Below are 286,608 nucleotides of genomic sequence, written 5' to 3'. Positions count from 1 at the left end.
GTTCACACAAAAGGCCTGTGTTTCATGTGAACCTTTGTTTAAGGTTTAAGAGCACCATAAGTGCCAGGTAGCAACATTGCATTACACGGATGATGAGGTCAGGGTAAAATCCCTGTTAAGGAAGAGAAGTCTGTGCTTTGCACCTCTCCTTGCCAGAGTCACAGAAAGGAGAAAAGGACAGGGCACAAAAGCATGTGACAAAGTGCAAAATATGGTACTTTGGGGATTTTTTTTTTAATCTGCTTCACTCCCATAAGCAGAGGAATGCAAAAAAAAAAAAAAAAAACAAAAAAACAACACAGTGCACCAACCTGTTTCACTTAAAAAAAAAAAATAGTCACTAAAATATCTTTTGAGTTTCTTTTCATTTCAAAATACAGTTCAAGTCAGAGATGGGGGTGGGAGGGACATCCAATCTCTTGAAAGCTCCCCAGAGAGTTAGGCACTCATAACACTCCCTCACCTTTTATTGCCCCTATTCCTCAAATCCTGCCCATCCCCTGTGTGATTTTATGCTGCCCTTCTGCTCTCCTTCCCATCTATCATATGGTATCTCCCTTTTCCGCTCATTTCCTCCTCTTCTCTGATCCACTCATGCATTCCAGCTTCCCTCACTCATCCCAAAGGTTTTTGGAACATCAACAGTCCTCCGATGCCTTCAGCCCCTCATCCCACATGGCTGGCTGCCCACTGCCAAGGGGCTACCCTCCTGACAGCAGGGCTGCAGGGGGCTAAATCCTCTGCTTCTCACGGCCAAGTCAGTTCCTCCACAAAGGAGAGCAGAAACTGTGGGGAGAAATTTCAGCCTAGCTGGGGGAGGCGAAGAAGGCACAGTGTGAAAGTCCACAGCTACATACCAGGAGATGGAAATCAGTACAGCTGGTACTGTGTGTTCAGCTCGCAGCCAAAGTCCTTTCTCTCAAGGTTGTGCTGACAGACTACCAAAACAACGGCTGAAAGCACAGCATGAAAGCGAGCAATGGGGAACTTGCCCCAGCAGAAAGAATCCGTGAAGAGGAAGGTTTAACATGTTTGTTTAGATGTCATCCCTTGGCAGGGGCTTGTCAGGAGGGGCAATGAAAGGTGTTAATCCAATGCACACCTAGTGCTTCTTGATGCACATGTGTATTTCTCCCAGCCTTTCCACCTAAGTGCTCTCCTTAAGACTCAGCCCTTTCAGAGTGACATTTAAGGACACCCCAGACCACCCCCCATCTGCTCCAAGACATGAGATATGCTGCAAATGAAGACATGTGGCAAGCAAATTTTTTCCAGGAACAAATATTTGCCATCGTTCTGGATGGCTGCTACGTCACACTACATTCTTCCTGGCACACTAGGGTGGACAAATATTCTTGGAAAAGTAAGTAGATTTCTGCCATCAGAAAGGGCTGACAAACACTTCAGGCCACTGCACGCCAGGTCTTCATTTCTTGTCAAGCTGGGGGCCCTACCACAGGTAGGACTATGCACACAGCTGGGTTCTCTTGTGTGCTGGTGAGATGAAAGAGCCAGAGGGTCAGGTAAATACTAGTTAGAATGATATGGACACCCAGCACAGTGAAACCTGCACTAAGGGTTGCAGATACATGCCCTGTGCTAACCAGCCACCTCTTAAGATCTTTCAAGATTTCCACTGCCATTTCATTTATTCTCTTGCTCAAGTGCCACGTCTACCTGGCAAACGAATTCCCTCTTTTCCCTTATGCCAAGTTTCACTCCAGCATGTCAAAACCACTGCCCTACACTGCAGCATTCCTTTCCAAGTGAACTATTCCCCCCCTCCCTCCCACAGGTCCTGCTGATGGCAGCTCAAGGTTGTATAACTGTGCGCTCCCTCCTTGATAATAGCGAGAACCAGGATTTCCTGGTATGCCAGAAATGGTTTTGCCACTCCTGCCTGTGTGAAAGGGGTGGGACAGGAGGCGAAGCAGCCATCATGTGCTACAGCTCTGGGTCGTGTCTGTGCACCTTGACATCCCGCCAGGCTACAATAAGAGAGACCTGCAGGGAGCAACATATGTCAAAGTTGGTAATTTTCCTTCCTGCCTTCACTCCTCAAAACCGCCTCAACTGGATCAACGCCCGCCCAGTTCCTTCTTTGGACAGCCAATGAAGCATGCACACTGCAGGAGCAGCTGCCAGCTCTGCTGGAAAATGTACAGACCAAAAGATCACCTGTGAGCACGCAGCCTTGGCATGAGCTGTTCTGCACGTCTGCAGCTCGACAATGCTGCTGTGGCTTTGGGAGGCAACAGCAGCCGACCGCAGCGCCGGCCGGCCACTCGCAATCCACAGCCAGAGGCACCTCTGAAAACATGCTCCCTTCAGCAGGGAGACTTTGCAGAAACCTCACAAACCTCCCCTCATTTTTATGCAGAACCAGGTCAATAATCCTCTCTGTGTCCCTCCCCCAGCAATTTTTAGCTTCCCTGGACAGCCATGGTGTCAGTCCACATCTGGAAAGGGCATTGCTGGGCCATTTGCAGCTGGATTGGAACCAGATGCAGGAAAGATTTGAAAAGTCCTTTGCACTGTCTTCCTTCAGACTTTCTTAGTGCTGCACTAACACCAAGACTGTAGGTGACTTCAAGTGCTGCCTACTTGTGCTCCCTGCCATGCCAGGCATTCAGCTGAGATGCAGCCCTGGCACTGGGCAGCTGGGCTTGGAGAACTAAGTGGTCTGTGGGGCCCACAAAGTTGGCCTCCCTCCCAAGAAGAATCATCAAAAATTGCACAAAAACCCCCCAGTTTCTTTAGGTTTGCAGAGGTTTTGATAACTCCTATAGCAGCCAGGTTTTTAACTGCTTCTATGGACATAATTCAGATGCTGCATTGTCTGAGGCTGTCCCATCCCTCATCAGGGCTAATCTGGCTTAAGATTCTTTCTGAAGAAAAACTATAAACTCACCTGGCCAGCGATCTTTGAGCTCCCAGAATTGCCAAAGCAGTTCTGCTTTGTCTTTCCTCCTTCCTCTTGCTTCCCTTCCCTCCAGCTACTTCACAGATGCATGTGGCCCACTTCACAGTTTCTAAGCCCCTACCTGAATATGGGATTTGCAGGCTGTTTATTTTTGTGACGTTCGTTTCAGGGAAAATGGGAGCATCAGTGTCATCACATTACCGAGCTCACCACATTTTCTGCATTGAGCACAGGCAGCCTGGCAGCGCTGCTTGACACTGGGGCACTCCTTTGACAGGAGCAGGAAAGACCATGTACTCACACCAACTAATTAAGCTGATTTATTTTTAAATGCTGTAATAAGGCAGGCACGGAGTGAATGGAGAAGTGCAAACCCACTGAGATCTAGAAGGCTCTCAGAGCTGTCTGTTGCTTTATGCCTCTGCCTTCCTCTCAGTTGTCCCTGCAAGTGATTCAGAAAACCCTGTTTAATCAGATTCAGCTCCTGCCATCTGTTAAGTGAGACACTATAGGGACTGAGTATTGTAACAAAATGCATATCAGAATTGCCCTTGATTTAGCATACTTTGTGCAACACATCGTGTTGCCCTCATTCACAGCAATCAGAGCAAGGCTTTAAGGCTCCTTTTCTCTTTGGGGTGTAATGACTCACTGCAGTGGATGAGCAGGCCCCACCGACCCTCTGCATCCCCCCAGCTCTGAGTCACAGGCTGGGATTATAGGGACTTCTTAGGATTACAGACAAGCACTCTTCCAGAAATCTCCTTCTCTTGCACCTTTGCCGGTGCCTTGTTTAACAGAGGCTGTGTATGCTCTCTGATGTGGCAGAAAGGATGGAAATTGGACTGTATGGCCGCGTGTCTGATCAAAGGTACATATCGATCAGCTTGGTCAGTGATACCCAGCACACGTAAAGATGGGATCACATAAGTCCATCCATCCTTGTGCCAGGGAGTCTCTTCACAGTGAAACAAAAGTGTGTATTGGCAGTTGGCAGAGGTGGGTGCTTTGCAGGATGCCTGGCACTGCTGAATGGCCCCTCCAGGTGGCATTGGAGTAGGGGCTTCATTTTACACACCTTTTAGATGATGTGCTTTGTGCTTTTTCAAGCAGTCACAGGTCTGTTGTGGTGGGACAGCAACCTTATTTCTTGAAGACAACTCAGCAAGATGTATCACAGTGCCATGGGAGCAGTGCTGATTATCTCCTCCTGGTAGGGTGGTTTAGCTTGTCTCTCACAAAATCCCTGGCTAGGCAGTACCTGTCATTTTGGAAGAATATCTGCAGTGGCTGGAGGGGATGCATACCCCACTGTGCTTGGGAAACACCTCCCCACGTGCTTCAGTGTGTCGCCCAGGCTACTGCTGCCTAAATACCTGACCTGGTTTTACAGGGATGGATACAAACACGAACATTAACGTTTGGAGAGTGACTCAGAGAGTCAGGGACTTTAATGAAATGCGTTAAAAAAAAAAAAAAGAGAAAAGAAAAAAAGAAGAAAATGAAAGAGGGAGAGCTGACATCAAAGTGAGCAACAGAGGACACAGAAATTGACGGATTTCACACTCGGTCGATTGTTGCAATTAATTACATAGAAGGAGCTGTGACAGTGTGTACCAAACTGCTCCCCCCACGCAGCTGGAAACTCCACAGTTAGTGAGGCCAAGGTAATCAGATGTTGCAGAGGATCCAGTTGCACCATGTATTTCCACATCTTGCTCAAGCTCCCCAGGTAAGTGTCTGAATTTGGTTTCTGTGGTACCACACCATGTGCCCAAATTCGTCAGGACAGGCGTGTTTGTGCCTGCTACCAGCCTGCTGTGTTTGCCTCCCCGCGGGGGAAGCAGGGAGGAAGCAGAGAAATTGTCGGGTTTGCATTTCACAACCGCCTGCCTAATCCAGGTTGCTGTGCACATCCCGTGGCTCAGCCTTTCAGGCCCAGTGTGATGGGAAGCGGGAGGGAGTGTTTACACAGCCCGCTGGCTGCTCTGCAGTCGCTATAGCAACCCCAAGGGTCAGTTTATAGTAGGAGAGGAAGTTCACTTTTGGGGAGTTCAGCTTTCCAACACCAGCATCAAGCATGGCTGAAAAACAAAAGGCCAGGCAGTGGGAGGAAACACATTTAAAGGAGCTTCCTATGTGCAAAACCACCCGAGCTTTGTCAGTCACGGGGAGATGCTGCATTCCTTTCCTCTTGGTCAAAGGCACGCTGCCATCCGGCTGATGCCTGAGCTCTCTCCCACAAATGCCTGTGTGTGTTTGAGAGCAGGGCAGCTGTGGGGGAGTGCAGCGTGGTGCCCCACTTTCAGAAACACTCCTGTGCTGGCAGCCCCAAGCCAAGAGCCACAGGACCAATGTCCCGAGTGTACTCGTTGCACACTCTGGCTCTGCAGAGGCTGCTTGCAGACCTTCACAATGTCTCCCATTCTTCCCATGGCAGGAAGAAATAACAGGCACCGTCCTTTCTGGCCTGGATGTAAACCAGCAAATGTCTGTGCATCCAGACTTTGAACTTATCGTGCTGAGACTTAGTCTGCATGAGTGCTGCCAGTGGTACTGTGATTAAATCTGAAAAAACTGACAGACATCTCTGAGGTGATGGCTAGGGAAACACCCTCTTTCCAAACACTACCATCTACCCCAGAAAGCTTTTCTTGACCTGTACAGCTCCTTGCTCTGTTGTACCTCATTACCAAAATGGCCTGAATACTGACCAAGAGCTAAAAGAGCATCTGTCAGCCACTGTTAAAACAGTGGGACAGTGTCAGAGTGCAGTCACCCTGGGGAACTGTGTTTTCTCAGGGAAAGAGGTAATAAACACAGCATCCTCTGAGACACAAGGGAAAAGAGCCTGCAGCCTGAGTCCTTTTCTCTCCCAGCAGTTCCCATCACTGGAGCTCATTGCGGCATGGGGGGCAGAGGGCTGCTTTAAAGAAAGGTCCACCCCTAGCTGAACAAGATCAACACTAGATGGGAGAACAGGCCACAAACTTCCTGAGCTCCCAGCTGAGCTCCCCACTGTGCATCACACTCCAGGGTTTCAAAGCAGGGTTTCCAGTTTACCCACCCTGTGTACTACCCCTCTGTGGTGGATGTAAGGTTATAAAAGGACCCCTGCACTCAGCAGCTGCTGGAGAAAGGGCCCTGAGTAGACTTGTGCTTGGTCAACAACTGGGGACATGCAGTGGGTACTCCTGTGCCTGATCTGGGCTGCAGTGTGGAACATAGAGAGAAGGAAGCCTCGAGAATCCCAGGGAGGTGAACTGACTGCAGTGTCAGAGCAAGCATTCCAAGGCCTGTTTTCCCTTCTAACATGACAATTTACATCAGTGAAGTATCATTCCAATTAAAGCTCCTTCTTTCTCCTCGTCCATGAAGATCTGTCCACCAGTACTTGGCTGCTGGCTGGCTGGGAGATAAACAAGGTAATGCCAATGTTAATGGCTATGCTGGAGCCTGCTGTGCAGGCAGAGCTTGGGGGAGCTAACACAGGTGTTTCCCAAAGGAGGAAGTTCAACAAAGAGGCAGCCCAGGGGAAGAGAGGGGGATAAAGAGAGGATATGGGAAGGAGAGACTGCACAGGTCTGTGTGTAGGAAGATTGGGGATTGTGATACTTTATGCCAGAGAAAATATGCAGAAAGACACAGTGTCATGGAGAAACACAGGTTCAAAGGAGATGAGAGAGTTACACCATGAGGCACTATACAGGAGAAAGAAGGACCACATGGATGGGAAGGAATGATCCATAGATGAGGCCTTCAGAACCAAAGTGATAAAAAGAGAGGAAAGATGAAAACAAGTGTGGGTGCTGCAGGGGCAGAATGGCAATGAAGGCTACATAGATGAGAAAGGTGGCTGAGTGAGGGGAACAAATTCATCTGGCTATACAAAGATGTCAGATGTGCTTGAGAAACAGTTGTAATGAAGATGCAACTCATACCAAAGCAGATGTCAAATACATCGTACATCTATTTCTCTCTGAAAAGGGGGAGCTACAGTAATGACGCCAGAAGAAGGCATCCACCCCAAGCAAGTCAGATTTCAGTGAAAGAACCCTTTATGCCTAATAATCCTCTGCTCTTGGGTGGCAAGCGGAAGGGCAGAGCTTTGGGATGAAGGCTGTATGTGTGTGTCTGTTTGAGGGTGATCTCCTGGGAGATTTTCCCCAGGGCTGGGTGTTACCCAAGGAAACATGAGTAGGTTTCAGCGCTGCTTCACTGCTGAACTCCTTAGCAGAGAGGACTTTCCCAAGGAAACTCCACAGGTGAGTTTCACTTTTGCTGGCAACACCCATCTCACACGTTTAACCCCACAGGCTTTGAGCGGGGGATGCTCATAGGGCCAGCAAGCAACAATATGTCCAGGAGAAATGAGCCAGCCTGCAGGACAAACTGCAAGAGCCGGTGGAACAGCTTGTGCACTGGGATGGCCCCTTACCCTGTGCCTATGGCACGGCAAGGATGCCCACAGGATTAGGCCTCTGTGTGCCCACAGCAAGCAGGCTTTGGCATCCTTCAAACAGGCTGCGGTTCAGGCCCTAGCTTGGGAAGCCCTTTCTCCATTGCCCTCCCCTTCCAGCCCTGCATGTGGATGAGTCAAAGCAACTCCTGGTGTTTCAGGGTCACCCAAGTCCCACACAGCCTGCTGCTAGCCCTGGTTACAGGACAGACCTGCCTGATCTCCTTACAGTAATTAACAACAGCCCTTCAGATGGTTTAATGTCACCAGGAGTCTTTCTACAGGCTCAGCTCATGTCCTAGAACAGTGCTTCCCACTCCTTTTTCCATGTCAGTGAGCAAAGAGGGCTCAGACTTCTGCCCTGGGTTCCATCCTGCAGCACCTCCAGCTCCCTGCATCTGCCTCACTGTACAGCCCAAGCACAGTGCCTGGGGATGCTGCAATATCAGCTGAACTGGGCCACAGAGCATGGAAAAAGCAGGAGGGTACCCAGGTGACTGAGACACCAGCAGTACACACAATAATGGCTCAAAACTTTGGCAGGGCTCTTTGGAAATATTACTTGTGGGCAGGGGGGACAGGGAGGTGGAGGAAGTGTTGTCAGCATTCTTTTATTCATACTGTATGAAGAAAAATACCCTGAAACAATGCAGCTGGGATTGGCAGCAGTTGTGAGTCACTTGCCATAGAGGCAGAGGTCTGTGGGAAGCCCCAAGCAGGGCAGGAATTTAATCCATCTCCCCAGATGCTGCATAAAGGTGTAAAAATGTGAGCTTTGGTACTGGCTCACCATCTGCTTCGAGGTACATGTAACAACACAGTAAATACCGTTTGCATGTATTTGCAGATTTACTGGTCAGATAAGTGGTAAGGATGGTATGAAAAAGGCCTGCTTAGAAAGTAAGGTTAAAAAGAGGCGTCTTCACCTTTGTTGCTACCACTACTTTGTATGGAAATAATGCTTACATTCATTAGACTGTAAGTGGTCATCACAGAGGGTAAAAATAATTAGGGAGGAAATAATAGGAAGGATGTTATTTAACATTGTAAATGTTTCTATATCCTCACCTGTGCCTGGATATTGCCACTGCACCCACCTCAAAGGGAGTTTATTCAAAGAGAAAGAAAAAATTAGAGAGAGAAAAGACAAAAATTGTATTGAAGGAGATTGAAAAGCCAAGTGGAAAAACCTTGTACCCCATAAAATCTTCTGGCTTATTAGAAAAGGTTTATCCCCCTCAAGTTGAAAGGAAACGAAAACCTCCAGTTCCACAAAAAAGACTTGAGAAATTTTTCTGTTTGCCCACTCTCATCACTTCTGCCCCAGGGACAACCTCACCATTTTAAACTGATTTTCTAACTCTGCAGAGTTAACCTGACCCAAGGTACACCTCTTGCCATCAGCTTCAAATCACAGCGGGACAAAAAAGCCACTTCACTCCTGCCACATTGCTGTCCCCCTTCACTCTCCACTGAAGACAAAAGCCTGGGGGGTCATTTCTGTTTTCTCTGAGATGCTGATCCTGGGGGGACAATGAAGCCAACTTTCCACAAACATCTCAAGGCTAAGACAGCTTTCAGAAAGGGGATCAGGCATCAACAACACACCTGAATGAGGAGCCTGACCTTCTGAAAGGCTGGGAGGCAGGTCACCAGCATCCCAGTGGGAAGTGACATAGGTGAATCCTTATGAAAGTGTGGCATCCTCAGCTCGTTCAGCTTACTCTAAAAGGCAGAGCCTCAAAATGAGTCATGTTTGAGACTCAAGTGGGAGATGGGGAGAGTCACATTTTAATGTCTTTGTTGCAGGAGCCCAGACAGCACTTCCTTGTGCTGATGAGGACTGGTACTTTGCTTTTTGCTTAACACACTGTCAAGAGAAATGGAGTCATATATCAGGAGAGAAAATTATCTACAATAATAACTGCAATAATTCCTGCTCAGTTTTGTCTTGTCTTCTTTTGCAAAAATGCCCTCCAAACAGAAAGGTTTCCTTATGCAGTATGTCTGATAGTTCCTACACTTTCAAAATGCACTTCTCTGCATCTTCAGAGAGGGCATTTTTTTGTTCATCTTTTTTATCACACTGGGGGCTCTAACTGGTGTCTAGGTCCTCCTGCCCCTTGAAGCAGTCACATTTCCACTTAAGAGAATAGCAGTCAGGCCCATTCCAGGCACATCTCTTATGGCTGAAGTGCTCTAGAGCAGCTGTGTTTTAACTTTTGCTTCTTTTTGCAGCTTTCTTTCGACTGTTCTCGTTATGCTTGGCTTAGCCTGTTTCCCAAACACGCAGGACCACTTCCCTTTCTGTCTGGGGACAGTTCCACTTTCTCACTCTCATCTGCTGGCATGCTGTAGGTATACTGAGGTGTCCAGCTCTCTACAGGAAAGAGGTTTAATGATCATAAGATGTCCCGGTGGAAAATGCACCACTTTTCAATCATGGGAGCATGTCAATATTCATACAAGGCAGGGAAACCCTTACTAAAAGAGAAAAATCCACTGCATTTTTGTTCATTCTTCTTGAGGGTGTCCCTTCAACAGCACTCAACAGCTGTTAAATGGGATAATCACCTGCTATCCTCATGTCACTAATTCAAATGCTAATGGCTCTTATCCATGAGAGGTTATTCAGCCATCCTGTATCCCAGGTACACTTTGCATGAGGAGAGTGCTGAAGGGATTAAGCTCCCTTCTGGGATTCTAGAAACATTGGAAAGAAATGCTTTCAGACTAATTTGGAGAGGAAATAATATCCAAGTGTATTTGGGTTGTATGGCAAGGTTTTTGTAGTGGGGTGGCTCCAAGGGTGGCTTCTGTGAGAAGCTGCCAGAAGCTTCCCCCATGTCCAAAGGAGCCATTGCCAGCCAGGCCTAAGATGGACCTGAAGCTGGCCGAAGCTGAGCCCATCACTGAGGGTGGTAGTGCTTCTGAGATAGTGTGTTTAAGCAGAAGAGCAATTGCAGCTGGAGAGAGGAGTGAGAATATGTGAGAGAAACAGCCCTGCAGACACCAAGGTCAGTGAAGGAGGGGGAGGAGGGGCTCCAGGTGCCAGAGCAGAGATTCCCCTGCAGCCCAGAGTGCAGCCCGTGGTGAGGGCAGGCTGTGCCTCAGCAGCCCATGGAGGTCCACAGTGGAGCAGATATTCACTGTGGAGGGCCCCACGCCAGAGCAGGTGGATGCCCAAAGGAGGCCGTGAGCCCATGGGAAGCACACACTGGATCAGGCTCCTGGCAGGACCTGTAGCCCCACGTAGAGAGGAGCCCACCCTGGAGCAGGTTTGCTGGCAGGACCTGTGACCCTGCGGGAGACCCACGCTGGAGCAGGCTGCTCCTGAAGGACTGCGCCCCACGGAAGGGACCCTCGGTGGGGCAGTTCATAAAGAACTGCAGCCTGTGGGAAGGACTCACCTTGCAGAAATCCATGGAGGACTGTCTTCCATGGGAGGGACCCTTGGCTAGAGCAGGAAAAGAGTGTGAATAGTACCCTCCCCGAGGAGCAGGGAGCAGCAGAGACAACATGTGATGAACTGACAGCAGCCCCAGCTCCCTGTCACCCCTGCACTGTAGCCCCAGTTCCCCATCCCCCTGCCCTGTGGGGAGGAGGTAGAGAATTTGGGAATGAAGTTAAGTCCAGGAAGAATGGAGGAGTGGGGGAAAGGAGTTTTCAAGATTTGGTTTTATTTCTCATAATCATACTCTGATTTGATTGATAATAAATTAAACTAATTCTCTCGAGTCTCTTTTGCCCATGACTGTAATTGGTGAGTGATCTCTACCTGATCTTATCTCAATCAAGGAGCCTTTTCTCTGTCCCATCCAGCTGAGGTGAGTGATAGAGCAGGTTTGGTGGGGACCTGGCATCCAGCCAGGGTCAAAGACAGGAAAACCAGGCAGGGAGGAGGCCAGCAGGAAGGATTTGCATGTTTTGATGCCTCAGAGGGGCTCCATCCCAATGCTGAAAGACCCTAGTGCTGGTGCACCCAGCTCACTCAGGCTCAATGCCAGCCAACTCAGCCGGGGCTCAGTTTGATCTCAGAAAAGTACTGCTTGTGCAGTGGTAGTGCTCAGCAAGCACAGGTCATCATTCTGCTCTCGTGGCTAAACCACTATCCCAGCAGTGCAGTATTGGCTACCTGCCCAGAAACAGAAGCACCTCTTCCTAAGGGCCAGACACTGCCACAACTCTGCTCCTGGCCAGGTAACACCAGGCTCATTGACCCTCCAACCATACAGTGCAAAGTGACAAGCTGTTGGTACCCCGTGGGGCAAACCCTCTGGTGCTCCTTGCCTCTGTGACAGGAAAAAGGCAGCAGCAAAACCTTCAAAATCAACACCACTTTTATGGAGCAGACCTTGCAACTTGATCCATGCTTTTGTGTGTGTGCACATCTGTGTGTGTACAAAAGGCAGTTCAGTGCATTAATTTATATTTCACACACGCAATTCCCAAAAAATCTCCTGCTCTCTACAAAAGTATGTATTGTCTTTTACATGGAAATAACCACAGATTGTATACTCACACGGTTAAACAGGTCACACCATTACCTGTCAGTGGTATCTACACAAAAGCAGAGCTGGCATTAAGCCTAAAACTAGTCTGTTATGAAACTGCTGACAGTACATGACCCATGGGAGATGGGCCATCAGTGTCTGTCCTTCTCCTGCACAGCATTATGGTGATGACAAAGGAAAGGAACAATCGTCACTTTGGCTTCCACTGCAGGAACTGGTGGATGTTCCTTACCCATCCCTTCTGTTCTTCAAGGAGGGTACCCAGATCCCTGGTGTCTTCTGTCTAGAAAGTGGCAAGTAGGAAGAAAAAAAGGAGAATTAGCAGATCAATATCGTATGCCCGAGGGGGATATATAGAAAGTGAGGAGGGTAAATGGCTGGAAAAAAAGGATAGATCTTCCACAGCTCTCAGCAATGCTCCCCTGAAACACTTGTGACCACATTCTCCAAAGATATCAATAATCAATGAACATGCACTTTTATATTTTGAAAAAACTATTTTGATGTGAAACCAATGATGTGTTTCATAACTGGTCTTAAGTCCATGGAGGACACTATTATTTAAGGCATTCCACTGGCCAAAGCACTTTCTCAGCCTCACCATTCATCCTTGACTTTCTTTTTAATTTTGAAATGATCCTGTACTCAATTCTGCTGGCTTGATATCTCCAGTCTCCTCAGTATGTCATTCCCACTTCTAGTTCCTCAGCATCTTCTCCTCTGAAGAGTTACTTATGCACAAGAAAAGTTGTTCTCATTTCATGTTCCAAAAAAAATGTGCATGTATCTGTTGCCATGGCAGTGGTGTGGGTTCCAACCAACCATTTTAGCCACACTAACTTTAAAATGGTAACCAAGTTTGAAACTCTTTGGTTTCCTCCCAGGAAACACAAAACCAGAGCAGTCAGCCCAATAATGAGTACTGGAACACATTTGCCCTTGTGGGCTTGAGGGTGACCACCAGGCAGCCATGACTGGTCCCCTCCACGGGCTGCAGGGATGACCCAGTTTCTCCTCAGAGCTGTCATGGCAACCTCCACGGTTGTGTTTGCCATTTTGCATGGAGAAATCTTCATTTTCTGGCTACGGCAAAGCAAGAACTCAACACCAGTGGCAGTGCAAGTTGCAAGTGGGAGAGCAGCTCAGCCCTTCACCCCAGGTCCTGGTCCTGATCAAAGCCCATATCATGTGGTAGCAAAGTAAGTTGGACACAGAAGGAAAAGCAACCTGTCTCTTACACTTTTCCATTCTGGTGCTGCTCTATTCCTCACCAGGAAGCACATTCAGGCTGGCTTGATAAAGAAATGAGGTACATGGAGCCATTTCATGTGTGCACACCATGAGGCAGAGCCTGCCCCTCTTCATTTCCAGTGCTCCCTGAACTGAAGGTCATTGCCCACACAGACTGGACTCAGCAGAGGTGTGGTACTCTCAGATCCACAAAATCCATGGGAAGAGTCCAAACAGGGGAGAGCAATCATGGATTCACACAGAGGAAGGCAACAGTGGGAACTCAGTCTGTACTGAGGAGTCTGCACGAGCATGGCACGGGTTGAGGGGCACCTGCCTGGGCTGCTCCCAGGACCTCTGGTTGTGCATTTACCCATTCCCAGCCATTCGATACTCTGAGAGGGAGCTGCCCACAGCAACAAAGAAATGCCAGCAGTTTACACTAAAAACCTTGCCAGTGAAAGGGGAGAGAAAAATGTTCTGAACCATGAGGCAGACACCCAAAAATCCCTCCTATGTGGTGGGGAGAAGGTAAAAGAAGAAAAAGTAAAGAAAAAAAGAAAGAAAAAAAAGGAAGAGGGAAATGCCTGGGAGGTTTGATTCATAATGGGAAATGAGCTGTAAGATAATGTGCTTGGACTGGCCAAGCTGAGGCGGGTGCAAGAAAAGTGGGTGACAGCCAGCAAGCACCAGAAAGAGCCCAGGCAGTGGAGAGGGAAAAGCACAGCCTGCTCAGAGGGAGTGAGATGCACAGAAAGTGCATGCTAAGTAGGAGTGCCAGGATAACATTTGAAAAGGGGAAAATTTAGGCTGAGTGTCAGGAAAAGCTTCCTGACAGTGAGATGCATGCGCTGGAGCCATCCCGCGGGAGAAGCCCTGGAAGCCTCATCACTTGGCTTGCAAGGGCTGAGCTGGAGGAAAGCTGCAAGTCCTGGAAAGGCCTTGCAGAAATCCAGAGCTTGCAGAAAGTCAAGAGCAAGGCTTGCATTAATTACAGGAGGCCTGGCTCAGAGATGAACTCCACAGCCAGGAAGATTGTCCAGGAAGAGGGAAACTCCCAGTAGGTGACTGGGAGGCAGCGGGTCCCAGGCACAAGCATTGCTCTCCCCACGGGAGCCTAGAAACAAATGGATGAGCACGACAGGGAAACAGATAGGGAAATAAAAAAATCCCTTCTCCTTTAAGGCAACATTATCTCTCAGCAAAGAGTTGCTCTGCTCTGGCCAAGGCACAGTCAGTCAGGGCTCAGGCTTCTGTTAGTCTGGGCCCCTGGGAAGCCCAGCTGCCAAAAAAAGAGGGAAATTTTGCTTTAGTCAGGGGGTAGGGCATGGGTGTATTGGGAGGGAAAGGAGAGAGAGAGTGAGGGAGCTTGCACAGCAGAGCGAGGGAGAGAAGGGGGACATATGTATGCACTGTCTCTGGATGTGTAGCAAGGCAAGAAGCCCAGCAGGATGGCTTGGAAGTGGGGGAAGGAGGTAATGGCTGCAGGCAGAAGCCAAGGCAGGAAACTCCAGGAATGATGCTGTTTCTCTCCTATCAAGAAGAAGCCTTGTCTGAAGAAACTTGTGTTTAAAACAGTCAGGGCATGGACTCCATCCCCAGAGCTCCCTGAGCCACCAGCCTTCCCCATCACAGGAGGAGGAGGAGGCAATTTCCCCTGTGGGGAGGCAAACAGAGTAACTTCTCCTGCAGGGGACCATCCCTGGGCACACTGCTCGGCCAGCTGTGCCCAGCCTGGCTGGGTGGAGCCTCTCCATTGTGGCCCACGAAGAGCTACAGCATGCAGCTCCAGAGCTGTGAGCCAAGCTCACAGGCAGCCTGGTGTGAGCTGAGCATCATCCCACCAATTCCAGTGGCCTTACTGGGAGCTGACATCACAATGTCACTTCCACAGCCTGAAACTGAATTTGAAACTTTGATCCCTTGTGAGCTCCTTCTACCCCCAAGGAAAGCATCTCTGTGCCAAATGTAGCCCCACATTCGTGCAGGAGATAGTCAGGCACGGGCAGTTAAAGCAATAACTGGGCTGTGGCACAGCTGCCCTGGGAGTGCCATCCCTCTCCCATCCCAGCTTTTACTGCTGTGTTCCTTTATTCGGATACATCGCCCTCTCCATTTAAACAGCAAACCCAGCAGGGCAGGAAATGACAGCCCATGCTCTTGCCGAGCCAACAGAAACGGAGCTAAAGTGGAAAGCCTATTTTAAGAGTGAAGTACAATATAAAGAGGTTGCATTTATTTCCAGACCAGACGTTACAAACCCAGGGAATTCAGAGTTAAAGTTATGCTTAAAATAAATTCAAACTTGTTGAAGTGTGGCAGTGTGCTACCAAGGCATACAAATAGCCTTAATTTTGCCCTGCGGTGACACACAGCCGTATGACTGTGATTAAAATGCTTTAGTACTTGTGCTCCTGAACTAGATTACCCTGATAAATACAATTTTTTTCCATATTCGCTTGCTTTTCTCCTCCCCCAACAACCCTGTGCCCCAGATATTGCCACTAGCACAGATTTCACTGCCTACTAGGAAAAAAAAAAAGATATATATCACAGGTCCTTCACATCTGTAATGGGAGCCCCGGGCTAAGTGTTGTCTTGGAAATACCCTCCCTCCTACCATCAGATCCGCAGCCACTCCTGCCCAAGGCTCTGGAGAGCACAACTGAAGTGTGCACCAAGTGATCATTTAGCCCTGCTGAGGAGAAGGGAAGAGCTTTCCTCACACCTTTGATACCACTGTAATCTACACTCATGTATTTATTTTACAAGCCCATTAAAACCTTGGGTTTAAAGTGTAGAGAAAATAAAAGAGAGAGAGAGAGAGAGAAAGAAACATCATCTGAATAAACAATTATAGTTTTTTGTCAAGGATTCAGGAGCTAATCGAGTCCAGATCTGTTCCACATTCACATTTACATGTGAAATTGTACTTACTGAGCTAGAAAAAGTCAGATTAACATCAGGAGCCAGCTCTGCCCTTCAGCTACGTAGTGCAAACTCTGGAGTGAATGAGGGCTCCCAGGGTGTAACAGAAGGCAAAGTTTGGCCCCAAATACTTGAGGGCCAGTTGGCTGAGATGCACATGAAAGTGGCTGCTCTGCACTTCAGCCCAGTTCGAAATTATTCTCCAGAAGTTGTATTTACTTAAGAGAGTGGGTGGCCCGAATTGTCACGATGTGTTCAAATATTTGGCACTAAATCACAGCTGTCCACTTATTTGCACTTTTGCTGCTGGGCAGCAGGAACACCCCTGGAATCAGTCAGCATCAGATGCATTAATGAACTAACAGATATATTATGGTTTACAGTTTGGACTTCTTTTGTTCACATAAATACACACCTCTCTGCTTGTTTCCCAGAACAGCGTATCTTCTCGAATATGTTGACTTTCAAAGCTTTATTTTATTTGGCCTTTATTAATGAGCTTGCAGAGTTTTCTGTTACACGTGGAAAAGCACCTTGCCCCTAGCAGCCTTTCTGAGCATTACACACAATCCTGGAGACGCTCAGGAGTGTGAGGGGAAATGGTCCAGCCTCCGAGAAGTTCCTCTTCACAAGCCAAAAGCCATCCTCTGCATGCAAAGATCCCAAGTAAATATGGAACCAATAACAACCACGAGCAAAGACCTTTACACAAGGAAAATATTTACAAAGTCCATGTTACAAGTCACATTGTCTGGAGGGAAATGCTTGCACCTTTGCTCTGCAGAAAGCAAGTAATTTGTTGCACCAAAGGAAAGAAAATGTTGTTATCTGGGTTAGCACTCCCAAAATTGATTCATCCCACTTCTCCACTGCCAGAAACCTTTTATAAATCACAGCTATAGCATAGGTCATGATTTAATAACTTGCCAAGAAAATTTATCCTGTGCGAGAGGGCTTCATGACCGGTGTCAATTCTTTGCAACTTGTATGCCTAATGGATGCTAACTGCAAACCATAATCATTTTTATTAAACAAATCAACAGAGTTTTTACCGGGGTAATGCTCTAGCATGGAATCAGTGGGAGCCAGGTTCTTGTGTGTGTGAATAAAACAGTTTTTCAGAAAAAAATGCTTATTTGCTGACACTGGAGTTTCTTGTGGGAATACATCACATTTATAATTAAATTTTCATCTGGAAGATTTTTCAGGTCAAAAATGGAATTTCTGGTCAGAATCATAGCAGGGAGGAACACACAGGAAGCCAGGCTCTCAACTGAGCACAGCCAAACCTCTTGCATCCCGAGGACTTGGCTTAATTATGGAGCAAGCAGCTCGTCTGCCATATGGCTGCTCCTTACCTGGTCTTGACCATTTTTGGCCATACTCTTCCAGCACCATTTCCTGGTTCTCCTTCCAGCCCCGCCAGGAGCAGAAGGTGCAAAGCCATGGACTGAAAGGATCTGCTCACTGTACAATTGTATTTTCCGGGAAGCATCCCCAAATGGGTGCCTGCCTCCAGCCGGAGAAGCACGAAGGAGCAACCCCACTGCCAGCAGCCACTCTCACCCACGCAACAGGATCTGGAAGAGGATGTCTGGCCATATCTGCCTTCCCCTCCATGTGCAGGAACACACCATATCAACAGAAAACACCTTTGGTAAGGGCATAAATGCACCTCCCTCCCTGGGAGGCTGCACGGCGTTATCTGCAGCAGTGGAAGGAAGCAGGAGAGCCGAGATGCTGGCAAGCCTTCCTATGCGCACAGCCTGATTCACCGGAACAGCCCAGCTGCTTTTTGCCACCATAATGACCATACACCAGAGCTGCAAGCCTGGTTTAGCCAGCCAGTTTGTGACACTCTTGTGCCCACAGAGTAGTACTGAATAGCTGGAAGGGGCTGGTGAGCCCCTCCACAAGCTCCTCTGCATTGCATACCTCAGCCAGGCTGCTGCAGCAGAGATTGAAACCGAGTTGTCACCAGCCCCACTGCACAGCCTTGTCCTCCGTTCACCTTCAGGAGGGCAAGTCAGAAGTGGTTCAGTTCAGCCACCGCAGTCAAATGAGTCTGAAACACTGTTAGGAGGGATTAAAATCACATGTGAGTGTGTGTGTGTGTGTGGTTTCACAACACCTCCCTCTCCCCACTGCCAGCCACACCAGTTTCCTCAAAGAAAAGCAGAACAGTAGAGCACAGACCCAAAATTATGCCGTGATGCATTAAAGCCTTGTTTTCCCACTGCTTAAAGAACTGACCCAGCCCACTCAAATGTTCCCAGCATATTTGAATTGTGAGTCAGAGACCACAATGGAGATACTTGCCTATCTTGACAAAGTTTTAGTATCTCCTGCCAAACAGCAATCACAGATTTTTTGCTCTGTCACTCATGAGTCTTGTTCCTGCTTCTCTAACCACACAAAACACACTGTCTCATTGTGGAAGCCAGGATTACTGTTTGGATGCTTACCTGTAGCATCTCCAACTTTTCATAATCCCCTTCCTGAGGAGTGCTGCTAACAAACCAGATGGAAATTTGCAGGTATTGAAAGTTCAAGTCTCTGTACCGAGTGTGGAAGCAATAGAGGATGGAAAGAATAGCAATGCTGGAAAGTGAGGCCAGGAAACACTTCATCTTTGCAGGCAGGATCTAACATTTAAAATGAATAATAAATCAAGAACAAGATTTCCACAGACTGGTCTGGCACCTCACTTAGCAAAACACCCTGAGGCTTAGGAGTTAATCTGTGATGGACCCTTCCTTGCGCTTCATTCGACATAGCTAAAGCAATTGCCTGTCATGAGTTAGCATCCAGAGTGGCAAAATAACTCTTTTCAGTTGCAGTGGCAGGCCTGCAGCACTGAGCAGGGCTCCATGTTCTTCCATACCCCCCCCCCCACCACCACCATGTCATCCAAAGAGCCATACAGCCCTGCTCGGGGCAGAAAGATTATTATTTTACTCATTGTAGGTCACACTCATTTCCTATTTGTTCATTTTCCTACACAATCACGAGTGCTAGAAACATTTTTTCCTAATTAGCTTCCCCCCACCGGCCCTTTTTCTTCCATCAAAAGGCACGATTCTCACACAATCTGAGCACTCTGGCAAAAAGGCACGAGGGCTTCAAGGAAATCCCCCAGTAACAGAGTGCAAGGTTTGATCTGCAGTGAGCAGAGCTGGCAGCCCTGCAGTGCACCTCAGCATGCCAGCTGTTGCTCCAGTGGTGGAGCCACATTGGGAGGAATTCAAGGACCAGCAGCTGAGAAAAAAAGTCAGACACGACCAAACCCTCCAACGTTACATGAGGTCGAGGTTGTGTGTGTGCACCTGTGTGAATTTGCTTTATTTTCCTTTTTTTTCCACCACAACTAGGCTCAGTATTTCTTCAGAGGATTCATGCTTGTACTTGTACCAAGAAATCATTCCCATTATCTCCTCCATCGCCTGGGCTGCAGTGCAGGGAGCAGCCTGCTGTTATCCATCCCTGCTGTCTGGGGTTTGGGACAGCTGGGCTGCAAGGCTGCAGAGATGGAGGAGTTTCCGGGCTCTGGGGTGCACAAGGAGGAGAGAGATCATTTTGTGTGCTGCTAATCTGTCTCTGCAGGAGCACTGTTTTCGCCTCTGTAGCACCTGCCATGGGGCGCCTGGGGGTGGGACACAGAAGCAGGAAGAAAAATAACTTCAAGCAAGATTTACTCCCTTCCTTATTAGTTAATGCTTGCCAAAAAAAAAATTACACAGAGGCAGGGGGTTGAATAGGTCTGAGTGGACTTCACACAACTGATGTAAACATTACACTTTGACATCTCTCTTCTTTCAGGAAGGGGGAATCTTTGACTGAAGCTGTGTCCAAAGCCCTAGACAGAAACCCAGGAGCTCTAGGATGTTCTTCCCAGCTCCGCCTCAGGTTTGAAATTTCAGGACCATGGTGTTTTGCTGACAAACCTGAGCCGTGCCAAACTGAAGATAAAATACCAGTGATGGTTTCAAACCTCCCATCCCCCCGCCCTCGAGCACAGCACGCATTGCTCCGAGCTGTGCACATGTACTGACCTCTCCCAGCTTGGTCCTGGTGACAGGGTGATACACGGCCCAGACCTGCACTCCCTAAATGCCCCACAGGCTCTCATCTAGCACAGAGACAGGCACTGGATGTGCATAACATGGAACAAGGAAGAAAAAGAAGCTGTTGCACTGTGTAACAAATATAGATCTTAATACAAATCTCATATGAGCTGAAAGAAAAATCCTGTTATATGGCCACAGTAGGTCGGACCAGCTAATGCAGGGGGATGCAGTGCATTTTTAGAGCACGTTTTTCTGGACTACAAGCTTTGGAAAGTGTTTCTGGAGGGTGAGCCAACCTCTCACAGTGTTTGGCCCAAAAATATTTAAGGCGTGCTCTTCTCAGAAAAGGCGTTTTAAAGGAATCTGGATTGCAATCTGAATGCAAGCAGCTTCTTTCAGCTCTCCATCGTCAGAGGCAGTGCAAGCAGATCAGGCAATTCAAGAGGCATAAGCTGGCCCTGGTAAAGTCTCAGCCCTCAGCTTGCTCCTTAAGCCAAAAATAAAGAATATGTCTGCAAAACCATTGCATATTCACCCGGTAAGTTTGTAATGCTGTTTGTTGGAGCAGTGGCTGCCACCAGTGCACACCACAGTGCTCTCCTGGTTTCATGCAACCACCAAGCCATCAGCTGGGCCGTGAGAGTGTCAGCTGCTGCTTGCATTACAAAATCTGGAAGGGATGGAACCTGAAACCAGAGAAGCAGCAAACAAGGGCCGCAGCAGAGCAGGATGGGCTGCTCACCAGAAGTACCTCCAGCACTTAGGAGATGACAGATTTTCTGGGCACTCAGAAAACCTACATGAGCACATGCATTTGCACGATGTGCAATGAACCACTGGCTCTGCTCTTTTGACAAGGGCATGTAGTGATGGGACAAGAGGTAATGCTTTTAAACGGAAAGTAGATTTAGATTAAATACTCGGAAGAAATTCTTTACTGTGAGTGTGGTGAGACACTGGAACAGGTTATTCAGACAAGTTGTGGATGCCCCATTCCTGGAAGTGTTCAAGGCCAGGTTGGACAGGGCTTTGAGTAACCTGGTCTAGTAGAAGGTGTCCCTGCCCATGGCAGAGGGCTTGGAACTCAATGATCTGTAAGGTCCCTTCCAATCCAAACCGTTCTGTAATTCTGTGATGGCACATGAGACTATGAGAGCACCATCTCCTCACGTCTGACATTCAGACCCGAGGACTTCAGAGGCCTAGAACAGGGGGTGCCCCTCTCACTTGCCCCTGCTAACTCACAGCAGTTGCAAGGGAGGCAGCAGTACATGTCCCTGCTCCCACCCACTGCTGGAATCACCAGCAATCCACCAGGCTGTCACGCCCTTACGAGAGGGCTTGGCAGAGCAGCTTCCCCAGCCAAGGCAAGGTTTGTATCAGGGGCTAAAGATCAAACTGTATCTATCTCTGAACACACCTTTGTTAGTTTTGGCTGCACCCTTTCAGGTATCACCTGCCTCCCCAGGCAAACACGTTCCTATCCCGGGTGCCAGAGGCCTGCTGCGCTCCTCCAAGGGCTGCATCCGCTTGCCAGGAACCTGTGCACCTACTGCATCCACACCAGTGGCCAGCAGCCAGGGAGGGAGAGCCCCAGCACTAATGTGGCTGCAGCAAGGATGTTGCAGGGAGCAGAGGAAGGAGCTGAAAGCAGATTCATGGTCAGGCTGCTGCTTGGCTTTGCTGGAAACTGGAGTGGAAAACTGGCACCGGCATCCAGCCACCCCAACAAACATTGCATTCATATGCAGAGCTACAGAGCAAACGATCTGTCAGTTGTTCATCTGGAGAACAGGTTTCACCAGCCTGGATTAAATGATTATGTTGCCGCAGCATGTGCTTCTGGCTGCTCCTGGAGATAAAGGAAGTAAGGCACAAGGAGCCTTACAGGAGAGAGGCCTGACCCTGCAACCCAGCTCCCAACACCTTTATGCTTGGAGAAGGTTCGGACCAGCACAGAGCATGGGGGATGGGTAGCAAGTGTGTCTAAAAGGATGAATTTTGGTGCTGATGCGCTGAAATCGCTAACGCAAGAAAACACTTCATTCAATCGAGAACAGAAGGTGCACACTTTACCTCCAATTACTGCCTCCAGATGTGCACCAGACTGGCTGTATTTCTGAGCCTGCTGCTCCTCATTCCCACAAAGCTGAAGGCAGGGGGAGTGCAGTTGGAGGTCTAACAGCACACGTGCAACTCCACCAGAGCCTGCGTCCTGCCTCCACAAAACCCCTGTTGAGCGACTCCCTTAGGATGAAATTGCAGCCGACTTCATTCCAGGCCATGAGCATATGTCTGGCTACGGACATTACTGCAAGCACACAAGGAAAAAAAAAAAGAAACATAAAGGAGAAAGTGCGAAAAAACACTGGTAATCCAAGTGCAGTTAGGATAATGGGTGTTTTCCTGCACAGAAAAAGGCTACTTTGCTACCTTTGGCAGTCTGGCCAGCTTCCCCGCATTAGTCTTTTGCAAGACAGAAAAGAAAGGCTGGCACCAGCTTTGCAGACTCAAAACCAAGCTATTGCACCAAACCCATGGACCCCAGCAGCACCCCCTGAATCCCTCTGGAGCCCACAAGGGCAAAAAGCAGAGGCCCAAAGAGCTAACACAGCAATTTTAGGACACTCACAGACTTCAAGGGGCCTTGAACCCTTGTACCAGGGAGCCCAAGGCATCTTTTTCCGCTCTGTGGCCTTTGATGGGTCACCAGAGTTCACTCCATGTCCCCATCTTTCAGGGGATGATTTGTCTGTAGTGAGTGCAGTGAAAGGCACAGCGATGCAGTCACACCACAGTGTGGGCAGCAGGAGCCGGAGCCACCACCCTCTGCTCCCAACATGTTTCACAAGATGAGCAGTAGCAGCAGCACTGCTGCTTTCTTATTTGCCTTTTTTTCCCCTCAGAAAGTGCAAACCCGTGCTCTGAGCATTGGGAGCTGTTACAAACGCTGCTCTGGGGAGACGTCCCCACAAACAGCCTGCAGCGAGCATCCAGCACCCAACACTCCCAGCTCAAGCACATGCAGGCTGGCAAATCCCTGAGGCATCCAAAGTAAGGTCTTATCAATGGGAAGTGCAAGACAGGCCTAAACAACACTGAGCTGCCCTCCCCACCTCGAGTGGCCATGAAAACATATAGGATTTGTCCAGCTGGGATGGCTCCCAATCAGGCATTTATGTTTATGGCTCATGGACAGCTTTTCAAAAATATATCCCAGTGCATGCACAGATGTACTCCAAGATACACTTATATGCACAAGCACATGACCTACGAGGTGGGTTAGAGCTGAAGTGACTCAGCCTCCCCGTTACAGGAACAAAATTAGCAACCACTCACAGACGTCTTATGTCTTAGATGGGGCTAGATGGCACTGTAAGTTAGTTAATGTCCCTTTGCCTCAGGAGGTTTCACTTTGGCATTAAGATCAGTGGAAAACCAGGAAAGCTGGTACTCCCTAGGGTATATTTTCCAGAGCTGGGCGAGTAATTCACACCAACAGCCTGATTCAACATATTTTCAAGGTACCTAGTTAGGAGCTGTGTCCAGTAATTTAGTCATTCTCTGGAATTTACTTATTTTTTTGAGAAAATAGTTCTTGGCTTGACCGCATTTAGACATATGTTTTCTTCAAATACTTGGCCTACATGTTCCCTTCTTTAATTTATCCCATTTCTAGTCATTAACCCCTGCCCCCCCACCCCCGTTGTTCCCATGCTGGATCCCTCTACCTCTCCCGGGAGAACTGTGATGAAATGACATTCACCTCCCAGACCTCCTGGCACATCACCCCTTCTCTTCAGGATCAGCCCAGCGGGGCAAAGAGCCCTTTGGCCCGGAGACCCTGAATCACTTAAGGATGCACAGCTGAAACGGAGCAAAGCAAAGTGGTGGAGGGAGGCGAGGACCGGGCTTGAAGGGACAGTGCCTGGCTGTATTCAGGTCAGAGCATTCCGGTCCCACGGCCTCGGGTGTCTGCCTGAGCTGGTTGGGAGACGAACTTGTAGGGATCTGCCCTAATCTCACACCCAGACCTTCCAGAGCCTCTGCACTCCGGCGAGCACGCTGTGGTTGATGGCACCGTGCCACCGCGAGGGAACGGCATCCACGTGGCTGGGGAGGAAGGGGGACGTGCAGTCCTGGTGCAGCGCATCTGCCCCTGGGGCTGGGAAGAGCGTGGCCACCTCTTTAACAGAGACCCTATCCATCTAGTACTCCGATAGGTATCTCTCTCCCATCAGTTACCAAAGGGAGCAACCCTCTAGGGAAGAAAAAAAAAAAAAAAAAAAAAAGCACACCAAACCCCCCAAAACCCCAAAACACTCTTCCTAGCACAGGATCCCATCAGCTCTGTGACCGCCTGGGTCATTCATGCCTGTGAATCGTTTCCCCAAGTAACAGATTAGTCACGTACATTTGCAATGGCAGAGATTCTGCCAAATAGCTGAGGAGCGGGGCAGGAGAACAGCAGCATGACAAAAACAGGCAGAGAAGGGGAGATGAGAAACAAAATGTTTCTTCCTTTTCTCCCATGCCCCTTTGGTTTTCAACAGCTTTTGCATGCACAAGCTGCTAAACAGCTGCATCACGTGGCGCTGAAATCCAGGCGCTATCTGGCCAGAGACTTGGACAACCCTGCCTTTCCTTTTTCACCCCCGGGCTGGCAGAAGCATTGCCCAGCAGCCAGAACACTGACAGCTTCTCTAAAGTTGGGACCAAAAGCCTCCCATAGTAGGAACAATGTTTGGCAACTGGGAAAACCTCTCACTTGAGCTCCCATCTTCTGAGTGACTGACAAATGCCAGACCCCGGCAGGGCTGACATAGGCTCGGGCTGCAAAGTGTCCCGCTCAGAGGCAAGTCACTCGGAGAGGAAAACAAACGGGTAAAGGTCCCCAGAAATCCAGCTCCTGGTTAGTACGTGGCTTACTGCAAACAGTTACTTCCTTCTTCCAGTAACAGGCGTGAAAAATCACCACTGTCATCCGAGCAGCAGTGTGCGGAGCTGCGAGCAGGTCAGACTGCTCCTCTGTGCTGTGCATGCTTGTGTCAAACTGCCCCTGTCCCGACAACCTTCCAGCCACAAATGCCCCGGTAGGTAACAAAGAGGGAGATTCAAAGCAAGAACCTGAGTGATCCAGTAACAGGGGGGAAAAATGCAGGCTGTTTCGGGTCATCTAATTTGTGCATACATTCCCAGACACTCAGTCTGTCCCTTGTAGTTCAGGGAAATGCTAAACGGGCAGCATGGCCTGAAGAAACTGTAAGGAGGGGAAAAGCAGACGAGTGCCTGGGGGAAAGCTGATGAGCTGGTTTTCAAGACAAGCGTTACTACTGCAATAAGAGATAGGGACACATGTAGGCGTTCCCTGTCCTGGTAATAAATAACAGCTACAAAACTCTTATTAACCTCTGTAAAATATGTTGGTTCTGCCAGTCCATCCATCACGAATGTATCTGTTACTGCAGTACTCACTTCAGCTGTCCCAGAGAAAGACAGAAAACACAGCAGGCCGGCCACAGCATCCCACATCCCAGCCAAAGGGAGTCACAATTGCAAGGGATGCATCCTTGTTGTCATAAAAATGATGCACCCCTCTTGTATCCTCTGCTTTAGGGGGCAGCACTGAAAAAGGAGACTAAAACACAAGCATCACTTCTGAAACAGGAACTTCACCATATCACAAAATAATGGGTTTTTTTTAATGACCTCAGGAATCTTCTACCTTTCCTTCCTAGGAACAAGCAATCCTGGGGCTTGGCCTGAGCATCTGGCCCGGTGAATTCACTTGCAGTCCAAAGAAAGCCTGGCCCCATTAATCAGCAGGGATGGGAAGCGCCAAGTCTCTTCTCCTCCCACCATCCCACTTCCCGGAGGGGAATTCAAGGAACAAGTGGCCTGATACTGCCGAGAGAAGTTCTGTCCCATGCACTGCCAGGCTTCCCACGCTGTCCCATTTCAGAAGCAGCATGGGGAGGAGGAAGAAATGCATAAATCAGAGCTCTGATAGTTGGCACTACACCAGGACATAGATTAGACTACTCAATCATTTTAATTGCTATCCAACAGTAATAATCTATGTAGTTGATTTACTCTAAAACACGCATAGCACTTTGGTATGTTTACAATGCTAATTGGGAAGGTCCTCAACCAAACAGCCACCCTGGGTAGAAAAGCTGTGTATTGGGGAGATTTATTTGGTTGGCTGTTTTCAGAACTGCACTAGAATACTGTTTCTCTTAGCTTTTTTTCGCTTCAGCATATATATTTTTGTCTATTTACTTGTCAATCTCATGTATTTGGCAGACATAAAAAAATGCAGAGCAGTAACCAAAATTACACACACTTCCCATGCAACACAGGGTTATTCTTCCATGTCTTGTTTTTGTCCTGCATATTTAATTTTGTACTCCTGTGAGGACTTGGGTGCTCAGGAAGAACGCCATTTTTAGAATTACCAGACCTAAGTAGCTGCAGCTACATAAATGAGGAGTATGTCAAGACCTGAGAGGAGCCAATGGTTTTACTAGGTCATCAGTTAACCCACATGGCCAGGAGAGCAGGGTGTCAGTGAAGGAGATAATCCACCTCCAAGATGGATCCCAGCATGCCTCCATGGGAGTTTTGTACTTTACAGAGGCACTTTCCTCTCCCTAAAGAAAGGTCATAAAAAACTCATAAAGAGTTCCTTCCCCTCTACTTGCACTGTTACCACCTGTGTTATTGCAGGTAGGCACTGGGAAGGATGTTTTGGGTATGTAGAAACTGTTACCTACCATATACTAAGCAAAACCACAGGGAAAAAGACGGTGCAGCCTCTGTTCTGGCTGTGTTTATCCCACATGTCAATGAACAATAAAAACAGGGCACTGAAAAATAAACCTCACTGCTTCAAAAAGCCCCCAGGAGAGTATCTTCAATGGTATCATATTTTTTCTGCTTCTTTCTGATCCTTTTTTACTGTTGAAGTTGACATCTTTTTCCTCTTGCTGAACCAGCATTTCCTGACAGCAAACCATAGTTAGAAATTTTCCATCCAGCCCTGAAGTGGATTCCAACATTTGGTGCTTGTGTATGCTTAGGAAAAGAGGTTATTGTCAATCTCAGAAAATTATCTACATGATGTTCAAAAGCGTACTACCAGTGTGGAGCAGCACCTGCATTTGGGAAAGTCCAGACACTCTCTGGTTTCTTTGCCTCAGAGCTGGGGTCAGCTCTTCTCTGGTCACATACATTTGTAATGGTGATTTTCCTTTGCATGTTTACTGCCCAACTGACCTGTCACTTGGAAAAAAAATCCTTCCACGGGGAACACTGTCTTTTGTGACACAGTACATCCCCTTTCTAATGCCCTGGGGACATTCTGATGGTTTTAAAACCAAACATCTTGGAAAAGAGCAGTGCTCTCGCAACAAACAGCAGTACAGTCAGGCCTCAGAAGGCAAACAAGCAAGGCAGGAGCTTGTGGGAGGAGATGGTCATAAATACAATAGTCAGCTTCTTAATCATCATCCCCAGTGCCTGATAACCATTACCTTGTTTCAGCTGCCCTGTGCATAACAGTGACAGGACAGCCCTCCACATTTGGAGGACTTTACCCAGCAAAATCTCCTCAGGGATGAACAAGCCCTTAAGTGTAAACACACCCAAGGACTTTTAAAGAAGATGGAAAAGAAAAATTTCTTGTGCTGTGAGAGTCATCAGGCATGAGGCAGCCTGGGTACAGCAGCCTCGAGTCTGCAGCAGTTGCACTCAGCAACCCCAACAGTCAAGGCTTTTTTTGGGAGCAGGGATGGGCACAGTGAAAACCAGCCTGTCCTCACTCAGAATTCCTGCCTGCAGGGCACTCAAGCCAAAGCTGTCTTAATATGCTTTTAAAAGCAGGCAAATGACAAGCAAGGCAACATTTCCTTCAAAGCCCAGCACTCCTTCTCTACTGCATCGACAACTGCTATCGTCAGCTTAAGGGGCAATAATTTCACCAGGGCACAAAGCTGGTTTATGAGGGGGAGGAGGAAGAGTTAAACCAAACTCATCAACCCACCCAGTGTCATCAGCCAGCAGCTCTGAGCACACTCTCACGGGGAAGCAGCAGAAAGACACGACATCCCAGCAGCATGTCCAAGAGAGGATGTGTCCTAAAGGACACAGCTGATTCATCATCCCACTTAAGAATCTCGGGCAGTTTCAGCTGCAGAGGCCTGACCTGCTTGGCATCCAGCCGGCCGGCATCAGCTGCCTCCTGGAAAAGGGAAAGAAAAAACAAAAAGCTTTGAAAAGACAGAGTAGGCAGAGGAATGGGGAGGAGGGGAAAGGAGGGAGTGTGGGGGGGAAGCGGTGGCCTTGCAGGCTCTGGTTGAATAAGAGGCTAATTCCCCCCCACTCCCCGACCGCGACTCCATCTAATTACCCTGTTTCCTCTGAGCTGATTGGAAAGTGGCCTTGCGTCTGGAAAAGGCAGTAAGCATCTTACATGCATCTGTTCCACCTAATCCCTAATAACTAGTGCCTGTGTGTTCCGGGAGAGGAGGAGGAGGTGGGGGAGGACAGGCTGGGAAGGGCCGGGAACGGTTTCCCATGTAGGCTACCATGTGGCAGAGGGCAAGGCAGCCTTGTGGCCTGGGCTGGGGGCTTTCAGGGAACTAACACTGTTCCTCTTCCGCTTGTTTCACAATCTGGAGGCCCCTTTCCTCCTTCCCCTTGCAATAATAACAAATTTTATTTAAAAAAAAAAAAAAGAGAGAGAGGGCTATGGCTGGGAATAAGGACACATTTTGCTGAGCCTCACTGCAGTTGGGATCTGTTTAAGCCACTCGTTTTCCCCTTGCCCTAATCCTGCATTATCCTTTAGGCGTGACGTTCAATTCCTGAAGGGGGGCGGGAAGTGCTCTCCAGAGCCCTGCCTGGTTTGCCCAGGAATTTGGATTGCACTTTTTATGTGCAGCTCCGGGAAGGGGCAGAGGGACAATTAGGCAGCCATTTAGTAGCCAGACAGGCACATTTTCAGCGAGCTCTTCCTAGTGGGAGCTAATTCGAGGAGAGCACAGGGATAAACATCTCCATTTGCCAGTAAAAGGATTGTCACATCTGGAATTTACACAAGTTACGAGGAGCCAGGAGCCACTATTTCGTTTCACTTGCACGGCGTCATAAAATATGTTAGCACTTTAAAAATGTTGCAGGGCAGATGGATGCAGGATGACAACAACTCCCACAACCCTGCCATGCCCTCGCCCTCCCCTGCCACCATTGGGGGATGCCAGACTCAGCCCTGCATCTTGCTCAACACCCTCAACTTTGCTCCAGCCCCTGGGAAGAGAGGCTTTTGGCCTCCAACACAGCCAGCTGGCTTCACGTCTCCACATTACAGCCCCAGGAGGCTCCTGGCTGGGAGAGGGACCTGCTGTGCCCCCTGCACACCTCGCAGGGAATGCCAGCCTTCCCCTCAGGCTCAACCCACATGGAGTGGGACTCAGTAACTGATCGCTTTAAACCAGTTTCAAAAAGATTGGCTGTGCCTCTGTGGGCTGTTTATTTCCATGAGCTTTCCACATTTATCCAGCCAGCTTTCCACTGTCTTGCTTTCGGATTTTTGCAGTTGCAAGCTTTGAGCACTCCTCCTTGCAAGAGCCTCCTCACTCATCCCTCAGCACAGTAATGGTTCCAGAGGGGGTAATGAGCCTCATGGGCTGACTTCCCATAGGAAGCCCCTGTCCTCACCCCAACAAAAACACTGGGAAGCATCCTGAAAAGAGCAGTGGGATACAGGCATCCACAGGCTGAACCCATCCTATCCAGTAAAAGTGGATATAAAAATTAAGGGGAAGAAGCTGAAGTCAATGGCCTTTGACCTTCGGCGCTACACATCTGCACACAGGCCTTAAGGATGAGCAAGGCAAAATCCAACAGCCCATAATTCTCAATTTGTTTTTTCTCTCATTTTGTCTCATGGAGAAGTGGTTACCCAAGAAACCTACTGCCCACTGATTTTTATTAGGGACCGAGCCACACTGGGTGGGAAAACCAGAAAAGAACAAAAGTCATCTCTTGGCCCACCGTGCTGGTTGTGAAACACATTGCAGAGGTAAAGGCCTTCAGGTTACCGTGTGGAAACCTGGCTGCAATTTACACCTCCTCCTCATCCTCCCTCCAAGGGACAAAGGCCTGCCTTGGGGAGGCTCACTTCACCCTGCAGAGGACTGGCAGCATCATTGCTCACTTTGCTGCTTGCTGGCAGGGCACAATCCCAGCTTTTGTGAGTCATTCACCTAGCCCAACCAGTATGGGATCCACAGCCTGGAGTCCCAGCAGTGCTCACATGAGCCTGTCGGGGAGCAAACCACGTGCCAGGGAGGGCTGCCCTGCAGTGGAATACACAGTACACACCCTGCAAGGGTGATGGGAGATGGGGAGAGTTGGCTGCCTTCTGCTTGAGCTCTCGTGACTGACCAGAAAAGTGAAGTGAAAGAGCACAATGGGAAGCTGCAAGGTCACACTTTGCTTCTAGCATTGTCCAGATCCTTCTGCAGAGCCTTCCTACCCTCCACATGTATAGCATGTCCCATGTCACTCTAACTAAAACTTAAAGCCCCTTGAAGTAAATTGGTGCAACTTTCTCATGAGTGCAGGCTCCTGACACTGTAAGATTAGCAGCTGAAAGGAAAAAAAAACACTTTAAAGTGTCTTCAAAACCTCCATCTTTAGGTAACAGATAAGTGGCATAAACACTCAAAGTAATGTGCCCACAACCACAGGCAGTTTTCTGTTAATTCAGGCTGAAGTACTCTGAAAGGGGAGGTCACCTTCCTCCCAAGCTGCAAAGATGACTTCAGGGAGGAGCTGTGACCACAGGTGTCCCTGTAGCACAGACTTGCCTGAATGTGTGAGGGTTGGCATGGAATATAAACAGTAGCGAGCAGATGGTGTTTTAGGAGGAGAAAATATCAAATTTATGGCCAGAGGTTGTGCTTACAGTTACAACTGCAGCCTCACTACCTCCTCCTCAATATTCCTACCAGCCATGCCACTCCTCTGAACACCTTTTCCACGGGCTGGTCATTGCACCCTTAGGGAAAAAAAATCCAAACAGGCCAACCTGTTCCTCAGAAGACACACTGGCATGAACTCTGCTCCCCAGCTACACCTCCAAATGACAGAAGCTGCAGAGGGGAAAGAAGGAAGAAAATTTGGCTCAAACAGATCTCCTCTATTAAAGAGTCAGCACAGGAGGAGATTTGCTTGCACCAAAGTGCCAAAGACTGCCAAAACTTACCTAGAATTTATTTGCAGAGCTGGAGGAGAGCAGGGAGGTAGACACCTAGGCTTCCCTGGGTTAGTGCTTGCAGCAAGAGCAAGTGCCCACAGTTCAGGAGCTGTGTCTCATGGTCCTGTGGTCTACATAGAATGTCAATCAGTCCCTCAATATCTTGTATTCTTTGAGATCCCTTTCAGAGCCTTTATAAGGGTATCTAAAACAACAGAGGTCTTTGCATGACAAGTTCCACAAGCTGCATACACAGACATGGTGGTTTTCAAAAGTGCTAAAGGAATAAATTCACTGTATCCTGATTCATGCTCTGCATATGGCACCATGCTCCCAGCCTAGAAGGAAATAAAATGGTTACTATATTGTATAATATTAGCTATTTTCTACTCTGCTTTCACTAAGGTCCTGTCTTTCCAGGATGAAATCTTGATATTTGGGAATACTGAGCAGATTTATTCTGACACCCATTCTCTGAGGAAAGTCTGCAGCTTCCCAAAGATGAGCTGTGGATGCAGCATCTTCATGGTCACAGCCCACTGGAGGGCATTTGTTATCACTCATCCCGGCTGAGCTAATTAATCCTCAATAGCAGTGGCTTCTTTTCATTTTCTGAAATCTGTTAAGGCAGGACTGAGTGCCCTTAACTCCTCTAATTCTAGGAGCTGGATTTTCAGCTCACTTCATGGTTTGCTTTTTTTTCTTTCACTCTTGCACTGTCTTTGCACTAAATCACATACCACAGACCATACCTTGGGAAAACTCGTATCTGCAGGCCCCTGTCCTGGCCCAGGAAAAAGCTGATTTTACATGGAAGATGACCCTACTTTGAAGGTATCCCTTCCACCCAAAATGCCTCTGAGATAAAGGCATTATACTACTGGAGTGGTGAAGCAGAGCCAAAGCTGCATGAAGCTGGGCTGACCCAGAGCATGGCCAGGACACTCGGCTCCCCTGGGAGGAGCCTGGAGATGCCTGGCTGGGGGCCAGTGCCCGTCCAGAGATGGTCTCCTTTGCGGCTGTTGATACTCAGCAATGAGTACAAAATAATGTTACATTAATGGGCTTGGGGACAGAGTGACCACTCCTGAAAATCTCAACCAAAAGTGCTCACCCAGGGCTACGTGGCAAGTGAACTGGCAGAAGCACAATCCTTCATTCTCCTTCTTGCCAGATCTCTTCTTTAGCCACAGTCTCTATGGCAAAAACTTACCTGCTGCAAATTTATGTAACAATTATGTCACCATTAGATTTCAGAAAGCACCTGCAAAATCCAGTTAACTTACCACACCAAAAAACAAGAAAAAACAAGGTACTTCAGATGAGAAGATAAAATGATGGTGTTGTTTTCAAGGGTGAAGCCTTTATAATTAAATATAACCCTCTATTTGAGCTATTAACCTAACTTTAATGGAAATCCTTGAGAACTTTACTTAATACTCTTTAATGGGAAAATGTAAATAAGGCATTTTTAAAACAGATAACGAACCTCTTTTACAAACAACAGAAGGTATTTTGCCCACACCACAAATGTTAGAGGTGATCCAACTGAGGGGCCGAACGGACACAAACCGTACACTTTTCCCTTTCTGTGTGAACTGGTGTAAATCAGGAACAATTCGACTAGTCATTAAGCATAACAGAAACACAGGCATTTGCTGTGGCTGTAGCTTATTCAGCTACGGCTTTATATTTAAATATTTTTATAGTATCTTTCACACTGGTGCTTGGGGACTCCCAGGCAGTCAGAGATGCAATTAGATAAAAGAGGCTATTTGGCTTTTCATCCTTAGTCCTTACTGCCTTGCTTTTGTGGGTGTAAAGCACAATCTTTCGACTAATTAAACACATTTGAATATTCTGTTGCATGTGCAATGAATGTATAATTAGACTCAAGAGAAAGATTATGTGCTTTCGGGCTGACACTAACACTTCAGCATAAAGGTACCCCAGGCACCACTAAATGTAACCTATGAGCTCCTGCTAATAACATGCTGCCTCTGATCTACAGAGGATTATCTTACTCTGGAGCTCTTATAGGAGCCGTATACTGAAAGGGGCCTGAAACAGATACCCTGTAATTTACGTCCCTGCTTAGTGCCTCGGTGAGGAAAGGCGGCCTTTGCTCCAAATTGTAAGTGTTTCTTTCCTTCTCTACTTTTCAGGTCTGAAGTTAAGGCACATGATCTTCAGGATGCAGAATGCTGTAAGGAACCTCTGGATGTTTTCCGGGAAGAAAGTGTATTATTTTGCCCATCTTTTTTATTTTTCTTTTTTTTTTTCATATCCAGGACCACTTTTTTCCCCTATAAATACAGAGAAACCTGTTGAATAAACTATAGAAGACCCCGTCTCTCTGCTCCAAAATTAAAGATGTCTGCTGTTTTATCCTCACCAGGCAATACCTCCTAGTGCTATTATCTACTCTAGCTCATAAATATTGGTCCTTTTCCTTTCCTCTACTTGGCACTTTTCTCATCACTTTTACGCTGCTGCATTTTGTTTTTGTTGTTGTTTTTAAACAGAGGTTATCCTCCCAGCCACCACATGATAATAATTTTTTTTCTTCCCCATTTTGTGGTTACACCAGCTCAGACAACTAGATAAATATTGTGGGGAGCTCACCCTTAAATACTGGGTTTGCCTGTATTTTTTCACAGAGGTCTTTATTTCCTTTAGTTGTAGGTGGTCTCCTTAAGACAGCAGGGAGACGAACCCGGTGTAGTGGAAGGAGGGGGGAAAGAAGAAGCAGAAAAATCCCCTTAGGACGTTTCCTGTGGTAAAACAGAGTAAGGAATATTTTCAGAAACACTAAGAAATATTTCAGGACAGCTCCAGACAAATTCAAATCCAAATTTTCTGTGAGGTTCAGTGAACTCTGCAAATTGTGTGTTTCCTCCAAAACCCCAAGCCAGGCAACATGAACCTGATTTTGGAGTGAGTAATGGGGACCCTGGCATTTCTGTACCCCTTCGCAGTTGTGAAGGAGGTTGTGTGGGTATTTTTAAGATGTCTGTTTTTTCAGAGTCAAGTTTGCTTAAAAAAACAGTGGGCTAGCTACTGAAAATCAGCCCCCATCAACTATTGTCAGACATAGATTTAGATGAGGGGGGAAAGCTCCTTTACCAGCAGTGTGGCTTTAGTGTAAGCAATCTGTAAATTTCCTCTCATCTTAAAAAGAAAGCAATACCTGGACAGGCCAGGAGATAACAACAGGCATGCGGCCTCAACGTCAGCAATACCTGTGACAGCACGGCAAATCACACTGTGCCATTGCAGTTCAGTCACTTTTCTGTAGGGTCAACCCCCTTAAAAAACTTCCTTCAGCAGGAGGCTGGGTTACCTTTTTTGTTGTTGCTGTTTACACTGTCAACAGGACATGTCCTCTGCTGGCACTGAGGAGAATTGTACCGGAGAAGGTGTAGGACCTGTGTCAGTGTACTTGATCCCCAGATTTCACCATACATAACATGCTTCACTGCAACTGCTTTGCTTTACCCCTTGCTCAACAACAAAGAGGTACCCAGACTTCAGAGCTTTGCATCTGTGCCCAAACTTCAAGGCTGACATACCTCAACATCAAGAATGAAGTGCAAAATCTCCTCTCCTGTTCCAAAAGCATGCAGTTTGGAAAGTTTAGGCATGAAGCAGGTGCTCCGCTAGGAAGCACTCTGTACTGGTCCCAGCTTATGTTGGCCAACTCCAAATAAAGATGTTCCTGCCCCTGGGCCACAGGTAGTCAGGCTAGCCCCACTGACACCCCTCTGCAGCCCAGCTGCTCTGTGCCACTCACTGCACGCTGCTTGTGAGGCTTTCAGGGTTGCAGGTACCTGACACAGGGCATCTGCTGGGAGCATTCATTCACTTTTCTCAAAGCCCTTTTTTATTGGGAAGGAAAACCCAAAGTGTCTGCCTACTCACATGGAAACATACCACGTATCTCAGTCAGAGCTGCTGGGGCAGATTGCTAAACTTAATTACCAGTTCCAAGGGCAGAGACAGTGAATGACAGGTCAATTCATGCAGTGAGCTAGCAAAGGTTGCTGATAAATGCTTTCTAATTGAAAGGATGATAAAACACCTATTAGTCACTGAGGAGCTTGAAGAATGAGTTAGTCCTGGGGTTTTCTACACTATGAAGAGCAAGAAGTGCTAATCTCATCAGCACTCGTTGTCATTTCCTACCAGCCTAGTCACTCAAAAGGTCCAGGAGGGATCATGAGTGACATTGCAGAGGGGTGACCAGTCACTACTTCCTCAGTCCTATTAAGGAGACAAATAGAAATAATCATTAGTAACGTGGATAAAGTCTATTGTACTCTGGAGAACATTTCTGTGAATTAGGGAAAAATCAAAGAACAAAAACAACCTCTTGCACACAGCTCCCTTGGGAAATCAGCTGTGTTAACAAGACGATGTATCCATTGCACAGCACCTTTCAGCCCAAAGTGTAAGGTGGAGGCTGTGGCATCCAGGGGTCCAGGCGCTTGAGGCCCAGCTCCAGCAGTAGCAATGACCTGCTGCATACAAGCAGTTTGAAACTCGAAGGCCGAACTTTGCCCTAGAAAAACCTCTACATGGGCATATGTACCTGTTTGTCACTCGGGCATTAGGACAGTCACTCTGGCAGCAGGACACAGGAGTCGTACAGGATGAGAAATGCTCTTAGGTTGTCACAGCATGAAAAGCCAGAGCTGCCCTGCAAAAGCCCTGTGCCTAGACATGACCCAAAAGTTACCTTCTGCAGCATTAAGTGAGACAACACTGGTGGCTGGGAAGGCAAGAAAACAGCCACCACCCATTAGCAGGAACCTCTGCTGCCTTGTTTGCACGCTGTGCAACCCTGGATGATTTTTTTCTGCTGCTTCTCTTTCCTTTCCTCCTCTTTTGCTGGTCTTTCTAGTCCAGGAGATGTTCAGAGCGAGACTGCCAGTGTATTTGCTCTGTGCCTAACGCGATGGGCTACAGCTCTGGCTTAAGCCTCTGGGTACTGCTGTCATGTAGATAATAACCCATGACACTTGCACACACCACACTGCTGAAATGTAGCCACACTAGAGGTGAGCTTGGGATGTGGCCAAGTGACACAAGCCACAGAACATGTATAAATTGGGGTTTTGCCAAAGGCAAAAGGTCAAGGCATTTTTGCACTCGTAAGAAGCAGACCTCACTTTCTGTGTTAGAAGGGGCCTTACTTTCCCCTTTCTGCCCCGCCAAAATCCACATGGAGTTCTCACTACATGGTATTTAATATCTACATTGTGAAGCCCAACATTTTCCAGGAGGTTGCAGCACTCCCAAAACTGTGCTTTCCATGTTCAACTAGTGACAGATTTGCTGCCTCTCTATCAAAAATTGTGTAAATTCTATCCCCAAAGAAGACCATTTTCCACAGGAAAGAGTGTGCCTCACTGGCGCATCTGACTAGATATTGTCATGAGGGGAGAGGGACAATACTTACACTAACCAGTGTGTGAAAGTAGTCCAGTGAGGGAATCATAACTGTGCTTGTATTTATGTATTCAAATAGTTTGTAAAACTCTAAGACCCTGCTCTTTTAATTTCAGATCCCCAAACTCTTGAAAGTCCAGATCAGTTTTGATCACCTCATTCTTGTTGTGCTCGACATGTTTTGCCTCTAGTCAAAAGCCCCAGACTTCTTCACAGTCAGATGTACATGTAGATATTTTGACAGAACTGCATGAGACAAGTCAGATCAGCAGCTCTGCCAGTAAAATCTTAGAGATGTAACTTGCAAAGGAAGGACAGTGATACGCAACTATGGGCAAAAAATTCCTCCAGCAACTGTGTCCAAAAGGTGTATCAACCAGGAGCGTAGTGACTACAATATTACATTAGCATTTAAACCAGGAGCCTCATTTAGTGCCTGGCCGTGAATGAAGGTCACCTTGGGCCATTCACTTTACACCACATCTCAGACCTGATCTTCATACACTCTCCACGTTATAATTATGTATCAAATATAGTTATGCATACATAAGTATGCATCAAATATATATTGGTTTAGTTTATGTAGTCTCTAAGAGTACTATCCCTGCTGTGCAGGCACCTATGTTGGTATAAAACTTCTCTTTATTGACTAAGTAAAATATATTTCTATAATATATTTTATTATGGAAATTTATCTATTTATTTATTTATATTTACATAAATATTTCTAACTTAGGGATAAGCTGTGCCACTCTACATCCCTAGAAACTACTACCTACCCATTCTCACTGCAAGACTTTCTGCTAGGTGTTTGGACAAGTGCACCTGCTGAAGCAGCCTAGTCCGTGGTTGTGGTGGTTATAAAGCTTCAATATACATCCCAACAAAGGCTCCCTAGCTATTTTCATACATAGTGTGGAATAAAAGACACATATCTCAATGCCACAGAAGCTTTTCTCCCTCTCTCCATGTTCTCATCATTAGTGAACATCCTTTGGATCGAAGATTGTTGTTTGATCCCAGGAAAAGGTTAACAGTGACAGCAGTGCTTAGGCAGTTGCTCCAAATGGCTTAACTAGGGATCCACTACAAATCAGGTTAGGCAACTGATCCTTTTCTTTAATAAAAACATATTTAATTTTTCAGGGCATCTTTTTTTTCTTGAAAAACTTTTTCAAGCCAGCTGCAGCTGCATCCTCCATCTCCTCAAGCCACAGCCTGAATTAGCATCCTTTCAAATTAATAAGACAGCTATCCCAAGTTTTACGTTTCATGCTTACAGACAAGCTGAGCAGATGTGATGCATGTTTATAAATGCAGAGACATTTTGGGAGTTGCCCTGTTTGATGTCTGGACATGTTTTGTACACACTCCTCATATTGCTGCAAGTTCTTGGAGGAGGAACCTTCCACGGTGACTTTACTAAATGAAATAAAATTTAGCCTCTTTCTGATTAAGTCAAAGGGAACTTGGCTTAAAGTTTTTATTTTCCTTTTTTTTTCCAGTTGCAAGATATCTCTTTAGCTTGTATCTAACTGTGTCATCAGTAATTAGGCATGTACAGGAAATCAATCTCAACAGGGATGTAAGATTCAAAACCTGCCAGTAAGCAGCAGATAACAAATCTTTTTAAACAAAGGCTCTTCAAAATTATACTTATTAGTGAAATAGAGTCTCTGAGTCCAACTCCCAGATAACCTAACAATAATTAATTTTGTTCAAAAGAGTAAGCCTGAACTGTTGTGGTGACCATAGGAATACAAATCACTAAGATAAAGCCTGGACAGAGCTCCTCTGGGCTGGGAAGTATGAACAGCAGCATGACAGGAGGGATGGCAAGGTAAAAAACAAAAATACCAACAAAACCCAAAGAAATCCTGACAGAAATTTAGGCCTGGGAAATGCGTGTCAGCCAGTAAGGAACTCTGCTCCTGTTGGCCTGCAGATTCAGGATGTCCTGACCAGGTACAAATCACAAGGTCCACTTTGGGGGCATTTGTTTCTTCCAGTGGTTGGTTGCATCAAAAAGTTTTCTCTGATAGTTCCTGGAGCTAAGATTTCCCATCTAAGCAGAGAGGAAAGCATGGCAAAGCATAGATATTTTGTGATCATACATGTGCTTCCATATCTCTGTAGACACAATCACAGGCCAACACAGAGAAGGTCAAATGTGGAGCTGAGAAGAGGCAGTGTCCCTTCTCTGGTTACATGTCTGCACATGTAACATCAGGTTCAGACACTGAGGTGATGTAAATTGGAAATGCTGTGTTTAAGTCAGCAGAGCTAGGCCATTTGATGCTGATCCAAAATATCTTCTCTAAGTATGTAGGCAGGTCCACTGAGTTCAGAGGTAGTTTACAAATAATCAAATTTGCTCTTTTTTTCCTTCCACCTGGAGCCTATTAATCCGTAAAATTTGGGAAACAATGAAAACCCACTGCAGTGTATTACTAGATTTTGAAAAGTCCTGCATTCAACAGTTGGAGTTGGAGTTACTTGCAGTCCTTAGATTAACAAAGTTGCTCTAGCAACACAGTTCTTGAGATGTAGTCAGCAAACCAAGACTACAAAAACAAAGGACCCACAAATCAAGTCCACAAGGACATGCAGCTAGTTTCATTGCTTCTGACAGCAAGGTAGTTTAAGCTCTGCTTTCATTTCACCATGTGTGTCCTCATTGATTTTGAAACTGGGAAGGACCTATTAGATATGTTGCATTGGGGTATTGCCAGTAGCTATTGCTTTCAAGACCTTTACACACTGAGATGGGAAGAATGTGTCCATGAAATAGATACTAGAGCCTGTGTGTTTGTGCATGTGTGTGTCAACTTCAGAAGGAAAACGCCTGAATTAGTTAGATCTGTAAACTTAGCTCCCTTTGGGAAAACTCCTCCTCCAGAAACCTTCTACTTTTTCAGAAAACACACATTCTTGTTATTCCAGCTCTCTCATATATTTTGTAATTCCAACATGCAGTGAGATCAGTGTCTACATTGGCATAAAGGACTCCTGCAATTATGGCACAAATGAGGAATAAAATATCAAGCCTGCTGCGCAGATACACAAACTGATCTATAGGAAGGCAGAACATGCTGCTTAACATTCACAAATAACAATGCAGGTGTACCCAGATACATCTTTATCTTTGCTCTTACAGTTTTCACTTAATGGCTTTATTTCGTCAAAGTTCTTCTATATCATAGAAAGAGGCACTTGGAAGACACTTGGAAACTGAAAGGACATCACAACACTTTGCCTCTCTGCTTCCATCCTGCATCCATACCCTGTGATTTCAACTCCACCTCCAAGCTGGACTGAAGTGGGAGATAAACCAGGCACCAGTCCAGAGCATCACTCTGATAGGGAGACAAAGACGTGTGGATGGAGAGCAACTCAGAGGACACATCGCTGACCACCTCTCTTTGCATTGCCTGCTGCACCCCTTGACTCTGTGCCACTTCCAGACTTTCATTGTAGCAAGGTCCATGAGCCCTTTCATCAGCCCTAACTCCCAGCAATTGCCTGTCTTTGTGATTTTAGAGCTCCCTGCTCGCTCCACAGCTAGTAAAGGAAGCAGCCAGGCACCTGGAACTATTAGCAAGTCCCTATTGCTCTCCCGTGGGGTGGGACATGCCCTCCCATCCATTTGCAGAGTTCTCTGGACCAGGAGTGGGGGAAGGGACAGGGGACCCACCCCACATCCAGCCATGGCAGCCAAGCTCAGATGGGAGGCACCTGGGGCTCCCAGGTTCGACCCCTCCATGTCCAGCAACTGGGATTTCTCAGATGAATGCTCCTGCCCTGGAACTCACTCCCCTTGGCAGCTGCTCAGACCTTGAGTCTAATAACCCACAGGGCACCATACAAACTTCATTCATTTTGTTTAACCTTCAATTAACTGAGTTTCTTCTACAATTTTCCCCGAGATTGAGGCCTCCATGGCAAACAGGAATGAGAAACAAACTTCTTAAGTTTTTCTGCTAAAGACAGCAGGGCAGCAAAGTAAATACAGTTACTCCATGCTGTCTAAACCAAAAAACAGTACCGAAATGTGTACAAGAAAACAACCTTAACATTGATAAACCTGAAAGAACTGTCTGTAAAGAGCTGACTGCCTCTGCTTGTCTCTTTGGCAAAGAAAACATTTCAGACGCAGAGCAGGGATATAGCAAAGGGCCAAAATAAAATGCAGAATTAATGTCTTTTTTCTTTAATTTGTAAAAACACCTGCTATGCTAAGGATGCAAGAGAAGTTTTTCTATTTCTTTTCTCTCTGAACAATTGCTAGAGCTGCTGTAGAGACATTTTGCAACTGTGAATACAAAAGGAGGTGGTTTATCTGGCAGTCAAGCTGAGGTTCCCATGATGAAGGTCTGATGACTCTGGCACTGGCATGCACATGCCAGGTACTCCCTCCTGTGATCCTCTGTGCTGCAGCTCACCCAGTCTCTCTTTTTTTTTCCCATGTCATGATTTTGTCATAAAGTTTCTGAACCCCTTGCCTGTGGCTTCAGATTGTCTCCTGCCTCAAGTGAAGGGACTGCCTCTGGGAAAGACAGCCTAGCTAAAGGGTCATTGTCCCAGTTACCAGGATGAAGTAGGGGAGGGGAGAGATTTAAGGGATTTTAAAGTGTTCCCTGTAATTTGACAGTTATTAGTCATGTACCAGCCCTCCTAGTGCCTCCAGCTCCTTCATAACTAGGTACATACCTGCAGAACTCCAAGGGTTTCTATGGAGCTACATAAGGTGAAAAGAAAAAAACCCGAATGGTTCCCAAAGTACTTCAAAATTAATTGGCTAGATTGTGGTCTTGAGGTTTGTTGAGCTTTTTCAAAAATCCTGACAATTTCTGTGGCCCAAAGCAGGGTAGAGCTGACTTTCAGAGTCAGCATGGTTGGAGCTCGTTGCATTTCCTCCAAGATAAAAGAGAGAATCATTTCACACTTTGCCCGGATTTGCAGTAACACTGGAGGTATGTGAATCACGACGATAAATGTTGCAATGCACAGCAGACTCCTGATTCAAAGTCTTCTCTTTATGAATCTTTCCTATCTCTAAGAGAGTATGATGTAGCTCCTGGGTAGATCCCAGATGTGGAATCCCACTTCAGCACAAACCCCACTGAGACCTTTGTGGCAGAGACGAGTCCTCTCTTCCTGGCCAGACAGTGCAAACACAGCTCAAACACGCTCATCTCCTTTGGGTTGGACCTGGTGAGGCCTGAAAAAAGGAAGAAATGAGCACTACACTTTTGGTGCCTCAGCCACAGAAAAGGACAATCTGTGCGTGGTTAACACCTATTAACTCAACCGTTAATGGTCCATACACTAGGCTTTCAGCTCTGCATATTTTCAGTTTGGTCCCTGGTAAGGCAAGGTAGCATCCACCACAGATAAGGCCTCAGTGCTTTGGGGGAACCAGGCAAAACCCTGTGACTTCAGAATCTAGATCTGCATCCATATTTTGTAGCTACCTCCCAGCCCTGCTTTGCAGTAACAGTTTTGGAAAACACCATTACAAGAAGAAGGGAAAATCAAAAGTTTCCTGCTCTGCATGATGAAGATCCCACTTGGGAAATCACCTACCTCACTACTCCTGCAAATGAGATGCCAGGCATAAATATTTCACCCAACTGAAAGTAAATACAGATCCTTCTGCTAAACCTGCAGTTCCAGAAAGACAAACATAAAAAGACTTAAATGAAGATGTGAGGCCAAAAATGAACTTCAGCAGCATAAGCAGGCACGGTGCTAGGGAGCACAGAGGAGTAGAGGTGAAATCATTTAGCAAGAGTACATGGTGGGAATTTGAGTGACTCACAGATGCAGCAGCTTTCATTATTTCAAACCATTGAAAAACACCCTTGGTCCCCACACCAGGGTGTGGCTGCACATATTGAAGGTGTCTCAGGTTTCAAGTGGCAGAGGCATCCTTGGGGCACCTGGGTACCCCTGGGACTCCTCCCTGCCCCCTTGATTCCCGATAGAGTGGCAGGATCTGCACATGCTCTGGAGAGCTGCCCACATCCCTGCTGTTTCAGGCAATCCATGCGGCAGGGGAGGCAGCCCCCTGCCCGGGGTGCACTCCTGTGGGGGTACACTGGCAAAGGGGATCAGCCTGTGTGTTGCTGTGAAGACAAAACTTTGATCTTCCATCTTCTGAAAAAAGTAAAGTGGGAAGGATAGAGAGGGGAGAGGAGATCACAGAGCACATAACCACACAGAAATATTGCCCACCACCTGGGAATCCCCTGAACATGGGAGAGGGCTTCCTTTGCCAGAAAGCTCAGCCAGCTGTTTTCCCAAAGGGCTCTTTGGGGTTACAAGTATCTACACATAACAAGGAGCATCTTTTAGCCTGCTCTGCTTTTTATTAAGGACTTAGTAAGCACTTTCTTAATTCATTTAGTGACATCTTTCCTTCATTTCCCAAAGCCAGTCACCCACTGAAATTACTGACCTTAGTAAACACCAAAAAAAAGAGTACCGCTCTTTTAATGAAAAAGCTTGGCATTAGTTCGCAGTAACAACTGCAGAATCCTTATGGAAGAAGCCAATTAAGCAATAAAGCACAATAAAGTACAGCCTATTACGCTAACATAATAATTCACACCTACAGTATTGCTACTAGAATCACACCTGCAGTGTTGCATAAAGCCAAAAGCCAGGAACTGTTAAAACAAGCCAGCCAGTTTATTATTACGATATAATTTCTGCCTGGGGATACAGTGCAGAAAAGATAAAATATTGGTATGTATTCTTATTTGAGTGTGAACAAAAATCTGGATTTTCAAAGGGAAATGAACAAGTGGTTTAAGAGTAAAGTCAGATGGAGCTTGATTCATTTAAAACTATACAAGGCCAAATGCTGACAATTAGCTAGTGGGGTGGGGGTCTGCAGTAGAAGAGGAAAGGAGTGGATGAGGTGACACCATGGCATCTCGCATCTGGTCTGTGGCCTGCTCTCATGGGGCAGGTATTTAGCTGACCTTAGCTGAAGGACCTCATTGAAGCCAACAGAGCTATTATGTACATAGAGCTAGCTGCTGGGCTGGAAGTAATTTGATAGAAAAAAAATTAAGTGCTTAGTCAAAATATCTAGCATGCTTTCCCTTTGAAATATCCCCCAGTGATAACTATCATAATTATACTTCCTTGCTCAGGTTGGTTACAGAGGAATTAGGCAGTCGTCACCCATCCTTGCTCTGTGAAGAGTTTCAGCTGAGTTAAAGGCATGGGACATGGCACTGCTCAACTGTGTCAGCAGCAGGTCATCCCATCCTAAAGCACTCCCAAACAAGGAATAATTAAAAACTAAAAAGATCCAGAGACAGTAGAGACCCCCTCTCTTACAGCACTCCCCAGATAGCTCAGAAAACAAAAGAAAGGTGTTGTTTTATTACAGCATGCATGGGGCTGGATGTTCCCATTTCACTTGGTTATGACCCTAATTGAACCAGTTCCAGGACATAAATGAGGGAGTGGTGCTCTGGTACTTGGGAAATACCTTTTCCATTTAGAATTTTGGCCAGCCAGAGAGCAGATGTAGCCTGCTCCTGCTCTAACACCTGGCAGCTTCTGGGGGCCATGGGGAAGCTGAATGCTGGCATTCAGTCTTAGTGCACCTGTAACAGTGCCTGGAGCTGCCCCTGGCATTACAGGCAAAACAAAGGCACTGCCCATTCCCACACACTGGCTAAGAAACCTGCTCCTTACTGTGGGCTCCTTGGCAAGTGGGGCCCTGACTAACAAGCCCCACAGCTTTTGTGTCTCCTCATTGCCCTGATGGCCCGAGGCTGGTCACCTCAGCCCTGCTGTCACATCCTCCTCCTGCCTGGCCTCCCCTGCCTCTGCTTTCCTGTCTGTCTGGCAAGCTGCCACAGAAACAACTTCCCCTTCCCACTGCTCCAACCTTGTCCCCAGGTGCCCCTGGAGCCAATGGTCATACCAGATCTGCAGTATGGAGGCTGCAGCCACCTTTCCTGGTAACACTTTAACTCTAAGCAGCCAGGCAGGCAGGTGAAAGGTCAGGGTGGTCCCTGCATCGCCCCTGCTGACAGAGTCCATTTCCCTGGTGTGGCACACCGAGGTCCCACATACAGTCAGCCTCCTCAGACTGGATGGACAAGGGTGTCCATCCTGCCCATCTCCTAGTCTGCATTGTGGATCCCCAAGAGTACCTTTGGGACAACAGCCAGGGATGATCCTTGCCCACCACCAGATACAGAGGACTGGAGGGCACTTGACCTAAAGCCATGTCCCTGTGCCCTAGATGGCCGCCTCAGATCTCCAGGCCATGGCAGTCTCCAGGACTCCATGTGTGACAAAACCCAGGGATCCAGGCGCTCCGTGAGGAGCTGAACATAGAACCTGGTGGAAACCCCATAAATTAAAGCCCACTGAGTTATTCAGGATTACCACTAATTAGTTAAACAAACCTTACCCTCTGACTTCCATGGAGACTCAGTGGCCCCAGCCTCCACTGCTTCTCTCTGGAGCTGAGAAGTTATCAGGGGCACTTCCCTCAAAACTGGGTTGTCTTACAGCATTTTTCTGTGGCACTGTTTGCTTTGGTCTGAGGATTTCTGTGTGCAAAACAAACGAAAAAAATAAATAAACCCAAAACACAACAAATAAGTAGATAATTTCTAGGAACAAATTAATGGTTTTAGGGACCATTTAGAAGGGGGTGAAAATAAAAAACAGTGAGGGACTTTAGAAATGCCTGGAACATGCCCAGAGCTTGTGCTAAAGTGAAATGGGGTGAAAACGGGTCAGATATTTTCTTTTAAATTTGTATTCTACCTGTTTAAGTGGCTCATTGAAAACTTGTAACAGCCAAAAGTGCGTTTCACAGCTCTGAACTCCAAAGGGAAGTAAAAGTTATCTGGTCGTCCTCTGCTTTTTTTTTGTGAAACAACTTCCCTTTACAGAGGTGTATGCTGTGCTCCACTCAGCTCCCAAGCTGCACTGCTGGACTACCACACATACATACAATTAATTCTAAAACCTAGGGAAACAGGGGAAGGGGAGTGACACTCTTTTTTTTTTCTTTTTAAGAAGCCATTTCTAAAGATGCAGCAAGGGGCGGGGAGGGGGGGGGGAAGTGCAGAAAGACACATTTGATATTAAAACCAGATGTGGAAAGGGGGAAAAAATTAGGTTTGTGCCAGCCAGCATCAAGGAGAATTTTTTATGTTTCAGCTTCGGAGTTGAATCTGCAGCACGCCGCACCACATGCTGATATCCGTCAGTCTAATGACTACGGCATCTCAGCAGCAGAACACTCCTGCCAGCAGAGAGAAGGGAGTTGGTAAACTAACATCAACCTCTTCTCGCTGTCTATTACGGTAGAACCTTTGGGACAGTTAGTGAAAACTGGTTCAAACTGTGCTGCCGTCCAAACTTCAGACTCATTGAAAAGCCTGCCTTGGCCCCAGGCCAAAGTCCAGCATTTTATTACCAGTCTCATGTCTTTTTGTCCCCTGCCTTCCATTACCCATTTATTTTCTTTAGCTTCTTATATTAAAAAAAAAAAAAGAAAAAAAAAAGAGAAAAAGTATCCTTATACTACAACTATCTTAACAAATCCGGGTACATGTCACAGACCTCGTTAATTGATTCCACATCCAAAACAGAAGACTTGGGCTATTTTTGTTGTTCAAAGCTGTACATTGGCCAACATCCTCTGCATATAATTAACCCCCTATTTCCATGGAATCTCTGCATTAACTTATTACAGTCTCAGCTGGTAATGAACTCCCAGGAGAAGTCCACACACAAACACTGGCCATTGGCTTCGCTGCCCACGTGGATTAAACAAAAATTAATCTCATCTATTTGGTTATTCATTTGGTGTCTTTAAATTGGAGGCGTTTTTCTGCTTCGTTTGATGCACACAAAGAAAGAGGGATCTGGCTACTGAACTTTATCCAGAAACATCCATGTGTGGAGCAGATTAATGGGAACTTTTCATACCCATAATAGCTTTACAGCAGTGAAGTAGAACACGCAGTTCTCCCCGGGTGACTATAATGCTCTAGGAGACAGGGAAAACAAATGTGGCTAGAAGATAGCAATGTTTTGCTCATCAAGTGCTGTGTAGTTTAGACATCATTAAAGTGACATGTTTAGAACTGAACCTGGGGGAAACTCACATTTTGTTAATGTGGAGGTCTTTTTGTTTTGTTTCATTTTGTTTTGCTTTGTTTTTTGTGGTCCAGTCAAACTTTTGGACACTGAAATAAAAAGAAGGATGTGACAGATAAGAGATGTCCCAAAACAGCTGCTGGTATCAAGTGACCACATGTAAAATGGTAAAAGGGAATCGACAGGCAGACTAGTAAGGAAAAGCAGTGGAAGCAGCAGGACTTACTGATTCTGTCTCTACCTGCTTCCCACCGGAAACAGTGATTTCTAAATAAAGAGTGCAGAACAGATATTTTTATATCACTTATAGCTTAACTGGTAGCAACCACCTAGCTGAAATCCCAGAGAGGGAGGTCCTTCTCCAGGCTTTGCGCTGACCACAGCTCAACCACCTTACTGCTGTATGCCTCATTTTCCCCATGGGATAAGCCAGGGTAAGAATAGCAGCGTCCTCTGGAAAATGCTCTGAGAGCAACTAGGGAAGAAGACCTCAAGTGGATAACTCTAAATAAACTCACTTCTCCTCTGCCTCCTCTCCCCCTCTCAAACTCTTTCTCAAAAAGAGAAAAGGCTCTTGGGTTTTGGGGTTGCAGTCTTCAACAGCACTCATCTTTATACCATGTGGGGATCTCTCTGGTCCATGGGGATCACATGGAGGCGTCCTGAAGAGGTGTCATGGGGACTAATGGTGTCTTCTCCCTGCCATGGGCACAAAAGCTGCTTCTTGACATCAACTGGCTTCGTCAGGTCAAAAGCATCATGGTCATTCCATCTGTGCTAAGGAACTTCCTCAACCAGACCCTTACAAATTCATGCTCTAACTTCCGTGGACAGTAATAATCCCATTTCTTGCATGAGATCCAAATGTAGCAAACCTGCCTTTCCCGTAAATGCCCCTCCCTGCCTCTCATGTGATTTTGGTTCTATTTAGAAAATACTCGTTACTTGGAAAGGTATTTATGCAAATTTTCAGTTGAGGGTGTGCTGTGTGCTGTGAAAACCCACAGTACTGCCTAAGTCACCCCTCGCACAATATTCCTGCTGTTGTAGGACCTTCTGGAAGAGGAGCAGACCTGGCCACATGCTTCAGGGCCCTCAGGATTTCCCTGGCCCAAACAAGTGCTCCTCTTCCTGCAAGCCAGGGATGGAGCCCCTCCAAGACCAGCACCTTGAGGCCACCTCAGAAGTGGCCTGAGCAGACTGAAGGACAACCTGCAGCACAGCATATTCCTCACAAGGGAGCTGCCAGCCAGGATGAATGCTGGACAAAACCTCTGCCTTTCTCTGAAATGCCATCATTTTCAGCCTGAGCTTTTCAGGCTCACCTGGTACTTGCTCAGGTGATTAAAGGTTGCAGTGGCAATTCCCTGCCTATCAGCACCCAAGCCAGCTGGATTAAACTTCCCTGGCATCTGTCCATGCGCGTCAAAGCCTTGGGCAGCCATGCAGACAATCGCCTTTGACAAGCAGGGGCAGATGGGCTTGGAGGAAGGTGAGTGTGGTGGCCTAGCTCCTTCTTGGAGGCACCTCTCCCCTCCCGCCCCCCACTTCTCCAGCTAGCATCCCCCCCAGGCAGCAGGGCTGAGGCAGCAGCCAGCTGTTTCCCCCCACATCCCCAGCAGCTGCTGTCCCCCTGCCACCTCGACATCCCGCTGGCATGGTGAGCTACATCAGTGGGAAAGCAGCCAGGGGTCACTGGTGTATGGCAAAAAGCAAAAATGATCAATGTGCCATCTCTGCAAACAGCCTGGAGCTCCACAATGCAGGAAGCACACATGGGTGAAGCCCCTCATGGAGGAGGGGACTACCTGCCCTGCACCTCAGCTTTACAGGAGGGAGCAGCAGGAGCCGTGTACCTTGGAATACTTGTTTCAGATGTACCTGAACAGAAAGCATTAAAAATCACTGAAGGGCCTGGGAAAAGGGGGTTTAGAGAGAGCATTCACATCCATGGCCTTAAGTGCTCTTCACCTGAAAACCACTTGCTGAGATGTTGCCATGACTCTCATGGCAATGCCTCTAGGGCGGTGTGTCCTGGGGTGTCCTTGCCGCTCATCTCCTGCAGTTTGAAAGATGAGCAACAGGGCTGTGACTGGGCACCCCATGCCTTCCATGGTGTTTTCAGGCTGGACAGAGAATGGATAGGCTTTGTTCATCCAACAAAGATCTCCATTCACTTCTGATAGGCTGCCACAACCTACTGCCAAAAAAGAAGGAGAGCAGAAAGCAAACGGTGTACAGAAAATGGAAATCAGGCTTGAGGACAAATACCAAAGCCAGTGAGGATGTGGCTGAGACCCACCCACTTCTGCAAAGCAGCTTTGCAAGTTCTTTTGCCACCAATATTTAACCAGTCAACCAGTTCATCTAGTCAGCTACGTCAGCAAGCACCTCTGCTCCAACCACACTGCTCTGGTCCTCCAAGCAGTTCTGTTCAGCGCTGCTCAGGCACACCTCTGCCAGCTGGAAATGCACTGGCTCAGGTACTGAAGCCATGCAAAAGAGCAGCAAGGCACAGGGATCAGCTAGCTGCTGGAGGCTGACACAAGTTCTCCAACACAGCTGCCCAGCTCGCCTTTTTCCAGGCACAGGGTGCCTTTTTCCAGGCACAGGGTGTCTCTGGCTAGATTACAGAGAGCAGAGCACAGCTATGACCAGTCCAGGGCACAGCAAGAAGAGGAAGCAAAGCAGAAGTGTCACGTATGCTTACTGCATCAAACCCAACATCTGAAGGACACTGCTGTCATTGACTGCACATGGATAATTTCTGCAGGCAAACACACCAGTTGGACGTGTCCAGGCCCGTGTTCATTACCAGCGTGGAGATGAAGTTGGTGGGATTCCTGCAGTGCTGAATTACTTGGCTCATTACAAGCACACATTCTCACATACAAGTTTTTGCACCAGAGTGCAAAAAACATTGTGTAAGAATTGTGACTTTAAGATCAGGATTGCACCTAATCTAGCAGTCTTACTTTCACAGTTCCCACGAAAACAACAGTGTGATTGCCCTTTATTCAACATTTACTAATGCTTCTAAAATACTGGGAAGAATTTCACTAATCATCCATTTCCTTACGCTTCACAAAGGAGCTGAAATAAACCCTTAAAAATTACAAGACGTGCAACAACCAGCGGAGGTCTGTAAGCTGCACCAGTTAAGTAACCAGCCAGCAGATTACAGCACAAAAACCCTTTCAAAGGGAACTCGATAGCGGAGCATCGCTGAGAACTCCATGAATGAAGATTGCCAAGTTGCCTCTGAGGGAGGATTTTGCTGAAAGTCAATGAGACCCTAGGGGAGAGATTTAGGGAATTCACTTCTCATTCAGCCTGAAGTCTTCTCAAAGCAACTTGGATATCCACACCGATATCCAAAGCCTCCTGCTCAAGCACCCAAAATTCAGACCACCCACAGCTTTCACACACATTCAGGCCCCCCAGGAGAGTCGAGGTTTGCCTAGTGGATCCAGAGTTTCCCACTTCTCCACTTCTCATATTTCCTGACCCCATGGAAATTACCCTCAGCACAGGAGGGAGCTGCCTGTATTAGCAGGGAATGTAGCCTGGAGAGGAAGACGAGGAGAAAGCAACTGCTACTGCTCTTCAGCCGACCTGACCACCCTGCGAGCTCTGCAAGGCTCTGCAGGGAAGAGCATGAACCTCGGGGAACCCGTGGCACACGTGATTGCCAGGTGACATCTTCCCAGGAATCTGGTGAAGGGTCAACTGATGGAAACAGTGACCAGGCAGCAGACTGGAAATCCTGGGATTTCAAATGCTTCCTTGAAGTTTAAAACTTGATGGCATCCATCACACGCTTCCCAATTAGACTCCCGCGATCACCATGCATTTTTTCTTTACTGTCTATGGTGCCCTGGATGAAAGATACCAATCCATCCGAAATCACAGAAGAATGCTATAAAAAGTCCCAATAAGCTGTTGGGACCCAGTAATTTCTATGAATTCCATTTACTGATTTTAAGTTCAGGGAAGAAAAAACAGGAAATTGATCTACAGTAAAAGCAGACAATGCTGTGTCAGGAAATAGTAGAACTTCCCTATTTATCAAGCTGGGAAATGTCAGCTGGGGTTTTATAACCCAACATTTATGTGTCAAAAAGTAAAATTCACAGCAGAGCCAGGTTTCCAAAAGTTTATCTACACAGTTGCAAGCCTTGTGTAGACATGAGGAAGTTCTCCCAGCTCAACAAAAAACATGATTTTTGAAGTGAGTTATTCAGGCCAGCTCTGTGAATGTGTATTTAATTTTCAGTTTATTTTGGTTTAGCTTAAAATTCACTTCAAAATCAATTATTCTGGTTTCAAACCAAGCTGTCCACTTTGTAACAGTTTTAAACTTTGCTCTCAGTTGTGGAAAGCAACTTTCCCACAGAGCAGAGGACAGGACAAGTTTTAATTCACACCTTTGTTTATTTGTGAACTCCTGTGTGGAACTAGTCTTATTTTAGAATAAAAGCACTCATGCAGGGACTCAAGTAACAAGAGAGTTAGAGCCCATTTAACTATTTCTGAACATTTTGTGTGTATGCCAGCTTTGTATCACAACACCTACTCTGTATGCCAGTTCTGATGTCACGACACAGCTCGTTGTAATAGATTATTTGGGGATTAAAACCAAAACAAACAGGTATTATGAGGAAAAAATATTGCCACATGAGGGCATGCTTCATCTTTTTCAAAAGCTTGCCTTTTCGACTCCAATCTTAGGCAAGTTGCATTTTAAGACCTAGTTTTAGAAAAAGGAAAACTCAGGTTTTATTTATGATTTGCTAGCTTTGTAACATACCAATTAAGTGCAAAATTAGCACAAACTTTGAAAAGGAACATTCTTTGCTTCCATCTGTGGTCATACTATTTTCCTGTGGTGACAGCAATATGCACTTTGGGCTCAGGGCAGAGGAGATGAGCTATCTCAATGCATAATACTCATGTTCTGTACCACGTTGTGCAAATAAGCACAGGACACAAAATCCAAACACAAAGTTATGAAAGACATAAATTTCACCTTTTGTCCAATGCGAACAGCTTCCCAGCCAACCAGGCACGTCAAGGCAAAAGGAGGCATCTCTTTGCTGTTCTCTTGCAAAAGAAGGGCAGGGTTGTGGGATTCCCCAGGGTTTCCCAGCTCTAACACATCACTGGATCTGTCTCCTCCCAGATAAGACTGAGTCTGCACCCCCTTGACTGTGAGACTGCTGCCAAACCTGCAGTATACCTTTCTGGGGATTCCTCAAGTCACATGATCCCCCCAACAAAGTGTGCCCTGCTAAGTCCCTCTTTCAGGCAAAACTACCATCATCGGGCTTTCAGAGCCTGCCAGGTCATTTGTGGTAACAGCCCAGAAATTAATTAGGTCTGCAGACCATACTGATGGGCAGCAAGAAGTTAATCTGTCCACCTAGACAGCTGCACCAGAGCAGGAATCCCAAGGGCCACAAACCTTCTCCGGTCCTGAAAGGAGGATTTTGGACCCATGGTGAGCACAGTGATTAATTAGGAAACAACAGCATCCAAGTGTTTGAGTCACTAGAAGTAATACTTCTTCTAGTGAGTCAGAGTAGCTGCACATTCTTGCTTCCTGGAAACTTGAGTACTTAAACATGCAACATCCCACTCCAGTATCATGTCTGTGTCATGGAAATGATTCCACAAAACCTTAGGTTTCTCCCAGCTAATTCTATTCTCTAGCCAGTATCCACTGATACTCAACATGCTATGGGATCTGGCTTGAGGTGATTTGTTAAAATTAAATGGGAGTGTGTTTTCCCACATTCCAGAGGAGCAGGGTCACACACCAAGTTTCAGAGCCTGCCACTCACCTGACCTGGGCTCAGCAATTCCTGCCAGAGGAGCACCAGATCCTGTAGCCTTCATCCTTGGCTGATCCAGGGAAGCAGGAAGCTGCAGAAGCTGTATCCCTCCCTCACAGCACACGGCTGCGCAATTTTAGAAGTCTGAGCTTGTGCTGACTAAGATGTTCGCACTGGCGATAAAAGCCAGCTCACAGGGGAAATCTTTCTTCAGCTTCTCCCTTTATCCAAGAGATGTAAATTCACTGTGTGTGTCTTTCACCACCGCACCCATGCTCCAAGATGACTTCATCCGGCCACGACAAGACAGACGAAACACGAATGCTCCGATGCTTGTGAAGACAGGTGCAGCAAAAGCCAGAGGTGGAGCAGTAAATAAGTTGAGAGGCAGGCTTTTTATCCAATGATATGGACAATATTAAATTCCCACATATTTTTTGTTGTTGTTAACATATTTCAATTATAAAATTGAAAGATGCCAGGCTTTATGTTCTCACTGTAAAATATCACAGGAAAATGTGCTGTGGTATTGGATGGGAGCATCACAGGTATTCTGTACTAATGGTGACTATGATTTTTCTCTTTCTTCTATGATTGTACCAAAAGTAGTTTTGAATTTATGCCAGAGCACATAAATACCTGGACATTACATTTCCACTATGCCCCTGGACAAACAGACCTGAAGGAGCAAAAACCCTGAATGTTTAGGCAGGGCTCAAGTTTCTCAACTCCTTTGCCAGGCCATGAACTACTTTTTTTGTGCACCTCCTGGCTTCTCCACCAGCTTTTGCACCACAGCCTGAACCCACACATCCTCCCAGGCCATCACTCCTCCAGAGCCCTGCAGCTCCTGGTGGAGCTGCAGCTGGGCACCGCTGCCCAGTGGTTTCTGCTGCTGCCCCTTCCTCAAGGACTTTGCACAGCCACCCGGTCACCAGGACCTGGAAAAGCTGCACTGCAATTTGCTACCGGGTTGGAAAGAGAAGCTGGATCCCCCAGAAATAAAAGCAAGGGCAGGGAGATGACCAGGCTGTCCTGCTGAGTGTTAAGGGAGAAGAGAGGTTCCCCACTCGCTTGCCTGGCCCCTGATATGCCCAGCAGCAATGTTATCTGCACCTCTGAGCATCCCAGGCTTGCCTGGCATTGGGAGATAAAGGATTCTATCATATCTTTAAAGAGAGACAGGCTGCGTGAGAGGCGGCCTGTGGCCCCATCTCAGAACTGGCAGGAAAAAGTCAGTGTGTGGGAGCAGGAGTGAGGGACACCTGAGTCACACATGGTAAGACCAGCCCGGCACAGGCACTCATCCAGCTGGGGCAGCAGGATGGCCCTCCCACAGCTTCCTCTGCTGCACAGTTTTCTACATGCAGGAATGAACTCCAGCACCCAAGGAACAACCTTCCCACCAAGCAGGCAGGGAGCTGTAGAGAGCAGGGTGAAAGGGACTGTCAGTCTGAAGAGCACTCAGGGGAGAGAAATAAAAATGATGGAGCTGAGATAATAAATAAAAGAATAAAGTGAAAATAAACAGAGTGAAATAAAAAAATTAATGCCTAAAAAATAAAGGGGAAGGAGATGTAGCCACATTGTCACTGGCTCCTGCCTCAGCAGCACAGTCCTCTCCTAGCTCATGGAAGGACAAGAGTGGGTCTCACAGGGCTTTGTTCCTGTGAGAACATCACAGAGTGGAGAGATCCCACAGCAGGAGCCTTCTCTGGACAGCAAAGGAGCTGACCTCTACCCACAATGGACAAGGAGGCTGCCCCACGACCAGGTGGATGACAAAGGGGCCTCCACTCTCCCTGATCTCCTGGGACCCAGCCTGACCCATGCCACCATTTCAGAGGTGGCTCTGGCTGAGAGTCAACAGGAAATCAACACCCCGGTCAAAGGCTGGAGCAGCTCAGGGGTGACAGTGAGCCTCCTGGCAGAGCTAGTGCCACTGCTGCTCCCAGGAAAACACAGGAGGGGAAAACACTTCCTTCTTCAGTTCATGCCATCCTGGATTATGCAGGACAAGGACATTTGACATCACCTGCCCATCCAGGTGGCCTGTGTCACCCAGTACAAAATCTTCAGGGAACATAAGAAAGCACATAAGAAGAGATGCTCTCTTTCCTATGTCCACAATGTCCAAGGCATTGGCTGGCTCACCAGCTTCCCCAAAACACACTGGTAGGATGCCCCTGCAGCAGGGGCAGGATGGGAAATCTACAGGTCTTTGATTTCATCTGAGCTTTGGGGTTATTTCTGACCAGCCACCACTTCAGCGGGTGGCACTCTAGCCTGTGCGCCAGCATGTGCACTCTGCCAAAACCTGCCCCTTTTTCACATCACTGCAAGCACGGCCTGCCTGGGAGGGCTCACTGAGGGCTGAGGAGGAAGGGAAACAGCAACATTAAGCTTAAAAGGCAAAATCACAGCAGGATTCAGGCACTGAAGTTCCTTTGGTGCCACTGAAAATCCCATTCAAAGTTCCAGCAAAGGCAGGTTATACAAGTTAAACCTGCCCACACACAGGCACCGCTGTCTCTGGGACTTTTGCCCCACTCACAACAATGTCTGTTTATAAAGCAGCAGCTTCCTGTTCCAGCTTCACCACTTGTAGCAGCGTCAACAAGCCCCCGCAGCTGCAAGGCTGCCCCTTGCCACTCATCCCATCTCCTGACAGGAGCCAGCAGGACAAAATCCTGCCCAGCCCAAAGCATCTCCCGCTGCTCCACTGACCATCCTCCCGCAGCATCGGAGGCATCAGTCCTCTTGGGAAGCTGCCGGGCTCCACGCGGCCACAGCCGAGGTGCGAGCACGTTTTGCTTGCCTGACGGCTGGGAACCTGCGGCAGAGAGGCGGCCAACAGCTGGGCTGGGAAAGCTGCTGCTGCTGCTGCTTGCCAAGACTGCGTGGTCGCCATAAAAAAAATATTGCCAGGCTTTTCATGGAGTAAGAGCTAAGCACGAGCTCCCACTTCAGCCCAGAGACAACTGCGCCTGCTTCTCTCTCTGCGGAGAATTCCTCTTTGACTGGAGAACAGGCATAAGGGAAACAGCACATGGCAGCAATCATGGGAGAGTGGCAAACAGCCATCAGAACTGGTGGTCACAAAGCTGTCCAGCAGCTGCAGAGAGAGAGGAGGGGGGAAAATGAGCCAGAGGGAGATCGAGTGGAGGAGGCGGGGAGGAAGCCTTAAAGACAGGCAGATTAAGGGCAGCCTCTCAAATGAGTCAAAACTCACTGAGACGTGGTTATAACTCCCTATTTAGCAGGAGGCATTCACAAATGAATAAAAAGGAATAAAACCTGGACAACTAGGAAGTCGAAGTCAATCAGATTCATACATATTTAACAGGGACATTCATCTGAATAGAGGCCTGACTGTAGCATGCTAGAAACAAGTCATACTGCCTGGGAGGCTCACACAGAAAGCTTTGCTCCAGGCCACCATGGAACAGAAAGGCAGGAGATTGTTTCCTGTGCTCAGGGATAAAGCAGCCTCGATGTGAACAGAGAAGATGAAGAAGCCAGTGGTGAGGTGCGGGGGAAAGGTTATATCCTGTGCTGGTGAGATGCAGGGAAAGGGCATGATCTCTGGACCCCGACCCAGAAAGGACAGGATAGACCATGCTCTGTTTCACAGCTGAAACCTGCCTCCTGGCGCACACTGCTGGGGACAAGCAGGGCTGCTGCCTGTGAAGCCAGAGCAGCTGAGCTGCAGCCCAGGAGACAGCACAGCTGCTCAGGGGCAGCCCCAGGAAAAAGCTTTAGCTCTTGTTTTCTGGTCCAGAGCTCTTGCTCTCAGAGCAGGAGCATGGCTTTGACAAGAAGCCCCAGAAAGCTTCTTGAAACATATGCCGGGATCATGACTGACATTAGGAGGATGAGGGATGGAGGGATCACATCTCCTTTAGTCTCTCTAGCAATGGCCTGGATCCAGGCATGGACTTGGGCTATAAACTTGTTGCCACACATCCTGGTGGGCCCTTTCAGAACGGCATTAGTGGGAATTCAAGCCTAAGAGAACCATGCTGCATCAAACCACATGACTTCTGCTGCACCTCTGCCTGGGCACCGGCTGAACCAACGCCCTTGCACAGGGCTCTGCAATGGCATGTCCTTTACTAGAGTTGCTCCATGGGCAACCCTCAGCAACCTCGGCATTTGATGTGAACCCATTAGTATAAAAATGGGAACCCAAACTGGGTACTACTGGCTTGAGAAGTGTCACCAAACAGGATTCCCCTGCCTACTGTCCTCCACTGGCAACTGTATGAAACACAAAAACAGTTGTTACTAATGGAGTTCCCTCTCTGTCCAGCACAGCCTGCTGCAGGAGTTCTGCAACCCAGGCTTCATCCTCACTGACACCTGCTCAACCTCAGAAACCCTCCAGAGGTTTGCACAAGCACAACTGGCTGAACTTTCCAGCGAGACATAGGAACACAGGCACTCTCATCCCAAAGGAATTGCTATGGCCCTATTGACATGGAGGCTTGTAGGCGGTGTTTCCAGAGCAGATTTCCCTCTCTCCTCAATGCAGAGGCTCTCCCCTGGGGCAGCAGCAATGGCTTTGTTCCACCCTGTCATCTGTGGCAAAAAGGCATCAGCAAGACAAGGAGAGGCTCTCATCAAACAGATGGGAGGCAGGACATAGCTGAAGAAAAAATAGGGAGCGCACCTACAGCACATGACAGTAGTACGTGATATGTTCCAGAGATACGGGAAAATGACGGTTATGAAAGAGACTAGAGGGGAAGGGAAAGGAAAAAAAAGCCTCTTGGCCCAAGTCCAGGGGGAAAGGTTCATTTCTGTCATCAGACTTAATGGTTCAGCCTGGGGAGAAATGCAAACGGCACCAGGTCCTTCCTTCCCAGAAAGGGAGAGCAGGGTCAAACACAGCACCACCTTTCCTCTCCCTGTGCACGCCACCTGCCTCAGCCTGACCCGAGGCGGGAGTTGTCCTGAGCTGCCGTCGGAGCCAGGCTTGCAGAGAACAGCAGTGGCCTGGTGATCGCTGCATCATGTAGGGAATCAGAAGTACTTTAGCCCCAGGCAATACAGTAAGCTCAGAAGGAACCAGTTTTCATACATCAGATATATTACAGGGATGCCACACATCCCATTTGGCAACTCCCTCACGTATTGCAAGCTTCTGGACAAAGGGACTCCAAACTCTCTGGATCTGGCACAGCACTCACTGGGCTTGAATTTAGACTTACATTCTTGGCCAGCAGCCCCGAGCACTGGGAAGGAAGCATCCTTTTTCCCCCTCTCCTCCGCCTTCCCACTCCTGCCCCCGGACGGAAGGCATATTGGATCACTCTTCTTTGAGTAAGGGAGTGCTCTTCTTCTGAAATAACACCCTCTGCACGGGCAGCTCTGCTGGTCCTGCTTTTCTCAACCCACCAGGAAAAAAAATCTCTGCTGGAATACTGTTCTGCTGGAATCAAAACACATCACAAAATCCAGCTGACTTTAACAGGATTTTCCTTAAGAAGAAAATCAGGAAAACAAGGAGTTCCTGATTGGGTGCGTTGAAACATTTACAGCATGTTTAAATGCAGCATAGATGCTTTTTTACTCCTATTTCAAAGCTACTTTAATTTTGTCTCTTTGTAATGCATTAGGTAAGCTGCAAAACTCAAACTCAAAGCTTCCAGTTATTCCAAAAGAAAAAAAAGGGTTGAAAGTAAGAAAACCGAAGATTTTAAAATTTGCCAAATCAAATTCTGAACAGTAAAAATCCTCTATAAAACCAAACCTAAATACCGATTTTCACCCTCTGTATAAATATTAAACATTATTTAAGCACAGTTCTCAATCTGTGAAATCCCCTGGTGTAGATAGGCCTTTAGTATTAGGTAGGATGATAAAACTGCTGTACAGTGTAAAAAGCAGCTATAAAAGTATTGTAACTCCAGTAGGGGGTTCTACAGCAAATACAACATCTAAATTTTTGAAAACATACATACATTCTACCACCAATAAAAGTATGCAGCTAGGAGAGACGGTATCTATACATCAGTATTTACAGGTTTAGGAATTATATAATACTAAGTGACATTTCTCAGCATTCATCCTCCACACAGCTTTTCAAAACAGGCAAACAACTTCAGCATCCTGTTAACTGTGTTCTCATGTGCATGTACACAGTCCCATTGGTCTCACAGATGTAAATTAGGGCAGGATTTGGCCCACAATATCCATAGCCCAAAAGAGCAACTGCAAATCCTTAAAGGAGCTGGGAAAAAAAAAGAAAAAATAGCCCTAAAACAATCAGTGAGATTAGAGACAAAAGAAAAATAATTATGTTGACAAAAGCAATGCTGTATTTTAGCCTGGCCCTAAATAAAACCTTAGATACTGGCTAGTAAGTCCTCTGTTGAAATCACTGAACTGAACACTAAAATAAAAGCCAGTTTGGAGGGGGCAGCAGCTTTGAACCTACAGAAAGCAGCTTTACATACCCACCGCAGGCAGCAAGTAAAGATCACTGTGTTTAAGCAGAAATTGCAGGAAGTGTGTGGGTGGCAATAGCCATCCTCCACACTAGAGTTTAGTGGAGGACACTGTGACCATTCCTGTGGCTGGTCCAGGAAAATATCCATGCCGTGGTGAGATACACTGCCAAGATGCATCCCTGCTTTCCAAGGGCTCAGCAGCGGGACTTGGAATGAGCCTCTTGGATTTGCCAGGGCCTGAAACAAAATTAGACAAGCCAGAAATGAAAGGTGAGATCTTGGACCAAGTACAATAGATCTTGGATCCTGTACAAAAGTCACAGAGATCAGATGTCACCCAGTGATTAGGGGAAGCTGGGATAATATCAAAGACAAGGTAGGCCAGCTACGTTAAGAGGAAGAAAACTCCTTCAATTATAGCCCAGATCTACAAGTCAGAAGATGTAGCTTATACTCTTGACAAAGCTGAAAGCTTGCTGTGACATCTTAAGCAAACTAGTTTGCTCCTTGATCCAACAGGATAATAATTTACACAGTCCAGAGCTTTCCACTAACTGAAGTGCACAGACTGCTTGCAGCTCCCAAGGAGAAAAGTGCTCTTACCTTAAAACACAGCAACAAAACCCTCCTATCATCCATCTGCTGAGCACAGTGGGAATGCTCTTGGTGGGGTACCACACACAGCCAGCTCCCACTGATGTAAAACATATCTTAGTGCTTGCTACTTAGCCCCAGCATACCCCTTCCTATCCCTTATAGCCACCTCTATCCCACCACATTCTTCATGAATGGAAACTATTCCTATCATTATACTAGAAATAGCCTAGTAAACAGGAAAAAACCCAGAAGATTTGCCAGCAGGTGCTATGGGAGGGGAGAAGGCAATGGTGATCAGCAGCTTTGGCAGCCATGTGAATGGTAACGAGCACAGCAAGTTAACCACCTCTCCATCGAGAAAGTCAGAACCATAAGGATTCATATTTAGAGAAGGCTTCCCAACACACTGTTGGCTCTTATCTCAACCCAGCATTGTACATGCTATTCATCACAGGCCATGACAGAAATTATATCAGCATCAGCAGCAACCAGAGTAGCAGAATATTCTGCAAGTAAAAAACCCAACCAAAAAAACCACCAGTGTTTACCACAAATAATGTCAGTTGTTCTACTGTTTCCAACTTCCAGTTAGAGTTATTGGGCTCTGAGCTAATGAAAGCACTTTGGGAATATCGGGTGGAAGGAGGGCGGCATCCAGATGTATTTGACAGGAGTAAAAACCTATGTAAGCCCTGCGTTTCTTGTCTAAAAGTCACACCCCCAGAATAGCTTGTGATCTAGTTATTTTTATTCAGAGAAGAGCCTGTGCCTTGAGTTTGGATCAGAGTCCAAATTCCGCTAGAGTTTCAGACTGCTGTTAAGGTAGGATGCTCCATTCTGGCCCAGTTCAGAAAACAGGATGACCAGTAAATTAGGGATCTCCTCTAGAGTCAGGCTCAGATATTAGGGGTGGTCCATTTTTACAGGTTTGTGTCATACAACAAATGAGCAGTTTTACATTAAAAGTAGGGGTTTTTCTTGATAATTTCGAGAATTAGAAACCGTGTCCCTGTTTCCACATTTCAGAAAGGCTGCAGGTTGTTTCATGGATGCTGGGAAGACTTCTGAGTCTCATCAGTCCTCAGAGGTTACCATTTGATAACGGAGAGCACGTTTCACTAGCTGAAAATCATAGTGGTGAGTACTAACAGATCTGTGTGTTAAAGCACTATCAGCACACACACACATTTACCATTAGGCCACACACAATATTATAGCTTGCTCTGTTTTGTCTGCGCATGCATCAAAGATCCTTTGGCAATTTTCTGTATTTTGGGAATTGGACACCCTGTAGGAACCACAGGATCTCTTAAAAACCACCTGCCCATTTTCTTACTCCTTCCTCCCATTTATGAACGATCCCTTGAGCACAGGAGCTTTCTTCATTGCCTCAACTGGATATTCTTAAAGATTTTATTATAACTTGCTGGTTCACCTTTAACCACAGTGCTAGTATCATAATAAAAATTTCTTGTAAATGCTCTGTTAGTAAATCTGGAAAATAATGATCTCTTAGTGGGCTTCTGCCCCACTGTGTACCCATCCTAGAGCCCTTGTTTACACGGGAGACTGACACAGTTCCAGACACACCATTTTAGTTGCTCATGTAACAAATAAATACCTCACACGTATTGTACACACATGCTTGGCACCAAATGTAGAAGTGCACATTCACATGATACAGGACTAATAGAGTCTATTCTAATAGATGCATCCAGTCCCACACATATCTTCAGACCTGTATGACACAATGCAGGAACTGTTTGGGGCTGTGGATATGTTCTGTGGGAAAGGACTGAGCCACCTTCTCTCCTCTCCCTCTTTTCTGTAACTCAGGGTAAAGCAGTGCTAGTAAATGCACTTTCTTAAACGTAAGGAATGTCAGCTGGGTTAACAAGCACCACCTTTGCCTGCACTTAAAACTATCTGAAAGGCTTCACCTCACAGATTAGGAAGACCTTGGACAACCTTTTCTAAGAGCAGAGCAAGGGGTATAGGTGCCATCAGCAGAGGATTGGTAGCAAGCATCTGGAATGGCTGTAAAATTTCCAACCAGCTCAGCTGTTTGAAAATAAATGTCTGTCCACAGCCTTATGGAACTGAGCTGGTACATCTTCAGACATCCCTTACATAAATCTCTTGTACACGCAAGAGATTTATGATAAACACTTGCTCTTTCCTTAACCTCCAAAACCTTTTCCACCTGCTGAATAACTCAAGAGTCTTTCCTCTCACCCAGCCTGTTCAATATCTATAAAAAGCCTCTGGAGAAGATTCGGTGGCACCACAGACTGACTCGTCAGCAGTACACATATGACACCCATCTCTACATTATCTTCACCTCCCATGCAAATAACACCATTACTCAACTCTTCAAGGGCTTGACTAAGATCAGCAAATGAATGAAGTTGGCAGAAGGTGAATTGTCACAAGAGCCTGGGCTGACGATGGTCTAGGAAAGTATTTTACACTTTGATAATGTCCACTGCTGGCAAGATTTAGTGATCATCTGAATTCCATCATCCTGAAAACCTCAATAACAGTTGCTGCAAAAGCCTCAATCCTTCAGCACTATTTCCTATCAGATAACTGAAAAGATTGGACTTGGCTCTTATGCTTGACTTCTACAGCCTAATGGATTTAGAAATTATAACCCATGCAAGAATGCTTCAAGTCATTTACTCAGCAGCACAAGACCACCAAACAAGCTTAAGCTCTGTTCTTTGCTCTGCTGACTACTCTCAGCTTAAATTCAAGGCTTTGCTCTTATTTTCAAAGCCTTCATGACTGTGGCAAAAATTGATTTAAGGGCATCCACAATTCTGAAACATGACACTGTTGAAACCTGACAGTTATATTGCTCTGTAACAAAATAAATACCCGCTTTGCAGGGTGCGTGCACCAGGGACAGAGATTCCCTGCTGACTAGGATGCAACCTGCAAGAGACACCCATAAATCTCAGAAGTGCAGAAGAAGAGAGAAATTCCAGTTTTTCAACCCAGCCTTCCTGTCTCTGTTCCAACTGTACCAAAACCACCAGCATGAACAAGTAGTCCATGACTGAGAGATCGGAGGAAGTCTGATTTCCAGAGGACTCCACTGGGAGTTCCCTGGTGTCTGATAAAAGGTGAGCTGAGCTGGTAGCATGCTGATGGTTCTAGCACACACAGGCTCTTTCGTGTACCCATCTGCCTCTCTCTCACTCACAGGAACCTCATTTTAGATCTATATCCTTCTGTCAACGGCCTCAAACATTTGGGGAGGTGAGAAGGGAAGGCACATAGAATCACATATACAGACAGACTTACACACACAGCATGAATTCAGAGGCTTTGTTTTACTAGGAAAGAGTTACTGGCAAAAGCACCCTATGTAAAAAATAGGAGAGGAAATGAGAGAGAGGAATGTCAAAGATGTCCTGTGTTCATTCTCATGAGCTCATAAAGTGACTGGAGGCAGATAGGTAAAGGTATACAGGAACATCTGGGGAGTCATTGCTTCCCAACACACCAGCAATAGCCAGCAACTCAGAACCTGGAGAGAATCACGCAAACATCTCCAAATGACAAATGAGTCACTAATGATAATTAGATCTGACAGATATTTATTTCCTCCTAAAACAAATCCAGAAACTGCTTTTCAATTATATGAGATGCAAAACAAGGCAAAAAGTTGAGATACCACTGAAATACACCTGAATCCATGTCCATAACTCACTGCTGCACAGGGAGGGGACATTGTTTTAAGGTTGCATTTCCATGTTACTTTTTCATTTCCTGACCATTGCTCAGTTGCAATGCATCTAACTATGTTTAAATTGCCTGCCAAGGAAAGTAAAACAGAGGAACCCCAATAGGGCAACCAACCACACATATATCTATACATTATTCAGAATAAATGCCCTGACAGTGAACAATTTTTGTGATGCATCTAGCATTCCATGAATCCTCCAGCTGGTCTTGCCTGGGAGGAAAAATGTGCATGTATGAGCAGGGATACTGTTCAGAGACACTAAAACAGGTTCATGACAAGTCATCCTGTTTTCTTCAGCACAAAAATAAGCCCATATCAGGATTTTTTTTTTTTTCTGACAACAACTGGCAGTAACTTCATGCATTTCAAATGCCAGCTGGACAACTTTTCAAATGGTTAAAAGATGTGTGAAGGTTGAAAAGCTTGGAACTCTTGCCTAAGTTGATAAAATTTTGTTGAAATGTTCAACAAAAGTTTCCATGAAATTTTTACTGCAACAACCATTCAACTTGAAATCTGCCTAAATTTTTTCAGACCTTTGGGCTAATCTGACAAGAAATAAGTGGCCAAACAAACCATCAGAACTGAAACTTGGAATCACCAAAGAGGCCCACGCCAAGCCTCTGCCTTGGTCTGGTTATATCTTGTCAGGCTCTTCCAGTGCTTGATTCCAGCAGCAACATTTGGGCTGGCACACTGCGCCAGAGAGATAGCATTTTTGAGCTACAACTGAGAAAACAAGCAAAAAAATAAAAACAAAAATTATGCTGGTTAAATCATTTGGTAAGGCAGCTAACATCGTCATGGAAGTGTCCCAATTTTAGTGCAAACCAGCTTTCTCCCCATTCTCTCCAAAAACTCTTATCTTTTCTTAAACTGACAATTCAGAAAACATCCAGAGTGCTGCTTTTTTCTGCCTTGTATCCTCTGCCACGCTTGCACATGTGCTTACCCAGTAACAGGCATCACTAGTGAAGTGGGATTACGTTCCACTGGTGAAGCGCATGAGCACTGCCCTGGGTGGGGCTGCTGGAGGATCAGCTCTTAATAAGGTGTCCAATTTATAATCTAGCAGGGCGAAGAACAGCTGGCTCTCAGAATGAATAGCTCTTCTGTTTTACCATCTCCTGAGGCTGGCTGCTGGTCCAGCCCACCTCATCCTTCTTTTTTTTCTCTCTCTGTCTCTCTGATGCTGTTACCCTTTTCACTAAGTTTTTGCTGTTTCTCAGACTGCAAATTTAAAGAGGAAGGAAGACGAGAAGTATCCACCCGTATCTAGTCACACACTGCAAACTGCAGCAAGATGAGCAAACGCTCTGCTGGCGTAATAGGATAGAAACCCTTGCTATTTACTTATTCCAAGAAAGTTTCGTTCCAGCCTAGGATCCTGCTCTCGGAGACCGCCTTTGTGCCAGGCGATGTCTTTAAAAGGGACGCTCCGCGCAGGACGGGACGCCGGGCACGCGCAGGGCGCGCAGCCGAGGGGGCAGCGGGATGCGGAGCCCGGGGCGATGCTCCCTCTCCCCGCCGTTCCCTGGGCCCCTCCCGGCGCTCGGGGTCCGCGGGGCGGGGGCGGCCCGGGCGCGGTCCCGCCCGCGCGGCGGCGCGCACGGCGCAGCGCCCTCTGGCGGCGCGCGGGGGCGGCGCGGGGCAGCACCTGCCGGGCGGGCCCGAGCGCCTCGCCCGGTCCGGCGGTGGGAAACCATCCCGAGCCCCGCTTCCAGGGACAGCCCGGCACTCACCGACCAGCGGCACACGTCCTCCGCTGCAGAAGGACCCCGCAGCAGGGCTTGGCGCACCGCTTCTGCAAAGGCTGGTGGTGGCACAGCCGAGCATCTCTCTCTGTTTTCTCCAAAGAGGTTCTCTGGACAAAGATTCTCCCTGTCCCGGGAGGCTTGTCGCAGAGCCTCCCACACCTCCAGGAGGCACACTGAATAGATTTCCTTGCCGTGGCGATGAACTTATCCAGCCTTTCACAAAGCACACATCTGCAGCGTGCTGCAGTCAGGAAGGGCTGGCTGCTCCTCAGGAATGACTGCTCCTTGCTACCCACCGTCCTCCTCTCTTTCTGCCTCTGTGCCTGCACTGTGTGGTGTAGAATGACTCTTTCCTGTCTGCAGCACTTAAACAAAAAAACCCCCTTAAATACTTTCTGAAGGTATCACCTGAAAACTTTCCATCATTCCGTGCTTCCCCCCTTGCCAAAGCAAAGTGAAAGGTGATACCACCAGCCGCTTGATCAATCTCTGTCAGGGTCGGGGGCATCTGGCTCCCGTAGGATTTTTTATAGTAGGAGTCTGTTTCTAGGACCATTGGCTCTTCTGCAGCAGGATGCTGTTTTCCGGATCTGATTTAAGCTGAACTCCAAAAGACCACAGAGAAAGAAGAAGCAGAGAGTGTGCAGCCAACTTCCGGGAAAAGACACCCGAGCTGTTCTTGTAGCCTCCTGCAACCACACTCCATCCTCCCCGACCCCTACAGCTGGTCCCAGCAATTGCCAGCACTACGGGCTCTGAAGGCACGGGAACTGGCCCACAGCTGAGCTGGCCTGGGGAGCTTGCCTGGTTTGAGCAGTGTTTTCAATTAATAGCCTGCTCAGCAGCCACATCATGTTCTGTGAGAAATGCTAAGTGTCACTAGCAGTCTCTTGGTCCAAAATGTTTGGGAGAGCCACTGTTCTGTCCCCAACCTCACAGGGACTTTGCATCTGGGAGGAATGCCTGGGATGGAGAACACAAAAGGACAAGCTGGACTGGAGTACCCATTATGCCATTGAAAAAAATGAAAATAAGATGTCAACAACTTCTATGGGCCTAATTGTTTCTTCTCAAACAGATTGTTAGCTTATGTGAATCGGGGTAGCTCTACTGAGTAAACCAAAGAATGGAAGGGGGGAGGGGGATAGCCTTGGGATCAGAAAGGCACAATATGGGTCTTTATCCCCATTGCTTGCTGGCTACTGAGTAACATTAACTTACCACCACCCCACCCACCCACCCCCCAAGAGATAGTGGCAAGAGAGATGAAGAGACAGAGGGTGGTAAGACTGCATAAGTTTCTGCAAACACCACCAGACAAGGCCACCCGAAGGACTGGGCCTTGACTCCCTCTCTCTACATCTCCGGCTCCTGCCCTTGCTGCTCAGCTCTACCATCAAATCAAACCACACAAAACTAAACTGACTAAAAACCAGAAACTGTCATTTTCTGAGCCAGATTTCTCCACTGAACTGGTCCACCTTACAGCCACATGCACTTTGGACCAGGTGTAAAGACAATATAACTGCTTTTTTCAGCATCAGTGCCAGCTTGAAGAGTACATCAGACTGCAGCCTGGTGAAACACTGGGAAATCCCACAGCAAGCCAGAGATTAGGAAGCTGTACTTTAATTTCAGCAAAACAAAGATCAGGCAGTGAGTGAGTGATGCAAATGCACCTAGTCAGATTTCTCCACTGGACCTTCAAGAGCAAAAAAGAGGTAAAACATCAAGCACAAAGGGCAGCCTGACTTCTCCAAACACAAAATCAGGACAAGCCAAATCCTGTCCAATTGCACAACATTAAAGAGTGATTCTGTGCTCTCTTACCTTGTGCTAAGGGAACAGCAATGTTCTGACCTGCAGTGATTTATGTGCAGCAAATTCATGCCGTAAACAAGTGAGAGGAACCAAAATCTCATGCCCTAATCCCTCAAAGCAAAACCAAATTCTTTATGGGCACCAAGCTGGCTGATGAAGAAGGTTATCGCTGTTTGAATCCAATAAAAACATCCAAGCGAGAAGCAATGCTCCAAGAGCTTTTCTCCATTACATTTGCAAATAATGCTAAAAGAAAAATTATTTAGTGCACATGCTTTATAAAAATTAATTTATCTTGATATCTCCCCAGCTGGACAGGTGTTACTACCTCCAGTGAACATAAGAGCAAGCTGAGTAAGACAGACTTGGCCCTGTTTTTTCAAGTAACATCTAACTTTCAGTGCACTTCTGTGTACAGGCAGCTTCTGTCAATTTTGGCTAGAGCTGTAAGTGATTAATACATATGTAAGACAGATTCTGGATCTCTCAAGCTACAGGGCTAAAATTAAAGCCCATGCTTGAAAATGTGATCCTAAATGACTTGCCCTTGGCTGGGCAAGACAGGGAATCTGTTGCAGGATCAGGACAATAAGCCAAGTCTTCAGATTCCTCAGGGCTTGTCTCCACAAGAAATGTAGGGAAGCAACACAAAATTGCAGCACGCCAGAAACATTCTCCCCAGGTGGACCCTTGGGTGTTCACTGCTTTCAAAGAGCAAATTTTAACCCCTCCATAAATTCATCCCTTCCCCCACAAAACACAGAGAGACTCACTTCTCAGAGCTTAGCACCGTCACTTGTTGCCACTTTCTAAACTGAGAGGTGCTGGTGGCAAGAGAAGGATGTGGTGACTCCAGAGGTAGCAATAAGAAAGCCAAGGGTAAAGTTTCACTTTGGTTTCAGCAGAAAGCTTCCCCATGAAAATGTTTTGGTTTGCAATCAGCACTGAAGCAGCTTACCTGCATTTCAAAGATGGGTGAGCTACCTCCCACTCAGCACACTCAAGGTTGTGTTAACCCATTTTAAGCAAAGACACGGAGGATCTGAATAGCTGCCCACACTAGCTGGAGGACAATGCCAGCCCAAAGGAGGAGCTGTGTGGTTTCATGCTAGTCCTAAGCAACATTTCTCTCTGCAATAAACCCTCTAAAGATAACTTAACAATGTCTACGCAGGGGACTGGGCTACAGGTGTGCATCCTCCCAAGCTGAGGTGCTGCTGGAGAAGTCCATTGCCCCAGCCTGTGGCTACCATCCCTTCAGGTCTGCTCTGCTCAACCGTGCTTGAATGCTTCTCACAATTTTTCAGGCTGAATGAGGTAGGTTAGAGGGGGCCTAGTATTTCAACATTACAAGCTGCCACTGAATGACAGGAAGTGGTCAACCCACAGCTTACTCCCTGGATCTGAAGCAGCAGGAACCTCTGACACCAGGGAAGAGCTGGAGACAGAAACTTCTGCCACAGCCTACGTGAATGTCTGTGGCCTAAGTGCAGGGTGACAGTGTCCAGAAGTTCATCCTCTGGCTTGTCACATGCCAGCTTTCACATGGACATGAGCCTAGTGCTAATGCATTAAGTCCTGGCTAAAACTTAAAATGGTGTGGGCATAGCACTGCCATTTTTTAAATTCTCAGATTGGTATGATATAGCTTAACTGACAAAGATCAGTGTAGGCTAGGTCTGCCAAAACTGGTGGGGTGCAAAGGAAGTGCTGCAGTACCCTGTGGTGAGGATGGCAGCCGGCCACAGAGTGACCACCCAGTGGGCATGCACCACACAGGCAAGCCTGAGGCCACTTTATGGTCTTGGTGGACTTGAGAAGAAGAGGGACACTTCAGGTTACAGACATACAACTGTTTGGACTGTAGCAGAGCCCTTTGGTGTAGCTTCCCCTCATTCCTCACAAACCCACAGAGAGACTTACACCTGCTGTCCCACGACACCAAGTCAAGTGTTTGTGTAGCTAAGCTCCAAAGATTTTTTTTTTAAGGACCTTTGGGTTAAAAAAATGCCACCATGCATTCTCCCTGAAATGCATGTCTTTTAAGTGGATCATTTCACAGGACTGGCTTAAAGGGCAGCTAGACAAACAGCTGTATCAGCACAGCCGCTGAAGCAGTAACCTGGGGCAGGGGAGAAGGAGCCAACAAGAGCAGCCCACCTTCCTCAGCTGCAGGCTAAAGCTGGACACCTGACTGTGGCCCAGCTCTACCTATACTTTCCGAAGTGTGTGTTTTGGTTTGGACTGGTTTTCTGGTGGGTTTTTTTTCCTTACATTTCCTAAGGAAATTAGACTTATGAAATTGTTCTTCCGTCAGTTTTCCCGTAATCTGTTTAAAGTCTGCTGTCCCATTCTCAGTCAAATCTGAGAGAGTTTCAAACATAGCATGAAGCTCTAAATCTCTCAGTGCCTGGGTAGAGGCCCAAATTTGTGTCCTCTGCAAGGGGAAAAGCAGGCAAAACTCAGCTGCTACCCAATGCTGCTCTGCAGCTGACACACAGCTCTGGCCTGTGGCTTCAGCGGGACAGGGAGGGAGCTGAAGTGGTGAATTTGATGCTCATCATACAAGGCCAGGCTTTGTCACTGTAATTGCACATGCACAGCCTGCCTTTATCCAGACTTTGAACCTTATGGCATGTAGACTTCAGTGTATACTTGTGTTTCAAAATAAAGTATCCTGTCAGAAGTTCCTTCTATGAGTCATTAAAATGTAGTTAGTACTTTTAAATCCATTCAGTGACTTCTGCATCAAGCTATTGTAAGATAAATTGTCTTAACAACACAAGTAGTACAGATATCCTTAGTGAAAAAAGGTGATATTTACTTCTGTGCAGGGGCTCACGTGTACCATTTGTGAAATATGATGACTGACGCTGTATTTATATTGCTAAAATGCATTTTCTGAGGGGAGCTCAACGCAAAGATGAATTTCATTTAACATGAGAGGAAAAAGGTAACTTGTCATCTGGATAGGTTATTCACTGATCTATAAATCAGAGAGAACAACAATGCATACTGTATTCCCGCCTGTTCCCACACACTCCTGCTTGTCATCGCAAGAGCTCTTTAGTACCCTGAAATACAGCTTGACAATAAAAATTAATTGAAAGTGCGCTAGAATCATTAACTTTTGGAGCTTCACAGTTTGCCCATCCTTAAATAACGCTGGTTATAAAATCCTGTTTGCACTACAATTCCTTGGCTCTGCGCCATGTAGCATGTAGAGAAATCAGCAATATGTGCAGCAAGGACGTCACTGGCTATAATATGAATGCACATAATAGACTTTCTTCTTTAGCTCAGCAGCAAAACACTGACTCAGATCTAGAGACCAGTTATAGTCCCAGTGGTGTTTATTCCGTGTAATTAGCAGTATCAAGTGTGTTGTCATTTGGGTAGCCTGATTGTTTCCATATGCACGAGTACCTTCTGTGAACGCAGACAGGGCAAGAGGCAGACAGCACTTGAAGCACACACAGCGTTATGGGAAGCACATATGTTTTAAATACCTTATCTCTACAATTAAGAAGAGTTTAGAAATTGGTCATGTAAATCTTGGGAAACGGAGCCAGCAGAGAGAGAAAAAGACCTTCTTTCCAAGCAAGAACTTTGCCTGGGTGACTACTCGAACCCAGGTGCTGGAGATGGCGCAGACATCTCCCTGCTTGCTGATGGGAGAGGGGCATGAATCAGTAGCTCATGCATTGCTCCAGGAGGGAGAAGGCTGTTGATGCTGTGTTGGGGCCCGGAGGAAGACTGGGCTGGCATTCGAGGTGGGGCGTGCCTGGGAATGCTGCACAACATTCATCTTAGGGGCAGGTACTTGCTGAAATTCAATTACTGAGAGAGATGGCTGAGGCAGAGCGAGGCCTTGCCTTTGCCTTGCAAAGGGGTGCAGTTTTTTTACCTCAAGCTAGTGTTTCTGACCTGTCCCAAGGTAAAAAAGCAGTGATGCCAAGCAACTTCAGCCTCACTGCAAGGCAAACCAGGTAATGTCAAGTGGGGGCTGCTGCTGGACTCACCTTCATCAGCAGCAGTTACAGCCGGATTTAAAAATAAAAAACATGAAAAAATCCTTGAGCGCAGGAATGACAAGCCCTAATGTCTGTTTTGAAAAATGAGTATGGAAAAGGGGTTGTTTGGGCTTATTTATGCCTTGTTCTCCCTCTCTCTTCCACGCCCCCAACACTGCCACATCTCTCAGGCTCCCTCACCCCAACCCTCAGGCCTTTGCCCTGTGGCTGGAAGCATGGAAGCTGCAGGGAAGTGGAGAGAGACAACGAGAGCCAATTCCATTGCAGCCTGGCTCCTCCTGCTCCGTGCTGTCCTCAGGATCCTCCACAAGCCTCTCGCTACAGCAGGGCCCCTCTGCACCTCACCCTTCATGATGGTGCGCCTCGAGGCACACCTTGCTGATTGGGAAAGGCTCTCCCAGGATATTCCCTCGCACACCTATTTTTATGGCTGCAGTGGATGCCTTCTTAAGTAACTGTCTCGGGCTGCGTGTTCCCTTGTGCCATCCCAGCACCTCAGGACAGCCACACTCTTCTGCGCCTTCCAAAGCCTCCTACGTGTGCGTCTGCTTTGTCACTTTGCTAACAAGATTTCAGTATCTGTTCTGTAGCAAACCACTCAATCTATAACCTGGACTCACCACAGGAGAGTGCTTGACCAGGATTACGACTACTTGGTTGTCATCTTCGCCGCTGCAGGTATGGCAAAGATTTAACCTTAAAACTTGCCTCGCAGTACAGAAAATATACCCTTGCAAAGCACCTGTGAATTTGAGCAGGTGCAGCTGGGCTTATGGGCTGTACCAACTGGCATCACACAATTTCACCTCCCTTTCTCTGCTACCTCTAGGAATTATCAAAAAAGCTCCCCAAGCAAGCTCTTTAATTAATAAGTCTTCACTAAAAAATACTACAAAGAAAAATTTTATGCAACAAATCCAGACAAAACATTCTTCTCTACATGTCATCTTGAAAATATCTTGCAGTTTGTGATTTAGATAGAATTCTGGAAGTCTAGTAAGAGTAAAAATCTTTTATTGAAAAAGGCATACACTGCTCATTGTCGATCATTCATTAAATAGCCTAGCAGTTTGATTCAATCGTGTCTTCTGACATTAGGAATGAGGCTGCTACTATTTTAATAATAAGCTATCAAACTGTTTTGTGAAGAGTCACTGCATTTTAGTTTCTTGAAAAGCTCTGAAAAGGTGAAAAATGCATTTGCAGCACAGCTACTGCTGCTTATTCAGAAGTGTGTATGATTTCAACCACAAGATTTGTTTATCTCAGTGAAAAATACTGCACTCAAAATTAGTTTAGTAGTTTTTATATCTATCACTGTTGTCATTCTGCATTTATTATTTTCTCAGTGGTTCCTGACATTTTTTTTTTTCTATTTTTCCTTTTCTCATTTCCATTTAAACATCTGCCACTGACAAACACACTTCACAGCGTGCAGTCACTGACAGATGCAGGGAAGCCCACTGTAATCACTCAATCTAAAAAGCATTTTCAGGGAGTGAAATAATCTGTGTGCAATCTTGTGTCCTTACAAACCTCCCTGCAGGTATGTAACTGTTCCCTAGTGCATGGCTTACCTGAGGAAAGTTTAAAGATGCTTGAGGTACTACTACCAGGTTAGTACTTGCAGCATACAGAACAGTGCATGCTATTTTAAAGTTTAGATAAATAATAAATATGTTTTGTGGCCCTTTTATGTGTAAAATGTTAGGTTCATTGAGAAGTACGAACATTTAGTTCAAATTAATAATTAAAAACACAAATGCACTTCATACTGAGTACCTAGACCCTGCTACATACACATTTACATAGAGAGAGAGAATATCTGGAAAAGCACTGTTTCCACTGTGATGGAAATAATATACTGTTTATGTGTCATGTTATTTTGAGTCATTATTAATCTATTACTCAGCCAGGTTTGTAAATGTGGTACAGCACTAAACATTTAGCGTGACATTGAAGATTCAGGCCCCGGACTCTGCAGATGTAAGCATATGTGTAACATGTGCTGAAGTGCTTACAGGAGTGGAGCAGAAATATGTATCAAGCCCAAACTTGAAAACAGGTGGGTTTAAGTTATACAAGGACAAAGAAGAGTGAACTAATTTTTAAGCAGACGCTTCTTGTGTTTGGAAATTAAATGGCTCTTTTTATTCCCTTCTCCACCACCCAAAAAAAGAGCCCCAAGAAAGGGGTTGAGAGAGAAATATGTGAAATCTAAGTCATAATTTTAAAACTGAGGCTCCTTTTCACCATGGAGGAGGTGGCAAATAACTTCTTTTTTTTTTGCTTTTTATTCATCAAGGACTGCCTGTCCAGCATCAGCCCATGTCTCCAGGCCAGCAGGCGTCTAATACTGTGGGACAGGAGCACTTCCTTGGCACCAACCAGGGCACTCCTGCAGGCTGGGCTCCACAGCAAGGAGCTGGTCACAGCTGGTATTTTGCAATAACAGAACTAAAAAATAAACATTTAAAAAAAAAAAATATGTATATATAGAAGGTTTCTATTAGCACATCTCGTGGCCACCGTGGTGGGCCAGTGCGTGTCCCAGCAGCTGGGCTCCTCTGTGACCCCGGGAGTGTTCCCACCGCCATGCCCTCAGGCCCGGACATCTGCATCCTCGGGGAGTTGCCCCTTCCAGGTCCCGGTGTGTAGGGAGCTCCCAAACCCCGCACCTGCTCAGGGACCCGGGGGTGCTGGGGGCCACCCTCCTCTGTCCTTGCCTCAGGCACGGCCCTGTTCCCTGAAGGGAGCCAGGAAAGGCGGAGCCCGGGAGCCGTCTGGCAGCCCCCGTCCTGGGCCTGGTGAGCCCCAGCCGCATTCCAAACGCTGGTAGCCTCGGGGTGGCACCTGCCCCCGGATTGTCTACACTCCCTTCCCAAAGATCAGGGCCCTCCCCTGGCCTGGAGAGGCCTCGGCTGCCCATAGCACAAGGCCGGGGACAAGCAGGCAGCCCCGCTGGCGAGGTGAGGTGGGGTGCAATGACTGCCCCGGCGTGGGGCGAAATCCCTCTCAGCTGCCCGCAGGGAAAGGGAGTGTCCCTCCTAAGGGACAGACGGAGCGCCCTCCTCTCACTCACCTGCCCGCCACTATGGGAGGCGGGGGAGGTGTTGCAATTTTCTGGGGAAAGGGACGAGCCCCAGGAGTCTGAGAGTGGGAGAGGAATGGCGGGGTTAGATAAAGGAGGTGGGCGAGAAGGGGAGCGGGACAGTCAGGTGTGCGCATCCAGGCTGATCCGGGGGTGACGGGATGGCGAAGGGGTGCTGCGAGAGGAAACTGAATACTCGTCCAAGTGTGGCTGGGAAGCACAGGAAAGGGGCACAGCCTCACGCTGCAGCTGATGCGGTGCAGGCATCGATGCGGGTCGCGAAAGGGCTGGACAAAGGACAGGAGCACCACCGCTGCACTGCCAGGGTGGCGAGAGGGAAGCCCTCCTTTCCCGGAGGTCCGCGGTCCCCGCTCCCGTTCCCCGCATGCTGCTGGGGAAACCTGCGCCGCTCTGCCTGCTAGGAGACAGCTCGGGGGCTGCGGGTGTGCGAGGCTTGCTAAATGGAGGCTCTGCTGCCCTGCTGGTTGCTGCTGCGCTCGGGGAGGGAGGAGGAGAGGGAGGAGGAGGAGGGAGGGATGTGAAAGTGGGTCAGGAATGTAACTAGACTCTGCCCCCCTTGTTGCAGGCGCAGGCGGCGCTGCCTTAGCGATGGAAAGCAGGCATTTCAGTGTTGATGTTCCCCAGTCCTGCCGGCTGACGGTTACTAGGGGATCCTGAAGGATGTGTTTCCCTGTGACCCTTTGAGAAGAAAAACTTAGTTGCCGCAGTAACCAAGTTGGCTTGGATGCAATGATGCAGCAAATAGCATAGGTGAGCCTTGCTAAATGGAGGAGGAGGAGGAAGCTGGAACTCTGCAGGCTGGATAACTCTTGCAGTCGGGTCAGGAAATGTTTAAAAAATATCCCAACAAACTGTGTTAGTTAAGTACAAGACTTTTACATTTTCTCATGCAATAAAACTCTCAGAATTTATCACCTATGCATTGTAAACTGCTAAGTAAACAGAGATAGAAGTAAACGCCTTAGTGATGTAGCATGAGGTACAGAGCTCACCCACAACTCTGCAGTAGCCCTTTTCAATGGAAAAAAATTTTTGTTTGATGGCCTGAATTTTTGAAAGTTAAGGCGTGTGAAAGAAGGTGAAGGCTGACTCAACACCTTAAGTTTGCATCTATCTTCTTAGCATTGTTACTTTAGACTAACAGTTTTCAATATTGTTACTTAGATTAACAGAGAACCCATCAACCCTGCTCCTAGAGGAAATCCACAAACTATTTTCAAAGTGGAACGCAAACTAAAATAACAAGCAAAAAACTTTAACTTGAGGCCCCGTTATGCATAATTTCTCCCTATTCCTTCCAGTTCTTATCATCTATCTTCCTCTAATAGAGAAACACTTTCATTCACAAGAGTGGGAAATCACTTCTCAGAGTTGGAATGAAGAACTGACAGGAGTCACAGAATACAGATACTGTGATATATCCATTTCTTCTTTAGTTTTCTTCCAGAGTTGTGTCATTTCTAAAACACTGGTACTCTAAAGAAAGAATGGGTTGCTGTACATGAGACTGAATCTGTTCCCAGCCTGAGGGTTCACAGAGGAGAACTGAACTGTCAAGCTTACAGATGCATCAGGAGTGAGGGGACACACAGACTGTCAGTGCAGGCCACACAGCAGATAGGGGTGCATCCAGTCAATGGATGGGGGTATCTGTGTACATTTCATTAAGGGAACAAAAGTCACCAGAGCAAACTGTGCAGCTATTCCTTTTACCCCTTTGAATTATTTGTCAAGGAAGTATTGCTGTAGATAAACATCTCTTTAGGTTATTTTGCCTCTGAAAGCTACTCAGTGTTTAAAAGCATCCGTGCCCTTTAATTCAAGGACCTTCAAAGATGCATAATGAATGTTACTCTTTCTACTTTTTCCATGAGATGATTTTTCCAGTTGATTCCCCCTATCATTTTCTACTAAAAGATGAATTTAATAATGAAAGATACGTGGATATAAGCAAATCTTAGTGAAATATAACTAATATATTGTACCATTACTCCTGTTTTATTAAAAAACAAAAACTAAGTAGAAACCAATAATGGTTTAAGTGCTATGGACCACAAAGCTTTTCTTTAGCAGAAGTCAGTGGAAGGCCTGGCTGATACCTTACACATGAATGTAGCCTACTGCTTCCAGTAATGGAAACTATTTAGACAGTCTTCATCCACAGTTTTAAGATCTATAATGGCTTAGGTATGTCATGCTTATTTTTAAGAGGAACAATATTACCTGGTTTTGTCGACTTTCCTGGCCATGCAGAGCAGTCAGTGGACAGTCTTTCTTGCCATCTGCTTGCAAGGGCCTCTGCCATTGTGCTGTCTTGCAGATTGGGACAGGGGGATGTCACGAGACTCTATCATTGTCCGTGAAAATGCCAGGTTACAAACTTCCTATTTGGGGCCTTCCACAGAAAGTTTTGATGGTCCCACCTATTACCCAGCATATTTTCCCTGTATGTTGAGGCAACCCAGTGAGCTGGGAAAATTAAACATTACAGAAGAAGCACATGTGCTACCAACCATTCCTTCCCTTACTGGCAGGGAGGGTCTGGTTTTGATGTTAGTCTGGGGCCCTGTTTATGCCCCTCTGGCCAAGCAAAGGGCACGCTCAGCCTTATAGAAACAGTCACGTGAAAATTCTCCTGTGCTCGGTGCAGGAGCATGGTGTTTCCTATCTATTTCCCCCGCCCCTTTCTGTAGGGATGATGTGAGGAAGGAGGTGTGGCCAGAAAGTTGCTGCTTTCTAGTTTTTCTTGGCTCTGGCAAAGGGCTTTTTATTCAAGGGTAAATGACAGGGACCTTGATGCCACTCTGAATCTGCAGGGATGTCTTAGAGGTCCCCAGAAGGACCAGATAATGTGACAAAGCATGAAGCACAGCTTAGGTATAACAGAGAATTTGACCTTGACCTGTGGCTGCTTTGAACAGCATCTCAGACTAGAGCTCTATTGCCAAGATTTGGGCATGAGCTTAGTCTGCAGTGAGAGGCTAGTGGTTAACGCACAAGTGTGGGAAAAGAAGCATGGGAAAGTTCCAGGTTTGATAGCTGAGTCCATCTGCCAAAGTATTTTTGCTTTGTTTTTGCTTTAACTTGTACGCTGGAAAATCAGGAGGGGGAAAAACCCCACTACTTGAATAGGGCTTTTCCTAGCTTTTCAGCTGAGTCCCATGGTTATTAGAAAGGGAAAAAAAGATGTAATAATTTTTACCAAATCATGTTAGCAAGCTAACGTGCATGGTTTAGTAAATTCTTATTTTCTGAGTAATTTTAGCATGTCCTGGCTTTTTAAAATTATCTATTTCCAAAATAGATAATATAATTTTAAAAAAATATATTAGCTCATCTTGCTTCTACCTAGCAGAGGAAACATTTTGCATCCTACTAAACTGCCTGTGTGTCTTCAAGAGGAGGATAGTTTGGACCCTATTAAGATAGACTCGAAGATTTAGCCACATGCTATTTTTGAGCTTTAGTTCCTTGGTTAGTATCTTGGTCTTACCAGACTGAATTGCAGAAACTTCTGTGTAAACAGGATGAAACAATAGCAGCAAAGGTAGGATGCCATACCCAGCTGAATAAGGACCTCAAAGCCCATTACCATTTTAATGATGGCATTGTTAAGCAAAACAGCCTCAAGATTAAATTGTTTACTTAATTAAGAAAAACTAGCTATTTATCGAGTGTTTTACCTCTAGCAACCAAAATACAGCAGTGTTTTCTTTTGGAACTCCGCTCATGTAGTTTCAAAGCTGTTTGCAGCTGAAGACTGTCAGCCACTCACTGCAGTTACGAAACAGGTTTAAAAGCAGACACGGTTAACAGGATGTGACATAGACTCTCCTCAGCACAGCATCTGACACATCCTTGTACTTTTTCAATAACTTTGAAAGAGGCTACTTAAGCTTGGAATGCAACAGGTCTCCCTAAAGTTTGAATGCAACAAGAAAACCTTAAGAAAGGTATATCCCCACATGTATCTTATTGGGAATTATTTCAGTGAACTTTTGCTTATCAGTATTGAAAAGATGTGTTAAAACCAGTCTGACAACTTTTTTTTTCGTAACGCCATGTGCTGGAGGGCCTTGAGAAAACAGTTTTGAAACAATATCAGAGCTGAGCTACTGAAATGTTTTGAACAAGAAGAATGTTCATTAAACGTATTTCCCTGGTTTCTGTAGTGTCACAAACAACAAAAGTAAGATATTTCACGATGTATAGCCCCTTTTCCAGCGAGATGCTACAGCAAGAGCTCAGAAGATTTGCATCTTGTAAGTAAGAACACAATGGACTTAAAATGCGTAAGCTACTCTGTTTTTTTCAAAATTTTAGCTGTGAATTTACTGGATCCTGTTTCAAAACATGCATATAAAAGCCTTAATTACCCACCCAGCTCCCCTTATCTTAATTCACTGTAAGTCAGCCAACACCCACGGGAGAGGCTCTGCAGTGACTGGACCATGACAGATGCAGACATTTCGTACTTCATTGGAAACAGTCACTGTGGTATAATCCTGCTTTCTCTGAGTTCCTATTAACTAACACTCCTTGGAGTGAAATTAGGTTTCATTGCCCAAGGGTGTACTCTTTTCTCTCCTGCAAAAGGGCTGTGCTTTAGGTCACAGGTCTGTGCACGGGTCCTCCCACCCAAGCCCAGGGCACAGTTAGAGCGCCTGCCTGACACATCAGCTCCTCTGCAGCCACCTGGCAGTGCCTGTTCTGCACTGAAGGTCTGAGGAGGGAAGACATGGATATGGAATTCGCAAAGCACACCAGCTTCCTATCTGATTCCCCGTTTTCCAACCACAGATTTCTCAGTAGTTCTCAGCATCCCATTTTTTGATGTGTAGCAAAGCATTTCAGATCAGAATGGGTTATTCAGCACCTCTGAAAAGCACGGTCTCATTGTGTACAGCTTGCTCTGAAAAATCAGAACTGAGTGCCGCAAAGCCAAAATAATAAAATTTAGAAGAAATCATAGATGTTATTTTGCAGGAGATGCTTCCTGACACAGGAGCTGATGCAAACAAATAGTAGCATCCTGCTGGAGTGAGGGGGACTGGGTTTGAAGCATACCAGCTAAGACTAAAATTCTGCTAGAGAGTAAGAGCCTTCCAGTACAGCTGGTCAGCAGCAGAACAATTTAAGAAAAATCAGGTTATTGAGAGAAATGTATTACAAAAATGTAGGGCCCAACTCTAGAAATGTTCACTAGGGATGCTACCCAGCAGGGAATGGTAAAGGAAGAATCATCCTTACATGTAGGGCTGTTTTGAAGAGCTGCTGTTGATGGAGCTTCCTCCTAGGCATTCCTGGGAGCTGTGTCTGTGTCTGGTTTAGTAACTAGGAAATAGATGGTGGATCCTGGTATTGGCAGGACCTTTTACACATCCATCTTGGTATTTTCTTTGAAGTCTTGGGTAATCGCAAACAAGAGTCTCTGTAGAGATGATTTCTGCAACACAGGAAACACCTGTACACTCTCCTCAAATTATTTCTCCATGTGACAAACGCACACCAGCTCTGCTGTGTCACGAGGCCTTTTCACCCAAGAAGTTAAGGTCAGGAGTGAACCTCACAAAAAAAGCACTGGACAAGGCAAAATCCCTTCCCATAACCTTTCCTTCTTTTACCTCCTGCTCTGTGTTCTCTCTTTTTTTCCCTCTGTATTATTCAACCCACAGCTTGCCTTCCAAGAACCACCAATCCATCATTCCCAATATTTATTTTTGTGTCTGTTCCTGAGTTGTCAAGGACCAGCAGATTCTTTTTTTATTATCAGTGTGTGTAGAGCAGAGGTCCAGCTACAGGCTGGTTTGCATTCAGAAGCTGTAGAAGTGTACCAGTCAGTGATGTGATTTCTGCAATTTCTAAACATTTTTCTTTAAACATGGTTATACAGCTCACACTTCTCTTCCTTCTTTAATGGAAGCCTACTCTGTTTCATGCACTTAAGTGCACACTTTTGGTATAAGCAGGCCCAGAGCTAGGAGAGGGGGCTCCTCTTCCTGGCCTTTCTACATCTTGCTGGTTAGCTGCCCTCTCACCACCCCAGTTCCTTCAGCTGTGCAATGGTGCTCCCAAAACTGTCTGTTTTACTATAAAGTGAGTTAAGATTCTTGGTGAAGAACACAACATGAAATTAGACAGCCAGAGCTGTTGCAAAAGTGTTACATATGAGTATCACTGCACGGAGAGCTCTGCAGCACCTTATTAGTACACACAAAGCAGCAGAAGTTTATTCAAGGTTAGCATCTTCTACTCTTAAGCTTGGCTATGGTAGAATAGCATCTTAGATAAGAAAATATTTGTGCAGCGTGATATCATTACTGTGGTCTTCTTCAGATCTTGTCAAGATCCCGGCAGAAATATTTGCAATAAGGAAGAAAAAAAAGCTATTTCTCTTTTAGCCAGTTATAAACCTCAAGACAGTCTATACTTACGAGGAGGTACTAAATGTTGTACAAACAGCATCTCTTCCTTTGTTCTCTGAAATCAGGATGGTTTCTAGTAATTTAAGTGTTACTATTTTATTACTAAGTGCTTCTGTATATCTCTTAATATTGTACAGAAAACTGATAGTAGGTGAATTACACAGTTTTGGAATTCCTTACAGTTGGGTATATCAGCATTTCTGTAACTTTATCTTTTCTTGGAGCAGGCCTCAGAAACTGGTCTTGTAGGATGTAACAAACGTTGAATAATTGAGGAACAGTTTTATAAGCACTTAGATCTGTCAGGTACGCTGCTTTATTTTCTTGCTGTTGAATATGCCCAGCAAGACACTGAGGGGTTTTTTATGAGAAACACAAAGTAACTTGGAATTCAAATCCTCCCAATTAAAAAAATAATAGTAATTCATTGTACTGGATCATGTAAACAACTTTGATACCAGAGACACTGCTCCTTAATTTGATATCTGAATTTATTAATGAATATTTTCAGTTTTGTTTTTAAAGCAACTGAAATGCACATGCAGATATAGGGTTCTGGATAGGGGAGGAAAGTAATTATATTGCATCTTCACTCTTCTCCAACTCATCCCCTAAAATATGATTTTCGACCAAAGCAGCAGTCTGTGTAAGATGCACAACAGTTGTACATGTTGTACATTTTATTAATCTGAAGCTGAGCCTTTTCATCCTTACCCCATTTTACCTCCAGGTCCTGTCCGGGTCAGACACAGGTTTTCCAAAGAATGCCCCAGAAAGCACTGGGTGGATGATACTATAATTCTATATATTCCTACAATGGACCAGTGTGTCCGTGTAATGGGATCGGGAATTTTGCTTTGGAGAGTTAATGTGAATGCCAAGTGATAAATAAAAGGCTGAAATGAAAAGTAGGCCCCAAAGAATGGAGAGCATTGTAATAATTCAACATTTATCTTTCTAACCGTGGGTGCTGTAAGGTCTGCAGGAAGGATGAGGATGAGGCACAGCCAGCAGAGAGCATGCAGCATCGTCACCAAGAGCAGCTTGCCAGAATCCTGCAAAGACACGAAGCGCACGGCTATTCACTGCTTTATTTAATAACTCATGGAGCCTTGTGATATTCAGAAGTATTTGGCAAACATCTATTATTACTGGACTGTTTAAAGGTGTTTGCAGGTCACATTTACAAGGGGATGTCTGTTACACAGGATTATTAACAGCTCTCTTTGCTGTTATCTGCACACTAACCCCTTCCCACTGTACCAGGAAGCTGTATTCTGTTCTTAGATGGCTGACTCCATCCTCTAATTTTTCATGCATACAGGCTATAGCAGAATATCTCTTTAGAAGATGATTTTTTCATTCTGTGTGCAAATCATTATTGGTGCTTGATAATCAAAGAAGACCTTACTAAAATAATTTTTCAAATTATCCTAAACATTACATAAACACCTCTTTACTTATGTCAATCTTCTTTAAAGTTCAACCTATTTCTTCATTATATTATTTGTATTCCTGAAAGCCTTTTCTTTTGTGTTCACAGCAATCTTCCTATCTCCCTTTAATCACAGTGGCCTCCTGCACTTTCCTCAACTGTTTAGAAGTCATTGGGAAGAATCTAACTTGTTTTCTTAGTGCTAGTTTTCCAAGTACTTCAACATGCTGCAGCAAATTTTTCAAACTGTAGAGGCTTCTAAATGAATATTTCTCACCAAGTTTCACTTTTAAACTAATCCCAAGATGCAGGAAAATATTTCCATTCATTTTCATCCTATTTTCGTCAGAGATAGCAGAACTGCTTATATTCATCATGCTATTAATTTTTAAAATGGGATTACTAGTTTGGCATCTAATTCGTACTCACATGCTTAAGTTTCAGGGTTGCTCAGCAGCCACAGAAGCAATGAATGTGCTCAACATCTCTGGAAATCAGGCTGTGTAGGTGCCTAGAAAATACAGAATCAAACAGCTGACTACAGGCATCCTAATTAGAAAAAAAACCCACCCTTTTTAAAAAATTTATTGAATATGGGTGAAGTATTGGTTCCTAGCAGAAATAGAGCATATGACTTAATGGATCTCATGCTCATTCAGAAGTGGCAGATCTAATATGTATATTTATGATGTCTGGCAAATGAAAAGGTTTTTCTCTTTAAAAACTGAAATTTAATTACTAATCCTACAGTCTGATTTTGCATGTTTGTTTCACTTTTTAAAGTCTAAGAAATGTAGTTTTATGTTCTGTAAAGTTTGGGGAGAAACAGCTGGCAGTGTGAATGGTGACATGATGTATTTTACTGATCCTGGAATCTTAGTTTAGCCCCTCCTAATTACATGAAGTTCCCTCTTCTCACATAGCCCTGGGATAATTGGATGGTATGACATTCCAAAGCCTTTGGGATGCTAAAATAATCATGCATTAACCCTATAAACATTCTTGTGCTTTGATGTTCTCACCACTTAGCTGCTAGCTGAATAATTACAATTCACTTGTGATCAACTTTCATATGATAAGAGTGATAGCAAGGGTAAAGAGGATGAAAAAGTTGCAAGACACTTGACATGTGTTTTTAGTTCATATGAAGAAAGGACATCAATGGAGAGGAATTGATGTGGAGCACACCACGCAATTAAAGCTTTTGGTCCCCATTTCATTGCTGGAGGGAAGTGGGGTTTGTGCTCAGTGGTGGGGAGCAGCCACAGGAACTGGTTGTGGCTCTCTGGCTGAGATAAGTTGATGCTGTTCCCTTTGGCAAATCATTGTCTTATAAATTCCTCAACGCTTTGTTCGAAGTACAGCTGTGTTTCAATAATAACTTATTTCTGTATAATTCCAGTTCAGTGGTTTTTATTACATATGCTGCTAACATTTTCACACGAGTACCCCAGCTGTACAGCAGTCCTCTGCAGTCAGCACTAGCCCAAAATCATGCCAGGAACTGTCTGTATTAATTTCCATGCTACCAAACTTTTGGATACTGAACTATGATACACTACTCCCATCTTACTTTCTCTTCAGTCCACTGTTGTCCTAGCTCTCCAAAACTCACCACTTTTATGCTAATTTAACCTCAATTTACTGCCACAAGATTTTGCTGCAGTTCCTATTTACATGCAGTATTTTCCAAGTACCAAGTTTTGCAACAGCTGTCAGTTTCCAGATAGGAAATCTGAGCCTGCTCATTCTTTTCCAGTGTGGTTGGGTAATGTGGTGTTCATCATAGGACAGGACTAATGATACCAGCTCTACTGAATCACCGCATTCAAGCTGGCACAGGGAATATTTCCTCTCTTCTGCTGTGTCAGTAACCTGGAGTCTAGACCAGGAACATCATCTGTGGATCTGTCTTTGAGATTACCCCCCAAAAATTGTATGGACTGTGGTGAATTGTGTCCATTGGCTGGTGGACCAGGGATCAACAGAAAAACATCAGGCAGGAGTTTACTGATTAAGTCTGTGCCTAGAGAACAACAGACCAGTTCTTCTGAGGTGAATCACTCCCATTTACAGCAGAAACCACAGTTCTGAATCTCAAGTCACATAGGAGAATATTCACTACACAGTTCTTTATTGCATATAACCATAGCAAAACTCTATAAATACCAGATAAAAATAAACAGGAAACAAAAGCAATCTTACTTTTCAGTCAGAGCTCTCATGCAGCTTTCTAGCCTTATTTAGCATGTGTGTATGTGTATGTAGGGGGATAAGCAATTGTGGGAGGGCATTAGTGTCCTTCAGCAGAAGGTCCTCATCTTTACGTGAGGACCACCGCTCTGAAGGCTCTAAGGTGAATTGACCACATTCATTTTTATGTGTATTTTAAATCAGGCTTTACATCCAAACCTCAAGAGGTAAGAATACAGTGCTCCAATCCACTGTGCCACTGGACACCTTAGCAGTGTTCTCCTCAGCCTCCTCCTGGATTGTCTGCTGTGTAACTCTTATTCTAGTGACGTTAGGCTCTACCCTCAGGAATTCTCTTGGGATTTTTTTTTTTGTTGTTGTTTCTTTGCATTTAACCATTTAAAAAATCATTTTGCTGAACTATTCAGGCTGCTCATTTGCACTCTAAGAATTACCTTCAGCCACTTCTGCAAGGGAAAGGACATAGAGGAAAACAGCCTAACGAAACAAGCTCAGAAGGTGAAGTGAGTACATAAGATTGTTCAGGAAATTATTAGAGAAAATCTTATTTGAAGTTGCCATTTAATCAAAATGTATAGCTCAGAAGATTATTTCTCTGCTGAGTTTAGAGCACCACAGCAGTCTATTACCTCTTCACAAGAGATTTCAAGAAAAATTTTGCATGACTGTTAGGACTTCAGGATATTTTCATAGACATTAATCCCAAGAGATTTAATCCTTGCTGTAAACACTGATTGCAAGATGAAAATTGGGAGTTTAAATGTCTTCTGCCCTTTCTAGTTACTTGGAGTTCTTTTGAGGAAAAGGCTGATGTCTGTGCCTTGTTCTTAGAAATCATTTGTTTCAAGAGTTGAGATTTCCATACAGTGAATCATTTCAGGTAACAGCACTCTTGCGCTCATCTTGATAATAGCGGTTTAGGGTTTTTTCCTTTTCAAGTTTCATTTCAGTTAGAGCACAGTCCCTTCTGACCACCAAAGTAATTGGGGAAAAAAAAAAAGTTTATCTATCTACCAAATCTTTCCTCCCTATATGCTCATTAAGAGAAGTTTCACCTTCTTTGTATTGCACAGAAGGGAAGAAGATTATGGGGCATATTATCTGTTATCCAAATTGAAGACAGGAATGCAGAAAAATTTGTTGAGAATACTTTCTTCTCAGGAATTCTTTATTTAAAAACAAGTGAATGTTGAATGATAAATAAAGGCAAAAGGACTTAAATGCTCTTATCCACATTGCCCTAATATTGAGACACTTTGCCATTACTGAGTTTTCTTTTTGTAGAAGCAAATACTTTCCTGTATGAAAGCTTCAGAAGTTATCTAAAATATGTCTGTATCTTACACCCCTCTGGTCTAAAAAGCTATCTTCTTCTGCCAGGAAAAACCTTGTGCTGACAGTTTTTGCTGTGGTTGTGGAAGTCATGTCAGTAGAAGAATTCCTTTTTACCTCTCTTAATCGTGTCTCCATTATGGACAATCTGTTAGTAGAGCATGGCTGTTTTGACATGCAAAGAGCTCTCCTGGTGTAGTTACACCCCTATACGCTGCAGCAGAGGTATATCTACCCCCAGTACAATTTACAACAGCAAAACTGTGCTTTTGCCAGCATGGCTTATCTTATCATTGTCTGAATGACACAAGCTGTGCTGGTGAAAGTATGGTTCTGACTGCATAACTCTGAACATTCACTGCTTTTGGTAGCGCAGCTCTGTTTCAGCCTCAGTTGCAAACTATATCCCTTTGCACATCTGATCAGTGTAAATATGCCCACAGAACTTTATGGAATAGACCTGACCCAATGCAATTTTGCTTCTGGTTTAAGGAGGCACAAAGCACAATTTAATAGGTACAAAAGCATAAAGACTCTTTTCATGCTCATTTACCTGAGCCCCACCGTTTCTTCTGCCTCCTCCTTGATTCTTTGCCTACTGCATCCACTGGCCATTTTTTCCTGGTAATTCTCTCCTCTTCCCCATATCCTATCACTGCAGCCTCCCCCAAGTTACATTAATCTCTGCCCTTGAAGGTTGTCCTGCTTTTTCTTTCCCTGCAGGGTAACTGCTTCCTTGCATACTTTCTTCATGACTGCTGCCTCACTTCCTATTTCTTCACTTCTGTGCTGCTTGCTGGCCCTCTCTGCTGCTTTGTGGGTGCATCTCAAAGCATTGCTTACCATCTTCTCCCTGGGCTGCTTGGTTTCCTTCTTCCCTATCCCCTTTTCTACTTGCACCCTGTAAGCTATAATTAGCTGTGGCATGAAGTTAAGAAAATAAAAATGTGGGCTAGAAAAATCAAGAGAAATGTCGTAACAGCAAAATCAGCAAGGTACAGCCCAAGCTCCCAACAGAAACTGTTGAATTCTCCATAACTGAGGATACTTAGAGCTAAACCAAGACAGTACTGAAAAATATACTGCTTAGAAAAATACTTGTCAGCTTCAGAGAATGGATATCAGGTGTTTTCCATCTCTAGTTTGATACCAAAAGATAATAAGTGATGCTTCAGCTGGATGTTTGCACCTTCCTTTAGCTGCCGCTGTATCCTCTGGTGCTATTGCAGCCCTTTGAACAACTGAACATGAAGTCACTGTTAACATGAGCCTTTATTTTGTTTGTGAGAGGTTTCAGAATGCACTCTCCCTAACAAATGAGACATGGGGAAACACACAGCTGGCTTGCTACTTGCCTTCAGGAGGGAAAATAATCACATTTAAGCTAACAATCAATTAGGTGTGAGAGGCTGGGTGGTCAATAAGAATGAAACATGTCAGTACCAAATCACAAGCTGGGCATTAAACACTGACTTCTTTTTGCACACCTGTGTTTTTTTGCATTGCCAGGCAACAAAAGCTGCTGGGCAACAATGCAAAGTTTTAAAACAAGTGAAAGTATTGCAGTGGGTGGTTTTGCTTATTGTTCTTTTACCCGCTCCGTCTCTACACAGACACGCTTGCACATGGATTATACAACCTGTTTCTGAGGCTCTACCTTAGTGATCACAGAACTGCTTGAGAATGTAAATGTCAAACATCTGCCTGCTAGTTTTTTCATGCTATGTTTTTAAACAGTCTATTGAGGAATAAGTAGGCTGTGCCGTTCCAAAATTTGCAAAGTAATTAAATCTGCAGGAGGGAATCTTACTTAATTTTATTCATTTAAAACATACTATTTTTATATACTCCTCTTTAAAGAACTTTTGTTATTAAAACTGTAATAACACTCTTGTGCCCCTGTTGTTTGTTTTGGTTATAAGGCTGAAGGATATGTCAGTTGACTATCCTTTTAGCCATTCACAGTGTATCCTGAAAGAATAGGTTTAGGTTGGTGAACTTCCCCTGAAAGGATTTAGAAACACTGGTTATTGTTACAATAGTTTAGGGGAATAGTTTATGCTACTTTTTACATCCTGAAAATTAGAGCTGAGGAAAGGGACTAGTTCATCAAGCTGGTCCAGTCCCAGCAGCAGGGCTGCTCTGCATTGTGTCCATCTGCTGGAGACTCCCACAGTGAAAAGAGAGAAGGAGATGGGACCAGCAATTATTGCAGCCAGAAACTTCAAGCAGTCCTGCAATATGCCCTACAGGCTGTGATCTATGGGGGGAAAAAGTGGTGTGGGTTTCAGAAACACTATCTTCATATTTCCATATGAATCCTTAGCCAAGAGGTAGTCTTGGCTGGCTAGGTGAGTCAGATCAAGGATTGTTTTGCACTGTTGAAATGTCTCAGAGCAAACAGGGAGCGAACACTTACACTCGATCTTTTCTTTTTGCTGTTTGTTATCACTAACATACAGTCTGCTGGGAGCAGTCACCCACCAGAGTGGATGGCTTTCTGCCTGGAGAACTACACCAGGATTTTGGGGGAATACTGATTTTAATTCCAGCCTTGTTACTACCAGCCTGTTGGGATGTGAGGGAAAGTGCTTAAGCATGCTGGGATACATCAGCTTTTTCACTCTGTAAAGGCTAATCTTAAAATAAGTTTGGACTAAAGCTTTGGCCTTGCTCATCCAAAGCTGCCCTTGGATATAGTGGGTGGGGTTGTTGCAGGAGCAAGTTCCACCACTCCCTTGTTCCTCAGCTGCCCAATTTCCAGAGGCCAAGGTAGCTGAGCACGGTGGTGTATCACATTTCCCTGCATGGGGAAAATGGGAATGCTGTAGGATGCTCTGTCTTCAGACAAATGCTCTGAGAGAGTTTGCAGCTTATGTGATATGTTATTCTGTGTAGTTTTCCAGTGCACAAATTCATCAGGTTTAATTTTCCAAGCAATTTATAGGAAATATATTTAATTGAGCTTTCCCCATTTTACTTTGTATAATTACCCTGCCTCTATGGTGGTCACATTTGTCAGTTCTGCATTAGCTCTTAAGGGGTTCTTGACTCAAGAAACCTTGTGTCTCAGTTGGAGGAAAAAAAACCCTCTAAGCAAAAAAAAATCAACCCGTGAGGAGACTCAGCAGTGGCATGTTTGTTCATTTAAAGAAATAACTGGTTGAAACATAAAGGAAGTGCAAGAATTTCTTCTGGTCTTAGGTTTTATAAAGACTTATTTCTCAAAGCCCTCAGGGCTGTATTCTCTGATCCTCCAAACAGCCTTTTCCCTGTGTTAGTATTTCAGCCGAGTTCTCCCTCTTGGCACAAGTGAGGACATCAGGAAAAGGATGGCAGCAAGAGGACTCCGGATGCTGTGCAGGCACAAGCTCAGGCAGGGCATGGGGCCTCAAATGCTTCTGACATCCTCTGTGGCTGGACAGCCACACATCAGGGTGAGAGAGCTGGAGCTTGGCAGCTGCCCTCACCCAGCAGTCATGAGGTGTTGTAAAGTCAGGGCCCTGTCGTGAAGTCCTGCCTCTTACCATATAAAATACTCCTGGTTAGTCATAGAACTGCCTTACTCCAAGCTGCTTTGGCTGAAAGGGATGTGTAAATTTGCAAGAAATTACAGTAACTTCTAAATACCATGATCTAAACCAGAGAACATTGATAGTGTCTCATAAGATGGGGGAAAAAAGGTTTTCTAGCTAACCTTTAACTTCTCTCTTAATGCCAGTGTTAGCTTTAGTCTCTCTGCTTTAAGACATCCTCAAGTTGTGGCCTTCATATATAAGCTACATATCCTGTTTTTCTTCTCTCCTTGAATACCTTTAATCAGCATCTCTGATATTTGAACTGTGGGTGGGGGCCAAGTTGTCCTTTTCTTGGGACCACAGCAGGTGGCTTTTGTCACCAACATTGCTATGTCACCCAGTGGTGTCAATGAATTTGGTAACACACTAAACACCTTCACAAAACTATTGTTTTTATTTCTACTATTGTTCATTGTATTTAACATCACTGTGAAGGATCAGAGAGGTGTGTGAGGGTTACACAGAAGCTAGAGAAAGGCTTCTTGCCCCTTAGTGTGTTTACCATCACTCTGGGTATTCACGTCTCAATATCCAGAAAGTATAGAAACTATGAATAGTCCTAGGAGAAAAAATGCCTTAGTCCTTAGCCTGTCATGGAGTGGTCAGAGGAGATGGGATAAACCCCAGTAATGCAAATGGTAAAAAGTGCAGAGTGAAGAGGATAGCTCTGTCATATAAGTCAGGTAACATTTTGGGAGAGTCATTCACAGAAGTGGGGTTTATTAGACAAGAATTACCTCTACCTTCTCTTTCACTGTAATAAGTAATAAAAAAGGAACCATTTGCTCAAAAGTTCACATTCAGTACTAGACCACAGTGGGTTTTTACCTCTCTAATGCATTATAAAAGTTCAAATGACAGAAAGCTGGAAAACTGAATTATTTTGCTTTCTCTTGCCCAGCCATAGCCCAGAATTATAATTAATTCCTAAACTGTTAAAAGACATATAACTTTTTATTATTTTATAAACACTGGTAGTTAATGGGGTTTTTAAGTTATTACATAATTTTTTCATCACTGGGTTTTTTGTTGGTGGGTTTAATTTTTAGTATTAATGTAACGCATTATGTACTGGTTCATCCTTCATTCCATCTTTCTGAAGGAACAGGGATGCTAGAAACATAAATGCTATAAAAAATTATCTACGTATTTTCTCCAAGCACTAAAATAATTATTTTTTTCCAATGTGACCTTTACATTTCCACCTTTCTGGAGCAGATTTCAGATGCTGAATTGAGAAACACTTGTACTTCTATTCCATCTATCTGCTTGCTAAACTTCTCACATCGAAGGGCTCTTAAGAACCTCCAAAGTTAAAAAATACATTGAAGGTGGGAATCTTCATGTGGAGGTAGTCCAAAATGCCTCCGAGACTATTTCTAGAAATATTAGGCAGAGGTCAATGAGACATGCATTGCTAACCTCCAAATATGATTACCCATTCAGGAATTGTCACCAGTTTCAATTGCAGCCATTTGTGTAAATGGCTGTGCAAACCAGGCCCAGTCTCCATGAGTCTGTATGTGTGTGCCAGGCAGGCTTCAATCACAGCAGTCTTCCAATATGAACTGAATGTTTTAAGGGCTGAGCCTGAGATGGATAAACTGCTCAGGTTTTTGATTAATTGGATGCCTGACTGCAAGAGATACCAAAGTGAACATGCAAGCTGGCTATAAAGCTGCTGAACTTACCAGCAGTTCTGACACTGCAGGTTGGGAGGTACAGTGGGGACAGAGATGAAAAGGTTAAAGACACTTTGCTATCAGTTTATTTTTAACAGCTTCCCGTGATTGTTTTTTCATAAAATAAGAACCTTAGAACAATGAGAATGTGCTTTCTCATGTTTGTTACTAATATTGTGGGGTAAACTATGATATTGCTCTGCTGTCAGTCAGCAAGTGTGCTTGGGTAGAATTCAGTATTGAACACAGGTGACAAAAATTCAGCCTGCAGAAACCACTACAACAAACACACACAGGTTAAAGCTGCAGTTTCATGTTCTGAATACACGTGTGTACCTTTCGGTTTTGCAGTTGTGGCATTTCCAAGTTCCAGTTCGCCGGACCTGCAGGTGCTTTACTTGGGAGTCCAGAAGGGGAGAGGATTATTGCTGATATGAATCACAGCTCATGTCTTTGAGACAGGACCTGTGTATTCCTGGCTTGTATGCCTTTATCAGTATTTGAAAAGAATGGTGCAAATGAAGTTAATCATGACATCTTACAGGCAAAACTGTGAAAAGAGTCAGTTGAGGGCTTACTGCCACATACCTGGAATTTAGCCTCCTTTTCCATGGGAAGCCCTTTTCAATCAGGAGATAGGATACCATGTAAGCTGGCACAAACCTGTTGCCTAGAGGCCATGACTTCATTTCTTTAAAAAACAGGCAGAGAGTCCAGGTTCCACCTCACCAATAACATCTTTAAAAGGCCTAGTTTTTGTAGCTCTAGATATAGTGTAAATAACCATTTCCTTAAAGGTAAACTGATTCCTCCTATACTCATTAGGGCAGTCCTCTGAAGCAGTGTTGGTTTACTTTTCTTTTTTTCCCTATCGAGCTTTCAGGATGGAGTATTGCCAGGTATTTTGTTTTTATGTACTGTTATTATTTGTCACACAACTCTAAAACTGGTACTAGCTTTACAGTGAAATCCTCACGACTCTGAACACCTCTCCATCACTTGTTGACTCTCCTACACCTTTGAACTTCCACTGCAGGGAGAGTGACAGGAAGGATGGTGCATGCAGTGCCGTGCACAGTGTTAACTACCTGTACGTGCGAGCAGCCGCATGTCGCCTGTGACTAGACACAGCATTTGCACCTCCTGTTCCTGTGATGTTCACGGTCCTGTTAAATTTAACGTGTCCTTTAGGTTTGGATGGATGACTGACCCCTGCGGGGACCCAAATCGCGCAAGGACGAAAAGTTTCTGAGGAAACAAACATAACCAGAAGCTGACTCCTGCCCTCGGAGCAGCGGGCTGCTGCCCGCGGCCGCTGTACCTGGTGAGGCACCGGGCTGGGAGGCGGAGGAGGATGCACAGACATTTCCACGGCAGCGGAGAGCCCCGGTAAATTCCTTAGAGCCGGCAGCGAGGCACCGCCACCGGCGGCTCCGGATGCGCTCCAGCCCCGAGCCGGGAGAGCGGCCGGCTGCCGGGGGACACGCACGCCGGGCCGGGAGCGCGGCCGGCCAGGCCCGCCCGGGAGAGCCCCGCGGGCGCGGCCGCCGGAGCAGCGGGAGGGCGCGGGGCGCCGCGTGGCACCTGGCCGCCCCCCCGCTCCCCCCGCGCCTGCCCCGGGCATCCCGCTGCTGCGCTGCCGGGCGGAGAAGGGAGGGACGGAGGAAGGGTGGGGGGGAAAGTTGTGCTCACTCCTCTCCTTGGAGGCGCCCCTCCCTCCCCGCGACGAGGGCGAGTTAGAGATGCTATTTGCAACAGGCTGCTGCTGCCGCGGTAGCGCGTCCCCGGGAGAGGAGCCGGAGCGACACGTGATGTGTCTCCTTATCAGGGTGCGCGGGGCAGCGCGGGGGCGGGCAGGGGGCGGGGGCGCCCGCGGAGCGCGGCGCGGCGGGGTCCCTAACCGTGCCCATCTCTCCCCTCCAGGGAGGCGCGGAGGACGGGAAGTTAGCGCGGAGTTGATGAACTTTGCACATCCACAGAAACGCCATTTTGATTCCTTTTTCCGGAACAAGTTTGCGGCTCCCTCCCGTGCGCGCTCCCCCCGGCGCGCCCCCGCGCCCCCCCGGCGGCCCATCCTCCCGGCATGTCGCGGCGCAAGCAGCCCAGCCCCAGCAAAGTCCGGCGTAAGTACCGCGGGGCTGCCCGGCCGCCGCGCTCCCTCACAAAGGGCAGGAGCGTGCCTTAACTCCGGAGGGATCAGGTTGTTTTTTTTTTTTTTTCTCTTCTTTTCTTTTTCTTGGGGGGGGGTGGGGGGCAGAAAGAAAGATGAGGAAAAATAAACTTCTGGGAGGGGGCAGGCGCGGGGGTGAGGAGGTTGCATCGTGTCGGCTGGTTGTGCGACTTACTTAAAAAATGAAATGCTTGTTAGAGGGGGGGGAAAGTTTCCTTCAAAAAAAAAAGGAGGAAAAAAGTTTGGCTGGCAGCGGTGGAGATGATGATGAGTTCGTGTAGCCTCCCTCTTCCCTTCCCCCGCTCCTCCCTCTCCTCTCCTCCCTCCGCGGCTCCTGGCTTTTTTTTTTTTTTTTTTTTTTTTTTTTCCCCTTCCCTGTTGCAGACTTTCTACCAACCAGCGGCACCAGCCGCGGCGTTTTGCCTTCAGGACCTGATGCTCATCCATATTAAACCGTCTGAGCTCAGGAATCCGGCCAGATCATCCCCCCCCTCCTGCTGCAAAGTTTATTTTTAACCAGCCACCGCCACAATTTGGATGGGGCTGCGAGGAAGCAACATCTTCTAGCCCGGCTCGCCCCCGTCTCCCGAGCTTGCCTTTTAACTTTTCCTTCGGGCTTATTTTCCTGCCGGCGGTGGCGGCGGGTCCCGCGGCGGCCCCTGCCCGCTGTTCCCGGCTGGGAGGGCCGCGCCGGAGCTGGGAAGTTGGGATGAAGGCGCCCCTTCTTCGCAGGTAGAACCGGCTTGCGCCGCGCATCTCTGCGCTGACTTTCCGCTCCCCCGGCAGGGCCGGACGGCCGCGCCTGCCTTTCCTCGCCCCCCTGGTACCTCTCCCCTCTCTTCTTTAACCCTTCTTTCTTACTTTATTTGATTTTTTTCGCCTTTCCTCCACTTTCTCCACCCGCCCCCCCGCCTTCCTCCCCCCCGTCCCGGTAGGGACGTGCGTGTCCTTTCCCCTCCCGGCCTGCGCGGCGGGGGCGGGGGGGAGCCGTGCCTGGGGAGGGCGGGGGGCGCTGCCCCCCGTGGGTCCCCCCCGTCCCGCTGCCTTTGTGCGGTGCCAGGAACACATCCCTACGCGGCGGGGCCAGCGGCGGGCAGGGACGCCTGGGCGGCGTCACCACTACAGGAAGGAGCCGGGCAGCATCCGAAGCTGAGGAGGGGTGTCCGGGCCTTCGCCCCCCTCAGCCCCATCTTGGCGGGGGGGAGAAGCGGCGAGGCAGAGGTGACCTCCCCCTGCAGTGGCGGTGTTTGAGGTGAAAACAAAGTTTGGGGCGGTGCGGCGGCCGCCCCCCCGGCGCGGTGCCCGGTGCGGGTGGGAGCCGGCCGAGCCCCGTCTCTGGGCGACTGCGCTCCCTCCCCATCGCCGTTGCTACGGGCCGGACACCCCCGGCGGCGCCGCGGGGGCCGCGCTGAGGATGCGAGGCAGCTCCTCCTGCCCAGTTCGTAACACACGGGCTCGGCATCCCCCCCCGCCCCATCCGCCCGGGGCGAGGGGGCGCGGGGGTCGCGGGCCGGGCCGGGCCGGGCCGGGCGGGGAGCGGGGCGCGCCGAGATGCTGCAACTTTTTTTTTCAGCAGAGGAGGGAGGGCGGTGGATTGAACTTTGTCATGTCGCAGATAAGTTTCCTTTGGCTTCTTCTCCCTGCACTTCTCCCCCGCCTCCCTCTGCACGCACGCTTGGGTTTTTTCTTTTTCTTTTTTTTTTTCGTTCTTAAATAATTTTCACCGTTTCACCTCTCGGCTGCGATATCTTCGCCTGCTCGGCATCCTCGCGGGGTTGCGCAGAAGGAGGAGAGCGCTTCTCCTGGCTCAGCACATTTCCCTGCCCGGGCCGCTCTGCTCGGCTGCGCACCCCGCGGAGGCCCGGGCGCCTCCGTGCCCCGCCGCCCTCCCACGGCCGCGCCGCGGTGTCCGGCCCGCAGCTGATGCTCTGGTGCTGCTCGCCGAGGAGCCAGCATCCTGCCCGGGAGCCGCTGGGCTGATTGCTGGAGGGAAGGCGGGGGGGAGACCAACCATTCAGTTTTAATCCCAACTCCCTCTTTCGCCTGTCTTCTCTTGGAGATAAGATCAAGTGTATTTACTTATTCGAGAAAGTAAACATCTAGTTCAGTGTGATTTGGGGGCAGTGGTCTAGGAGAGACAGCAAATGCAGTGGGTGTTTCCTCCCATTCCAACATCCAGCTCCATGCCTTTGCAAATAAATTGCTTATGAACAAGAGGAGCAGTTGCTAAATAACACCGTGTTGTCACCCCTATAGCGAACAGTAGACAGCTGTTAGGATGGCTGAAGTTTTTTCGTTGAGGTCGGTCGTTTTGACACAAGCACCGAGTTTTGTTACCGCAGTTCCTGTTTTCCACAGGGTCAGCGTGTGTGAAAGGGATGCAGTGACTCAGGGTCAGGCCAGCCATATTTGTTTTAGGTTTTAATTTTCTCTTTGAAGACTTAAGGGTATATAGTCTTTTCTTGGTGTGCCTGCATAATGCCGATTAGCCTTAACGGGAGTTGGGTACATCCAGGAAAGAATAGGCCCTTTTGTTTGTTAGAAACCCAGAAACAGCATGAATCCATCATCCAATCAATCAGAGTACCAGGGCTCTCCCTCACCTGCCGGCAGAGATGCATCCAGCCTCTCATGCTTCAGGGCAGCTGTTCTCAACTGAGTGTGGCCTCTTTTGCTCCCTCACCTTCCTCCTCCTGGCATTCGTATTTGGAACTGAATTCCTATCATGAGTTGGAAAAATATCATCCTTTAAGTGCAATCGAGTAAACTTTTATTCTGCTTTCATTTCACAGACAGCTTCTAATTGTCAAAGTGTTGTTTGCTCATCAGAAGTGACTATTTATGTAGCCACTCTTACACACTTCTTTTGATAACTAACAATCCTAAAGAATATATAAATATATATTTGGCTTGGTATTAAGACATAATATAGCAGGCTGTTTGTTGACTGTCTTTCTGGGTTTTTGATTTGCTTTTTTTTTTCCCACCTGGACCTGGGTGTTTGAAGCTTTAATTGCAGATTTCAGTGTAATGAAGCATCTTATTCTGACTTCACTCACCAGGTTGTGTGCCCATTCTTAACTCTTTACAATATTCAGTGACCCTCTGACCAAATGGCTTTTTGTTTTGATTGAGGATTGGGAGATAACTTCAAGTTTCAAAACTGGGAAAACAGAATCTCTTCATTACCTGTTCATAGTATGTGTGATCTCCTTTGGTATCCCCACAGACAAATGCAGTGTTTCCCAAAGCATGCAAACATTGACTTCTGTACTGCTTTCCTCACTCCTTAAGGATATTATCACTTTGCCTATGTTGAAGTAACACTACAGTCATAACAGTAGCTTGACTTTAGTCTGTGAAACTTTCTTCTTGAACAGAAATAGTTTGAATTGCTCTCAGTTGGATTGGATTTCTCATTTAAATAAAAACTGTTGAGGTACTTACATTGTATATAGATGAATCCCTTTGGTTATATTCATTATCCCTTGTAAAAGTAGGTGGTGCTTAGAAGGTCATAGGATAAGTGTTGCTAAGCAGCTAAACAGAAGGATGCTAAAATTAACCTGAGTGTTTTTGAAAAGGATTCACTTTTTAAGTTGCAATAATTTTTTAATTGACTTAAAATACACCTTTTGCTAGTAAGACATCTGAAAAAAAATACTTAGATGCATAACTAAAGCTTTCCAGGGGACTGTGTCAAATGTTCGAATTATCTACATACAGGAGTAATTCTACCCTCCCTCAGTATGCCTAGATTTTACTAACATCGGGCCCTCAATTTGTGCCCTTAGCAAATGTCCTTCCAGAGTTATCTGTTGCTCCAGTTGATGTATGTTGGATAGCAGCCTGTAGGGACAGTCTTGGGAAAAAAGAAACTGCAGAGGTTCCCCAGGAACAGGCAGAAAACAAGTAAATCCTGTTAGTCTGAAATCTATGCATGTGTGGAAAAAGCCCCTTTTAACTTTTTGATGAATGATGCCTAAGTTTGGAAATCTCTGTTTTAGGTGTACACTCTTAAAACATGTGAAATCATGTCTTCCTCTTTCAGCACGGTAAAGGTTGTTTTGAAATGAGTGTATTACTGGACCGTGTTACTAGACCAGTTTGCGACGGCTGCCTTGTTGATATGGTAGCTTCTTTCTTGGGAGATAATTGTCTGTAGAAGAGGATGGTAGTGCTGCTTTTCGTTCTCCCGATGGTAGTAAGAATACTTGCTGCTCTCTGTCTTTTAGCTCCTTTCTGAATTCAAGCAAGATGGACAGTCATAGGGTTACAGCTTTAAAATATGCCTTTTCAACAGTATCCTACATCTTGGAAAAGGGCCAGGAACTGCTTCATGTTCTTTTGAGAACAGCTTTATCATGGATGGTGCTCAGGTACCCTGCAGCTTTGCTGGAAAGTGTCTTAAGGAGCAGATGTAAACTTTGAAGGTGAGAAGGAATTGCCTTCTGAGACTGTGCAACAGCTTTTTTCTTGCTTTGGAGTGGGAGATTTGACTGGACTAATTGTTCAGCAGTTAAAACAGATTTTCTTTTGGGGAGCCATATGAGGAATCCTTTCTCTGCGTGCATTGTTTTATTTTATTTGGTTGGTTGTTGCTTTCTTTTTAATATCCTACATAAACCAGCACTTATGGGAGCTGTGGCTCCCCCCGTCCCCGTCCCCCCCCCCCCCCCCGCCCCCGCATATTTAGAAGAATCTTTACAGGCAGTGATTTCAAAGGCAGGACTTGGGTATTTTTGGGAATGTCACTCTCGGTGATACACTGAAAAGTTAGGTATTTGTGTGGAGCCAGGACTGGCTTGAAACTTGCAGAGCTTTGCCAGGCCACGTTTGGTTATCAGTGTTTGATTACAAATGAGCATAGGTGAGGTTGGCTGAGGTGGGAAGTGCTGGCTCTGTTCTGGGGTACTTCTGAACAGGAATTTCAGGAGCATTGACTCTTTCTTCTTCTTTGGTGCAAGAAATCTGATGATGGCTTATCTTTGATGTCTGCCAGTGATGTTTTTCCCACTTGAAGGTGTTCCCTCCACCTCACCCTATACCACTCTGTTTTGAATAGCAACATTTGAGGGCCAGTGACTTAAAAGAGTGCAAACTTCTGAGACAGCAGTACCACAGCATCTCACCCTCCTTCCTTCAGCATTTTACTTGAAGCAGGGTGAGAGAACTTATTTAGAGCTTGTGCTAATGCTTTATTAGAAACATTGAGAGTAGAAATAATTGCCAGCTGGGGCATATGCTCTGGGCTCCTGTTGGGTGGCTCGTACGTGTTGTGGCGGAAAAAGGTTGGAACAAGGAAAAGGGCCTGGACAAATGGGAGAAGAGTCAGTGGGATACTTGGCTTGTGGCTGTGCTGGTATGAAACCTGTTAGAGCAGCCTCCTGCAGTCAGAGAGGAATCGTCCTGATGTCACTGAGCAACGCCTGGACCTGTGCTGCCTTTAGAAACAACACAGGCCTTCAAGTGTATCCTGCTTTTTCTTTTTTTTTTTTTTTTTATAATAACATTTCAGCTTTCAGGTTGGCTAGCCTAGCAATCAATAAAGGTCGTTGCCTTTGACTAGCTACTGTACAAGAATACATAGTTGATGGGTGGTGACTGTTTATTCAGAGTGATTCAACTAAGTAAGGCTAAGGGAATCTGAATACCTCTTCAAAGATGTAGAGAGAGGCAGCTGTTTCAACAACAGGATTCATCTGCAGTCCCAGCCATCCACAGAGGTGTTACAGCAAGGGAAAAGAAAAACTGTCAAAATCCCCCAGGGCGTTGTTAGGCTTCTGAGCTAAAACAGGTATTCCAAGGACCATTAGAGAGAGAGGCCTTTCAGGCCTTGATGACCTCTTCTGTCTCCTTTGCAGGTCTTCCCGTAGAAGCATGTGGAATGCAACTTTCAAATTAGTTTTCCTGCATCTAAGCTTCCTGAGTAAAAATGTTTTTTATTTAATCCTATTTACTTATATTATCTCAGGATTTTGAGAGATCCTTTTCCTTTTGAAGAAGACATCCCCACATCCTGCTCTCTGAAATTTCTTTGAAGATCCATTTGCACAAGGGATGTTATTTCTGTAGGCCTCTGAAAAAGTGTGGGAAAGGTGCTTGCACACAATGGCCAAGTGACTTCACAGTGTAATTTCTGTCAGCTCTGGGTAAAAAATGTGTTAAGTATCTTGGAAATTTTCTGTGGTGATGTGCCCAAGTGACTTGTTAATTTGGTTCTAAAAGAAAAAGGTATTTTGTGATTAATAGTGGAATGGCCAGCCTCTCATACATGTAGAACTTCTCCACTTGGCATCTCCTGGTAGATACTTCAACAGGTGTTAGGATGTGCTTTCTTGAAACAGCACAAATGTACTCGTAGGTGTTTTAGGAATGGGGGCTTGCATCATCTGTCCTTTGAAAATGGAGGATGATCAGCCGCTGACAAACTTTTTTTAGTTAATTTAGGTATGTGCTTCCTGTCTGAGGATGAGAGAAACAAAAGTTCGCGTTGAAGTGTAGCTGGCCTTTGCTTTTATTGTGTGTGATTAGCTGGCTTTAACTGGAGCCCTTGTTAGTCCTGTTTCATACAGCAGGTGATGTCAGTGTTCAGGTGTATCGGTACCTGGGAGTGCTTTGCTCAGAACTCTTGCATCACAGCAATAAACACTGCTGTGCTCAGGCTGGACTCCTTCACACTGGTAACATTAGGGCTTGGACAAGGGAGAACTGCTTTGGATTTTGCTCCAATGTGCAGCACTACTTCCTTCTTAATTTGAACCACTCACAGTTTTGGGTAGGGGAAAGATCCTGGTTTAAGTTCCTCTTTTTGTTACACAGACTGTATTTTCTTCATTAAATTAAGGTCATCACATCTCATTGCTCTTTGTGTTTTGAGAACATGAAAAACATCCAGGTCATGAATACCTGTGTGCTGTTCCTCATTCAAGTGTGCATTTTTTTCTGATGTTGATGCAGTTGCCAGTGTATTGAGGAAACACACGAGGTGTCTGTGGCGTCTCATGCATGTGCTCCCCTGCTTCATCCCCTCCTTCTCCCCAAAAGCATTAAGGTATCCTGAATTGGTCTTCAGCTGGATAGCTTACAGTACAGCTCACATACTTAGCTGTGTGTACATCCTTATGCTTTGGGTGGGAGGAAGGAGGGCTGCAGAAGGAGGCTTGCTTTCTAAGCAAGACACTGAAGGTTCAGGAAGTGGGCACGTGCCATAGAAGCCAGCTGTAAAAGAGCTGTAGCTGGATTACTAAGGGCTTCCATTTGTGAGGTTTGACTGTATTTTCCAGGGGAAGAGCTATGAGTGCAGTGACAAGTGCTTCTCTACACAGATGTAGCTTATGTCTTGTATTTAGTTGGAGAGTATATTTCTTTTGGTCTGTTTTTCTAACCACTGCAGGTATAACTTATTTTTCTTTCCTTATCAGATGGCCCAGCCAGGTGTTGCTAAGTACATCCTACTATATTTCCAAGTAAGGTTCAAGACTGTGGTCGTTGGCAACTTCTGGAACAAGTCTTGGAGCAACTTCCCAGCCTTTACAGCAGATAGGTGTCTTTTCTGCTTGGTAAGATCTCCTGTCAGTCTCGAACTGTCAGGAGCCTGACTGTCCCTGTTGCAAAAGGGTAAAGAGAGCTGGATCACAGTGCCCCAGTTTCCCTGGTGTGAACTTGCTTTATTGTTGGAAACTGGTTTTGTTCAAAAAGTGAAGAATTTATTTTCATATCAGTGTTACCTACACTTTGTGGGAGAAATATTCTCCATCCTCTGTCTCCATTCTTCCTTTCTGCAAAATGGCAGTGTCTTTTTGCTGAGCGTGCAGTGGCTCGCCAAAGCGAGGGGTGAATTTCTAGGGGTGAGGGAAATGATCTGTACCTCAGAGTGGATGCTGGTTACCTTGGGAGGAAGCCATGCAGATTATAAACTCTGCAGGAAGGATCTGGTGGATTCTGTAAACTCTGCAGCCTCAGTAACTGCAGTTTCAAGCAGTTCCCAATCTCTTGCAAAGCTTTTGGAACTTGTAAGCTCTTTAAATCTAGTGACTGAGGATTTTCCATGGTTCCCTTTTCCCTCGAGGAAGAAAAAAAGTTAGAAATAAATAGTAAGGTTACTCATTTTAAATGCTCAAAAGCCAACAAATTAAAGTTGAGGTGTTCACAGAACAATTAAGTGGATCAAGATGAACACAGATCATGCCCCATTATAGTTGCTGTTCCATGTTTAATAAATCAATAGATACGCACATAGCAGGTAGAAGTGGAAAACGTGTGTTCATTTGAATCAACAGCAAAATTCTTTCAGGCTTCTCTGGACTAAGATTTTATGTGGAGTATATACAGCTGAAAGCTCTTGAGCATTCATAGCATGAAAGACGCCAGGAAACTTTAAAAAAACCTGAAATACTAATAGTGTCTTTGTATTTTTTGGTGCTTGAAATTCCTACAGGTGTAGTAACAAAGTCAGTGCATCTGTTTTAGGAGCTTGTTTGATAAACAGCAAACTGAATTTGTGATATAATAGTCTATTTTTACTAATCCATCCAGGTTTTGGCCATCATTGAAAGTGTGGCCACTGCTGTATCCTTTTTTAAATCCTAGAGGCTGTGCTTTTACTTTCTTGAGTGTATTCAGTCTGGTGAGTAGGAGGAAGACTTGTCCTTCCCAGGCCTGTCCTTCCCTGCAGGAAAATGGGAATGTAGAGAATTCTCCCTGAGGATGGATCTGGGACAGAGATGGCCCCTGTGTGTTTGGGGCCAGAGGTTTTATTTGCACCATTGCGTAACTCTTAATCTCCATAGAAAAAGATGTGGGTTAGTGGCTTTGCAACGCCACATAGGCCACAGGCTTGTATGTGGCCATGGTCTGCCCAAGAGCCGACGTGTGCTAGCATTGCATTGTAGATGTACTGATGCCTCCCTGGGGTTGTCCTGGAGATTCAGGACAGAAGGATCTGCTGTTGCCTGACTTTCGACCTCATGCATTGGCAGCCTCTCTCATGCTTGCACGGCCTGAACTGACTGACTTGCAGTAAATGTTTCCGTTTGTGTGCTCGCTGTCTTTTCAAAATGATTGGTAAAAAGTATTTGGGCCAAAAATAATCTACACTGGACAAGAAGATGCCAGCAGCATGTGCAAATTGCATGCTGTAGTTACTGTCCCAGCTACTAATTCAAACAGAGCTGGACAGATGTGGATTAGGAAAGTTCAGACTGCTGATTTAAAAATTTCCACTATTTCTGGTAATGGATGTTTATGTGAGCTGCCTAGTCCAAAGACCCAGGAAATGAACTGGTGGTGGTCTTTGTTTAATTCCTGGTGTACAGATACCAAGTGTTATGCTTTGATTTCCTAGTCTGTAAACTCTTCAGGGCAGGGATCAGCATTCAATTACTGAGTTTTGAAAAGCCACCTAACACACTGTGGAACCGACCTGCACAGCACTACCTTAGTATAAATGTTTAATTATAACTATCTTCTTACCCCATGGTGGAGCCTTTACAGATATCAAGGTAGAGGCATGCTGGGAACCTGCACTGTTACTGCTGAGGTGTCTCCTTATAAACAGACAGCTTTGGTTGCAAAGCAGCGTTTGGGCAGCTCTCATAAATGCCTGCTTTGCACGTGACGGACAGATTATTTATTGATTTCTTTTCTAGGCAGTATAAGTGCAAGTATATTCGTATGCTTAGAGGTCTGCCTGATTGTTTGGTTTAGAAGCATTATGTTCCCAGCTTTAATACGTGTTTTAAACCATCAGTCAAATCACATCCTTCTCTCGTTTTGCTTTAGGTCTGTATGTAAAAGTGACAAATGTCAGGGTTCTGAAATTAGGAAATTAGAAGAAGAAACTGGGAATAGAAAGATGTCACCCCCTCAGTATGTCACCTTTCCAAGACTGAAATGAAATTCAGTTGCTGGCTCTTACCATTCACAAAGTAATTCAATTCTGTTGCCTTGAATGACTTGTGTTGTAGTTTTAAACTGAATTCTTAAATCATCCCAAAAGTGATGTATGTATCATTCGTTATGTTTACACAGCATAAAAGCATATGGAGTAATGGAAACATCTAGAAATTAGACCTCCAGAGAAGAATCCCATTTTAATCAGGTTACTTATTTGGATTAAACCAACCCAAATTTAAAACACGTGGGCTCATGTACTAAACTAGTTGCACTTTCAGCACTCCAGGGGTCCGTCTGGGAGTTTATCGGTGCGTTGCTGTAGTCTGTTCCAGCCAGCTTTGCAGAAGCAGTTTGGTGTTACTAAGGTTGGAATAAGCTGATGTCAGATTTTTGTCCACTGTGCATAGCAAGTAGAGGTCAAACACTTGTACAGCCGGTGATACTATGACTTGTTAAGAATGTACGCAGCAGGTCGCTTCTCAAAACATCTTTTGAAAAGCAGCCTGTGAGAGCAGTGCCATGTAGAAGAGACATGCATCTTCCTCTGGCATCAGCAAATGGATGCATCCTATCACATTGGGCTGCTGAGCATGTTTAGTCATGTTACTGTAATAAGCTCTGGGAACAGGAATGGGTTCTGCCCTGTTGTTCTTCAGGAAGATTTGAATGAATTTGACTGGTTTGTTCCAGGGAAACTCGTGTTTCTATGTGCTGCTTTTGTGCTCGGTACAGAGAAGTAAGGAGTTGAGTTTGTTTTGTGGCTGAAGGAGTGTTTCTTTGTAGTATAAGATTGCTAACATTACAGTACTTAAACTCTTATTCCTTAGAAGAGGTAAAACTAAAAAGTGTGACTCCCAGAATTATCAGTGTTTCTGGTGCTGATAGTGTACAGACCTGTTTGGTTTTGGGATTCTCCTTTGTCCAGATAAACTTGAGTATCAGGGCCCTTTCTTGTGCTTCCAGTCATAGCCCTCAGGCATCTCTATTTTTCCTGCCCTGGTGAATCATCTTCCAACATACACACATGTAAATTTTAAGTGTGCATAGGTGGGGGTTACCATCTTTTCCCTCTTTTTTTGTCTTATCCTGACAGCTCTCAAGGTATTTTCTAAATTTGCTGGTGTGTGTGTGTGTGTCTGTGTGTGTGTGTGTATGTCAGTGGCAAGGTTGGATCAAGCCAAGCACTGATCCTGCAGACACTTTAAACACAGGTATAATTCTACTTAAGCAGGTTGTTCCTTTAAAGTCAAAATACTGGCATGGGCAAAAGTTAAGGGAAGTGTTTCAGGATTGGGGCCTGCCTTTAACTTTCAGAAAAAGTATTTGTGACACAAGCCAGAATCTTTAACCCGTGTGAGCCACAGCTCCAAACTCACCTCACAAACTTCTGACCTATTTCAGGAGTCATTGCTCAGCCCGGGGAATTGTCGTAGCTCTTGCAGCCTGAGAAGAGTTGCTTTTGAAGGGAAGTGGCCAGAAACGTGGCTGTGAACCCAAACTTCTTCAATACTCGGTGTCTGCAAGAGTTAAATGAAAGTACTCCGGCAGCTCATGTGCTCTCTGTGTGCGCATACTTTCCTAATCTTGACATGGGGTCTGAGCTGCAGGCTCTGAGGGTGTATGTGAAGTTGGCTTGGCTGTCACCTTTTCACTCCCCGGATCTGGCTGTGGCTCAGCCCGGGGACGCACCCCGCCGCTGGGATTACTGGCTGCAGAGAGCCAGCTGTCTAAAACCTGCCCCCGTGGGACTGGCTGGGCCAAGAAGGTGCCCTGGCACACCTTTCCTGCCCTCACACTGCTTCCTGCCCTTGCAGGGAGCAATAGAGGGAAGAAAATGTGCTGCGGTGGCCCCCCTTTCCTGCGCCTGGAAGATCTCTTGCACACCCGTCTTGTGCACTTGGGTCGATCTGGATGAGCTTTCTGCTCCTCTGCTGTCGTCATTTGGCTGGAGAATAGCTGCCCCCACGGATGGGTCTGCTTTAAAACGGGAACAGCTGTACCCAGCGGTCTCTGATGCTGGTGGGCTGTCCCTGCACGCAGGGAGAGGAAGGGCAGAGCACGTGTTTTTCTCCTCTAGGTGACAAAGTCCTAAGGGCAACTTGGTCTTTGGCTCTCCAGGAAGAGAAACTGCAGTTCTTTCAATCCACAGCATGCTGTCAGAAATCACCGTGCATTTCTGACCATAGGCTAGAAATGAAAGCTGCCCGTCTTTTTTTCCGCTTAGGTTTCTTTGGAAAGGCTGCCAGTGGCCACCTTGCCCCACCCTGCAGACGTGTGGGCGGGAGTGGGGGTAGCTGGCAGGAGGGAACATCACCGAAAAGGCAGAGTGATTTGGCTTGTGGCCACACACAGGAGCAGGAACAGCTGCTTAGATGGCCCCCGGAGCCTCACTGATGTCAGCATAACCAGCGCTCCTTAAAACACAGTACTGTGTGTGGGGGGTGACAGGGAGCAAGGCTGGGAGCAGCTTGAGGGGGCTAAGTGGTACATAAAACCACTTCCACGGTTCTTTTTTTCACCTCCCTCTTCTAAGCAGATCTCTACTTCCTATAGGAATGGGAAGGGTTTGGGTGAGTGAGAGTTAGGAGAAATTCATAAAACTAACGCAAGCTACCAAAAGCAAAAGAGCAGAAAGAATATGCATCGTAAAATTTGCATGTGGCTGCAGCATGTCTGTTTGCTTGGGTTCTTTCCTTCTAAGAGAAGAGTGGCTAGGAACAGTTTGGCACTGTTGGATAAATCTGTCAGTGCTGTTCCCTCCTCTGTCCTCTATGTTGTCTCTGAGAACCTGTCACACTGTGACAGATCATACTGTCAAACATCCATACTGTGTTTGAAAAGTATCTGGCTTGCCTTGGGATGGTGTATGAAATAGGGCAGGATGTGGCATCCTGCAGGGAGCATGTTATGTGTGCTTACTTGGCCTCCTGTGCGTGCTTGAGCAGAGGAAGGGAATGCACATCAGAAGAACACAGTTGTTCGCAGCTTCCTTCCACTCCCCTTGGTTGTTCCAGAGAGACGGCACTTCGCGTCATGCATGAGGTTTACCGAAGCTGCCTTTCCTGGTATGTTGATAACCAGGTTCCCTGATGGAGATGCCTCTGCATGGTTAAGGGCGGGGGGGCTGTCTCATGACTTCCATGACGTGGGATGCACAGTACAAAATTACCCTTGTTATAGGTACTGAACTGGATGAACATGAGTCCCTGTTGGGCCAAAGATGGCTTTTTCCAGTTTAATAGCTAGCATAGAAGTTTCCAAAAGTCACAATCTGACAATCTGGCGTGTAGCTGGAAGTGCTGAGGGAAGAGGATACCAGCTTTTCCAGAACTGCGCAGCTCAATCACAGGACGAGGTTGGACTGGACATGAAACTGGATTCCAGGGTGACGTGGTGATTGCAGCCTCTGCCGGCTTTGCTTCTTCCCACAGCTGGAGAGTTGATTTTCCCAGTAGGCCTGTGCCAGCATAGTCCTGCTGCTAGTCTTGTGGTGTTGTCCCAACACAGGAGTCGTGCTTGAATTGCTTGCAAAGTGGTATGCAGCACGCAAATCTAGGGGACAGGGGTGAGCCAGTCTACCCAGGCTTCTTGCAAAGCTGAATTTGCAAAATGCTGTCTCCATCAAGGGTGATGTAATAATAAGTTGCAGAGATTCCGTCTTGAAAAACAAACAGTGAGACACAGGCGTTGGGGGAGGAGGGTGTTGTGCTCTTTTATAAGGCTCTTGCTTTTTGCTAACTCAGGTTAACTTTACCAGTTGGATTAATTTTTCCTGTATCATTCCAGAATTCTTGTAGTAATTAGGACAAATGACAGAGGGTCATGGCCCTCATATGTGGCCGAGTAAGCATCTAGTCACATTCTTTTCAGTTGGGACAGTGGCATGAAGAATTTCTTTACTGAGGGTCACAGAGGGAGACAAAAAGAGAGGCAGAAAAAGAGTCCAAATGCTGTGATAAGAGCCCAGTCCTGTGTCTCCACCATTAGATCATGCTTCCTGTCTAGGCAGATGAACCCACATGAAAAACCTCGGTTCACAAACAGATGACATTCGAGTACTACCAGCATTGTAAAATATGGCTAGGACTAATATATTTGCTCTGACTTTCATCTTGAGTGCCTGGTGGAACACCTGTAAGTATTTACATTTTAACATGAGCTTTTGTGCTTGTGAAAGCAGACAGTTTGACAGCAATGACCTCTCACACAAAAGCCTGAATAAGTGATGAACTTCCAACAAATCCATGACCTGAACTCTGCTGGATGCATATTGAAGGCGACAAGTTAATATGGCCTGTGGCAGTACCAACAAGAGGCCTGGCTCTGTGCTGGGCTCTTCTGCTGGAGGTGGTCCACAGATGAGCGAGCCTCTAACCACTATCCCTATCCAAAGGCCTGGAACTAAGCATGCCTGTACTTACTGGCTGGGTGAGAACCTCAGGCAAATGTTTGATGCAGAAAGCACTTAGATTTTTTTCCAAAGGTTTCTTGTCCTGCTGCTCTGCTCTGACCCTGGATGAAGGGCTTGGTTTATGTTGCAGAGGAGGCAGAAGGGTGGATGTGTCTCCTCCCAAGTGGTGCGCTTCAGAGTTTGCTGTGTTTGAATTGAATTGAGTGGTAGTTAAAACTTAAATTATGGGCATCTCTGGAGCTGGACGTGTCTCTGCTGCAAGCACAGTAACCACTGGCTGTCAGACAGGGATGACAGTCCTAGTACAGTAACCTCTGAAATCACCCTGACCTGAATCACGTTGAAGCTGCGGCTCTGGCGATGTTTCCTCAGGACTGCCCTGTCCTGGAATGAGCAGTTCCTGGTACCTGCTTCTCCAGTGAAGCTTGGATTCAGAGCAGAGAATGCTTCCTCAAGCTGACAGAAGTGCCTCTGGATCGGTGGCAGAAGGTGCTTGAGTTCTGTGCTAAACTCTGTGGAGTAAGTCATGCTGCGTTTTCTGCCTGCAGAACTGAAAACCAGAGGGAGTCCTGGCTGTGTCTTAATACCAAGTCAGACCCAAAGCTTATCCTGCCCAAGATGCTGGTCAGTGGGGATTATCAAGAGAGACTATGGCAAGAGGGCACCTATTAATGATGCTTTTCTAATGTAGCAGCATGCAGCTTCTGGAATCCCTTGAGCCAAGGGATATTAATATAGTTACAGTAATTAGGTTCAAGAATCCTTTTTTGTGAGCTTGTCCAGTGGCTTTTTGAACCTATACTGACACTTGTCATGTTGTGATGGTGAGTTTTGCAGTTTATCCATATGCTTTGTTGGAGAGGAGGTGAAAAACTGATTTTCTAGACCTGGCATTTTATGCTTTCACTTAATATTATGTAGGACTTGTACTAAGGGAAATAGCAAGTATTCATTTGCTACCAACCTTCTCCACACCTTTCAGGATTTTTCTGGACCTTTGCTGTGTCACCTCTGTGGCCTTCCTCCCAGGTGGGAGTCCTAATCTGAGTATCCATTATTATGCAGAAATAGTTCCATACTTTTGATTATGACATTCATCAATGCTTTTTAAAGTTTTGGTTTGCCTTGTTAACATCCATCACAGGCACATGCCAAAAATACTTTATTTGCCTATATATTTATTGCTGTAAGACATATACTTGGACAGGCTTTAAAGATTTCCAAGTACTGCCATGATTCTCCAGCAGCTTTTTTGTGAAACCTTGTCCACATTGGCAAGTTGCAGTCAGAAGATGCTGATTGGTGAGGTTGTTTGTAGGTCTGGCTCAGTTGCTTCCATCCTGATTGCTTGAGAACTGCTTATTTAAATGGTGTATTTTCCTTCCCAAATATACTGCTGGTTTCCAATGTTCCTGTATCCCCTCACTTAATATGCCCCCCTGCTTCCTCCCTATAAATGGCAGCCTGAGGCATGCCCTGTCTATCTAAAACTTTGATGAATACAACTCACCAGAGACAAGGGACATTTGTCCTTGCTGGCTCTGGGGGTGTTTCTTAAGGTTCCACTTAAATTGAGAGATATTACCCACAATAAAGTTTGCCCACTTTCCATTCTTGCCTCCTGATTTGGGATGATGTCTAGGATTCATCCATCAGTTTATCCTCGGCAGATATCAGAGGAATTGTTTTGAGCTCACTGAGGTAAAATCATCATATTCTGCAATTCTACTGTGTTTCCATCCCTTTTTTTATATTTGCTAGTTGTGAACCCACTTGTCCACCTGTAGGACTGACTGGTCCATGTTGGTGGACTTTGAGATTTTATTTTTTGCAACCAAAACAATTTTGCTTCAGTACTAACCATAGTGCTAGTATTTACTTAGTTTGATTGCTTTACAAATCAGTGCCTACAAGGCTGCCGAAATGCAGCCGCTTGTGGAGGGTGAGGAAGGAGAGGTTTAGATCAGGTCATGCTAACCCCTTTCTTCCTGTGTGTGCTGCACATTCTTCACTGCTGACATGGCCTAAAAAGGAACCTTGGCTTTTAAAGCCCTACCTTAACCTGCCCACCAAATGATATGTACTACTTGATTTGTGTTCAGCTGTTGAAAACTTTATTCCAACTTGCCTGAACTGGGAGCTTAGTTGCAAGGGTGACAATAGTGCTTTCCAACCTGGTAATGAAAGCCTTTTGCAGTGGAACTCAGTTTTATCTAGGTTACTTACTCCCTGTATTAAGCCTCTCAGGACTGATGAAATGTAGTGATCTTAGGAGAAACAAGCCCAGTTCATCAGGTAGTACTGATTTATGATTATAATCTTTGAAGGTTGCTGTGTGTAAAGCCATTCTAATAAGCTGTTCGGTACTTAATTCTGACCACTGTGGGCTCTGTGAATGATACAGTATTGGAAAGTAGAAAGCATATGTGTTTGGAGAAAGGAGGCAGGGGCTGTTTTTTCGAACTATCAAGCTGTGATTGTAGGTCTGAATGTTGAATTCAGAGCTTCTCTTGTGTTGCTCTGCTGCTGCTCTACGCATTTAGTAGCTTAAATTTGAATTTAATATCATAAAGGCCATGTGAGGGCAAGGAATGGAGCCCTAGCATGGCATATGCTTTGCAGGTCTCTCTCTGCTCTTGGGTGTTAGATCAGGAAAACCTAAAAATAAACATAAAATAAAGTCATTGTGTATGTGTAAGCAGGAGGGCATGTTTATGTTGCTTTAATTAGAAGTATTTTCTTGATTGCTTGTTTTCTTAGGGTATGTATTCAAAATAATAAATATTTTAAATATCTTAAAGGTATGCCTTAAAGTGCTAGGCCAGAAAGCCGATAAGGACTTTTTGTATTTGTCCCTCTGTCTTTTGAAAGTTCAGTTTTGACTGGATCAGTTCTTTCAGCAGACTTACTGTGCAGCTGATTTAGTTGTGCTGGCAGAAGGAGGTGGGAGAAGAACAGATGATGACAGGACTTCTGATTGCAATGCAGGTAGAACAGATTTTAAAAGCCCATGCAACCATCATTAAAAAGACTGTTGCTAAAACCATCAGAACTATCTCATGTTTTCCTAGTGAAGCAAGGGCTAGGATGAAAAGTGGAAGAATCAAGTTGAATGCCTTTTTGCCAGATTATCTTTGCAAGGTCCTTGCAAAGATAATCAACCTTGGATGAAACAAGATGCATTGCCTGCTAGGATGAATCCTTGAATCATCAGCACTTGAATCAGTGCTGCTGGGTTAATGAATTCCTCTAGACAGAGCTTAATCCAAGCTCTGCTTCATGGGTTGGGGGGTAATTAGCAATGTCTGTTATATCTATCCTTGTATATAGGAATTGCATCTGCTGTGTTTGTTGGGCTTAGGATCTTTGCTGGCTTGGAGTTGTGATGCTGAAAAACCAGCACAACCATTTTGCATTCTTTTAAAGATGCTTCATTTTTAACATGTGGCTTCTTACCTGCCCTCTGGCTTCCAGCCTACTGGAAGGTGAGAGTGAGCATCTGCTCCGTGGCTACTATCAGTTCATGGGTATCTCTGTACTGTGATTCCAGTAACTCTTAAGAGTGGCAGCCTTATGTTAATAGAGCCACTTTCCCCACTCCCTCCCCTTTTCCTTTTCCCACTTGCCCTGTCTTTCAGGTACATTGTGGTGTTTGCCTTTAAAGGTTGTGTTTAGCACCACTTGTATTCAGGCATCTTCCCTCCACCACTTCAAGGCAAGTATTCTTCCAGGTATGTGACTGCAAACAATGCAAAGGGAAAAATCTCAATGGAGATCTGTTCTTGATGTTTTTTATCTCTTTGAAGATGCGCTTTTTTTAAGAGTCTTTTGATATTTAGGTATTTCCTGCCAGCTTTCCCTTTTCTGGTGTGTCTTTTGCCGTGGTAACTAAAAAAATTCATAATGACATTGAATTAGTGACTTCAGAATGGTTTCTTTGGCAACCTAAATGGGCATTTGACATCATAGGATGAAGAAGCAGCAAAACCAGCTTGAAGGGGTTTGGTTTTTTGGGTTGTTTTGTTTTCGTAATTTGTTTACCCCCTCACCTCTAGCAGTTTACTCTTGCTGTTGTAATCTTCTGAGATGCTGATACAAGGGGTTTGTGGGGATTCTCTGTAAGCCTTACCTCTGAAATGTTCTGAGTAGCCAGTCATCTTTAGTATTTTGTGTCTTTGAACAATCATACCTCACCAACTTTTGTTTTGGTCAATAAAAGGAAGGCAAATCACAGTCTTTCTCTTGCCGGGGAATGAGCAGCTGAAGGAAGGGAAGAGCTTCTGGAGAGATGTTGACCCTCAGTGCGAGCAGCACAAAACTACACACTGTTTTTTTCAAGAGACTTGAGAGTTTTGGCTGCAAAGATAGTCCCATCTTCCCACCTTATCACACATTCTTTGGTTGCTCCCTTGATGCAAATCTCATTACTGCATTAGCTGTGTAAATAATTCTGGAAATCAGATGTCTCCTTTAGCTGTTCTTTTTCTTCCCAAATTAATTTCCATCTTGAGAGAGTATCTTTCTAAATCATGCTTGATATTGTGTAAGGAGATCATGTTTCATCATGTAAGATTGTGGTCCAGGTTTTGTTCTGACTGGACTGGTACAAATCTGGTGCAGCCTTGCCAGTGTTGGTGTGTTTTTTGTGGAAGAAGTCGGTTTGAGTAGCCAGGGAAGAGTATCAATCACAGCCCAGAAATACCAGCTTAAGGAAAATAAGAGTGAAGACTGATGTAGGTTTTGTTGGAATGCCCAGGCTTCTATTATAAGATATGAAACTAAACATATGCTAAAAGCCAAGTAAGTACAAAGACTGCAACAGCACATTTCCTAGAAAATTGTCTTGTTGCAGAGGAACATAGACTGTGAAAGGGCCTTATGGCATCTGCACATTTAATACAGGCTCTGTCAGTAGTTATCATCGGTTACAATAGTCCCACTTGTTTCTAGATATCTGCAGTTATTTTTTTGTAATTGTTTGAGGGAGTAGCATATAAAACAGGGCAGCATGTAGAAATCTAAAACTCCAGCCAAAAGACACCTCCTTTTTGTGTCTATGTATTGCAGCTGTCTATCTCTTAGCAGCAGGCAGCCTGTGTAGAATGTGAGGTTTTAGCACTGAAGCGTGGAAGAGGGAATTAAGGAGTTCTGAACCTAAAACATTCTTCTTTTCTAGAGAACTTCAGTCCTCACCATTGCTTAGTTATTTGGAGACTGGGTTTTTTTCAGTGACTCCTTATATTCTGAGATAGGTTGCTAACTCTTCACTTTCCTCAGTTGTTCTCCAGTTTAGTAATCAAATGAATTGGAGCCAGTTGCATGGATACCCAGCTGGGAGGAAAGGCAAAAAAGAATGTGTGCATGTATTTTGTTATGGGTAGGAGAGGAGGAAAGGAGAGACTTCACTTTTTCACCATGAAACACTTTTGTATAAGCCAAATAAATGCTTTGTTATAGGGATGTCAGTATGGGACATTTTGTTTCTGCATAAATTATGGATAACATCGTAACACCTAGGCATTTTAATCTCCCCTTGTTCCAGCTGGAAAGGCAGAGGATTTTGTGAAGTGAGCCAGTGTAGGAGCTTCCCTGCAACAACTCAACACTGAGTTTTTGCATTTTGGACGAAGCAGATGCATGCTTTTGTACCAAGCAAGCAAACTGAAAAGAAGATACTGTGAGACTTTCCATTAAAACCTGTTTTGTTAAAACTACTTTGTGCCTTCAGTTATGCAGGTGTTGTCAGAATAGAGAATGGAAACTGTGTACTTGATGCTCTGAGAAACAGGGTTTGGGTGCTGATCTCCATCTTCCTTCTAGACTAAATCCATGCCTTTTGCTTAGGGTTTTCATTATTCCAGCCTGGCCTGAGATGCGGTTTTCCTTTCAGCTGAGATACTTGTATTGCTGTGGTTGTTACATCTGCCCTGGGCAGGCAGAGAATGCCAGCACAGGCAGTTCCTTATGCTGGTGGTACTGCTGCCTCGCTGGCGCGGGCTGGGCCGCTGCTCTGACTTAGAAAAGTACAGTTTAAGTTGTTCGGCTTTTTTGTGCATGGATGAAACCAGACTTCTCGCTTCATAGAAAAGGTTCAACCTTTCTGAATCACGTACGTTCTGGTGTGCAAAGGCCGTGTGGTGGTGCCTCGAGCAGGTTTCAGCTTTCTTTTTGTTGTTGTTGCTGGTGTTGTTCGTAACTTTTCCACGTAACTTTAAAGGCCTTGCTCTTCGGGTGGCTGGTATTGAAAGGAGTGGAAATCATCCCGGGGAGAGGAAAAGGACAGGCTAACCTTGGCACCTGGGGCCTGGCTATTATGTTGCACTTCCTCTGCGGGGCGGCGCGGGGCGCGGGGCCGCCGGAGTGATGTTCTCACAGCAAATGGAGGAAGTTCCTCCAGCAGCAGCAGCGCTTCTGGATCTCCTCTCGCCTGGGGGATGGGGCAGGGTGGTGAAAGAGGGTTATACAAGGCGCCGAGGGGAGGGGGTGGGCAAAAAAAACCCGGCAAAACAACAACCCGGATCCTTCAGCTGCGTGCAAAGCTCGACAAATTTTTCGGAAATGTGAACACTTCGGGTATTCACCGTTTTGGAGAGGGCTTGGGAAGCCAAGAGAGTGTTTCTTTCCCTGGCGCTGCTGGCGGCGGGGAAGGTACCACGGGAAGGAGCCGGGAAGGATGGAGGGGGGCGGCCGCTCCTCTCTCGCTGGTTGCTGACTAAACAGTTCTGTCAGCTGGCAGTCGGCGCGGCCTGGGGATTTGCGATAGAGCTCCTGGAGGGTGGGGGCGGCTGCGCGGGGGGAAGGGAGGGAAGGGCTGGCCCTGCTGCAGCCACTGCTGCTCCGTCGCCCTCGTGGCAGGGAGGCCTGGGTCCCCTGGGCACGGCCACGGGGAGTTTTGGCGGTGATGCCCGAGCGAAGAGGATGCGCCTGCATCCGTGTTTGTTTGAGCAGTGGTGCGGTGCCTTGAGTAGCAGCCCCAGCCCGCTGTACGCCTGTCCTGTGCAGGAGCGTGTTCCTGTCCCCACTGGTACCCGTGCCTCCCTCACCTGCTGCGTCAGAGCCCTCTGGAGCACGTGCCTCTGCCAAAATTGCCAGAGCCGGTTGCTGGGGCGTGAGGAGTGCGCTCCCATCCGAACTTGGTGCTGGTTGAGGACGCTGGGGCAGAGGGCAGCCCTGCGGGGCAGAGCTGTGTCTGCTCCTTGGCCGGGCTCTGCCTGGCGCTCACAGTGACAGTGCCAAGTGCAGAGCAGGAGCACGGCTTGGGCAGTGCCCTGCCTGTGCTCTGCCACAGGTAGAAACTGCCCCATCTAAGCATGTTAGGAAGCAGACAGTGAATCCTGGCTGCTGTTCAAGTTTAATGTTTCCTTTCTCAGCCTTGAAGGCAGATGGAGTCCAGGGTAGCCCTTGCACAGAGCAGGAGGTATTTACAATGATTCTTTTAGGTTGGTAATGTTCAAATCCTACTTTTCTGCTCCTCTTGTTTTGTTTTCCATAAATCATGTGCTGTAAGGTTGGAGCAGCCTTGGAACAGCTGTGGCTTTTCACCCATATGCTTCCCTCCCCTCCACCCCCTATTAGGAGTAAGTGAAGGATGGGTTGTATGTGAATCACCTCCATACATATTTCACTTCTCCTGTCCCAGCAGTGCAAGACAGAGAAGGACCCTGTCCTGACAGGCAAAAAGGGTGTGTGTCTCAATTGTTTGAGGTCAACTGAGTTAGCCGAACACAATTAAAAAAAAAAAAAAAAAGCTCTCTTGATGCTCCTTAAGGTACAGCCTACCGTATCCAAAGCCATGTTTGTGGCTGTGCAAGACCAGTTAATGTGTTAACCTGCATCTTAATGAACATTAAGGTAGGTTTTAGTAATGTTAGTCTGACTCAACTGAGCTACCATGGTTGTAGTCATGAGTGAACGTGGCTGGCCCACACGGACAAGCTTGCTGGAGGCTTTAGTTTGCAGGACAGCACCAGTCAGTGTTTCTGACAGTCTAAAGGTGATTCACCTTTTTTTTCTTTCTTTTTATTTTGCCAAAGCTGAGCATGCTGTGAAAGATGAGTGAAGGCTATAGAAGAGTGTTTATATTGTGATGTGGAAATCTACAGATCTCGCGCAAGAGCTGCTTTGTTGTACCTTTGTACAGCTCTCATCACCTCAGTGCAGTTCTCAGCTGGGCGTGTTGTGCCTGGCACTCCTTCACAGCACACCTGGATGCCCTTTTATGCACGAGTCAAGCAGCAGCGTGGTTTTTAGGGCCTTGCAGACCTTTGCCAAGTGGCCATACGGATGAGCTGGGCAGCTGGACTGCTGTCAGTTTGCTCTCAGCAATGTAGGTGTCTGCGAGCCGGTGTGGGAAGGTTGTAAAGCACTAAAGTATCCCAAGTGATGCCTCAGTTTCCATTCTGCTTTAAACACTCTGCTTGTGACAGGCCGCAAGAGCGAAGCACTGTGTGTGAGCGTGTTTAAATTGATAAAACTTGAATCCTTAAATATTTAACTTTCCCCCTGGTTATTGTAGGTAAAAAGGCTTCTTTGGTGCTGGGGGGTTTTCTTTGAGCAGAGAAAGAAGTCTCCAGGAGACAGGAAGACACTGAGAGGTTACTGTTCAGCCAGATACACATCGTCTGTATTTTAAAGCAGGCAGATTGGCTCTCTGAAAATGGAATTATTTTGAGAGGAGAGGGGTATATAACTGTTTGAGTGCTTAGGCGTATGGTCTGAAATGCTGAATAACCACAATTCTCACTAACTTCACAAGGAACGCTTCTGGAAACGGCTCTTGATGCATTGGGTACAAAGCACTACAAGTGCGGGTAAACAGTTCTTTAAAATATTTTGGCACACTGAGAAAACTTCAGAGAGCGCTACTTGGAAGCTGAACACTTGACTTTTCGTGGATAAGATCAGTTTAAATAGGTGTGTTTTTCTTCCTTCTGTATGTATGAGAGAGGGGAACAGGAGGGCAAGTAAAAAAATTAGAGGAAAAGACCTCCTTGCTGACTGGGGAGACTTGTTTGACCTTCTGAGCCCTGTGCACTTGTCTGTGGTGTGCAGCCAAAGGCTCTCACTTTGAGAGCGCCTTGCTCCTCGTGCTGAACTATTTTTTGACGCACTGAATGAATGCAATATGTTAACACTCCTGTAAGTCCCAGAATTGCTTGGCTGCCCCTTGCCCTGCCTGCCTTGCGCTGGCTGAAAAGGTACCATTGTTTGTTCTGCAAACAGTGGGTGATGGTTGTTTCCTAGGTGACTGTGGCACTGTTGCTGCCCTCTAGTACAAAAAAAAAAAATTGTCATTAAACACCTGAGAGCATCCCACTGTCACCAGAGACAGCGGGAGGGAGGAAGGAGCTGTCTGTAAGAGCTCTCTGGGCTGGATATTAGAATACAGATGAAGAAAATGCCAGTAAGCTAAGAAGGGGTGATGCATACATTTAGTCTATGTACAAAACGTTCTTCTGAAGAGTGGAGGGATACAGCTGTTGAAACTGCTGATTGTTTCTAAGTCTGTGTCTCTGTTGGGAAGAAATTATGATAAATTTAAAGTCTCTGAATCATATGGATCAACTTTTAGTTGTAGTTTGAGTTTACAGTGGTAATATTCTGCTTTTTCACTTAATTGATAGGACATTTTGAAGACTGCTCAAGCCAAGGGTGTATGGACTTCTACCGGGAAAGCTAAAAGTAGACACTCAACAGTTCTGCTAGACCTGTAGGTTTTCAGACTGTTTTGGAAAACAGTTATTTGGGGATGAAGTATGCATCCCCCAGAAGGACAATCCCAGTAGTTTTTTCACTGCTTTTGTGTATTCGTGAAAGGCCTGTGGTACTCAGAACAGGGACTTACTTTGAAGTGTCTAGGTGGATGGATTAGAAGAATTTTTTCAGTCTTCTCCCTGTGCTGCCTGCCCATCTACTCATGCAGCTGTTTAGCAGGGGGGATATGAGTTTAAAAAGAAAAACAAGCTAACACTTCTTTTTAATTGGTCATGGATGCTGCTAGCAGAACTTTGCCTCCCCCTGCATCAGGTTTAGTACAGTTCATACACAGGTTTCAGTAAACATTAACCACTTTTATCAGGGCTCGCAGCATGCTGAATGGTTAGCAAAGAGCATGTACTGAGAGAAACAGAAAAAATGAACAAGGCCAAGGTCAAAAGGATGGTAGGTTTTCCTTTATTAAAATACGGGGTGGAGAAGGTTGACAACACTTTGTGGAAAAAATAGGCCTGCGTGAAAAACATTATTATTGTCCTTAAGCTTTCATCTGGGTGAGAGTATGTGGGGGTACTGCAAGGAGGATGTGCATCTTGAATTTTTTTTTCTGCTCCAGTGAGATGACCAGAACAATCAGCCCTCCTCACGCTCTTGCTGACTGACAGCTTGAGCTCCTCGTGACTCAGATCAATCCAGAGCAGAGTATAAGCTTTGCTATTGCTTGTTGCATATTTGTAGGGGCCTGTTCCTACCCAGCATCCACAAAGATCCCACTGACTTCAGCAGTGCCCAGCCAGCCAGAGATCACAATTTCGTCCCTTCTGTGCCTGCAATGATACAAAGCCACCCTGGTTAGGAAGGGTGGTTAAGGAAGTGTGGTTTAGCATTTTGCCTCACCTTTCTTTCTCTTGGGTGACTTGGATGTTTCTTTATTGTGTTTGAGGGGTACAGTGCTGCTAATTTTTCTGCAGAATGAATTGCTTTAGTGATTAAAAAATAGTTGATCAGCTTAGCAATGAAAATGAGGTAATTTGTGGGTAAATTAATGAAATTGTTGTAAGTTGAGGTCTGGAAAAAAGGCATTTTGAAAAGAGCATGTAATCTGCCCTAATGAAATTTGTTGAAGCATCTGATGCCACAGTTCAAACTGTAAGTTATTTTTAATTGTGCAAATCAGCATATCCTGTCCCTCCTAGCTCCATTCAAATATTACTTTGAAAAGAAGCAGCAGCATTCACCTACATATTTGCTAGAAAACAGCATCACTGAAAAGGTTGTACCTCATTGGAAAAACAGAGATTTAGTTAAATGATACATCAAACACAGAAGAAATCCAAACCGTGTGTGGCTGATCTGACAGTAGTTTGAGAAACACCCTGCACTGCATGCCCCTCAAATCAGAAACGTGTGCGCTCAGTTAAAAATCTCATCTTTGTGGTGACACAGATGATTCAGTGCAGGAGAGGAGAGGAATTTCATTCAGCAGTTAAGCATTTGTGGGGCAGGGGTGTGAGGAGGTCATGGTGTTCAACACACCCGGTTAGGAACCTTCAGGCTCCTTTCCCTACTGCATTTTATATTGATATAAATCAGGGCTGATACTAGAGGCATCAGCACAAGAGGAAAATCCCATCCTGTTTGTTCCACCTGGATCAGATGGGAAGTAAAAGAAAGAAAGGAAGAGACTTTTTTGTTGGTTTTAAATTTTACCTATGGACATTAGCCATCCTGCTCAAAAGCATCCCTTATCATGGGAGGTGCAAGGATTCGCTCTCGCATCCTGCTGGAACTGAGCTGTGGGGTGGCTGGGCCACTGCATGGAGGAGGGTCACCACCAGGGCTGCAGTGGTGGCCCACATTCTTCCTTCTGCAGTGGCTGCATGGTCCCAGGGCAGGCAGAGGGAGAACTTTAGATGCAGGCTTGCAATTACAGCTTCTTGAAAGATGCCGTAGTTCATCTGAATATAAAATATGGACTGTGGTTTCAGTCTAAAATATCCGTGGGATTTTACCAAACCACTACAAACAAACAGCAGCACAGAAGTGACACATTTCAGGCAGGATTTTTTTTTCTTTTTCTTTTGCAAGGTGATGCGGAGACTTGTATTCTGTGATTCAGTGTTCAGAGGAAGGACATTTCTCAAATGGAGTACTTATTTGTTCATCCCTTATTCACAGACTCCCCAAAGAGCTTTATATAAAAGTTTTTCAGGTGGCTGGGAGGTAATTTTCTTTTCAGCTCTGTTGATGTTCTCCCACAGTTTCCCAGGTGTTTTTGCTGCCTTCTCCAAATTTCAAACAAACAAACAATTTCCTAGTAAGTTGATCATGTGTTGAATTAGAAGCTTTTGTAAGCCTATGGAGGGAAACCAAATCATGTGTGCCCCTTGAATTCTAGAATGCATTCACTTAGTACTGAGGGCAGGTTTAATGGGAGCATATAGGAAACACTATATGTGTGTGTAGACTTTTGCCTTGCCTGGAAACTGACCAAGGAGTAAAGTCAGACAGCTTTTAGATTACTTTGATGCCTTTGTAAAAGCTTTTTGTATTTCCTGTAGGTCTCCAGCTGATAACCAGCATCAATGAAGTGTCTTTTTATACTATTTTATTGAAAATATTTATGCAACTGCAGTGCAAGCTTTCTTGCAAAAGCAATCATTTGCAGTGCCCAGCTGGTAAACAAAAGCATTACCATTCATTCTGCAGTGCCTCAATAGCTATGGCTCAGTTCTCGCCTCTGTAGCTTGCCGTGCATGCTGCCAGTGTTTATTCCTCGACTCCTGCAAACCTGCAGGTTTTGGCTGCTTGTGGCACTGAGGTGCAGGAATGGCTCTCTCTCTCTTGAAGAATCACTCATCCTGTTTTGCCTTTTGTTGGTTAGTTGGTTGGTTGGTTGATTGGGTTTTTTTTAAACCTCTGTGGAAAAATACTTTTACTGTCAGTCTGTGGAACCACAGTCCTGTTCACCTCTGAAATTGTTTCATAAAAGGCTCTCAGAAGACCATTAGGTGCACTGGGGAATTAGGCAGAATTACATGCATCCCCTTTTTAGATACCCTTGCAAAGGCTTCAGTGCAAGAGGACTCTCTTAAAACACACACTCTCTTGATAATATAATGGAGGGACTCATTCTGTCAGCCACAAAATTTTTGTCATCTCTCCTTCAGCTGGGCTCACCTTGGCTGTGGAAGACAGTCTCAGTTCTCCCAAACTGTTGAGATGAGTTTTTAGGAGAAAACTTTTATTGGACAATGAGATATGAGACCTCTATGCTGTGCAAGCACCAGGAGGAAATAGGGTGCATGCCCCCCCACAGCCTCAGGGCAGCCAGGAGTGGTTGGGGAGAGCTGTTTTTTATTTCCTATCAATGTGTAGGTGGGCCTCAATTCTTTTGGTCTCTTACAGGAGCTGCCACTGACTCTCGCACTGAACTTCAGTAATGGTGTATGATGTGGGGTTTTTTGCTTTATTACTTAGCTCAGTAGAACAGAGCAGGTGACAGGTATTCATTAATAAGCCATGCTGCTTAACTGCCTAGCTCCAAAAGGAGCACTTCTGCATCAACTTGTATGGGTGCCTTGTGCATCTTAGGGACAGGTCAGATTCGGTTTCAGAGATGGCAGATGCCAGGTATGTTTGGGGCAGGTTGCAGTATCTGGCACTTCAGCTTCAGGAGCCAGAGCTCCCTAGGCCAAGAGCAGACTAGGCAGCATGCTCCCATCCTGCAGCAAGACCTGGACAAACATAGACCTTTTTGGGCTTCCCAGCACAGGGTGCTGACCAGATGAACTGTCCAGATGGGCTACACACGGGCCAGCGGCTGTGAATTGAGCATCCCCAGTGTGAGGTGGCATGGGGTCCGGAGAAGGGGCTTAGTGCACCTTAGTCACTGCTCTGGATAGCTTAAAAGGCAGGATTTTTTCAGTCTTGAAGCTCTCATGTAGGGTCTTACATTCAAAGCACTGATGATTTCCTTGGGACCCAGACTCTTTAAATTTTTATTAAAGGGATTCTCTATGGTGACATTTAGCTAGCACCAGATGTTGGCTTTTAGTTACCAGCATGGAGGTGGCATAGCTAATAAAGGCAAGGGTAAGAAACTTGTGAGAAACTGCCTGTCACATGAGGCTTTGTGTACTGCAGCCTGCATGAGGGCTGTCGCTTCTTCATGGGCCAGCGTTCTACAAGAAAGTTTTTCTTTTCTTCTTTTTCTTCTATACTCTTGACTGGCCAAGTGTTTTCCAACCACGTGTCTTTTCAGGTGGCCTTGGTCTTTTGTTAGAGACTACCTAATGGAGGGAGAGTGCAAAGGGAGCTTAGTGGCAGATTTGGGTTTTCTTCCCTTATATTTTGGTATTTCTTCTGAACATAACTTTCCTGTAGATCATACTTCTCCCCCTCAACCTCTTTTGGCCATATCCTCCCTCAGAAAATGTCAGCAAGCGATTGTTTCCTTTGCAGAGCTGCGATCCCCTAGACAGAGGCTTTTCCAGTTTTATGAATGCACCATTTGTTGCTGAGGGCACAACTGTTCGATATAACTGGCTGCATCCCACTCTGCTTGGGCCCAGCATGCACTAGAGCCAGGCTATGCATAAACCAGATTTTTGTATTAAATGGCACCATTTTGTCCACAGCAGCAGTCTGTCTGTCTTTTGTGTGTGGCCGTGTGAGACTTGCAGTTTTCAGATGCAAAATATATAAAGAACGGCAGTTTTGCAGAAATACGTGGTACTCAGTGAGCGTACCATGCTATTTTAAGGTTTATTTTTCTTAGGGAATTCCTGATGAGTGATATTTCTTTATTATTTTGTGTAGGCAGGCCAAAGCAAAAGCACATTCTAAAATATTTTCTAAAATGGATTCATGGTATAATATTATAAATGTAGTTGTTTTGTTGGGGATATACTCAATTATAACTTAACAGAAAATATATGTAGCACTTTGAAAGAGGGTGTGCTCATTTATGTTTTATTGTTTGTCATCAGTCTGCTGTTTATCTACCCCAGCACCACCTTTTCTTGTTCAGTGTCACAGGGCTGGCAACTGTATAGATGTAACCACTTAAAGATGCGCTGTGCTTTATATTTTTAATTATGTCTAGGAAATGTCATACGATGTCAAACCTTACACTCCTCACCACCTGACCTGCTTACCCCCCTTCTAAAGTCAGCACAATTCACTGTTTTCAGCTGAAACACTGCACGGGAGGGGCTTCTGTGTTGGGCTAGGATGTGTCTGGGGAGGCCGGAGGGGCTGCACATCCATCGGGCACAGCTTCCATCCTAGCTGGATTGCAGTCGTGTTTCTGAGCTCAGGTTTCTACAGCGCACACACCTGCAGTGCTTGGTTCACAGCTAAAATAGGGCAACAGCAGCCCTCTGGCAGACTGGAGGTACGTGAGTTGGGGGTTAGTTGGGTACCATGCTGGTTGAATGCTGTTTCTGTGTCATTTCCCTCTCAGTCCTGGAAAGCAGCTTTTAGAAAGTGCCATCTCCATTCTTAGTTACATGAGCGCAAGCTGTAAAGCAAGGAGGCTCCATGAGATTCTGGTCCCAACAGCTGAATCACAGCTTTGGGTTTTAGTCAACGCTGCCTACCTCATTTGTCTCAATGCCAAGTGTTTCTCCTCAGAATCACAGTGGTCTCTTTTTCCCATCTCTCTTCTCTCATACCTGTTGAATCCCCTCCAACAAATAAGAACACCTCCAAAGAAAGCCCACCAGTTTAGAAATTACTCACTTGTGCTTTAGTAAAAATACTTTCCATGCTCCATCATCATCGTGTTTAAATGGGGAAAATTGGAAACACCTTTGATTTTCCCTCTTTAATGAAGGCAGCACTGAGTAGAAATGAGGATTCCCCACTTCACTCTCCTTTGGGTACCCGAACATGTCTGGGCGTCAGTCAGGCTTGCCTGAAATGCCCATAATTTGTCCACCAAAAAGAAATAATAAAATGTACAGCTATGAAGCCTTTCTGTGAAGGTTTCTACACACACCCCCCTGCCTCACCATGTTCCTTCATATATTTACTGCCCACATAATGTTACCCATGGGATGAGGGTGGGAGGGGGAAGCTTGTTCTCTTTCATGTGACTGCAGCACAGTTAATAATTGTACCAGACTTCAGGCGCTCACATGACCAAAGGGATTGATCGGGCCCATAATCGAACAGAAGTTTTTTCAGGTACATCTTCGTGCCTCAGCATCCCAGTAGATTCAGAGAAGGAGACAGATCTGCTTACTTTGTGATTGCTCATTTGTTATGATCTGGCTAGCACCTGGCACAGAGACAAAGGCCTCTCTGGCCTGAAAAGCCCCCAAAGAAAAGCAGGATAGTAAATACATCTGTAAAACGGTGTTCAGGTTACAGACTGCATGTGTCTCACACGCTCTTGCTTGCTTGCTCCATCCCCCTGCCCCCCCCCACCATGCTGTCTTAAAAAAGGGATGGCAAAATATTTTGATAAATGCATCAACTGCTAAACTGTTGATGTGTTTCTTAAAAAAAAAGAGGAGTCTTTGCTCAAGCATATGCTTCCAACACTTTAATCTTTTATGGACTGCATACTTGCTGTGGGAGTGGAAGGGGATGTTGCAGGCTTGCTTTCAGTGTACTTGGGAATCTTTCCCACAGCATGCAAACTCCCCAGAAAACATGTGAAACAACGGCCTGGAAACCAGGAAGTTTCTGATGCCTAGCACTCATTGCTCTGAGGGATTTGCTGTGCTCTGGAGGTCATGGAATAATCTTTCTTCTTTGTTGGCTTCTCTAAGTTTATTTTACACACGACAGAGGGGTATGTGTGTGCTGCTGAGCTTTTAGGGGTCCTCATATCTGTAGCATGTTTTTGCTCCTGGTTCTTTTGTTACTGCGCTCCCATGATTAATATATCTGCTGCTTAAAATGGCTACTGAACCACCAAGTTCTTGTCACTGGTTACTGACTGCTTAACCCCTGTCAAAAGCCACCCAGCACAGCCTGGAGTTGATGCTTCTGTCGCTTAGCAGGTTTATTTTTGATCTTTGGGCTACTCATTAACCCTGTGAGTACAGTACACAGTGAAGACATAAATGTGCTGTGGTGATGATGGCATGTCCTCGTGCTGTGATCAGTGCTGCTGCTCCCGCACTGTGCTCTGGTTAGATTTGTGTGGCGTGCAGTCTTCTGGGTGTGTGTTTTGAGGTTTGGGGCTTTTTTTTTGCTTCGTTTTCCCACCCTCTTACCACTTAGTGTAGTTTTAAGATTTTTTGGCAAGTTGCTAATGTTGAAAAGCAGTGATGAAGGTGAGAAGTCTGGCACCTGAGGGCTGATGGTCCTGGTGAGTTGATAAGGAAGATCCAGTTCCCTCCAGTAAAGAAACTCTGCATCCAGTTTCAGTCTGTGATGAACTCAGAGTTTTGTTTTCTGGCATCTCCTTTCCGTTTACCCCTGCTTGTACTGGAGTGTGATGGAGCGTGAAAGGAGTCAGAGGAGAGAAGGGGCTGCAACTTGGCTTTGGATGCCAGAAGAAAAACAATGAACAACCTCGACCAAAAGGAGAGTTAACCAGAACATGCCACAAAACAGGTTAGGCAGGATGCAGAAGCCAGATAGGAACCTTCTTCTGTGCTTTAAGGCATCTTCAGTACACCCTCCTCCCTCTCCCTTTCAGGATTTTCCCCCCTCCTCCCCGTTATGAAATAGTCCTGTGCCAACTGGGTTTGGATGTGGGGCAGGCGGATGGTTGCAGCTCTCGCTTGCCTGCTGCCAGCTGTTTCTTAAGAAAGAGAGGGTGCACTTGTCCGTGCCCGTCATCCCGTGGCAGAGGCAGTGCTCAGCGCGGCATGTGTCTCTCTGTGCCTTCATCCGCTCCACCAGCTCACCCTGCAAACAGTCCCAACCGAAAAGTAGCGGGGGAGGAAGAGCAGCAAGGAGACAGGGAATGCTGGCGGGTGGAGCTTGGAAGGCTGATCCTCCACATTGTTAATCATTACTTGCCACATAACCTGTTCCTGTTTTCTAGAGGTTTCACTGGCACCCGCAGCCAGAAGCATATGAGGAATATGTGACAGACTGCTTTCCGAGCAGGATGGTTTGCCTTGCAGCAGGAAGCCCAGCATCTAATACAAGACATCATTTCTTCTGTACCATGTTTATGCCTAATCATTCAGTAAACATACCATATATAGTCTGGTTTGTGCTTGCTCTAACACCCTGCTGCAAGATGAATTTGCTGGTACCACAGAGATTCCTTAGCTCCTGGTAACTGCCTGACAAATAGGATATTGCCATATGTAACATAAATATTCTACACAACTGGGGTTTTTTTATGCTCCTGCTCGTAGCATGTGTTTCTGACTGTGACAGTCTTAAGTCTGGCACTTAAAAATGAAGAGGATTACACAAAACAAGGTACCTTATCAAAGGATGGAGCAGGTCCCACACGCACATTTTTTTTGCAGCGTAAAGGTTCCACGCTTCCCCTAAACAGCAGATGTTTGTGTTTATGAATCAGTATTTTGGGGATGTGTTTTTGTCTTTCTTTTTTCTTCTCTCTCCACTTTAAATGCCTGCTTCATCCTAGGTGATGTATCCCAAGCTAAAGCTGTGGTTGAGAACTTTCTCTTTTCATTCTAGCATCTTTTGTAGAATTTCTCCCCTTACTCTTTCTCTTGGCCATCTTTCTGTTTACCCTGTGCTAGCAGGGTACTAAGCATTGCAGAGGACACAAAGAGCAGCAGTGTGGCTGGATTCACAGCTAATCAGCTCTTACATATGGTTTGCCTTCAGCTTTTTTTGCTTGTTTGTTTTTAACATTGTGAAATTAATTACTTCAGTAATATTCTGACTGTTTCTGTGCTAGACAGAAGTGGCTCAGGAAAATGAGATGAAGCCTTCCTGCATACCCCAGGGTGGGGTTTTTCCTTTTTGTGCCTTCTACATCTTGCCCTGTTCGTTGATGTGTGAGAAGACAGCGCAGTGGTGTGGACCCCAGATAGCCTTGTACAGAGCATTCTGGCTGTGTGCTTGGTGATGGCTGTTAGTGCCTGAGTTCAGCAGTGTAGCGACTGGCAATGCCTCCTGTACCACTGAGGTGGTTGCTTAATCAGATGCAGGTCCATACAGGTGGATTTTTCTATAGTGACTTGCTCCTTACTTAGGCAACACTTCCAGAAGGGAAGACTTTGCAGGGGGGAATGTTTGGGTGTTATATAAATGGACAGGACATGCATTTCTGGGACTCATCTCTCATTGGCCTAGTCAGAGTGAATTATGTCTGACTGCTTGGCAGTTAATTGGACCATCCTTCCCATTTCTTAAGCTGATAAGCCCCTCACTGTCTGCCTCAATCAGGCTTCTTTGTTTGAGAAGTTACTAATGCTGCAGAAGAACAGAATAACCACTTTCCAGTAACCAAGTGAGGGGCTCTGATCGATAAGTCTATGAAGAATTCACCTTATTTCTTCAGCAAAATCCTTTCACGAGGCTTACTTGTACCGTAACGCCAGTAGCAGTTGACAGGTACTGAAAAGTAGGTATAGCCGATGTATTTCATACGTACCTTGTCCCTTTTTGAAAGTGGTATTTGTGATTAAGTATTCCCGTGAGCACCTGTATTTTGGCAGATCCCAGTAGCCATGCTGAGTAACCACAGGGGTCTGTAGATATCTCTCCATCAGGACTGGGTCTCAAAAATGGCTTTCTGTTACCACAAAGCCTTCAAACTGGGATTGTCTGTCTTGATGTGTCTGGATGGTGCCTAGCTTAGAGTGGGTGTTGCCAGAAGGTGAGTAATAAATGATGATTAATCGTCTCTGAGCTATGGATGTTTGTATGAAAAAGCACTTGGCTAAAGGCTGTGCTTCAACAAGCTCATTGAAATTAACCACACGGGAGACAGTAGTATAGCATCCCAAAGGCCTGATTCTTCTGTCTCTTGACTTGTTTTGTTTTGACTTTTGTGGATTTACTAAATCTGATTGAGGGAGAAACATGGGTCCCTTTGTGTCCAAATATCAGTAAATATCAGTTGAGTGATAACAGTGTTACAGATTGCAAATGGGCTGAGCCATACAGAATCACAGTGCACTAGAAGTAAACACCCTTTTGTTAGACTGCTCAGTAATCTTTTTAATGCAGAGGTGTGGTTATGAACCTTACAGGTAGGCATCCTTGTGTTTGTACCATTGAGTCTATATACAAATGCATAGGAAAGATGTAAATTAACACAATTCCTGTGTTAATTATATATTGAAGTTGAAAAGTAATTTTATAGTGCAGGAGACCATTTATCCTTTGCAGTCAAAACAGTAAATAAATAAAAAACCTAAAACCATAGTGATTTTTAAAATAGTTCCCATTCTGAGTTAATGTACTTATTTGAGCAATGCATTGCATCTGTGTGATTTTAGTTATTTCTAAAACTTTCTGAAAAGTAGGATTCATCACAGAAATCTTCCTTCTCCCTCCATCCTTCAGCTGTTTCTGGCAGCTTTCAGGGCCTGAAGTGCACAAGGCGGGTATTGCAGGGTTTGTGCCTTGTACAGAAATTAGAAGGACTGGGACTTTTTGTTCTTAAAAATCTTTCCAAAATGGGGTTTTGTTTTGATGTAGTCATAGAGGATGTACTTCCAAGTTGGTGCTGCTGAGTCCTGGGATGTCTGTGGCATCGCAGGAGGGTGATAAGAATAGTCACTGTTGAGTTGGGGTGTCTCTTAGAGGTGTTCTGCCATTACTGTTTGTTATGCCCAAGAAATGCAGGAACCCAGGTAAGCTGAACACAGGGCCTGGTCTGTAGAGCAGGATCGGACGGAGGGGCTGAGGGAAGCAACCACCAGCGGTGGTCAGATCACATCCCTTCCTTTCAAGGACTTACCTGCAGTCATCAGACCCCAGGCAGGTAGCCAGAGACTTCTCCTGCTGTGACTTCTTTTATTAGCATTTTTATTGATGGGCGAAGTATTTGCATTTTGGATTTTAAAGTTTTTGGAAGAGAGTGTGTGTTGTGTGTCCTGTCTGAATGTTACCTAGGCTGGTTCCAGACCAGCCAGCAGACACAGACGGCCTTGCTGTCTACCACGAAATCAGCGAGCCTCAGGCTTTCTGAGTGGAGGTGATGAGGAAATGAGGGGGAGGAGGTGTCTGTGTCTTCCAAAAAAGAGAGTTGAAAAGGATAAACTGGGAAGCAGGGGGTTTGTCACTGTGACTTTCTCGGGAAGAAGGAGTCTGCACACACAGCAGTCGCTGCGATGGCACCCTGTGTGCACGGGGACACAGCGGCGTGGTTCGGAGAGAGCAGCACGGGTAGGCCGCCCTGCAGTCCTGCCAGCCGGGAATGCAGAGGAAGCAGGAGGCAGCCCGCCTTCCCTCAGACAGCCATTAGGGATGCAGAAGTTTAGGAAGTGTTCAGCCTCAAAATTAGGGCGACTTGAAGGTGAATTAACTGCTGGCCACGTAAATGATCTGTGTGTTCATGTGTGTGTAGGACCTTAAGCACAGAAAGGTTTGGGGTGAGTTTGGAAAGGGTCCATGTTTAAGGAATGTAGTTATTCTGGCTTCCGAGGTACTTTTTTTGTGTAGACAGCACGGAAAATGATTACAAAAACAAGTATTGCAAGACACTTAATGAGATGGGAAACTGGTGGTGTTAAGGCTGTGGCTCTTGGGCTTGTGTGATTGTGAGAGAAATTTCAGCTTTTTTCTGCTTCCTTTCTCCAAGCATTTTCTGAATTGTGAACAGTCACAAGTGAAGTTTACCCTGTGGGTTCAGAGTCAGCAACCCCAAAAATGCATTGAAATTCTCTCTTGACTTTTGGAATGAGGGTCTGTGACAGAAACTGGACTCAAGGAAAAAAAAGGTACTTTTAATGTTTGCTGCCAATTCCACCAGTTTAGTCTCAGACCTCATCTGCTGAGATGTCACACTGTCTGCTTTCACCGTTTTGGAGTGGGGGTGACTGGGACTGACCAGACCAGTTTTTAGGGAGCTTAGTCAGCTTCCTAATTTCCAGGTGTAGTGAGAGAGTCATCAGGGAGAGGAATGGAGAGAGAATGTCAGTAAGTTGCTCTGCATGAAAGAGGCTGGGATGCCAGGAGGATTTCCAATTGGAAATCACCAGGCAGCGTTATTACTGGCCCTGTTTTCTCTTGCATGTGGCTCTACTGAGCTTTAACCATTGGTGCTGAAACACTGCATGTCAGGTGTTTAGCTTCAGGCCACATTTGGTTTTGAAAGAAAAATAAGTAGTAAAAAAAAAAAAAAATTCTTCAGCCATTTCTGAAAATGAAGCTGAGGGAAAAGTGACTTCAGATTTTGAATTACTTTGATGTCTCCTTTTTTTATAGGAAGTAGAAAAAAATCTACAGCAAACTTTGAATCCCTAACAAGGGGGAGAAAGTCTGACCTGTTCTTAAAGTTCTCAAAGCTGTAATGCAGGGGTATTGAGATTTGAGAAGAGCAAAGTGAGTAGGAGATTGGAATTACAGCTATTGATTGAATTAGTTATCTGTTATCACAGCTGACAATGACAATGGTGATTTCTCCAGTGAGGTCTGGTCCTAATGTGTGTTGTAATTTGGAGGTAAAAAAGACTGTGCATGATGCAGTGAAAGCCAAGCATCATCACATCTGTCTCACTCCAGAGCAGAATAGGTCATGCCAGCTCTGTGAAGACTGAACTTGGTAACCTAGTCTCACATCTTGAGTAAGCAGTTCAGTAATCTTGTATATGTATCTTTCTATTTGTCCACTCTTTCGGGTGCAAAATGCACGTGGGGAATGCGTGATTGTTCCTCTTGCACTGTGATGTACTGGTACAGGTATAGAATTCTGGTTGAGGGATTTTTTGGTGTAAGATGAAAACGCTGTTCTTGTGAATGTGCTTTACTTCGTAGGCACTTCTGCTCCATGTGGAGTAAGGGTAGCTTTAAAGTCATCCAACAAGACTTGCCCTCCTTGCCAAACACCACTGGTCTCCTAAATAAAAACAAAGGCCTAGAAGTTTGTAAATACCTGTGCATGTGATACAGAAAAACTTCCTGATTCAAGGACCACTACTGAAGCTAATGGTTCTCTTCCATAGAATGAACCTATTAGTATCAGTTCATTAGCATGACTGAGGCCTTGATTTGTAATGAGCCCTTAAGTGTAGTTTGCGGTAGCCTGTTGACTGTATCTGACTAAGCTGCTGTGGGTGCAAGAGGGAAACAGATTGAGGCTGGAGTAATATTTACCTTCGCTTCCAGTCAGAAGTATTTAGAGCAAAAAAGAAACGTGCCACATCTCTGGAATCTCCAGTCAGCTTTCCTGCAAACCTTGGCCACAGAGAATGAAATACCCCCCAGTGCTGAATACACAGGGCAAAGGCTGCTGCTATATTTAAAAATACATATATGAAAATGGAACTGGAAGTTACTGCAAAGCTGCATTTGCAGGTATCATAGCAAGGAAATTTTTAGAAACCAGACCTGAAAGAATTTGCAGCAGAGTTTCTCAGGATACTCCCTGTCATTTCTCATTTGTTTTGCTGAAGTGTTAAAAGAACCCCTGGTGTCTGTAGTTACGGCTAGCAATAAATTACTTAATGGTTTTGTTTTGATTATATACCGTGTATATATATAATATCTATTTTTTTGCTTGATTATGGAAGGGGGGACTGTGGAAAGAGAATTTTAAGTTCTTTAAGAAGATATTTGATTGAAGTTATTTATTCATGTTAAGCACCCCAGAGCAATATTGAACAGCTCTGTCCTCTTCTGTTTTGAGGAGCTCCTCAAAATAAAAGAAAAATCCCTTTTTTGTTTGTTTTCCAAGAGGGAAAAAACTGAATTTAAAAATGGTTTAAACAGTTTAGTGATTCTTATTCTATTGCTTGCAAACTTCTCCCTTGCCCCTGAGCCTGACCACTCTTCCCCTCTCTACTTGCCCACAGAATTACCATGCAAATAATTTTAGAGGTGAGTTTACACATTTGTTTTAAAAACACTGCAGTCTCCATCTCTGGTAATCCACCAGGTGGAAGCAGATGTGTAGAATATCTTTGCATGTATTTGTAAATCTGGGCTTGAGCAGATTTGGTGTTTCTAAGAGGGCAGTGTGTGTGCAAAGACAAGGGAACCCTTAGCAGTGTAATACAGTCAGTAAAGCAAAAATTTGCAGTTAACCACTAGCAGGGTTCGTTGGTGGTTTTTGTTCATGCAGTGGGCTGGGTGACATTGCATTAGCCCATTCTTCTGACACATGGTTAGACATCAGTTGCCTTGCTGTTCTGAATCCTCTGAATCTCCTCTGAACAGGGAGAAGGGTATCAGGGAGGGGATGGGGAGAACAAGATAGAAAGTGGTCTTAGAGATGGGTGCTCTTCTTGTACTAACAGAGGTTTTGGTCTGAGCCTCAAGTGTGCTCTTCCGGCCTACAGACTTGTTCATCACTTACTGATGTCTTCCTGATGTCTTCCCCGTGATGGACAAGGGGTGTCCATCCCATTAACCACCTGGCATCCCAGTACCCCTCTGCTCTTGCAAAAAATGGTACCTTAGAAGTTTGGGCAGTATCCATCCCTGTGGTGTTTGGCCCTCACGGTGATTTGCTTTGAATGCATCTTGGTCAGGAAAGATGCTAAAAGTGCTAAGATTTTTATTTTCTTTGGTTGAGGGATGGGTGGGAGGGCAGGGTGAGTCCACGTGGTGTCAAACAGGAAGCTTGATGTAGCTCAAAGTGACCTCCTGAAAGCATCCCTTCAGTCCACGAGTCTTCTAAAGGCAGTCACTTGGAAAGGGGCTGTGCTATCCAGATACAAAGTGCCTGCTGTGTTTTGTGTGACAGAAATGCTGTGGTTGTGTACTGCTGCAGGTTTTTGTTGTCCTACAGATTTTGTTGTTGGTTTCTCCTTTGACTTGTTGCACTCAACTTCGTGTCACTTCCTGACAGAACTGGCCTCTTAATAATTTAAAGTTTACTTACAGAGCAAAGCCTGGACAGTACAATGTGTTGAATATATATTGGATGAAATAATTTCCTTACTGACTTTTCTACTCTTTGAGCTTTGCTTAATTCTGAGCATGTTATAGAAGAAAGGGCCTAAAAGTGAAGATATTTGCATTTTAAGTCCAGAGTTCCAAAACTGAGTCCTGTGTACTTGTACTCTGCATGTTAGGACAAAAATAAAATGGAGGAAGATCTGAAAGAAGCCTTTTGCATCACTTGAGGCCCAGTGGGAGCTGAGGGTCAGGATCGCTCCGAGAATTAATCAGTTCACTAGAGAATATGATAATACAAGGAAATTATTATATTACAATAAGGTTTTCAGGCTTTATATTAGTAGCAGAAACTTGAAAAATAAAAAGTGAGTGAAAGAAAGCCTGAGACCAGAAGTGGCCTGAAGGGGAAACGACCAAGACCAGCTGAGAAATGCAGAGAATGGTGATTCAGGAGTGCTACTTCACTGCATCTTTGTGTGAAACTCCTGTCTTGTCTTATGAAGGGGGGTGAGAGCAATCACAGTTCTGTGCAATCTTACTTCTTCATGCAGTTTTGAATAACGTGAAACAGTTCTGGGCCTTCCACTTTTCTTGCAGACTGAGGATTTTAAACAGGGAATGCCAGGCCTGCAGAAAAGTGACTGTAATCACAAATCCGAAAGCAGCATGTGACCTTTCTTGTCATTTCTAACAAGCCAGAACTTTGCAGAAATCTGCCCAGGCAAACTTTTGGTCCTGCTGTGCCCCAGTGCAATAATTATAATGCAGAAACAGCTGATGGGTCACGTCTCCAGGCCTGCACAGCGTTATGACTTGCTACCTACATTCCATGTTTAGCTTTGAGTGATCAGATGGTGCAAGCAATGTGAGCTAGCAGTGCCTGAGGACATGCAGCCGGGCAACACGTCCTGTCCCTCTGCAGCTTTGGCTTCTTTTCTCTGCTTCTGTCCCATCCCATCCCCTTAAGGTGATGCATTTTACAATAAATACCGCTCTCTGTAGGAGGTCAGTTGCCCCTGTGGAAGCATATGTGCCATTCCCACTGTGCTGTGCGTTAAATCCAAGCGCCCAAGGTTTGTAAATATTGTCTTTAAAGTACATGGGGACTCGAGGTGAGCTGCTTGCCCTACTTGCTGGTGGCTCTGGAGCTGTGGTTGGTACATGTGGCACACGGTGGCAGGCTGTTTCAGCATTGTTAGTGATGTGACTTAATGAAGCATGAGTGGTACTGGAGAGGGTAAATTTTGTCTTTGTGCATGGGGAAAGGGTCATTGACAAAAGCTTACGAATAAACAAATGAGTTGAAAATTAGGCTTAATTCAGCCATATGTGGGAAGGGAGGTGGATATTTTCGAGTTGTGTTTGTTTTGTGCTTAGCCCTGTGCAAAAGTTACACCCAGTTCTTGATGTAGGAAAAATTAGATAGGTAAGCAGAAAAGTACTAACTCATAGCCTAAGACTGCTCTTGCTCTCTTACTCCCCTCATCCAGGGATGCCATGGGAGAGGTGCAGTAGAGACATTGTAATTATGGTAGTTTATTTTATTGTGAACTTATTTCACTGGGTTTAATCAGAAAGCTGAACTTCACGTAGATTTTTAAATGTTTTTATGGCAGAGATGTTGCAAGTGGGCTCTGACTTGGAGAGAAGGGAGCAAGGGGGGGAGCAGGAGGAGGGAATCTGTAGATGGAGCCGGTTGTGGGTTTGTTCCACTACATCTTTTCATCTTTCCCCGGTACTGCAGCACCGCGGGAGTAGAGTTACCGACAACATTCTTGCTCAGGTCTCTCATCCCTCACTCAAATAGAGGGTGTAATTTGACTATGTCTCAGCTCCCGTGTGTGAAGGCTGTTGATGAAACTATATGTATGTGCATTTTTAAGTGCAAACAAAAAACAAACCCAAACAAACGCAAATCTCAAATCAGATCTGTTCCGTGATCCTGGATCACCATGTCGTTGTTCAAACTCTAGGACTGGCATGAAGCCGGAGGGAAAACACGTGGCCAGAGCTGCGGGGTAAACTGAGGACTGGCAGTCTGTCCTTCTGAATGACAGCCGTGGCTTACATCAGGTTAAATCAGTCTGTACGCTGCAGGCTGAGGCAAAGCAGAATGGATTAAAAACAGGTTTTCACATCTAGCCTTGAGTTTCCTGCAATCTTACATCAGCTTGTGGGGGTGCATGTATTTCTGCATCCTAGCTGCCATGGAAAATGAGAGACATCTTACAGGGCAGTTCTCGCAGTCGGTATTCACTGAACTTTTCCTGATTTGAAGGGCTGTGTCCACACCTGTCACGGATAGACTGTGAATCTGGATTTTTACCTCCTGGTTCTCCATACGTATCAGCTGCTTCTGGCTGCACACAGGTTAACAGTGAGGCCTTCTGGGCTGCTTAATGGGTGGCCTGGCACTGCTTTTGGGCTGATGCAGATCATTTCTATTGGCCAAGGTTATCTCCTCCTGACCTTGTAGCCAGAACTCAGCCTCCCGGTGGCATGGTAATTGTGAAAAGGAGGGCTTCTGAAAGAATTCTTAAAGGCTGGAATATCCTTTCTGGTGTTGTGAAAACCATGTTTTGTTTTCATCACCGTTCTGAATGGGAAAGGAAAGTGCCTTAATGTTAAGTTGGCAAATTCAGAGATGGTTGTGTTGAAAGATTCTTTTCTTCTAAAATCCAAGGTGGAGACTTTATAAATCTAGTATTGCAGGAGGCTGCCGTACTACTATCCACCTTCGCTCCTGTACTTTCTTGGTTGCTTGTTCACTGCACACTGGTAGCTTGCTGTATGTGATACATGGCATCTGATTTCTTCCTAGCTGTAGCCTTTTGTACCAAAATGTCTTTTACCTTGGTTGCAGTTGGTTCAGTTTATGGGACTAAATGTGTTTGCATGCTTTTGGGATGAAGAGGGACTTCTGTTACCTGTGTAATGGAATGAGGCTGAGGGATTAGTGAGGAAAATGGGGAGAGAGGGAGGAGTTGAATGGGGTTTCTTTTCTGGAGTCATCAGGCTCCTCCCGTAGCAGAGAGGGAGCATAGTACATGGAACCTAAAGACCTTTAAAGTACATGCTGAAATGGATGCTGGGAAGATACAGTACAGTGCTTGGGCACAACTCCAAGGCTCCCAAGGCAAGTAATATTTAAACAAGCTGAACAGCCCCTTTCGGCAAGCAGCAGGAAATCCAGCGCTGAGCTTTGTGTTGTTGCATGGTCAGCAGAAGATAAAAGCTCAGGCTATGCAGCTGGGGTTCCCTCCTATCACTGGATGGCAAACTGTTAAGAAAAGATAAAAGGACAGAAAAGGACAGGGGGTCGTCTTATTGAAAAGCATTCCTTCATATTTTAAGCCATCGAAGTACTTTGAAATACATTGAGCCTGATGTAAGGCAGGAACAGCGCCATCGGCAGCTGTTGGGGTGTTTTGGAGCTTTTACATCAGTTGGCAGGCAGAAGATGAATTCGTCCCTCTGCTTCAACAGAGATAAGGATTTAACATGGGTAGGACTGCGATAGGCATAGATGCCTCACCACGAGCCCCACAGCAGCAGGCAGGAGCTTCCCAAACATTTTTTTTTAGGAGCAAGGCGTGTAATGGTGGGTGTGCTGCTGACTGGGGGTCTCATTCTGAAATGTAACCATCATTCAGCCATATAGAGTCTTTCCAGGTCTCACTTTCTGCGGCTCATCCTTGGTTAGGAACTATTTTAACAATGAGGAAGAGAATTTAAATGAATGAGATTGCTAGTTCGAGTCTTCTAATCAGTATTTACTGTATTCCTCCCCTCTGTCCCTCCTCCTTTTTTCCTGCATCACAGTACTAGTGTCTTGGGAAAGAAAACGCTTCAGAGCATTTGTTACCAATTTAGCAGCAAGTACGTGCTCAAATTTGGGATTTCTGAGATCTGTGTGTGCCATATGTAGGCAAAATGTAGTACTTGCAAGTTCCAGTAGAAGGGAATAAACACAAATTTTCTGTTCTGCAGATAGTGTTTCTTTAATCTAATGAGACTTACATTTGTGCAGCCTTTTTGTTTTGGTAAGACGGTTAACCGTCCTCCCTAGGGTGCCTAATTGCTTATCATGAACTAATCAGTCCCCTGGGTATATGAAGGGATGAAACACTGCCAAGATAGAGCCTGTGACTTCCCCCAGAGGTGTGATAACCCTCCCAATTACCCCGCCCTTCAGGGAGCTTGCTTACTGCTATTTTAAAGACCTCGTTACTTCAGAATTATCCATGTTTGGAGATTTTAGGAAGCTTAAAGGGGTGTAGCTACTGAGAATCTTTTGAACCTTTAAGCTCTCATATTTTTTACGTCAAATTTGTATTGAATATTGTTTCAGGTTTGATGTGGAAATGCTGAACATGTTTCTATTTATGAAAGTGCCTACCTTCATAGCCCTTATGGCATGTCAGAGCCTACCAGATAAGGAAAGGGCCAGTTTCTGTCTTCAGCTGTTAGTAGATAGGGGTGACAAAATCTTCTAGCTCCAGAAACCCCATTTGAAGTTCACATGAAGAAATGAGTGAAACAAATCTGGTGGTGACTCTCTTCTAATTTTTGGTAGAATGATAGTTGCACATTACCGTGTGTGAAATGAGTGGGTAGATTAAGAAAAGTTTTTCACCTTACAGTAAAAAATAATTCATTTAACTAGTGGTTTTGCTTGCATTCACCTTTCAGTTCCTTGTTTCAACTCATTAATAAGACACACTTGTCTGCTCTACAGGTTGAGATGGCTACTGATTCCCTGAATTCTTCTCTTGTTATCTTTTTATATTGAATGGTTGAGTGCAATGAGGCATATAAAACTTAGTACAAAACAATAATGTTTGAACTGGAAGTGGAAAACAGCTCCTGCTATTTAGCATCTGAGTGAAAATATGAGTTCTTGTGTTGAGGTTGCTTTGTCCTTTACTTTTGTTCTGAATGAACATAATTTTTGTGTGAAATTTGGAGGATTTAATCTGTCAGTTGGGTAGAAATAACAGTTAGTTCCTTGAAAGAGTTGTAACCTAATCGATGAATAATACCAAATTTCGTTTTTCTTTTGTGATTCTTTGAAAATACGTAAGGTTTCCTTCACTTCTGGTTGTAGAGTATATTCTGAGTGACCTTAGCAAGATCAATGTAAATATAAATATTGTTGTAGTGTGTACTGGTTTAAAACTTTAAAGCAAGGTGATTTCATGCTTAGAATTAAAAGAAGGTGGCTGTGTGGGCGTGTATGTTTATATGCCTGAGAAAATGTAAATGTGGAAGCATCACTCCTCAAAAGAAGTGTGGCTTTCAGTATCATAGGTCTGATTATGATATTTCAATGTTGCTTTGCTATGTGTGCATATATGAAAGTGATTAGTCGCGTTTCCACTGGCAAACTCTTGCTGTCCTGCAGAAATTGGGGTGAGTGCACAGGCCAAGTGATCACTTGCTGTTGTTGTTGATTTTTCTCTATTTGCAACTACTGCTTTACCCATAATTGGGTTGAACTGATACACAGTTCATAATAATTTGTTTCAGGCTAATGTTTTTGTTAAGTACATATCAATGGAGTCAGCAGAAGGAAATGAATTTTCCTTTTCATATGTGAATTGTTTCAAGAATTGTCTGTGTCATCTGTTTGATGGAAATGTGTGAAGCACTAGCAGTAGAATTGGTTTTTTGGAAGGAGAGGGTGGTTTTGGACTAGCAGCAGACGTTTTTGGCTGGAGGAATAGCAACTTGAAACTTCACTTACTGAAGAAACCTGTTCACAATTTTGTCTGTTTTTTTTTTTCCCCAGCGTTCCTGAAATAAACTTCCTGCAATTCTTTGCAGTGTGCAGGTGTCCAGACTCCCCTTTACTCATGGTCGCCTGTGAAACCCGCCAGGCAACTGAAGGCTGTACCTAAAGTTCTGCTGGCAGTGCAGCACACTGCAGTGGCCTTGGTATAGTTATGGTGGACACCTTGTACAGCCACAGCTGTAGCATCCCCTCGTAGTCCGAACAACTGAGTATTGCGGTCCAGGAGCCTACACGTGTGGAGGACTGCCTGGAATAGAAAAAGGAAAGCTGCAGAGATTGTAAGCTGCTGCTTGATCCGTGTGGCTGTTGTGCCGAGGAGCATCAAAACTTTGCTGGATGGATCCGACAGCTCGTTGCAAAGTAGAGGGTCAGTCTCGCTGGTTATTTGCAGTTCTTAACCTTAGTGGATTTTAATTTTTTTTTGTTTCCTTTGTTTTTATATTTTTCTGTGTATGCCTAAGAGGATTGTGGCCTTGCAACCAGAATGCTCATGTTCAGGAAACTTAAGGCTGTTCCTACTGAAGGGCTTTGAAGATCAGCAGGCATTTCCTCCAGGGTTTACAGCGTTGTTGGAGGAAACAGTCCCTGCAGAAGTCTTCAGGCCTATCCGCCCGACTTCGGTCATTTCTTACCTCACCAGCACGTGGATTATGCTGTTTGCAGACTGTCTAAGCTGCACGATGACCTCCGTGGATTCTTCATGAGCTTTTACAAGGCCAGGCCAGTGTACTTTGTAAAATCCTTTAGAAATGCCTGCTAGGCTTTTAAAGTCCTAGAGCATAGACTATACTACAAGGAACTTGGAAGGTCAGCAGCTGGATATGGTTGTGGATGAAGGGGGATTTTTTTTTGTGTGTGTGTGTGTGTGTGTGTGTATGCAGTTCTTGTTTTAAAAATACATACTTTTTCAGGTCAGATAGAGATATATTGTTCCTAAGAAGGCTTCTTGTACTCTCTGATAAAGCTGAGGGACTTCTGATTTCCCTAAGAAATTGATGAACAAGATCCCTATGCCTTTTCTTTGCATGCCTGTTGCAATCTATGAAAATGAACCGATGCTGTTTCATTTTGTCAGTGTGCTGGAAGCACCTCCCACAGGTTACTTGCACTGCGTGTACTTCAAAATAGAAAGAAAACTCATACTGAAGAGTACCACTGGCAAGTAACTCTGCTGTTTAAAATTTTCCAAGCGGCTTTCCTGTGCAGATCTCAACTTGGAGAAGCTTGCCGGCACTATCTATTGCTGTAGTTAATTTACCGAACTAAACCAAGAAAGAAACTTTGTATTTCAGAATTTAGAGCTCTTCAAACAAGCCCAAAGGCCAGCTGATACAAGCCAGTGGGTGTGCTCACAAAAGTGTGGCACCTTGTTCATCAGTGGCGGGAGAGAGCTATTTTTCTGAAGGCTGGGTTTCTCTTTCACCTGGAGGAAGCAATAAACCTCAGTTGGAGTGATCTTTGGTACTCTAGCATCTGTGGTAAATATATATCTAGAATAACCTCTGGTGAAATGAAAACAGCTAGTTTGTATCTTTTAACTCTGGCTCACAACACCAGGAGAATGTCAGTGATGGTTGTCTATGCTTAATATCACATGGAGATTATGTAGGGGGTTTGTATCTGTTCCTGGTCCTTAGCAGACTGTGGGAGTTGCTCGACTTGAGATCTGCTTGTGCCTCTTACGGTACAGAGCAGATGTTGGCTTTGGCTTGTGGGTCTGCAGAGAGTCTCCCTGGCGTGGAGATACAAGCTAGGAAGGAGCGCTTCCAGTTATCTTGCTCATGAAAAAGCTGTGTAGGCCCTTGGGATATTGCAGTTGGAGGCTGATACTACAAGTGCCCCCTAGGGTGGATGGGAGAGTGAGGGCTGTACAGCATGCTTGTGAGTCCCTTTGCTCCAGCATATCTCTTTCTCCTCCCTGTGGCATGTGGTTTCCCCTCTGAAAATGTCAAGCTTAAACTCCCTGATTTAAAAATCTATTTCGGGGGAAGGGGGTAAGGATATGATTTGTGTTTCTGAACTTTTTAAATTATCTTGGTTATAGATTTTTGTTGTTGTTTGGAGGATGTGATAGGGGGAATAGTTCCTATGCTGACCAGAAACAGAAGACAGGAAGATAATGATGTTAACAAGGTGGGGGAGAAAAGGAGGTGTTTGTTTAGAAAAAGCCTAGTCACTAAAGCCTGTGGGGCAGAGGAACCCTGCTGATAACACAGATGAAACAGTCTGCCTCTTTCCTAACTTTAGAGAAGTGGAGCTTTGTAATAAATGGCTGCCATGTGGCAGCTGTCTCCCAGCTTCGTGAGCCTGGCAGTAGTTAATCCTGTCAGCAAGTCATGCTCCCTGGAAAAGAGCAGTGAGAAGAGCTTCAAACTCTTGAATCAGTCTATCTGAAAAATATTTGCATGTTGAATCTCTTTCTGCTTAAAACAAGTTTGGTAATTTGATGGAGGCTTCCATCTTTAAATAACATTAAAGTGCAGCTGTGTTGGCTTTTAAATAAAATGTTAGAAATGTGCTGAAATACTGCAATTCTTTTCTCTCTTTAAAAAAGCCATTTTAGTTTTGGAAGGTATATGTTCCAGAGTACAAAATGTACTGTGTAGAGAAGGGACAGTCTGTGTTGCTATCTCCCTGTGTGTTAAGAAACTACAGGTTGAGCATTTGAGATCATGGTTATCCTTAAAAGCTTGAGGCTTTAAAATTAATCTTCTAACCTCACGTTGCTTTTTGTAATTTGCCAAGCATATACTGTCTCTGTCCCTTTTTTTAAAGCCAAAAACCTAGAATTTTGACTTAAAAAATTTGAGATTTTGTGCAGTAACGTAGCACCACCAGACTTGACGTGCTTGTGATAAAATCTTGGTGGTTGACACTACTACCAGGAAATGGGTTTAAATCCCTGTCATTTCTACTTTTTCTTTTCTCATTTTGCTGTGTTATCTTGTGAAGCATAAAATGTTTTGGCATGCTACCTGGTACAGTGCTCCAAGCAGAGAGTGCGCTGGCATCTCCTGCAAAGACAGTGTGGTTGGGCTGCAAAGGATGAGTTCGGAGCTCTGCAATAAGCAAACTGATGCTCTCCCCCTTGGGCTTGCCTGTGTTTGCTAGCATATGGATGCAGTTAGAGTGCTGAAACACCATGTGGGACATAGCTACTCCAAAAGGAAAGAGTTTTTCCTGGTCTAGCTTATCCTATTTTCAGAATGATTTTTGTAAAATTGCCTGTGCATTCAGTTCCTCTTTGAAACTCTCTTCAAATCCTCATCTTGGAGGAAGAGAATTGCAGCCAGAACACTGCACAAGAGGCAGGGCACTAGCACGGGAGATTTTCTGTATCTTCCTCAGTGTGATTCGTCCTGCCTCTCTAATTCCTGCCGAACCCATCCTGCACACACACGCGCAGCTCTGGCTACCATGTGAAGAGCAAGTGAGAGGGGGTGAAATGTTTGCTTGTTTCTCCCTCCAGAGATTTGCTTTAAACCTTCACCTCGAGTACTGGCTCCAAAGCTGCCCTTGGCTGAGCTGCTGGCCATCAGGGTTGAGGGACAGAGATGGGGTTGGGGACAGGCCCTCCCTCCCTCCCTCCCGCCTCCCTCCCCAACAGCTGCAGGCACCAATTGCCAGGGAGCAGCCTGGCCGCGTGGTTTCGTGGCTTTCTTCCTGTTGTTACTAATGTGCCTCCTTGTTTTCGTGATGCTCTGCAGAGGAACAACCAGATGGATTGTCTCCTCTCGGGGTGGGTGCCCAGGCATCTGCACAGCCAGTTGGTATGGTACAGGAGCCCCTGTTTTTTCAGTGACACCAGGGTCTATTGATGGCAGGCTGGGGCTGTGCTGTTGCTGCTGCACAGATGCTTGCTCTTGGCCCACCTTAAAAGGACAAGATATCCCGTGGTTTAGACTGGCCATATATTGTCGAGGATGTCAGCATCTCCGTCACAGCTACCCAGCTGAGCCCGGCGTCCCGCTTCGCCTGCCCTTCGTGCCTGCAGATTCTCCTCAGTCAGAGCTGAGGGGTGCTGTAACTCGGAGTATTTGAAGGGGAGGTCTCTTTTCTTCTCTGTTACTCAGAAATGTTTTCCATCTGGCTCTCCCTAGTGCAATGCATCTAGCTCACCCCTTGGGCTCTAGGACAAGTATCTTGTTCCCTCAGCACAGTACTTGCTTAGGCACACAGATGATGGGACATTTACCTATAGCTTACCCCACGTCCCCTCTAGGGTTTTAAGTCAGGTGGGTTTGTCAGGGCAAAGTGAAAATGAAAAAAAAACAAAACTGAGCAACAAATGCACAAAGCTACATTTTGGCTGTTTCCTCATTTTGCAATCCTTCATCCCCTCTTGCTTGTCTGAGATGGCAGCAGCAGCAGGAGATGAGGTTTTGTCTCCCAGGGCTGTGCTTCCCCAGGATTGCTGGGGGGATCAGACTCAGACAGGTGCATCTCCCCTTCCTCAGCCTGTTGGGCATGGAGACACACACAGTGCGGTGGTCCTTGCTTCAGCTTCCCCCTGCTCCTCTGCTCTCCTGCCTTGTCCTGGGCTCTTTCGGGGCTTGTGGGCAGTAGTTCTGGCAGGCAGGGTGATACCACTTGCCTGACCTGTCCTGCCTTTGCAAGATACTTCTATCCCACCCTCAGGGCCCACTCCCTTCAGTCTCTGGCTCTGCTCTGGACTCCCACCCTCTCCCACACCATGTTCCAAAGCTGTCCCCTTGCCCAGTGGGATGTGAGCCAGCCCTGGCCCAAGGGAGAGATGCAGCAACTGAACTAGGGAAGACTGATTAGCATGGGGAGAGACCACGAGCCGTGTCCCAAGGAGTTTTGCCCTGCTGCAGCCAGTGCCAGCCCAGGGGAGACATGAAGGGACTTTCTCGGGTTGCCACTTCATCTAAGGCAAATAAACTGGAGTTAAAGCCAAGAAACACATCGACTTCCTGGAACTCTGCGAGCCGTCCGCACAGCTGTCCCCACTCCCCAAACACATGCAAAGCAGAGCTTATAAGGACAGACAGTATTGCTTTTGTGTCCCTCCTCAGCCAGTGGGGAGGGTGCAGGGGAGGGGATGTGCTGGGTAAAGCCCAAGGCCTGACTTGTTCCGTGTTCCCCATGAGTTGCTGTGATTCCCAGTGACCGGGGGAAGCCAGGCTCCCTTCCCACTGGCCTCCTAACAGCTGTGCAGCCAGGCAAGGATGAGGATGGAGGGTGTTCGCAGTTGTCAACATGGGAAGGAAAGGAGGGATGTCTGCTTAGAGCCACTTGTTTTCTCCTGTTTCCCTGACTTTATTTTGTTGCCTAAATGTAGTGTTCATGGTCCCAGGTTTGTTAAGCTGCCTTCAAATCTCAGTGTCCTTTTTCCTTGAGCAAGTTCTTGAAGCTGACTGCAGTTTGGTGACATTTGGCTTGTGGGTCTGCAGAGTCTTCCTGGCGTGGAGATACAAGCTAGGAAGGAGCGCTTCCAGTTATCTTGCTCATGAAAAAGCTGTGTAGGCCCTTGGGATATTGCAGTTGGAGGCTGATATTACAAGAGGGCCAGGTACTCACCAACAAGCTGATACGAACAACAGAGATGAGGAGCAGCTTATAGATATGTCTTTGGTCAGGGGGAAGGAGTGTGAAAGTATTAGAAAAGTCTCAAAATTCATCAGCAGCTGCTGATCCTAAATGCAGCCATAGGTTATTGCAGTTCTTGCAATGCTGTGTGTTCTGTGTGGCACTGCCATCCCTGAACGAGGCAGTGCTGGTCAGGAGCTCAGTGCAGGCTCAGCTCAAACTCTGTGAGGTGATTACAAAGTGGGCTGGGCTTTTCTGTTGGGAGCCAGGGGGCCATCAGGTTTCGCTTTCACTCTTGATGCCGGAGCAGCTTTTGCCTGAGTTCTCTTTTCTAGCCTAGCAAGACCTCAGGTTCGTGCATGAGGGCTGTTCTCACAGCACACAGCGCTTGCGAAAGGTGCAAACATGGCTTCCATCTTCAAGTTAGCAAATGGAACTCAGGGCCAAGAAGATGGGCATGAATTCATTTTGTATTAAAGCTGCCTGGTAGCCGTGTGTATTGCTGTAAGCCAGTTGGACCATAAAGGTGGATTTCATCCAGGAAACCCCTGCTTTGCCCCTATGGTGTCTTTTTGTTATACTAGTACAACTTCCTTGTTTTCGGTTTCTTGCACCAATGTAATGCCAGAGTATTGTGGTGATTCACAGTTGTCGTTCACTAAAGGCATTAGCTAAGTTCAAATTCTGGTATGGTTTATGGAGAGAAGCTTCTGGTCACCTGAGGCAAAGTCCTGAAGAGCATTACTGGTCCATAAGTTATCAAAAAGGGGTTTTCAAAAGCTACATAAAAACTAAAGGCACACATGTATCCCATCATGCTTGCAAGGAAATAAAACAGGAGGAGTAAATATGTTTGAATATTTAAAATTTAGCCTAACTGTTAGATGTTAGAGCAACAGCATGCAAAATAGTCTGGAAATACAGGGATCATCTTGTTCCTGTTTAGAGCTTCTTCCCCTGTCCCACTCCCACCAGAAGATCATCCTTAGCTCAGTTTTAAGGCATGGCCATAAGCTTGTGGTTCACATGTTTATTCCATCACTGGGTGTATCTGTCAGTGTACAAGTTAGACATATGGATGTTGTAGACTCACAGGATTATTTCAAGAGGCAAAGTATTAGACCTGCACTAACACAGGTAAAATGATCGTATCACTAATAGCTCAGAGAGTTTCTAGAAAGAGAAGAATCTGTCATCTTTGGTGCTCAGAGAGTACCCTTCAAGAGATGTTACTCCTTTTGGTTGTTGTTTTTGTGTTTGGTTTTGGGTTTTTTTGTAGAAGAAAATGTTACTTTACAGGTGCAAGTTCAGAAGCTTTGGGGTAGCATTCTTAGTTTTTACTGTTAAGTGAAAGAGCGGCCCCCAGATACTCCCATGCCGCTGTCTTTCTTTCTATGCTTGTCTTCCTTTCCCCATGGGCTGCTCTGTACTGGTGCTCCAGCAGTGGGGATGGTGAGGTGACGCTCCCAGTGTAATTTTCTGCTGCTGGGGTGCGGAGTCAGCACCAACACTTCAGTAGCAAGGGCAGAGTTGGTATTAAAAAAGGTCGGTTGGGAAAACATTGTTCGTTTGGTTTTCCTTTGCCTTGAGGCAGTGCTTTGAATAGTGTTAACCCTTTTTTCTTCCCACATGATGCCTTTTCACCCTCTTTCCTTCCTGCCAGCTTTGATGGAAAATTATGTTCAAAAGGTAGTGCGGGTGATAGCGCGCATCTCTTTTGGGGTGGGAGTGACCATTTGCGCTCGGGAGCTTTGCCTTGTGCTCTGGGAGTAAGATCGCTCCTCTGTGTAGAAGCTTAGTAAGAGACCAGTGCATAGAAGCAGTTCAGAGTGCAGCGTAGCGATTCTTAGGTATTATAATCTCAAGGGTAAACAGTAAACTTTGTTTATTCAAATGCGATATCTCTCTTTGAAGTTCTGTTCTTGTCTAAATTTGTATACTAGCAGGTCTGGCCTTCATTTAAATGATCTTGGGGTTTTTTCGTGCCACTTAGGAAAAAAACAGTGGGAAAGCCTTGACTAAGTTAATAGTGTTGCTAAGATGGAAATGATGAAGAACGCTCAGGATTCCTGTTTGGACCTCATGGGAAAAAGTGGTTTGAAATGGGGGGAAATCGTGGTGGTACACATTCCTAAACCTGTCATTTTTTTCCCCTGTTTCTTCTCCCCCACTGTGTTCTGTACTAAATACTACAGTATGTTTAATGAAACCAATAAAAGTATTTGGCCAAGAGTGTTAATCTTTCCCTAGGCCAATTAGTGCATGGCTTCTACTTTTAACATTAATGTGGATTTTTTTTGGAAGGCAGAACAATGAGCAGCTTTGTGCTGTGTACCAGGTTTTCCCCCTTCTTGCCTGTATTGTGCGTTTCTTCCTATCTATTCCAAAGGGAGAGCTCATGTGCAAAGACAGTGGAGCAGTCTGGAACAGAAACTTGTACCAGCTCCCAGGGGCCGGGACGTGCTGCTCTGTGCTTGTGTAGCTGCCTCTCAGTCGCAAGTCAAGTGACTGTGACTCTGAAGACTCATCATTTTTTCTCCTTTCTTCTTCCTTCTCCTGTGGCCTGTGTTCTCCTTTTTGCTTCATCCATGATGCTCTTCACAGAAGGAGAAACAGCTGTAGCTGTTTTAGAGTGGTCTTCAAACAAACAAACAAACAAACAAAACCCAAATAAATACACATAAGCAAAACGGGGGGAGTAACTGTTGATGGGCTCAGCTTTAACATACACAGGAGTCACACTTTATCCCAAAGGAGGAAATAGGTCTAGCAAGTGTCTTCCTGTACAGACTGAATGGGAAGCAACAAGGTTTTTTTTCCTTTTTTTTTTTTTTTTTTTTTTTGTAAGCTCTGCTTTTGCAGTGACCCTCCCATTAGCTGGTTATGTGGGGCATCAGGGGTGGACCTCTGTCAGAAGTAAGAGCTAAAGGCCCCTCAGGGCGCTCTGTGGGATGGAAGTTGCCCCAGTTTCGTGGTTTCAGCCACCTCATCAAGTGGAAGGAATATGTTCCTGCAGAAGAGACAGGTCTCTTGGTGTGGCCATGCAGAGAGGGCTGCATTTATCTGGTTTGGTCCTGTCCCCCCTACCATTTGTCAGCACTCTTGCTTAGTCGCTTGCTCTCTGCTTTCCCTCCTTTTCACACAGGATGAATGTGACACTGGGGGGTTTCTTCAAAGTAGAAGATGAGTTGAATGCTTGTGACCACTTCCCTGTTTCCTAGAGGCTTTGGTCCGATGCTGAATGCAACCTGAGGCTGCACTGTTTCTCAACTTATTTCCTGTTTATCCTTTTTCCTGGAGGTCTTTGTTTTCTTTTGGGGAGAGGGAGGAAGGAGGCTCTATCAGCACAACCTCCAAGCAGGGGCATTTCATGTGAGCTGGGAAGGTTTACAGTCCTGAAGGCGGTATGGCATAGGGCACCTGTGGTGATTGCTGCGCGTCTGATTCCCTGAGTTTCATAGGTGCTGTGGAAAAAAATCCCAACACTTTCCCATCCTCAGTGAGGCAATTTTTAAAGGGAAACAAAACCAAAAAACAAACAACCAACCCAAAGCAAAAAAAAAAAAAAAAGAAAAAACCAGCAGCACAAGGCTGCAAGAGAAATCTCTCAGTATGTTCCTGCCTAAAGGCACTCTGCCACGGGTTTTCCCACAGGAAGGAGTGATTTGGCCCAGCATTCTTATTGTTTCTATATCCTATTGCAAATAGAAAGTTATGCTTCTGAAATTGGTGTGTGCTGCTCATGCAGTTGTCTTTTTTCAGTGGTGCATTTTTGTTCCATGCAAGAAAGTGGAAGATACATAAGTAAATAAAACCATGCAGCAACAGTTCAGTTGCGATCTCTAGACTGCTTTTAAAATTGGAAATTTTTAATGTGCAGAAAATGGTTTTAAGAGCAAGATCCCTGACTGCATATATTCATTTGCCTTTGGAGGAGGATATTTAGATTCAGAAAGGAAAAATAACCTTTGCCTCATAGAAATTATGGAAGGCTGTAATAGTATAATACATTGTTTTCCTCCTGAAAAACAAAAGAGAGCTAGTTGGCAGGTTTTTCTGAAACAGTAGGTAGGGTTTTTTAATGTGCATGTATGCCCGCCTGTTCTGCAGGCTCTTTCTGAGCATTTCCCGTTTTCAGTAACACTAGGAATTTTGACTGTAGTTCTCTGGGAAGCTACTGAGCTGTCTTAAAGTTACCTTGGCAAACACAGGATTCTTCACAGTTACACAATAGATTTTTTCCAGGATGTATCAGTGGTGACATTAATGTTCTAGGTATTGACTGAAAGAGGAATGAATATGTGTATTTTGGAAGGAATTGTGTATTTTGTTTGTTTAGGGTTTTTTTTAAGGACTAAAGCACTTATTTTTTTAACAGAAATACCTCCAAATAGTTTAAACTGGTCCTTGTTTTTGGTAGTGCTAAGCAGATAGAGCAAGCGGTTTTAGATTTAGGCCAGTCTTGAAAATAATTCTGTTGTTTATTCTATTCAAAAGTAAGTCAGCTACCACAGAAGTGATTAAAATAAGATGGTGGCAGGGGGGAAAGAAATAATTATGTTGCTCTTGAATAAGATGGACCTTTTTAAAAAACAAACAAAAAATAACAGTAAAATTGCAACAGTTAAAAACAAAATAAAGACAAACAAATGAAAGGATCCCATAATTAGTAGAGAAAACACTGAAGGATGGGTGCTTGGCCTCACCTTGGAGCAAGAAATCCCTGTGTCACAGGGATCACTAGTATTTTCTTATCAGAAAACTATAAAAGTAATTAGGGAAAAGTTACTTTGAGTTGTTCAAGTTAGTCTGTTTGTCTGGTTTTGAAGATGCAGAGAGAAAGCAGTGTTTGTTAGGAGGTTGATCTTTTCCTGAGCTTTCCGCTGCCTGAGCTTAGTCAGGTCCCAGGTTTTGTGTCTAGACTGCAGTGGCTCACTGTGTCAGATCATCTGTGTGCTGCTCCTTAGAAGGTCGGCATCTGAATGTAGGAAGGTTGAATCCACTGCTTTGTCTGGCATAGTGTGAAATGAGGAACTGCTTGACATGAGGTGGGCCCTTTCTTTTTGCCTGCCTTTTCTTGGGTGCTCTGAATTGTTGGTAGTTGGGATAAAGTGGATATGTATTGTTTTCAAATGCTGTTCAAACAGCATTTGAAGATGTGTTGCATGACTGATTTGTATGTTGTCCTTGGGAATGTCTTTTTTTTGAAAGGAAGAAACCCTCTTAGCTGTGGTTTGAAGGCAGTTGTCTCTGTTCTCTTGATAAAAGCAAAACCTGCATTGAGCTTACTGGATGTGATTTGTAAATCTGAGATGATGAAATGTCCATAGTGTGTTTGTTTTCATAATGAAATAAACATTTTGCTTTTAAGGTTATAAAGGCATATTTCTCTGTTAAAAACATATCAGTAGTTTTCCATATTACAAATAACCTTTTCCAGAGGTTATAGCCATGAGTGCTGTGGGCAGAGAACTCTTGTTTTCTCATGTGTTGATCATTCCCCATCACTTCTAAAAATGATGTTTAACTGCCCTGTCATTCTCCAGAGAGAACAGGCACCCTTCCTTAAACCCCAATGATAGCATGATAAGTTTGTGGTTTCAGAAAAGGGTGTGGAGGAGTTCTGTTGGTACATACAATGGTTACTTATGTCTTCAACTCATGTGGGAACCTTGGGCAGTGGATGTGAGGAATGTGCCAAATGGTCCCAGAAACCTCTGTAGTAATTTCAGCACTGCTAGAAGGAAGAAGGTGGCCACCATGAATTCATGTATTGGAGTAAATGTTAATCTTCTAAGAAGAGAAGAGGGGAGCAGTGCATGTATGAAATTGAATCACCTAAATTCTCTAGGTGCAGAATATTCTTCCCACTTCTTAATCAAATATGACTACTATCAGTGATATGCTAGCTTGTGCTCTGTTCCTCCATTTTTTGCTGGCTTAATACTGTGGACTAAGCTGGTAAGGGTTTCTTTCTTTGCCCAAGTTTTGCCACTGGCAGAAGCAGCAGCATCTCCCAGCCCAGTGCCTGGGCACTCATGAGAGTGGATGCTTGGCTGCACTGGCACCGTTTGTGTGCTTCTGTTATCAGACCTATCTGGTAGTAGTCAGGGGAGCCCTCAAAATAAAGGGCTGTAGTCTTACTTTCCTAAAATGGCTTCCAGAAAAGCTTACTCCCTTTCTGTTTTTTCCTTCTCCCTCACATAGTGCTAGAGGGTGCTGCTGAAGAAGAGGCTGAAGAGCCAGACGCAACTACACATACTACACTAAGTGAGGAGACCAGCAACCAAGAAGAGAGCCACAGTCAATCAGGGGAGAAAGATGAAGGTAACTGGTTCAACTAGCTCTGTGACTCTGTAAATTAGGGCATTGATTAGGAATGTCGAAACATTTCTCACCCATCCATACACCTTACTGTGTGAAGAGTATAAAATACATTGAGCAGAAGCACTGGTGTGTACATTTCTTTTGCCATCCCTACCTTCTATCTGTCTGAAAAGTATAAAATAGGCTGAGCAGAAGCATGGGCACATAAATTCTGAACTACCACTGCAGGCTTCCAAACTAAGATTTTCTTGGCTCACAGTAACTTGGCACCACATAAGTTAGCCTCAAAAAACCACCTGTTTATAATCCTCAAACTTATGTTCCAAAGACAGTATTATGCAGAGATCAAATGTTCACAGATAAACGTGTTCCTCCTTGTTCACCCTCACATACTCTCTGTTACAGTGACTTTCTCACAACACATGTTAAGATTCTGTGCTTTCCACCAGAGGTGACAGAGCAGTAGACTTGCAGGGTGTTCCTGTTTGTTAGGGAGACTTCTTGTGGGGGAAAGGAGTGTTTAGTTTAAAAGCATCTTCCTTTTCAAACTCGTAAAGAGGAAAATGGAAGGAGTTACCTGTGTGTTTGACTTGTCTGTATGTTGAGAAACCAGAGATGAGATTTCAGGTATATTTTGTGTTTGGTATCTGAGATAGGAGCATCCCTGCTACTTACAGCACATGATGGAGAAGTTTGAATCTCGACAGCTTTAGCTGTGACATTAATCATGTATGTAACACATATGCTTCATGGACTAGTATGGCTTGGTAGACCAAAATCACATATGTGCCATCTGTGGCAGTGAAGAGGCAATAGGGGTGATACAGGGTTTTGTTTTGGATTTTTGCTACTTTAGCTTATTGCATATACAGAGCTGGCTTAAACCATGCTTAAAACAGAACCCAGTACCTTACACTGTGTTATTAATGCCTTAATTGTGCAGTCCTGTTTAAAACACGTGCCTGCTTGAATGATTGTGCTTGCCAGAGTGTGCCTTCATCAGTACTGCTCTACTAGTTCATGGTGATCACAAGGTACCACAAATAGTACCATTTCAGAGCAAGAGAGTGTAAAGTAAATCACTCTATAAGCTCCAGATTGAATTAAGGTTGAAAATGAAGAAAATGTGAATGTCCTATGAGGAAAAAAGTACACTTCGTCCTATGCATTCCAATATGAGTAGCTTGTCCTAATGTAAGAATTCAGTTATTATGGCCTGTTGCCTGTGCTCCATGATGATCCACCAGTGTGATGTGAGTTACAGGCAGCTGAAAATACTGTGGGTTTTTTGGGTTTTTTTAAGATGGCCTAGGAACTCCTATGTGTGTTTTTGTTTTTAATTCCAGAGAAGCAGCTGGAAAGCTTAAACAGCTATAAGGTATCACCAAGTTCACCAAACAGTTTGGACAGAGCAGACTTGTCCTCCATTGACGCCATGATGTCAGCAGTGATGAATGTGGGGAAGATTGCTGAAAATGGCGGGAATTCTCAAAATGTCAAATCCCCCTCAAAGTCTCCTGCACCAAATCGGATTGGCAGGAGGAACCAGGTACATAAACCCAAATGCAGGGAGGGCAAAGGGGGGACAAGGAGCTGCATGGAAAGTGGTAAGATGTAATTTATGTTTCTTTGATTGTTTTGCCTTTTTTCCCCTCAGTGTTCTTTTCTTGCCTCTGCCATTGTTCCTTTGTGTATGTTTTCTGGTATCCCTCCAGACCATAGCTTAGAAAACTGGGAATCAGAGTTTGCTTGGATTCACACGTAAAATGTTGGAGCTCTAGCTCCTCCAGTATTATGCAGTGGTTAACTGGTCTAGCAGATGCCCCTAGCAGCAACAAAGTCACCTAAGAATTGCCATTTTGTCCTGCTGCATCCTTTCTCTAGGCTCTTGCATTCACATAATCTCATGAGGTGTGCAGCTGCCCTGCCAAAGATGCAAGTGATTTATGGTTAAAGGTGGTTCTGGAACAAAACATTCATCAGGATGCTCAGTTCATATATGTAGCATAAGGTGCCCTTAACTTTCTTGTTAATAAAAGCCTGAAGAGCTATTGCAGAATGCCTTGTATGAATTTTGCAGAGTAAATATATGCAGCTTTTATCAGGTTTTTTCCATTTACCAGTTGATGGCACCAGCTGATAGCAATATTGATCTAAACAAGTGAAAGGAGAGAGTTGTATCAGTTAAGCTGTGGTTATTTATATCTGTGTTTTCCTCCTGCTGGGTCAAACTCCACCAAAGAAGGTGCTGCAAAATATCAAGAAAACCCCCAAATCCCTGTGGTCATTTGACTTTGGAACTTGAGGTGAAGCGTGGAGACTTTGTAAACGAATCAAGATGCAACAGGGACCAGAAAGGCTGAGAGGCATGACTCATGTGATGTTCCTATAGTAGTTTATTAATAGCTTGCCGAGTAGCTGCCCAGTTGACAGACTTGTCTTGGATTTTTTAGCATGAAAGGAGTTAAAAGCCATTAGCTGTAAATGAACATCCTTAAATGAGGAATGGGCAGTATACAGGAGCTGTGTTTCTGGGATCCTATTGTCTAGCACCTGGCTCTAAGGTTTAGTTACAGTGTTCTCACTTAGGGGCTGCCCTGGTTCCTTGATTTCATCATGTGAAGTGAGGCACTGGAGTCCAGACCAGTGTCAGGGCAGTGCTATTACACAGCTGTCCACCGGTACACCATGTGGTCTGGCTTCAGGGAAGTTTATTAGTGTTGGTGACCTTTATTCCACCTGGTATTTCTGTGGGCATCGAATCAAAGGAAGCTTGAGAGTAAATGTGACAGGATTAAGAGGGATTCTTACGGCATAAAAATAAACAAATATATTGAAAACATAGTAAATAGCCTATTTGTCTTTAGGCTGAAAGATTGTTAAGGCCAGAGGGGCAAATGGCTACATTACTGAGAAAACAAAAGTGAGATATGAACTATTAAGTGGGTATCAATCTTGTTAGCAGGCTCTAATACAGCGAATTTCCACTTTCAGCATAGGAGAATGAAAGCACTGAATTGTTTTAGTGTGTAGCAGTGCAGGGATCTCAGATTCTGGTCAGAATATGCCCCTTATTATAATTTCAAGGATAATAACAGCTGATTTTCTGGGTCTGATTGCTGTTTCCCATGAGTTGGCAGCGAAACATTTTGCCCTGAACCTTTGTCCCAAAGTCTATGGTTCTTTTTATAATGCTGACTTTATCTTGGCTGCCATCTACCCATAGTCTAATAAGCATGTTCTCACATCAACCTGCAATATGTTTTAACTTCTCATTTGCTTTGCTCTTGAAGAAAATAAAAAGTGTGACAGAGGTGTTTTTGGGCTGGAGAAAAACAGACTTAATGCAACAACTCCAAAAGCATTTGCCATCAGTTGAATGCAGAGCAGTTGTGCCAGATTGACTTACTAAAGGGAGAGTAGCTGATAAATGAGCTGCTAATTTTATCTTTCAGGTCAAGAACTGTGTTTTCACCAGCTTGGCTCTGGTGGGGTAGCTGAGTGCTGTGTTTTAAATTGCTGAATGGGGGTACTCTTACAGTAGGGATGCTAATGTTTTTTGCTCTTGATTGGGTCAGTCAACTGATTTGCTTGAGCTGTGTTACGGTATGCAGCATGTAGCCTGTCTAACCACTGGAGAAAGTTTAGGTTTTAGTTAATAATAAACCCCAGATTCAATACTAATCAGCTCTGGCTGAGCTATACTGTGTTTCTGATCTTTGCTTCAAGGTGAACCAGTAATTATCTTCTGTTAATTTGCTGATTTGAAGAGAAGGCAGTCTGGAAAGCAGGTTTTGAAATAATCAAGTGCATCATGTAGAACTGCAGCACTCATTTAAAGAGGAGGGGGACAAAAAAACAGTAGTGGGTTGATAATTTTGCAGAAATAGCCTGGGGATTAAACATAATCTAAACTGTCAGCACATATGCAGGGATTTTCCTCACGGCACAGTGTGTTTGTTCTCTGTCTTGAGCCAACTTTAACAGGGTGCAGTATAATTGGAGCTGAACATTACTCCATGGTCAGCTTGCATACAGTAAAATTAAAGTTATAAGAAGGATGGAATGAATGTTTGTGAATTACACGTTTGTATATAAAAATGGGGGAGGGGCACTGAGATAATGCATTTTAATTTTCTTCGAGTGTTCAGACTTCCTAAGGGGAGCCTTTCTTGCTTTCTTTCTAATGTTTTGCAAGTGCTAGTAGATTAGACCTTGGCCTGTATGGGTGGCCTATAGTGATTACCTTTGGGATGTAGAGGCCTGAAATGTTGTTGGAAAAGCATGTCCAAGCAAAAGAGTGGGAAGAAGTGGGAGAACCTAATACTTTCATTTGAGAACAAAGTCTCAAGACGTATTTACTTCAGGCAGAATGGGAAAATAGCTCTTCGTCCATGTCCACAGGTCACAGAAGTCAATACAAAATTATTATGGCCCTGGTTTTGAAAACAAAATGTAATATAGGGACTCTCTAGAATGGTTCCCCAAATCATGCAGGAGGGGATATTGCTTTAGTGAGACATAAAAAAGAACTTTCTCTAACACTGTGTCAGCATCTTGCCGTCCTAACTTGCCAGAGAATTTGTCACAGAGACTTGGGTTAGTCATTCTCAATGTTCTTTGTGAATGCTTGTGTCTGACAACCTGGAAATAGTTGCTTTTGAATTGATGATTTTTGGGATGTCACCGGGGAAGAGTTGTGTGGAGACAGGAAATGCATAGATACACCCATCAACTTCTAGCTAAAGAGCTGCTGACAATGGGTTCTGCTTTTTGTTTGTTTTCAAGCTTTTACTGATGATACTTAAGATACCCAGCAAAGAACTTCAATAAAAAAAGTCATTTTGGCATAAATATTATGCTTTCCCATTGGTCATGCAGAGATGGTTTTTGTACTGTCTTGTCACTAGAACTGTATATCATTCTCATGGAAAACTGAGGTTTAATTTTCAGTGCCAAATCACCTTCCTTTTAATATACAGGCATTGGTACAGAAGCCATGCCTGGGCTTCCTGATGAGGTTGTGAAAATGCCCTTTGCATCATCCAGTAGCAATCCTTGTGGACAAATTCAGGCAAACAGCTTTGGTTCCTGCAAGAGTGCCATTTCAGCCTTGGCTAGAAGAGAGGTGGCTTTGCTCGGTGTCTCAAGGGCATACTTAAATCAGGTTGAGCTCTCTGGTTGGCTTCATTGTTTGTACTCGTGGTTTGAGCATGGTTACTCCTGCTTCTCACCTGGGCGGAGGATGACGGGTTCATAATGTGTTCTTTTGGAGTCACGTCGCTCCTGCATTGTCACCTCTTTCTTGCTATGATCTCATCAGATCTTGCGAGCTTCAGAAGGGTGGGGCCTGGCTGATGTGCCTGGATGGGATGCTTCCAGCAGAAACACAGGATGCTAAAGGAAATGGTGCTGATGATTCAGTAAATGCCACTCTTCCGTCTGAGTCAGCCATGGAGCAGAACATACAGCCCCTACAAAAGGGCACCAAGATAGTGCTTTGCCATCAAGATGGGGTGGAAAATCAGGAGTTCCAACAACTTGTGCTATTAAAAATCTTTGGGAAGAATAATGATGTTTTTCCATATATTCTGATGATGTTCCAGGAATTACTTTCTGCTCAGCTGAACTCCTGGCAGTTTGAGCTCCTTGCAATTGCCCTCACTTCTGCTACTGCTGTGTATCTGTGTGCTGTTAAAACAGCTGCTGTACTTCTCTGGTAGCCGAAATGGCCCCTGTTTATAAATTCAGAAGTTTCTGAAACTTTCTTGAGGGATCTATCAGATGATAAACGTATAAATGCAAGTTATTCTGTTAGCAGTGGCCTTTTGTACTTGGGAGGGATTCTGTTTTTCCACCCTCATCACTAACAGCTTTCTAGTCCTTTTACATTGATACTCCTGATTGTTTTGTTATCTTTTGTCCACAGGAAACAAAAGAAGAGAAGTCTTCCTATACCTGTCCTCTGTGTGAAAAGATTTGCACTACACAGCACCAGCTAACTATGCACATTCGTCAGGTATGCAGAGTACCAGCTCTTGATTTCTTACTTATGTTAAGAGTGTCTGGTTTGCCAGGGTGCATTTTGCAGTGGTGAAAAACAATTCCATGTGCAAACCAATGAAATGCTTCCATTACAACTTTATTCAGTTGTTTTGCTTTTATTTTAGCCTTCCCTTGCATTTTCTTGAAAAAGCACACCCCGCAAACCTAACCCCAAGGTGGGTAATTTTCCTCCCTTCCTTGCCCAGCATTCCAGCACCCCCCACCCAGTGGCTCAAACAAGGATGTATGTCCTGTTCTGCATAGCTTAAGGTATCCTAAGGATCCGGAAAACCACTTCCATCATGAGGCATAAGTCCTGTTTTATTATCCTGTTTGAGTACAGATCTTTTTACTGGCCATGCAAATTAAGAAGCAGGAAGATACAATTTTTAAATCAACTCAGTGTAGAAGAGCCTCTCAGTCTTTTACAGGATATAGCAGTTTTGGAAGGCAGAATTAATTATTTTTTTTAAATGGATAATGCACGTTTTTGTCAGCTACAGGCCTGTTCTTGCTCCTCCTGAAATATATGCATACTTAATAAGGAGGTTTGCCCTTTTCTCTAGCAGAAGGTTCTGCTTTGGATGCTAAGGTGTGGTTGATGACTGGCTTCACTAGATACTTACTACTTCAGCTTTTTCCTCCTGTAACTGTTACTTAATTGTTTTTTTCTTACTCTCCTGGGGTTTTTTGGGGTTTTTTTTTTGCATGTGAAGAAATCTTCCAGTCTCTGAATGCAAGTAAGAAAGAGTGGTACATATAGCTCAGTAGCTAATGGCCATAATTTGACCTTGTAATGCATTCTTATGCCCATAGAAGTCTGCATGTGCACTCAGGAAGCACTTTAGTTTTGTTTCCTTACTATGCAGTGAGTTTAAAATTAATATCTATCTTTAAAGAGTATTTGGTTTTGAGTGTCTGTCTTCTGCTGTGAAGTTTGTAAGTCCATCCTCTTTCCTTACTGCTCCCACAACCCCAAACCAGTGCACAGCTTAAAGTATCCCAAGGAACCATATGTCTGATGGGTCGTTGCTGAGTCCCTCTGTATCTTCATTTGCTGCAGACCCAGGAGAAATGCTGCATTGCAGGCTGTATGAAACAGCTACTTGTGCTGGTGCATTAAGGGGTTAAAGATGAGGGGGGAGGAGGGGGACTGGAGTTGAGGGGGGAAGTCTGGGAGGAGAGGTACATACAGGGCACACCTTCATATAAGGTACTGTGCCAAGTGGCTCTTTAGAGCTGCTTAATTTAAGATGTTTATAGTTCTTGCTGATATTTTACTGGCACTTCAGAAAGGGCATTCAATGAAAAAAAAAATCATTGCTTTCTCCAGCATAACACTGACACTGGAGGGACAGACCATTCCTGCAGCATCTGTGGAAAGTCGCTGAGCTCAGCGAGCTCCCTTGATCGCCACATGCTGGTGCACTCAGGTGAAAGGCCTTATAAATGTTCAGTATGTGGACAGTCCTTCACCACCAATGGAAACATGCACAGGTGAGTGCTGATCATGTCCCAGGAGTTTGGAAAGGTTTACAGCATGGGGAGCTGGTTTTTTTTGTTGGAGGGACTAGCAAGCTGACTAAAGACACTTGGGCAGGAAATGTGGAGTATCTGTGACCTACAAATATGGCATAACACCCACACACTACAGCTACTAGGATGCTTAAGTAGTGGGAGGAAATCAGAATTCAGAAAGGTCTAGCTTTTTTTAAGTATTACCAAGAGTTGTCATAGCTTTTTTTTTTAGTAATAGGAGTAGTAGAAAAATGGATTTTTCTTAGGGGACAAAAATATATAGCCAAGCTATATAGGAGCTTCTAATTTCGTAGTTTCAGAATCATGGATTCAAGTGGTTGTATTAGAACATCTCTGGTTTTGTTGGTGTTAGATACTTAGGTATCCAAGTGCCATCACAGAGATGCCCTTTGGTATATTTATCTTGTTTTTAAGTACATACATCAATATTTGTTTTTACTATAGACAACTTACTGCACTATAGATCTGGCAAATTCTCTGTAGTCCAAGTTTCCAAATTGTATTTCACGTAGTTTCCTTTGTAGTGATGTAGCAATATGTACAGTTGTCAGCTGAGGAAATAAAATGTTAAAGCACATGGATTTTCCTTCCCCTCTCACATCCCTTGATTCAGTATTCATTTATTTGCATGGGTAGAACATCTCAGAGTTGATTAAGACTTTGTGGATTCCCACATAGCCGTAGCCCCCATATCAAACAGTTTACAACCTACGAAGAAACTGCAAGACAAGTGGTGGAAAATAATACTGCTCACAAGCAGAAAGGCTGGAGTGATGGTTACGGACTGGTTCTGTGTGGAAGGGAAGAGGTCTTGTTGCTCTGATTACTACCAGTAATTTTCTAAGCAGTGTGCTGTAGGTGGAATGAAAGGGTGATTTTGATGACAGTAGGAGAGATAACGTAGCCCTGCACAATGGGAGCAATACCTGCTTGCAGAATTACCTTTTCTTTATAATTTTGTTCATGTTAAACACTTAGGTGAAAAGAGAGGGAATGCAGTTTTGTAATTCCGTATTTTTTTAACTTAAAATTGATTGGAACTGGGGAGAATTGGCAAGATAAATAAAAAATGAGAAGGGAAAACCACAAAGAGATACTGGCCTTGGGCTCTGAATAAGTCACACATCTGACTCATCTGACCAAAGGTGTTGTGAGCCACGTTGTCCAGGTTGGGTCATTATTCTGTGTGACGTGCGTGCGGAAGGCAGGGCCACTGCTGAGTTGCAACTGATGCCACTGTCAGTATCCAAGGGTGACTTCCAGTGGTGGAACTCTAGGATGGTCTGTCACTTGTGTTTGGGCAGCTTGCTGAAGGACTGCTTGTGTGGTTTATTTGGGTTTTTGCTCACTGGGCATCTCCTATGCTCTCCTAGAAGCAGGAAAGGGAGGCTTCCCCTGAAACTTGACTCCAGGCCTATGAGAGACTGATGTAGTCACTTTTGCCTATGCAGGTTTCCCCATATAGCAATTCTTAGCATGCTTCTGTAGCAAATTTATAGCCGGAATTGCCAGGCTCAGTGACTTGCCCAAAAAAAGTACAGATCAGAACCTTCTGAGGAGAAGGTAGTTTGGTTTTAATTTTTTCTCTTAAAAAGATGATGCCTGAAGTTACCAGGATGGAGTGCTGTATTTACCGACTGCACTAAGAAGGACCTAAGTTCATGCAAGGAAAATCTTGATATAAAAAGTTTTTTCCATCTGATAGGTGCCTGTCTGTTCTGTTAAGCTCCATCTTGTGTAGGGCTGCCCTGCAGCAGCAAAAGCTGTTCCTGAGCTTGGTATCTCTGCAACAAGTGACCCCAGACTCATGACAAGCAAAATCCTGAGCACAAAGAAATTTGCTGGTTCTGCTAAAGGAGAGTTGTGGTTGGCAGACTGTGCCTTCTGGTCTTTTTCAGTGAATAAGCTTTTCTTGTTGCTGTAACCGACTGTAATACTGGATCTTGTTGCTGTAGGAAAGCATGAATGTGCAAGTAGGCAAATGAGGATAAATGCAAAGTGAAATCAAATTTTTTATCTGGTGCTGTGGCATACTCACAAGGAAGATTTTTGCCCACCAGTACCTCCTTCTGAAACAGGTATTTCTAGTCTATGATGGTGTGAAGTAAATTTCTTTTTCAGGCATCTCAAACTTAGCTGTAGCATCATGTCCAATGGACTGTCAGTGCTGTGGCTGAATACCTCTCACATCTCATTCAAAACTGTTCCTGCCTCAGGATTCCAGAGCAAGGACCTGTTTGCCAGGTCCTGCCTCATGTGTAACTCCTGCAGGCCATGTCTGTGGTGGTGCCATGTCTGTTCTTCTGTACCAGCTAGATGACAGCACAAATCCATTTTTCTCTACTTTTGTGTGCAGTTCTTTTATTGTTCTCTATTTTTGTGCCATGGTATCCAAGTAGTGACAGATGTATGTCCAAACCAGAAAAAAAAAAATTTCTCATGTGGGCCTGGTAGCCAGCATGGTGGTATCCCTGGACCATTGCACAGCGTGGGGTCAGAGGGAGGAGTTACAGGTTTAGCAGAAACTTGTGATGTGCTGGTAAAGAATCAGTGTAACTTGTAAAGGTCCTGCAGGAGCCTCCCAGGTATTACTGCACTTCCACCACATATGCTTAGTTCACAGGAGAGCAGCGAGAGAGAAGCTGGTCTGCTGGTATCCGAATGGGGGAAAAATGTGTAGGGTTATGCCATGTACATCCTCTCTTCTCTTTCTCCCCCTTTGCCATGTTCTGGCTCTCATTTAGCTGTCTATACTATTTTTAAATCCAGACTTTTAAAAGACCTTTTAGGGGAAAAAGTTCAATGGAATGATTTTGTCCAGGGAAATACTGTGCCATGGGAGTACTGTTCCATCACAGAATGAAGTTTCTGATCCATTTTTTGACCTCAAAACATCCACATCATTAGACATTCAGCTGAGTAGAAGAGGGAAGGAGACAAATTTTGGTTGCTTTTTTGGGTTAGAAAATGATTACCAATGTTGTTACACTCTGAAGTGCCCACCATCTCCATCAAAAGTAATTTTTTTCCACCCTCACTTTACCAAGGGAGAAAAAAACCCCAGAGCTCTTACTTGCTGCTCTTCTGCATTACAGTAAAACTTCTATGCAATAGCCAAACTTTCTGTGGAGTGAGAACACTGTTTCCTGCACATCTCTCCTTTGAGTTAGCGTGGCTGTTGTGCTGGGGTGTTGCATGTACTCTTCACTTGTGAAATCGATGCTGGCCTTCCTGACTCCCACAATACATGCAACACTTCATTTGTAAATGAGTCATGACCTCTCACATGAAGTCAAATTTCTTTTTGTTGTGCTCCTTGGCTCCTTGTCAACAAGTCAAGTTGAATGGTCACGGAGACTGGGGTGGAGGGGGAAGGTTCTCTTGTGCAACACTAGTAAGAAAAAGAGGTTAAAACCTGCTTCCTTTTCTGACCAGCCTGACTCTTGGCCAGGATTTTCAACCTTGAGCCTGGGGTATCTTAGAAAACTCTCTTACAGGCTGCCAGGCTGTTCAGGAGTGACCTGAGCCTTCTGTGGCTCACAGTCACACTTGGAGAGAGCAAAGGTCTCTGGAGAGTGCTCAATGTCCAGAGCAAAAAGCTGATTTTCTCATTCTTCCTGATGTGCTGTCAGACTGCCTGCTGCTGTATCAGTGCTGCTCCTACCGTTTGTGGAGGGTTGGTGCAATGTGATGCAGCTGGAAGATCTGTCAGTGCCTGGTATCAGCATCAGGAATTGCTCTGGAGAAGAAGACCTGGAGATGATGCTGAGCTTTTTAGAGATTTCTTTTTGACCAGTACTTGAAAGAGCAAGTCTTCTTGAAAATAGCAAACCTCCTAGCATCAGGAGCTGATTAGGAATTTGGGGGCATTATTTTCTTGGGGCTTTTTAAGAATTTGGAGGAAGGAGTTACATCACAGTAGTTTTGAGTTCAGCATTCTTGTAACTGGCACTTTAATGATCAGTACATAAGAAAATCTGCAGTTTAGGATATGCCTTATCCTCCCCCTTTACTAGAGAGACAGACCCTGTGGCTTTCTCTCAGTCAGAGTGAATTAAATACTCATATCTCCATCAGGAGCATAAACTATATAGAGGGAAAAGGGGTGTATAAAGGGTTTCTGTAGCTCTGTAAGAGCTGGGGATTTCCAGTGTACTGTCTCCAGTCAAAAGATTGCAACTGCTAAAGACTTTCCAAAGGCTTTCCGTCTGTCATAGTACTGTACTGTCATAGTAGCTCCCTAGGGAGTTTATCTTTGAATAATCCCAACTCTGAGGAGCCCTTTTGGGTCTAGACTCTGACACCAAATAGGAGGTTTCAAGTCTCTTACTCCATCTCTACCACTGCCTCTCCCCAAAATGCAGACAGAGGAGTTAGGCTGCTGCTGTGGATTGTAGTTGTGGTTTGTGAGCATTAGCAAGGGACCTTGAAGTAGAGAAAAAAAGTTTTACTTGACTTACTGCGTTGCATTCGAGTAGAACATGCATCAGGCTTCAGTGGGAAGGGCGATGCCTCCACTTGCTCCAAAAGTGTTTCCTTTGGGGGTGGAATACTTTGCCAGCAGTTCCTTTTCCATTTCTGTGACTAAGGATAGTCCGTGCCTATCACTTTAAAGTCACATTTTCCTCCCTGCCAAAGACACGCTCTCCATGCAACTAGAAGATGCTAATGGGATATAAATGCCAAAAGGGAGGTGAGAAATGACCTTCCTGCCAGTTTCCAGTGGGAAGCTATTAAAGGCTCTGGGGCAAGTCTGAAAAGAGTGAAGGGATAATGCATGTATTTCAGCCACAGCTTCCCCAGTTTGGTAAATGAAGGTGCATTGTCCATGGCTGGTTTTCTCCAGACTGTCCATGTAAGTCCAGTAATGCGAACTAACTGAAGAGTTTCATATGAAACCAAAATGTAGCGTCTACCTTCTTTCTCTTCTTCCATTCCTTGCCCTATACGTAACAAAATTATTCAGAATGGCTTTTTATTTACATCCTGCTTAGGTACTTGTGGTCTGTTTATGTACCATCTCAGGAGCAGGTCTCAAAGTTTAGGGAATTTTTTTTTTTTTGGCACATGCAAAACACCACATGCAACAACCACATGCAGAAGTCTTTGAAACTCAGATTGGAAGATCTGGATCACAGAAGCTATGCTTTGAAGCATTCTTACAAAGGGTCCTATCAAAGAAGGTATTTCTTCTTTTAATTAAGAAGGCACTTTCATTCTTAATCTTACTTTCAGTACTAGATAGTTTTCCCGAACTTTTGATTTTAATATGCTGTGGAGAGATAAGCAGCTGTCTTTTTAATCAAGGTAGGGTACTATTCTGATGTTCAAGTCTTTCTGCAACAACACTTCATGTGTGCACCTGTGTGTTGCTGAGTGAGTTTCTTGAGAAAGACAGAAAATGCATATGCTGGAGGGTAATCCATGAATTTTGACATTTTAACCAGCCATCTTTGCTGGCACATGAAGAGCATACACGTCTGGAAGATTGTAACGTGCTGCTCAGAAAATGAGTGTGGGATCCTGATAAAGGCGTAGGGGTTGAGATGTGTACACGGCAGTGGTTCCCTGCTCTCTCTAACAGGAGTCTGTGTGTCATGGGCAGGCATGCACACAGGCCACCTGTGACTCTGCAAATATCCAATAGGCAGCGTGTCCTCAAGATCTGGCTGAATCCATCCTCTCCCTGCATTCCACCTGTGAATCGCTCCCATGTTATTTATGGCATTGGCCTGCTTCCAGTGCGTTGTGTGTGCTTTGTGGGGTGCAGCACAGTTACAATGCCCAGTCTCTTAGTACAAATAGGATCTCTGTAGTAGTCCAGCACATGCAGGCTGGCATTTGCTTAAGATGGGAGTTTTAGAGGCAGAGCATAGCCATATGCGTGACGACCTTTTTTTTTTTTTCCTCAGAAGAGGAGAGGAACTGTCCTATTACAACATGGTTTGTTTTCTGGTGGTTTGCAAGTGGAAGTTTGGTGCAGCTTTGAAAAACTGAACTTACAAGATCTTGAAGCTAAAAACAAATAGCCGAGGAGATCGCCACACAGAAAATGATTGACACTTCACACATGTGAAAAAGCTGTCTTCTCATTGTCTTGCACAATAGAAATGTCTCTTTGGTCATCTCCTAAGGAGCTTTTATTTCAGTGTAGTAGTTGGTAAGCAGTGCTCTTAAATATTAAGAACCAGGCTATTCTACAGGCTTTTAAATCCATTCCTTATATGTGGAGGGATGATTTAACCACTGTCAGCATGCTAGTGAAAGATAAGCTTCAGCAAATGCAAATGCCTTAATTCTTCAGCAGGGATAATGAACGCAAAGGACTAATTTCTGCTTCTAGTAATTAATGACTGTAGTTGTGGGATGCAGATGAGATATGATAGCTGTTTCGGTTTTCTTTGCAGTTAAAAAATGTTTGTTACATTTTTTGCTAGTACATTTTGTAAATAAGGATGGGGAAACAGGTGGAGGGAAGCTTTGTGGTCTCTATCCTGTCAGCAGATAATATCCAGAATATGTGTTTGGTATTCTGCTGAGACCCCTATGTTTTGAAGAAGGTTAAATTAGAAAGAAAGAAAGAAAGAAAGCCTTTTCAACAACAATATGGCAGTAAGAGAAGAGTCTGTTTCTCTGTATCTTTGATTCGAATTAGAAGACTACAGTATTTTTAATTGTCCCAGGAAGAAACTTTTGTCTGTCTCACTGTTGCTGAGTAGAATTACTTCTGGAACGACTACATATAAACTTTTATTTAATTCACATGACTCACAAGTAGGGTGCTCAAAAAAACCTCTCCACCAGTATCTTCAGCAGTAAAAGACTCCGGATGACCTCTTGTGCCACAGAACCTCTGTGAGCCCTCCGAGCTGAAAGGAGATGCCAGGATTTCAGATGGGTTACATGCTGCTTGTAGGCTTGGACAGTATCCCCCTTCAGTTATCATTAAAGAACAGCAAAGGAAGTTAACACAAAAACATGAATGCTGAGATCTGATTAGAATCAAGCAAAGCAAGGAAGTGCAGAGTTAAGATTTATATGCGGACCTTAATTAGCTCCATTGTTCTTGAGAACCTAAGCGTACACAATGAGGAACATTATACTTGCATCTCCAGAGCTCCTCAGTACCTAAACATAAGAAAGACTTCAGTGTGCTTTTTCAGTCCTAGATTTTGTGTGTGTGTTGCCTTTAAGCAATAGCAAAGTCTAATCTTGTGCATTGTAAGGTTGTGGATTCTTATGTTTTGGTTTTTGCAGGCAACAAAGGGGAGCGCTCTTAATGAGTTTAGGTTTCTGGTGTGATTTGTGTCGAGGAGAAGGTGGTGTGATGTGGCAGGGTAATACCATCCTCCTCACGGGCAGTAACATAAATCTCCTGTATAACAGAGCGTATTGAGCATAGCTTAGTGCTGCTTTGTTACCCATGTCACAGTTCAAATAAGCACAAGCCACTTGACAGATTAGACTCTAGTCACAGAGCACATAGCAGTGCAAGACCTTGATCTTTCCACATAAGTACCCTTTCAGGAATATCACTTCTGAAGGTCTAGTATTCTCAGGGATGTTTCCTCCCCTTCTCACCTTAAAGAGCTACAAAATAAAAACACGCCGTAACTTAGCTAGCACTAAAAAATCCAGGAGATCTTTGTGAGGAGTTGAGGTGCTTTTAGTCCTCTGCTGTAACCTGACATGTGATTCTTGTGGACATGTCAGCTCTCAAGGTTAACAGATAACATGTTGTTTTGTTCGCTTTTTGGTTGGTGGCTTGTCTTATAGCTTGTACTTCGGTTGGGTGATTCTGTGTAGAAAATGCTGGTGGTGAGAAAGTTTGCTGAGAGAGTTTGTATGTTAAAGTAATCTTTGTTCAGCCTGTTGTGCATGCACATCAGACATACTTACACCACTTCTCCTATGAATGTGTATTCCCTCTGTTCCTTTGAGCCTCTGAAAAGATTCCTGGGCCAAGTACCCACGAGAATGAGGAAAAAGTCTATCACAAACTGCATTTGTGGTTGCTGTCATTCCACCTTTAATGTATGTCTTCCAGCTTTGCCTTTTTTCCCTTCAGTATCTAACCTGCTCAACCTGTTCTCGTTTAGCATGCTGGAACCAGCAACTGCAGAACATACCCCCTCTCAGGGTCAGCAGGTTTTTTCCTCTTTCTTTCCTCCTTTCTTTTAAAAACAGGAGATTCCTTAACAGTAGTAGTAGCATTTGGGGATGCTTCTGTAGCTGTTAAAAAAAATCTAAAAGAAAATGAGGGGAATCTTGTCATTTGGACTTAGCCAGGTCCTTTCACTGGTGTTGTTGAACCATGATGCTCATACGTGTGATGTACACAGCTTAGGCAAAGACACAGTCTTTAAAGTAGTAGTGCCGTTATACAACTGTTAAATAGTACACAATATGCAAATACTGCTTTCTGTTTCTTTAGGGTATCTATAGATATGCTGAGTTCTTCAGGCTGGTCTCTTAGCTGAAGTTTGCTAAACACTCTCAGTGATTTTTTCATAAATCCTTAGAGTCAGCTTTCCAGTGCTGACTCATGTGGAAAGATATCCTGAAACAGAAAAGAGGTACAAGTTCTGTGTGGCTCATTTGTTATGCCATTTGTTATACCACTGAAGCCAAGACACTTTAGTGGTAGCTTTTTTGACAGTTTCAGATTAGAGGGTAGAGAGAGTAAGGCGACAATTGTTCATGGACTGAATGAATTCCACTTGAGGGCTGAAGTTCCCAAACTCCTGTAAAGTAGCACAGGTCATGTGGGGACTTCTGTTTCCAGCTCAACTAAACAGACATGTAACAAGATGTGAAACCTTTTCCTATTGCTTCTCTGCTCAGCAAGGGAATGCTGTGAGGAAGGAGGACCACATGTTCAGGAACAGGAGAGGAAATGGGCTGAGCACGTGAAACCTCTTTTGCTAGGATGCCGTCCTCAGCGCTGGGAAAAGTTCGCAGTTTGTGTTTGCACAGTGATAACCTTTTACTTCCTTACCCCTTGAGATACTTGGTGGCTGCTGATACCGGGGTAGTATGGAGACCCTGCTTTTAAGGAAGATATGCTTCCCTTATCTCGTGCAGCTTCCTTGCATGCATCTGTGTGTGTTTTTGTGTGTGTGTTTGTGCTGGGGGAGATACTTGGCTCCATCTGCACAGGGTCCCCAGCAGTGCTGTGGCCGTCTGTTTTTTCCCTCTTGAGCTGTGTGACGCAGCAAGTTGTTCTGTGCTGTGCCATCAGGATTGCTCAACAGTGGAGTGTGAGAGGTAACCAACAGCAAAGAGGGCTTTGCCTGGTTCTGGGAAGTAGCTGGGGCTTATGTTTGCTTGGTTAAGAAAAGGGTGTGGTTCTGGAGGGGAGGCAGGACATACTTAGAACTTCTTTGACTGTGTTTGCTCTTTAGGATAAACCTTTTCCCTGTTGTGATATACTTTCTCTAATTTTCTCTTTCCTTCTCTCTCCTTTTTCCCATTACTAAAATTTAAAAATGGCTTTAATTGTCCTTACCATCTAATGACACTTGTTTTCTTTAAACATAAAATTTCCTGAAAAATCAGCAGTGAAGTAACTGAATAACGTTATATAGTGTGGTAACTAAAGGACATGCCTGAAAACCACAAATCTCCCAAAAGATTGAAGGAAACAGTTCAGAATGTCCCAGGCTAGATTTTTGGTACACTTAAAAAAATACTACTACTGCTTAATTTTATTGTTGTTTTAATACATTTTCTCCAAGCTTAAGGAAGTACAGTTGCCTCAAAAGGATCTTGTTTAATAAGGGAGGATCTTGTCTCACGTAAAAGTTTCTTACAGCTTGGAAGTATTTGGCATTGTTCATTTAGGTCTGCTCTGAACATACTGCAAACTGTGTGTGCAGCTTGGTGAAGTGGTACTGGGAAGCTCACACTGCATTTCCTCCTCTTTTGCCCTCCCTTACACCAGGGTTGATGCAAACTGCTTTCTTCTGCTGTCGTTTGGGAAGCTTTGCTTTGGAGGCATGGTTTGAATCACTTCCCTGTCACAGCATCATCAGGCGAATATTCGTCTCCCTTTTTTTCCCTTGAGGCGTTCTGACAACGTTGCTGTTAGGGAATAGGAGTAACTTTGAGCCAAGCTGGGAATGCAGTTGTATCAATTTCAGCCTGTTTGAACTTGCTGAGTCTGTGCAGCAAGTAGTTACTTAACTGTGAATACAGCATAATTATTCAGAAGTGGTACCCCCCCTCGTTGGATTTGTAGATCATTATCTCTCCTCTCACTCATGCTTACAACTTGCTTTTATTCACAGCAAAGCAAAATTTTTCTCTAGGATAAAAATACAGAATGCTCTGTGTGCATATGTGTGTATCATATGTCCTTAGGTATCATGTATTGGCAGCTGCATGGCACTGGCTAACTTTACAGACTGCCCTGGTAGCACTGAAAAGAGATTTGAAATCTGTCATTCGAATTTAGTCACTGGTAGCCTCTTCAGCCTTAGCACACCCAGCCAGTCTTGGTGGATCTGAATAATGGCACTTCTGTCATCCTAATGATGCCGTCTGCCAGGAGAACTTCACTGCGCCGGGAGCCAGGCAGTGCCGCAGCCGCTCTGAGCTGGGGAGGATGCTGGGGGCGTGTGTGGCCCCTTGGGCACCTGGGGGGTGCCGGGGGGCGGCTACGCCCGTGTGCTGCCGCATGCTGCTGTGTGGGGAGGCTCCCCAGGGCCACGTTAGCCTTGGTAGACAGTGCGAACAAGCGCTGGAGACTCCATGAGGATAATGAGGTGTGCCCCCATGCCAGCAGGATGGCAGTGCCTGGCTGCCGTGGGGAGCGCTAGCAGGGGGATCTCTCCTGCTGGGCCTGCTTGCAGACATGCAGCTGAAACGAGTCAGGGCATCCCAATCTGATCCTTCCTGGGACCTGTTTGCTCCACCCGACCATTTCCTTGCATGAACTGCAATGAATTTCCTACCATAGAGATTTCTGTGGCTCAGCTTCATTTGGTTTGTCCTATGCTAGGGTTCAACACTGGTTACCACTGGAATATATGGGGGTACTTGGAATTTGAGATTGCTCCGCAGTTGTAGGAGGGAATCTCCCATATGACTGGGATTTTGGCATTTGATTTTCTCTTGACTTGCTGTGAAGTATGTGTGTTTGTCTGAAGGCTCTTTGAGCCATTTTTGGGGTTTTTTGAGGATACAAATATTAAACAAGCCAAAAGGAGAAGACAAACAGAAACTTGTCCTACTACAGATCATGTCTGATTTGCAAAACTTACCTGCATCTTTTTGGTTCCTGTGATTACAACTGGCAAGGGCTGAGTGGATTGCTCTCTTAAGTGGGCGATGTAGGTAATTAACACTGTAAATACATTGTCAATACAGATTCTCTACATGTTTTAACAAACAAACAACTGACTAAACTCTTTAACCCAAGGGCATAATGTTACTGCACTTTTGACTTAAGTTTCAGTCATATTCACAAGACTTTTAAGGAGGGAGTTAGCAGCAGGGTATTAAATGATTGTTCCTAAAAATACTGCTGCTTCACTTTCTCTTTGTTTAGGATTTACTTCCTGTACATATCAAATGGCAGGAGCTTTGAAGAGAAGTTCCCTGTGTTTTCCTACATTTCCAGATACCTTGGGCTAAAGTACCATTTTTTAAGAAGAATCAAACAAAAACAGTGACAGAGATAATGTGACCTAGAAATACCTGAAAAGAGATGTTACCAGTGTAATTTTAAAGGCTGTCTTCTCTTTCTTTATGAGACATTTTTCACTTCATGCAGCCCGAAGAACGTCATGGTCCAGATTTCAGCCTATCTCGGATGCATCCTGCACTCCTGTTTGTTCTGATACAATGACACTAAGTTGAAGCTTTAACAAAGCTGACTGGTTTTTTCTAAACAGAGATGTTTGGTCATGATCTGAAGGACATACTTTCAGGTTTTTTTAATTATTGAAAAAGGGTTTTACGATTCTTTGGAGTTTGTTTACTGTTATTTGGGAGGAGCAATGCAAGTGAAAGATCTTGAGACACAAAACAATGAAAGACATAAAGCAATTGAATCAGCTAAATCGTACTGACCAGCTCAGTCCTTCCCAGACTAGCTTGGGAAATTGAGTAATTCTCTTTGTTGTAAGGGGAAAAGCAAAGTGTTTGTAAATAAGGTGAAGGATGGAAAGCACTAATTTTTATTCTTTGTCTTTGATTTGGATGATTGGATGTGTGGCTTCCTTGTCTTCAGATAAGCATCAGATGTATGAAGATTTTCCACTTGTATTTGATACCAAACTGCCTAGAAATCACGAGGGAGATGAGGAATAATCATGTGTGATACAGTAGAGTATAGAGTACATCTAGTGGTAAAGTGGAGAAACTTATAATAATAAGTGGGATATGAAGCCAGAACCTGAACTTGATACTGTCAGATGATCTCTGTGGACTGATAATGTCTGGATTCATTGGCCTCCCCACTGCGTTTTCACAGACGTGAGAGAGGAGGAGGGTGTTTATACATACACTGGATTCTGGGCTCAAGAATTAATCTTGATTTAGATGCTGGGACTTTCCCAACCAGGCCTCAGTGAAATTGCTTGCTGCTCCCCCTCTGGACATGCTGCTCCTTCTAATCAGACCTACCTGGCACAAACCTCTCTTGACTGAAAGCCAGCAGTGCTTGTGCTGCCATAGTTATAAGGGAGAGGCTTAACCCTGAACCCTGCTCAGGGGCTGCAAATGCACCGTATTGTTCCATACCTTCCTTTTGCCTGGGCCTCCAAGCCAGACAGGCCTTTTTTCTTTGGGACCTGAAGAACATCAGGAGCCATGGAAACTCAAGGTGCAGCTACAGTGTACTTTTTTCTCCCCAGAATTAAGAGATGAGGGATTCCCATGCGTGCTGAGGGATGATTTCTATCCAAGAGCCAGAGTGGTGCTGATCAGGTTATCTGCATGCAAAGCAGAAGCTCCTGGTTTTGTTCATAATTCAGTGAGACCCGGAGCAAGGAGCAGTTGCCTCCTTCAGGATGCTTTGCCTGCTCATTCTAGCCTTGAACCAGCCAGTCAAAACCTGCCCACATACTGGTTTTGGCATTGAAGCTGTAGGCTGCCCTGTTTCGAGACCTCCAGAAAGCTTATATGATCAACATGCAAATCCCTTTGGCATTAAGAAAATACATCAGCCCTTTTTAGAGATGTGGTAAAGACCAGCAGGAGCTGCGTGTCACTTCAGCAGGACACATGCTCCCCCGCCCTCCCCATGAGTCACCTCCCACAGACACTGTTCCAACACCATCCACAAGAGAAAAAGGAAAAAGGCACTTGAGTTCTGCATTTTTGCCTATTACTACAGAAGTCTCTTCTTCAATGTAAGGTAGCAAAATATTCACTTGCTGCTGTTCTGGTGGAATAGTCGCCCTTCTGAAATCGTGCTCTGCATTACAGTGTGGGGCTGGAAACTTTTTCTACCCATTTGTCTTAAAAAAAGAAAAAAAAAAAAGGAAAGAAGGCAGGGGAATTGTTGTGCAGTATCATCTTAGTCATCCTGTTCATGTGACCCTGAGAGGGGAGAGGAAAGTTGTGAGGGGAAGCGGAAGGTGATTCTCAGGGGGAGGATGGAATGAAAGGCAGTCAAGCACTTGAAAAAATGTGATGTTGTTGGGAGGGCTGACTGGCACACAGTCTTAGCACAGTTGGATCCTCTTGGCTCACCTGTGAAATTCTTTGTGTGAGGGGGAGGGAAGAGATTATGAGGAGGGCTTTTCCTCATACAGCTGTGCTGCAAAAAACGTAGTGTATAACATGGTATTTCCTTTTTTTTGCATAGCAGTTCTTAAACATTAAGAGTTTAGTTCAGAGGTGGATCAGACCATGTTTGGAAAAGACTTTGTTTCCTCTTTTCATTTTGGGTTTATTTTTTGCAAATTTTTCTGGTTCTTTCTCTGATCTACTTGTAAGTAGAGTTCCACCACTTTCTCTGAGAGGTTAATCAAGGCTAGCTAAGCACTTAGTGCGCAGGATTCCTCCGTAATACTAGGCTCAAGCTTTTATCTCTTTCCTGTCATCCTGTGTATCGTGGTTGGATTTTAGTGTTGCACCCTCAGTACTGTCCCAAGTGTATGTGTACTTGCATGCATGCTGGGGAGACTAATAACTACTATATGAGGTGTGGATTTCAGGGCTGCTCTGTACCTTCCTGAGGTCGTCTGCTATACTTGGGTTGCTCTGTGGAATGGCTCAGAGCTGCTATTCATTGATTTAATTTAGGAAAAAAAAGCCAAGTTTCATCTGCTGTGATTTTGGCTGTCTTCTGAGCTGCAGTAGTGGTCGCTTTGGAGCTGCTGGCACGTTACTGTAACTTGCATCTGCAGTTGAATATGAGCATTTCTGTGCATGCCCTTATTTTGCCCTTCTTTTTTTTGAACTACATTGTCACTTAAATTGTTGTTTATTTTTTGGAACTGATGAATGTCATATCATTTTTCTTTATCACTGTAAGATGCTGAAAGCCAGCCTGACTTATGACCCTGTCTTTTGCATTCTAAGTATGCCAGTGTTGTCAGGCCAAAGTATGTTGTTATAGTCACAATGGGAAAATAACTTCTAAACACAGCTTTGTTCCTGTTCTTCTTGTATCTTGGCAGGCTAAACAGTGAGGTTGAACATTTTCAGTGTTAGATACAAGATCTAATCAAGGCAAACTCTTCTAAAGGAGTAAGGCAACACAACTACTTCTCCCCCCGCCCCCCCATCTTAATTATGGTTAGGAACTTTTTAAGTAGAAGAAGCCTCAGTGAAGGGAGTGTTTAAAAGAAAGGTTGTGGATGTGACTTGGCATTTGCTGAAGTTCAACCCGTGTTGGGTGATAAATGTTGTCTCGAGGCAGAATGACATCCATGTTGCAAAGTAAAAGAGAGAGATGAAGATTGTGTCTATCCTTTGTACTTCTTGGCCCTATCTTCCCGCTTATCTTGGGCTGTAGCTCTAGTAATCTTTTTCCTCTCCACCCTTAACTTGATGCAGTGAAACTTGCTTAACCTGCCAAAGGAACAACCTGCTGGCTGTAATGTGGGCAGGTTGAGACTCTCCTTGAGAACTCTGGAACCTGCTGCTTTGGTTTCGGAATATTCCTATTTTTCCTTAATGATCACATGCATAGAGCTATCACAGTGACTGTGATGTTTGACCTACACAGCAAAAGTCAAAGGTGCAGTCACGGTGTCTTCCTGTTTATAGCTCAATAGCTTAGGCTGCTTCCTTTCAAATATGAAAAACTCACACATGAAGGAATCATCACATTCCTTGCTGTGGTACAGATTCTGCTCTGGCTTTTAGGGCATGGCAAAAGCACACAACGTTGCAGGAAGAAGAACTGCAAGCAGTTGGGGCAGCCAATGACTGACACCAGAAATAGCAAAGCCCCCACCACTATGGTGCTGCCAGGTTAGCAAGCCCTGCCTTTTTGGCATACTTCACATTGCAAACACGAACTGCTGAACTGCTTTTGGGACTTGCAGGAGCCAGTGTGTTTGCATGCATTAGGTCATGGCAGGCAGAGGTGCTAGGTTGGGCTGGCACTAACCTGGAGGTCCCAAGGGTTTATCCTGTTGGTATGCTGTGGATGTGGCATCACACTCCTCTCAAGCAGGAGCCAGCTCCATCAAAACAAGCAGAGTTCAACAGGTGGAGAAACAGCAGGAGGAGAGAACTTAGCCCTAAGGAAGCCGTTCTGCATAGGTAGCTGCTAAACAGGAGTTGTGCATACTTGTTAATGGTTGAAAAGAGACTTAAAAGAGAATGGGAAGAAAAAATCCCATGCCCAATGCATAGCAGTTTTTTTGTTGTTTGTTTGTTTTCTGGATGAGTGGGATTTAGCTTGACTGATTTTGCTCTCTAGCTATCTGAAAAGTAACCGTCCAAGCAGAGTTAGCTGTACATCGGCTGAGCTTCCAGAGAGTTAGGCAGTCAGGCCTAGTGTGGCTGCCTGGGGTGCAGAGACAGACAGGCACAGCAAAACCCTCTGTCTTTACTTGCAAGAGATCAGTGAAACCGGAAGGCAGTCTTTACCAAAAAGAAATAAAAACACAGACCAGCAATCCACTTTCCAGGTTTTGCTTTGCCTGTGCAGTTGAATATTTTGACTTTTGTTCCCCTGTGCTTTCTGAATTTTCTCTTCTATCATTGTGGACAGAAACCGCTTGAACAAATAACTGGTTTCTTCTCCCTTATTCTTGTGTAATACAGGCAACTGCAGCTCATGCTGTTGTTTTATCACCCATGAAAGAAGCTCTAACTAGCACCAGAAGTTAGATCAGTGCCACAGGGAAAAAAAAAAAAAACAAGATTAAAGAAAATGAGGCAGTAGAGTATCTATAGATACCTTCCTGCAGGTTTTGTGAGACCAAGTAGCACTGGATTCATGTGGATAAATCAGTTGCTTTGGTGCCTGTGGTGCCAGAGCTACCAGAGGGCCAAGGCAGGGGAGTGCACAGCACTCTGTATGCTGTGTCAGCACCCCAGCTTTTCTCTGGGTTCTGGCAAACCTGGAGAGAGCCAAACGCTCAGAGCTTCAGCAGTCCTTTTCCTCCCAGCTCGGTGATCAGCAGGGAAAGAGGTCAGACAATTTCAGCAACATTTCCATGATTCTGTGTCCAACCTGCTGGGCACATCTGCACATAGATGTGACTGACAGGTGTCACCAGTGTCCATCCACCATTTGTGCGACAAGTGAGAGTTACTGCGGATCTGGGGAAACTGCAGGTTTTTTCCTCATGTGGACCTGATCCTCCAAGCAGCCCCAGCCTTGACGGATGCTGAAAGCAGGCAGTAGCTGAACAGCCATTTTAATCTTGCACAGGTTCTAGTACCTGTGGTGCTTTTGGCTTGAGGCTGTTCCTGCACAACACCTCAGTCTGTGGTTTGAGACAGTGATTCAGATGCCGCCTTTTTTTTTGTTATAAAGCTTGAGATCATGAAAGAAACATTAATAAAAAGCATTGTGTAATGAGACAGTCTTCCTGGCAGCTCCAGTGGGGTCTGCTGTGGGTCAGTTTGGTCCAGTGTGTTATCTCAAAGCATCATGCCCTTGGCATCCAAAACTAAAACAGATTTTATGTCATAACATCCAAGCAGTTATGAGGATGTGCAAGACTCATCTGGGTTACAACATTCACTCACGTTAGAACATGATAAATGTTCAGTCATGTTCAGTCATGTTAGATGGCACTGTCCTGAGCGGTTGTGGATGTGACTTCTGAAAGATGTGCCCAAGTGCCATTAACATTGTCTCCATTGTGTTTCTTTGAAGTCAGTCATATGAACAAATGGCGACTCCTGCCTGCACTCAAATTTCTACCTATTAGAAGCTAAAAAATTCCATTGTATCTAGGAGCATACGTTTGATTTTTTTTTTTTTTCAATAGCACTATAAATTTGAAGGTTCAATGAGGTTAAAGGCCCTACATTTACATAAAAAGAAAAAACCAAGAAAATTTAAATTTGAGCTTTGAGTTCCCAGAAGAAGAAGCACTGCAGCAATACCTTCCATCTAACTGAAGGGAACTAGGTGACTGTGACTTTCTCAGGTTGCAAATACGGAGAACCAAGAGGCAGGTGGGTCAGGTATACAGATATTCATGAGACTGCTTCCTGAGTAGTTGTCCCACTCCCTTTTCCTGTGTCTTTGTGACAAGAAACAGTTGTTTTCCTGGGAAAGCAGGTTTGTGAATGTGCCTTGGCAGTACTGAGTTTTGCAAGCCATACCTAATGCAGTGTAGCAGTGTGACCAGATAATCCTGACTTCAAAGCTGTGCTTGAAATTCGTATTGGGGTGCACCATTGTGTTAAGGATGAGAAGGAAACAAATATATTTAAGAAATGTTGCTCTGACGTTGGCATATACAGATCTATTTGAGGTACAGTCTCAAACTCTACACAGAGAGCCAGTTGAAGATGGGGTACTTTTTTTGCACAGAGAGCAGCTTTAGGCAGAACCAGGTCCTTGTGGCTCATGGGGAATGGGCATGGTGCTCATGAAATAGATGGTAGCAAGGCAAGTGTCGTGGTGTGGGTTGGGACACAGGGGAAAGCTTGTGGGCTCCCCGCTGCGGCCCCTCACAGGCCACGCACTGCAAAGGGCCAGTGCCGGATTGCGCCCCAGCTGTGTTTCAGAGGTTCAGGCCGGTTTATGGGATCTCTGATGGTATCCTTTAAAGGCAAACCTTAGAAGTGGTGTTGGCATTAAAATTTATGTGGACTTCCCTCCCTGGATTTGCCTCCTGACGGTGTCTTCTTCCCTCTCCTGCTCAGGCACATGAAGATTCATGAGAAGGATCCGAACAGCACAGCGAGCACCACTCCCCCCTCGCCACTGAAGCGCAGGCGATTCTCTTCGAAACGCAAGTTCAGTCACGATGCTGAGCTGGACAGAGAGGAGAGGACACCTGCAAAAAAGGTTCTTTATGGGGCATGAAGCAAGAGATGTTCCTGGTTGCCTCCTAAATTGTCAGCTGTTGAGTTTGTGCAGTCAGCACAGACTTGTTACAGCTCTGTATATGAGCCATGCTTGTCCTGTGTAGCCAACACGGTTGTCTTGAGATGGAAAATGAATTTCTAATATCAGAGATTGAAATAATTCAATTCTTAAAATTCTTTATTGTTTAAATTTTTGGATTTGCTTATGATTTATAAATAATTATTGTTGGATGATAAGAGGATGAACTATTCCTTTGCTGCTGCAGCTTTTCCCTTAGCTTTTTTTTTTTTCCTCCCATTTATTTTGTAGTATTCTTGGAGGATGGTGATTTAAACTTTTAAAAAAACAATGTTTACTTCAAAAGCAGCAGCAGCTGAAGTCTGCTTTTGTCTTGATCTGGAGGGAAAAAAAAAATCTACAGTACATTTCCCTTTCACAGTAGCGTAAATCCTCCATTATTGGGAGTTGCATGAGCGACCAGAAAATACTTATTTGAAGGCTAGATGTTTCCATTAAGGCTTTGTTTATGAAATATTTTAACACATCTCAGTCATTTGCACAAAATGTATGTTGTCTGCTAAACTTAACTCGACTCTTCCCACTTACTAAGTGGCAAGCTAGTAGCAGTTCCATTTAGCGTACTATCCCTCGCTCTGTGCATGCTTTTCTCCCTGTAATCAGAAGAGAAGTACAGAAAACATGCAGAAGTTCATTGCTTCTCCCTGAACCACTTGACTTAGCAGTTGGCAGTATCTCAGTGGCATAAATAATTTAGGCTGACAGCTCCCCTGGCTTTCTGAAGGGGGAGGAATGCTAGTTCAGTGATATATAAACACGTGGGTTTATAAGTTGTTCAAATCACAGTTCCTCATTAGAACTGATATATCTGTGACTCAGCTGCACACTTTATCCCCTACTGAGCCTCCTTTTCTGTCATGCATGTTCTTTCACATGTGCAGAGGCTGTGTCGCTTACCCGATGTCCTGAGGAATGAGTCATTTGTGTTGGCTTGCAGCAAGGTTACTGATGAAGCCTGCAACTTTTTTTTAAGAGGAAAACTTCAAATAGATTGCAAGTTCGGTTTGTTGCTTACAAGTTGGACTAGTGAGGTTTTTTTCCCTTTTTTCTGAAGGTTGTCGAGGATGGCCACTCCGGTGAAGGAGATAAGAAGGCTGACGATGAAGTTTATCATTGTCCAGTGTGTTTCAAAGACTTTTTTTGCAAGTATGGGCTGGAGTCCCACATGGAGACACATCCAGATAATTCATTGAGGTAAGAGATAGTACCCAGAGTGTCTCTGCTCACCAGATGGCCTGAAGAAGCCTGCTGGGGAGGGGCAGGAGCCCCTCAGCCCCCTGCACTGTTAACTGCCCCCCTTGGTGTTTTTGAGCAGGTTTTTAAATGTTTTGCCTCATCTTGTGTCACCAGGGTGCTGTAGGGCTTAATTCTATTACTTTTTGTAAATACAGGAAATCTTGCCAGTTAATAGCTGGAAATGTTTTTAGAAAAAATTAAAGCCCCTCTTCCTCCCCTTGAAACCCATCACTGTTACATAAAACTGTAAAATGCCAACATTGCAAAATTCTAACAAGTTAAACTGAAGATGCTTAAAACTTGATAAAAAAAACTTGATAAAAGTATTCCGGTGAGATTATTCTGTAATAATTATTATAGTAATCCTATGAGATTATTCTGTTTGTGGAGAAGAAAGCAGCTGGATAGAGTTTTTCAGTCATTGGAGTGAGTGAAGGTAGATGAGTTTCTGGTTTCGACTTTCAATAAAATGTTTTATGCTTTTCTGCCTTTTGAGGTTAGGGAATGATGTGAATGTTGGCTTACATGAGCTTTTCTTAACAAGGAAAAATTATTTATTAATTGTTTGGGAAGGTGCTTGAATGTTGTGTTTTGATTCAAGTCATTGCCTCTGAGACTTCTGAAACTTTTTTATTTCCTGTTTTTTACCATAGAAAAATGTAGAGCCAGATCCATGAAGATATAAAAGAAATATTTTAAATCTAGTTGAAACATGTAGAAAAGCCGCTACTTTAGGAAAGGAGATTGTTCGTTTACAGAAGCTTGTCAATGTTTTAAACTTATTTTGGGACATTGGACTAATGATTGTTTTGAAAGGGTGAAGAATTCAGAATCTTGAAGTGTCAACACTCACTCCTGGATACAGGTTCTTAAAAGAATGGCAGGGAGCAGAGGCATCCCATTCTGTTAAATGGGATTAATGCTATTAATTTTTCCCTTTTAAAAATTTTTATTTAGAAAACCTTGGTAAATACATGTAAAATACTTTCTAAGGTCATTGTTAATGTTGTAGTTAATGGGAAAAGTTGAAAGCTTGGACCAGTCAATAGTAGTTAATTAAACATACTTTGCTGTTTCTGAAGTAAATGAGGTAAATTTTCATTGTTGATCGAAGCTGAAACAGTTGTTCTCCAGTAAGAGCTCTGCAACCCCCACAAAATGGAGTCTGGGACAATTTTGCCTTACACTTCATGCTTTAGAGAAAGCAGCTGACATATTAGGTTTATCCTGGCATTACCCTCATTTTGAAGCTTCTCTGAAGATAGGACCTCTTTGCAAAGTTGTATTCCATGGACCTGAGTGGAGAGGTGGATTTTCTTGCTTTGCATGATGGATATAAGATAATGGAATAGATATCCTTCTAGCTTGGCAGCTTTGCCAAGTCTGCTGTGTCAAGGCAGCAAGACACAGTGACAGTGCAAACACGCTGTTCCTCTTTATGCAGCTTTTGCTCTGGTATTAGACTTGCTTATGGGTAATATTCTTCTGAAATGGATTTTGCTACCCTTCGTTCTGTTGAGCAGCAAAGACTAGAACATGTCCCTAAATCAAAGTCACAATTGTCAAAGCTCCGTGGGTATGATTTAAGAGTGACGCTGGGATGCTTGTCTTTATAGAATTGTCTAGATGATAGTAAGAGCTTTTTGTCAGGTATTTGCTTCAGCAATTTAAGACGTGTCAGTGAAGACAGGACAAGGAAGATGTGGTCCTCCCTGGACAGCTGGTATATTAAGGTGCAACTTACCCTGCCCATCTGGTTTAAAACATGCCTTTTGTCCTAGTCTAGACATGTCAAATGACACTGTCTGCCTGGCCCAACCTAACAAAAAGTCTTCTAGTAAGCAGAGCAGTTTGGACCGCTGTTAAGGTGACTCATCCCAAATGAAATGGGTTAAAATCCTTGGCCAGCACGGACTGTAATCCCCTGGTTCCCAGGGTTATGCAAGACTGTTTGTAGGATTCAACAAGGTACAGAGAATGTAGCATGCCATTCTCAGTCCTGAGTTCAAGTGATTGAAGTCCTTTTGGTAAGGCTTAAGGGTGGTTTTTTTGAGTGAAAGAGATGAAGAAAAGAGAATATTTTGCTAGAGTAGTAGAGCAGGAGACCTGTGTATACAGGTGTACCTGTGGCAGGGGAGCAGACTGCAGAATGTTAGAAGGCTTTCATCAAATCCTGTTGCTGCCTTATTGTAGAAAACAAGGGGAAATAACTCTTGTTAAAGTTCAAACAAACAAAAAAGCACAGTAACTGTGTTGTGAGCAAAGGGCAGAGAGCGTAACACCCCCAGTCTCCTTTTATTGCCCATATTGTAAAAGCAGAGTCACTTGATCAGGACCTGTGAGGATGGTATTGGATGTGTATCCCGGGGTCAGATACTGTGGGTCTGGTCTTTCTTTTGGAGCTACTGCAGTAGGCAGCAGCCCAGCACAGACTGTTTTGTCATGGTCAAAAATAAGTGATGCTCACTCTGCCTAGTCAGGCCTTTTGGTGTAAGGGCACAGGTCAAACATGCGATTCCTTTTTGCTCCCCCAGTAGTTCCTATAAAAAGGATTGCAGACCAGCTCTGAAGCAGTGCACCAGTGTGCACTGCCTTGATGGTGGCACCAACCTCCCTTCAGGGATACATCCTCGGCTGTGGCAAGGTGCCAGGGTGGGCAGGAGCTTCTGCCTGGCTTCCCTGTGGTCCTTTAATCCTGCCATTTTAGTGGTGTTGTGTAAATACAGCCTCTTGCCCCCAGAGCTGTCTGAGTCTGTCTGTCCCGGCCACCCTCTGCTAAGTAGCAGAAAAGGTAAGGCTGTCTGGCAGCCCTCGGATCAGTATGTGAGCAGCTAATTTACAGGGTGGGCCATCACCCTTCCAGATACTGTCAAATGAACAACTTTAAATCACAGGGTTAGCTGTTCAAAGTCAGATGAAAAGACATGCACCATTGTCTTGCCCAGAACTGCTTTTTCATGTAAAACCCCGAGCAGGGAGTACCTCATTGTTTACTTGCAGCAGAATAAACAATACTTAATCCACTGATTGTGTGAAAGGGGCTCCCGCTTGGGAGAGTATCTCTTGATTATGTAAAATCCTAAATCGTGCATCTTTGTCTCCTAATTACGGTAAGAACTGCCCTGCTCTTGCGAGCAATAATAGGGCCCTTTGTCCCATTGACAATGGGCTGTGGCGCTGCATCTCCTTCATGGCATCACACCCCCTGGTCAGTCGCTGTCCCTTTGAAGCCCTGGATCCTGCACCCTAATTAATGACATGAGCTGGCCCCAGCGAGGTTGTCTGCAATGCCCATTAGCAGTGGGAGGTGGCCCAGGGGTGCTTTCTGACCCCCTTGGCCTTTCTACCTGGATTATTTAAAGAAGTCTGCTTCCCTGCAGCTGGGGCCTCAGGACACTGTCTATTTTGGTGAGTTTGTATGTGAGTGTTGATATAATTAGCAGAGAGCTGAAACGCTGCACAGCCAATAGGGAAAATGAGAAACCTTATGGAGCAGGGTAGTTCCTCTGGAAACTTTTGTGGTGCAGGGTTGCTGTCAAACGTGAAACTGTGCTTGTAAAGGTCGCCTGACAGCTCTGAGCAACGTCAGCAGTGTAAGCAGAGGAGATGTGAGGATTTCCCGGGGAGAAACCTCTCCAGATGCTCTGTTGAGTTTCTCCTCTTTCCTTTGGCAAATATAATGGAACAGGCTTAAAGTAAAACGTGTGGGTTTTAAAAAAAAGTACATGCACTGTAAAATTGCTCTCTCTCTCAGTGTAGCCAGAGCATACCGTTTATATTTCCTCTCCTTCTCCTCCAGGAGGTTTAGTGCAGTGCACTGTACCGTAGAGCTAAAGTATTTTTAATTTTTCGTGCCTCTCAGCAGCAAGGAGACATTTATGCTTCCTCTCATGCCTGGGCATCTTCCTAAGGAGAGGAGGAGGGAGCTGGTGATGCTGTTGCAGTTACCTCCTTTCTTAGACTCATTCCAGCATCAGTCTCAGCCAGGGTAGTTGTGCAGTTTGAATGTGGTAGAAGGCTGCCTCTTAATAAACATTATGAGGCTTTCTGATCACATTTGGTTCAGTGTGGCATTGCCTCGAGTTACAAGATTTGGTTTTGCTATATCTTTGTAAGATATAAGAAACAAGTAGACATTGCAGTGTGAAAGCCACTGTCTGCCTATGTCACTGAGCTGACCTGATGAGCAGAACCAGTAGATGCCTATTGCCATGAATGGATTCAGGGGAGATTAAGTTTTTTGACCTTCTATAGAGCCTGTCCAAACAGTGATATAATATGTTAAGCTTTGTAACTTGCAAATTCTGGGCATATTTTCACAAGGACAGCAAAAGCAGTTCTCTTCCCCCAGGGTTATGTGCTTCTGTAAAACCTCCAAACAAAGGAAACCAAAAGCTGTTCACAGCCTACCTTGTTCTTCAGAGCAGCCTGCCCAAGTTTTGCTGAAATTGTGTAGAGGTTGAGTGCTGCCATGGAAAGCTATTGTTTTCAACAGCTCACAGATCAATAACAGGCACAGCAACAGAAGAACTCAGGCCCTGGAAGGAAAAGTGTCAGGACACTCTGACCATCGGTATCTGTGGTCGTCTCCCTCTAGTTTTGCCAGGGTAACCACTGTGAGGTCATGGTTTTGCAAACACTTGCAGATAGAAATTGCTATCATTATTTCTTGGTGTTACCTGGCTTCACTGACATGGAGTGGACAACTTAAATGCCATAGGAATGTTCTTCTGGACTCTGTGGGTAAATTGAAGATGTCTGCTACATGCAGCTTGCAATTCAGGCAAGCTGGTCACCAGGTTTCCCCCTTTGCCAGCACATCCACATTCTTCAGTGTATGGTGGGATGCTGCCAGGCACCCGGACTTGTGTCCCAATCTTAAATCATTTTAGCCAATGCACATGAGCAGCCCCATTTAAGTCAAGACAAAAGGAAGTGGGTTTTGGGTGAAAAAGATACCAGCTACTTACAATATGGCATGTTTATTGCCCAGTTACTGTTCTTCAAGGCAGTTCTGCACACTGGCTTTAGGGAGATAAAATAGTCACGAAAAGAAGTGGAGATTTAAAGTGTATGGAGGTGATTTCAGTCATTAGCACCAGGAGAAAAGACTAGTACAAGGTTAAGTTGTTTTCGAGCAGCAGTGTGACAGTGTAAAAGTACATTGTACGGAATGTCAAAAGGAAAAAAAGGAAACAGCCAGAAAAAGACCCTTGAGTGTTATTCCCGTTTTTGTGAATGCCTATCTAAGCAGTTTAGGAATTCACTTTCTATCTGTTCTCTCCTTATATAGTAGGGAATAATCCTTGTGGCTTCCTTTTTCTGAAGCACATTGCTGTCTACATGTGACCAGCCTTTTGTGGGAAGAGAGTGTTAGTGATGCTACAAACTTGCAAGAGCGAAGGTGTTTGAAAACTAGATGTTGCTTGCAATTAATTTTACTGTGAGACAAAACTATGGGTTCATGATGGGGAGAGGAAGCTTCTTTCTAGTAGTTGACACTGCTGTTATTGGAAGCAACTTGAAGCATGAATGACGAGTCATCTTCATTCAGCATTATGAAGTTACATATTGCTTTTTCTCTCTGTCACAACTGTTGATGTGCACATAGCCTCATTTCTTGTTAGCACTTCAAAATAAAAAACACTGCGCTCTTTTAATGAAGATCGATAGTTCTGAGGTTGTTGTATCCTACACAAATTGTTGAGAGGGATGGAGAGCACTCCAACATAGACATGTTCATGGACTTCCTTGACCTCTGCTTTTGGCATACAGTATTTTGGCCCCAATACTTCCCTTTTTAGTCACTGAGATTGTACCAGCAAGGATAGTTTAGGTAGAAATTGCTCTGGAGTTACTGAGTACTAACACAGTTAATGCTACAAAACTTGTTGTAGCCAAAGATGGAGGTGACAAGGGGCAGTTGTGTGACATTGCTGATTTGAGCAACTCTCCTGCTCTGCTCTGCTCTCAAGCTGTTTGCTCAGTGTCTTGCTGATAGAAACTAGGAACCAAATCCTAATCTCTTGCTGGCATTTTCAGTGCAGGAGCAATTCCATGAGACAGCTGATGACGATGAAATCAGCTCTGGTAAATGCTATGACCAGAAATGTGCTGTCGTAGAATGCAATTCTTGGTAAGGCAGAGGAGAGGGTATGCAAGCAAGCTGGTGAATGCATCCTTTCACTGAGTAAATGGAGAAGTAGAATCAGTGGGTTGTCTTGCAAAAGCAGAACAGAGCTGCGTGTTACGTGCTTTCTGAAGTTTCTGTTCAGAAAAGAGAGCTGGGAAACAACTGAAGAGCAGCGCGAGTCAAACACTGGCCTAGAAGTGGTCAGCTCACATCAGGGAGCTCATTGTGTGAGGAAACTGGGAATCCAGAGCAGCCGGATAAAAATACTGGCTGGTGAATGGACACAGAGAGTGATGCTCTCATGTGAAACTGTGGTGTGTCACATGGTGTTGAGTATCTTAGCTTGGCTGCCAGAATAGAAAGTGGGGAAATGCAAAGCTGACTGTAGCAGAAAGCTGCTTGTAAAAGGGCATGCAGGAGGGAGAAGGGGCTGAGCCAAAATAGGTTATTAGCACGCCTGCCTGATCCTAAGGAGCAGGATTTGTTTATATGCAGTCTCTCTCAAAGTGCTGGTTGCTGCTCAGTGTGTTGGCAGTCATGTCTGCATGCTGAGCATATCTTAACCTGCAAATGTAGATAAGGGCAAGGGACTGCAGTCCAGATTCAGCTGCACCAGTTTGTGAGCCCTGTTGTGATCAGTGGATGCTTATAGGATAGAGAAACCCCTGGAGATGTATTTCTCCTTCTGTAACTCAGGAAAAGTGGTGGTATATTTTTTTTTAACATGGTAGACCCATAGATTTCTTTTTTAACTTGCTGTTAATGTTGACATTACACAAGTACTTGGCTTCCATATTTGAAAGATGTGTTAGAAGATAAGACGAGCTTTTCATTTCTTACCTTGAATGAATACCAGAAGGTTCACTTGAGTTTGGGTGCACAAATAACAACTTTTATTCTGGATGTTGTGCAGCTTCTAATTTTGGTAGTGCAGAGGACTGTACTGGTCAGGTTTTTTTTTTCCCCCAGGTATGTTTGCCCTAACTATTAAACCCTTCATTGTTATTTAAGTTGATCTTCAGCTGTTTCTCTGTGATTCTGTCCAGCCAGTTTGTTGACACTTCTGGTTTTTAAAACTTTGACCTTTATTAAGTAAAAAAGTCATTATGAGAAAATGACTAGTTTGTGTGAGTGTCTGCAGGCCATCTCCCATTTTCCCATTATTTTGTCTTAGTTGCATGTTAATTTTGTTGAAGTAAATGGTAGAGTAAGCCACTGTTCCACCAGGGCAGAGGTGTTTAAATCTGGCTCTATTGAAGTGTTGCTGGTAAATGCAATTCATTACAGTGTTAGGAAGAAGTTCTTACTCATTTTTCTTTGCTCACACACAAAGGAAGTTAAAACATGACACAGCATGGCTTGTGCCTTTTTATTAAACCTTACAGCAGTTAATTTCACTGGAATTACTTTGACGGTGGGAGTCACTGGTGTGGACACTGGCTCTGTAGCATGCTGACAAATTTCTGAAGCACAACATCACCCTGGTTTATATTGGGTCTGTCCTGGCTCCTACGGGATATTTTTCTCGCCTGGACCACAGCGCAGCTGTAGGAATGCACATAACGCTGTGCATCCCTCTATTAATAGAAAGGTTGGTACAGGGGGTTCAGCCTTGGCTGCACCCAAGGGTGCCTTCTTTGAGGGAGAGGATTAAAGAGAGTGACAGGAGACATTGGTAACAAAATCAGACCGCCAGTGGGGCAGTGGAAGAGGGGAAAAGTTAGAAGAAAAGTCTCTCCTTTGCTGAGGCTGTGAAGCAGCATTTACTGAACATCTAGCGGGCTGTGTCCATCCCCTTAGGCACAAGGGAAGGGAAGGGGAGCCTCTGCAGCTGGCAGGGAGTTGGCTCCTGGTGCTGCCTGCGGTTCTAGCACAGCCCCATAGCGGTGGGCAAGGTCGAGATGGGAGAGCAGCAGGTCCTTCGGGGTCAGACACGCTGTGATGCTGCCAGGGAGGGAGGCAGGAATGGGCATTGCAGGGCAGCAGGAGGGCGTACAGGGATTCCTGGGAGGGAGGCAGGAGCGGGGTTCACAGCACTGCTGCTTTTCCATCACTCATCTGCAGCAAATGGGAGAGATTAGTGTGACTGTTGGATGTTATTTCCTAGGGCCCTGGGTGTGGAGGCCAGGAAGGGTTGTTTTTTGGTTTTTTTATCCAAAAGGAGATGAGTATCTGGACCTGGGTGGGGTTGCACAGGAGCAGAAACCAGTTGGCTCTTTCTCATCTCTCTCACTTTGCCTTGCCCCAGAAGTGAAAGAGAAGCAAAGGAATCCTTTCCTGAAGGGGAGTATGTATGTAACCTGATGGCTTTTCTTTCATAGGTGGCGACAGCCCTTGTGTTAAAACTTTCCTTTCTCCATCTCCCCGTCCTTGTCAGGTTCCCCTGCAGCTGGACATTGCCAGTGTGGAGGCTGGAAGCCTGCTCCCATTGCCGGTGTGGACATGAGTCATCAGCAGGGAATCACCCATCTTTCTCTTCTACTCAGTTGTATTATTTTTAGGTCAGCATAGGAATTTCTTTGCTCATGAGAGCCACATGAATTCTGCAAATAATGTGAGAGGGAAAGGAGAATAACAACAGAGGTAGAAAACACATGGTACCGGCTGGGGATTTCAGTGGGAGGCGTTAGTCAACTTCATAACTTCATTGTGTATTAATGACTTCTGTCTCAGGATATGTTTCATTCTTTTTTTGTTTTCCTTGCTTCTGTTTGTGGAAGTTGCTAAAGAACACAGACACGAAAGGAACAAAGTGGTACAAAGCTTTTTTATTTTAGATAAGGCCTAGAAATTAACACTGGTTTTATTTGTTAACATCCACAATATGGGCAACTTTGTAGTACTGAGCTGCATGGGTGAAAACAGATTTTAGTCCATGTGGTTTCAGAAGTGCAAGTAGAATAATGGTAAATGTCACTTTCCCACCAACAGTCTCAGGTAATGCAGAGCATAGTGTTTGTTTAATTTCTTGGTAACATAATGATATATACAAATATTTGGCATTTGCATCTTGACTACTGAATATAAAATCCAGAAGGATTGAATATTTGTCTGCACTACTCTTAATCAAAATCAAGACTGATTAATTTTGCTTAAAATTCAGCTCTGCATTTCCTTTCTAAAATGTCTTTCTATTTCTTAACAAGAAAACCTATTTCCTCTGCTGACAAATTGGAGTTGTCTCAGAGGAGAGTGTAGTGCAAGGCAACAGGCACAGCTTATGTAAACTTATCTTGCAGAAGGTGCCACTTACCAGAAGTCTAGCAAATCCTGCCTTGCCCCTTTGAACAAGCTTTGCAAAGCACTGACTATTTCTTAAAGCCTGTTAAAATGCTTTTATATACTAATTAGCATTACCGATTTCAAGAATACTAACTTATTTTAGGAGAAAGCTTTTTAATGGTGTGTTTTTACACAGAGACCTTGTCTGCATTTAAAAAAGAAAAAAAAAAGAAAAAGCTGCACTGGTGTAGTAATAATTTATCAGACCTGCCTGGTGTGATACATGGCCTGAGCACCAAGGGCAGCCTGGTGATTCCATTGTTACATTTTGGTTCTGCTTTTGTGTTTTAGGAGTTCTGTTTCCTTACTTGCTTGTTTTTTACACCTCTGCCAGCAAGCCAGAGCCCTGGTATTATATTTGCATTGTTACAAATATGAGCAACTCCAAAACATAAAGGCAATTGAGAATTAAAGTTAATTTTAAAGAGGCCTTAGCTCCTGGAAACACTTTGTTTCCGAACCTCTGTGCTTGGAACTGAACAGCTTTTTTCTCCCTACTCTGGAATCATATTTATAGAAAAATGGAAGACTGTGGCCAAGACCAGCAGTCACATGATAACACAGCAGCTTTTATTAGATACATCTGGAAACTTACCTTGCAAGTGGAGTGCTTTTATCTCTGCACAGGTGTTGGGCCATTGCTCGGCCCGTTCTGCTAACAACCTCAGAAGCTGTTCCATCAGTGTTCTCTGCAGCTGTGTCATCCATGTTTGACTTGGAACTGCACATGAGCAGACTTGTGAAATTTTAAGGAGAGGGAGGTTTTTCTGGTGTTTTGTTTTGTGTTTTTAAAGTTCATCATGAGCAAACTATTACCATATGTTTTAGATGCTTTATTTGATATGCTGGACTTTTCAGACTTTCCACAGTTACTAATTTTTTTTTTTTTTAAAGCAGTTTAAACAAGATGAAAACACGTTCGTATCACCTAGGATTCCTTTCTCTTGTTCTTCTTAGACTGCGGTCTAGATTTAAAAATACTGTAGGCAGTGACACTACCCAAAGATGGAAAAGAGTAATGATGACAAAACAGAGAAATTAATAGTTAGACTTCCTTAAAAAAACCTAACGCTTCCAGTTAAAGCACTGTTAGGCATGGCAGCTTACTCCATTTTAAATTAACACAAGCCTTAGTCAATGCAGCATGATGCTTGCCTTAACTAGTTAGGTTTTGACACGTAGTACCTGTAAGCTTTTCTTGGAGGTGCTAGGGGTCCATGCCTGGACCACAGAGAAAGGCAGGGCATCCACAGCTCCTTCCCATGCTCCAGCTCCCATGGGGTTCTGTAAGCTGTGCACCAGGGCAAGGTGCTGAGGCAGGGTGCGGTGCATTTATATGCCCTGAAGAGCCTGCAACTTGAGATGACAGGCATGATTTATCTGGATGTTTCTTTTTTCAGCCAGGTGCTTCTTTCTGACCTAATGGAAAAAGAGCTTAATCTTTCTCCCAATTTCTCTTTTTGTTTGCTGCTTCTTTGCTCACAGCAAGGAAAATACAAGAAGACTAAGGAAGAAAGAGAAAAATAAATATGGTTAATAAAAGAGAGAAAGCTTATATTCTTTTTATATGTTACTTTTTGTTTGGGGGAGAGGAGGCAGTTCCCTTTGCATGGAATGCACCATTTTCGAATTGCAAATTTTTACTCCTGAGGCTAGCAGTTGATACAGGTGTACTGTGAAGGACTTTCACATGGGTGTTTACTCTGAAAGATTAACTCTCAAGTGCAGCTTTTGTGGGAGCCCTAAATCAAGCAGTGCTGAAAATCAGCGTGTTGCAAGAGGGAGGTGAGGGGGAGTGCAGGATGAACAAGGCACACCTCCCTGTTGTGGGGGATATCTGGCTGCTTGACAAGGAGCACTGGTTCCTGCTCAGCCCAGATCTTGGGGATACAGTGGCGGGAGCCAGTGCTCCCAGTTACTCTGTGGTGCCATCACTGGTAGCTGTGACTGCCCTCTCACACACAAGGGGATACAGCTGCTGCGCTGGGTTCCTGGCCCCAGGGAAGGCACATTGGGACCGCAGAGGTGCTTCAGGATGCACCGAGGTGGCGGTCTGTGTCCCTTTGCAGAACAGCCTGCAATGCTTCCAGTGGTGCAGGAGAATTGTTTCCAAGCCCTCCTTGTTTGTATATTGACATACCAGGAGGAACATGTCAGGAGCGCTGCTTGTTTTCATGCAAGGCATTTTCATCACCTCTAAAAACAATTTATTTCAGTAGCCTGCAAGTTTGTCTCATAACTTTTTAATGCTCTCTGTCCCCCAGTGGTTTTGGTGGTTGTATTTTTGTTTTCACTGAAGATGAAAGCTTTGCATCACAGAATAGGTGCTGCCAGGTGAGCTGGAGGAGAGCTGTAGATCCTGATGCTGGAGAAGTTGGAGAAGTACTATGTGTTGGCCACCCACCCCCCCCCCCCCAAGACTGTTGTCACATTTGGCATACCTCTTTAAGTAAACATTAGCTTTGTAAATGGCATTGGTTCAGTATTTAATGGAATGCAGGAACTGTGTCAGCAATAATTATAAAGGTAGGATGCAAGTGAATTGACAGGAGAGTTAAAACAGATTAAACCTTCAGCGCATAATATTTATGTGCAGGCTTTCTGGGTACTGCGATAACAATGGCCGTGTTATATACATTTCACACTTACTTCTTTCACCACTCAGGGACTATGAGTCCAGTTGCTTTGTGGTTGATTTGGTTATCTCTTCATTTTCAGGGAATAAAAAAATGGCTGTGGGAGTTTATGTAGTGATAAAATGAACAACAATGGGAGTTTGTTAGGGACAGGACAGGGAGGGGGTGGTTTCAGGATTTTGTCAGAAGTAATTTCTAATTGCAGGATGTTTTTTTAATGAGTAGGCACATGTACTACTCCTTGATGTAGAGAGCAAAGACAGTATGGGGAGAACTAAGGCCAGGGGCAGATGTGAAAAACTCCTAGTGCTTATAATATTCTTGCTGACAAAATCTGACTGCCTCATATCCACTGGTGTTTTTTGCTTCTGGGGAACCCACAATTTGGTTGGGAGCTGGACCTTGACCACAAGGAAATTGAGGTTGGGTGAAACTGTGTGTCACTTACTGAATGCAGAGTGGACGTCACCTGTCACGCTGCAGAGCTCACATTCCAAATATTTAAAAGGCAATAGGCTTCGTGGACGTATTGGCCAAATGTTGCTGCATAGCCCTTACTGCCTGCAGCATAGCTTTGATTGTTTAATGCTATGTTTTATGTGAGAAGCCCTTGTTTAGCTGGATTTGGGATTTGAGAACTTAGGAAAAACAAGAAATCACAGCAATAAAGTGTGGGTAGGAAAAGACGGTGCTTCTGCATTTTCCTTCAGGGCTACCTGACAGTGAAGGGGGTGTAAAAGTGTCGTAAGTGTTGAACGTGTTTGAGGTCTTCCTCCTCTGAACCTTTCTCCCCTTTAAGGAGCACTTGTTTTCCTTTTAAAACAGTCTGTCCCTCATAACAGCTTTGAAAAATCAGTGACAGTTTATGGAAAGGCAGTGTGAGGAAGATTCACGCACAAGTATTTCAGTGGTGTGCACTAGTATGTTTTAAGCAGTGGTTATAAAAGGTGCTGTTTTTACATTTGTTTGCTGCTTAGGTGAGATTTAGCCTCTCCATGTCACTGTTTTTTTAGAAAATGTTATTTATTTTAATAGTACTTTTCAGTAAAAATGAAATGGTGTAATGCCATTGAAATATTTTTGGTTGGATACTGAAAAGGTTTTCGCAAGGCTGTGGTCTCAGCTGCCGTTCTACCATCTGCCCATGTGAGATTGTCAGTTCTCATATTCTTTAAACTTCAGTGGACTTACTAGCCAGAAACTGGTAGAAAGTGACTGTGACCGAAATGGCCTTTTGTGGTGATAGGTTTTAATGCACTGTGGCTTTGTTTTGCATTTAGCAGGTTCTTGGTATCATAGGATGAGAGGAAAGAGGATGTCCCAGTGCAAGCAGAATGCTAGTTCTTAAGCTTGCAGCAGTCAGTAAGTGATTTCTGTTTTCTTCCTTTCCTTTCCAGGTGTGACATCTGTTGTATTACCTTTCGAACTCATCGGGGCTTACTGCGCCATAATGCAGTTATCCACAAGCAGCTTCCCAGAGATCCCATGGGGAAGCCTTTCATTCAGAACAACCCTTCGATTCCAGCAGGCTTCCATGACTTGGGATTCACAGACTTCTCCTGTAGGAAGTTCCCCCGCATTTCTCAGGTACTCTCTGTTCTTCATAGCCTAAGGTATGAGGTGCTACAGTGCTTATCTGATGAACTCATCCAAAGATTTGTCCTGCGTGTAGAATATTTTGTGGAAAGCACATCACCACTGTTTGCGTAGGCTTCAAACACTTTATGCTTTTACTTTTTCTTTTTTAATCTAAAGAATATTGGCACTGGGGTTTTTTTTCACCATTCCAGTGGATAACTATCAGTGTAAAGATGCATAAAAAGATTTTAAAGGAAGACTTTGGTCTTGCCCCTTTGAGTCTACCCAAAAAATCCTACATCTGAAATCAATAGGGAGTACACATGGTAAGGAAGACATTATTTATTTTAGTTTACTCTAACAAGGATGTAGTTAGTGTGTGAAAGTTTTTATTACAAAAAACTTTGAGCAGTTGCCTTACTAACTAAACAGTGACATCTTCAGTGATTTCCTCACAAAACACTCCACAGTGTTCCTCATGTAAGGTTTGAGGGTTTTGCACCTTTGAGGTACAGTGACTGGGGAAAGTCAGGGAGGTAGTCTGTAAATATTTTTCTGAGCGCCGTAAAGCTTTCTGTTGGGTGGTATGATTTGTCCCTCTGTCAAACCTTGCCTGCCTTAATTAGTTTGGGTCTGGATGAAGCTGCATTTCTATTAAAAAAAAATTAACAGCACAATCCACCAGGACCATGCTTGGTTTCTGCATTTTTCTTACTCTTCTGGGATTAAAGCATTGATTTCCAACTCTTCTGACTGCAAGGTGGTAGATTTGATATTTGCTGCTGGTCCAGGGGAGCATATAGGTCATTCTGTCAGTCTGTTAAAAGTTTTGGTATAAAACTTACAAAATCAAAAGAAAGCGCTTCTTAAATAAAGTTTATTTCTTTTGTAGTTAATGACAGACATTTAAAGTTATTAAGGGATTTGAATGTTGGTATTTTCCTTTTGTAATAATTTTGCTTTCACTGTGAGAGAAGACTTACGAAGTATTTAGAGCCTATAAAGATCTTGCCAGCCCTCTACTAGTATTTTTCTTGGGAGAATAAATGTAATCAGACTTCCCTAACCAAAACCACTCTGCTTTAGTCTCTGAGTTTCACTGATCTGCTTTTGGAGGATTTTATTTTGGTTGGTTTATATTGTTTTGCCTTCGTGGATGCTTTTTTTTTTTTTTTCCCCCTTTTGTTGCTCTCCTTCTGGCTTCTTTGTAATAGAGCTAAACGAGATAGTGTACTGCCCAGCTTCCTTGCTGTGTAGTGTACTGAGGTTCCTGTCCTGTCAGTGACACAAGAGAAGTTTCTGATAGGGAAGTTTAGGATGGAAGAGAATTTGAGAGTCTGAACAGCCTTCTGAAGGAGTTTACCTTTATAGAGGGGAACTTTTGGAGAATCAGCCCTTAATTCAGATATACCCATTTGGAGACCAAAGGCTGTGGAGCAGGAATATCTCCATGCTAGGTAGGTGGTGGCTGCTCTAAACCCCTTAACTTAGTGGAAGAGAGAGTGAAATGTTTTTGTTTTGCAGCAGCATTTGATGCCTTTCCAGTCTGAGATTCCTACTCTAAATATTTTTGCATGTCTTGCAGGTCTGGTGTGAAACAAATTTGCGAAGGTGCATCAGTGACTTCCATCGATTTATTTGCGAGATGTGTAACAAGGCATTCCCCATGCTTTCAGCACTCAAACTGCACACAGAAACTCATGTGGTAGATCAGGGAAAAGACAAGCACAAGCCACAGTCCATGACCCCACCCAGTGAGAACCCAGACCAGAAAGCCTTCATGGCATCCTTGGGCCTACAGTACACCAAAGACATCAAGCCTGTCAAGCAGGAGGACAATATACAAGATGAGGTCCAAGAAATGCGGCTCAGAGCACTGAAGAGTAACCTACCTCAGGAACCCGGCAGCACCAGTCTGCTCAGCCTCTCTCCTCTGGAAGCTGCCTCCATGGGAGGGTCATTTTCAGTCCTTCCCCCTACAAAAGAAAGCATAAAGCTTCTCTCGCTGCAGCCTTTCCAGAAGGGTTTTATTATCCAGCCTGACAGCAGTATTGTGGTGAAACCCATCTCCAATGAGTCTGCCATTGAGCTGGCAGACATTCAGCAGATCTTGAAGATGGCTTCTTCTGCTCCTCCTCAAATCAGTCTTCCTCCACTTTCTAAGGCACCTTCTGTCCCTGTGCAGTCAATTTTCAAGCATATGCCACCACTGAAGCCAAAGCCTTTGGTAACGCCCCGAACAGTTGTCGCAACCTCTACACCTCCTCCTCTTATCAGTGCCCAGCAAGCCTCCCCCGGCTGCATCAGCCCAAGTCTCCCACCTCCCCCTCTGAGGCTGATCAAGAACTCGGTGGAGTCTGCCTCCAACTCTCATCTCCCCCAACCAGGAGCCAAATCAAGTCCTTCCTCACAGTTGCTCCTCCAACCCAAAGTAGAGCCTTTAACTCAGCATGAGATGAAGACCCAGCTGGAGCAAGACAGCATCATTGAAGCTCTCCTGCCTCTGAGTATGGAAGCCAAGATCAAGCAAGAAGTCACAGAGGGAGACCTCAAAGCCATCATCGCAGGGGCAGCGAACAAGAAGACCCCGACCATGAGGAAAGTTTTGTACCCCTGCCGTTTCTGTGACCAGGTGTTTGCCTTCTCTGGTGTCCTGAGAGCTCACATCCGTTCTCACTTAGGTATTTCCCCATATCAGTGCAACATCTGTGACTACATCGCGGCTGACAAGGCAGCGCTGATCCGGCACCTGCGGACGCACAGCGGGGAGAGGCCTTACATCTGTAAAATCTGCCACTACCCATTCACAGTGAAAGCCAATTGTGAGAGGCACCTGCGAAAGAAGCACCTCAAAACGACCAGGAAGGATATCGAGAAGAACATTGAATATGTCACCAGCAATGCTGCAGAGATGGTGGATGCCTTCTGCTCCCCAGACACGGTGTGCAAGCTGTGTGGAGAGGACCTGAAGCACTACCGAGCCCTCCGCATTCACATGAGGACACACAGCGGCTGCCAGAAGAAGAAGCCGTTCGAGTGCAAGGAGTGTGGCACGGCCTTTTCAGCCAAGAGGAATTGCATTCACCACATCCTCAAGCAGCACTTGCATGTGCAAGAAAAGGAGATTGAGAATTACATCTTAATGGTGGACTGCAATGCCCAGGAAAGCCAGACAGACCCTTCATTATTGGAGGACAGCACTTACATGGACCACAAGCCCATGACACCTTTCCTGGAGCCACAAAACGGCTTCTTGCTGGGAACATCATCTCACATTTCCATCAAACGTGAACCTGTGGGCAACTTCCCCATGGATTTTGATGAGCCATTGGATTTCTCTCAGAAGAGCAAAAGCCTGAGTGCTGTGCAAGTGAAGCAGGAGAACCTGTTCAGCTCATCTCTGTCCCTTTACGACTGTTCCATGGAGCCTATCGACCTGTCCATCCCCAAAATCCTGAAGAAGGATAAAGATGATGCCCCCTGTGAAGCCAGGAATCAAGAGTTGGCTGCGTCTGGGAACAGTGATAAGGCCTATAACTGTCTGCAGTGTCCTTTGGTTTTTGGTGCCAGTGGGAACTCAGAGACAAATCAGGGTGTCAGACATCCCCAGCCACTGAAAGGTTCGTTGCATTTGACTGTCCCGATCATTTCCCCGGCTCTCCCTGGCAATTCTGCCTTGCTGAGACCCCTGAGGCCTAAACCACCACCACCACCTCTCTTGCCAAAGCCTTCAGTAACTAAAGAGCTGCCACCATTGGCTTCCATTGCACAGATCATTTCATCTGTGTCTTCTGCTCCCACTTTGCTGAAAACAGAGGCTGCAGATGCCAGTCCCAAGGCAATGAGCAGCTCCACTGGGTGTGATAAATCAGGGAATGCCAAAGCTAAAGTGACAATCGTGACCACCGTTCAGAGAGACTCCAGCCTGCCCAGTGACCTGTCTCAGGCTTGTGATCCAGGGCAGTCTCCCGTTCCTGATGCTGGGTTGACTAAGAAAAGAGGTAGAAAGAAAGGAACGAAAAATAAGCCTAAACTTAGCAGTAGTGTGGATCTGGAGTCAAGTGGGGAATTTGCCAGCATAGAGAAGATGCTGGCTACCACAGACACTAACAAATTTAGCCCATTTCTGCAGTCCACTGACAATTTCAAGGAAGAAAGTGGCAGAAATGGAACAAGTGAGGATGAGAAGGAAACTGCCAAGGATAAGCTGCTGAGAGGGAAGAAGAATGTGTACTCAGACTGCCTGCAAAATATCACCTGTCCTTACTGTCCTCAAGTCTTTCCATGGGCACATGCCCTGCAGCGGCACATGCTCACTCACACAGGTAAGAGTGCTCTGTGCTCACTCTGTGCTCAGGTTGTAGCCCCTGAGAATCTTCCTTTTTCTGACGTCTGATTTGTATTCTTCATTATTATTTTGCTAATCCCTTAGCTTTTGCTGCACAGTGGTGGTGGTAGATTTTTCAGAAATGGAATAATCTCTGTGTCTTTGAGTATGAGGGGGCAGATAAAACTGTTAATACTCATTTGACTTCAGTGGCATAACTTAGTGTTGCTGGAAAGAGACTCAGGTTTCAGTTGTTCTGTTATTATTGTCTTGTCTTGAAGGGGAACATGTGTGTTGAATATTTCATCATGCCTTACATGGTTTGTTTGTCTGCCTCTGATGGCTGTTTTTGGCTGCATCGGTAATGATAAAGAGATCTCTAACAATGAGAGACAGTAAGTGTAGAACTGTGGCAGGAAAATAAAATAATATAGTGCTTAGCATTTTTATTTTCTTGCGGTGGCTTTTATTTGACAGATCAAAGAAGGATGCGAGAAACTGCTCATCCTGAGCATTATGTAATAGCTTGCCTCTAGGGAAAGTTTCTGCTCACAGATAGACAACTAAAGGTGGGCACATGCCCTAAGATGTGGAGATGTGTATGGAATCTCTAGCATTGTACCGCTGTATAACTAACCTCAGACCTGGTGTAAACAAAAGGAGAAACTGGGTAGGGAGATTTATTCTAGGTCTGGGGTTATTTTTCATTCTTCACTATAAAGGAAATACTGCATTGAATTCTGTGCTGATTTGAAGTTCACTCATTCTTCCACCCACACTGTAATAAAGTAATTAGTAGATTCTCATCCTGCTCTAGAGGGAGAGGACAAAGCTCTACTTGCTGTTGCACCCTTTTAAGTCAGTCACAGTTGTTGATACTATTTACTTCATTATGCATTTCAACTCCTGACATAAAGAATAAAAATTAGGGATTTTTTTAAGAAACATAGGGGATTTGAGTATAGCCTTACAAAAGTTTCGGGGTTTTTGTTTTTTTTTTTTTTCAAGAAAATGAGGTTTCCTGAAACAATTGATTCATGTCTGTGCTAAAGAGGGAAACCTGAAGAGGTAAAAGAGGTTAGCTAAGAGGTTTAAAGGGAATCTGAGCTGTGGAGCAGTCCCTATTACAGTTTAATTTGGGTGATGTGAGGACATAACTTGCAAGGTGTGAGTGCAACAGTGAGGCTATTGTTTTATGGTCCACAGAGACCAAATTATTTCATCTTATTAAGCATACAGTTTACTTTGTGGTGAAGGAGAGCTCTTTACTCATATCTCAATTGTTTTCCAACACCCTGGTCTCCAAACAAAAAATATAGTTACTGAAGAACTGTTCATGAGACAGAAAACAATGGAGAGGCTTTTCCCAGACGAAGAGGTTTGACCTGCTTATTGATGGCAGGCTTCCAAGGTAGCAGCACTGGTGTAAACCCTTAATGAAGACAGGAAAATGCACTCAGCCATGAATTATACTGGTAAAACTTGTCTCCCTTATGACCACCAGGCTTGGAAGGAGACACTGTCCTTTTAGAAAGCCTGTGCTGCAATTGCCACAGATACAGGATTTTTGGTGATACTGCATCAGTTGGCAATAGATTCCAGTTGGTGTGCTCTGGCAGTGATAATACTGAGCTCTTTTCTAGTCATTGTCTCAGTGTTGAGAGAGACTTGTTGCTGGCAGACCACCCCACAGCAAGTTTTGGCTGGCCTTGGGGCATCTGCCTTCAGATAGCAAGAGTCTTCTCATTCTAAACTGGGAGTTTTCCAGGGGCTCCCCTGTGGCAGCAGTATCGATGAGGCCTGCTGGAGGGGAGAGGGAGAGGTAAGCTGGGAAGGTGGAGGAAATTTAGGCCAAGGGAGGGGGTGCCAAAGCAGGCCTGAGGATGCATCCAGGTGGAGCAAGCCCTGTGTTTTTGTGGTGGATGTCAGGTGCTGGTGGCATGCAAGGAGTGTGGCAGCTCTGTGGTAGATGCAGCAGTTTGTTGGCTTTCTCTTCTGGATGGGCACATTGGTTTTCTTGTGGAGAAATCGGCGGTGTTGTAGTGCAGCGCAGCGTTCCTGTCCCCACCTATTGCACAGGCAGTGACTTGTTAGCTCTGTTTTGTAAAAGGAGTTAAGAAAAAAATCTGTTCACTAATCTTATTGTAAAGAGAAAAAGGGAACTTTATTATTGTCTGTGCTTGATGGCTGCTCCCTGACCTGGGTAGAGAAAGGACTAACAGGCTGACGTGAATGGGATAGATGAGAGTCCTGGTGGTCTGCTTCCAAACTGCAAGTGGTTGGATATGTGATCCATAGGCAATCACAGCAGGCAAGCTGACTATGTAACACTGCTATCAGAAAAACCCCAAAGCAGTTGTTTGAGCTAAAAAGCAGCAACTAGCTCTTCTATGTCCATTTGTAGAGAAGCTGTTATTGAGATAATTCATGTAAGTGGTCCAAGTTAGGATGAGAAAAAGTTACATAATTTTGAGCATTTAGGTGTTATCTGTATATTATGAGTTTTGAACTGCTGTATTCATACAGACATAAAAAGATTTTTTCAAGCGTGTCTTTCATGTTCAATAAAATTTCAACACAGAGGCTGCCTTCCATGTGGTGTCAAGATCGTATTTCCCTTTTGTGAAAGTGCAAAAATGCACATGCTACCAGTAACCCACATCCCTTACGCAACCAGAGGTATCTCCTGTGGGACCTTTTACCCTGCTTATCCTTGCCTCAGCACCACTGTGTGTTTGGTTTTTTTATTCAAAAGCATTTCCCTGAAGAAGCATACACCTTCCTCAGTGGTTTTTATTTTAATGGTGAGCTCTGGGGGGACACTGGGAATTTGGCATAGCTTGGTTTTATACAGTGCCTAACACAGTAGCTGTGTTTTGTTCGAACATGCTCAAACACTGGCTTTTAACACTTTTTCTCTTGATGTCTTTATTGTATAATTTACTTTTCTGTGTTCAACTCAGTTTGTCTTTTTTCTTTGCTCTTCCCTCCTGCTCTTGACTTTTTAAATTCTCAGAACAGTGACTAAGATGTGCCCTGCAGGTGATGCAGTTGATTTTGCTCCTTTATAGGATGCGGATCAGGCTAGGTTCAATATAAAATTACAGTGATGATCTTTTTTAACCACTAGTTTGTTACAGATAACCTAATATGTTTGTTTGCAAAGAATCACTTGAATATTTTCAGAGGGATACTGGCAGGTCTTACTCAGCCCAAGATTAAATTTTCTGAAAACTGAGATTTAATGGCAGGGGAGGTTTTTTGGTTTGGTTTGGTTTTGTTTTGCTGCTACAACAGGAACAAACCATACAAAGAAATATCTATAAACAAAATAAAGGAATAAATAAATAGAATACTGTTACACCTAGCCCATGAACCTGAATGTCTTCTGCTGAATGGAAGTCACAAGTCTCATAAAAAAAAGAACTTGGAGGCATTTTTATTCTTTCCTTTTACGATTTAAGTCAAAGTGATATTGTCAACATCTTTACTTTGCAACATTTGTAGTTACCAGGGTGAATAATGTGTTTCTGCAGGACAGCAGTGGCAGGAGATACCTTAAGGACTGATCTTACATGTTGTGATTATTCAGATGACTCTTTATACTGAAAAAGACACCCTTCAAATGACTGGCTACTATGAAATGTCCAGACTAGGCTAGTCCTGCTGTGTTGTTAACCAAAATGTACAGTCAATATTTAGGCACAGATGTATTTTAATACAGGCCATGACTATTCATATGGAAAAATTTAATGAAAAAATCAAATCACATTGACTTTTTAAGTTACCTTCCAGTGAGTAAGTGTATTTTATCCGAAGAGCAGTTGCCTTTAAGGGACAAATACAGAAGGCAGAGGAAACTGCTTTTTTGAATGTTCTGGTTTTGTGCCTTTAAAGGTGACATTTTTGGAAAGCATTGCAACTCGGGGTGGGAGGATTGGAGTTTGCACAGTAAGTGGAATTTTTCTTTAGGTTTTGAGACCTCCAGCTGGGACATCTGTGTGGAAGGAAGAATATTTTATCTGTTGCAAGTATTGGTCTGTATGACAAATACTTGATTGATACAAACATTTTAAATGCTGAAAATATGAGAAAATTGTGACCTGAGATGCAGGTTGAGTTTCAAGTAATTAATGCTCAGCTAATCCTGTCATTGCGTGCTTGAAAAGAAATGTGGAAAGGAATTGGGCTATCATGAAGCAAAAAGATTTCTGCTGGACTTTGAAGTTCTGTATTTGCATTGTGAATGAAGCCAGGTAGAAGTGCAAAAAATGGTGATATTTGTAGCCATAAATTTATGGTTGAATTAGCAGGCATCTAAGAGGAAAGAGTGACTTGAAAGCCTACAAAAAAGCAGTACCATGATGCATCTAAAAAGTTGTGTTGACACTGGAAGAAAATTAAGAGAAAGAAGCAGCTCCTGAGATGTCTGTGAGATGTGGGGAATCCCTGGTACGGGTTGAGATGTTAACTAGAACAGAACCAACTTTAAGAAGATGAAAGTGAGAGGGATACCCACAGTGTTGTATCAAAGAGGCTGCTGGCTGTGGCAGAGGGTGGGTGGTGTTTATGTGTGTTTTCAGAGGTTTTGGGTGTGAGGTAGAAGGTGTGACAGGAGCTGATCTCCTTTTACAAGTAACTATCCTCTCAATCTCTTTCTTCATCACAAACATGTCTTGCAGGATAGCTTTCCTCATTGCACTGCATGATCCTGGCTTTTCTTTCAACTTTTCTTGTGTTCCGTCCCTTCCCTGTTCTAGTCATTTAAATGAATTACAGACATGAAAGCTTTCTCCTAAGGGAAGATGATTTATTGCTTATTCAGCATATGGGCCTTGATTCCACTGAAGTCAGTGGAGAGATGCCCTGTGGCTTTGATGGGAATTGTGTCCAATTCACATAGGTGATAGGCATTACCAGAGAGAGCCTGCTGTTGAGGAGCTTGCTGTCAGGATATTGTGGTTGGTCACCAAGCAGTAACAGAGGAAAAGGAAGAAAACCAAGGAAGTTTCTTATTACACACAAAGACGGTATTCATACATTTTATCCTGTGTCAGGCCAGAAGCCCTTGCCCTGTCAAAAACGTGGTGTCATTTCTACCAAATCTAGCAGAATTTGCACAAACCTGGAGTTGCCAGTGAGGAAAAGTGTGCTTATCCCTCTGCCTAAGGAAGAGGATGTTGGATCTCACAGTGGCACACACAGTTTTTCACAGCTGTTCAGAGCACCAAGGCCAAGTTGTATTTGGTTGGGCTGAACACTGCAGACAAGCAAAGCATAAGGCTGTGAGAAGTGCCCTCCCACGTTGGAGCAGTGGTACTCCTGTCTCCAGTGGTAGCAGTAGGATGTGCTCTTTAGTATGAGCATGTGGATGCAGCCACTTCCTCTGGCCTGTTGCTCTTAAAGTTCTGTCAGCATCCACAAGTGCTTCATTAGGGTTGTGGGTTTGAGGGCACATCCCTGCCCGCTCGCTCTACAACCTGTTTCTGGAGCTGCTGTCTGCAGGTCCTTCCAGTTGTTCTCTGAACCTGCTGATGCAGTCTGGTTTTAATTTGACTGCTGCTGCAGGCCAGGGCAGTGATCCTGGGGAGACATCAGCGATGGCTTTGGGTCCTCCTGCCTGAATGTACGTGCCAGTACTATACTCAACATCACATAGGCACGGTTTAGATTGTTTTACCGTGCGTTAATCTGCATTGAGGCCCACCTGCCATCATACTGCCCCCTCTGTCTTGACAATAGCAAAAGAGATTGGCTGTCAGATCATGCAAGGCTTTGTTGTAGGCCAGTGGCATTTTGCCAGAAAGGAGGAGCTGACACAAAACCAAGGGTGAGCACAGTCACTCAGGGTTTACTGTGCTGACCAAATGGGATGGGTGCAAGAAGGAAGCTCAGCAGATGGTGGTACATGTCCCTTGCCTGAAAACTGCTTGCACAAGGGAACTGTTGCTGTTAAGTTATTCACACCTCCAGTACAGACAGCGTCACTTTGTGTCACTTTGAGTTGGTTCCATGGGAGGTTTGTTGAAGTAACAAACCTAAAAGCAGCAAGAAGTTGGCTCTGTGCATCAGGGTGGTTAAAATTACAAATGAGTTATTACTCTCAACCTCAGGGTAGCTGCTGATCAGATTGCACAGAGTGTGCACAGGATTTTCCTCTTACATCTCCCTGCACCAGTTTGTTTGGGAAAGTCTGCTGTCTTGCCAGCCTCTCTCATCCTTTCTGCTTCTTTTAATACAGCAGGTTGCCTTGCAGTGATTCAGATGTGGTAGAACAGGTCTCAGTACTAGTCTGGCATTGCAATCTGCCATGCTGGGGACCTGTTACAACATGGTTTGATCTTGCCTATCATGAGGAGACTAAGTTGCCTTGTTACCATGTTAACAGCCTGTAACTTCAGAGGGCTGTAGCTCGGTATCCGCGGTGTCACGTGGGCCCATCCTGCCTATGCAGACAACAGATGGCTACAGCGTGAGAGAGGAAGACTCGTGTTATGACATGATCCCCTCTGAGAACAAAAGTCTGCAGAAGGGGCTCTGCAAGTGCTCACTTCTGACCATTTACACGGCAGAATAAAACTGAAATGTCCTACTTGAGTCAATTGAAGACTTTTTTGTAGTCAGAGGGGTCCTAGAACAGCTCACCTCAGTGGGGTGAGGAGGCAAACACCTGTAAAGGCACTCAGACAAGCGCTGGTGCAGCACGTAGGGTGGGTAGGACTTGGGTGCAAGGTAGATGTTGTTCTCAGCAGCTGGCGCCGGGCTGATCAGAGTGGTTCGACCTGCCCCTGGCAGACAGGGCCTTGGGCCATGGTTGGATAACACAAAGCACTTATTGGCAGTACTGGCTCGACCTGTTCCCAACTGTTCATCCCTGCAGCTGTAGCTGACCCAGCTGCCCAAAAAAATTAAAAGGGCAAGGGGAGGGACTGGCAGTCATGAGATCAGTTCCCGGATCTGGCTGGCGGTACAACCCTAAAGGAGCGCATTGGTGCAGCTGAGGTGTGGAGCTGGCAGCATCTTCTGGGAGGCAGTGGGATAGATGCTGTTGAAATTGGATTTGCTGTCAGTGCTTCATGCCTTCAAATAGCAGCTTTAGGCAGGAAGGAGGGAGCCCAGATCCGATAGTGCACACAGTTACAGTTACCATGTGCACTTTATAGCCCAGCTTAGCGTTCATAACTGGCTTCACCAAGCAGTGGTTAATCACGGTTCAGAATCATTCAACAGCTTTGGACTTGTGGTCTCCCTCCACTATCCAAGAAAAAGGGATTTCCAAATCCATGGAAGTAAATTAAGGATTTGAAACTGTGGCTAAGTTTAAAATGGGGTGGGTTTTTTGGGTGCTGGCTTTAAAAGGTGGATAAAGCAGCATGCTTGGGCTCACATGCAGAGTCCTTTTGAGGGCCATCCTTGGAACTGAGTACTCATCTGGATTTCACTGGATGCCAGAAGAAAAGGGAATGAAGGGAGATGCTTGGATGGTGTTTGGTCAGCCATAAATGAAGCAAAGCTTTAGGATGAGGTGTAAGACAGGAAGTGCAGTTCAATAAAGTGTCACTGGGAACAAGTTTACAGAGGGTTTCTTTTGGTCTTGTTTTAAACCAAAACAAAAACAGGATGGTGGTTTTGAATAGGCTTCAGAGATGAGGCTGTGTAAGTGATGGGGCTTGCTCATATCCTTGCTGCATGGAGAGGAAGGGAATGGTCTAAAGTGCCTGAAGCAAACTGAGCGCATTTCACCCAGCTCACAGCAGTCAGACCGAGGGAGAGCTGTCCCGGCAGAGGCGTATGAGGAAAATGTGGAGCAGCTTAATGAATTGCCCGCTTTCATCATGTTAAAGCAGCCCTGCCTTTGTCTCCTTAGGGCTGTCTGAATGCTCCCTTCTTGCAACAAAATACAGTTGACAGAGATGTGGGATAGGAATGGGGTAAGGGATTATCTCTTACATAATAAAGAACTCACTAAGGAAAGATCCCTTTCATAAAGAGATTTGCCCCTGATGTGAGAGGGTTGAACACAACTGCTCTGTGCTACCTAGGAAAATATTTACAAAGTGAGTATATTCAACAGTGAATTTTCTGATTAGCATTTAGCAGAATTCATCTTTGCTCTAGATATCTGCCACACTGTGATCCCTCCAGAAGTCATGTGAGCCCTGGGTATAGTGGGGGACTTTTTCCAAACTTGTTATATCTCTGTGTACCTCTGAACTACATTTGTGGGTATTTCTTGGAGGACAAAGGGCTTGAAATTGTGTTTTCAGTGTCAGGCAAAGTTTAACAGCTGCTCTAGAGCCACAGCTCAGGGTAAAGCAAGAGTTACTTGCTGTTGGGGGATGGCCTGAGTGCTAGAGCTGTTGTATGAAGATACTGAAGAGATGTTGTATAGCCTGCTGGTTGTATTGTCAGCTCTACATCACACTGCATTCTGCTGTGCTTCACCATGAGCTCAAAGTGTGGGTTTTCCCCCCCACTCTCTTCAGTGCAGGTTCCCCCATGGTAGGTGCAGTCAGATCTAGTCCTGAAAACTTTTCTTCATGACTTTAGCTGCTCTGTTGAAGATACTGGGGAATCATACTGTGTGTTAAAGACAAAAAGTGTTTTTTTCCCAGAATTGTTTTTTTCTTTTTCCCCAGATACATTCAGTTCCATTTACTGTAAATAGTCCTTTTCTAGCTTGAATATTTTCATTTCACAAGGCATGGAGATACAGCCAATGCTCTCTCAACTGTGGGCTGATTAAATATTTGAGTGTTAGCAGTTGATGTAATGAAGGTGGCTGAATTTTAGTATTTAGAATATTTACAATAAAAATGGACGAAGATAACACCCAAAATTTTTAAGTTGACTCTGCAGGTTTAAAAGATGTTCTCCAGTTCGTGGATGGAAGTAGAAGGAGCACTGTGTGTGGGTCCAAAAAATCCCAAATTTACTACAACTGCTGCCACCTAGCGGTGGCTGCCTTGACTGTAAAATATAAAACAAGATAGGGTTATTTCAGTTAATGTAGGGAAAATAGTAAATCATCAGCTCATCTGACTGATAATGCCAACTGCTTGTACGACACCATTTCCAGTGCTCTCTTTTCTCCGGTTTCGAGGATTATATATGTGATGGGTTTTCTAACACTTCTCTTGGGATATGAGGAGTCTTTGTCAATAAACACTTGCTTTACCAACAAAATGTTTTTCATTGCATCCTGTTTTGTCTAATAACTTCATAACATCTCAAGCTCTACTCTGTATTTCACCATAGTTCCAGGAAAAAAGAAAACCACTGGAAAAAAAGAATTAAGCCAGCAAGCTCCCCACCTGGATCAGTATCTACTCTTTTATCTGAAATTTTTCACATTTGGTGTCCCTTTTTGTAATTTGGTTTGCACGTGTAGGAAAGCAGTTCCCTCATCTTTCTTGACACCAATAAAAGACGAAGTGGATTCTTCTGACAGGGCTGACCAAAGACTGCCACTTGATTTGTAGATAGGTTTCAGCAAAACAGTCTTTTCTTTCCACAGTTCGAAGGAAAAATGATTTCAGCTACACCTGTATAGTGGTTTCTTTCATGCAAACAGAAAAGTTTTTGGATTCTCAGATGGAGTCCTTGAGGTTTAGCTTATGAATACATCTCATGAGAAGTTCTTTTTTTCCCAGGAGCTGATGAGGCAGCAGCTGAGTTACCAGTGGTTGTTTTGTGTTGCCTTCTTCCCAGTGTTCTTACCTCCCTGCTCTTCTCCTCTTTCTCCCTTATTCTGCACATCTTTTTTGACTCTGGTGTCAGAATTGAGATCTTGAAATAGCGTCATCTTCTCTTCATTTTGGGGGAGTGACACAAACTCTGGTTGAACATGACAGGGTAACATATTCTGCTCCCATGGTTGCTGAAGAAGTGGCAGTGGGTGGGAGCCTTTACAAGTGGGTTTCTCCACTCTTGTCCTCTTGATTCACCAAGTGTAAATTCTGTGGGATAACAAATGGACTGGAAAGCATTTTACAGCCTTAGCAAGTGAAAGATGGGAAAGGGGCAAAAGAAACAGCAGGCCTTTCCCATGCATCCTGTTTCTTTCACTGCCTGGAATCAAGTGACTGCTTTGCAACATAAATCAGCCAAATTCTGGAGATGGGAATTACCCATCTGAGAGGAGCTCAGTCTCGTTGGAGGGATGTTTGCCCAGATTTGAAGGCTCAGTCAAAATCCTCCTCCTTGTTTAAGATACAAGCCTGCTGGAGCTGTGTGGCCAGCAGGGTTTCTGTTGCTGCAATGGCCATGTAAGCAGGAAGAAAACAGTAGTGCAGGCCAGGCCTAACCTCTGCTGGCGTGCATGAAGCAGCTGCCCAGTGCAAGACTACCCTTGCAGCCATTCCTTGCACTGCAGAAGAAGTCCCTCATGACTATTTTGTTTACCACACACCTTCTCAGCTCCCTTACTGCTATTTCAGTTCATCAGAAGCAGAACTGGGCTGATTCTCACCCATCCCCAAATAACCAGGATTTGGGCAAAGCAGCTCACTTTTTCACTAGCTGCAGAACCAAGTGCACAGCTTAGGGATAACCACAGAGCAGCTCAGCTAGTCAGGAACTGCTGTTTTATGTGCAGTACATGCATGAAGTTTCCTGAGGGGCCTGTGAAACTCCCTTCTCAACCAGGAAGAGGGCAGGTCTGGTTTGTGCAGGTGAGGAGGAAGAGCACTCCCCCAAGCACATACACGTGTCAGCATGTCACTGGCCACGTCACTATGTGAGTTTTGAATGTGTTCCTTCAGGGGAGCCAGGCCCAGAAAAGCTTCAGAAGAGAAGGCCTGTGTACATTCGTGTTCCCAGGGTCTGGAGTGGGCTTTGCACTTTGTGAAGGCACACTGTTTAAATTTAAGAGTTTGTTTTTCTTGATGTCGACCTCATCTGTTTGCCTGTGCCAGTATATCACTTAGCCGTGGACCACCTATCCCTTGAAGTGTTGTCTCTTGTGCACAGGAAAATGTAGTTGCAGGCCAGGCATGCAGGAACAGAATAACAGCTGGGAAGAGGCCCAGGACACAGAGGAGAGGAAAGAAGGAGATAGAGTTCAAGCATAATTCACTGAAGAATGAGTATACTCTAAGAAAAATAATCTATTTTTGAAAATACTAGAAGCAGAAGAAGAAGAAAAAGTTAAGGAAAAATGGGAAAATCATGCATGATGTTGAATGTCAAAGTTGGGACTTCTGTTTTGAGAGTTTTAAGACATACTGGTTTTGGCTTGCTCTTACCTTGAGTGCCACTTACGGATATTCTCCTCACTCACTTTGCTTCTGATGTTTCACGTTGAAAAACCAGGAAAAAAACTCCCTCTGTATCCACTGTTTTCTGTTTGGTCAATAAAGAGTTACAGAACATCTCTCTGGGTACTATTAAGAATAGCTTTCTCCCATCTTGGTTTCCTCATGCTCTTCACTCATCTCCATCCTAACAGAGCTCATGTGGTTTCCTGCCCCTCTCCCTAATGAGCCCCCTCTGCGCTGTGCTGGCAGCCTTTCTTTGGCCAAACACACATCCTGTCTCAGGGGAGCATTTCCTGACCTCGCAGGGGATGAGACAGGGCAGCCTACATCTGCTTTCAGAGATCCCCATCCTCACATTCTGTAGCCTTACACACAGATCAGGGCTTGCTCGTGTGTTTTAACAGGCAGATAATTAGATGAGCAGTGAACTTTGTGTAATCCACTGTCTATGTAAACAGATCTGTTTTGATTAAAAGGTGAGATTATTTTTTGTGATAGGTCACTTCTCTGTTTGACTCCCCCAAGAAAAAGCATATTAAGAATTGCACACTATTAAGTGATGGTTCACTATCACCAGAAACACTGCTACACTTTGACATTTGTTTAATGGCCATTTATTACCACCAGTGAGAGGAGATGGGGTCAGTGTAAGTCATGTTGCAAGAGTACATTCAAACTAGTAAGTGCCTGAGAACCATCTTCTTATCTTCTGTTTTTACTCCTTGCTTAGGAAAAAACGCCTGCAATAGGAAATCTAGGCAGTTCGGAGACAAGCACATGTTGTACTGTGTCAGAGAACTTGCACTGCTCTCCTAGAGTTTCTAAATCCCTGTAGTTACTCAGCAGCTATTGGGCTTGCCAGATGAGTGTTGAAATGCAGGGTAGGTTGTGGGCTCCCTGTGCTGCCTGCTGTCAGTAAGAAGGAGGTGGGGTAGAGGACTTAAAGGAAAGTTTCAGCTTTCAGAAAGCACAGCCTGTGAAGTTCATGTCCTGGAACAATTTGTGGGAAGTGGCACTGGGGATGCAGTTACATGCCATGCATCAGCGGCAGCTTTGGCCTCCAGAGCCAGTCCAGCTTATTTCCTATTTAAAACACAGTATTTGTGTAGAGCTTGGAAGGGGTACAGCTCCAGCCTTCTGTTCTCCTTAAGCACCTTATCTTGTTTTAGTTTTTTGGACATATGTTACATCTTCAGCAACATTAATGCTGCAGACAGGTAAGTAAGCAGAGGACACCATTAAGTACCACAGCTTAGGTCATTTTTGCCTTCGTGTGGGGTAACTGTGAAACAGCAAAGCCTGTTACTGCCTCTTGGCTTTCTGTTTTGATTCCAAGTGGCATTTCAGAGACTCAGGTGTGGATGAACATCCACATCTTCCACTTCCACTTCTATGGTGTATACCCAGCTTTTTAAGCCAACTTCTGTATTTATGTCTGCACTAACCATTCACATTTAATTGTACCAGTTGGTTGCATGAGGCCTTTACATTTCCTTTGAAAAGCATTTCCTGCTACACAAAAGTTCATTTGGTAAATATGTGGGGTGTATATTATTTCAATCTATGTTAATATGTTTCATACACTTAGTATATACACATACACTGACATAGTTTATTAGTAATACATCCATGTGTCTCTGGAATGGTCTATTTGTGATAGTGACCTCAGCTCTTCTTTGGTGTCTCAGCATGTTGTGTTCTCTAGCTAAATGTGATTATATTAAAAATTACTTCAAGAAGCTGCTGAGACTGTGAGTCTCCTTTGGAAAAGAAAGCATTTTGTGAAAGATTTTGTATCATCTTGTTAATTGGGTTCTGTGGTGTTTTGATATCTCTTTTCAGCTGTAAGTTACTAGCCTAGGTCACAGGCAAGAGAAACAGATGTTGGGATGCTTGATCAGAAGCATCCTGGGTCTGTGTGCAGGCTCGCTGCTGGTAGTTGGGAATTATCAGAGAGCATCCCACTGAAAGTTTCTCTGTGCTTCCTTGCAGAGAGCCAGGCTGATGCAGAGACACTAGCTGCAGGAAACCAAGTCTTGAACCTGACCTACGGAGAGAAGGAGCAGTCAGAGGAAATGACAGAGCTACCAGAGAGTGAGCACGGCCCCAAGGAGGAGCAGAAGGCTGACTCCCTTCTGTCAGAAGAGGATGCTGAAGAAAAAGTGGATGGATATGAAGAGGGCCCTGAGGAAGATTCTGTAAGTAACAAAAGTCTTGACCTCAATTTTGCCAGCAAATTAATGGACTTCAAGCTGGCAGAGAGTGACCAGAGCGCAGGCAGCAGTTCTCAGACTGAAAGGAAACATGCCTGTGACATTTGTGGCAAAACCTTCAAGTTTGCTGGCACTCTTAGCCGTCACAAAAAGGCCCACATTCGTGAGGACAGAAAGGATGAAAGGAGCAGTGAGGATGAAAGCAAAAGCATTCAGGATGATGCAGGAGCTCCCTCGATGCAAGACTCTGGTCTTGAGCAGGAAGAGTCTCCGTTGGACTTGAAGGTAGTGGAGTCTCCTGTGGACTTTGAGGCAACAGGAAAGGAGAATGAAGAGAGCGAAAGCGTCTCTGAGGGGGAAGGCACAGAGAGAAAGTCCACTGAGAAGAGCAGTGATGACAAACCAAAGACTGATGGGGCTAAGAGTACTGCAAAAGCAGACAAAAGAAAGAAAGTCTGTACTGTGTGCAACAAGCGTTTCTGGTCTCTGCAAGATCTGACGCGACATATGCGGTCTCATACAGGTAAGAGGAGGCTTGAGGGCAGAGCAGACCATGAGGTGTCCCACCAGACTGAGGTGTGTGCTCTGGAGGTGCACCATTGCTGCTGGCACTTGAGGTTGGAGACACTGCTTTTAGTCCTAAAGGTATCTGCAAGGTGTGTTCTCTGCCCCAGTCCCCCATGCTGCACACAAAGCCTATGGAGGGAGCAGGAGTTGCAACTACTGCCTTATTTTCAGCTCCCAAACTGTTTTTCCCCATGATTGCTTGCAGAGTTCAGAAGCAAGGGCAAGTGTGGAGATCCTTGGGCAGCTTCTGACTCCCTTCTTACTGTGCGTGTGGCTTTACCTCTTCCCAATATTTTGACCAGCAGTGGAGAAACCTGTTAGCGTATGATGAGGCTTCACCTCCGCGTGAACATTTAGAGAGAGAGAGAGAGAGAGAAAGAGTCTGGTTTTGTCTGATGATCTGAGCCTAGTATGGGTAACGTGCTGGTGATATGTGGGACCTGCTGCTTGGGTGGAAGGCAGAGATACAGTGGGCACTTGGGCAGGGAAGGTGGAACACAGGTAGTGAAACACTTGCCCAGTGACTTGACTGGGCAGTGGGATTGCTTTGTGTGATAGGCAGATGGCAGCAGTGCCTTGCAAATGAGATGAAGCCGTGAACCAGCTCAAAGGTGAATTAATCCTTCATCCTTATTAATTATATATTTCACCTGCCTGCAAGCTGCTCTGATGTGGGAAAACCTGTGCATTTTGACATTTTGTGTCTTTTGAAGGTGCTCTCTACTGAAGACAAGATCTTTGCCATTAACCAAATATTTGTGCTGTAATTGACAGAAATGTTTAGCAAACTAACGTAAGAATAATGCCTGAACTAGACTTCAACCCTTCTAAATCATAAATACTCACCTATTGAGTGCAAAACTGACCTGTTTTCTTCTGGCTCTAGTTCCACAAGTGAAACAGGGGACAGGTCTCATTCATGTGCCTATTTTCATACAAGTGGAGAAGCTTTGGGAAAATGCTGATACCTAAAGTACTGAGCTTTACCCCCAGTGTGTGCCCATGGATGTACCCATACTCTCTGTTTTAATTGTTTTCATTGCATGCTGGGTTATGTGGGCTTTGTCAGTATGTTTTTTTCCTGTTTGTTTCTCTTTCTTACTTGACACTGAAGGATGTTTTAACATAGAATAGGTGTGGAATAGGAACCTGGCACAGTACTTTCTTCAAATTTAATTAATGTAACTAATGACCTACCCCCACTGTCAGATCAATGTATTTTCAGCTAAGAATTTTGTACAAATGCTGTGGGTTGACTTCTCCTTGTGTCCTTCCCGCTTGTTCAACTATATTGGGAAATTCTTGCACATTGCTTATACTTCAGTATTAATGTGTGAGGTTTTTAAAAGATACCTGTAAGGTTTTGGGATTTATTTACTCAGAAGAGGAACATTTGGGACACACTGAAGTGTGCAAGAAACCTCTGCCTACCTACCACGTCTCATTCTGATGGCACAAGATGGTGTCTCGATGGAATTGCAGCACTGAAGAGTCTTTAAGAGGCACAGTTGGAAAGGGAGGACAGGTTGGGTGTGGGACCATTGGTTCTTCAGGGCAGACAGGACCTTGGGGCACTGTGCGTGGTTAGTATTTTGGGAGAATTTTGTCTGTGGGGCCGTGGTCACTGTTTTCCAGTGAGTTCTGCTTAGGAAACAGACATCTCTCTCCACATGTGTCTGGGGCTGACGTGCAGCAGGGAGCCCACGTGGTAGGCTGGTTTCATAAAGGCTTTTGAGTTCCAGAGATCCACTGTAAACTTTTTCCAGAAAAGTTGCTGATTAAATTAGACAGGATGCTAGTGAGCACCTGGTGCTTAAGGTCTTCCTCCCTGCTTAGTGCAGGGCTTTGCCAAGCTTGTAGCTATCTCAAGACACTTAGGTTTGATACTCCATTTGTGCCATAGGCATTTACCTGTATTCCTGCTTGCACTCCATCAGCTAGTGTGCTAGTACAGAGGCAAAAAATCTGCATAAATGTGATATTTGATGTAGGTGCTGAATTTCCAAAGCGCAAAGTGTTCTACACTGCTTGAAACAAGAGGGAGGCACTTGTGTGACCTCACAGCTGACTCTCTGTTGTAATTCTCTTCCAGGTGAGAGACCTTACAAGTGTCAAACCTGCGAACGGACTTTCACTCTGAAGCACAGCCTGGTCCGTCACCAGCGCATCCACCAGAAAGTCAAAAATGCCCGAAACCACAGTAAGGAGAGTGACAAGGAGGAGACGCAGTCGAGGTGCGGAGAAGACAGTGAGAATGAGTCCAGCCACAGCGGCGCCAACCCCATCTCTGAAAGCGAGTGCGACTCCGCGGGGGGCATCGGTAGCAACTCGTCCCTCGTGGGGAGCCGGAACGAGCCCCTGGCCGGCACGGTCATGGACTTGCCCTGTGGAGAGGACAGGAGCAGCGCCTGCCTCGCCGAGCCCACCAAGAGCGCGCAGAAACAGATGGCAGAAGACCAGGAACCACGGGGCGGCTCCGAGCATGAGAGGCCCTCAGGTTTCATCCAAGACTTGCTGGAGATGCACAACGCGCCGTCTCCCATGAATCACATCCTGGCCTCTGCAGACAGTGCACCTCAGCTCTTGGGGGTGGAATGACTTGCTAGGAGGTTGGACCTGTCTCAGCAGGCAAACTGAAGCTAGCAGAGCAAGGTTTCTGGAGTCTGGTTTTGGAAGAGCGACCTTAACAGCTACGGGGAGAGTATGGCAGACTGGACATGGTGCCATATGCCTTTCAGTATAAAAATGCAAGAGACTACAGTATATACTGATTTGAGTGCCTTACTACTTTATTAGATCTTTTGGTATTATAGATTTTTTCAAAAATGATTTTAATATTTTAAAGAATTATTTGGAGAGGACCCTTTTTCATTTAAGCATTAATGTTACCTTTTGTATTGGTGTGCGTGAGCTTGTTCTTGTATATCTGTGATAGTCGCTGTGTTTGTTCTCTGAGCTGGAAATGGGGCAGTGGGGTGGGAGGCCCTTGGATACCATAGCCAATAACTGGAAGAAAAATGATGTGAATTTCATATGAACTAGTCAGAGGAGATGCAGAGGAGACGTTGATTTATTGTTTTTTTTTCTCAGTAGATGTTCTTGCATTTGCCACATAGTGGAGCATTAAGCCTGTTCCAGGCCTGAACAACGTGGCAGTTGAAGGTGTTCAAAGTGGTTCAAGCCAAAAGCAGGAAACACAAATGAATTTCAACCTCATGCTTGTTTCCACTTTCCAGCATTAGAAGTGGTCTTCTAAATCCTAGGGGTTTTTTCTGGCCGTCACGGACTGAGCGTGTATACAGAGAAGAGTTACATAGCAACGTAACCTATGGAAATTATGCACCCGCTGTTACATATGTTTGATTTGCTTCAGTATATTATTATTATTATTATTTTATTATTATTTTATAAATCCATCAGTTCACTTGTCTCTGCAGTCAGCAGAAGCCAATGGGCAATATTTGCCCACGGAGATGCGTAGCACAGCTTGGATCCCGTCTCGGAGTGTTCTTGACTCATCGCTTTCACCAGCTCCTCCTCCTGTTGTTGCAGCTCTTCTACTGTACTTTACATGAACCCCTTCCTCCGACCGGAGCGTCCCGTGGAGGCCAGCGAGGTATCGTCCCCCGTGCGGGGGCACATCTCCCTCCTGGCGGGTGTGTGTGGGTGTGGGTGCGAGTGTGCGACAGCGGGGCCGCGCGGGGCCCCGGGTGCGTGAGAGAGGCACCGCGAGTGCCGCAGTGACCTCGCTGCCGTCACGTTGGCGACAGCCCGCGTCACTCACAGAGCAAAGTTATTCCGTCTTCCAGTCGAAAGCAAGAGAGAAATGCGAGCCTTGCCCTCGTCTTGCTTCTGTCGTGTTCTAGAGCAAGAAAATACTACTGGTAATAAAACTACAGATATACGACATGTTAAAAGTAAATAAAATAAATTTAAAAAAAAAAAAGAAGAAAGAAATTCTTCCTGAGATTTTGGGGTTGATGCTTGAAGACTTGAGGTGTGTGTCTAAATTTCATATCAGTAATTTAACCCCTTTAATGCTGGCAGCTGGAATTTCTCCCTTTGGCTCCTGTTGCCGGCAACAGGTGACACTCCAGCCGCCAATATTGAAGGGGTTAAGCGAAATGTATCCTACTGTAGCTGCGCATTTTTAGGAGTGCCCAGCATTTTTGTTGTCCTTGTTGTTGTTGTCGTTATTGTTGTTTGTTAATTGTCCTTCAGTCATGACCTCTGGGACAGACAGAGCCATAATAGCATTGCCGGAGCCTCACTGTGCTATTCCACCACTGCAGCCCCTAGCCCAGCCCGCACTGTGACCCTCCCTCCTTCCCACCGCAGAATCGCTTTTCCTGCTCTCACCAGACATGGAGGAAGTGGGCCTCGGACCCAGTCTATATTATATAATATATATATCTATATATAGCTATATATTAAAAATTCTCGGAAAAATTTCTGGAGACTGAAATCTCACTGTCCAGAATTCAAAGGAAGAGAAGCGTTCTTGAGTAATATTCTTGCAAATAGAATAAGAAAAAATGGTTGAGGTATATGTGATTTCTATTTTTCTGTGTTTTGGGGTTTTTTTTTTTGAATTTTAAATAGGGATGTTTGAACCAGTTCAGAAACGAAGCTAATGCCAGATATAGATAAATCAGTCACAACCAATGATTCATTTGAAACTCTACCCAGGTGCATTCTACTTAATTAAAACCAGTTCACGCATCCCTTAAATTGTTATTACTATTATAATTATAATAATAATTATTATTATTATTTGGGGTATTTTTTGGTTTTTGTAATTTTTGTTTGTTTATTTTGGCATTGTTGTTTTGTTGTTTTTGGTTTTTATTTTTTGCAACTCTCCACACTAAACTGCGCAATACTGTGGGGGAGAAGCCATTACTAAACTATATGCTGCAGAACAATGTAGCAAGTAATTAATTCCCAGCAGCCTGCCGGGACATCTGCTAGCAATAATCACTATTGATTTAAAGCTTTATTTAGCCTTTATCTATATCCTAGTAGAGTATAAGGTCTTGCCACATTTTATTGACATTTTTATTAGTTGAGTTTGACTGAGAACTGTTGCTGTTGTTGGGGTTTTTTTTGTTTCCCCTCCTCCCCCAATATTAAACTGTGAAATTTATAATGTGTTTAAACTATGGGTGAATCTTAGGCTTTAGTTTGCATGTTCAGCTAATTTGTCTCTATACGATTTTCGTTTGAATCTTTTTATTTTTTTTCCTCTCTCAGGGCTTTTACAAAAAACAAACAAAAAAAAAACAAAAACAAAAACAAAACAAAAAAAATCTTCTAAAATTCTTTTGCCTGAGTTGCAATGGACTTAACATGGAGATAATTCAATCACTACATTAAGCACTTGACTGTGAAAGCGCAAAAAAAAAAAAAAGGAAAAAAAAGAAAAAAAAAAGGAGAGAACCTTGTTTGAGGCTGTTGTGAAATAACTTTAGGGGGCTATGTGACAGTCTGATTCCATTTTCAGAATGATTCATCTTCTCTCTCCTCTCTGTGTGTCTCCTTTCTCTCTCTTCTCTCTCCACGAAGGAAGTTTAATCCTAGTGATTTCATCCCATGCAGGAAACAGTAATAAATGTGTAGAATTCATATTTTTCTAAAGGGAACTTAAACTGCTGCTACGAATTGTGTACAAGACTGGTTTATGCCACATGAACAGAGAATCACACATTGTTTTGGTACTTTTATTCCTCTTTTTTTTCAGTTGTACAGTACTTCCAAATTCAAAATAAAAAGTAAAACTTGTTCTGTATCAAACCATCTAAGCAATAAAATGTTATATTTAAAAATTACAGGTTACGAAATGGACGTGGCTCTTCTTGTGGGTTTGTGGTGACTTGTTCTCAGCCTTAGCTCTGCTGAAGGACGACGTGCAAGCTGGAGCTTATCTTTGCCAATGGATCACTTTTTCTCTTCCTTCAGTTGATCTGAGTTTGAGCTGGAGATGATTGCAGCACTCTGAAAATTCGTGTTCATTTTGACCACCATTTTCTGGTAGCCAGGCCCCTTGGAGATGCTGCTTTTCTCCCGGTGCAGGTTCTCAACACAGCAACCGAAGGCTGCAGAAAAGTGCTGATTTTCCTGCACAGGCAGGGTCAGGATTCTCTTTCCTTTTTAAATTAATTGTAGCCCCATGGTCACATAGGTGAGCATCCTCCCAGCATGCAGTGTAGCAGTCAATTTTTTAAAAAAATTAAGTAGGTTTCTGCTACCATAGTTTTCTTCTTGCATAAATGTTTATGGCCGCAGAGTCTTCAGGATGTATTCAAAAGCCACGTGCATGTGTCAAAAAAAGAGACAAATCCTTTGTTGTAGCTTGTCAGAGCTGCCTTAGCTGCATTTTGTATGCCTTCCTATAAATAAAATGCATTTCACAGGACAGTGAGCCAGAGAATCATCTGAGTTGTATCCAGCTCTGGAGGCCAGGGAATTGCAGTGAAGCTGAAGCATCCACATCTTGCTAAGTCCTGCTGCGATGGTGCTTTCTGGCAGGGAAGTGAACCAGGTTCAGAATGAGAGACAGACTCAGGAGGGGGAACTGCTGCCGCTTTACTCCCTCAAGCCTCCTGCACCTTCCCAATGGAGGTCAAAATTCCTCACAGCACTTTCTCTGGTGAGGACCTTGGTCCCTCACCCCCAGAGAGGGACAGGTTAAAACAGAAGCTGTCAGGCAGCCAGTTCTGCCCCAGACTGAGGGTATCTGGTGAAATGGGGCTCTGAAGGCTCTCTGGGTGGGCTCATGGGCTGGAAACAGCATTTCTGAGGGAGGAATCCTGGAGAAAATAATTTTCCCTCTCCCACCCACTGACCTGAATCGCCTCTCCTCTCGTGAGACTGATGGGAAGTTCTCGTCCAAGTGGCCTGGGGACCTGTCAGGAGGTGTAAAATCAAATGGGATGAGTTTATGTGGCTAGGAAGTGATGGTGACTAATTACTTACGAAATGGATGACTTAGAAAGCACTTAGTTCTTTGCCATGGAAGGGTATAATTGCTGTGCCCAGCCCTTTTCTCCTCCTACCTCAATTTGACTGACTATTGCCGAGTTGGGAATTTCCCTGCTCTCCCTGCCTTGGATAGGGTAACACCCTGCAGGCCAGCTGAACTTCACTCCTTGCTGGCATTTCCTTCTCCCTCTTCCTGTCTCCACTCCTCCCTGCACTAACACCCATGGCAGCAATAGCTAGAGCTGCCCAGAAACATCAGGTTAACAGAGAGGTGGGGAGGTGGTGGTGGTGTCTCCGTGTGTCTCCTCCAACTTGCTGCTTCCTCGCCTCATTCCCTAAAGCTTTTTTTCACATCTTGGCAAGGCTGAAGCTGAGGTTAATTCCTGACACGAACACATGAGAGATCCACAGCAGTGTTTCAGGTGTGGAGGCCACATGCTCGCCCAGAGCATAAAGGTTTGGGGAAGACCCAAGTCCTCTGCCACCACAGGGATGCCTTGGCAGCAAGGAGCACCAGGAAGGTGTTTTTTTCCCAAGTGTGGAACATGAAGCTGTGGGAATGGGCAGCAGATAGCAGGACTGGGTGAAAACTGGCTTCCCCAAAGCAAACTGTGGAGCCTGGTTGGAGCATCTTTTGCATGTTTGCTAAAATGCAAACAAGTAAAGAGAAAGAAAGAAAGGTATTTGTTTTTCATCATGCATCTGTCTCAAATTAGCCAGCATTTGCAGGATAGGAGGGCTGTACACCTACACCGAGATCTTCAGAAAGTGAGTGCAATGAGAAATGATTTGCTGTTGACACTTAACAGAACAGTTTTGGTTTGTTCTGTGGAAAAAAAGCCTTTCTCAAACAAACTTGGTCACAATTCAACCAGCAAAGGCAGCAAGGGGCAAAAGTTTACTTGAAACCTTTCTTTCTTCACAAGTCTCCAGTTTGGGGAATCATACATGCCATTTTCTTTCAGCATTTCTGTAATTATAATGGGATTGAAAATGTCACTTTTGGAAACCCTGAAGTCTAGGATTATCTGCAAAAGGGAGACTCAAGACCCCAGCACAGAATAACCAGCACTTTCTGTATGTCAAAGAGGCACCATTTTTCATCACCCACTCTGAAAATGCAAAAATTGAAAAGATTGGAGAAATGCATTGGATTGTTCAATTGGAACATCTCTTAACTGCTGGACTGTGGAAAAAGGGGCCACACCAGCACTTCCCAGAACCTGAGTACTGGAGTAGCCAACATCAGGGAGGGAAGTGACTAAAACCTGTACAACGCACCAGCATCTTCATGTGTTGTGAGTCAGCTGAGCCCTCCAGCCGCGGAGCTGCGTTAAAGAACTTCCCCCTTTCATCCCCTACCTTGGCAGTAATTACTGTGCAGGGGAGAGGCTGCACCAACACTGCAACAGCCAAAGGGGCAGTGAGGGAGATGCTGGGATTTGGGCTCCAATCTGTTTGGGAATAAGGGAATTGACTTAGATTTTTAAAATCTCCTTCATGTCAGGGAGGAGCTGAATGTTTCATAAAAAATGGTCTGAGGTTGGGAAGGGGGAAGAGCATGTGTGAGAAAAGGTCTAACCTCTTAGTGGGATGGCATGATGTGCATACATATCTGCATCCCAGGTTGTGTGGTGTCTGAGCTGGGGACGTGCTGGGTCACCTGGCTGTGTGTGCTCTGCAGGCTGGAAGCACCATTTCACTACAGTGATCCTTGGACTTTGAGTCCTGGGTGTGCTCTGGAGTTCCTGGGCTTGGCCACCAGCCCCACACTGGAGCTGCCCTCCTTGCTCCAGGTCCTCACATGCACACTCAGGGAACAGGGGAAACAAACATCCAGGAGCATTCTGTGGGCCCTGTCTGGAAACTGGTGACTGCTGGTACCTGCAGATTTGTGGTGGATCAGAGCATTTTCCTAGTCTTGGGCAATTAGTGCCATGCTGGATCACAGGGTTAGAAAAAATGGAAACAACCCTAAAATGAGGGTCAGCACAGCCAGGGCTCCTGAGCCAACAGCTCTGCTGAGGGTATGTACAGTCGCAGTGTGTTCCCCTGGTTTTGAAGTAAGAACATTAACAGGAACAGTGGTTTGTTCATGAAGCCTCTGCCAGAACCTAAAGCGCCTCCTGCACTTTAGGTCTTGCTCTCAGCAAGTTCAGAGCTCTTGACCTCTCTCAACACTGCCTCCATGCTGTCCTTCCTTGTCCCCTCAGCTGAGGATTGTTTTTGCAATGCAGTTTCAGGGAATGCATTTTTAGGTGATTTAATCCCTTCTCACCAGTCCTGAAGGGATGATTTATGCCAAGTAAGCCCAAGGTTTCTCCCACATGATGAGCTGGTGTCAGATGCAGATGGTGTCTGCCCGTGGCCCTATGAGAAGTTAGGGACTTATTTCTCCAGTGGTGTGCAGATATTTCTTGGAACTGTTAGAAGACTGGGGGGAAGGGAAAGGGCAGGGGAAGAACAGCACAGGGAGGAGTGCTCTGGGACAGAATTATTTGGTGTTTTTAGGATTTGTCAGCAGCTGCATCACTACAAAAGGTGCAAAAGCTGCAAGAGCACTATCCCTGTGAGCTGCCAGGCCTCATCAGTGGCTCCACCTGGACAGGGAGGTTTATTTAAAATGGGAGGGGGGAGGGGAGGTGAAGGTTGGGTTGTGGGCAAGAGGAAAAGTGTTTGTGAGCAACATTGAGGTCTGTATTGCAAAAAGATGTTTATGAGGCTGTTTTTCCAGGAGTTATCTTTTTCAAAAGAAGGAGCCAATTAGTACCTGGGGGGAAAAGGGTGGTGAGACAGAGGCAGTTGGGCTGCTCAGAGGCAGCAGTGAAGACACAGACTGCTTGGCAGGGCACTGCACAGAATGAGATTCCCAAGACACAGGAGCATCGACCTTGCGGTCGTTGTATGCAAGTGCCACCTCAGGTAAGTGACATGTTACCTGCACACATGTGCCACTGTTAATGGGCTGCCTGACAGATGACAAGTTTGACTGAACTCTCTAGGGAGATGTAAACCTTCAGAGCATTTCCAGGTAAGGCGCTTTGATGCCTTCATTTCAAGATGTGTCTGAAATCACCCTGGAGAAGTGAAACTAAATGGAGTTGAGAAGCATTGTTGAGGCTTTTCAAAAATTCTAGTATTGCCTCCTACTTTAATTTCTCAAGACCCCTCTCAGAATAAAAAAAAAAATTCCCACAAAGACGAAGCAGGAGTTTTTCATATATTAAACAGTAGAAAGTGGGAAGACTTCTCTGGCTCACCCAACCTCACTGCGTAATGCAGTAGAAAATGTTGTAGCAATCCTCCAACTAGTAGGAACTGAAAATAGCTTTCTCCTTTGCTGTGCTTGTTTATTTCTCCTGTGCCAGATCTGTCTCTTGTTTGGCAGGGAAAACTGCCAGGAGTGTATGAGGAAACTCTGGACGATGGGTGTTTGGAATACACTGTTGAGAAAGCACTTGAACTTCTCTAGAGCCTTTCAGCAGAGGGCTGTGAAGCAGTTTACGAACATCAGTTAATGGGAGGCTGTAAATAAGAGAAATCTGCCAGAGAAAAGGCTTTTCATCATGAAAGGCCTGATCTGTTTTCACAATCTCAGAGGCAGAGGTTAATGTGGTGAAGGCCAGCGCCGCTGTGGGCTGACTTTCTGTCAGTAATTTTTAGCCTGGAACCACACGTGGAGCACGGCCCTGCTGCTCATAAAAATGTGCCAAGGTTGGGACAGAATGTCAGCCAGAGGGGTCAGTGGCTCTGTGACGGGGCCTGACCCGAGCACCGGGGTACGAGGAACAGCAGAAACAAATGTTCCTGTGAACATGTGCACACAGGACTATCAGTCCCCACCCCCAGACATGGAGTCATATTTGGGTAACTAAAGCAATTGGTGTGTTAGCCTTCCCTCCCCTCTCCTGTAGTCTGATCCTACAGCCTAGGTTTGTTGTTTTCAATGAGCAGCATCTGACTTCCAATGAATCTGCACCCAAAAGAAGTATTTGTACTTTATTCTGGGGTGATGGCAGTGCTAGTTGTGAGATGCAGGCTTGCTTTGACCACTATTCCTCCCAAGTGTTTGCAATTCAAGCTTTACCACATAGCCTGTGCTTGGGAAGGGGAAAGTGAAGGGAAAAACCTGTCTGTAAACAGAGACTGTAACCTCTGTCATTGCTGTTTTCCTCTAATTCTACCAAAGCACAGCCCTACCTGATGCACGGGGCTCCCGGGCAGCAGCTGGGGAGGGGGCAGCACATGTCCTGCCATGTCCTACTGCATGCACTGCTGCTGCATTGGATCCAGCACTCCTAGATTTGCACGCTTTTCCTGAAAAGTCCCTTTTTGCTGGCAAGCAGGACATTTAACACCATTTAATCTGCTGCCTTCAAGATGCCTGTATGACCAATGCTTTACAGGCTCCAAGGTTACATGCATCAGGCCCATGATACTCCACAGCCGGAGAAAATCAAAGTATCAACCCGCCTATGTACACACTGCAGTCCACAGTCTGCACCACAACACAGCGAGGCTGATTTTTGATCTTGTGTCTACATCACTCTCTGTCAGTATCCTGGAGTTGAAACCACAGAGGCTGCCTAGCACAGCTACCCAAGACCCAGAACTCACTAGGGCTGTAGGTGAGGGAAAGGGAGGGATCTGGAGAAGTGAGCAACCTGCGCACCCCATGGCAACACATTTTGGCACAGGATGCAGAGCCACATGCTGCCTTTAATGCATTTGGTTATTACTTTTGGTGAAGGCACCTCTTTGACAGTTTTTAACTTTTTCTGAACCATAAGAGTCTCTTTAGCAACTGCAAAACACCTGCCTAAAAAAGAAGGTACTTGATTTGAACAATAATTAAAAGTGATAGAAGCTTCTTCACCAGTTCCTTCAGGCGGTGTTTTACTCAACTGCAGCTAAGGGATGTTTTGCAGTTTGTCAGCAGGTCCTTGGTGGCCTGTACTTATTCCTACTGCAGTGCATCAGTGACATCTGGCTCCATTCAAGTCTATAAATTCAGCAAAATGGGAATGATGGGGTGACGGGTCCTTGGGAATTGCCACTGAAAAGAAAGGAGTAACAAGGGTGCTGCAACTCACTAAAGGAGCAGTAAATGACACCCAGCAAGATGCTTTGCATGGGAGAAGGAATTCAGCCTCAGGAACACCTTGAGGGAATGTCTTGCCCTGTATGAGCACGAAGAAAAACGCCTGAGTGATTGTTCTGGCTGCATGACTGCAACTGGTGCCTCGTACGTCACCCTCAGTGTACCTTTAGCTGGGGTGGTGCTAATGGAATCCTGGGGAGCTGTGATCTGCCAGGCTACTACGATGCTGGAAAGGAGATGGTCCCTGCATAGTGTAGTTTTTAAAATACAAACTAAATCCTGTTTTTTTTTTTTCCTCTCCTTTTTCTTTCCTGTGCTGCCTAACAGTGAGATGTGTTTCCTGGTTTCCAGCTTGCTTTATAGCAGCAAAAAGTTAGGATTAGTTGGGAAAAATGTCACATCCAGCTGTGAGAAGTTAACTCCGCTCTCTATGAATGAGCCACTATTAGAAACAACCAAGCCTCAAATACTGGCTCTAAGGAAAATATGACACGCTTCCAAACCAAGTGTTTTAGGGTATTTGGCTTGCTTCTAAATATAACCTGTTATTTCAGTGGCAATGTTTGCCATACTGGGCTCAACAGCCAACAGATGCTATTTAAATTCTAGCTTTTCCTTTCCAATGGAAACCTGCAATAGGGTACTTTTAACTTCCCTCCTGCTGAAGAAAACAGGGTGTTTGTTCGTTCTTTCTTTCACTCTTGGGAACTTATGGGTGGAAAACTTGGCAGCTGAGACTGGGATCAAGCCCACTGTCACGGCATGGTCCTCTCTTGCTTCTGCAGTGCTGTGGATCCAGGCTCTGGCAAGGGAGTTCCTTCTGTGTTCTGAACAATCCAGGCTCTTTGATTCAGCTTGCATGGAAATGCTGAATGGGAACCTGTGTCTGAATGTGCTCAAAGTGCACACAGGGTTAAAAGATCAAATTTAATTTAACTTCTAAGGAAAACTGTCTGTGGGACCAAACACCAGGTGGCAGAGTACCTTCAGCTGACCCTGCAGGTGGCTACAACCCTGCATTTCTTTGGAAGCAAATACCAGACACCAGCATTTACAGCTTTCCTGAGTTCGAGCTTCCCATCTGTCAATTATTTTCTGAACAGCACAGAAAAGTGCAGTGCTCAGACTTACTTCAGTGGCCAAGATACAGCACAGAATGATTTAGAAAGGCCAGACACAGTTGCTCTGGCCCTCCCTCTAGATGCTACTCTGTGAGAAGGGGCTAAAGCTCTCTTTGTGCTTGTCTGTTACAAGCAGCAGCTGTCACAGGCTTGGGAGATCCCTCAGCTGGCAGATCTGGGAATTGCTGGCTGTAGTAATTTCCATCTAGTGAAGCTAGGGGTAAATGCCCCAATCACATATGCTCCACCGCTGCAGCCTCATCTCTATGGAAAACACTCGGTGTAGCCCCATCCAGGCCCTGCAGGGCAGGACTGAGCCCTCTTTACTAGAACATAGACTGTGGGGTCCTCTTGAAAAATCTGTTCAGACCATTGTGAGACCAAGTGCACCAACTCCAAGCATTCTCTTTGCTGTGTGAAAGGGACAGGCTCTCAAGTCACGGGTTCACGATGTGAATTTAAGTGGCACAGCGAAAACTCAAGGCAGGGTAAGTTGTGATTTCCATGTAGGCTGAACAGAGGGAGAGTGATGAAGAAAGGCAGGGTAAATTTCAGCTTTTCCTTACCAGCTAAGGGACTGCAATGTTGTAATGCTGAAATTTCACTGTATCTTAATAGAAATTTATAGCCAAGACTACTTAGATGAGGGGACAGAAAAGACAGCCAGATTTAAAAAAAAAAAAAACAAACAAAAAAAAAAAAAAAAAACAAACAAACAAAAAAAAAAACCTAAGACCTCATCTTGGCCTTGGTATCTCTTCTTTTTAAGCCAGCTATTGAAATCTATCTAACTTGACCTTTTCAGGGGAAGATGAGGCAGGCTTCAAATTTTAGTTATTTTTATGTGTTCTGGGACCTAAAAATACACCAACACATCTGCCTTTAATTTTTCCCTTTTTTACCCACAGATACAGTTCACAAATACAGGGCTCCCAGCATCCTCTATGTTCAAGCCTTTTCTGTTTTGTTTTTTGTCAGCTTTTTTTTACCCCAAGTCTTACCTCCTTCTGTTTGGATGCAGAACACCTGCTGGAACTGCTGTTTTCAGAGTTACTGCATGGAATGTGAGTGTGTGCTTGGTCACACAAGAGCATGCACGTAAAAGCTACAAGGACTTGGCCTTGTTGTAACCTTGTGCTTCAGCAACCATTAAGCATCCTAACAAATCCTTTTTACACTGCCATGGGTCTAATGAGGTTATTCTTTCTAGAAATGTAGGGCACTATGGCTCACTTCTAACCCATCAGGATTCAAGAATTTACTGAACATTTTCCCAGGGCCCTCCTTTATTCTTATAAAGAATTCTAATCTTAATTATTAGTCCACTGTCCAAAGCATCACAAAGTACTTGCTCAATATTATTTCCATTCCAACTACACATGTAGAAATGCAGATTTTTAAGAATGGCATGTTTTCACACTTTGCATATTTGTTTCTATGGGTTGCTTATCAAGGAAAAGGCCTTTTTTCTCGGTGCCATACTCATGCTTTATTTAAAAAAAAAAAAAAAGCTACACAATGCTAAGGAAAAAAAAAAATCAAGTATACTTTACAAAAAAACCTGCAGCTGTTTTCAAGAGATCTGATCTCACTTATAAATGCAAGTCAGCAGGTAAGAAATTAAATGATAATTTAACACTTCAGTTGCAGTACATCATCTGAACTTGATCATCCGAAACAATCAGTCATTCTTAAATTGACTGTTGATTGTAGCTACACAAACAATCATCTGTATCAACTGATTAGAAAAAGTCCCTGGGAAAATTTAGAGAAATGGGAAAATGTCAGGAGAATATTACTTAGCCCATCTACAAACTTTTGCAGAAATCAAGAGATCTTTCTGGCTTTGCTCTCCTCTGTATGTTCACTGCAACTGCTTGCATGTTTTAGAAATGTCAGAATGTAAAGCTGCAAACACTGGTCAGTGAGGGGATTAAATTACTATAGCATGGATCTATGTGTACAGCTGCCAACCATTTACACTAGTGCTGTGTCTTACTATCTCCACAGAAGTGTATTGTGCAAGTCTCAAAAAACTTCAAAACACTCTTGAAACAGCCCTCATGTCACTCCTATGAGGTAGGTACTGTCCTTCCTTTGGAGAAGAAAAGAGAACAGACTCTCTACTGCTCAGTACATCAAGCACACTGAAAACAGCACAACCAGTCTACTTTAGTATTTGGCTTCCCTGGATTCAGAGCTTTAACCTGCAACATTTTGTTTAACACCATGCATTCTAGGAATAACCAGTAAATGATACTTTTGATTAGACCTGTTCCAAGCTAAGCAACATGTTTGGCATAAATGTTTTAGAACAAACTGAAGCACTGCCATCTTTGGTCTGTTCCATCCAGCTCCACAGCCTACAACTTAATATTTTTGCACATGGAGAATAAACTTCAATCCTTTAGTCTGACAGCAGCCACTCTTTTTTCTCTGATGCTGGGGAAAAAAATGAACTGCTGCCAGAAAGCAGACAGCATACCAAGGGCTACAGGTATCACATGCAGTTCAAGGGTAGCCTAAACTAATGCTCTGCTGCCTCTGTAGATGTGAACTCTAAAGCTGGTTTTCCTACCCCAAGAGTCAAATTTTTAGGTTTTCACGATTTTTTGAGTAAGTTAAGGAGCAGTGAGAAAGGAATTCACAGAGGTCCTTCACTTTAAGCCCATAGCTCATTTGCTCTCTAAAAGCATTTTAACATCTCTTACTAATAAAGAAGAAACCGTAGCCCACATCTCCTTTCACAGTTCTCACTCTTGTCAGAAGCTCCCAGGAGCAGTTGTGTGGCAGTGCAGTAAGCTGGCTGAGAACTGGTAAAAATGCTGGATTATACAAATGGCTTGTGCTGCCACATGGAAAGGGGTGGCATAGATAGGAAGAATTGCTGCTGTCTCATCTTTAAGTAGCAAAACTATAACCTACTTAGCTGATAATAATGATATCCAGTAACATACCTGTGACACTAAGCTATGCCTGTTCAAAAACTGAGTAGAAAGTTCAAGTACCAAAATAAAAGTTTCTTACCAATAGGATAAAGCAACAACTACATTCCCCCAGTTTAAGAAAACTGAGTGTAGTAGACTGGCTTACTCACCAGAAATAATATCAGAGATGCCAAAGTTCACTTACCCTGCACACTGGAATTTCCACTACAGCAAATTAATGAGAAACAAGTAATTAAAAAATTTTATGACATTCACCATGAGCAGTAGTGGTCTACTGGCCCCTGTTCTTATGAACTGCTTCTGGCTAAGAAAGTCACTATGAACCACCTACAGTGAATGCCAAGTTGTACCATCAGAAAGACAGCCTCAGGTACAACTGGACTTTCCCACTGCAAGCTGCGTCCTCTCTTCTTTCATGCTTAGAACTTAAGCATTTGGAAGTCAACCTCTGAGTGCAGAGAAGAGAGCTCAGCCTTCAAATGCTTACTTCTTATTAGTACAAATAAAACTAGGATATTATAAATTAATATCCTCTGTTGTGATCCTTTGTCTTTTTTCCTGGTGTACCACTGTACCATCAGCACCCCCTCAAAGAGTACCTTTAAAACTTGGGAAGAATTAAGAGTATACAGTTCAAGATGACCTATTACAAGAAGGTGAAAAAACCCTCTCCTGATGCCAGGTTAGAGACATAATCCAAGAGAGGGAACTTCCAAGTTCAGCGCATCAGGTGCTGCAATTGCTAGGGGGTTTAGCATAGGAAGCATTTAATCCATAAACACACTGTTGAATCAATGCAAAGTGGAATACAAGTCTGCAAATCTACCACAGAACCAGTCAGATTATATCACTAAAGGCAAATAAAGCTGTTCCACACAATTTGAGTGCAGATACCCCTTATGAGGGCAGCATTCAACTGTTTCCTAAATGATCTGAATGACAATTATGCAACCTTAACTGTGAAAAATATTCTGCCTGGACTAGCTGTATTTTCAGGAAGTTGAACAACGCATCTCTTCCATAGCAGTATGAGTCAAGAACATCTTCACAATTCATTCTGGCAAAGTGTGTAACAAAATAGTGCCAGCACAGAGCCTGGATGCTTCAAACACACTGTGGAAGGATCTGGAAGGATCACTCAGCATTCATTGGCTCAGCAGTTCAGTCCCTGCAGAGCAAGTATAGAACTGAAGGGGCATTTTCACAGGCAGGGATCAGAAAAGGGAGGAAAAGAAGACAACAGAGGCCTCAAATCTATGCCTCTTCCTGAACTCAACAAGCTTTCAGATAACACTCAGACACTGCAAGAGAGGCAGTTGAGATGCAAACAATTCAAGCCTTGTCCAAGCAAACTGATGTTCTGCATATTGGCTCTTTTCCCTGTCAGTTAATTCCTGAGCACAGTGGATGTGGACCAATACCTCAGTACCTGGTAATCATGTAAGTCACAAAAGGAAATCTTGTTTTGATTTTTCATACAGCTTTTCTGCTTGAGTACTGAACCAACATGCAACTAGTGATGAATATGCATCAGTGTTACTAGTTAAGAAAGACAAAGTGGAAAAAAGCCTCAGACCAATTTACTGACCAGTGTAAAGATGCCACAGATTTAAAAACTGTAAAGGGTGAATTAAATAGTCTGCCAATAAAAAGAATTACTTGAAACTGAATTTGAAAAACAGTTGGCTTCAAGTGTGTACAGCAAATCCTTGTAAAGCTTTAAAAAAAATAAATTGACGTTTCGATACATATGACATTCCAGTTCTTAGAAGAGTGAACCAAGAACTCACTGAAAAGTTGCTCTGGCTTGTTCAACAGTTTCTTGAGTAAACATTGCAGAACTACCACTATAATCTGAGTACCTAAGCTGCTGGCACGACTCAATAACTAACCATTTAACAAATTGGGTATAAAAAAGAAATTTATGTAGTAATACCAATTCAGCACACAAATTCCATGCTTCACAAGTTCTGCTGCTGTGCAAGAGCCCTCCTAACATCTATGCAGCTAAGTTCAGATTTTTAGGTCACTGCATGCCCAGATCAAAACAGCAGCAAAATATCTACCACTACAAGCAGCTATACCCAATTGTGCCTTTAGAATGAAAACTATGCAGAAGTTGAGATGATCAGTGCCTGGCCACTGAGACAGGACCACACACACAAACTTCAGTGTGTGCACCTTGTAAAGAGTAACGTCACTTACTGAATAAGAAGAATGCATTCAGGTTCTGACACAGATATGATACAATCAAGACAGATTGAAGTCACCAGACATTCAGATTAGGGAGAGAAGAAAAATCCTTCAATGACATGTACAAATGACAAGCCAGCATTACAAAGAACTCTAAAGGCACATTTCAGGTAACATGTTTCTGTGAAGACCAACCGCTTACACACGCAGGCACAAATCTTAATGGCTACCTCCCCCCAACAATTAAAAAAAAAATTTAAAGAGAAGTGCATTTTCAGTAATATTAACACCATTCAGTTAATCTGTTCAGTCCAAATGTTTAGCAGTATTTTCCTTATGGTGATATGGGTTCTCTGCACTACTCCAATCCAAAAACACCAAACAGGCAGAATTAGTAAAGGTTCAACTGTTGCACTAGTTAACATTACTCATCAGAGCCCACTGGTCTCTTCTGTGCCCTCTTGTAGGGCAACCTCCTCGGTGAAGCTTTATCTAGATTAAAAGAAAAAAAAAGGAAAAAAAAAAAAAAGAAAAAAAGAGATAGTTGCATCAATTGCAATTGTTACACGAGCATGTATTTTCCTCCTCCTAAACACAAGACAAGCTGCCCTTCAAGTGCAATGCATCACCACAGAGAAGCGAGTTCAAACAACTTGTTAAGGCTTTTTAACTATTAGCACCCTAAATACAAGGTAACAAAAAATATGTTTCTGTTCTGTAACATGCAACACCAGGGTAAGGTTTGTTCTGTTTGCCAGTTACTAAAATGCACAAAAACCCAAACCCAAGACCCTATGCCATCCCTATGTGGAACTGCAGGCTCTGCCGTTTAGAAAATTTTCATGTTCAGTAGTTACACTTCTAGAAAGTTAAATTAATTATTTTGATGACTACTGCCTTGAGTTTACCCGACTGAAGAATAGAGGATTGACTCTTCTTTAGACAGCTTTGTCTCACATGTAATATTTCCACATTCATACAACTAACAGCAGAAGAAAAGTGTCTCTGTTGTGAAAAACTACACTTTTCCAGAAAGCATCCACATTTGACTGGATGATCTTCAAGGCCCCTTCCAACCCAAACCATTCTATGGTTCCATGATTATTGCAGAGAAGCTTCAATACTTTGCATGAAGAGCTAAAGTGATTGCTAAGTGCATCTGGTGACTAACTTTCTTAAACAGAACAATCTCCAATAACCTCCCTGTTTAGAGTATCTGCAGACACAAGGAGCAGCCATCATGCCCTTACAGGCCAATCAGTACAGTATGAAGTGTCAATAACAAAAAAGTCAGGAATATCTGAGATCTTGAAGGTCATGTATTTTAAAGTTCTAGTGTAGAGTTCTAATTGAAACTAACCTAGAGCTGAGAAAACCACAATTAAGAACAATTTAATCGTTAGTTTTTCCTAAATTTCAAGTATTAAAGATATGAATACCTGTTTGGCTTAAGAAAGGGATGGTGGCAGGGCCCAAACATTACCAGGATTTGAACCCTTTTAAAGACAGCTTGCTCTTTAGAGAAAAATAACATTTAGACCTTCAGTTTTTCTTGCTAGATTGAGGCTTTTCAAATTTCAGTGTCTGGGTTTTATGCTATTCTTGTGTCTCACAGAAGGAAATGTACAAGAAAGCTTTTATCTTCTCAAGTAAAGCACTAACCTTCATACCTGTGCTGTGTAAGTGTACTTAAAAAGGGTGAAGGAATTAAAAAAAGCAAAGTCATCAACCCCTGGCACAACTTCATGTTAGAGCAGGGGCTCTAGCCCTTCTACACCAAATGAAGCTCAGAATTCACTTATTTGATTAATACAGCAGCCTTTGCCAAGTAAAGGTAGCTCCTACAAAGGGTTTTCAAAGCACTTCTCTTTGCATCTCATATAGGATGCACTTTTTATTGAGGCTTTCTCACCTCATACCAGTCACTGCTACTGATGATAGGAGCTTATCAGCCTGATACTACACCAAGGTAAGTGGGGAAGGCAAGATAAACATCTGCCTTTTAGAAAAAGATTTCTGGGAACTGTGAGAGAAGACAACAATACTTCAGCAATATTCTACTGAAACTCTGTTTCTACAACATAACCAGAAATATATGCATAAAATAGATGAAAACATAAATTTAGAAGTATATAAAACGTGTACCATTGTGTGCATCTGTTCTGCAATCTTTTACTGCTCATGCTACATCACCAGTCACAGCATGCAGGAAGCTGTACTTCTAGCCACACCTAATTATTACAGGGACAACACATAAAGCACTTTTCACTCTTCAATTCACGAGAGTCTGCCTCACCTCTTCTACTCTGCACTGAAGCCATGGGAAAGCAAAAGAAAAGAAAGAGTAAGAGAAGTTAGAAATATCCACAGTCTAAGGAAATCAGATACAGGGTTTTACCACTGGCATTTCAGGTATCAAACAGAACTTTTGGATTTGTGAAGGACATTAACAACAAGTATTAATGTGGCTTTAGTTAAAACACACTTCTGATGCTTATTTAAGACTTTGGTCTATAGGTAAACTTCCAAACAACTTACAGAAACTTTGAGATGACAGCTATTTTCTCCTATTTAAACCTCCTTTGTGATCCAGATTTTGGGTAGAGATTTTATACTGTTGAAAAATATTCTACAGAACAAATTGTAAAGTCACCAATAGTAATTATTTTATCAACCAATGAAGTTTGTTCTACAAGGAATAGACTGCTAAAGTAATAATCTAATCCTTAAGCACAGTGCTTGAGACAATTTTCTATTCCCTAGAAGATATATGCTGTTCTAAGAAATTCGTACCTGCTACTTACTCAGTTACAATTAACTGATCAAGTAAGTTTGTTATGGTCTAGTTTGTGAAAGGCAGACTACTTACTTATTTGATTTAAAGTTTCTTGGGGAATCCAGCTCATATCAACATCGTTCTGGTTTGATGTTCCCATCTCTACTTTCTGTACTGGTCTTTTCCTCTGAAAATTCAAGAAACAAGAAAGATTTTTCTTTTAAGTAAGACTTGGATAGCACAAGTATTAGAAATAACTAAAAATGCTACATTTAGTCAATTACAATTATTTCACTAAGGCAAAAACTTAAGGCTAGTCAATGCAGAGAGACATCTTTCCCATTAGCAATTTATTCCCCTAAGATTTACATTACTATTTCTAACACCTCACAACACTTATTCCACATAAAGGCACCAAGATTTCATGCACACCCGGGCAAGTTCATTATACCTTTTGCTGATGATTAATCAAACTTTGTGATGACCAGTTTTATTTTGCTTTCTCAGATTAGTACAACATTTTCATATGTAACCTGACCTCGCAAAATAATCAGCACTATGGCAAAGACTTGCTAGGAACTAAATAAAAGACTGACAGCTGTTTTCCCCCAAATTCTGACCTGGATTAAACTAATAGGCAGAAACAGAGAGCATAGGGAAAATCTACCCAGTAAGTATTGAATCAGTAGACACATACATGCAGTGATTAGAAGGTACTTCAATTCAACCACTTTAGTGTGGAGCCAAAGAGCAGCCCCAAAGGGCATGAGCTCAGCAATCAGAGTAGCTTCCATTAGGAACATTTTTTAAGAACTCACTGGTTCTAAAAATAAATCTTCTACCTGTACCATCATATGCCAGAAGCAGTCACTGAATTGCTTTCCTTTCACATCAGAAAGGCCTTGTATCAACAAGTACACAGAAAAAACACACTACCCACCTTCCTCGACTCTAGTAACTGATGTAGGCCAACAATGACCAGCAGACCGAGTCCAGCGAGGAACATGTACATGAAGATCCTTTAAAAAACAGTTCAGGAAACCATTAACTAAAAATGTCAAGTTTTGAAGACAGTTTATGAAGGGGCATAGAAATTAAGCCTAGCTTTGGCCCTATGTCCACTTAATTTTTCCCAGGAACTTTTGTAGGGGGCAAATGGGGAAAATACCCAAGGAATTTGAAACTAAAGTGCTAACAACTATTATGTAATTATTCTGACTTGGCTTTCAGAAACTGTAATCTTAAGTTTAATTCTGAACAGCAGAACACTTGAAAAATGTTGTATAAATCAGGAAAACGTCATAATAAATAAATAAATATTGAAATTTAGTAACTTCAAGAATTCTTTTGCACTACCATGAAGTTTCAAGATACTGGGTCACAGGCAATATTTGTGTTTGTGACAGCTTTAATCACTTACAAAACCCTTAAAAATCTCTCATATACTTTTAGCATGCTATTGCAAAGCAAGTACTGCTAGGACACTATTAATTTGCAACAGACCTCGAAATTTGAAAGACCTAGCTTACTTTGCTCTGTGTTCCATAGTTAGAATTCTACCTATTAAATAATTTTTTTTAGTCTGTGCATTCTGGTTTGTGTTGAAGAATTTTACCGGAAGTATCTGTTGATACTTAGCAAGAGGTAAACCTAAGTTATAGCAAAAATTTAATTGGGGATTAAGGAATTTGCAGGTAAAGAACTTATTCCAAGCTGAACATCTGAACTCTCATTTACGATAAAGGAAATTATGGAGTCAAACTGAAGAAGATACCTAACTGAAATCCCTGTTATAGGGTAATTATCTGTTCCCAGGATATTCACACAAACTGATTCTAGTATTTGAATTGTTTTGAAAGCTCCTTTTTTCAGCATATCACACATTTCCACGTGACCAATTGTTCTTTCATTTATACTATTCTATTCGAGAAATACGAATTACTGCAACAGCTATTTCTTTTGGCTGACCTTAACAGGAAGCTTGCTCAACAGGCAATTTCTACCTGCAGCAGGACAATCCAGATATTCAGCGTTCTCTACAAGTATTTCTGAAGACTAACTATTTTAACTCACAGGTTCACTTAAAATTCCATTTCAGAGTTACAAAATTTAAAAGCATTTTAGCACAGCATACGCCTGAAAGATATTTGGTATGTCAGATCTACTTAAGTCTCTAAAAAAAAAAAATCACTCCTGAAAGGTACCTACTACAGACAGCAGTTAGTACAACAAAAAAAGACCGAGTTCCTCTATCTCATACTCCAAATACATCTTTTAGTTTATGTAATCTTAGATTACAGTGCAGTGTTCCAGAAGAAAGCTATTCCAGTCCTGACAGCAGGACCCACAGCCTGATACTATGGACTCCCCGCATCTTTTAACTCTTAGGAAAAAGCACAGTAGCATAACAAAAGTTTAACAGCTTTGAATTGCTATGTAGCTGTATAACACCAGGTCCTATTCCAGGCTTAAGCCCTCTGAGCTAAAGCACATCTGTTAACTTCTCACTGACACAGTACCAATCCTGAAGATCCCCACTAATAACAGAGATCTTAATTTTGGGAAAAGTTCATATTTTCAGTCTGTCAAATGCTGCTACACCATCAGCAAAACACAGCAGACCTAACATTCAATAAAATGACAATACAAAAACTATTTTCATTGGCACCACCAATAACCTGTTCTACCAGTGCACCAACTAAACCTGGATCTCCAGCCTCCTTACGTTTCTCCATCCAGCCCATCTTCTTTCTCAATAATTGTAACAGTTTGATTGAAGACAGCATCTTGAAACACATTGCCCTAGAACAAAGTTTGCACATAACATTTTAAATTAATTTCTTCAACACATACACAAAAGTTTACCTTTTTCCATGTTCTTGGAGAACTTCTAGAAAGGAGCAACTCCTGCATGAGACTTTCTAAAGTTTATAAATTGTGCTAGTTTAACTCAACACATCAAAGCACAAATGTTTTGTTCCAAGTACAAAGAACAGTATTGATGATATCAAGACGGTCACATCCAGGCTTCAGTACGATACCTCCTATAACAAGAGGTATTACATACAAAGGGTTCTTATTAGGGCTACCAAAACACAAAGGTACAGAAGTCTGTTAATCCTTAACCTGCACTTAAAGAGAAAAGAATAAAATTGAGTCCCATCTATGCTTTTGTGTAGCCTTTTCCCAGACTGCAACTACTGGCCATTTATTTGCCTTAAGTGAAGTTTGCAGGTGGCATTCATGTTGATTGCAGGGTTTGTTAGCAAAGCCCAATCTAAAAAGCACAGTGAAGTTTAAGTTATCCTAAAGAAAGCTGATATTTTGGTTGGCTGAGTGGGTTTTTTACGAATGTATCCCACTACAATACAGTTCTAAGGCACTCCAGCTTCCACTGCTGATACAACTTTAAGTGCATGTAGGCAGTCACTTACTGTGCTTATATATCTACTGCTTTGCTTAAATACTACAGAGGCATTCACTTTCTGGAGAGGTACTTGACTAAGTAGTTCCTTCCTGACACCTCCACATCAACTAAAAAGATTCAAACAAATTAGAGCATCAGGCTTACATTTACATCTCTGTAGTTGAGATTGATAACCAGACCGAAAGGACGACCACCCATAGGCTCAGCAGGGATGAAGGAGTACTCAAACGTGGCTTGTCTCTGTGGTGGAACTACTGTGTTCAGAGAGAGAGCCGTGAAGTTCTGGATGTAAAACTGGTAGTCTTGAGGGTACCGGAAAGAAGCGTCCAGAGACTCGACAATGAAATCCTCTGTACCCTTATTGGTGAAGCCCACCAAAAATTTTACAATGTTGTTCGCTGGAAAGTCTGAAACACACACAAAAAAAATAATCAACCATTAGAAACATCATGCACCACACACAGCCAATTCTAAACAGAGAGCATCTAGAACAGACTCTGTAGTTTAAAGCTGCACTGTTTTAGGCACACATTGATGTAGTCTAAGCAACAATAAAGAGGATGGTAGATTAGCAGAGGACTCTTACCTTCACCTTTCACAAATAAGATGGTTGTATCAGCACTAGGTGAGGCTTTAGGTTCTCCTGACAAGTCTTCTTCCTCCTTTTCTTCTGTCTAAGACAAGAGACTTTTTTGAAAAATCCTATAACAAACAGTGAAGCAAAAACCATGCTTGGTTCATGAGAATCCCATGTGTCAAAGCATGCAAAGAGGGGCAAGTATTTATACCAAATCCTGTTCTTGCAGAATTAGCACATAGTCTATTGTCCCTCTAGATGTGATGAGCATCCTTTTCAGCACTTATCTTTCTACTTGTTATATTTGACACAGTGACTAATCTGAACTACATTTAGCTCTATTGAAGGGTTTATAATCAAAAAGCATCAGTAAGGCTTCTGTTTGGGGGTGGAAGGAAAAGAACAGAATCTAAATGTTAAGTGTTCACATCTAGGCTATCTCTACTTAGAAAACAAGCATTTCCAAAATACAGACAGGCATAAGACAAATGAGTTACTTTCACTACAGTGAGTGTTTATGGCAGCTTTCTATTCAGTTTTAATTAGTTAAGTGTATGTATGCCTGCAAATGGTTAGGCTGTTGGTACTACATAAGTCCATGGATTCACTTGTTCAAGTTCACCTTGAGATGATTCACTTTTTAATTTAGCAAATGCAAGCATTAAGGGCTTATTTTCCACTTGGGGATCACGGGATCATCACTGCCCCCACCAAACAAAAACAAGGCTGACGCAGTAGTGAACAGTCTCAGCTAATTGCTTACAAGTCAGTTGGATCATTTGATTTCAGTGCTTAAACAACCTCCTGAAGCAGTGGAAATCCTACTGGATCAGTCAAACACATACCATGAACTGGGGAACCAGAGCTGAGCATGCAGCGTCTTGATTCCAAGATGCTATGAAAAACTATCTTTTATTTCAGTGACAAATAAAAGAAACTGCCTAAAAAGCATCATGTTTTGTACCCAACACACAGACTACTTACTATTTAATATAAAGCACATTACAACCAAGAGGTTATTTAATAATATTCTGTCAGTACTAACACAGTACACCTTCTACCACTTACCAAAGCTGGTCAACCATAAGCTCACCAACTTAACAACATCAGGAAAATCTGATAGAATCAAGTAACACTTTACCAAATCTGATTTTTGTTATGCATGTCTTCTCCTAAATATTGTCCCAAACTTCCTTAATTTACATCAGAGATTTGAGAAAATTGTGCACCAATCCAAGTACAGGAAGTGTCTAGCAAGCCCAACACTCAACTGCAGATCACAAAACTGTGTCAAACATTTCACTTTTTCGTTCGAAATTTTTTTTTGTTTGTAATTTTTTGAAATTGTGTTGTAAATTTAGTTAGCTGAATTCTTTTAAATTGTCTTGCCTGATTAGTTTTGCTTAGTATGAGTAACTAAGGTTGCTAAAGCCTTAGGCTGCAAGCTGCAGACTTTCACCTTGAAAGGCTGAACTAATCTTGAACCGTTGCTTAGGTATGTGAAGGGAGGCTCTGAGATCAGTGCAAACTGAGAGATTAGGAAGCCACAACTGTCAGCAGAAGATGCACCCCATTCAGATAAATACAACTACAGAAATAATTCAACAAGGAACAGGAAGATCCCAGAACAAAAATTACCATTAAACAAGACGTGTGTGCCAGGCTCGTGAAGAATGGGTACACAGGTTGTAAGGGTGTACCAGCCCAGGGATTTCATTCTGGGCCGCCTGAGTGTCCCTACTGTGGAAACACTCAATTATTAAATTGCTATTTCCTGGAAATGGACATCTGAGACTCTGCTGAGGGAAACCTAGCACAAAGAAACTTTTTAAACATTTGTCAAGCTGAAGCAAGTGACCCTGAACAGCAACATGGCCACAAGCCTAAGAGTTAAGAGAGTAGCAAGTGACAATGGGCTACAAAACAAGGGTTTCAGAATTCATACTGAGCTTAACTAAGAACCAAGACTCTCTTGCCCCTAAGAAATAAATATCAAAGACAGTAGAATTAAGTAGTTCTATCCTCTTCTCAGTTTACTGAGGTGCAGCTGAAGATGCAAAATGACTACAGAGGGCTCCTATGAGAATCTGGTTCTCTTACTTGGTGGTTTTTTTGTGACCTACAGTTTTGGTAGTCAGAAATCAGGTTGTCCTCATGCGGTTTTTCAACTGGTAATTCAGAAAGAAAAGATAAATCCTTCCAACACTTCAAACTGAACAGAAGCTTAACCAGATACATGGAAATAGCTATCTGAAAAAAGCAATGTCAGTAAACTCTTATTTGAGTTATCCAGCTCCAAGCACTTCTTGTCTAATTCATACTTTTGAAGTAACATTCATGTACAATTACCAAGTCTGTTGGTTCATCTTCTTCAACTTCAGCTTCATCATCTTCATCTTCAACTACAGTATCTTCCACAGCTTCCTCATCTTCTGTAGCATCCTGAGCTGCAACTAATAAACCTGAGCCTACCAAAACAAAATGCAAATACAAGAAAGTCTTTTAAATGCCTAGTTAATAAACAGAAAACTGATGCTGAAGTATAATTCTCAAACTAATGTTTGAGGAACTTCTTAAAAACCTGTCCAATACAGTGTTTTGAAGCCTCAGTCACAAAAACCTCCTATTCAAAGGATGTCTGTGTTGATCTTTCAGCCTTATTCTTTCTCTAACAACTTTTTCACTTATTTATCTGCCACTAAGTTTAAAACCAAAAAATTTACAGCTGGATGACAAAAAGTTCAGCATTCACACAGCAACGCCTAAATTTGCAGAAGGCAACCAATTTACCTTAAAAGCTATTGTTCAATTTTAGAACACATTAACGCATGAAAACATTCAAATTTTGCAGTTACAAAAGAGAAAATAAGACATTGCTATTGCCAGGGAATCAATTTAGTAAGTACTGTTTCTTCTATGACTAGCAAGTCTAACAAGGTATTAGCATGCTGATAACAAAACACTTTGGAAGGTAGCTAAAAAGTTACTGGTTTTTTGTACTTATTTTCGTTCAAGTTTTGAAACAAAGAATGTCTTTTTTAGGATGACATCCTCAAGATCATATATATCCATATATCCAACAGAACCACAACGTTAGTGGAAACCTGAACTAGAACAAGGCTCCAAGACAAGTGCAATCCGATAGCCCACTGCCTCTTTGCTTTTGTGGAGCCAAGCCTCATGCATTCAAACACTGGGCAAATATGATTAATAAAAATAGTGGCCATGGGACAAAGTTCTGTCCATTTGCAGTTCAGAGCACATGCAAGAAAGGCTGAGATCTAAAACATGTGCACAAAACTACAGGTTTGGGGTTTTTTTTAATAAACATAACATTTTCTGAATATGAAAGAGTAGAAATTAATGGGTAACTGATTTATATAGCTCTGAAAAAAGACCTAGCTGCTATAAATACAAAATTTAAAATAAATATTTAAAAAGTGTCATGAGAAAAACTAATCCTTGAGCAGGACAAGTATATCCAAGGACTTAAGAACTGTTAGTCAGTGCTAGAAAGAGCAAGCACAACCCCTCCTTTCAAGCGTCTTTAGGAGGCACACTCAAAGACTTTTACTCAACCACGTGCAATGCTTAACCTAAGCCTTAACTACCATGACTTTATTTGCTGATCTTTTAAACCTGTAAGTGTATAAAAAAATGTAATTTCTATAAAAATTTTTACACGTAAAGGTAGGGGTTTTTTAAATTAAAAATTAACAGGGTAGAGTTAAGCCATAGGCACCCTTCGCGATCAGCTGCCCAGCACACCCTCAGACCCCTTACGGTCTTTCCGATGGATGTCAGAGGGGCTGATGATGTGGCAATAGCGGGAACGGAGAGCTCTGGGAGGGGACTCGCACACGGCGTGTGCCGCAGCCCACCGCAAGAGCCGGGCGAGCAGCCTTCCCCACCCCATCTGCCCTCCCAAACTTAGTAGTAGGGAGGCAATTTCCAGGTCATGAATCAAATAACGCCACAGCGTCAACAGAGATTAGCACTCCTCGGTGTCGCCAAGGACACCTGGGGGGTGGCGGCAGACGAGGTGGGAAGGCAGAGTGGCAGCCAGCGCATCTGTTAGGGAATCTGGGAACCAGCACCGCCGGCGAGCGGGGAGAAGGACAAACCCGCTGCCACCAGCCCAGGCGGGGCTCTCCGGCTCTCCTGGGCCGCTGTCACGGCCGGGCCCGAGGCCGGCGCCCGCAGGGCCCCGCCCGACACCGAGGGTCGCTACGCCGGGAGGGGCCGGAGCGCGGCCTCGCACGCACCGGGGCCCCGCAGGCACCGGGCCGGGCCCCGGAGCGCCGGCGGCCACGTGCGCGGGCGGCCGGGGCGATGAATGAGCGGCGCCCGCCGCCGCCTCTCGGCGGAGCTTCCGCAGGCCCGGCGGGGGCGGCTCCCCCTGCCCGGTGCGCCACGGGGATCACCCCACACACACCCACCAGCCCCGCTGCCCGTGCCCGGGCAGTGACGGCCGCCCGCCCTCACCTGGGCCGCCGCGGGCGCCCCCGAGCAGCAGCGCGGCGGGGAAGACGAGCAGAGCGAGCAGCAGCAGCTGCGACAGGCGGCTCATGGCGATGATGATGGCGGCGGCCGCGGCGAGCAGACCCCTCCCGCGCACCCTGTCCCGGCGCTGGCTGCCGCGGCGGGATGGCTAAATGGCGGCGGCGGCGGGCGCTGGAGCTGGAGAGGCAGCTGGAGCCGCCTCCCCCCTCTGCTCCATCCGGGGCCGCGCCCGCCCCGCTCCGCCCCCGCGGACGTGGCTCGGCCGGGCAGGAGGCGCGGCGGCCACGTGAGCGCTCGGCAGGGGCGGGCGCTTCCTGCAATCCCGGAGCGCGGCCCCGGGGCGAGGGAAGTGCTCCTAGCACCGAGCCTCGCCCGCGAGGGGCTTTTGGACAGCGCTCCCAAGCGCTTCAGATTATCCTTGGTCCTGCGCAGCGCCAGGAGTTGGACTTCGACGATCCTCGTGGCGTTGCAAAATGTGGAATTTGAAGATGTAATCTGTGAAGCAGCAGCTAACAAGCAAGGTCTGTGTGATGTCCTGGTGTTAGAAAGACAAATTACTTGTCGGTAGAAGTGCCTTGCTGAGATTTAGGGTTTGACGTGCTACAATAATCTTAGACCTAGGGAGAGCTTGGGAAGAAGGATGTAGCACTAAGAGTGGACGCAAAGAATGCAGAATTTACGGGCCACAAGGACATTTGGCAGAACTCCCAAGATAAGGAAGAAACTAATAAACCCAACTCAGCAACTGTACTAAATCAGCTCTGACTGGATAAAAGAGAATTCCCGCAGGTGGAGATCACGGCCACCGACTCACGGACCACCGACCCCAGAGACCCCCTGGCCCCAAAATAAAGACTGAGCATGGCAATGAGTTAGCATGAGTAGCGAGAGACTCATTAACCTATAAAAGATAAAATACTGATTAATAAGAGAAATATGTAACTTGTAGCTAGTGAACATTAATGTCTTTGTTTGTTAAAATGTGTAAATAGTGGAAGGTTTTGATAGTTGGCATGCTTGATTTGTGGAGTACCACTGAGCACCCAGGCTGGTGCAACTCTGAAATAAATGATCAATGTCTCTCTCAAGTGTGTAATTATTGGCTTATTGCACACCAGGTAATAAGTCCAATTTTTTCTGGACGACAGTGGGTCCCTTCCAACTAGAATATTCTGTGATTCCGTGGGAAGTAGACTAACATACCTCCAGAAAGACCAAGGATAAAGCATAACAATTTGTTTGCTGAAACAAAGGTGCTATTGAAATCTCACATAATTCCACATTGCTTTAGAATAACTGAATTTGAGTCATATATTTGATGGTTTAATTGAAAGTTTCCCAAAGCATGATAGGGAATGAATATGATAGATACATTGCCTTTATCTCAGTAGACCTTTTGTTAAATGCAGCGTAATGGATGTTAAAATGCAAAGCTTTCCCAAGCCCTACAATCAAAACATTCAGTGAAAATAAAAAGTGCCAAAGCCCAAACCAGCCTCCATGCTTTCTCTTTTCTCCCACAGTTTATTCAACAATTTGCATCCAGGGTAAAATGAAACAAGAGTAGTGTTAAGATACATTCTATATGTTGAGTTAACTTTAATTTGTCATTTGGGCATATGCAGCTTGCTGTAATGGCAATGGTAAATGTAGTCTTGAGGCTTTCATTTTTCATTTTCACTCATTTGCTTTTGAACCTGCAAATTACACTAAAAAATTATCAGAAGTAACCATTCTAGCTAAGATTAATCTTATTTTAACCTGCTGAAAATGTTACTGAAATGCTGTTAAGTATTGACTGAAAGTGACGTGATTATGAAAACCAGAAAACATTCATTGCTACTGATAACAGTATTTCTAGTCAGATAATATCCACCCAATGGTATAATATTACTTTTTCTGTAAGGGTCTTTCACCAGGTTCTGATGTCTTTATCCTAGTCATGGTTTGGTTGTTTTGCAGGAGTTTTTTTGGGGGGAAAAGCAGCTAATTATTTTTTCTTCAGGAAAGTAAAAAATTACTGGCGTGCTGTAGGAGGTTTCCTATATAGCACTGCAGGATCTGAAACATTTTGTGTCTTCTACACAGTGACTATGTACTTTAAGTGCTGCTTTTCCATCTGAGTTAATTGTTCTTGACGTTGCTAATTAATTAACCTGTATGGTGCTCTCACTGGGTTTGTATGTTGTTGGGGCATGGAAGGGTGTTAATTAACAGTGCATCTGAAAATAATTGCGGTACCTTGACTAGCTTCGGCAACACACCCAGCCAAGACTGACTCCAATATTACAACTGTGCCTAAAAGCATATTAGGCTGCATTTCTTTTGTGCTAAGTACTCTACCCATATTAAACAAGTTATAATTTGAAAGAGAAGTCTGTATGAAAACCTGAAACAAGCTGCAGAGATTTTTTCCTTTCTTTTTGCAAGGACTGCTCTGTGTGTTCATTCACAGGCATAATAAAAAATGTTGACAATATTTGCCACTATTGTGATGTTGAGCTTTGACATCTGTTATGTTGGATGCTAATGCTGAGAAGACTGGTGTTCACTCAGAGTTCATGTTGCTCCTGGGAATGTGATTGCAGTCATGTACAGGCATTGTATCCTTGCATTTAAAAGAAGGTTTTCAGTTAGAAATTACATGTAAAAGTGTTACGAGGAAATATGCCTTCAGTTTCATAATGTGTCTTACAAAAAGGGTGAGCATTCCTAGTATGTCATCTGTAAGTAATGTTTACCTTACATTTCCATTTTAAACTTCTTAAATGAATCTCCCAGATGTGTTGTTCCCTCTTTGAAGATACCAGCAAAAGACAAATAACTGTTTATGTAGAGACTTATTATTTTTGCTATCAATACTTGCTTTTGGCATGGCCAAGGGTTCAAGAATCAGTTGGACTGCCTCTTCATAATTTACTCAGTGCCTTCTATGAGAGATGAATTCAGCAAAGCACTTTTAGGAGCAGTGTCATACAGTCCTAACCTGCTGTCTGCATCCTGTTTCTCACTTTTGGATGGCATACCAAGATATGTCAGGAAAAAGCTATCTGCAATATAATCTGACTAGGACAGACATCTTGCTTGTAATGTAGAAGGAAATTTTGTTGGTACAATCAGGAGGATCACTTTCTCACTTGCTCCCTGAGTTTCCCTGGAATTTTACATATTAGCAAAGTGTTTGGTGGGGGTTTTTTTCTCAGTTGTTTTTCTGTGGACATTGCTCTAGGTGTTAATACCTTGCAGTTGCTACCACGTGCCAAGAACTGCATCCTTCTCGGTTCTCTTCAGGTTCAGGTCAATGCAATAGTTTTGATAAGTAACCTCCCTAATCCAGTGCGCCCCAAAAAGGTAGCTTGTTATTTTTGCTTGCTTTTTTTTCTAAAACTTTTCTTGGGCTCACAGATAAGATCAATTTTTTTGCTTTCAGAAACTGTCAAAAGCTCTAAAATTTTCTTCTAATAGTTGGTGATTTTGTACCCTTCCATATTATGTCGTGCCTGTTGAAATCAGGAGAGATAATATTACACTTTCAAAAAAAAAAAAGTCACCAAGATTTATCTCTTCATTACTTTTTGTAGTTTAGAAAAATAACTCTATATTTATCGAATTCTGAGGCTTTTTTTTTTCATTTTAATTTCTATAGTATTTTTCAAAATTACAAACAGTTACTGTATGTGGTAGCTATTAATAATTCCAGTGAGAATCTCCCACTTAGACCTGTCAAACTGACATTATTCTTTCTCACCACTGATTATAACTGTGGGGAATCAACCTTTTTGAAATTGATGCAGGCAGAAAGGGGTCATACAGCAACCTCATCCCTGGAAGTCCTGTCAGCTGCTTCTGACTGGATGGTAGTACAGGAGACAAACCAGTGTTCACAGGAGCTCTTAATGAGATCTGCTAAATTTTTGCCTGAATTGTGGTGGTTCTTTGAAGGTCAGTGCTTTCCCAAGGTTTTTTTCAGGAAGGAATTTTAGCTACCCTATTGCAGAAAATTGTCTCAACCACACACAAATTCTGTATTTTATCTAAGAAAAAAAAAAGGAGAGAGATACTTCCCTGGAGATCTATCTCACAGAAATATATGGAAAATTGTGTTCCACAAACTTGACCAAATAATTAGCTGGTATTTTTTGAGAAATGGAAAAAATCAAATGAAAACTCTAATAGTCTAGATAAATTTGTCATTGCTAACCATGGCTGTTTAATCAGATTGATGGATTCCATATGCTCCATATGGTGGCAACAGGAAAGGAAATTCAGAGCTCCCTTTGGCCTTGTCCAAGGCTGCCCAGCTTAAGACTGTGCAACACTTGGGTTGGGGTGATGGTTTTGCAATATATGCAGCTTAAAGCATACAGAGTATTTTTAGACACCAGATTTTTTATCTTCCCTCTGCATGAAGAGCAGAAACAAAGTTGTTGACATGAAAAGATAAAAAGCTATTTTTATTCTACACTGCAAGTTAACTATTGCTACTTATTCAGTGATAGGTTGGCTATTTCATAAATCCAGTCTTTCTCACCCAGGGAGTGAACTCTGTATACTACAGCAGTATCTGGTAGCAGCATTGAGTGTATCCAAACAACCTCCAATCTCCTGGTTTTATCATTGTGAGTATTGTCACATGTGGTGAAAGCAAAATTCTATTTTAAGCCTAAAGTACAATAGGGAAATAAAACATAGCCAGTAATGTGTACATGTAAGTGCATATGGAGTAATCAATGAATAAGAAAGCCACCTATGGCTATGGTAGAGTTGTCAATGTTAAAGAAAAAAATAAGAAAATTGAAGATTAATTTCTAGATGTTACTCTTCATGCTATGGGAAATGAACAAAGCAGATCTGTTTTCTTTGTGAGTGACTTTTACGTCTCTTATTGGAGTGCATCTAGAATATTGTGTCCAGTTTTGAATGTTTCCTAACCCATGCAAGATACGGACAAAACTGTAAGCTGCTGCAAGCTGAAGAAAGAGAGAAGGTAACAAACTATACAACATTTACATTCTGATCCTTTCATTCCTTTTCCCCTTGAAGAAGTAAAAAAAAGTTCATTATCTTAACTTTTTATTTCCTCGTTTACTTGAAATAATAAATTGCAAAGTGTTTCATCAGTGCTTGAAATTAGATTATTGCATAAATATCTGTGTAAGACAGAATTCCACACTTGGACTCTGTCACTGTTGTCCACAGGGACGGCGCGAAGAATGACATGGAATTCAAGTCCAGGATAAGTGGCATTATTTAATTAATTATCAGTTCGTTTATGTGACTTGGTTTGCAATAGAGAAATGACATCATTGGGTGCTTGACCATACACCTCCCAGAGTGATTGGCTGAATGCTACGATGCCTATTTCAAAATATTTTCTTCAGTGTGGAAAAGAAGACTGTGCATAACAAGTTTGCACCTGTGAGATAAAGTCTTGGTTTACAAAACCTTCTACACTGTTTACAGCTAGCCTGCGTGAGAAAGGAGACTCTCACAAGCAGCTGTAAAAAGCAGGAAAATTTTTCTGCTAACCTTTTCAGCATCTACAGGACTCAAATCCAATAAAGGATTCAGGAGTGATATCTCACCTTTAAAGTTCTTAAAGTAGCTTTTTGGAGAGAGCCCTCAGCTGGAATCTGTGGGAGTTTGTCCCTAGAAGGGAAGGGGAACTGCTGCACCTGGCAACTGGGAACTGCTGCACATGGCAGCTAGGATTGTGCATTATAGATACTTTTGGTGCTTACAGTATCAGACTGAATTATGTTGTAGCTGTCTCTAGTTCCCTGACTATATCATATCTCTTTCCATTGGTTTCAAGCTGCAGGATGTGGTTTTGTCATTGGTCTTTCACCCTCTGTTGCTGCAGCTTTTGGTTCTCCCTTCCGATCTCACAAATCTGTTGTGTTTTCCTCATCTCAGCTTGCTCATTTTCAAATTCTGCTTGCAGGATTTTAAGCCAAGGAGCCAGCTTGTTATATTTAGATAGTGGCTCTTGACTTTCTGCCAACTTGTCATCCCTTTCTCCCTGGAATTTTGTTTGCAAGGACAGGAGCCATTTCTCTGTGTGTTCTCCTTTTCCTCCCTCAGCACTGTAGGATGATGACCAAGGAGTCAGGCAAGAGCTAAGGTTTACTACCTGTGGATACACTATGTGCATTCCATGTTATCTTTGAGGATGGATATCTGTGTTGCTGGCAGTGAGAAAGGCTGAGTTGGATGAAGGAGTAGGCTTGTGGAGATAGGATGGTCCTGTTCTGGCTCTGAGGAGAGAAACAAAGTTGTGTCACTGAAACTTTGAAGAACACAATGGTCAAAAAGTAACTAACTCTTGGTGAATTGAGGGTGGTTTAAAGATTAAAACACACATCCCTGCATGTGCTAACAAGCTTTGTGAAGAACATCCTGCTATGTATATGACTCTTACTCCACTCTCCACCTAAATCACGCTATATATAAAGAGGGGGAAGGACGATAAGATTGTGTATAAGGAGCTGTGAGGGGCTCCCCATTCTGTGAGTGGAGAGAATCCCTTTACAGGGATCCTCTTTATCCCTTCATTTAATCTCCCTGTTTTTATTCTTCCTTGGGAGCAAATGATGTCCCAAAATGCTGGAGTAAAGAGTCCTTACCAACTTTCAGCATTTCCTGGGGGGAACAACACTTTCTATCATCAATTAATTAGAAGAAGGCGAGGTCACATGGCTTGACAGCATTCTGTTCAGAGCAGATGGAAAAGCAAATGAGGATGAATTTGAGTAAACTTCACCCGTACTGTTACTGTAGTGGTGGAGTAGTGTCATTCTGCTGTTGCAAAACAAGAGGTGACACCCTCTGTCCAGTTTATGCAAGCTATTTTTTCACCAACTTCAGTGGAAATTTTCCATCTGTGAAGATAAGTCAATGTGGACCAAATTACAAAATGATGAAAATTAAGAAGTTCACCCTTCTACACTGCCTACAGTCCTTGCACCTGCATCAAGTTCCAGTGCAGTGACAAGTCTAAAGAGTGTAATTGTCAGATGTTGGCCTAATTTACAGTAATCTCTGATTTTAAAGCAAGAATTTTAAAAAGGAAACAAAAACCACCAAGAAATCAAAATTCAACTATTGGCTAACCTATTTGATTGTAGAAAATGAAGAAAAATAAATGTTTACATTAAAGAAGTAAGAACTAGAAAAGTCTTTCAGGCTCTGTGAATTGCTCTATTTACTGAATTTTGAGAAGGCTGATAAAAGGGAGATTTTACTCCCTGAAGACAAAAGAAGGCAAAAACCGTGTTTGAAATGGTACTGAGTTAGTCTGTTGGAAGAAGGCTATACATTTTTAAATGGAATTTCCTAGATACTTTAATAAATTTAGTAATAAACAGGAGTAGAGTTTGATCCACCATGTTTAAATGTTTTGGTTTGCTTTTTTTTCTTACACCACGTGTAACTGAAAAAAAAGAAAATTATAAAAAAGAAAAAGCATCTCAGATTCTGGTGGAAACCCTCTCAGAGTACTTCCTCTTTTGTTGTACTGTATTACACTGTTCTTTATACCTATTTTCACTTCTCTTTTTGGCTGTATCAGGCCTGGTATGTGCACTGTGTTCTCATGGAAAGAATCAGATGATATATTCATGTTATTCTCGCTCCAGTTGTTTGGAGGCTTTATTTGTTGTCCAGTGGCTGCCTACCAAAAGCATGTAATTTGTAACTTCTTTAATTTTTAATTTTAATTTAAATTTGTAATTACTGTAATAAACATAATTTAATTTAAATATCAATTAAAATTTTAAATAATTTGTAATCAGAATGGAAACTGCAATGCAAATGCATTACTCCCTACATTCATTACTCAGTTAATTCAAGGCACAACTCCAGCACCTGCATTTGGTATTCTTAGCTCTTCTCTTTTATGTTACACATCTGTGAGGCCCAGCACTCACATAGAAAATTTTGCAATATAAGTGCAAAAAAGCACTGCTACTAATTTTATCAGAGAAGGGTATTTTCATCATTCAATCCTCCATTCAAAGACCATGGCTCCTTCTGCAAAGGGAGTTTTGCTAGCCAAGTTCAAATTATCTTCTCCAGGAAACTGCTTCTCAGTATCCAAACCTGAGTGTGTCTTGAATAGAGAGACAGAGTGTTGAGGGAGAAAATAAGACATGTCTGTTATGGAGGATCCTTTAATAATACAATCCAGCAGTGACTCCACATTTCTGCAAGTGGCTCTTCATGAGGACCTACAACGGGTTTAACTGATAATTATTCTGGCAATGAAACATCTCCCAGGCTCCTGCAATTCTTTTTTAGTATCGTTTTCTTTTTGCCAGCCCAACCTTCTCCTTTGATGTGGTTGTTCTTCCTTGCCTAGGGATTTCTACTCTGGGAAAAATGTATCCACGCCCAAAGACTCCTTCCAATCGACTATGCAGAAAGGTATGTTAGTTCTACAGCAAGTATTTCTATGGCTTAGGGACTCTCGTTTTCTGAGAGGTATCCTGCAATCAAAAGAAGAATTAAGTTTTTTTAGAGTGGTTTCAAAGAATACTCATGGAGATAATACAGCTGAGGAAAATAGGTGTTTTGTTTTGAACTTAATGAGTGTATCGCTTGACCTCCTCAGTGCGTATCCTTTTTCATCACTAGTCCTCTATCAAAAGTATGATGGAACTACCTGAATGTTCACAGCAGTACTGAAGTATCCTATTAGCTAATTTCTCTTTCATAAATATGTGTGCCTATTCCATTTAAACCAATGTCTTGTATAAAGTGGAAATATAGCCTAGAATATTGGAATATCAATCACAGTGCATGAGGTAGAGAGGATCCTGGTCACTTGCTGTGTTGCTGTAACAACTGCTCAGGATATAGATGCTGCTTTCCATTTTCAGATGGGTTTTTCTGTCAATCATCTAACTCCCTTGACCATATGCTTTGTTCCCCCCTCTCATGTCTCCCCATGCTCTGTACAATCCCTATTGTTCATGTGCTTCACTCATGCCATGCCAGTAAGAGCTGACCTCAAAATCTAACAAAGTCTGTTGATTTTGCACCAGCTAAAGATCTGTTAGACAGCACTGTGAACTACAAAGTACTGCCTGGCACTTTGGCAGGGGAGGGAAGTGTGATAGATAAGTGTCATTACAACATGCTCATCCTAGCACATGGCACTTGAAATCACTCTCATGTTTAGCCTCACCAACAGGAACATACTGCAGCTCAGATTTTCCAAGATGGGCTCAGAAACACAGGTTGCTTCACAGAGCTGGCAGGCACTGTCTTTTCTCACCATTGGGTTCTACATTTCGTCCTGCAAATATAAAAAGGAAGCTGTTAGTGGTCTTCTCAAGTCACTTCCTCCAGGAAGGAGCAATACTGCAGTTCTTCCAGGGATTCTGACTATGGTCTCTGTACCCAGTTTCCCAGCTTCAGTGTGAACCAGAATGTATACCTGTCCTACATAATATGTCATGTTAAGTACAGAATTAGTGCATCTCCGAGTGTGAGCAAACATTTTGACTCTTAATCTTCAGGAAATATAATAATGCAGCCATAGGTAGAGTAAGGGAGGTAGTAGTTTTCTGAGGACCGTCTCATGTGGCAGGGAACATGGAGCTACAGTGGTCCAAGCTAGATACATAGTCTGATAGATGTCTGTCCTCCCATGGATTAGGGCTGATAACTGCTAAATCTCTGACACCTTTTTTCCCATTCTCCTTCTGAAAGTATCACCATTACCTAGTGGACTGTTTCTCTTAATCCTGTTACAGATGAATTGTTTGTAGAACAGTTTGCGCTTGCTTCCAAAGGAGCTCTTAAAGCCTGGGACAAAAAAGGTGTGCTGCACTCCAAGGTTGTAGAAAAAATCATGTGGAAGCCTGAAGCATAGAAGGAATCAATATGAATGTGGAAATTGTCTGGCAGTATTATGTTTCAAACAGTCCTCTGTCATTACAATAAATGGGTATGTTTATTTAAGAGCACTGAATAAGTTATTAGAGAGTGAAATAAACCTGTAGAATGGCACTTTCTCTACCCACATGGATTAACCCACATGGATTAAGAGTCCTCCAACACCTGCTTCTAGGAAAAAGATCAGTAAACAGGTGATCTTAATCCGATTTCTGTTGGTGGCTGTGTATTGGGGAAAATAAGCACAGAGACTCTCAATGAGCTGACTTTATGGAAGTGTTGCAGATGCAAATTATACCTATTGTATTAAATCTTTTTTAAAGGTATCTCAGTACAAGCATCCACGTTTTCTGCACAATCCCAGGTTTTTTATAGCTTTTACACATACCACTTGGATAATGGGAAAACATCTACAAAAAAATGAGACTTCATTTTAAAATTTTACCATTATGTACCAGATAGCAAAAGCCCGGCCCTCGCTTTTATTTTCATACTCCTACGTTATCATGGTATATAAACAGATTATAATGTTTTTCAATGTAAGGGGTGTGTTGCAGTGGGGATCCTGCAACACGCATATACCAAACCAGGAGTCCCGTGGAAAGGAAATATATAATGGACAGACAGATTCTTGATAGCTGTTTCAGAGAGATGTTTATTTCTCCAGCCGCATGGCCGGGGCTCTGCCGAGGAACTGTTCCAGTCACGGGACCAAGGGTCCTTCTGCCCGCGCAGGGAACACAAACCAACCAATGGGAACGAGGCTGAGCAGGGGCAGGGAAGCCCCGTGCCTGTGCCCTCAGGGCCCCTCTCCCAGGGCTACACAGCGGGGGAGGGACCCCAACACCTCACCCGTTTTATTTTAATAAAAGGAGAATGAAAACAACTGGATAAACATAACAAGAACCGTTTCAAAACAAAACAAGCCACCCTCCTGAGTCTTTAAATGTCCAAACAGATTCTCTGGAACATCTTAGGGCTGACAGAAGGGAGACAGAATTCTCTGAGCATGCTTTGTGGGGAAACTGAGGCAGGAGAGGGTTTAACTTCTTCCCTCCCCCTTTTCATCCCCCACTCGGCATTGGAAAGGGATTTTTGGGGAAACAATTGGCAAAAGCATGGTTTTGTGAGGGAAACCATGGATGAAAAAACGGATTGGGAGTACACTGGGGGTAATAGGATATAGGGTAAAAGGGAAAGGTGGGATTAGGAAAGGGAAACTGTAGGGGGGGCTTACAATGGAGATACTGTCTAACATGACTACAATTTTTTGCATATATACTGCCTTTTACAGGAACACCATCAGGCCCAGTGACCTGCGATGCTTGTAACCCTTTTCTCCCTAGTACAATATTAAATTCCACCACCTCTCCATCTCCCAAGCTTGGGATCCATTTTTCAGGGTTATTCTTTTTAATAGCAGTTCTATGCACGAATATGTCTTGCTGGTTGTCACACCTTGTTATAAAACCATAATTTTGCTTAACATTATACCATTTTACTATCCCTAAGGTCTTAGTTGCTATGATCTTTTCCTTTTTCCGAGTGGCTGCTGTTTTCTGTCTCGCTGCGTCTTTGCTCTCTCCTTCGGTCGCTCCCGTGTTGGAATTGTCGGAGCTGCTCGTGCCTGCGCGCTCTTCCCGGGGTCGCGTTCGGGGCTGCGCGGGCCGGGCCGGGCCACGCCGCTCAGTTCTCCGTGCGTCGCCTCCTCTGGTCGCAGCTTCGCTGCCGCTGCCGGGCGCTGCACCCACGTCTCGGCCGGGCCCCCGAGCGATGACCCCCCCGTGCCCCGCTCCAGCGCGCGTCTCGGCTGAGCGCGGCTCCGTTCCACCGCCACCGCCGCCAGCCGCCGCCTGCGTGCCGCCCCTCTCGGTCGGGCGTTCACGGGGCTCGCTCCACCACGCGCTGCACAGGACCGGGCGGGCACTGCCGGGTCCCGCCGCGCCTCGCTCCGCCACCGACACTGCGGCTCGCGTGGCTCCGCCCGCGCGCGGGAACTGCCTCGCTGCTGCTCTCAGAGCGCTCGGTGCACGTGGCCTGGGCCGCACGGTCCCTGCGCCACGCTTCCCTTCGCCAGGACACAGCTGACATTGCTCAACACTCTCGGTAACTAAATAATATTCACGAAAATATTCTTCCATCGGCATATATTTTGACTCCAGTATTAACTGTGTCCAAACGGTTTTCCAAAAGCCCTTGGTAAGAATTAAATCCCAAGAAACATAGAAAAAGTTCTTAAACAACCATGCCAGGAAGTGTTTCAGTTCTTTTTGAGCTTGAATCAAGCTAAAATTTACAAATCGTTGTTCAAGAATCATTTTAAGTTTAAGATAAATGTCCATATGCGGCTCTGAGAGCCAAGAGTCTTCCCACGGTTCCTCCATAGTTCAGATATGGAATAGCAAAGCAAAACCAAGAAGAGGAATCCAAAGTTTCCAGGGTTTACTCACACAAATCAGTCGCTTAGGGATCGGGGATCGTTCTGCTCTCAAATCTCCACCATTTGTTGCAGTGGGGATCCTGCAACACGCATATACCAAACCAGGAGTCCCGTGGAAAGGAAATATATAATGGACAGACAGATTCTTGATAGCTGTTTCAGAGAGATGTTTATTTCTCCAGCCGCATGGCCGGGGCTCTGCCGAGGAACTGTTCCAGTCACGGGACCAAGGGTCCTTCTGCCCGCGCAGGGGACACAAACCAACCAATGGGAACGAGGCTGAGCAGGGGCAGGGAAGCCCCGTGTCTGTGCCCTCAGGGCCCCTCTCCCAGGGCTACATGGCGGGGGAGGGACCCCAACAGGGGTGTTAGGAGCTAAGATGGCTCTAGCCAGGCTTGATATTTTGGAATGCCTTTGGCTTCAATTAGAGCTTTATTTCAACAAAGGTTGGAATTTAATATTTCAGAGTGTACTAAATAAAATTCTTCTCAGTATCTACTACCGAGGACACAGACTATCACTAGTGTTTTAGAGAAAACAGCCATGAATCTGTGGCAGGAATGGTCATTCCCAGTCAAGAGAAGAGGGCTTGAAGAGGCAGTATTTTTAAGGCTATATTATTTAATATGATACAAGTATACCACAGTATTGATGTATCGGCAGCTGCTGGGAATTCATAGAATGACAGAATGCTTTGGGTTGCAAGGGACATTAAAGATCATTTAGCCCCATCCCCTCTGCCATGGGCAGGGACACCTTCCACTAGACCAGGTCGCTCAAAGCCCCATCCAACCTGGCCTTGAACACTTCCAGGGATGAGGCATCCACAGCTTCTCTGGAAAACCTGTTCCAGTGCCTCACCACCCTCACAAGAAAGAACTTCTTCTTAATATCTAATCTAACCCTACTCTCTTTCACTGTAAAGCCATCCCCCGCTACAAGTCCTTGGAAAAAGTCCCTCCGCGGCTTTCCCGTGTGCCGGCGTCAGGCTGTCCCCGTGCAGGAGCCGGGGAAGCGGGCGGGGACGAGAGCTGGGACCGGAGCTGGGCCGAGTCCGTCCCAGCCGCGCTCGCCCGCGCTGCTTTTGGTCCCTCTGGCGGCGCCGTAGCGGCCGGGCCGGGCCGGCGCCTGCGTCCCGCGAGCATCCCGGCTCCTGATTCCTGCCAGTGATTCCTGCTACTGATTCCTGCCTCCTGCCCGCCGCCGCCATGGATTACCGGGCGCTGGTGATGAGCCAGGTCGTGCCCGGGCAGTTCGACGATGCGGACTGCTCGGACAGGTGAGGGTGCGCCGAGGGGCCCGGAGTGGCGGGGCCGGGCCCCGGGCGCGGCCGGGCGAACACGCGGAGCGGGGCGGGGAGCAGCGCTGGGACTCGCCCGGCAGCGGGGAGGGGAGAGCGGGTGGTGCTGCCCGGTTACAGGAGAAGGTGAGAGAAAAGGCTGCGTGTGTTTCTCGGCTTCCCTTTTCCGTTAGGTGTGCTGCTTTGGGACATAATTGTCCTGGCAGAAAACCGTGACTCGCTACTGACATGAGAGAATTATAGCACCAGCTAGGTTGGAAAGGATCTCTGAGATCATCGAGTCCGAGCTGTGACCCAACACCACGGTGCCAACCAGACCATGGCACTAAGTACCACGTCCAGTCTTTCCTTAGAAACCTCCAGGGACGGTGACTCCACTACCTCCCTGGGCAGCCCATTCCAATGTCTAATCACCTTTTCTGTGAAGAAATTCTTCCAAATTCCAGCCTAAACTTCCCCTGGTGCAACTTCGCAACTTTAGGACGTGTCCTCCTGTCCTGTCACTTGTTGGCTGGGAGAGGAGACTGACCCCCACGTGGCTACAGCCTCTTTTCAGGGAGTTGTAGAGAGTGATAAGGTCTCCCCTGAGCCTCCTTTTCTCCAGGCTAAACAACCCCAGCTCCCTCAGCTGCTCCTCATAGGACTTGTGCTCCAGACCCTTCAACAGCTTCATTGCCCTGCTCTGGACCTGCTCCAGCTTCTCAATGTCCTCGCTGAATAGAGGGCCTTAGAACTGGATGCAATGAATTAAAACACGAGTGAAAATGTGAAGTCATTTGTGAGGCTAAATGTATTTTTGGTGACTGTAACAATCATTTTTAGTTATAGAGACATCTGTGTTTCTTTTAAGTGAATCTGCAGAAGACACAGAGACATGTAAAGAGGGTGGGGTCCCTGAGAGCTGCCATTTATGCACATGTGAAGAAGTTAACGCTGAGGAAGGAGATGGTGACAATGACAACGATGATGAAGAAGAAGATGAAGACTGGGACTGGGATGATGAAGTGGGAAGACTCACGAAGCGCCACAGTGCTGCTGGTGGGTGCAATCCACAGGTATGTTGAAGGCTATTCTGTGAGCCTTGAGGGTGCCCAAGAGCTAATGGGGTTGACCTGAAGGCTTTGTTCATTTTAGTGTCACATTGAGGATAAATGCAAGCAGACTTTTTTCCTTGAGAGAATCCTCTCCCTTTGAGTCTGTTCCTCTGACGTGCCATATGTGTATGTATGTTGTAGCCAGAGGTCCATTTGATTTTATTGTCTCAAACCCTGTTGCTGGATTCTCTTTGTCACTGCAGTTTCCTTCTGTTCCTTACCTTTCTCAGCTTTTCTTTCTTTGCTCAGCCTGATCTCTTCAGATGTTCCTTTCTTTTTGGTATTTGTCCTCTGTGTTTCTGACCATCTTCCCCAGGCTTTCTATTTAATTTTAAGACTATCTGCTAGTCATATCCAGGGTGAAACTGGTTCTATTTTTGACTTAATAGTGAAGCAGGCAAAGAAAAAAAACAAGCATAGGAAATGGAGGGAGGTGCTAGAAGTGAGTTAATTTAGAGTGTATGGTGTTGGCACAGAAACTCTGGCATTGTGCATAATGAAAAGCACATGTGAAGGTAAGAAGGATGCTAGTTCTCACATCAGCTTGGACACTAGAGATTCAAAATCTCATTTTTCTTATTGATACCAACTTAGCAGAACAGTTGAGATAAATCAGAGTGGTGCTGGTCATAGCATAGCATGTCTGGCAGTGCTTATCCTGGGTGGTATATTCTTGCCTTTAGTTAGAGGTTTATGCTGTTCAATGATGGTGAAATCATGTTCAGGTGTTAGTTGTGTTTGGAGAGGACTACATGTAGGAAAAGATAGAATCTTGGAAAGTTTTCTCTGTTCATTACCTCTGCATTTTTTTCTCTTGTTTTGTTTCTGTCTTCTGTTCTCTTCCTTTTACAGACAAAAAAAGTGCTGTATGAGAGACTTGTAGCTTTCTAGACTAAAAGTAACCCTGTTTTGGAGCACTTTTAGAATTTTAACTAATGTGTTACCTGTATTTTTTTTTCTTGATTTAAGTAAAATCTGGTGTTAATCCATACTTGTTTCCTTACCCCATGTGGTTTTCTTCTCATAGCTTTAGGCATAGGCACTTGAGATGACTTTTCCACTTATATGGTCTGAATTTCAAAGGGCTGTGTACAGAAGGTGACTTATGTTAGTAAATCCTTTGTTTCAGGCAAATAGACAGACCCCTAATTGCTCTTCAGCAAAACTGTCAACCCCTGCAGGCAAGGTTTTAAGAAAATTTGAGCACAAAATTAATTTAGGTGAGTATAATTGCATTGTCATCTGTTACTGAAACAGTTACTACTCTGTGTCATTCTCAGACTAATTGCATTTATATTAAGCCAGAACTCACTGGAATGGGTGAGCTAACCATTGCCAGAGAGGTTAAAAATGGCTTTTGTGTACTTGAAGTTGCCTTTAGTCTCCACAAACTGGCTGTCATACCCCTCTCTCTCCACCTTCAGAACCACATGGCTGGTTGGTTGGGGTTTTTTCTTTCCCCTTGACTTCTCCATACAACATGAAGTCTTTGTTCCCGAGATTCTCTGTAGAAACAAGATGTTTGGTTGGATGGAGGGTACCAACTCTCTGTTGTGATGTTGGTCATTCCCACAGCTGCTACGATTTTCTAGATGACTGCAGTCTCCTGTAGTATTTGGGGGTACATTATGCAGCAGTTCTCTCCCAGGGGCAGAGTTCCTGTGCAAAGTGAAGAGGCTGGTGTCCCAGCTGGTGTGGTTTGATTTTTACCCTGAGATGGAAATGGCTGCTCAGCAAAGCCTGTCAGGACTAGGAGTAGCTGTGATTGGCACCTTTTGTCAAGGTAGCAATCAGAGGTTGTGTTTTTCTTTATAGCAAAGTGGTGCTAGAATGAAGGTTGCTGGTATTTGTAGCCAAATACAGCAGCTTTTATACATTTAGCCTTTAATCAAACACCATTTAAATGCATTGTTGGAGAGAATCTGGGAGGCTGTTGCTTATTGTGTTAAGAAAAGTGGCATTTGACTGTTATAAGAGAAGAACAGACAAATTAAATGGAGAGATGTTATCCAAAAGGCATTACTGGCATCACATTTCCAAGTCCTTGGAACTGTCTCACTCATCTGTGTTGTTACCTTACAGTCCTACCTTGAAATGTAAACTGAGTGAAGGGCTAGGTTAACCCTGGTGTGTAGGAAACTTCTTTGGGTTTTGGGGTTTTTTTCATTTCTTCTTACGTGTTTTTCAGATAAGCTAAATTTTGATGACTCCGTTATAAACAGAGTCACAGAAAAGTCTAGACAGAAGGAAGCAGACATGTAAGTATTACTTTTGGTTCTATTTTCACTGAAATACTTTGAACCCAGAAGCGTTCTTATTTCTTTGTTTGAATAAGTTTGCTAAGAAAAATGAGGTTTAGAAGCAGTCTACATGCAGTTTGCCCTTTGGTCTTCAAAAGACCATCCAAAGTTGCTTCTTCTGTCACTGGTAGCACATCTGATTGTGTTGGTGTAATATAGTAAGACAGAAGTGATGGTGTCATTCCCCTAGAACAGACCCTTTGATACTCTTTTTTTCTAAACAGAAATCCTTAAGCAGCTGAGCTAAAAAGGTATTGGAGGCCTTTTAAAGGGTCCTCCTGATGATTTGGTGAGGGAAAAGTATTTCTTCTTAAGAATTTTTTTTTTGGCCTGCAGCTTATAGCCCTAAGTTGTAAAGACAGATACAGTTTTCTCCTGAATGAGCATAATTCAGAAGAGGCAAGAAGATAATCTACAAAAGTGATGGGCTCTGATGTTTATGGTGGTGGTTTGTTGGTTTTTTTCCTTTCCATCCCTGTGCTGCAGGAGAAACCTTTGCTTCTGTATGAACTGAAAGCCTTACTTCTTGAGGCTGTCATCTGACACAGAATGTCGCAGTTTGTCAAATGCTGTCAAAGTACCGAGCTCATATGTGGGATTGTAACATTTTATTTTCACTTCTGCTAGGTACCGAGTCAAAGACAAGTCAGACAGAGCAACAGTAGAACAGGTAAGTCCTTTGTTCATCAAAGTTTTCTTTTGACCAGAGCAAATACTGTAGAATTTTGGAATCAATGATAAAACAGAGCAGGAACAGAGTTTTGGGATTCTGATTCCCACGTTATCCTGAAGAGACCTGTTGTTTCTTTCTTTCTTTCATATTTGAAGGTTAGCTTTGGTTCCATAAACATTTTAGAGCTCATTTTTGTCTTTAACATTGTGATTTGTTCATGTGTGCAATGCAGAATTCCATCTTAAGCTTTTATTCCAAAGAACAAGAAAAAATGCTGGGTTTTCCATTTTCTTTTCTTTTTTAACAAGACTGAACTATTACTGGTCCAAGCCCACATGGCTGTTCTATTTCAGTTATGGTATCCATATCCCAAGAAAAATCTTATTTTAAAACATTAAATGCAACTATGAGTGGAAAATGTTTTCTTTGTCTCTTCTAGGGTTAGCTCAACAACATATGCTTAGTTTAAAAGAAAGAAAAAAAATTAGTAATTTTGGAAGAAAGAGTGAAGTATCATTCTGGATTCATGGCAAAATTCTGAGTAGTTGCTGTTCAGATTATTATTCAATCCTTGAGAATAGTCTGATGCCAAGGGCTCTTTAATATGATACCAAGACTGGACACTATTACTAGGTTTTGTCCTCTGCTGAGTTTTCTGTGTTAAATTTGAGGTGTTGGATCCAAGGACCCGAATCATTCTGTTCAAGATGCTCTCTAGAGGTATCATATCAGAAATCAATGGCTGCATCAGCACGGGGAAAGAAGTAAGTTTTATTGCAAATAATGTAGTAGGATTTTTTTTTCAGCAGGCTGGGTGGAAGTTTATGGTGCTCAGAAGATGTAGTGTAATACTAGGGTTTAGTTCTACATTTTTGTGTTGCTTGATTGGTAGGAAGTTATCTTAAGAAAAGATTTATTTATGTTAAGGGAAACCAAGTTTCCCAAGTATGGAAGATCTCTAAGAATGCTTTAATATTATCTTAAATTAGTGGATGTTGTTAATTGCAACTTTCAACCAAAAGTTTTGGCAAAGTTATGTATGGCCACAGTATTAAATAGTGCCTGAAAAAACATACAAACCCAGGGAATTCTGATTAAAGACAGACTTCCCCCCTGTGTAGAGGCAGAAATGTGAGACATTTGGTCCGTGCTTTAGGGCCTGAATAGTGCACAGGCTCAAGTTAACCCTTCACACAAGGGCTTGTTTCAGTCTCCCAAGTGTGGATGAGGCAGAATTTTCCTGTGCAATGTTGATTTTATTCTGTGGCCATTGTTGCACCCCTGCCCCATCTTACGTACTTCCTGTAAGCTGTCTTTCATGGAAAAAGGATTGCCTTGTGTGCAGTCTCCTTCAGCTGGGTGCCATGCACAGGCTGGGGTGAGATCAGATCTTTTCCAGGTGTCAGAATGAGAAGAAGAGAGAAGATTATGTCACTTTAAAGGGCTTGTCCTTAATGTTATTTCTTCCCTTTTTAATCTGATAGGCCAATGTATATCATGCCAGTACTGCAAATGGAGAGAACAGAGCAATAAAGATTTACAAAACCTCTATTCTGATGTTTAAAGATCGGGATAAGTATGTGAGTGGTGAATTCAGGTGAGTTTGACTTCTGCCTGATTTTACTGGGGAAGAGGGATTGTTTTGAAAGGTGTTAAAATCACTGGTGCTCATGCTGCATTGATAGGCTAGGAGTCTCTGTTATCTTTTGTTTCTTTACTTAAAGATTTCGTCATGGATACTGCAAAGGCAACCCAAGAAAAATGGTGAAGACGTGGGCCGAAAAAGAAATGAGGAATTTAATAAGGTGATTTTTCCAGTTTTTATTTCATCATACAGAGGTTACCGAAAGTTTCACATTTATAGGAGGTACTCATTGCTAGACTGTGGCTATCACTACCCTTTAGGGTCTCTGGAGTGCTCAGAAAAGTGTCTTAAGCTTCATGATGGGAGAGGGACAAAAGGGGAAGGAAGAATAAAGATCTTCTTTTGTTTTGCTGCTAATGCTCTAAGCTCTTCAGTGTCTGAACTCTGTCTGACATGACTGAGCAGCAAGGAAAAACTGGAAATAGCTGCTGCTGAGCAGCAGCACGCTGTGTGATATAGGTTAATCTAGGATTAACCTGAACTGTGTAAAGGTTCTTTGACACAGGAATGCTTAGAAAAGGGTCAGAATGGTTGTGGCTTTTTGTGTGCATTTCCTGAGGTCTCACTGTGTATTATGTTCAAAGCTACAGAGCTCCTCTATGCACTAGTGCAAAGCAAACAGAGTTTGGTTTTATTTTTTTTGTGGCTTTGTTCCTGTGTTTCAGATTGAATACGGCCCAGATACCTTGCCCAGAGCCAATTATGCTAAGGAGTCATGTGCTTGTCATGGGCTTTATTGGTAAAGGTGATAGGTAAGTATCCTTAGAAAATAAATTTTTTTGTTTGGTTGGGGTTTTTTTAATTTAGTAATAGCTTTTTCCCAAAGATTTATTAAAACCAAACAAACCAACCCTCTGAATTTACCTACAGTTACTTTAGGCCTGTAAAGTTAACATCTGCCTGTGACCTGTGGAATGGTCCCAGACATTTGTCAGCTACTACCGCAGGCAATCTGTGTGATTTTGAAGCCTCAGTTGTGTGCAAAATTAATTGATAAAGTGGCTTAACCAGAGGTGAATGCTGGAAAGGCTTGCTAATCATACATGAAGATAGGTCATTGGTTTGTAGTTAGCAATATTAATGTAGCATGGTCCAAATTAGCTCCGCTTGGGAATAGAGCTCCATAATCTTTGGCAAGCGTGTAGCAAAGTTTTGCTGCCCTTCCTGCTGGCTCCTTGCATTTGGTTGCTCATGCTGACTTGCCTGACACACTCAGGGAGTGAAAGGATCTGGCGCAGCAATTAAAGCATTTGCGGCTGGTATGAAGAAGGAAAAAGTATTTACTTTTTGTTACTTTTTCTGTAATTTCAAGGCCTGCTCCTCTGCTGAAGAATGCTCAGTTATCTGACTCCAAAGTCCGGGAGCTCTACCTACAGATCATCCAGTACATGAGAAGAATGTACCAAGATGCCAGACTTGTTCACGCAGATCTCAGTGAATTTAATATGCTGTATGTTTTCAATCCTTGCTCTGAGTTGTGACATCTAAAATGTATGCACTGGCAACCTCTGTGTGAGAGTACTGATGTACCTTTCAGGGAGGGTGGGGTCCTTGTCATTACTGGGTTTCGTAACTTACCTAATTAATTATGTAGCTTTTAATCCAGATCTGAGCTTTCTCTGTGAAATAAACCCAACAGGCAAACAAACAAAAAACAGCCACAAATACAAAAAACCCAACCTGTTGCAGTGGGAGCACTGCAACACGTGTATCAGACAAGGAGGCCCGTGGGAAAGAAATATCTATGGACCAATTCTTGCTAGATGTGTCACAGATGTTTATTTCTCCAGCCACATGGCCAGGATCTGCCCAGGAACTGCAGCAATCACGGGACCCGAGGGTCCTTCTGCCCGCGCAGGGGAACACAAACCAACCAAGGGGGAACGAGGCTGAGCAGGGGCAGGGAAACCCCGTGTCTGTGCCCTCAGGGCCCCTCTCCCAGGACCACATGGCAGGGGGACGGACCCCAACACCAACCAACCAACCAAAAAAAACCCAAACACACAACAAACCCACATCACAAAACCCCCTCACAAAGAGAAAAAAACCTGTCAACTCAGGCAAAAATTAGTAAGGTATCATTTTTATAACTTTTTTCTTGATTTTTCTTTTTCACGTGCCTCTCTGCTTTTTTTTTTGTTCATGAGGAGAAAATTTTTCTAAAAAGTTCAGTTATACAACTTGTGTAGGGGAGGGTAGGGATTGAGTGAAAAAAGCCACCCTGGTGCTAACATACAAGGTGTGTGCTGGAGAAGGAAGTTAAGATTTTTTTTTGCTGGTTCTGAAGTTTGAAGCATGCTTTGTTCCCTGCCCCTCAGTAATGTGATGGGGTTGGTGTAGCTCTGTGTGGGATTTCCTTGCAGGTACCATGGTGGGGACGTGTACATCATTGATGTATCTCAGTCTGTGGAGCACGACCACCCTCATGCACTGGAGTTCCTGCGGAAGGATTGTGCCAACGTTAACGGTGAGGGAGCTTCAACCCTTCTTCTGACAGCTGGTTTGTTTAGCAGGATGAACTCGGTTCACCTTATGTTCTTTCAGGTATAACTGACTGTAGAAGTTACACTACTTCTATGTTCTCGTGACTTCCTCAGGGAGTAGTGTACTGTGCTGAGTTCAGAGTAGTGCAGCCTATTTTGCCAGAAATCACCTGTCTGAAATGAGTCAAATGGCTGGATCTCAGAATAGATCTAAGATCAGTCCCAGTGTGCAGCAGTGCTCACCCCAATCTTAACTTCCCTTACTTAAAGTACTGTGCAGACATACTGATGTATTTCCCTCTGTGAGCTGAATCCACATATGGAATTCCTCAGCTGGCAAGAAGTTGTTCTGTGTTACGAAGTTCCCTGCACTTACTTGTCCAGGGCAGCTGAGAGGATCAAGGCATAGAGTAATTAATTAGATATATTATAACTTGTCATAGTAGTTTGATAAGTTTAATGGTGTTTTTCTCTTGAGGATTTGATCTTCATGCGTGGGTGTATGTGTTGTGTAACAGGTACACACCTCCTGGTAGGGTGTGTCCCTGAGGACAAAAAAAATCTCTCATTGTAGGCTGCTTTTATCCCCCCTTTCTTTTCACATTGACTTTTTGCTTGTTTTACAGAGACTCTTCAGAGTCTGTGCAAAGAACTGTGTGCATTTTGATGCTATGTGTCTTGGTACCCAGTATGCTGGTTTTTCCTTATTCCTTGTCGGTTCATGAATTTCTAGTAACTCACTTCTGGCTCAGCTAGTTGCACCCTTGTTCTTTATTCATGTCTTTTGACTCACTCTCTCTAGATATTCTAGTGTCTCAGTGAGTTGCATTGGTTTTGGTGTTGTTTTGCTTGTCTTCTGTCACTGCAACCTTCTCTGTCTTAACCTTCCCCAGAGACTCTAAGAAACACCTGGTTCTGCTCTAGGTGCAATCTTTGCAGAGACTCGTGGTTCCATGGGCACAGAGAGCTGCCTCCAAACTAAGTCCTTTTCTAATCTTTCTATGATTAATTTCTCAGAGTGAGAGATCTTCAGGGAATTTTAGTAGGAAATACTTGTTAAACAGTCCTCAGTGTCACTCGCTGCTCTTTTTCAGAACAGAAATGGAGCCTACAAGTTTGGTCATAATTGATTTAAGAAACCAGTCCTGAGTGTAGTAGTGAGGAATGTTCCAGGACATGAATTTGTCTTCCCTTTTGGGTGGATCATAATTAGGCTGCACTGTATTTCAGTGGACACTTGTTTCTCTCTAGCGAAAGTTTGAGGTCTCCATTGCTTATTTGAAATACATATTTTTTTTTCATTTTAGTCATTGCAAATACTACACCTGTCTTAAATTCTTTACTTAGTCCCTACTCCGTTAAGTCTGGATCCTGCTGAAATTGATTTGGCTTTTATATTTATGCAGTTTTTCTCCTTTCAGTATTTGTTGCATCTGGAAGATGAACAGTTTCATTTCAGATAGCCAAGCATCTGGTAACTAAACTCAGTATGATGTAGAACGTGCTGCTGAGACTTTCCCAAGTCATCAGAGTTGTTGGCTTGCTGGAATTGTCACTTTAACATCAGAGCTGCATATGTTAGATGGAATTACTTATGGGTTTTTTCTCTGCCCTTGTTTCCTGGCAGACTTTTTCCAGAAGCACAATGTTGCAGTGATGACTGTGAGGGAGCTGTTTGAATTTATTACTGATCCTTCTATCACAAGTGAGAACATTGATGACTACCTGTCTAAGGTAAGACCTCATGGCCTTGTTGGTTAGTAGGAAGACAATAAAATCTGATCTAGTTCAAGCTCCTTCACCTCATTTACTCTACCTCCTACTGTAAGGAAGCCAGCACATGACATTGTTGTGCTAGTGCTTCAAAAATGCACATAGGTCTTTTCCATTTATATCATTGTAGGGTGACACTACTTCGATTGCATGTTTTCTCAGAAAGTCTAATGAAGACTTACTTAAATGTCTGTTTGAGGTGCTGTAGAACCAGGATGCTTTAAGTTAGCTCTTTCTTTCTGGCAAGGAGAAGCTCTGAGGAAATATAACCATGCTTATTGGAGAGTGGTGTTGTATGTGCTGTAGCTATGTTGGGCCTGCCACAGTTTGGTGTGGGGGAGCAGCAAGTGTGTTATCCCTCTGTTACAGGCCTGATCTGCAGCTCTAAGTGTGCTGGTTACCAATAGGTGTCGCTGGCGGCATTCCCTTAGGGAAAGCTGGAGTGCGTGTGAGTGACAGTGGAGCACAGGGAGAAACGCAGATGGGAATAGTTGGATGTGATTCTAAAGACTTAGTGGTGCGATTCTAAAGAGTGATAACTTTTTTTGTATTGTTTTGTATTTCTTTAGGCAATGGAAATAGCATCGAAAAGAACAGAGGAGGAAAGATCCAGTCAAGATAAAGTGGATGAGGAAGTGAGGATTTCTGTTCCTGCTATGAAATTAGTATTAACCTTATGTCTGTAAACACTGAAAAATGTTCTGTTTTTCTTTGGAAAAATGTACAGCTGATGATAAACAAAACATTGTTTGTGATACTGAGATGTCTTGACCTAGTTGAGATGTGAAGTATTAAGGGGCACCATGTGTAAAAGTTGACAGTGATAAGCTGTTAGAAGGCAAATACTCCATTTCCTAAACCAGATTTGGTTTGCTCGTAGCTAGATCCCTTGATGTATCTTCCAGTTCAGGTTTAGTTAACAAAAAATCAGAGAGAGATCTGATTATGCCAGTGGTTTTGGACCAGAGTGGTTTTGGACCAGTGATACAGAAGCAGGCTATTTGGATATGTGCGTTGGCCAAATTGCCTACCTAGCTCCAGTCCCAGTCTAATTCAGTTCTTCCCCTGCTTTTACATTAAGTGAAGCCATCTCAAGTCCATTACAGAAAGCTGTTAGTGTTCTGGAAATACTTAATGTAAAGATACAACCATTTCTACCTTAGTCTTAACTATCTGTTCCAGAACAGTTTAAAAAAAACCAAACCCAACAACCAACAAAAACCTCACTCAACACTACTTGATTTATCCAAGATTTTTTTGTCTTGGAGCTCAGCAGGTTTTACTAACTGCTTCAGACTTGACCAAGGAAAGATGGTTTTTGTTTCCCAGTGTACCTTCAGCATAAAACTACTGCACTATAGAGTCAGATGCTAGTGTTTGGTAGCAAGCCCATCTTCTGCAAGCAAGTTACTCCTTTGCTTACATGAGGTACTGACCTGTCAAAGAGGTGGTTTCATAGCATCTAAGTTCAGTTCATTTCTCTTAGACTTTCCATATGACCATGGCAAATTTGTGTCGCTCCCCTCGCAAAAGAGTAGAGCTGTAAGGGCAGCTCTGTGGAAGTGGGGACCCGTGCTTTGTGCACAGCTCTTAGATGAGCAGTGATGGTCATGAAGATGATGTTCTGGGATTGAACTGATACCATGAAACAGAGAAGCAAAACACTTCTCTCTGATCTGGTAGGGTTGTAAGCTTGCTGAAAGATCGTTTCAAATGTGACAAATTCCAAGTATGTTGTTGATACTGCAGTTAGTTTTTTACTCTATTGCTGCAAGAACCTTTTTTGAGTTGGTCTGTAGGTTGAAGCAGGTATTGTTACATAAAGAGATTAAGTTCTAGCAGTGCATTTCAATGGAGTTGCCTGCTGAAGGCACTGTGAACATTACAATAAAAACATTAGAAGAATTTTTAGGATACAAAACCTTAGGAGTCAAGTAGGCTGAGAGATGGTTGGAGAATTTTGTGAGAGGGCTGGCTTCACAAAGGAAGGAGCCGTATTAGTTGAGATCCATCAATAATGTGTAGGTTGCACATTAAGTCTGCTCCTACAGAAAAAAAAAGAACAAACAAAAAATAAGTCTGCAGTTCAAATGGTAGTGGATGACTGCCATGTTCATTTATTGTTTCTCTGATTGTGATTATTCTCCTAAGGATGCATAATTAGGAGAGAAAACCATCATGACACTATATGTAAATTAGTAAGTCTGTGTTTCCTTTCACTGTGCTAGGTATTTAAGAAGGCCTACATACCTCGAACTCTGACTGAAGTTAAAAACTATGAGAGGGATGTGGACATAATGATGAAATTGAAAGAAGAGGATATGGCATTGAATGTTCAGCAAGATAATGTGAGTAGGCATGCTGAGGCCCTGCAAAAAAAAGAGAGGGAATATGAATTTTTCTTACTGGAAACTGTTAGCAACAAAGAAAACCAGAAGCTTTGCTACCAAGGTGTGGAGTACTAAATCTATATTATAATTTAAAATTGTCTGGTTAGTACTAATACTAACATTGTGGATTCTATCCTGGTCTTTATTTCTTTGAATTTAGTTTTAGATAGTAATTTTCTCTGGGCACAAAGAATTAAGACATAATTTGACAATGTAATTTCTTCCTCTCTCCCTTGGAGCAGATTCTCTACCAGACTGTGACAGGACTGAAGAAGGATTTGTCTGGTGTTCAGAAGGTGAGAGGGTCCTTTTGAAACCCTTCATTTTAGCCATTTTCATGAAAGTGCTTACAGGTAGTTCAGAGAATGCCTGGTCCTGGCAGAAAGAAGCCTCTTGTCTGTAGAGTGACCATTTGTGTCCAGGATGGGTCTGGCATGGCAGTGTGTCTGCACAACACAGAAATTGCTTTCCTGGACTGTGGCTGATGCTGGGTTGCTTGAGAATGAAATTACAGTCCTTGCTGTGGCCATGGTCTCTAAAGTTAAGTTGGAGATGAGGGAAAGTCTTTTCTGGTTATGTAAAATGTAATTGATTTAAATTGTTGCACGACTGCAAGTTTTGGTATGTTCAGGGTATCTTTGTTATAATATTGCATAAAGAACAGTCCTCCAGTATAAGGCATAAGATATTATGTCTTATTTTATTTGAAGTACTTGACAGTGACACTTCTGTAAAGTACATTGGATGAGAAGTTGGATACAGATCAGTTGGAGCCATGTCATTCAAGGCAGAAGCCCTGTGTGGATTCCCCCTCCTTACTTTGTGAATGTTCTCTAGCAGTGGTGTAGACTCTTGATTCAAAATGGAAATATAAATATGGATGGGATCAGGCTGTAGCATAGTCTCCAGGCTTGTTTAAGAATAAGTGAGTGTTCCAGTGCAGGTATTTGTGTTTGAAATGTAGAATACATACAGTGCCCCCAAGGTAGATTTGGGTATGATCCAAGGATAATTAAAAATAGGCTTCCACATATGCTAGCAAATTGCTGTTTAACTTAGGGAAATTAGTTTGGGAGTGCAAATAACAGCTGTGCTTTGAGCCCTGACCTAAAAGAATCTGTGTTGTACATTCTGGAATCCTTGTTCTTAGTTTGGCTTAACCTACTTTTCATTCTTTATCTTGAGACTCAGTGAGGGCTGTAGTAAGGGAGATGGCATCAGATTGCTCGAGGGTTTCTTTGCAGCAGATTCTGTTCTGTTTTTTATGAGTATATATATACACATAGTGCATATATGTGTGTGTGTATATTGTCATTAGGTTTCTTGGTTTTGATTTGATGTAATTCTTGATGTCTTGCAGATTCCTGCACTTCTTGAAAAGGCAGATAATTCAGAAACAGACTCTGATGATGATGATGATGATGGTGGCAGCTCAGAGGACTCTGATTCGGGCTGTAAAGAATCTGTACATCCCAAAGATAAACCTGCTGAAATTAGCATGGACAAAAAGGTCAGATGGTCAGGAATTGTTTATTTTTTCCCAGCTTTGCTTCTGTGACACAAAAAAATCCAAACTTAGTGGCTCTTGCTTCTTCTTGTCTGAAACAAGCTGTGGACTTCTGTTCTGGAGAACAAGAGTAGAGACAGTGAATTTCATTGGGGATGCTTTATTAATGGTGGTTTTATGTAGAGCAGTGTGGAGCACAGCTCTCTGTAGCCTAGGCAAGGCTAGAAGGGAGATCTCTACAGGGAATTACAGGGTTACGCAAAGTAGAATTCAGGGAAGCCTGGGCAGCTTTTCAGTCCCTCTGGCTACTCTTCCAGGCTCTGGTGTTCAGGTTTGTGGTTGTAGTCCCTGACCAACCTCCTTATGCCCAGACAGCTGAGACCACTTGATCTGTAGAACTGGAGAATTGGTGGCAGTGTTGGTACCACAGTGGCTTTTGCAGTACCATTAATACAGACTGGCTAGCTTTGCTGTGGGCAAGAGATGCAGCAAAAGGATTATGGTTAGGGTCTGGGGGTTTTTTTTGTTCGTTTGTTTGTTTGCCTTTTTTGTTTGTTTGTTTGTTTAGGTTTCATTTTCTAAATTGCAGAACAGTATGCTCAGTTTTGCTGAGGCTTTCCTGCTGAGTATTGCTCATGGGTGAGAGCCTTTTGGCAGCCTAAAAAGGTGCTGTGCAAAAAAAAAAAGGAGGGTGAAACTTGCTGGGCTTAAGGGGTTCAAGAGTTGGGGCACTGCATTTTAGTTTTCTCTTCCTAGAAAAGGTAAGATAATATATTTCATATCTGTCAAATAAAAATGCAGGACTCTACTACACACTGCCAGTCTTGAGCCTGCTGCCTTTCAGATATGAAGCAGGAAAGTCTTGGCCACTTCTCATCCTAACTGATAGGTTTTCATTTGGACTTCTTTTTGTTTAGGATGAGGGGTTTTTTGTAACCTGTGTATTTAGCTGTAGGTTCAACAACTGATTAGCAGCAATTACTTCTACCTGCCCCTTCCATTTTGCTGACTTGTTTTCTAGTTGAGTCTCGTCCCTTCTGTGTCTGCACAAATTTACAGTGTGTTGCAGTAGCATGGCATTCTTTCCTGCCAGTCCTGGTGATGATCAGCTTGCTCTGAGTTACCAGCACTTACTGGGTCAATATTTTTGCATGACACATAAAAACACATGCTATAATAGTCCTGTGGGTAGCAGAAAACCTAGACCAGACAACCTATTGTAATCTTAGGTGTAAGTAGCATGGTTTAAGAGTGCCTCTTGTTCACTTTCTTCAAAGGTTGCATGAAACTGAGGTTTTAACTAGTTTGAAGTTTGCCTTGTCATTACCAGTGTGCAGGTCTGGGCTCTATTCCCAACCTGTATTTCCTTTTTCCTTTCCCCTCACTGTTCCTATTGATTTTTTTTATTTCTTTATCTTGATAACCTTATTTTTATGTCGTGTGTTAATTAACTTGTTAATGTAACAATTGACTGACTTGCTCAAAATTCTTCATGCCCTTCTGGCTTTAAATGAATGGTGTTTGATTCTTTATAGGAAAGGAAAAAGATGGTTAAAGAAGCCCAAAGAGAAAAGAGAAAAACCAAAATCCCAAAACATGTGAAGAAGAGGAAAGAAAAGACTGCAAAAATGAAGAAAGGCAAATAAAATCAGCTTTGGCTCAGAGAAAGGGTTGATGTGTTGTGGATTAGTCAGTTACCATCTTTTTTTCTTTATTAAAAAATTAAAAATGCTTTATTTATATACATACAATATAAATTGTGAGGGTGGTTTTGTTAATAACATGGTGTAATTGTTTGATCAGAGTGTATGACATGGGTTTCTTGATGGGAAAGAATGAGTTTAACACTTGTGCTGCTGAACTTCTTTACCTGTGCAGGTTTGACTTTTTGCTAAACTCACATTGATTTGTTCCTGTGTTCTTACTCTCCATGCCTGCTTCACAGTAGGGAAGCAAATTGAGCTAGCTGTCTTCTGCAAGCTGTCAGATAACCCTGCAGGCATCGCGCCTTTGCTGCCTCCTTGTGCTTGCATCGCCATTGATGGCCAATTGCACACGTGGCTGCAATCCCCAGTTTGACCTTCAGAACCTCTTTGGTGCCTTTGGCTAGAGATCTCGTAGGAGAGGAACCAATCAGTGCTTCCAGATCCCTCTCTGCTCCCTTTCTCTATCCTCACAGGGATTGATAGCACTTTCACGTACAGTATGCATGTAAGTGTAGACAGTATTACTGGAGCAAGAAGACTGGTATTTTCTCAGCAAATGGGGATGTTTGTTGGGACACTGAGATGAAATAGGTGCATTGTGGAAATTGGCATTACATGGGGTGCAAGAGAGGGGCCAGCCTCTAACTTGGTAGTGAAGGGAGGAGGATGTGCAAGACCTATATCCAGAGGTGAGGGAGTACTGGTGATGGCTCTTTCTCATAGCACCAAGGGCTTAGATGCTGCCAGAAGCATGGACACTTTATTTCCTGCTTTTTCTTGCCGTCCTGGGAGCTTGCGTACAGACATATCCAGGCAGAGGTGTCCTGGCTGATGGCTGCCCGGAGCCTGGCTGGTTGTGTTCATCAGTGCAGTGCTGAAGGTGACTGAACCAGTAACAGCTTTGTGCACTGTGTCCTTGAAGTCCCATTGGATCGGGGATTCTCCCTGCTGGCTGACAGGGCTGTGCTGTGCGCGTCTGCTGCAGCAGCCGTGAGTCATGAGGGTACATGCACCAGGAACTTTGTGTGGGGCCTAGGGGTTGTGGGTGGAGTGGGGAATTGTGTCCGAGTTGTTGCCTTTCCCCAGGAACCAGTTGTGCACTGGGCAGACCGTGGTGCTTTTGGTGAAGTGGGGTAAGCACGAGTGACTGCGAAGCTGCATGTGCTTTATTTGTGTAGCTCAGCAGTGGATGACTCCACCAGGAAACTGGTCCGTGGCTGATCAGTGGGAGTCAGGGCCTGTCAGACACAAGAGACAACCACCTTCTCTATGGGTCTGGCTGCTCTGAAGACAGGGATAGGTGCTAGTTCTTGGCAAAGAGCTTGGAGGCCCCAGAGACAGAGCGTGTCCCACGGGGTGGTGTTTATCTCCTTTACCTGAGGAGACACTTCAGAGAAAGGAGGCTGCCATCATCTGTGCTTGAGGGAAGAGGAAATGTCCCAGCCCACGTAACCTTATCTTCCCTCCAGGCCGTGCACCACAGCCTGATCGAGTTTGCCTAGCTCTGGCTGTCCTGTAGCAGGAAGATGGTCCTGGATCTGTCATTCCGGATTGGAACCTTGCTTGCACTGATGTGCAGCAGGACTGTGCAGGCTGTTCAAAGCAGGAGCTACCTGCCTCCAGTGTTTGCTCTAGGACAGATGTACATAGTCAGAGTGTGTGTAGGGGACCTAAAGTGAAGCACAGCCAGAAAAGCCCATGTGCAAGAGCAGATGGCCTGGAGATGGCTGTTCCAGTGGGGTGTGTGCTTGTCAAGGTGGGCTGTGAGTGCAGTTTGTGTGTCCTGGCCACTGCAGGCCTGACACAGTCAGTCCACAGAATGGCGAGCTTTTTGGGCCAGAGCCATGAGATGAAGCATCCTCCTGGTGATCCCTGAAGCAAAAGAACACCTGTTGAAGAATGCTACACGTAACTACCAAAAGGCACCAGTCTGATTGGGTCTGGGGAGGATGAGGATGGAATGGCATGACTTTGGATCCTGTGCTAAAGAAAAAGCTTCAAAGTAGCACAGATACTCAGTTATGCTCATTTCTTCCCCAGAGTTGAGGACCCTACAAGGCCCACTCTGTTTGCCATGGCAGCATGTTTATGCTGTGCCCTGCTGCTGGCACCTGGGCAGACAGAGTAGTATTACCAGGGCAGGAATACCAATTCTATGGATAAAAACAATGGGACAAAACCAGCTCAAAGGTAATGCTTCCCCTTTAACTTCCATATTTTTCCTGCCCACCCCCTCTTCTTCCACTCCCCAAGACTGTACTTGCTGGTAGGGCTCTTGGGTCTCTTGTGGACTATTGCAAGAATCTCCATCGTGGAGCTCACCTGATGTCACAGCACAAGCAAACAGACCCTGGAGAGGTGGTCTGTGGGGTACTGGTGGGCTGTGGAGCCAGGAGATGACCCTGAGATGTCACAGCAGCAGTGAGACTGAGCTGTGCAGGTGTGATACCTACCCCTAAGACTGAGAATTCCCTTCTGTTGACTGCAGAAGTGTTCCTCCTCTGCTCCACTGCTCACTGGGTGTTCCAGTGGTAAAGTGGAACACCCAGATCACTATTTTCCCGCCCATTTTGAATGAGAATGTCTTTACTGAGGCCATGACATAAACTTGCTCACTTTGTCACTGAGGCTTTGGGAATGTTTTTGCAAGCAGGGCTTCTAATAATTGTCTGGTGTGCTTTTCAAACTACAGCTGTTTTGTTTTCTGTCTTCTCTGAAAATGGATTGGAGTCCAGTTCTGTCAGGCAATCAGGAGGAATTTTTACAGCTGCAAAAACAGAACTTTCAACTGCTTTGATACTCCTTTTTGTCTTAAACTAGTGGAGGAGGATTGGCTTAAAAAAGGCAGGAGAAGGTGCTTTATGCAGGGGCCAGACTGTGGGTGGGTTGTGGCAGAATGCTGCCTGTAGTGTTTGCACCAGTGCAGCTAAGAATGGGCTTGAAACCAGCTGTCTAATCTGAGATGGTGTTAATTTTTATTATTATTATTATCATAATCATTATATATATACATATATATATTTTTTTTAGAACAGGCTGAACATATGAAAGACCTCAAATTGTCAGGCACAGGTCAAATGCTTGGAAAAATGCATTTCTGGGAATTTGCAGCCAGAAGATTTAGTGACATTAAGAAGCTTAAGTATGTGGAGTGGGAATATTTACACCTCTGCTATCAAAAAAAATGTACAAAAGCAATTAATCTTATCTTCCAGGGCCTTTCCAAGTAGTCCCATCTTTGCAGTCATTCCCTGGGATTCAGTGGGAGAGGACTGGGAGGGAGATACTGCTAGGCAATATATGTTAAGTTCCAAAAAAGTTCATTGGTGAGGTGGTGGAATTTTTGGGGGGGTTCAGCCCCCCCCCACCCTTTGCAGTGCCATATGGCTGGTTTGCACTCTGAGCACTGGGCACTAGGCTTCCTCTCGGGTCTGAGGTCTGTGCCAGGCTGGCATTAATTTGTTGCTTTTCCCACACTATGTATTTTATTATATGTCACAGCAGAAGCATTGGAAGGCGGAGTTTTGTGGATTCGGTTTCCCCGTGACGAAGCCAGTAAAACCAGCTTTGTAAGGATATATCTGCACAGAGGGATTTGATTTCCATGCTGAAATATTTTGATTAAACAATGCAACAGTGCACAGCCAGCTGTGGCAGGGTGCTTGCTTTTGGCCTGTGTGCTCAGGCAAGGGTCCCACCTGTGCTCCTTTGAGATACAGAATAAGCAAGGCCGACGTTTTCTGAGGACCAGTGCATCCTGCAGGTTTGGTCGCGGGTAGTGGAGGAGCTGATGATGGAGAGCTGTGAGAGTTGGATTCCAGAATACCAAGTTGCTTACCTGGGTTGTCCAGCTGAATCTTTACTCACTGTTTTCCCCTGCAAAACTGTACAGGCAGTTTATATTGTAAACATGATGCAGAGGCACAGAACAGGGCAGGTGCTTTGTCTCTGAGTGCTCTTCAGCCTGGGCTTGCTCCCTGGGGTGCACTTGCAGGATGATGGGGGACCACTGGGGTGGGAAAGTGTGCTAGGGGTCCCTTGTCTGGTTATGGGAACCTGCCTGTCTTCACCTCTTCCCATTAAAGAAAGGAAAGGATTTTTGGACACTTAGTGGGTGAAGGAAGACCTAAAGAAACTGCTTTGTCACTCTCAATGAACTTTTACCTTCCCTGGTAAACAGCTTCACAGAGTGTTTCAATGCAGAAAGTTAATTCAGAATTTATTTTGAACTTTCTAGGGCATCACTGTAAAAATAAACACATAACTTAATGACTCATTGTTTTTACAGTTGTAATTTTTGTCCTTCTAAACTGCTAGTGGACTTTCAAAGCAAAAATGCTGACCCTTTGCCTTAGCATCTCGTTACTTTTCTGGTCCTGACATAACCTTATGTTCCTTGTGCTAATCTTCATATCCTCTAGAGGGAGAAGTAAGTTCATGCTCAGACTGTGTTGGAAAGTGCCAAGGCTCCCTTAATATATGAAAAGTGCTAATTATGTTTCAATTATCTACATAACTTTCTATAAATTTTGATGGATTTACACATGCACCTAGATTTAATTTGGTTTTTTTTCCCCTGAATTTGTAGTTCTTGGACAAAGTTTAATACCTTGAGGACATAGGGGCGTAATTTGTTCTGGGCCAGGCCAGGCCTGCAACAATGGTGTTAAGGCTGGGTTTAGGAAGAGGTTCTAGATGGCACATGACAACACCAAGGAGACTTCTTTCCCCCTGTACATATGATGAAGGCTTATGGTGAGAATCTAAAAAATATTAAGAATGTCATTCTTCAGCTGTCCAAATTCACAGGCATAAACATCTATCTTTTGTATAATGCAATAGGTAGCAACCATTTTGCCACAATCACTAGCCCTAAACACAGTTTGAGTTGTTGACAGCTGCTCTTTTTTTTTTTTTTTTTTCTTCCCCTCCCCCACCTCCCCAGCAGTGCTGTTTCTTTTTGAAGGATTGACATAAGAACAAGCCTGGCCCTTCTTCCTGACATGCAACAACCTGCCTCCAACCTCTGCAGCCTGCCTGGAACTGTAACCTCTCCTAAGCAACAGTGAATGCTAGACCTAGCCTGCAGCAGTAGGTTTAAGGGTTTAAGTCTATCTCTCTAATCTAGCCCAGAGATCCATGTCTGCAGCAAAGGCCACAAGGCTGGGACTTGCAGCTGGCGGGTATTGCTTGGGGGTTTTCTGTGCTTCTTGTTTCCTTTTTTTTTTCTCTTTTCTTTTTTTTTTCCTCCCCAAAGACAGCAAGGCTGTGGTTGCAGCAGGCTGCTGCAGAACAGGATGAAGGATGGACAGTGACCCTTCTCCTGGCATTAGGACTAGGTTAAGGGCTGGCATGAAGGCCAGTGATGGGGACATGAGAACAGAAAGCCTGATTCATAGGTACGTTCTAGAGATTCAGAGCATTTACTTGGCATCCCTGCTCTTCAACATTCTTTTCATCCCTTTGCCTAGTCTGAGCCTCAACCCTTGAAGCCAAACATGAGCCCTCTGCTCTGTGCTGTCACCCTGCTCCCAGACTCAGGCAGGGCTGATTCTCTGTAGCTGACTGCAGTCCCCCACCCATCATGGTCTGGGGACAGATCTGGTTTTTTAGTGCCTCCAGCCCTGAGTGTTAACCCCAGTTCTGCACCTAGCCTTACCCTGAAACAGGAAAGTCCTGTATTCCCCAGACATCATTCTGGGATATATGATCAGCACCAGCTGGCACCTAAACAAGCAAGAAACAAAGCTGGTTCTGCAGCCCCTTCACTCCATAATCTACACCCATGATCACATGGAGCCAGCAGCTTGCCAAGCTGGAACTATCCAGAATCAGCCTCGTTTCGTGGTACTTCCAGGATCCAGAAATGAAATTACCTGTTCATTCCTCTCTGTCTTTAGCCCTGGCTGTGGGTTACCTGAAAGATGGATGAGACTCAGGATGGGCAGCTTGTTGAAGTCTGAGTGGATGTTTGATGCTGAATTCTGAGCAGGGAGATATTGCAGGTTTGCCACCAGTGCTTTGGTTAGGGATGTGGACAGCAAGTCTGAAAAGGTGTAATATCTTTCTGGATTCTTCACTGTGCAGACTGGTGTTTGTATGGTATCTAAGTTAAAGTTGTCATATTGGTAAGGTTGCTGTGGACCTATAAATAGTCAAAGCAGGTTGGAGTCAAGGTTTGGACAGGGAGGGCTGGGTAAGCAGGCTTCCCACCAGATCTAGTAAGGATTGAGTGCTCAGGTGAGGTTTGGTGCATAGAGTTGTTTGGGGTAAGGTTTGCTCTGAGGTGGTAAGAGGACCAGCTTTGGTCTGCATGCCAGGGTTTGCATTTGGGAAGCACAGAGCCCAGAGAGAGCCTGCGAGTTGGCAGGATGAGGTGAAGGCTGACACCGACGAGAAATGGAGAGCAGAGGGTTTGCTGCTTGCTGCTGTTTAAAAGAAAGTCTAATTTGTGTGCTTGACATAAGATGCTACTTTTAATGCTTTTGCTTCTGGTTAGAAAAGGAACTTAAGGAATTGTCTGTTCTCTCTCCTTGTCAGGTTTCTCATTCTGTGGTCCTTGGTCAGGCACAAGCTTGTGGAGCGTTAAGTGGGCATGTGTTGGAGAACACTGTGTCTCTTTGGGCTATGAACAGGCCCTTATGTGGACTGTGCACTGGAGACCTGAGGTCTGACAGATATCTGAGCCCTCGAGGAAATGTCCTACCATACTGTGTGAAACACACTGTTCATTCAGCTTGCTGCACTCTAACAGTGGTGAATATGGGAAACGCTCGTTCTTCTGGTGGTGGCTCAAGTGAAGGAGCAGTGGTCTGGAGAGACAAAAGTAGAGGGGAAAGAACGATTGAAGAGGAGAAGGGGTTGTCACTTTGTGGTTCTTCAGCCTCTTTTGCACCACTGCTTGTTCTGGATGTTGTGACCAATCTGTGCACCATGCTCTGAGTACTTTCCCATCCCCCTGCCTTATTGATCCAAGCTTGCCTTGTCTCCTCACCTTCACTGAAGACTACACACCAGTGACAGACTGGGAAGAACAAAGGAACAGCAGGGAGAGTTGGAGGCTCTTCTCAGGGCAGTTTTGACTTGTTTGAAAAGCCACTCCCTGTGGGGGTATGTAGCTGAGGTGGCAGATTTGCAGTGACTTGCCTTCGTGACATCAGGTGCATCGGTGCAGCACAGGGTGCAAGTCATTACTGGGGATGGGTAGGGACCAGACCAAGGGCTCAGTCCTGCTGAAGGCTCAACTCCTGGTGCAACTGAAAGAAATGGAGCTTTGAGCCTGGCTTAAAATGGGGCTGAAGAGTTTTCAGCTGAAGAAGGGGTTTATTGATCATGTCACATTTTTGGTGTTCTGGCACATTAGTGTTGGTGGAGTAGAAGAAAAAGTTGTTTTAAAAGCATTTTAAAGTTGTTTTAAAAGCATTTAAAATAAGAGTTCAGAAGAATCTATTGTGTGCTTTTTTTTCCTTTCCCTGAGCTTCTAAGGATTACTGCTTATAGCCATGAAACGTTAGAAAATACTCTATTTGTGAAGATCCCTTTTCAGCCATCCAAAGTGATTGCATTAAGATGTCATTCAACATTATACACATGGTGGAGAGAAAAGCCAGTCCTGGTCTTCCCTCAAAGTTGAACAGGCTCCAGCCTGTAATGGAACTATTTATTTATTTGAGAGTGAAGAAAAGATGGACAAAATTTGTTATTGCGTAAAGGAGTCAAAAACCAATCTGAACTTGCCTTCAGCGTTGGCTTTCCAAGTATTTCAATATAAAACTTTCCCAAGACCCTGGAAAATCCTTGTCAAACTTATTTTATTTTCTCTCCCACAGGTGAACCAGGAACACTCTCATCATTTTTTTCATGCAGGGAAACCAGTAGCAATGCCCACAGATGCTACTGCAAAGTGAATTCAACTTCAATCAATAGAAATGAGATGTTGGCTTTCTGTGACCAGCCAGGCCCTTTTATAGGAAGCCCACCAATTACATTAAGTGTCCTGTGGCTGCCTGTGGGTTGGGCTGTGCAGAATTAAAGGATCACAGTTTGTATGGGATTAACAACCTGAGATTATCTTAGTTGGTCAGAGCATGGTGCTAACAACACCAAAATTGTGGGATCAATCCGTGTAAGGACCATGCACTAAACAGTTTGACTCAATGATCCTTGTGGGTCCCTTCCAAGTCAGAATATTCTGTGACCTGGAAATAAATGAAATATTTCAACAATGTTGGTACTGTTTCCATTGCTCTGTGTATTGCTCTGGGAGATGTTTAATGAGCACAATTTTTTGACAGTTGGTGAGGCTGGGTGATGGGATATTCTCTTGCTTTGTACGGGTTGGGATGGTGAAGCGTTAGAGACGGGAGCTAGGAGAAATTAAATCAGTTTGGTAGCAAGGCTTAAATGAAAGTGAAGTGCATTTGATTAAGCCTGAAAGTAGCTGTAATGGGGAGGGCAGCCAGGAGAACCTGTGGTTTTGTACTGAAAGGAAAGGAGAAAAGTGAAGGAGAAAAATGACACAACTGAAATCCTTCAATGTGAAGGTGGAGGTTGCATAGAGTCATTGATCAGTGTGTGCCATGCTCTCAGCCATGCCTGCCTTTAGGGTGCCAGTGCACCCCAACAGCACCGTCAGACTCGAGCCAGCTCTTTGCTGATGCGTTTTTCTACCTCAGAGTTACATTAGCCAGGGCCATGAAGGGATGTAAGCTCCCAGAGCAACACAGCAGCTCTTGCAAAAGCCTCCAGTGGGTGATTCCTTCTGGGAGTTTGTTTTGTATTTGGAGGGTGGTACAGACAAAAGACACAGAAATTCATGTAGGAAGGCAGCTAAGAGCAGGCATGTCAAAACTGTAGCTTGTTGGGAGTGGTTTTACTTCCAGGGTAGCTGTATCCTTGCATCATTGAGTAGCTCCCAGGCTATTGGATCTGGCAGGGTTCATCAGGTTGTACCAGACAAGGAGATTGAACTGCTCATGCCTTGGATGAGGCTGTGATGCCCAGTGTCTTGTGGTTGTACATTTTGGGGCAGTTTGACTGCAGTGCCTTGTCTGAGAGAAAAAGCTGCAGAGCTCTTCCAGGCCTTGTCAATGGCAAGACCCAAAAGTGGAATGAAGGAAATGGCTCGATGGTCCTGGGTGTAGGAGCAGCTACATGGTTTAGGGCTATGAGGGAGTTTTGGTACAGACTATTTACAGGCCAATTTAGTAGCTTGTCAGCATTTGTGGGAGAGGGAGTGTGAAGGAGTGGTTTAAAGGAGGATGGATGTACAGAGTGACACCTGGAATTCCTCTCATTTGTAAGAGGAGGATGAGCAACTTTTGTGGGCAGGAGATGGACAGCAGGGGATGTAGTGCTTCCATTTCAAAAGGAGGATTCCTCCCCATCCCTCTTGCAATTTACAGTGAAACCCTTCCCAATGCTATGGGCCAAATTTTATTCTCAGTTCCACCCATACAACCTTACTGAAGTCAGCAATTGTCTGTTTTGCAACCCTCGCCTGATGCAATAACTTGAGGGTTACGTATCTTAAGGGTTCAAGATGTGCTTGCATTCCCAGCGTGGTGACAGTGAATAGCACTGGACACGAAATTGCTGCTGCCCAAGTAATTGCTAAAGAATAACTGAGGTCAGTAGCATTGCATGGATGTAACTGACTGCATGGGGCTGGGAATACTCATGTGCTATCTGGGAGTTCACTGGGACCCAGGAGAGACCAACCCATCTCTCCTTCCAGCTGGAATGCCACTTTCCCACATCAGACACTCCCTTCAGTAATTATACCCTTTTTAGACTCACCCTTTAGCAATTACTTGTCTAAGCCCTGCCTCGAACTGACATCATTGGAAAGTCCAATAAAAATATGGCAAGCTTTTAAACCATCCCAGGAAAGCAGAATGCTGTATTATTAGCAGCATTTCAATGCAGCTGTTTGATGATGATTTTCTTAGCCTTATCTCTTAACAGGAAGAGTTTGAGTTCCCTCCCAGCAAACAGCCTGAAGGGTCAGCAAAGGCCCTGCCTCATCTTCAGTGACGTACTGGCCTGCAAAGACTCCCTGTCAGTTCCATTCTTTTTCTTCTTTTTAACTCATCTTTGCAGTACTGAACACCTTCTTCTGGAAGACCCAATCTTAAGCTTTTCAGACCTCAAAATATTGTCTATCACTATGTCAGTGGCTGTCTGAATTCTTGTTTTTCAAAGTACTTCGGTGTTCCTCTTTCTTCCAATTTTTAAAATTTTATTTTCAAGTTGACCACTTCTTTGAAAACATAAAGGCATATTCAGAACTTGCACTTGCTCTGGAAGAGAGGAAACAACAAGTAGCTTGCCTTACTTTTTAAATTACTTTTTTTTGGAGGGAGGGGGTGATGAAACTTCAAATTATTACATGAATTGGACCCTCTATAAGGACACAGGAAGTTATCACTATTTTTGTTACAGGTGAAGCTGAACAGTTGAACCTGAATCAGAGAAAATGGTTGAGAGTTTTGGGTTCTTTTCCATTATGATCCTGTCTGAGCTGGCAAACGGCTCATCCTAATGACATCAGAGTTTTTTGGGGTTTGTTTTTTTAATTCTTGGTTTGCATGGGAACAGTACTCTAGAAAAGAATTTTCCAAACAAATAATAAGAAAGGAAACTACATGCTTAAAAAAGTCAAGGAAGCTAATTGGAAATTTTAGCAGGGAATGATTCCTGCTCTTTAACACCTGATGACGGAAGCATGAGGCTTTGCAATTGTAAACAGATTTTCTTTCCACCCTGCTTGGCAATCATCTTCATTTTTTGGGTGTAACCCTTTCATGTACACAGCTGCACTCCCCATTCCCACAGCGAGGCATGCTGGGTAAACCCTTTGATCTCTTCTTCCAGCCTTTGCTTGCTTGCATTGTGTTTATTACAACTTTTTCAACTCCTCCGGAGCAGGGCGTGATGGATGATCCTGGAGGATCTGCCCTCTAGATCTCTGTGATTGTACTGAGTTGATGGTTTCTCCCTGACAGGTGCAGGCATGTTGATTTAAAACCAAAACAAAACAAAAATCTTTTTAGTAAAGCGAAACCTATGTGGTGTTAACTGCTTCCTCTGCTGTCATGCTCAAGGCAGGAGAGCAGAGGCTTTGCTGGGCTTCCATTTCTGCCTCTGGCACCATCACCCCTTTGAATCGCAAATGCCTCACCCAGTGCCGGCTCTGGTCATTTGGTACCACCTGTGGCTGTTCCTCCAGAAGTGGGATGCACCAACCCCTGCTCTAGCTCTCTATCTCTTGACTTTTACATTCCCTTTGTTCTCTGAAAGTTGTTTTGACTTGTTTTTTCTGTGGTACTGACCCACTGGGTATGGGAGTCAAGGGGCTTCTCCTGCAGCTTGCAGCAGGCTCGAGGGAGGGGTTAGACCAAACCATGTGCGGATGGCATAGTGAAAGCCCCTGTTAACATAAATCTCCATACTGTGCCCTGGTAGATGCCTCAGACTGTTCAAAAAGGTACTGTTGTCTTTCCAGCAGCTCCCCTGCCCTTGAACTACAGTGGTATTTGCAATTGCTCATCATGTTCATCAAACACCAAAAGTTGAAACAACTGTCCGACTCCTTTCTCCCCTACCCCCGATTTACATACTTTAAAAACTAGTTGTGGATGTCAAACTCTTTGCAAATCACTAGTGTGTCTTCTTGATGGTTTGGAGGTTGTAGCATGACTGTGATCAGCCAGAGCAGGAGCTTCTGAAAGATGTGTAATACCTCCATTCCCTGCTTTTGGTATTAAAGAAACTTTAATTTCTGAGGTGCTACACATGTACTCTTATCATGTCCAGGGAAATGCAAGAGTAGTGGCACATAGGATACTTTGATACTGTGAAGATTCAAGCACCTTTCCCATTAGCTCTGTGCAGGTGTATTGGCAAAAATTTAGTTGTCTGTTGTAAGAGAACATGGAGCCATTGTCTGCATATGTAATTTGTGAAGCAATATCAAAAAGCACAGGTAAAAAAATAGATGTTCTCTTGAATGTTTATGCAATTTGGAGTGAGGTGCTTTCTGTGTTTTGCGTGGGCATGTATCACTTCCAGCTGATCCTTTCAAAAACCACATTGTGGATTTTTCTTTAATAATGGAGGAGAAAATAAGTCACATCCCCAGCCCACCATTTGATGCCTGAGGAGTTGGGATTGAATCGTACATTGAAAGAAGATGATATACAAAGAACATGTGTCAGCTCAGCTACTTTTTAATCTGTTCCTTGATTTGTCCATACTCAGCAGCTTTTTTCTTTGGCTGCAACAGAAAGCCAGGGCAGTGCTTCAGGCAAAGGCGTCACCCAAGCTACCTTAGTTGATGAAACCAAAGTTGCTTCCTGAGCATTACTGTCCTGTACATTGCTGGATGAGTTGGCTCTGCATCTGTGGCCAATTTGGATATCTGCAAGTGATTTACTGTGCTCTGAAATGCAGCTGCTTCATGTATGGCATCTGATCTGGGACCACCACTGGGAGTTGTCCTTGCTGAAAGTGAGGGAGAGATTAAAGCCAGCTGAAGAAAAAAGGGACTATTTTTATGGTCCTTCTGGATAGTGGTTTTTCCTTTAATTCTTTTCATAAAAGATGGAAAATTCTAATTCTCTGAAACATCTGAGCACCAGTTTTTTTCTGGTGGTTTCTTTTTGGTAGTGAGTTATTGGGAGGTGGCAGGAAGATGTGCAGAGGGCTGCCTCTTCTGAAGCCTGTGCAAGGGATTTCAAAATAGGAATTTTAAAAAAAGCCAAAACATTTTTGTGAGTACTCAGGCATGAATTAGCAGGGCAAATTCATTTGGATGCATTTGATCTTGATGATTTGAAGGCAGCAATCCTTCAAGGCCTTGTAAATGGGGAAACCCCACAGGGACAAGCTGAGATATAGCAGGAATCCCATCTCCCTTTTCTCTTATTTTCTCATAGTTATCTGACTACCTCTCAGACGGGCTTAATGTGTTACCATGTTTGTTGGCAGCAGAGTGTGTGTCAGGTAGGTACATGGGAAAGCATTTGGCATGAATATTACCAATATTCCCTGACGTGTTGCTTAACTAGTACTTGGATAGTAGTATTAGATACAGTCCGCAACTAGTGGCACAAAAAGAATATGGCCTGTCAAGTATGAGTGTGGGTATCAATGCAGGGATTAATACAAGCTTTGTTATGCAGAGAAGTACTGGCCTTGGCTGTACTGATTTGAAATTAAGTATAAAATGACTATGATCAAAGAGGTTCCTCAGAAAAAAGTCAATACAGAACGAGGTCAGAAAATAGCATGTTTCTTAATTTTAATGAAAACAGATGGTATTTTTCCAACTTTTGAGACTCTGCAAGAAAAAAAACCCAACAACTATTTTTCATCTCTTTCAGTGAAAATTGTTCTGTGTAAAAATGTGCCATAAATGTCCTCCTTCCAACCACAACTGATTAATGTAAACCTCGTGAGTCTACTATGTCGAACATATCCAGCTTTGACTATTTTGACCATTAAGAAAAAATCCCTTTTGATATTTTTTCTGGCTGAGAAGTGAAGATAATACAAATAATGTTAACATATTTACAAAATCCAGCAGTGCTGGTACAAATATGGAAGTATCCTGAAAGAGAAAAACACACGCAAATGTGTAGCACGTAGCGTGAGAGTGTTAACATTTTGGAAAGAAAGTAACAGACATTTCTTAATTATTTCCATTCTAAGTTAGTGCACAAGGCGCTGTCCCACAATGACATTTCTGACCTGATTATGACTCTTTGTGGGCATGCACTTAGCGTGGAGATGTCTGTCTGCAAGCTCTAAGTAGGGGGGAGGGGGGATGCATGAAATAGGTTCATGTCTGCTGCATTTTTTTTGGGTATGAATGTGCATCTGACCTTTGCTAAATCTGATGATGCCAGAAGAGCCTGTGCTCCACACATGGACATTGTGCAGCTGCTGAGAAGATGAGCATTCCTCAAGCAAGCATGGAAGCGAATGTCATCTGCAGTTCTGCGTCCCGTAGAAAGGTCAGGTTTCTGCTGGAAGAGGCTGTGCTGCAGGATGCCTGGTACCCCTCTGCTAGGCTGGTTGGTTTTTCAGTCTCTGGGGAAGGGATGGGATAGGGAAATCAGTTAATAATGATGATGATGATTGATTGGACTGGACTTCATTTCAGTCACAGGGAACCAGTGCTCACCAGCAGCAAATGCAGCACTAGCAAATGTGTCAGGCATTCCAACCACTGGTCTGCTGGGAAAATGAAGCCTCCAGGAGCAACACGAGGACATCTGTGGAAAGCCTCTCTGAACTGGGAGATGATGTACATATGTGATTACTGAAGTCATCGTTTGGGTGGAGTATAAATCCTAATTTTTATAGGTACTCCGGTGGATCTGTTGTCCTATACACCCATAAATACCCGTACGGTGTAATTACTGCAGGAGCAAAGTCAGTTACTTGAAGATTACTGCCATGATAATTAAAGAATTATAGAAAAGCAAGGAGCTTTTGCCAATTACCAGGAGAGATGTCATCCCTGGGGGAAGGCAAAGTGAATGCAGAAGCATGGCCATGGAGGGATGTCATCAGCGGGGTGAGAAAATCTGCAGGCAATTCTGATACATGGATGGATGGATGGATAGATAGATAAACAGATAGATAGATGTCTAGAGGCTAGAGAAGCTAGAGGCTTCCCCCAACACCTGTGACAGTAAGGAGAGTGGGGGGCAGTGTAGCTCATTCCTGCCTGTGCTCTTTCATGAGGCCCTGTGTAGCCACAGCAGCCCGTTTTGCTCCGTATCAATGGCAAGAGCAGAGCAGATAGGAAGAGCAAGACATGGCAGGACTTACTCCCCCATTCACAAATTTTATAGTACTATTTTTTGCACTGAAGAAAGGTTTAACCGAGTTTGGTGTGCCCTTTGTGTTGTAGGAACCTCTTTCCAGAAGAGGACAGAAGCTTAGTAGGTGTGTGATAAGCAAAACTTGGTGGGGGGAAGAAATACTATCACTATCCCATGTTGTTATGTGTGATCTCACTGTGGTTCATCTGGGCATGAGTGGGAGCTGGGCACACAGAGAAGGATTGCTCAGCATCTTCCCCAGCCAGATAAGAAGGTTTTCAGATAAGGGAAGGGATTAAATAAATCATCCAATCCAGCAGGCACAAGCATATGCTGGAAACTGTCTCTTGTCTTTTTGTTCCATTCGGGAAAAAGGAGGCAAGAGGTAAGAGTAGGACTGGGCTCATAGAAGCAACATCCTGAAGGGTGAGCCACAGTCTTGGGCCTTGTAGCAAAAAGGACTGGACTCTCCTGCCATCACCTGGAGACACTACTATGCCCAATCCATTCCTGAAATGGAAGATACTGCTGCTTTTATTTGGGCGAGCCAAGAGTGTAGCAGGTCAGGAATGGTTGTAAAAGAATGTGTTCATCCATACAAAAATGTAACATATTAGTGAAAATATTCTTGTAGCAGACACTTATCTGTCCAGCTTAACAAGGAAAATCTTACTGGATGTTGCAGCGATGGTGTGGATTTTCCCTCCTTCCCTCTTTTATCTGCTGTGTCACTTGTAATCTTTGCAGGCAAGGGACCGTGTCTAGCGTGGTTGAGATCCTTCTGTGATACAAAAGATGCTAGTCAGTGCTCATTATCAGTATTGTTTGCTTGGATTATATTGTCTTTTGAGGTTGAATACACAGTGCATTAAAAAGCACACATAGTGGAACTATAAATGTATTTTGGCCCACTCCTCAGCTGCTGTAAATTACTCTGTATGCACTGTAAACCTCCTGATAAAGTGCTGCCTTTTTACATGGCATAGTAAAATACATGTTTAAGCAGGTTTAGGAAGAGACATTAATAAAGCTAAGATCACGTGACAGGCAGTTTGATAAAGTGGCTTAAAATAAAAAGCTTTCGACAGACGTATTCAGCAGGATGGGTTTACGAGCTCTCTTTCTGTGCCGATTACAGCATGCACTTTTTGAGTCAGAAGGAAGGCAGGATTAAAGCCAGAGCTTGTCTGAGAACCATGTTGAAGGATGACATTTGGAACTGGCAGGAGGCAGCAACATTTAATGTCATTAAACGCAACACACCAACCATGTTGCTTCACACAGAACTCCCTGGCATTGGTTACGAGACATGAATTGGGCACTGAGTCCTTCCCTGAGCTTCTTACCTTTTTTGCCTTGGCCTGGTATGCTAATGAAAGCCCTGGCCCAGCTCTTTCATCTTGTCCCACGTTTTCCTTTGTTGATGTGGAAAAGGAGGGAGGGAGGGGGCCTGGACTGGAGAAGGAGAGATAAAGCAAGTTTGGTTTTGGCTGAGTCAGAGGACAGCCAGATGAAGAGTTTTCTTTGTAACTTAATAGCTGCATTAATCACTGGGACTGCAGCTACTCCCACTAATGGCCAGAAAAGGGCCTCAATTTCCCACAACTTTGGTGATACCAAATGAGTTCTCTGCAAAAGCACTCTACTAGCAGGTACAATTAGAGGGCTTTAATAGGCATGCAGGACATGTGGAAAGATTTTTAATTATATTGCATTAAACACAGCATAATCTCATAGCAGGAACAATCTCTTTTTGTCATTTCAGATTAAGTGAAATTATTTTTTATAGTAGTAATGTAATAAGATTATCCCTGGGCAACTGGCTAAGAGTGGCTGTTTCTTTAAAGGAAATAAGGTCTGGATTTGGCAGTGCTAGGTTCATGGTTGGACTTCATGATCTAAGAGGTCCTTTACAATATAAACAGGTCTGTCATTCTATGATAATGCTAATACCTTATCACACTGCATATACTGACAAGGGGCTTAATGAGAAGCAATCAGTTTGGTTTGGACTGGGTGAAATCATGGGCTGAATTTGCAGAATTCAAGTGTTTAAACACACTTGTGTCAGGTACTGTACATTTCTCCCCGTTTTCCTTTATGAAGAAAAGAAGGGAGAGGTAAGATTTCCTTGGTGAAGAGTTTATCCCAGTGGAAGGAAGTTCAGCACTTTACCCCACTGGGCTTTGGCAAATGCCTATAACTGAAGATTTTTGTGCTCCTAACTTTCATCTGGTTCCATATCCCTGGTTTCCAAGCAAAGCTTTTCTAAAGTAGCTGCCTGAGTAACTATAAAACCTAGAGAAAACAAATGGGAATCACTAAGGCATCTTTGGAAAGCTTCCTCTTAAACAGAGGAAGAGTTTCCTGGAAACAAGGTGGAGGAACTAAAATGACAGATTATTCATTTTTCTGAATGAAAATAGTACAAGGATGAGGGAAAGTGGAGTAAAAGATCACAAAACCTTGAATTATCCTGAAGTCCTACTCTTCTTGTCAATGCTGCCAGCCTTAGATCCCCAAGTGCTGAATTGTCCCAGTTTCTTTTTGTTTGGATGAGCTCAGCCTCTGCTGTGGGCAGGGATATGTTCAGAGCCTCTAGATTCAGTTCCTTTACTTTCTCCCTGTCAGGTCTCCTGCCAGTGCTCGCACATGGACAAGATGCAGCAGAGGAGTCTTCCCAGGCTGACCTCTCTCACCTCTTTGTCTGGAGCTTACCCTCTTCTCCCTGGCACTGCTGCCAGTTCCCACCTAAAAAAGCCTAAATGCTTTCCTGTCTGCCTGCTCTGTGTTTGCTGGAGCCAGCTTAATGTCTGCCATGTGCACAGCACACAGGCTCCAGTTTCTACTTGCCTGATTGCCCAGAGCATATGTGGGGTTTTATATCCCCCTATAAAAGTTGTATCTTCTCAATCTCCCTACGTCCCACTGATGAATGCATGCAATCCCACCCGCTCCTAGCACCACACTGTCTGGCAGTGCAGGCATTGCTCCTATCCAGCCCCATTGCTGCAGGGTCTGTTTTATACCACCACAGGCTTTTTTGGTTTTTCCACCCCTCTCTCTCTCTCTTTTTGTTGTTGGCAGTGTGATTGCCAGTCTGGACAGTCATTTTCAGTCTGGAAGGCAAGTGAATGTCAGGGAGGAGCTGGAGGGTGTGCAAATAGAAGTGGCATATGTTCCTGGCTCACTGGTGCAACACTGCGGCAGAACGGACCTGTAGCTGCCAAGGGAAGTGGGCATTTCCTTGAGTTTGGAAAGTGGAAAGCTGACTGGATCCATGCTGCAAAGCACTGCCTCTCCACTGGTGGTTGGCCATGTGGGTTTATTTTCAACCTTTATTGTGGTCCCTTCTATAATTGCAGCGTGCTATAACAGCCCCTCCTGCTCTCTGCAGGCTGACTCATAATTCCTTGCTGCCACTGGTGGCAGAACCAAGGCGGGCAGCCATGCAGGGGGCATGTTCCTGCCTGCAGCTCAGCGTGAAGGATGCTTTATTGATAGTGAGGGGATGGGAGGGTGCAAGCGGCCTGCCTCCCACACCCAGTGCTCCATGCTAGGGCAGCTCCATGGGAGCTGCATCAGGGATGCCTGTGAGAGGCAAATTCTCCCCTCCTGGCCCGGGACAAGGGCCTTGCCTTTGAAAAGCTCAGATAAAGTGTGGCTATGGAAAGAGTCAGTGGGAAACAGCCTGTACTGGGGGAGTTTGGCTGGCATGTTGATGTGGTTTCTCATAA

The 286,608-nt window shown here is 44.3% G+C and overlaps 3 protein-coding genes and 4 long non-coding RNA genes across 16 annotated transcripts; 2 read left to right on the top strand and 5 right to left on the bottom strand.

Annotated features, from left to right (window-relative positions):
* Nucleotides 1-15,347: 15,347 nt before the first annotated feature.
* On the bottom strand, nucleotides 15,348-52,999 carry LOC125328737. The gene is made up of 8 exons (XR_007204827.1): nucleotides 52,828-52,999; nucleotides 45,279-45,420; nucleotides 31,394-31,515; nucleotides 31,217-31,280; nucleotides 28,166-28,363; nucleotides 22,198-22,432; nucleotides 18,520-20,201; nucleotides 15,348-18,127 (listed from the first exon to the last, which is right to left on the bottom strand). It is a non-coding gene; the product is annotated as an uncharacterized LOC125328737 (long non-coding RNA).
* A 28,316-nt stretch (nucleotides 53,000-81,315) lies between these two features.
* On the bottom strand, nucleotides 81,316-92,447 carry LOC125335258. Of its 2 annotated transcripts, none has more exons than XR_007207398.1 (3): nucleotides 92,336-92,447; nucleotides 82,638-82,719; nucleotides 81,316-81,828 (listed from the first exon to the last, which is right to left on the bottom strand). It is a non-coding gene; the product is annotated as an uncharacterized LOC125335258 (long non-coding RNA). The 2 variants fall into 2 exon arrangements; XR_007207397.1 differs by lacking the exon at nucleotides 92,336-92,447 and adding an exon at nucleotides 91,351-92,329.
* A 288-nt stretch (nucleotides 92,448-92,735) lies between these two features.
* Nucleotides 92,736-215,027, top strand: RREB1 (ras responsive element binding protein 1). 6 transcript variants are annotated; one of them, XM_048309737.1, is made up of 13 exons: nucleotides 92,737-92,843; nucleotides 92,938-93,137; nucleotides 137,965-138,334; nucleotides 149,725-149,844; nucleotides 151,191-151,393; nucleotides 155,774-155,863; nucleotides 157,223-157,386; nucleotides 175,726-175,870; nucleotides 177,024-177,163; nucleotides 190,654-190,843; nucleotides 192,420-195,159; nucleotides 208,412-209,155; nucleotides 211,292-215,027. In XM_048309737.1, exons 3-13 carry the CDS (start codon nucleotides 138,304-138,306, stop codon nucleotides 211,795-211,797), a joined length of 5,073 nt encoding a protein of 1,690 aa, XP_048165694.1. In that variant the 5' UTR covers nucleotides 92,737-92,843; nucleotides 92,938-93,137; nucleotides 137,965-138,303; the 3' UTR covers nucleotides 211,798-215,027. The 6 variants fall into 6 exon arrangements, with proteins under 6 accessions (XP_048165727.1, XP_048165694.1, XP_048165685.1 ...); XM_048309770.1 differs by lacking the exon at nucleotides 137,965-138,334 and having other exon boundaries at nucleotides 92,736-92,843; nucleotides 208,412-208,617; nucleotides 211,292-211,433; XM_048309728.1 differs by lacking the exon at nucleotides 137,965-138,334.
* LOC125328722 lies at nucleotides 214,906-223,092 on the bottom strand. The gene is made up of 2 exons (XR_007204817.1): nucleotides 216,045-223,092; nucleotides 214,906-215,720 (listed from the first exon to the last, which is right to left on the bottom strand). It is a non-coding gene; the product is annotated as an uncharacterized LOC125328722 (long non-coding RNA).
* Nucleotides 223,093-226,912: 3,820 nt separating this feature from the next.
* Nucleotides 226,913-239,056, bottom strand: SSR1 (signal sequence receptor subunit 1). Of its 2 annotated transcripts, XM_048309782.1 has the most exons (9): nucleotides 238,809-239,056; nucleotides 236,673-236,791; nucleotides 234,333-234,420; nucleotides 233,891-234,153; nucleotides 233,045-233,121; nucleotides 231,260-231,338; nucleotides 230,413-230,506; nucleotides 229,840-229,854; nucleotides 226,913-228,035 (listed from the first exon to the last, which is right to left on the bottom strand). In XM_048309782.1, exons 1-9 carry the CDS (start codon nucleotides 238,891-238,893, stop codon nucleotides 227,968-227,970), a joined length of 888 nt encoding a protein of 295 aa, XP_048165739.1. In that variant the 5' UTR covers nucleotides 238,894-239,056; the 3' UTR covers nucleotides 226,913-227,967. The 2 variants fall into 2 exon arrangements, with proteins under 2 accessions (XP_048165739.1, XP_048165748.1); XM_048309791.1 differs by lacking the exon at nucleotides 229,840-229,854 and having other exon boundaries at nucleotides 238,809-239,055.
* A 4,967-nt stretch (nucleotides 239,057-244,023) lies between these two features.
* Nucleotides 244,024-248,687, bottom strand: LOC125328728. The gene is made up of 3 exons (XR_007204821.1): nucleotides 248,553-248,687; nucleotides 248,014-248,124; nucleotides 244,024-245,083 (listed from the first exon to the last, which is right to left on the bottom strand). It is a non-coding gene; the product is annotated as an uncharacterized LOC125328728 (long non-coding RNA).
* Nucleotides 248,688-252,269: 3,582 nt separating this feature from the next.
* RIOK1 (RIO kinase 1) lies at nucleotides 252,270-275,974 on the top strand. 3 transcript variants are annotated; one of them, XM_048309697.1, is made up of 17 exons: nucleotides 252,270-252,445; nucleotides 253,317-253,521; nucleotides 254,690-254,780; nucleotides 255,749-255,818; nucleotides 256,488-256,530; nucleotides 257,205-257,297; nucleotides 258,018-258,130; nucleotides 258,258-258,338; nucleotides 258,844-258,930; nucleotides 259,491-259,628; nucleotides 260,542-260,645; nucleotides 262,289-262,395; nucleotides 263,004-263,069; nucleotides 264,663-264,782; nucleotides 265,067-265,120; nucleotides 266,185-266,334; nucleotides 274,578-275,974. In XM_048309697.1, exons 1-17 carry the CDS (start codon nucleotides 252,375-252,377, stop codon nucleotides 274,977-274,979), a joined length of 1,995 nt encoding a protein of 664 aa, XP_048165654.1. In that variant the 5' UTR covers nucleotides 252,270-252,374; the 3' UTR covers nucleotides 274,980-275,974. The 3 variants fall into 3 exon arrangements, with proteins under 3 accessions (XP_048165654.1, XP_048165672.1, XP_048165662.1); XM_048309715.1 differs by lacking the exon at nucleotides 274,578-275,974 and adding an exon at nucleotides 267,867-268,088; XM_048309705.1 differs by having other exon boundaries at nucleotides 252,292-252,445; nucleotides 253,328-253,521.
* The last annotated feature ends 10,634 nt before the right edge of the window (nucleotides 275,975-286,608 follow it).

The sequence above is a fragment of the Corvus hawaiiensis genome, chromosome 1 (assembly GCF_020740725.1).
Source record: "Corvus hawaiiensis isolate bCorHaw1 chromosome 1, bCorHaw1.pri.cur, whole genome shotgun sequence".
NCBI classification, from domain to species: domain Eukaryota; kingdom Metazoa; phylum Chordata; class Aves; order Passeriformes; family Corvidae; genus Corvus; species Corvus hawaiiensis.
This window is presented reverse-complemented; position numbering and strand designations above follow the sequence as displayed.

Excerpts from the sequence above, each read along its gene's own strand:
- RIOK1 (XM_048309697.1), top strand. The coding sequence starts at position 252,375 with ATGGATTACCGGGCGCTGGTGATGAGCCAGGTCGTGCCCGGGCAGTTC. Across the intron at positions 259,629-260,541 it reads CTCAGTGAATTTAATATGCT|GTACCATGGTGGGGACGTGT; the intron begins GTATGTTTTCAA and ends ATTTCCTTGCAG. Across the intron at positions 262,396-263,003 it reads TTGATGACTACCTGTCTAAG|GCAATGGAAATAGCATCGAA; the intron begins GTAAGACCTCAT and ends GTATTTCTTTAG.
- RREB1 (XM_048309728.1), top strand. The coding sequence starts at position 93,098 with ATGTCGCGGCGCAAGCAGCCCAGCCCCAGCAAAGTCCGGC. Across the intron at positions 151,394-155,773 it reads GGATTGGCAGGAGGAACCAG|GAAACAAAAGAAGAGAAGTC; the intron begins GTACATAAACCC and ends TTTTGTCCACAG. Across the intron at positions 209,156-211,291 it reads ACATATGCGGTCTCATACAG|GTGAGAGACCTTACAAGTGT; the intron begins GTAAGAGGAGGC and ends ATTCTCTTCCAG.
- SSR1 (XM_048309782.1), bottom strand. The coding sequence starts at position 238,893 with ATGAGCCGCCTGTCGCAGCTGCTGCTGCTCGCTCTGCTCGTCTTCCCC. Across the intron at positions 233,122-233,890 it reads TCAACTACAGAGATGTAAAT|GGCAATGTGTTTCAAGATGC; the intron begins GTAAGCCTGATG and ends ACTTTGTTCTAG. Across the intron at positions 231,339-233,044 it reads GATGGGCTGGATGGAGAAAC|GATCTTCATGTACATGTTCC; the intron begins GTAAGGAGGCTG and ends TGTTTTTTAAAG.